Below are 288,358 nucleotides of genomic sequence, written 5' to 3'. Positions count from 1 at the left end.
AGGAAGATTTAGAAGATGTTAGATGATATGCAAAACAGAGGAATCACTGACCTCTTACTAGTTTCTATCCATTTTAGATTATAATAGTTTCTTAAAAGCTCTGTTTTTCTGTAGATTTGTGTGCGCTATTACAATACAGCTAACTATATACAACCATTGCAAATGTTTTTCAGAAAGCATAGTGTTATGCCCATTAAACTCACCACTTCTCTTTCAGGTCTTACTTCATTATCTGTACTGTAATTCTCTGTACAAGTCTGAAAACCCCATGAGAGCATGCCCATAAAAAATTTAAATCCCCCTGATTAGTACCTTAAATTTTAAAATAATATCTCTCTCTCTCTCTTTCTCTCTCTCTCTCTGCCTAATGGAATAAACATGATATTTAGGAAGTAACTTTAATAGTTCTATTGCTTCATAAAATGATCATAATACCACAAAAGAGCAAATAAATTTGAGCAAAATATAAACATTAACATTTTATTTACTACATTTCATACAGTAATAAGAATTTTAAAGTGAATGGCCATATATGGATAAAAACTGAATTGATAATTAATTTTAGATATTCTGTTTATACTATTTTGATGCTTTAATTCCACAAGAAATCTAGGAACCAATTTCTTTACATACATTATTCATTATGTTCAAAGTATGGAATCCTGCCAATAAAACTAATAATTATCTCAGGATAAATGTGTTTTAATGATATTTCAAACATAGCTACTTCAACTGCACATAAATTATAGCAGTGTTGGGGAGGGATGAATAAAATCGTTCAGATGCTATGACTTTAAATTAATTTATGTTGAACACAGTGGGTACCAGATTCAGTTCTGGTTGCCATGGCAACAGACACTGAAAATTTAAACATCCAGTGGCAGGCTGAATTCACCACAAAGAGAGCTCTTTCACATTAAAATTATATACTGGTGAAACATTACGCATATCTACATGCAAACTACTTTTTCAAAAAGAATAGACAGTTCAATCATTTCTTCTAAAGAGTGAGCATTCAGACAATGTGCTCATTTAAGCATTAGTTTCTATGAAATTTGAGGAGCGAGGAAAAAACTACCTTATGAAAAGATCAAGCAGATAATTATCAAAAGACAATGGAAGAGAGAATCAAAATACATTAAAAAGACTGTGCATTTCTAATCATAGTTTGATGATCACCAGTCCATTTTGCTGGATGAGAAAGATGCTGAGCTGCGTATTATTCCCATGCAAAATGAAGCCAATACATTTACAGGATGTAGGTTAAAGGCACATTGCTAATCCTCTCTGAATTCTGAGGGTCGATGATGCATAATAATTTCTCTGATGGTTCTTTAACAAGCTATAAAATTACTAGATTTGTGACTGAGTGTGTTTTGGATCTATCCATGCAATTTTTATGTATCTCTCTGCCTCATCTGTTTCCTCAAACACACGTCTCCATTTACTCCCAGTCTTGGAAATTAGAAGTAATGGATATAAGCCAAATGGTGAAATAAGTGTGTTAGTAATTGCTACACAAACAGTATCAAAGGATTTTGGTATGCTGCCAGCACTGTTTTGAGTTCTGGGCATTTTCTTCCTTTGCTCAACACAAGGAAGGCTGTTTTGAATGTGGGAAAATTGAATGATTCCTTTAAGATTTGAACATGTTTGATTAAGCACTTCAGTACCGAGCATTCTCATTGCCCATGTATTTGACAAGACCACCTCTTGGATATTTAAAACACTGAAGAAGAGCTGATGGCACGGATTCACTTGCAGTTATTCCTGTTTTATTTCTGATCATTGTCATTCACATTAGCCTTCTTCATGCATATTCCTAAACGTGTGAGGACTTAATGTGTGCTGGCCCCGGCTCCAGAGTCCCCATGTGCACCATCCCCGCCTCTTATTCCCTAACCTCGCTGCGTTGAACTGCAAGGTCTGCAAGGAAGTTGAACTCTCAGCACTGTCAGGAATCCTTGCTATTGTAAAGCCTTGCTATTGTCCTTCTGCAAGCAGGCCAAGACTTTTGTATTCAGGCAGGACTTTGGTGTGTAAGCTGGTCTCTTGCTGAAGGGGTTTTTAATTGGTTGGGTTCTGCCTTTTTGTTTTACTGCTGTATTTTAATTGCACTTTTACGGATCTCTTTTTATGTTATATTTTCATTAAGGCTTGGTTTTTAACTTGTAATTTTATTATTGTTAGTCGCTTTCCACACCATTTTTGGGTGGAAAGGTGGGATATTAATTGATTGATTACTTAATTAAATTACTGTATTGCTAGATGACTCCTCCTGTGACTTCATCCACGCCTGTGTGTTACTTGCATCAGTAACTAGCAGTTGCTGGTTAAACAGTGCGAGGAGATCCTCTTCTGGTACCCTTCACCACCCTTATGCCAATTCAGATCAGAGGAGTGTGTGGCAGTGCAGTAGGACTGAATGATGAGTGAAGTTCCTTATTCTATATTTGGAGCTTCAACATGATGAACATGCGATTTAAACCAACAGACATTGAGATTTGCTGAAAGACTTGCTTTGGAAACCACAATGCTTAGTGGGGATAAAATATGATAGGTGGTATGTTGTTGCAGTTGTAAAGAAGTTATCAGTGGAAGGTTTTAGCACACTCTTCTAGCACATCACTTTTTCTTTTTCACTTCAAATTGCACCCTCCAAGCACCACTTTGCAATGGAAAAGATATGTAGGCTAAGCTTTGTAAACTCAATTGTCCGACTTGATATCTTGTGCAAGTCCCTGTGAGCCGCCTTTGAAGGGCAAGAGACTCTGCATTACTGAGATATAAAAAATTAAGCAAGCCATCCCTCTGCAAAATCAGTATGTTCCCCACCCATGGAAAGTATAAGTTGTAAGAAAGCACAATTTGTGACATTGCACAACATCCTTCCAATACTGATCGCGGGCCATGTTTGTTAAGGCATCGTCCTTGGCTTCCATTTTCCTGGCTTTATTGAGTGTGAGCCAAACACATGATAGCCTTAAATGGTCTTCAGCTGGGAGTTTTTCTTTTGCAGTTGAAGCAGGGAGGGGGATAAAGAGACCAGACATGTGTATGGTATTCAAATTTGGGCCACATGTATTGAAAATCTGCAAAGGGAAAATGCGTGGCCGGGCCCCTAACCTAAACCAGTAATTATCCAGGTGTTATATTGAGCAAAACCATTCCATACCTGCAAGGTAGCATCTGTATGATCGCCACCTCCCAGGACTACTCCATTTGAGGAAGGGAGGCCTTCTTGTGTCTTAATAATATCTTAATAATAATTAGTTATCTTAATAATAATTATAATAATAATAATAATAATAATAATAATAATAATAATAATAATAATATAATTTTATTTGTTACCCGCCTCTCCCTCTGGATTGAGGCAGGGTACAACACAAATGCAAACATCATATAACTGAATAAAACAGCTGGAAGAAATCAGTCTTTATGGCTTTCTTAAAGGAACACTTATCCCCCCCTCCCCATGGGGCCATGAAACCCCGAGCGGGAGGCATCAGGCATCACCTGTCACTGAAACAGTGCCTCAGAATGTTCACCATCCCTCATACCCTTAACTCTGCCCACCCCTATCAGACTACCTGGAAAACTGACTAATTAACCTAACAACTGAAACATGAACCATATATGCCTAAAGACACCCCTACCCCATTTACAGTGTGAAGTAGGCAAAAAGACTCATAGCCCAAGCCAATCAGACTATGAGCCAAAAATGGCCTCCCTGTGGCCAGGCAAGCCAGAAGCAGGGTGAGGCATAAATTTTAATCCAGATTTAGTCATGCTTAGAGCTACTGAAATCAATGAGATGTAATTTAGTCATGATTAACTTAATCCCATATATTTCAATAGGTCAACTCTAAGCATGACATGACATATTGAGTTCAATAGAGTTTATTCCTTGGCAAGTCTGGATGCAGCATTGTATCTTGAAGTTTCATCTACAACTAGATGGAGATGCTTACTGTCAAAGGCCCCAACCTGGGTTTTGAGGTGTGTCAGCTAGTTCTGGATGGAGTTACACTCCCCCTGAAGACTGCATTCGCAGTTTGGGGTGCTCCTGGGTCCATCACTCCAAATGACAGCTCAGGTAGATGCGACGGCCAGGAGTGCCTACTATCAGCTTCAGCTGATTCGCCAGCTGTGCCCTTTCCTAGAGTTGGAAGACCCAAAGACGGTAGTGCACGTGCTGGTAACTTCGAGGCTGCGATGCGCTGTACATAGGGCAACCTTTGTGCCTAGTCCAGAAACTTCAACTAGTTAAAAATATGGCAGCCAGGTTGGTCACCAGTACATCTAGGGGTGACCATATTATACCAATTTTAAAATCACTTCACTGGCTGCCAATTAGTTTCCAGGTAAAGTGTAAAATGTTGGTTATTACACCTTTAAAGCCCTACATGGTTTGGGTCCAGGTTAACTGCAGGATTGCCTTCTCCCGTACAATCCGCCCCACACACTCTGGTCCTCTGGGAAGAATTTACTTCAGCCAGCTAAAACTAGATTGACAACTGTTACCCAGAGGACCTTCTCTGCTGCCACTCCCAGACTGTGGAATGGCCTGCTGGGCGAGATCCGCCAACTCTATAGTCTTTCTGAATATAAAAAAGCAATAAAGACTGATCTCTTCCGGGAGGCCTACCCAGTTGAATTTTAAGATGTCTGTCTGTTATTTTAATAATGTATTATATATGTTTTAATCAGTTTTATGTATTTTATAATATTTTTGTATTTTATGCTGTTCCCCACCTCAATCCAGAGGGAGTGGCGGGGTAAGAAATATGTTGTTGTTGTTGTTGTTCAAATTAAAAACTAGAGTGATCAAGTACCCATATTATTCACTGGGCTTTTTAAATAAAGGATTTTATAAAGAATGTATAAAAACAATGCTATGCTACAGTGATGTCAACATGCAAGCACATTATTGTTCAAAGCATTTCTTTTTCTCTCTTTCCTTTCTTTTTCTTATTCACACTGTAAAACCATCTGAATTGGCCTGCATCATAATGTACTTTCAAAGTGCTGGAAATAACTTTTATAATGGCTGTCATTGAAAAACAACAATGCACATGAGTCATGCACTCATCATGAAAATATGACCATTTTGAGAACAGTAGCAGCCTCTGCACATTTTCCTGCTATGGAGAGGGGAAATGGTCTACACTCAAATATGAACAAAGAAAATATGTTTTCCCCAAGTGGATTTAATGAACCCTTCCACCCCCATGTATTGCTGTCCTCTCGCTTTTTCCTTTGTTGGCGATGTGTGCTTTGAATGGAGCCTTGCTTACGAAAGGTGAGGGTGGGACAGTTCTCCTCTTCCAGCATGCCATGTCGAACAAATGGACTTGTGCTTAGTCAGTTGAATAGACTTTTTACTGCTCCAACCCCACCCTCATTGTCCGTAGAAATGGATCCCAGCCAATGAAACGTTAAATCAGTAAATCGCTAGACAACAAAGCCAGAGCAAGGGGAGAAGAAACCCACATCCCTGAGGACCCCAGCAAATCTCTGTTTTTATGAACTGCAGATGCACAGCTGTGCATTATCAAAGTAAAGGAAAACAGATCTTTCACAAATGCAAACAGGTGGAATTTTGCATTGGTGGAGTATCAGAATGGTTTGAGGGGAAAACATTTTTTAAAATTCCTTAAAATTAAGGCATGAATGGATCTGATTTAAACTTAGCATGTCTAAAGCCTTCCTTAAGAGCTATCACTGTGCCAAGTTTCATCTCTTTATCTTTAAAAATTATGCAGGTGTAAGCATTTTGGTTAGCCACAGATGTCAATACCAAAGCTGCCCCTCACCCCACTCAGCCTCTTCCTAATATGGAGAGAGACTTACTTCTGAGTAAACACATAAAGAACTTACTTTAAATTGTGTGGTCACTCAGAAGTTTTGTTTTAAAGTCTAAAACAGCAAATTGGAAAGTAGTGTTCTGCAACTCTATACTTACTTCTGAGGTCTTGCATTTCTTTACTCAGAAGTAAGTCTCTCTCTGTTCAACAGGGTTTACTCAAAGGTAAGCATGCATCAGATTTTAGTATGACTTGGATGTAAATACAGTTGAAATCAATGAGATTTACTCTTGAGTAAGGGAATCAAGCTGACAATAAATGAGCTCCATTGAACACACACACACCTCTGATTCTGCCTTAATCCACTCCTGTGCAGGATCGGAGGTGTGTGTTTTAATGGGAATTAAACTTGAGGGAGGAATTAAAAATACCTTATAAAAAATCAAGGGATGAACCAATCTGATTCAAACTTGGCATGCCTAAAGCTCTATGTAAGAGCTCTTACAGTCTTAACTGTCATCTCTTTGGGCGTTACTAGACGAGGCTCTAGCGCGCGTTACCTTCCGCAGCCACGTCGAGGCTTCCAGATGACGTTCACGAGGATCCGCCGTTATCCCGCGGTGAAGCCTCTTTCTCCCGACTTTAAAAAAGTGAGTTGTAGTGCGCCTTTTCCTGCTGTCCCGCGGTAATTCGGAGTACGTGTGGGAGGATGTGAGGTCACTGCGGTCGGCACTGGTCAGGAAAAGGCGTGCTAAGGGGGAGTGGTCAGCGGCTTCGGTCAAGCCGCCTCCGCCATTTGCGCGCAGTCCGCCAGCTGGGGCAGCGCGGCGGAGCGGCTTTTTTTTTTTATTTCCCCAGTGACAGTTTGCGCAGGAACGGAGGACCGCAAAAGTGGCTGGTGACTCCTTGCGGTGGGCAGCTACCGTGGCCGCATAATGGCGGTGCTGTACGCTGCCTGCTAGTGTGGGTACCAGGCTGGCAGAGGGCAGAGCTGCTTGTGGGCTGCTGCCATGGCTACGGCCAGATGTGGGTTGGCTCCTTGGGATGGGGCAGAGGGCACAGAGGCGGTCATCGCCGCCGACACCTCAGAGGCATGATGGGAGATGTAGGCACAGAGTGGCCATGCAGACGATTGACCTCGGGTCATATGACACCCGCCACGACCCCCATCAGGAAGTGAGCGCATCAATGTTGACCCTCAACAGCACCAGCAGCACTTCAGCTGGCACTGGCACTGCCGCCGCTGCCGCCGCCAGGGCCGGCGGCGGCATCGCTGACGGCTGCGCAAGTTTGCGGTCTTTCGGACGTGCGCAAACCGTGCAGCGAGCGAAAAAAAAAGCCGCGGCAATCAGGCCGGTGTGGCTGCGCAACCGTTCTCGCGGCGGCAGCAGCACAACCGGCGCAAACTTCCGCCACAAATCGAAGGCAGGTGTGGATGATGAGGCGTCACGGCTGAACGGGAAAAGCCGCTTTCACCGCTCCTCAACGACGGAACACCCGGTAGGTCTAGCAACGCCCTTTATCTTTGAAAATGAGGGAGCTGTAAGCATTTTGATTAATTCCCATAGGAGCTCCAATGACTGAGGGGGGAGTCTGCCACTTGATCACAATGTTCATCAACGACAAGAACTAATGAACTGGGGGGAGGGGAAGGAGAAGGGGTGGGGTTGGTGCAACAGCAGCAGGAGAGCAAACAAGTGAAAAGAGAGTTCACCAGTATAGCAACGATTGTGAAAGGCAGGAGTGTTTGCTGTGCTTATGAAACGGAGGTAAAAAATGCAGAGGCAAACTGGAGGGTGAGGGAATAGGTGTGACGGAGCTCCATGGAACTGCCTTCTGAATTTTGAAATCAATTTCCCATTAACTATACTCCCCTGTTCACTTATCTAGTACCGGCATACTATGTCCACACTGCAGCAAGTATATCCCCACTATTCTACTCTAGGTGAAGGATGGTAAGAACTGGGGTCCCTGCCATTCCTGGTGCTTCTTCAATTCTCACTCAGTGATATTGGGCAGAGAGGATTCATTGATCTGCAGGTCTCTACCATGTCCTTATAGCTAATCTTCTCATCCTTGTCCTCGACCTCTCGGTAACTTCCAACATTTATTAAGACAGCAATCCTAATTCCTGGGAGGAAGCCCCACTGAACTGAATGGGGGCTTACTTCATAAGATTGTGCTATAACTGGTATAGAACAGGATAGTTTTCTTTTTATGTTTTAAAATTGGTTTGATTTTCATAATTTGCATACACGTGTTTGAAACTTGTGCAAGAAAGCACAAAAGATTCATAAACTGGAATTTCCAGGCATTATTTCTCATATGATATCAGCATTGCCCCCTCTGTCAGCAAATTATTTGATTTCTTCCTTCAATGAAATACTCTCCTTTAATTAATTTTGTCATGATAGCCCTAATGTTTTCTTCCTATTCTTTCTTCGATGAACATTTTGTGGATTTCCAATATCTACTGAACATGATCTCTGCTTATACAATGAGATTCATTGTCAATACATGAAGCTGTTTGGAACCTGTTCCAAAGTATAATTAAGCAAATAATTGCATGTAAATACATTCTAGTCCAAAACCTGCTAATTCACATTTTGAATTAGAGTTTATTTGACAATAGTTTCTGGCACAGTACTATCTAGGACCTCTTCCTTTTAGTGATTTTAGTAATATGCTAATTAATGCATATGTTATTTGTTGACCTGTTTCAAAACCAAATGATCAATCCATTTAAAAATAAATAAATCCTATTCTAAGCACCTGGATCCAAAATTTATTTTTCTACACATGTCACACAGCTGTGAGGCTCAGTTAATCTAACCTGAAAATACTTACTTAAATAACAATACCTATTCAACAAAAATAGAAATACGTTAAGCCACCACAAACCTGAAACTACTTTTACCATATAAGCAGTACATGATACCAGCACAACTGTACTGGAATTTGTGCATTAACTGTTGTAATCAAGAATAGTCCATTCATTTTAAGTACAATTTTTTTGTAACATCTGTTCCTCAAAAATTAAATAGTACATATGAAAGATATTTCTGATACCTTTATAGGCATAGTTGCTGATTTTAGGTTGTAAGAATGTTGTAAATATCTGAGGTAAAAAGAACATAATGCTATAAATGTGAAAACACAGAAAAGCAAAAAGATTCACCAGTAACATGTAGTTGCATGGTGTATGGGGATAGAGTATTACTGGGGGCAGAAACAATCTTAAATTGATTGCACACAGTCAGGATGATGCATTTCTGGAATCTGAAAAACATTTAGTGTTGTGGGTCTTCTCCACATGGGGCTTTTATTGTGTGTTCATGTTTGGTCTCTCACAGTAGTTTGCGGGTCCTTTACATGACATCGTCAAATTCCAGGATCTCTCCTGTACTTTCTGACCATTATTGTGCAGTTTTTTCCCTTAAGGGAGAAATGCAATATTTAATTTTAATAGCACTTTCAAACATTCCAACTGCTGGTGAATTTCCACAACTCCACTATACCACATATATATCTTGCAGAGAAAGGAACCCACCCACCCCCCGGCAAAAAAGCACATGTAAAGTAGCCGGTCTTAATCCCGCAAAATATCTGGAAGCAGAAGCCCTGAATAAAGGTGTGGGATAAAAGTCTGGTATAGAGAAGCCCATGTTATATTAATATAAGCATACATCTTTTCTTTCCAGTTGTACAAAAATATTTAATTATATCCTACTTGTTCAAGAACTTCCTCTTCTGGGATTTTCTCTGACTGAATGGTTATATTTGGAGAATTTCCCCATTTCTTTTTATACTTCCACAATCTCATGAATTTTGTTCCCCCAGCTGATTTTTCTCCCTCTCTGTGTTCAGCTCTGTACATACATGGAATGCTATAGACATTCTAAAAGATCACTTTCCTTCCTCTTAGCATTTACCAGCAATCCTAAAAAGCTAATGAACTAGCTAATAAGCCTCTAAGAATCTGGTGTGAACCCATTCATCGTACCCATATTTTGCACGTCAAAATAAAGTCTTTGCTGGCTTTTTCAGTGGATTGTTATGTATTGAACCAGATTTGTCCAGATCACAAATCAGCTCATCATGGCTTAGCATAAGATTTCTCAAGAGCTATTGATTCATAGGACAAACAAAAGCTGTTGAACCATTCATGAGATCAGCCCATACATCCACTGAGAAACATCTTAAACATTTTCATAAGAACCTGAACAAATTATTCCTTGTTGAAAACATCCCTAATCCTATGAATTGGGATGTCTGAATCAGATAAGGTACTGATTTCCTATTTTCAACAGAACCACTAGTAGAAGAGGAAAGTATAGGCTATCCATAGAGCCTAGAATTCTCTTTGTCCTGGGAATCAGACGATATCAGAGATCCTTTCCCCTGCCACTCTACAGGTCCTGGATTTGCTGAACTCCCTGATGGCTGAGAGGGGACATCAGGCAATCCCCTGTCCCTGGCTGCTCCAGACAATTGGCATACTTGAACCTGAGTGCTGACCCCTAAAATGTGGCATCCTGTAAAATCCCAGCTTGCCTAGCAATTCCACTTTAAAACAACAACAGCTTTTCTGTCACAATGGGCCTGTTCAGACAACACAATAAGCTATGTTTAGGGTGCTAACCGTTTTGCAGCAAATGATTAGTGAGTGTGTTTAAACCATGGTTATGTAGCCACCATGGTTAGGAATGGTTCACATGACATGATAAGCTCAAAATGCTTAACCACTGTGGCTTAGTGTGTTGTCTGAACAGGAGCAATGTTTATTTGATTCTATGCCCCACCTGAAAACGTGAGCAAATTAAATGTGTAGGCAGGAATTGTGATAAAGGGCATTTACTGCTACAGAAAGGGCCCAATACATGTAAGTTAATCACCTCTCTCTCTCTCTCTCTTTCTCTCCCTCCCTCTATTTGCTCTCCCTGCTTTAATAACAGCATGATAATCTGACTTCCTCTGCCACACATCTAGAATATTTTGCATAACTCCCAGGAAGTACAATATATTAAATGTATTTTGAATGCCCAATGCAGCAGTTGTTGAAGAGAAATGTACCTTACTCACAGCTCTAGAAGCAAGACTGTGAGCAGAAGGCTTCTAGAATAATTGCCGAGTCTTTTTGACGGTGTCAGATACAAATTTTATCATTTGGCCTTTTTTAATTTCACTTGTCAGAATGAAAGAGAACAGAACCTGAAGTGATCCCCAGTATGTCAGGAGTAATGGGAAGTTTGGGACCACATGTTAGCGGCTCAAAAGGAAAAAGAGAAGAAAGCAGAAAGAAGTGTCGTGGCTAGAATGCAAATCTGCCTTCATTTATTCTCTTTCTGCAGTGCAGGAGATGGGAACAGCACTTCCAGTTATTTTCACTGAGGAAAATAAAACATGTTTTACATGAGGGAAAGCACGGAGGTTAAGCAGCTTTAAGAAAAACTGCTACCACTGTGTCAGCCTCTATCAAAAATCACTTGTGTTAACAATAGCTTGTGACTATGTCGGAAGGAATTTTAACCGAGACACAGGAGAGGGAGAAATTTTGCCGGTAAAGCAAAATGCTTTTCCAGGTTGGTGACTTTATCACTCTGGTGATACCATTCAAACAGTTCAAAGCCCAAAAGGTGATGCTATGTTGGCATAAGAATAATCCCAAGCCAAAGATATATGGAAGCAAGACTTCTTGTGTATTCAGCCTAGGGGTGTACAGATTTTGTAAAATTCATCCCATCTGCATTTTTCTGATTGTCAGGTGCCTTTTATTCCACTGACTGCTCAATGATGGAATTGGGTTTTTTCCATTTTCCAATTTAATACATTTGCAAATCCCCCCCAAATGCTCAAACTCCCCCCCCCCAAATGTGCAGATCCCACCCCAAAATGTGGATTTTAGTCTATGGGAGCAGTGTGCATTTTCAGCTGGTATTTTTTAATTTTACATATTTTTCTTTGGACCCATGTTGACGTGATGCGGCCATGGCACTAGGTCTCAGGCTCCTGCATTGGTGCCCCTTCCTGGCATCTGCATGGGAAAGAGTGCCAATGCAGAGTTTTCACCACTGGTGGGCCAAACACCAGGGGGGGGAGGAACAGGGCAGCCAGCTCTCCTCCCTCTGATCGCCCCGTTCCTCTCCCCGCCCCCATTTTTTGCATCTACAGATTTAAAAAATGGGGGGTGGAGAGAAACGGGACAGCCAGAGAGAGGTCAGAGAGAGGAGGGCTGGTTCAGGCACTAAACATCCCCCTCTTCCTCCCTCTCCAGCTGCCTCGTTCATTTTTAATCTGTAGATGCAAAGGATCACATCTACAGATTGAAAAAATGGGGGAGCGATGGGGCAGCTGGAAGGGGAGGAAGACAGAGATGCACAGCGCCCAAAACGGCCCTCCTCCGGCCAATGGCAACCAATCAGTGGGTGCCATTGTCTGTGGCACGCCTCCACTTAAAAAAAAAGTTGGGATAAGTGCCTGACTTCTTTTAAGCAGAGTTTAGGAGGGTTGCCCCTTGTATCCCAAATTCCTTTGGGGCACTACAGTACTGGCATGTAAAAAGCTGGTGAAAAAACCATGAACAACCCACAACTTACGGTTTGTATGTAAAGGCAACCCTTGGCTTAACAACCCACAGTTGAAACCCAATAACAAACCATGAGTTCTTTTCATAGGTTATTTGTGATTAACACTCCATAGTTAAGGGTGCTCACATAACAACAACTCATGGTTCAATAAACTATAGTTAATTAAACCATGCTTAGTCATTACTTGCAAACCAGGTCATAGACTGACAGCAGTTCTCCAGGGATTCAGGATGGATTATTTCCTAGCCCTACCTGGAGATGCTGGGGATCTTCCACTGAGCTATGGTCCCTCCCCTAATATTCAAACATTTCAATTACAGACATAGGATGAGACGTTTCATTTGTGCCTCCAGTGAAGTGATCTCACAAGATAAACTGGCTGTGCTAAGACCTGGTGGCAGGCAGCCCAAACCACTTCAGTATACGGGTCAAAAACTTCTGATGAAATCTTGAACTGTACTCACCCTGTCCCCAGTACAGAATGAAACATTGTGTGGGCATTTCAGAACATCCTAAAACGAGGCTGTGAGAGCATAGATGGCAACAGGAAGCCACAAAAACATGTAAGTGATGATGAATAATATCAATAACCAGCTTGGTGATATGGTCCAGTATTTCTGTCAGGAACTGCTCTGGCAGTCCCTCAGAATGTATCGTAACTGCAGACACCAGATTATTAGGTAAAGGGGGAATCAAGCTTGCATACTCTCATGGCCAAGGGAAGTATGTGGGTCCAAAGTACAGCATGTTTTATGGAGAAGGGCTGGCAAACTATGAACTAGCAAGGGAGCAAACAGAGAATGTGGAATGGAGATAATAGGTTGTAGACAGCGTTTTGTGACCTGGAACACATCATATGTGAGCCAGGAGGTTACGTAGAGGATTACAGTCATAAATGATCTGCGTGGAACCATTTGAAAAGCAGGCAGAGATCCTGTTTACACATCCTCACAGCAGTGGGAGATCAACTTTGCTCTGTTGATCCTAAGCTGTTGCAAAATGTGTGTGAATACTGGAACAACATGTGAGGCCAACCACAGGGTGGGGGGAGGGAGGAATATAAATTGCCAAAAAAGGAGAAATGCATCACCAAAAGAGAGGCAAAAGAGGGCTGTGATTTGCGTAGAATTTGCATATACTAAACTATATGTCTAGAATCATTTCGAAACAATTGCTATAATTTAAATACAGCTTGCCACATTGTGGCGGAAGACGAGGGCCAGGAGACCCATGTGCCTTTGCTCAGTCTGCTGAGGAGCAACTTCAAGGCCCCTGGGCTCTCCCTTCTGCTGCTTTTATGTAATTATTACATTTATATACTGCCCAAAAGCCAAAGCTCTCTGGGCAGTTCACAACAATTTAAACCATAAAATACAGTAATAGTAATAGTAGTAGTAGTATCCTGCCTTTTGCCCAATGCTGGGCCTCAAGGCGGCATTACAAAATTAAAACATATAAAGTTAAAACCTAGAAAAAGAAATATACAAAAGTTAACAATATATTAAGTATGTTCCAATATTAAAACATTTTAAATACACGACCATTTTAAAAGTCCTAGGTATAGACGGAGGTTTAGATTATTCACCAAAGGTCTGCTGGAACAAGAAAGTTTTTGCCTGATAAGATATATAAGATACAATATAAAAATGTAAAGGTTTAAAACTACAATATAAAATAAAAACCAAAATAGCAATGCAAAGGTTTAAAATACAATAACAGATTTAAAGCAACAGAAACTGAAAGACTAAAATGCCTCAGGAAATAAGGTCTCCACCTGGAGCCAAAAAGAACACAACGTAAGCTCCAGGCAAGCCTCTTTGGGAACTGGGATGCCACAACAGAAAAGGCCCTCTTCTTGGTATATTTATCTTTGGACTGAACAAGGACAATCAAGGATAATTCTCTAAAAAGAGGACATATAGCTCCCCTTTCACGTTGGTGTTTTCCTCCCAGCATATGATCATCAAGTTGGAAATGCATACATGAATGTTCCTGAATAGGGAAGGCTTCTACATGGTTGTGGTGTTTGAGTCTGGGGCCAGAAACTACTTTTCATTTTTAATACTGACCAGCCAGTTCAACAACAGCTCTGATTGCAGACATGCTACACAAAATATTCCTGATGCCACCCGTGTCCCAGTGATGTGTTGACCCACAAACAAAATATTTTCTTTTTTCAGTACTTTTTTGTCACTAGATTGTATAAGGCATATAAATAGCACATAATTAAATAGCAATTTTATTCAAGACATCCAAGTATAAGTACAGCTGGGTTTATTTATAGAATGCTTAACAAATAACTGAAATACTTCCTTCAACTCTTATGTCTACATTCTGGCTGCCAAGTTTGCCAAAGCTGATGTCACTCCCAAAACACTGTGATTTATCCCCAGTGCTGTATATAGCTTATGATAGCGATTTACATTTTCCCCTCTGGCAATGCAGTCATAAATCTGGACTTGATTAGATGAGGAACAATAATGCTGAATGATTCAAGACCTGAAAGTGCAGTGGCATTAATGTGCCAATGACTCCTCCCAGCTCCATCTGCTTTTGATCCAACCCAGGTGTTAGCACTGGATGTAAGCAAGTTGACTAACAGAACAATCACTGGTATTACTTGTGGGAGATAAGGAAACTCATGGTGTCTTCCCTGGAATGATAGAATATTGACTTTCAGCCTTGGCATGTGCCTGGATCTCCTACTGAACCTGATCAGGAATTGCAGTATAAATGCAATGGCTATAGGATGTTTAGCCTTGACAACTGGCCACTGTAATGTACTTTTTGCAGGCTTGGCATCAGTATACACAGCATCCTTGGACAGCGCCTCCAGCCCCATCAGGCCACAGAGAAAGTGGCTCCAGAACTTATTACTGAGCTCATCACTCTTGGGTCCCACCCTGCAGGTTGGCAGTGACATTTCCCAGACTCTGGCAGGGTAAAGTCCCTGCTGGGTTTAATACGGGGAGGTGTATAACAAAAGAAACTGAGCAGTATTTGCTTTACTTATCCCAGGGATCCAGGTATACAAAAAAGGGGGGTGTAATAGGGAGCGTATTGTCAGAGTTGCTCTTCAGGGCCCATGGAGCTTTCAGATAGCAGTTCCCGCCACAGGAGTTGTGGGTATCTGCCCCCTCACATATTGCCTGACAGATGAGATGCAGCATTCTCAAGGAATTACTGCTGCCCAAGGTTAGTCAGGGGGAAATTCTCCCCATCCATTCTCTGAAACCAGTGGTGTCCTGGGCTCCTTCCATCCAGGCTCTGTCAGCTGCCACCTCTGGAAGAGGAAAGACACTTTATCCTTGGAGGGTCAGATGTATCCCCTCCTTTACCACCCTTCCTGACTAGCCTTCTTTCCAGCAGCTGCTATCGACTCTGCATTCCACTTCCATTGTGAAGTCGTGCAGGTAGCTGCTGTCAGGGAAGCTGGTCTCTGATGGTACCAGCAGCTGCCAAATAGAGGTAACTGAGGGACATGCCATCACCTGGGGCTGGTGAGGTGCAGCCAGCTGACAGAGGGCTAAAGAGGGCCTTCTCTGTGGTGGCCACTTATGGATCAAGAAAAAAGAGGAAATGTGTCACCAAAAGATGATGCAATTTGATGATGATGATGATGGTGATGATGATGATGATGATGATGATGATTGACATACAGTGCATCTCACCACAGAGTGAAATACTGTGAGCCCGTGGCTTGTGTGTGTGCCTGCCTGTCTAATCTCCTGTCCACATGCTAACTGTTTATAGTTCTTTATCATTAAACTGAAATTGGACAGGACAACCCTTCAAGTAGAGGACTGCTTCAAATAGAGGACAATCCTTTGGCAGCCCTTCAAATAGAGGGTTGTCCTCCATGAAGGAGGACACAGTCATCCTAGAGCTTTGTCAAGGAGTCAGTGTAACATTATTTTCCCTTACCCCATCAGATGTCTTCAACAGTAATGTTTTCAGGTGGTCCATAAACATCATTTTTCTGTATCCCTGTCATATTTCAATACTGGGACCACCTTTTCTGATATCTAGGGCATCAAATTACCATGTTGTGTTCTCAGAATTCATTAGGTTGGGCACACCTAAACAATTCTGAGGGGGTAATGGTTCCTGCTGACCCAGCCATCAAATACCTGTATTGATCAGAATTCATTACTTCCCTTCTCGCATGTAGTACGAGGCTGAATAGGCCTAAACAGTTATGATGGGTGAATATTCCCTGAGGCATACTTATTATTTTATTTACTTACTACATTTCCCCCCCAGCCTTTCTATAAAATATGCCCTGCTGCAGCATATACTATGTTCCAAACCAAATGATAGTTAAGCCCCCTCCACACCCTCCACTGCAGGCATAGCCTCAGCTGCAGCCCACTCTAGAACTAGGGAGGTAGAAAATCTCCTTCCCTTCTCCTCAAGTGAGTTCTAAAACAGTTCAATCACAGGCATGACATCACCTGATACCCTTTTCTGGTAGCAGGATGGGCAGGGTAAGGGCACTGGCTACAAAGAGAGAGACTGAGCATGCTCTTTTCTTGCCAGCTCTGCAGGTCTTTCACACCTCCCTAACACAGTTGAAGAGCATCGACAGACAAGGGGGAAATCGTGTTTCCCTACCACCGCTTTTGTGTCCCACAATAGGGCTGAGCAGTTTCCTCTTTCCTCACACAGGGAAGAGAAGAAGCAAACAATGACCTCGTGGCCCATTCAGTGGGCTTCTTCATCCCACTGCTTCTCCTGCACATAACAAGAAATGGCGGCACCTTTCGCTACAGCCCAGAAAGTTGGATTTTCCAGGTCTTTTTTTCGTGACAGGAAAACAAGCAGAAGGAGCATGAGATGTGCGGGAGGCAGACGGCATCTTGAAATGCACCCACGAAAACTAGAAATCTCATTGACTGAGGATGGAACTGTTTGTGCTCAGGCTGCAGAGCTCTTTTCAGGTCCAAAAGGGAATAGATATACAGAACATCCATTTCTGCAACTGGCAGACAATAAGAAGGCTTTTGATTGGTCAGGCTTAGTGCAAATGCAAGGAAGCTAGCCTTCTACATTTACTTGGTGAACAGAATAGTGCTGTCTGCCTGCTCCACTTTAGACTCCATCTTACTCAGAGTTCCAACCTTGGTTTCAACTCCAACCACTGACCTTATGGACTCTGTGGCCTTAGCTAGACCTAAGGATTATCCCAGGCAAATGGAGGGGCCATCCCTGCCTGCTCCCAGGATCCCCTGTGTGTCATTTGGATACACAGGGATGATCCTGGGACAATCCCGGGATATAGGCCTGGTCTAGCCATGGCCTGAGATGGAAAACAAATCCTACAGCTGCCCACATCTGGCCCTGACAGTAAATTATATCCAATGGCAGTTTGACTTAACAGAAAACCCTTCCTCCCACAGAAGTTTGGACACCAGATTTTCACCAGTCCCTCTTACCTATATGCCATTTCATTCCATTCCGTAGGGTCCCATAACCCTCAGGAGCTGCTTTCCAGGGCATGTGGACATTTAAATGCGTTGGGGAGAGCTTCACAAAATGTGGATGACCTGATGTGTGAATTGCCTTTCTGCTAAGGCAAAGTCACCATTAGATACAACCCAATGTTCCTGGAACTCTCTCCTGTGGAACCCCAAAACCTTTTTTAAACAATGGAAGACCTTCTTGTTTAGGCTGCAGTACAGTCTTGGTTTAATATTATTATTATTATTATTATTATTATTATTATTATTATTATTATTATTATTATTTCTTACCTTCCTCTCCATTTGGATCGAGGTGGGGAACAATAGTAGGTATAAAATACTGATTAAAAACATAGTATGCATTCTTAAAACATCTTAAAAACATACTAAAAGCATACTAAAGCAATTGAATTATCACCAAATTCAATTGCTGTTACATATCCTGAATTTTTGCAAAAAGCAACAGCTATGGATCTAAACAGAAACATTAGGATTAGCAAGCTTGGTGTCAATATTTCTGCCACTATCTAGGGTTGTGTGTTTTTTGCCGAAAGCCCATATTTAATTTAGGAAGAGGTATGTAGAGAGCTAAACTGCTAAAAAAAAAAACAAAACAAAAAAAAAAAAAACAACCACAAAGGGAAAAAAGAGCAACTGTAAGAAAATACCAATTTCCTCTCAAAATGCTAAAAATAAATGAAGCTATCTTAGAATGGCATAATTGGAATAGAATTCTTTTTAAGGAAAAAAATCATTGGCTTTCACATAAAAAGGAAGTTTAAAACAAGAATGGGGGCATGAGAGCAAAAGAAATGACATTCCAGGAACTGTGCTGATTAAGAAGTGGGCAATTTAATTTCTTCAGGAGTATAAAACTCCAGCATGAATTAATTTACTTCACGCAGAGACCTGCTGTTCTCTCTCCTTTCCTCAATCACTGTTTACTTCCGAAAATCACCACTCACCTATCTTTTCTGATTATTTAATTTCAGCTGGATTTTCCTATCTCAAAGTTGTTAGTACAGTTAAGCCTCACTCTGCACTTAATATAGAAACACATTACGTGGAGCTGCTGCAGGAGCACTGGGGATATTTTATGTTTAAAGCACTGTTGTTTCAATAGTCTGCCTTCTTCCTGAGCAAGGGATTGCACTGACTTCAAATAAACTGCTCTGACATCCTGTGGACCTGATTGTTCTCTCTATCTTTTTGCAATGCCTTCCCTCGGGTGCTTGGGACTCTATACCTCTAGCAAAGTTCTTGCTCACAGCTGCATGCTCTGGAACTGCAATCTGATTCCCTTAGCTTTATTCCCCTGAATTGCTGGACCATGTAAGAACTCTGTGTTTGTCTTTAATTCCTGGTATGCACAGTTGAATCTGCAACTCCTGGGCTGTTCATGGACGCTGAGCACAAAACTGAATTTGCTCTCTTCTTTATCAGGGTGACTGGGTGCCACCCTGCGATAGTGAACCTGCTAGAGACTTCAAGACTGGGGATTTCTAGCCCCATCATCACCCTGCCTCCTTCACTGAATTTTACCCATGGGGGTGGGTGCACTGTCGTCTTCCACTTGCAACCCTCCTGTGTTTTCCCACCACTTCTTCCATCTTTCTTCTTACAGCAGAAAATCCATTAAGAAAGAAAAGATGGAACAGCTGCACACCTTCTCATTGGTAGCCCTGGGAGCAAGTCATCTGGAAGCACCCTAGGTCTCCGTTGGTCTTCCTTAGCCCCGTTTTTGACTTCTAAATAAACAGTGGAAGTTGTTAGTAGCAGTAGGTGCCATCCAGCAAACTTGAACACAGCAACTGTGGTGTCATGTAAATAAACACACAAAAGCCCATTTCTCAGGCCACTGGCTACAAAGAGCATGTGTTAGATTGCGCTGTGCTGCCTTGTTAGCTTAGCTTGATCATTCAGAAAAGAACAGAAAACCATAATAGGTCATTGTTAAACTGACCATCAGACATACAAGAAACCACCTGGAGGGGAATTGATGATTCACCATTGTGTTGTGAACTGAGCATGACAGCTTTTATTGACAACATCTAGAGCAGAGATGACATGTGATAAGGATTAGGATAGGCTTTCAACAGGTGATTATGGCATGGCTGCTTCCCAATGAGGGATTAAAAGTAACATCATGCCAACGGATATCTGCTAACACAACAGGACTTTCTCCTTCTCTCCATCTCCCACCCCACCCTGCAGCCTTCAGCACACCCAGAAATCAGCTCATGGGAGCTTCTCTACATGAGCAATTTATTACACGCTCATGGTTGGCCACTGATGGAAGTTTGCAGGTCCTTCACATGATGCCATCAACCTCAAGGACATCTCCCATGCTTTCCCCTGGAAATCTGTCTTTAAAAAAATAAATAAGATAATGCAGTATTTAAATCATTGTAGGATTTCTCCAGTGTGTAAAGGCATCATAGTGCTATAATCCTGCCACTAGATGGCACTGTTTCATTTAACAGAATAGCATTGCTGAGAGGGGGAGTTATCAATTCAAAATCACATGGTTGTCATCTAAAGGAGCCTGTCAGAAACAGGGAAAGAGTCCAGTAGAAGAAACCCCAGTAAGGTTATGGTGTGTTTTCTCTTAATGTAGGGACACCCTAGGTTTCCCAGCCTTCCAGAGCAGATTTTGAGGGGGCAGTTGTGGGATGGAGGGAGAATCCCATCCTCCTGACATGGCACCCACATGGACAGGTACCGTAGCTCAGTGGTTGAGCACATGGATTGCCTGTAGAAGGTCCAAAATTCAATTCAAGTGGGGCAAAGAAAGAATCCTGCCTGAAAGCCTGGAGAACCACTACCAGCCAGTGTCAACAATACTGGGCTAGATGGATCAATGGTCTGACTCAATGTAACACATTTTCCAATATTTCTACATGCACAACAATGTAAAGATAATTCAGAAACTCGTAATAACAAAGAATGTCTGTTCCAGCTGATGACTTTGGATCCGTAACTCAGCAAGGAAATGACTAATTATGATGGGGTGGTTTTGACCCATCATTCGTTGTAAGCCACCTTGAGACTAAAGGCTTCCCTCGAATTATCCCCTACAGCATTTAGCTATTGTTGTTGTTGTTGCTAGATAAATCACACCCCAGGCGGCAGCACTCCTAAGATCCTTTGCATACCAGGAAATGGTATAAGGGGGGAAATGTAAAAAATCATTAAAAAATCAACAGATGACCCAATCTGATTCAAATTTGGTGTGCTTAAAGCTCTCTTTAACATCTATTACTGTGCCAATTTTGATGATTTTATCTTTAAAAATTACGCAGATGTAAGCATTTGTTTAATTTGTAATTTAAACATATGAAATCCTGCTCCTGCACCCCAAGTGGCCACTCGGAAAACAACAAATGATTCGCTCCAAAATAGTAGGAAAATAGGCCGGGCCTTTTGGCTTTATAACTCAATTAAAGCAGGATGCATGGGAGTACTTCACAGTCAAAACAAATTATAAACTGGAAAACTTCAGAGTCCTTTGCATGCGATTCGAAGTGATTGCACTGTATAACCCTGGTGTGATGAAGCTATAATTCTATTGAAAGGCGTGGTATCATTCCCATCATCATCATTAAACACTAATAAGGCACCTAATTTTTTCTAAGTACTGTATAGGGGTTAAAAGAAAAAGACAGTCCCTGAAAAAATGGACATGATACAAAAGGAAAAAGAGAAGGAAAAACTGTGCAGTCGAGCTGCTCCTGCTTTGCTGACCAAGGGAATATGTATTCAAAGCATATTAAATGCACAAGTAAATAGATAAATAAGCCTAGAGCTATCACTGTATGTGTAGATTGCATTTCTCAGTGCTCAATCCTATTCATGTTTACTGAGAAGTAAATCCCGCTGAATGCAGTGTGATTTAATCCCAAATCTGTTTAGGGCACATGCTTATGCATGTTTAGACGGGGCAGGGTGGGGGAGCCCTACAACTTCCAGAATTTCCCAGGAAGTATGGCTGGTTGGGGAATGCTGGGAGCTGTAGGACTTTTTCTGTCTATATATGCAGAGACGTGTGTTCAGAGGAGGGCAATGAGGATGATCAGGGGTCTGGAAACAAAGCCCTATGAGGAGAGACTGAAAGAACTGGGCATGTTTATCCTTGAGAAGACTGAGGGGAGACATGATAGCACTCTTCAAATACTTGAAAGGTTGTCACACAGAGGAGGGCTAGGAACTCTTCTCGATCATCCCAGAGTGCAGGACACAGAATAATGGACTCAAGTTACAGGAAGCCAGATTCTGGCTGGACATCAGGAAAAACTTCCTGGCTGTTAGAACAGTACAACAATGGAACCAATTACCTAGGAAGGTTGTGGGTTCTCCCACACTAGAGGCCTTCAAGAGGCAGCTGGACAGCCATCTGTCAGGGATGCTTTAAGGTGGATCCCTGCATCAAGAAGGGGGTTGGACTCGATGGCCTTATAGGCCCCTTCCAACATTACTATTCTATGATTCTATGATTGCATCCTTAGGATGATAATGACTGAGGCTGCATATCATGATTTATATTCAGTCCTCCCCCATTGCTGTCTAATTGTTATTGGGAGCAGGGAGGGGTTGGAGAGAGAGCTATCTTGCTTGAGAATAATAGCTGTAACTCCCCTGACATAAAAGAGATGTATAAATCAAATAGAAATACAAATATTTAAAATAGTGCTGACACGTAACTGTATTTTTTTCTAGAAACACTCATTACTAATGAAATTTTAGTGTGCAGGTACAAGAAATTATATATCTCTTACTGAGAATTTATGGGGGGGGGGGGGGAATTTGTGTGTTGGGGAGAAATCATGGCTGATAAATTATCTTCCATGTTTATTGGTAATTCCCTGAGAGAACATTTGTTCTTGAACTTTAGAGACGCTTTCCCAGCAAACAACCAGAGCAATTATGATGGATGCAGCTGCTTCTCTCAGAAGATGAGCCATATGAATCAAACGCCCACTCAGAAGTCATGATATCTACACAGCAGCGTTGTTATTTGCTGGTCACTTTCCTCGGCTCATTTGCAAAGTAGAAAAAAGGAAAGAAACCATTTGCTCAGGTATTCAAGCACCTTCAACCCCTCTTCTGCAGTAACAAATAATCTTTGTGTTGAAATGAAAATCCATGCAAAAACAGTATAATATGTAAAAAATCTGGTTCTAAAGACTAAGTGGACATCTTTTTCTTGCCAGCTTCTATGGCTCGGGAAACTTTTTGTTTTTCAGGTTTATTGCAAGTTGGTAGTGTCCCTTGTTTCTTAATGCATGTTGCAAGATTGGTGGTGAGCTAAAACAATTTATTCAAGGGGAAGTGGAGATGGGAACGTTATATCCAATATTGCAATTGTTTACCTAGTGGGGAGGATATTAGAATTGGTGGACCCATTTCTTAGCCTGTTGGGTTCTTTCTGTTTCTTCAGGAAAGGATGCTTGATTTCAAGACTATCTTTCAAGCCTACCTTTAGCCTGAGACATATTTTCTACTTCCTTATGTAATTCTTACAATGTTTTTCTCTTAAATACCATACAAACTAATATGTGTGCAATGCCAAACAAGCAAAACTGGTGTCCCAATCTGGTTCCCCAGATGGCCCCACATTTTTCACCTATGGGGACAAGCAGGTCCATCTCCATCTCCCACTAGCCTTGAGGTTGTGGGTGAGATACCCATAGACTAGTGTTCATTCTATGGCACTGTCTAGGGGTAATGAACCACACAACATCCACATCTTCTGACCAGGATTCAAATCTTCTCTTTCTCTGCTCAGAGTCAATAGATCTTTTAAACCTAGTTGGGGGAACATAGCTAGTGACAACCACTTCCTGTAAGCAGATTTGGGCTGCAAAGTTATCAGGACACTGATGGACACTGACATAGCTCTCTGCCCCTTTCATTGACTTCAGGTGAGATGGTAGAAGTTCAGAACATGTGCCTTGGATCTGCCATGGGATGGATGAGGGCCAATAAAGATATGCTCAATCCAGGGGCATGGCTAGACGGGGCAATATCCCTCAGATCACCCTGGGATCGTACCTGTGCATCCACATGACACACAGGGCATCCTGGGAGCAGGGAGGGATGATTCCTCCCTTTCCCTGGGATATCACTCTACCCTTCCATCCTGCTTTTTCTCATGGTCTCGGGATGATCCCAAGACCACGGGAAGTATAGCCCGCTGTCGCATTCCCCCCCCCCCGGCTCCTTGCAAGTAACCACGAGGAGTCGAGAACTGGGCATGGAGCTCCTCAGGAGCTCTGTGTCCATCGGGGTGGGGTGGGGGAAGCACGAGGGTTTGTTTTTTAAAAAAACCTCATAGTTCCGTTTGAGCACTCATGCACTCCTTTTCCTTTAAAAAAACAATCCCAAAAGGTGGCCGCAACGTTGCATGCTGCGTGTAGATGAGGGAGACGATCTCACGATCATAAAATTGCGAGATCATCCCCCTACACCCCCCCCTCATCTAGCCATGCACCAGGATTACTCTTTGGTGGTAATATAGTTGATCAGGGAGTTAAGTTTCAACCTGTTCTTACCTCTTAAAATTCCCTCTTAAAAGGAAGAGGGTGGTGGCAGTGAAATAGAGGTTGTTGATAGCGTCACAGAAGGTGGTGACACCACAGAATACATTCCATGACATCTAGATTGGATTACTGCAGCACTCTCTGGGCTTCTCTAAACAAGCTATTTATAGCGCACTTGTTTCTGACTACTCACAGAAGCTTCTGGGTCAATTAAATGACACTGTAAACAAACAGGATGTCTCCCACGGCTTCCACCCCCTCCTATTCTGTTGTAAAATAGATCAGAGAAAAGCTGGAATAAACCCCTAATGGTGCAAAATCGGCAGCATGTAAAGCTAGCATTGCGCTATGAAGTTGCCGAGGAAGGGAGGAAGGACTTTAAATGGAGGGAGAAGAGGATAAAACAAAGGGAGGCAGATCTGATCCCCATGTGTCTACTCAGAAGTATGTCCCATTGTGTTCAATGGGGATTACTCCAAGAAAGTACAATCTTACTCAGAACTAAGTCTTGGCTTTCCTGGGGGCTGCAAGGAAACATGAAAACAAGACTCCCCCCTCCATTGCACACATCCCAGGTAGGAAGGGAGGTGCTTCCTCAACTTGACCAACTGTGTCTATCATTTAAAGGAGCCGTGGGAAACAGCAGGATCTTCCGCCTTGTCACCCCTCTCCTCCCATGTAATCCAACTCATATCAATCACGCCAAAGAACAAGGAAGCACAACAGCACTGGGTAAACAAAGGGGTTTCTCTTAATGTAAAGATGCCCTCTGTGTCAGTTTGTCTTGGAAGATGCTTTAGGAACTATCGTTGGTACAAAATGGAGCAGCTAATCTGCTAACATATCTTGCCAATATAGAAAACTACACTTGCAATGGGAAGAAAATGGGCATTAAAAGAAAAACCAGAAGGAAGCACAGTGAACATCACACCTCGCTTCCTCCCACTCTGCCAGCAGGATCCCAGCAGGGCTTGGGAAATATCAGAGTGCTCCTACCAAACAATAGGATTGCCTTAATAATTACATTTGATGGGTTGATTAATCACTTACAGCAAGATCATTCATCAACGGAAAAATTCCTCTTCGCGTGGATGCGTTGGTGTGCGTTCGTTTTGTCTCAAACATCATCATGTGCTTCCTTACCATTTGCAAACTAAAATAAACCTGAATCTCAAACTATTCTTGGACTCCCTGTGGCTTTGGTGAGAAGCCAAAGAAACATATTTTTGGTTCCCGTTCAATTAGTCCTTGCCAATTGACTGAATGTCTTTATTTTGCTTATGGTTTTAGTAAAGAAGTTTATAGAAATGCATATGCTGTTTATTTATTCTGGTAAAACAGATTGCCAACGGACATTTCTCCTCCTTACAGAACAGGGATACATCAAGCATGTTGTCCAAATTCAATTCGATTGCAGTTGGGATGGATGAGATTCTGCATGTGGCATTTTATTGAGGCGTGAATACGCTGGCCTCAGTCCAGCATTATATACATAGTGTTGGGTCTAGATTCAGGCTAGATCAACAGTGCTGGTGGCAGTGGACTTCCCTGCCTCCTCCATCCCTCACCAAACCATCCAGTCCCCTGAAAGTGCTACACAGCCAGCCAGGAGACCCTGCTGAATGGGGAGAGCTGTGGTGTGGCAGGAGGAGAATCCCAAAAACCTGGCAGAGGGACCTGCCACAAGCAGAGCTGCTCTGCTCACAGAAGGCAGATCTTAGATTCAACCCACTTGCAGCACACTTCCCCAGGCTGAACGTTCTCACTTAGTTGTGCAGCTTCGCATACGTAGCCCTAGCCTTCCCCAACATAGAACTTGTGACTCCCAGCATTCCTGACCACTGGCCATGCTGGCTGGGGCTGATGGAAATGGAAGACTAAAACATCTGGAGGGTGCCAGGTTGGAGAAAGCTGCTTTAGACAATTCACAAAAGCACCAAGCAAGTTTGGGAAGAATAAGGGCTGGATTCAGTCCCTCCTGTCTACTCTGCTTTCCCAACCACAGAAATTCTTGCCAAGAGGGTTCCTCATGAAGTTAGGGATGCAGGCATATCTACAGAGATCACAGGAATTGAAGAGGTGAGCATAGAGGAACCCAGGAGAGGCCATATCTATATGGAAAACAGTAGTGCATCTAGCTAATTTTAGATCCTGGGAGGCTGTCTTGATAGCATTGCTTTGCCTCTCATTCCTTCAAAACCCCACAGCATCGCAGCTGCAAGGTGGGAACGGCAAATCTTCATGGCAGGAGGGAGTGTGGGCTTTCTGGGCAGTGCTAGGGACCATTCAGCTCATCGAGCCTGCCCCGGAATGCCTCGATCCAGCCCCGGAATGCCCCCCTCTCAATGTGAAGCAAGGTCACCACCACTAGGCAGAGCAAAGAAGGTGGTGACCTCAGAATAAAGTGGCTTTTTAAGTGTGCAGTTTCAGGAGAAAAGTCTGTGGTGGGTGTAAGTTGGCAGCTGCATCATATGAACAACACAGCGCCACTGCACAGCCACTATGGGGTATACAGGACATATAAACACACACAACCCAGACTTAATTATCTTACAGGGACCCCCTTTAGATGGCCATGACCGTTACTTTCAATTCATTACTTCAGTTCTGAAGCACACAGCTAAAAAAATTCTTTGCCCCAACTGCCTTTCCATGCTTTAAAATTACTCCTACAATCCTGATATCGTATAACAACAAAACTGTTTGCCAACACTGACATTTTTATCATGCTGCTTTTCCTTCACATAGCAGGAAATGGCAATACGTTTTGCTTTCCCAAAAAATAATTTGGATTTACCAATAGAATGTAAGCCTATGCGGCAGGGTCTTACTATTTACTGTTACTCTGTACAGCACCATGTACATAGATGGTGCTATATAAATAAATAATAATAATAATAACCAGGTTCTTATTTTTTGATGGAAAGAAGACTAGAAGGAGCAGGAGATGCATGGGAGGCTGATGACCTCATCAAAAGGACCCACGAGAAACCGTGAGTGGCCAGTAACAAGTGTGTGATAAAACACTCTTCTAATGACGCTCTATATCTAAAAAGGCATCTCGGATCAGTTTATGGCATAAAGATTTAAAATACAAAACATAAAATATTACAGTGAAAACATTTTAAACCATACAAAATTCTGTCCCCAATTTATTTATTTATTTATTTATTCATTTATAATATTTATATCCTGCCCTATATCACTAAGATCTCAGGGCGGCATACAGATAAAAACATACAGTATAAAACAATAAATATACACAGTTAAAAACAAATTAAACCGTAATCCAAGTTAAAACAATATATAATTTAAAAGCAATAGATGCAGTTAAAACAGTTAAAACAATGTGCCAGTGAGTTTAACCATCAAATGCCTTGTTAAAAAGCCATGTTTTTACTTGGTGTTGAAATGCAATCAATGTTGACGCCAATCGGGCCTCCAAGGGGAGGGCATTCCACAGTCAGGGTGCCACAACAGAGAAAGCCCTCTCCCTTATCCCATCATAATGTATATGTTGCATTGGTGGGATGCGGAGAAGGGCTCCTCCAACAGATCTAAGGTCTCGGGCAGGCCTATATAAGGAGAGGCGCTCTCTCAAGTATGGAGGTCCCAAGCCGTTTTAGGGCTTTAAACGTCATTACCAGCACCTTGAATTGAAATACTGTGCTCACATAGAGAAATGCAACATTTTTCAACTTCCAACCCACCAAAGTAGAGTTGAAGGGCACTTAGTGAATGGGTGGAGGGGGAAGAGGATGTGGAAATCCCATTCTGCCAATGATATCCATTCCATGGGCACAACATCAAAGTTGGATGCAACCCAATATATTTTTGCATATTTGCAAATATCCATTTCAGCAGTAGTGAGAGAGTGCAGAGACTGGACTCTTTTTGTTACAATTGCTACTACTTGCCCTGATCACCTTGACATACGTCAGGCTATAAATGTAATGCCAGAAGTATCCCAACCTTCCTCCAAGAAGATCAGAATAAACTCTGCAGACTTACAGCCTTTCTACACCAGGCATTTATTTCATGTTCATGATTCCTCACTTACAGATGTTACAGGTTCTGAGCTTTATCACACCAGCGTTATACTGTACAATCACTGCAAATTGCATGCAAAGGAGTCAGAAGTTTTCCACCTTATAATCTGCTTTGATTGTGAAGTACTCCCATGCATCCTGCCTTAATTGTGCAATAAAGCAAAAAGATTCACCATATTTAGCCCCTACTTTTTGAGCGTTTCTTCTGAGCCGCTGCTGGGGCACAGGAGCAGGATTTTAAAGAAATGCTTACATCTGCATAAGCTTTCAAGATAAAGACACCAAAATTGGCACAGTAATAGATATTAGGAAGAGCTTGAAGCATACCAAATTTGAGTTGAATTGGGTCATCCATTGATTTTTTATGATTTTTTATATTTCCCCCCTTAAACTCACTTCCTGGTATGCAAAGGATCGCTGTCGCCTGGTAGCAAAAACAACAACCGCGAAAGCTTAGCGCTATGGGGATAACCCAAGGGAAGCAGGTATGTGGAATGAAGCTTATAACGTCACCACATCTCTCCCCCCTCCTCTATTTCTTCCTCCCTCCAAAACTCCTAAACTACTGTTTCCTTCCCCCCCCCCGCACCTGCTCCCTCCTGTTAGCTAAGATGTCACTTTCTCCAAGCTCCAATGGCTCTCCCATTCAAAACACTCAAAGAAGTCTCTGGAGTGATAGTAAGAGACTATTTCCTAACAGTTACCTCCTCTAAAGAGACATCAGCTGGCCATTAAGAACTATTAACAAGCAACCCCCATTGGGAAGGGAAGGCCAGCCAGCCACCATAACATATAAGAAATGGTCCAGTTTGGAAAGGAGTGCTTTGTTTGTCCTTCATTGGCATCTCACAGTGTGATCATATAAAGTCTGAGAAATCCCCAAAGATTTAGTGTCTAGCACAGTGGTTCCCAAAGTGGGCGGTATTGCCCCCTTGGGGGCGGTGGGATTGCATAAGGGGGCGTTAAGAGGCAAAGGGACGGCAGGGGGCGCTGGCAGGGGGCGCTAACAGGCAAAGGGGTGGCAGGGGGGCGCTCGAGGTGGTCTCTCCAGAAGGTCCTAAAACCCAGGGACCGAGCAGGAAAGAGCGGCAAATTCAGCTGCTCTCCCCACACCGCTCCTGCTCAGGAAGGACTTTCTCACTCACGCAGCCGCTCCCTCCTCCTATCTCAAGCCCACAGCGGCCCCACCAGAAGTAGGGAGTGGGGGAAGCGCCCACAGGAGGCAGCAGCGAATTCAGCTGCTCTGCCCACTCTTCTGCTGCCTAGGAGGGCCCAGGGCTTCTTTCCTGCTAGAGCCACCGCCGCCTGCTCGCTCGCTCTCGGTCAGAGCTGCTCCCTCCTACAAGCTGCCCCGGCAGACCTCTCACGATAATTGCTGCACAAGGCGGGAGCAGCAGCCATGTGGCAGAGAGGAAGGAGCATGTGGAGGACGGTGGGCGGCAGAGCAGCTGCCAAGAACAGCAGTCAACCGGCAGGCTGGGTGGGGAGCAGGACTGCTTGTGCTGCTGTGAGGTATCACCAGGCTCCCTTCCCCCATCAGGAGTTGCAGATTGGGGCCATCTCCCCTCTAAGCTGCTGCCCTCCTGTCCTAATCAGCCCGGCAGCTATTGTGAGGCTTGGGGGGAGGGGGGTTGGTGAGAGAGAGAGAGGGGGGCTTGGAGGGAGGGAGTTGGAGAATGAGAGAGAGAGATGCTGTGTGTCTGTGTGTGTGCTCCCACCCCCCAAAAAATCTGGACTACAATAGGATTGGGAGAGAAAAGAAAAGGGGGAGGGAGAGAGAATTGCAATTCCCCAGGCCCTTCCTGCTAAAGAAGATTCAGCAGCACCTTTTTCCAGGATGCTTGCTGAAACAATTCCTATCTGCCCTTGCTTATTTCAGGGTGTCCAACCCCCTTTTTTCAAGCGTTCTTTTGGTAAACATGGTATGTGTGTATCTTGTGTCACCATAAAAACAGAGCTGCAGCACAATCCTAAGTGTGTCTACTCAGAAGTAAGCCCCACTGAGATCAATAGAACTTACTCTGAGATAAATGTGCATAGGATTCAGCCTGAAAACGAAGAGAGGGTGAAGAAAAAACAGGAGAAAATGAATTGTAGAAATAGAATAGCAAGGTAACTGTGGGATATTTAACCATATTTAAAGACAATAAGTACAGTAAAATTAGTGCCCCTCTACTTCAGTCCCAGCCAGGTTTTCCATAGGAAAACTCTGTACCAGGTGGCAGATAATTATTTTAAAATTTTAATTAAAATACATTATCCTTTCCTATAACAAAATGGTGCTTACTCCTAAGTAAGTGTGTTCCACTAAAGAAGGAAATCCTATTTGATTCCTGCTAGTGTGACATAAGTTAAAGGCACAATTTTATGCATGTTTAGACAGAAAAAAGTCCTTCAACTCCTAGAATCCCCTCTAAATGGGAAGCACCTGCCCCAGGCTTGCTAAGGGAGGGAGGGAAAAGAGAGTGAATGCCTCTGTTTGCAGCCAGCATGGCAGGGAATACCAATTGGCTTCTGAATAAAGTATTCAATTAATTGTTACTGTTTTGAATTTTATTGTTATTATCTTCCTTGGTGGGTCGTTGAAAACCACTATTCCAAATAATGATTTTTATAGTGTAGGGTAGGGGGGCGCTGGGCATGAGTTTGTGGAACCAAGGGGGCGGTGACCTGAAAAAGTTTGGGACCCACTGGTCTAGCAGATGCTTTCATTAGAACTGTAAAGCCATTTAATGCACACTTAAGAACATCCTACTTCCTTATTTTCTTCTCTCTCATCCGAAATGATCAGCAGCTTATTCCTTGGGTTGTGGAAGAATGTGCTTGGAGATCGTCGTTACCGTTTTCAAGTAGTGGCCCACCATCTTCCAGAAGACTTTCATGCTCTTAAAAGCCAATGAAGTGGCATTCATCATTTATTAAGGCCAAGGGGAAGGGAGTCAACAATAAACAATTTATAAATGAGGTTTGCTGTAATCAGCAAAATTAGGTCTCTTTAAAAGACAACTTAGTGCCTGCTTCACAATGAAAGTCAGGGTGATTTCAGCTTATATCTTAAATTATTGATTTCCAACTGATTTGAGACTGTAGCCTTTTGATTCTGCATGCAACAAATTTAAATACATGAAAGCTTCAGGGTTGCCCAGTTCTAGATCTCCTTCCATTCAGGCGGCTTTCAGAGCAACTACCGGTTATGATACTGTGTATGATTTGTGGATAAAAGGGTAAGAAAAAAAAATAATTCAATGGATAAGCCGACAGTCAATACTGTTAGAGGAATTACAGTCGGGTGCCAAGGCTTCCATTGCCTTCATCTTGTTACATAACCTACTCCCTACATGGCTGTCCTCTGAGACGACTTCCCTTATGCAACCTGACAGCACTGATCAGCTAGTAGTCGTAAATACATGCTGCCGATGCTTAAGGAAATTTTACTCTTATTATCGTCATGTTTATTAAACTAAACGTGATGCCAGATACGTTCTCTTTCCCGGGCTGATGGGCATTAGAACAGCAGCACAAATGTTATTCCTTCTGCCTCAAGGGACTATCCAGTAGCACACATTTGGCATCTCAGAAATTTGCTTCACATGGTTGAATGAATCCAGACGCATTCTATAATGTGAAGCAGCAACTTGGATAACCGTTTCATTATCGCGAGTCACATACAGAAGCGGGGCTGTCCTGTTATTCCTCACATATGGAGCAAGGAGATAAAGCAGCATTCGCCTCCATCTCCCTGTATCTGGTCAAGAAAATGGACTATTGCAATTGCTGTGCCTAGCCATGGGGATTTTGATATCATACATCCTATGCAAACTGCAGTGCAGAAAAGTCTTTTAAAAATACTTCTTCGCACAGTGATAGTTAAACTATGGAATTCACTTCCACAAGATATAGTGATGGCCACCCATTTGGATGGCTTTAAAAGGGGACTGGACAAATTCATGGAGGAGAAAGCTATCAATGGCTACTAGTCCTGATGGCTATATGCTACCTCCAGTTCCAGAGGCAGTATGGCTAGGTACACCAGTTGCTGGGGAACATGGGTGGGAGGATGCTGTTGTATTCACATTCTGCTTGTGGGTTGGTCACTGTGTGAACATAATGCTGGAACAGATGGACCCTTGGTCTGATCTGGCATGGCTCATCTTATATAAAAGCAGTAACACATGGTCTAGAGGAAGAGTATGATCACTGTTAAGAACTGAAGGTTTCTGGTTCAGGTATGACCTCATTGAAAACCTGTATTCAAGTTGCTGCTCTCTGCCACACTCTAAAGTTCTGTGAGAAGACACTCATAGGCTCATATTGGGAAGACTTGTTACAAGCGTCTATTCTGTTTACAAAGTATTGGTTGAAAGTTTTTCCTCCCAGCTTTTGTTCTGTTCCTAAAGAAGAGCACCAGCTGTGAATGTTTAGGACATTGAATTCCCCAATAAATAATTGACAGTACCTTTGTTCCATTTGTAGAGGATTTCCCCCCCTCCCTGGAAGTACATTAACCATTTGGAGGGGGGTATTTCTACTAGCAAGAGACTTACAGGTGTATCCTTTTCAAACTTTCCCAGCACTCATAAAGCCTATTCGTGCTTTCCTTTGAATTCATGATGGTTAAAACTGGAAATGCCCATGTTGCTCCTGCCCCCAAGGTCCCCATGTACACCACCACCACCACCATCCCAATTGCTGATCATGCCATATGGAGGTCCAACACAGGCATTATTTTAAATGTGTATCTAGCAACTATGTCCTTTTTAAACTTATTTTTACCCTAGGGTAGGTGCAGGGCCCCCATCCTGATTGGGACACACTAGTGTAGGGAGTATGGCAGCTTTTCAAGATCCATTAATTAAAATTCTGGGGCATCATCTTGACAAGCACAGGAGGAAAGCACATTGCTCTGGGTTGTTTCCCCCTCAACTGCCCAGAGTTCCAGGTTCACATGGGGGCATTCCTGGGTTGTCTTATAAGCTGGATGCAAAGCAGAAGTGGTGAGCATGCAGGAGACAGTATGTTTGCTCAACAATCCATGGGTTGTCATTATGTGCAAACTGGGTTGTTGTGTGTACCAAATCTCAAGGCTGTAACTCATAGGAAAGTATCCCAACCATTTTGATACCACTCTGAGTGAGTGAGTGAGTCAGTCAGTCAACAAGCCTCATGTGTTGTTATCTACAATGAAGCTTTTCCCTTCAGCCTTCTTACTTACAGAGTAAACATGTGTATGGATTGTTCTATAAATCTCAACAATTTAACCAAAGAATGCCCAGTCTCTAATCTAGTCAATTTCATAACCGACCTAATCTGACAGCCTAATCTAGCTAGTTTCATGTTCCAGTCTAGTCTACTTCACAAGGGATTTAATCCAGGGGTGTCAAAATTAAATTGGTCCAAGAGGTGTCAAACTTGGTTCCACCTCCCCAGACCAATCTGCCAGGCTGGATGACATTACGTGGTAAATCCCTTGAAGCCCCTCCCCTCCCTGAATGATCTGGTCCCATCTCCACTCATTTGTCTTTTCTCCATGCAGAGAGAGAGACAGGCCTCTTCAGATGCACCTGGAGGAGCGGGTGGGTAGAGGAACTATGGAGAGAGGAGGGGTAACTGAACAACAACAAGAGACCCCTTAACACAATCAGGAAGCACATCATGTCCCATGGCTCGGCTACCCACACCCCTTCGTGTGGTATAACAATGCATCCTTCCATCTTCTATGCCTAGAACGGGCATCCAGCAGCAGCTCCATTAAAAACTTTAAAAATGAAGTAAGTGCAGAAAGACCACAAGGGCATGAGCACCACTGGAAGTGGCGGTCGTTCTTGCCAGCAGACTCTGTGGTAACCAACATTTTTTTAAAGAAATTTTGCCAAAATGAGGCCAAAACCCCACAGAGTTCCCACCAGACACACTGGAACCACTGTGGATGTCTGCTAACCCTCCTGCAGCAGGTGAGTAGCAGACGTAGGTAGTTCACCCATCATTGGGGTGGGGGGTGGGGAGACACCCACCGTACAACACACTAACACGCCATGGATCATGATTTTGAGTATTCCATGGTGGGTTAGGTTGTCATCTGAAAGGCCCACAGAGTTCTCTGCCTCTCTTTGCATCAAGGGAAGGACTTGGCTGAAACTTAAATAATTGAAGCCACCGACACAAGTGCTTTGAGTCTGTGGCTTCATGCACCCTTCATCCCAATTGGGATAAGTGGCACATGAAGCTGAAACCTCACAGTTATCTCCAATTACTGATCAGAGAGAACAGTAGCAGTTCCCCTCCCACAGGGGGTGTGGCTTGGAAGAGGGAAGCCTCTGAGGGCTGGGGAACAATAATTGCCGGACAGATTAGGTTCCCCATCCTTGGTCTAATTATGTATCTTGTTCAGTTGTGGGCCCAGTGCTCTTCAACATTTTTATTAATGATTTGGATGAGGAGGTGCAGGAGATGCTTATCAGATTTGCAGATGACACAAAATTGGGTAGGAGAGCTAATACCCTGGAAGACAGAAACAAACTTCAAAGTGATCTTGATAGGCTGGAGTACTGGGCTGAAAACAGCAGAATGAAATTTAATAGGGATTAATGCCAAGTTCCACACCTAGGAAAAAGAAACCAAATGTACAGTTACAAGATGGGGGATACTTGGCTCAGCAATACTACAAGCAAGAAGGATCTTGGAATTGTTGTAGATCACAAGCGGAATATGAGCCAGCAGTGTGATGTGGCTGCAAAAAAGCAAATGCTATTTTGGGCTGCATTAATAGAATTATAGCTTCCAAATTGCTATTCTCCTCTATTTGGCTCTGGTTAGGCCTCATCTTGAGTATTGTATCCAGTTCTGGGCACCACACTCCAAGAATAATGCAGACAAGCTGGAAGGGGTTCAGAGGAGGGCAACCAGGATGATCAGGGGTCTGGAAACAAAGCCCTATGAGGAGAGACTGAAATAACTAGGCATGTTTAGACCTGAGAAGAGAAGACTGAGGGGAGACATCATAGTACTCTTCAAATACTTGAAAGGTTGTCACACAAAGGAGGGGCAGGATCTCTTCTTAATCATCCCAGAGTGCAGGACACGGAATAATGGGCTCAAGTTAGAAGAAGCCAGATTCTGGCAATGGAACCAGTTACCTAGGGAGGTTGTGGGCTCTCCCACACTAGAAGCCTTCAAGAGGCAGCTGGACAACCATCTGTCAGGGATGCTTTAAGGTGGATTCCTGTATTCAGCAGGGGGTTGGACTCAATGGCCTTATAGGCCCCTTCCAACTCTACTCTTCTATGATTCTAGTCAGTTTCACAACCCAATAGTCAGTTTCACAAATGAGCTAGAAAAGGAGCCTGCTTATTAATCATGCTATTCTACCATCATACAATTGCATTTTTTAAAAAAAGTTTTAAAAATAGTGCCTTTAGCAAGGATTGGAAGATCACAGCCTTAGAGGATTACAGCTTGTCCCCTGTGCCTGTTTGGTGCATTCCCTTCCCTTTCTTATTGTTTTATTATGATTTTATTAGAATGTCAGCCTCTGTAGGAGGGTGTTGCTGTTTTATTGTTTTACTATGTACAGCACCATGTACACTGATGGTGCTATATAAATAAATATAACCTATAAAAGTGTATTCAGAAGTAAGCAGCAGAGGGCTAGAGGACAGCAACAACATTACAGGATTACAGACCCAACCTACACATCTGTATTTGGAAGTCAATGCTGCTGTTTTCAGTGTAATCTAATTAAATAGCTAATTGAAGTGTGTGGGTTGAGGAAACCTCATTCCAGGAAGCAATTAATTAAGGCTGAGAGTGGGTAGATCAGGGGAAAGGACTTACAGTACAGGACATGAAATGGCTCTGAAATTGGAAAAGTGTGGCAAGCAATAAAGAAAGGAGGGGCTCTCTCACCATGTCAACTCCTCTCACTGTGCCCCAGTCATGCATTTCCTTATCCACACCTGCAGAGATTGCAGCACTATCTGCACTTTCCCTCCTTAATAGTACTGTACTTTTTGTTTTGGTTTTGTGTTTTTTGTTGTTGTTTTGTAGTATGAAAGTAGATGAAAGAAGTGGTGGAAAAAACATGGAAGCAAAGCAATTGGTTTACGATATTGTCCAGACCTTCCATAAAACCATGTGAAGGAGTCATGAACATTAAAAACCTCACGGGGATCCGCAAAACTCGAAAAACCCAAGACTTGTTTTGTGGCTTTCCCACTCTATCCAATTGTCATAGTTAAGTAATCAGACTTTTGTCAGCTGCACAGCTGCTACCCTGCAGAGGCAGCAATAGCCTTAGACTTGTTTTTCTTACTCATGAAGGAGCCTGATTGGCTGTTCCTGAACATAAAAGGGCTCTCCTAGCATCTGGAGACAGACTTCTTCTTGATAAATGTACACGGAGTTGGTTGGTGAGGCTGGCAGCTGGGACTTGACACAGATTATGGGCAGGGAGGTGGGAGGATTTTATATCTGGCATTCAATGAATAAGGGATGAGATGAGGATATTTAAAGATCAAGGGGGAAAACAAAAAGTAATGAATTGAAGTCAAATTCCACTATGAACAAGAAAGGTGTTGCAAAAACACACAGGCTTCTATATTACAGTTGTCTTCCTTCCTGGAGATCAAAAGCTAGAAAATACTGTTTACACATCCTATTGTTTTTGATGGATTTTCACCTAATTTATTTAGGATTATGGCCTAGGAATGTAAAAATAAAACTATTGTTATGAACCATGCTGTGCTTTTATTCAAGGCCTCCCGTTAGTTTCGGCATGGCTTGGCTACTAACATTGAATGCTAATTAATGGGTAATCAGTGCAATAGATTCTCTTGGCCATTTGGAAGATCAACTCACACCCAGATGCAGATAGAAAGAATATAACAAAAGCCACGCTATGGTACTGTTTCCTCCTGAATGAAAATATCCCTGTAAAGCCACCCAGGAGCCTCAGTGCTTAGATTAGTTGAGACTATGAAGCAATATAATTATAAGTGATAATCAGTCTTAGCTACTTTAACAGTAGGTCTACCATTTCCAATAAATAGATGCCTAAAGATCTGCTATCACCGCTCTGAGGCTGTCAGCAAGTAGTCTGGCTGGCTTACTAGGAAGTCCTGTTGAAATCAATGCATGTACTTTGGAGTAAACATGCTTAAATTCAGATCATAATGCTTACTTAAATATGATTGCTTGCTTCCCCCTGCCTTTAAGAGCTGCGTAACAGCCATATATTCAACAAATACAGTAATGGAAACAGCTGCATCTGTTGAAGTTCTGCCTGTCATGTCATGGGGGGTGGGAAGATAGCCATCCTATTTAATATGATCCAATTGATAAATGGATATTCTAATTCTTCCATACAGGCATATCATCTTATTAACAGCATCAGATGCTTGTAAATCATCATTCTGTGAATTACTTCCACACTAGCTGTACAGTATGAAATTGCCATCCTTTGTTCCATCACTTTTTACAGATAATTCCAAATAACATTGTTGTCCTATTGCATGGCAGTGTGTTTTCTGTTGCCCTTCCCTGTTCTGCTAAGACCTAATTTATGGAGGGGTGGCAAATGAAATGCTATCACTGGTGATCTGTCATGTGTAGATTCACAAAGTGTTTTGTTGAGACTCCTCAGGGCTATTGTGTCTTTAATTGGAAGCTTCCTCCTTTGGAAGAAATAGCTTCCTTTGCCTATAATTGTTGATGAATAACTGTTAAATTGCCTCTTAATCCTGTAATTAATCAGTTTCTGCTGCACTAAAGGATAGCAGGAATAGAAGCTGCAGAACAAGAGGTACTAATTCAAGTTGCAGAGGCCATTGGCTGAGTGGGACATTAGAGAAGGATCATGGAGATCGAATGGGCATTGCATGATAATATAGTACCATAATGGGACCCTTATCTGACCATTTTAGATCAGAAAAAACAATATAGTAGACTTGCGCTAGTGTTTTTTATGTAACTATGCTCTTCATTATCTACATGTTGGAGGTAGTGTGTTGGTTGGTTGGTTGGTTGGTTTTAAGAATTATTGATAATTCTAGAAAAAGATACTCTGGAATATAGTTGATTATAATAGTGCCAATTTGATCTAATTCCCACAGTTTCAACAACATTTGTTAAAGGCTTTGTTCAGCAGCTGTTGTCAACTCTTTTGTGACTGTGTCCTGTGTGCTTTCTACAACTGCTTCACAAGCAAAAACTATAGGAAGTGAAATTGTTCCAGTTTTTTCAGATCCATTCCAGAAAAACCCACTACCTGCTCAATTTCTGCCTCTCAAGGCCAAGTGTTATGAATAATGTCATAATAATTTACATGTAATACCACTGCTTCTAATGTCTTGCTCAAACCAGCTTGCTGTAGGACCTCAGACATAGAGAACTTGCAGTCCTCCAGATATTTTGGCCTACAACTCATATCAACCTTAGCCAGCATAACCAATGGTGAGGGATCATGGGAGTTGTAGGCCAAAACATCTGGAGGGCGACAAGTTGCCCATGCCTGTTGATAGCATGTGGGACCGAGACCAGGGAGACGCAAGTTCAAATCCCTGCTGAGCTATGAAACTCCCTGGGTGACCATTTTACAGTATAACCTAACTACAGGATTGTTCTAAGGATAAACAAGGGGGTTGGGAGCTTTTATGCTATCCTGAGCTTCTTGGAGGATGGGTGGGGTAGCAATAAATAATAACTTGCATATCCATTAAAGTTTAAATAAATAGAAAGGAACTAGGGAATAGCTGCCATCAAAGTATATAACAGTCCTTTGTCCTCTATTCCTGTTCTTACAAATGTGTCTAGTTACTGCTGTAGCAAAATGTTAGAAAACCAGACACAGCAATAGAAATGAAACATGAAATGTAATGTGTTTCTACTGAGATGAGAGAGAGAGAGAGAGAGAGAGAGAGAGAGAGAGAGAGAGAGAGAGGATATAATTCAGGCAACAACAAAAAACAACCCATCCAACCTCTGCTTTCATATGCCCCTTTCACCTCAGTCATCCCCAAAGACCCATTCAAATAGATAAGCTCTGCACCATGTACTGAAGCTCAACTGATTCAGGCTATTTGAGACCAAGGGAGGAAATTAATTCCAGCATTGAGGGCCCTTGCACATTATCCTGCTTTAATTTAACTGTATTCCATGGAAACTAATTATGGATCCCCAAAACTCTCTACCAATGCAAAAGCCTTAAGTCTGGGCTCATGCTTAGCCTGACCATAAAGCAATCTAGAAGCGAACGCTAGCTCATCTAACCTGCTTTTGTTCCTTCTGTCATTTGGCAGTCATTTACAGCCTGACCCTCTGAACTATCTGGCCCTGGAACATCTCTGTGTCTGTCATTTTTGGAGCGTGGAAGAGCACAAAATGTTGCGGCCAATCCAAATAGTTATGTATGTTTTTCTACAAGAATTTATACCCAGACTTTCCCTTTCAAAAAAGCAGTCACTCAAAGCAGCTTAAAAATGTTGAAAACAGGAAATAGACACCTAAGAGATTATGATGATGATGATGATGATGATGATGATGATGATGATGATGATGATGAGGTTGATGGTGGGTACAATCCAATGTCTGGCTAGACAATGCTGGGAGAAGAAGGACTTTTATCTGTGTAAACGTGCATAGGATTGCGCCCTAAAATACCCTTTTTATACTAACAATCATGCTAAAAGCAGCAGCAAAGCCAAAACGTCTCCAACCTATACCCTGTTCAGACAACACGCTAAACCACGGTGGTGAAGCATTTTGAGCTAAACATTATGGCTTAGTGGGTCATGTGAACCATGACTTAGCATGTTATGTGAACTATTCCTAACCATGGTGGTTACATAACCACGGTTTAAAAATGTTTATTAACCATTTGCTGGAAAAGGGTTACCGGCCTAACCATAGCTTAGCATGTTGTCTGAACAGGCCCAGAGAATCAATACCAACAGTCATTACATTAAAGTATTTTCATTTAGTAACATAAACTTAAAAGGTCTGTTGTAAGGATTTGCAGAGTCAGTCCAAAATTTTGGAAAGCTCTTGTAGAAATATTGGAAGCTGCCGTATTCTGCCTTATACTGACAGTGGCTCTTCAGGGTTTCAGGCAGACGTTCTTCCAAGCGTCTTCCTGGCACCTTCTGCACGAAAAGCAGCTGCTCTGCTACAGCCACTACATAAGAAGTCAAAGGATGTATCTGCACTCTTACATTGGTATTATTATACTAAAGTTCCAATCGTGACTTCTCCCAAAGAATCCTGGGAATGATAGTTTGATGAGGTGCTGACTATTCTCTTAGAGTTCTCAGGCCCCAGCCCCTCACTAAATTTCAGCTCTCAGGGTTTCTAAAAGGGTAGGAATTATCTGTCAATCAGTTCAAGTCTGTGCTGTAGATGCTCCCAGAGAAGTCACACAAGTTAATACAAGGCTGTCTTCTCTCCAGTTCGTCCACAGGTTTAAATATGCCCCATCAAAGGAGCCAAGGTAGATACAGGGAAAGGGAAATAGATGGAAAATCCTACCTCTGTGCTCTTTGTTCATTTCGGGGTAGTAGATCTCACAGTATTGTTGCAAAATCATCCACTCCTGAACACCCTCCATATATCAGGATGAAGATGATTATCCTGTTATTATTTGTCAAATGCTTTCCCACTAAATGGCACTGTACAGAAGGTAAATTGAGAGCAGTACAGATGATTTCTTGCTCTTACGAATGACATTATTATTCATGCACGCACATCTGTGACTGACTCAGATCTCCTCCTTGGAGGCTAAGGCAATAATAGACAATGACCCACACCTTTTGTTCACGCACAGCCCATTGTTGATAAATCCATCGCTTGTCGTGACTTTTAAGTTCACTCAGACCCATCTGAATGAATCAGCCGGCAGTGCAGTCTATTGATTTTCATTTGTTTGAAGGCTCCTTGACTTATTATAATCCTAAAGGGGGGTGGCATGGGGGTGTGAAAGGAAGTCAAGGTGGATGAACTGCTGACATCTGATCTTGTCTAAAATAAGGAAGGTAATTTAACTGGCATGTCCAGTATGTTTATTTCCCTAGAACCTTCTGGGCAGCATTTATTATGATTCCCTGTTTTTTAGGTTAACAGTGAGTCTGGGCATGCGGTTTAGAGCAACTCCAGTAATCATTCAGATACAACTTTCTGTGTCTCTGTGTGACCTTTATGGCCTCAGTAGCTATCACAAAACTGCCTTAGGCATATTATTTCCAATGCCCATAATAGAATTCCCACAGATTTTCTCCTGCATCAGAAAATTAATGTATCTTATTGCTGATTTGCAGATATTTGCAAGGGCAGATCTTTAGATTTGCTACTTTCTTCTTCTTTTTTACCAGCCCTCATTCCTATGCCTTAAACAGCATCTTGATCTATACTGTCATTAGCAGTTGATAATGCTTATATTACATGGACACCATGATAGCTTCACTTATAAATTTATTTCTGCCTGCAGTTACAGATACAGGAGTGAGCCGGGCATTTTCTTTTCCTAGCCACAGTTAGTTTTCCCCTCAGTCTACTACAGTGTCCCCGATTGCTCTATTGGAATATACAAACTATTCTTTTGCAGCTCCCACTCATTTCAGTTTCACTGAAAGTGCTACCTAGAGATTATACCACAAAATATGCCACCCTCTTCTGCTTTTGCTTCTACTTTCCAGGGGTAGTGATGCTAAAATGTGCAACGGAAAGATAATAGGAATGGGCACTAAGAAGGCGTCATAGGAATTCCAGCTCCATTGTTACGCAGCCTGTGATTTTTCTCCTTACCTATGCCTCAATTTTCCTCCTACTGAATACTTAATCCAACTTAATTTAACCCAGGGATTACTAAAGCTTTGTGTCAGAACCTATTTTCATTGTCAAAACACTGGAGTAAACCTGAGTGCCGCTGGGCATGTGCAGGGTGTTTCTTTTTGTGTAAGGACACTTTCCTTATATGAAACTAAAAGCTCCAATTCATTTTATCTACTGGTCAAGAAATAAACCATTTATTGCTGGAATAATGCTCGATCAACTCTGAAAGAAACTTGGAGGAAAAGTCTTAAGGATGAAGTCTTGCAACAATCTAGCTTTCCCTAACCTGGTGCCCTGCAGATGTTTTGAACTCCAACTCCCATCAGCAAGTCAGCATATGGCCAATGGTCAGGAATGCTGGGAACTGTAATCCAAAACATCAGGAGGGCACCAGTTTGCTGGTCCCATTTCCGTTCCTGATATTACAGAAGATCTGAGCAGGTGTCAGCGGTAGTGGCTGTGCAGCGAATTTGAATATGTGCCCTGAATCCAAAGGGATCATCCTTTGCTAACTCTTCCTGCTCCTCTTCTAGTATGTCAGCTCTAAACAAATATCAGTAGATCTATATGGACATGGCTTGCCTGTTGGAACCTGTTTTTATCTTCAGCTGAACTTGAATTAAGTCCATACTGGCAAGCCATCACATTGTATATCATGAATGCTATATTTTCTTTATAATTGCTGTGTAATTTTGCAGTGAAGCTTTTCTACCAACTAAATCCCAAATTGCCTTTACAAAACTAAAATAAATAAATAAATAAATAAAAAGTCTATGCTGCTGTCACAAATTCGGAAACATTGCGAAGGTCAAGATCCTACTTCTTATTGGATTAGCTTCTTGGTGGAAGTATAAAAGCAAGCTAATTGGATCACTATCTAAGCATCTCAAACTAACATCCTTTATGTGGCTTTCGCTTTGATATGCAAATTAGCTAACTCTGTAGCACAGTCGAACCCTCCTCCCCCTCTCAAGGTTTTAAATATTAGCCTGCAGAATAATAATAATCAGGCTTTTGAAATTTTCACCATGTTTATCTAATAATATCTCAATACATGCTATGTGTTATTGAGAGCATCTTATTAAAAACATGACTTGCATCCCTATGGTATGGCTGCCCAAACGAGACTACGTTGTGGTGTAATGCAAGGGATTGATGGATTGATTTGTGTTATTTATGAGCTGCCACATTAAAAATAACTTTAAAAAGAAGAATGTTTTCTGAGCAGGATTACAACATAAAATAACAAATAAAAATATATAAAATAATACAATAAAATGCAATAACAAAATAACCTCAAGTAAGAGTGGGAACAAACTCAAGAAAACAGAGAGCAGAGAATAAAGATAAGCAAAGCCACAACATGATTTAAAAGGCCTGGGAGAGTTGGCATCCTGTGGACTCAATTAAAAGTCTTGGCTGTCGGTACTCATGTAAGTTAACACTCTTTTTTGTTTGTGTGGTTGCAAGGAGGAAAGTCCTGTTGTTTCATAGGGTTGTGCATCATGCTGTCACTATCCTGCCTGCACCATACTCTCTCTCTTCATTGGGTCTTCATATGGAGATGGTGCCTATATTTTCCTAGTTCCTGAGATAAGCTGAAGCTAGTGAACCTTGTACCCTATATCTCCTCCAGCCTATGTCCTCCCCTACAGGCGCCACTGTAGCCAGCAGAATTCTGTGGGCATATCTGTCTATGGCAGGTTCTACACTACTGCTTTAATACAGTTTATAGCAGTAGTGTCAACCGTTGGGGCCCAGGACACACTACATGTACAGTTTCCAACCCGTTTTCAAAGTGTCATATCCTGCTTGGGGAAGGGGGGCAGGCTGTGTGGCACTCATAATTCTGTCCTCCATGAGAGGGAATACCTAGGGAGCTCAGGAGTAACAGCTGGAGGACTTCTACTGCTGCCCCCAAGTATCTGATGCCTGAGGTAGGATGACCATATGGAAAGGACAGGGCTCCTGTATCTTTAACAGTTGTATAGAAAATAAGCTGAAGCTGAGGCAGTAAGCCAGTGTGCACCAGTTGCTGGGGAACATGGGTGGGAGGGTGCTGTTGCACCATGTCCTGCTAGTTCATCCCTGGCTGATGGCTGGTTGGCCATTGTGTGAACAGAGTGCTGGACTAGATGGACCCTTGCTCTGATCCAGCATGGGACTTCTTATGTTCTTAAAACGGGATTTCAGCAGGTGTCATTTGTATGCATGCAGCACCTGATGAAATCCCCTCTTTATCACAACAGTTAAAACTGTAGGAGCTGTACTAGAGTGACCAGATTCAGAAGAGAGCAGGGCTCCTGCAGCTTCAACTGTTGTGATGAAGAGAGAATTTCACCAAGTGTTGCATGCATATAAAACTACTATGACGGTGTCTAATTTGGCCATTGGTGCCACATTTAAAGTTATAGGCACCACCTGGGAGTGAGGAAAATGAAATGCTTTTCTGCACCTACTTTTGACTCCTGACACACTTGCAGTTGAACCAGATTTTCATTTTAAACAGAAGTCCCTAAGGCATATGTTACGTCTCTGGGGAATGCATTTTAGGAGGTCTATTAGAAACTGAATTGTTTGATCTGGCCTTACATGATGGCTCTCTGCCCCATTCATGCACTTTTGTCCCATCTCTGCTGCAGATAGGAGATGAAGATACCTTGGCTTTTTGGCTGCCTCAAAATGGAGTCAGTACTGCTCACACACAAGAGAGCTACTTTGTAACACATGCAAAATTATGTAGAATTTCATAAGTTCCCCTTCAAACATTATTGCATAAAGTGATAGCCAAACAAAACATGGCACCATTAGCCATTGTGTGAATATTTTTTGAAGTAAACAGCTGGCACAGGGGGTCCGGGTGGAGGCTGATATGGGGCAAGACTCTGAATGAGGGTAAAGAGCATTAACGCTTTGTCTGCAGTCCTAAACTAGATCAGGGGGACATACGTATTTGCATTGGAAGAAATGCACCCATTCATGCCAATGAAAACTTTCTTTCCAGTACAAATGTCAGTCATAGGGCCCCCCAATCCAGATCAGGACTGCAGTCAGGGCAAAAGGTTAAAGCCCTTCTATACCCCAAATTAACCCCCCCAATCTGATATATATATATATATATATATATATATATATATATTTTTAAAAAATACCCACTATTAACACAATTGCTTATTGCGTGAATGATACCCTATCTATAGATGTTGATTGGTTAAGTGAGCCTCCATAATGTTTCCCAACATTAGGGTTCCAGGATCAAACTAGACAAGATATTGAAGAGGCATGATCAAATCTCATATCTGATATTTTATTTTATTTTTTTATTTTTTTATTTATTTTGTACATTGCCTCGTGAGTTTCAGAAAGGTGGGACAGATAGAAAGAAATCTTTTAAAATAATTTTTGTACATGCATTTTTGTACATGTTCTGAAAGATTAGGATCCTAGTGCTGTGAGAGTGGAGTTAACCTTTTCCCAATGGACTTTACCTGACATAAAGGCCCTCTGTTTGCTGTTTAAATCCATGAAAGCTTATAGGACTTTTAAAAAGGATGTTTGTCTCCTGTCTTCAACTTTGAGTCTTCTAGATGCCTAGACCAAATAACCTTCTCCGTCTTCCTTGTTTGTGTCTTGTAATCCATGGATTCTTTCCACTTGGGCTGGATGCTGCTTTGGCGGTGCGGAGTTGATATAAGCTCTTAAGAACCAGTACTTTAATCTCTATGTGGTTTTAGTTTCATCTCTGTCATCATTACCAGTAAACGGATCCCTGATCCATGCCAGTGTTTACCATATTGCACTGTAACAAGGGACAAAGGCAACTGTTGAACAGCTCGGCTCCCATAATGTCACTGAAGTGTAAAACATCCCCCTTTGCTTCAAATGGTCTAGTGAATTCTTTAATCTTTGATATAAATCCTTGAGGGATGAGATTTCAAAGGAGGAAATGCACCTGCTTGCATTCATGACAAACACACCAAAGGGAAGCCAGTTCTATTCATTGATGAATCAATGTGTAACACATTTCTTGATTTACTTGCTTCCTTTTGCTTTTGCACAGAGATTCTAAAGGTCTGACGTTTGTTAAAAAAAATGTTTTAAGAAATTAACCACTGGAACTTGGGCTGCCTCCAGATGGACAGCTTGTAGCACTCCCAATCAAAAAGCATTGTGAACCTATTCTGACTTTTCCTTCTGAGATGATATATTTTTGTGAAAAGAAAAGAAGCAGTGGGAAAACATGGGAAGGTGGAAAGTGGAAGATGACAACATCTGGACCCTACGTAAAATTTTGTAAATGAGTTGGGACAATTGCAGGATAAAAGCCTCGACCAGAAGTGCCCTTGATGTATTTAGGGCATAATCCTATGGGTTGCACCCTGTGTTCTCATAAGCCCCAAATTCAGAGGCTTATGAATATCCTATGCAGAGAGGGAGGTGCAGAGAGGGAGGTGAATTTTAGCTAGATGGGCAATTTTGCCCATCTAATGGAGACTTTAGTGAGGGGGAGGGAAGGAGGCAGCAGCAGAGATAGGACAGATCATAGGAATGATCCGCCGCTGGGGGAGGTTATCTGGAGATGTGGACTGAGGTGTCATCAATATGCGGATGATACCCAGTTCTACCTTTCCTTTTCATCAAACCCAGGTCAGGCAGTGGCTGTTCTGAACCAGTGCCTGGGCACGGTAATGGACTGGATGAGGGCTAATAAACTGAAACTCAATCCAGACAAGACACAGGTACTGTTAGCGGGTGGTTCATCTGTCCGGCAAGGTGATGTTTGCCCTGTCCTGGATGGGGTTGCACTCCCCTAAAGGATCGGGTCCGTAGTTTGGGGGTGCTCTTGGATCCAGAACTGTCACTTGAGGCACAGGTGAACTCAATGGCAAAGAGCACCTTTTATCAGCTTAGGCTGATATACCAGCTGCGCCCTTATCAGGACAGAGATAGCCTAGCTACAGTTATCCATGCTCTGATAACCTCTCGTTTGGATTACTGCAATGTGTTATACGTGGGGCTGTCTTTGAAAACGGTCTGGAAACTTCAACTGGTACAAAACAGGGCAGCACGGTCACTAACAGGGACTGGCCGACGAGACCACATCACGCCAGTCCTTTTCCAGCTTCATTGGCTGCCAGTCCAGGTCCGGGCCAGATTCAAAGTGCTGGTATTAACATTTAAAGCCCTAAACGGCTTGGGGCCAGGTTATCGGAAGGAACGCCTCCTCCCATATGTACCTGCCCGAACCCTAAGGTCATCCTCAGGGGTCCTTCTCCATGAGCCCCTGCCAAAGGAAGTGAGGCAGGTGGCTACCAGGAGGAGGGCCTTCTCTGCTGTGGCACCCCGGCTGTGGAATGAGCTCCCTAAGGAGGTTCGCTTGGCACCTACATTATATGCTTTTAGACGCCAAGTGAAGACCTTTTTATTCTCCCAGCATTTTAACAGTCTATAAATAAATTTTAACTTGGTGTTTTAAATTCGTAATTTTGCATTGCTGCTGTTTTTATCTGGTTGAGTTTTTATATTGTATTTTATATTATGGTTTTATACTGTTGTTTTATACTTTGAATGTTTTTAATTTTTGTGAACCGCCCAGAGAGCTCCGGCTATTGGGCAGTATAGAAATGAAATAATTAATTAAATAAATAAATAAATAAATAAATGCTGCCCCAGTCTCCTCCCTCCCCATCTCCAAGGAATGCCCCCTTCTCCCAGTCTCTGCAATCCATTTTATGAGTGCAGAGAAGCATCCAGCATGGGTCTCTGCACTGGTTATGGGGGCAAGGGCAGGGAATGTGGCTTCTTGGCTCTGAGCTGTCTCTGAGCTTGGAGCCAGGAAACCAACAAATCCTATGTGTCCCGTCCCCCCCGATACTGTCAAGGTGACATAGGATTGCTTTCTTAGGTGCTACATGGATCAGCAATCGAAGGAGGAGCCAACAGGACTTTGGTTCTGGTGTAGAAGAGCAATATCATAAATACAATTCAAAATAAAACAAAACAAATTGAACTACTTTAGAAGAATGCCAGGAATTCCAACTTAGGGATGATAGAGGACATCAAGGAGAACGCTGACTGTTTTCAGAAGGTATTCTATATCTAGCTAGGTCAGGAGAGGGCAACTTTTGGCCACTCAGATGCTTTGACCTACATCCCTAGACAGCATAGCCAATTGTGTGAGATGAACATCAGGAGGACCACACATTGTCCACCGCTGGGCTAAGGGAAGTTAAATACCTGAGTCCTACATTCTGTTTGCATAGTGGCCAACCAGCTGCCCACTCGAAACCCACAAGGAGGACATACCCTCCCATCCATGTTCCCCAGCAACTGCTGTACATAAGCATACTACATATAAGCATACTGGATGTAGTGTATAGCCATCAGGATTATTAGCCATTGATAACCTTCTCCTCCATGAATTTGTCCATCCCTTTTTAAAGTCATCCAAATTGGTGGCCATCACTACATCTTGTAAAAGCAAATTCCATAGTTTAAATCCTATTCCATAGATAGGATCTTTGTGAATGTATACACAGAACCTAGAAGGGATTGAGACAATAGGACAATGTAGCAATCCGAAGGGGCCCCTTCTACCCTAGGACCTTTAAGCACCGCTGAGGCACTGCTCTTCTGCAATTACTGTAGCTAGAAGCAGGTCTTTCACTGTGGTTTCACATGGCACTTACACTTTATATTTTTGCCCATTTCAATCCCACAATGCCCATCTCCACAGCAAAGGCAAGTGTGCCAGCTGCAGTAATCTCAAGTGAAGTAACCTGAATACTTACTCATAGATTTCTAAAGTTTTATCTGATAGTAGTGTTTTAGCATAAAAAGAAAATATATTTTTTAATTAATGTACTTGCTCTGTAGTACAAAACTACATAAGTTTTTTTTTTAATTAAGACCAAGGCTAACCATAGCTGTGGAAACATAATGGAGGTGTAGTAATCACGTTGCAGTGCATATGAGGGAATGTAAGCAGTCAATGCAGATTTAAAGATCATGGTTCAACTCCTTCGAGCGATGAGGGAGTTGGGTGAAGCTGAATCTAATCCCCTATTGTGCACAGCTGAACTATGGAATTATAACAATTTGGAAAGGGTTCCATGGGTTGCAGACAATGATGCAGTGGTAACATTTTGAAGTGCAGGTGCTCATCATAAGAGTCCCGATAGCTGCTCCACCAAGGAGAGTCCAAAAATATAGACAAGCTGTATTGATCCATAGCAACAAATCAGTTCTAGCAGATTTGATCTGCACCAAGAGCAGATCTTTTGCAACGGTAATGGGACTTAATTGCCCATTCAAGACCAAGCCACCCCAAAATACTTTGCATCACAAAAAGGATATCTTACAAAAATATATTGCTACTAGGAAAATCCATCTCTCCACCCCATCAATTACTGTGAAGATTGCAGCTAAGCTGTGAGGGAACAGGGAAGCCTGAAAGGTGTGGCAGATGATGTCATCATCCCTGCTCATCAAAATGTCCTGGTGCTTGAACTCTGGCTCTACTACACCACTGTAGACAGGTAATGGTGACAGTGCATGGCAAGCGATGCAGAAATGTCAGCCTTCTTCAGCCACAATGGCCAAGTGCCTCACAGACCACAGTCCACATGTAAAAGCTAGCACTGTCATTGTACCGGAAGTTGGACAAATGGCCACAAACTAGGTTTTGAAAGGGATAACAGAGAAAATGTGGTCATTTAGCACCAGAACATTGTCTATACTCTCTGTACTACTTGAGCGAATGAATGTTAATTCCAGAGAAAATGGCTAGTGCAGAAGCACAGCAGATGGCATCATTGTCCCTGCTAATCAAAATGTTCTGGTGTTTTGACCCTGTGGACCCTGGCTCTAATACACCACTGGTTTGCAAGACAAGTCATGGTAGCAGTGCTGCCTGAGGCAAAGGTCAAAACTATGCACCTCTCCACAACCTTCCACATACAGAAGCTGACTGGACTAGCAGCCTTCCTTCAACACAAGGGAACAGGCAACATCCTCACCACAGCTGAGGGAAGCAGGCTAGCTCAGCAGGTGCAAGGAAGGGCATCCAAGTCAGCAACAAGCAAGCACTGCCACCATGGAGTGCATGTTTCAGGGGATAGGAGATTCAAAGAGAAGGCCCAGGGCACTGCCACCACTCCCCAACATCTGCTGTCTGAAACAGTCACCTCATTCTACATAATGGCAGGACTGGTCCTGGAATAAGCATGCTGAAAGAGCAGAGCATTTGCCTGAAAAGCAAAATATGTCAGTGGTTACCCACTATAAGAGAAATCCTATAGTTGTCTGGGGGTGGGAAGGAGGATGGTTTGGAGGCCCCTGAGCTACAGCAACCTTGTGCTGGCATGACAAATCCCCCACCCCCATTGCTTTCAACCATTAGTCAAAGAAGGCTTGTTTAAATAAAAATGCCTTCAGCAGGCATTGAAAATGAAATAACGTTGGGTGCATGGCTGACATCAACAGGCAGGGAGTTCCATAGAGATGGGGCCAATATACTGAAGGCTCTATTCTGAGTGGACCCTAAATGGCCCACAGTCCATGAGGAACCACCAGGAGTGCCTCATCTGATGACCTCAGTGATCGAGCAGGCTGGTAGGGGAGAAGGTGCTCTTTCAGATATCCTGGTCGCAAGTTGTTTAGGATTTTACACACCCTTTATTCACTGTACTTTCTATTGCCAACATAGATGTACCTGGAGGAAGAGCTAAAACCTCCAGTCAGACTCTTCTTTTCCTATTTCCTTCCCATCTCTTTTCCATTCAATATTATTTCTATTAGGTTATATTTTAAACTGTCAACAGCCTTGGTACACTGGCACAAATGCAGTACACAAATGTAGCAAATAAATAATGACCCACTTTCTTGTATGGGGCCTAACAGGATGCCCCAATGACATGTTTTTAAATTAGATATTCAAATCACATATTTTCCCCAGTCCATAAAGCATGGTTTTTTCTCCCTCCAGATTTTGCCATTCTTCTCTCTCTCTCCATCTGTGTGTGTGTGTATGTATGTATGTGTGTGTGTGTGTGTGTGTGTGTGTGTATATATATATATATATATATATATATATATATATATATCATCATCATCATCATCATCATCATCATCATCATCATCACACAGTGACTCACCCCTGTGTATTAGAATATTCAACATTCAAACTTCAGTATGTAATTGCTATGTTCCAGGGAGTGGTGAAGGAACCAAACAGGTAGAGAGGGAAGCTGCATTATTACAAATGCAATCAATGGCAGTGAGGTGGTCAGTAGTACGCATAGTGTTCAGCAAGTACTATACCTGTTCAATAGGTACAAGCCCAAAGGTATGCAATGGCTATTAAAAAAAGAAGAAGCTTAGCATTCCATTGCAGAGATCCACATAGGTTGCACAACAGCCAAATGAAAGTTACAAAGGTCATGTCATTCCATTTATTTACAAGGCCGAAAAAGCAGTACAAAAAAAGCATTTCCAAATGTGAAAATTCTCTGCAATTGTTCAATGCCTTTTTTTAAAGGTATATTGGCAAAGAATACAAACACAAGAAAAATACAAACACATACACACAACATATAAAATGCATAAAATACTGGCAAAACACACTTTATTGTATTCAATGTAATATTAAATCAGAATTAGTCAGAATATAAAAGAGTCAGCAGCATCTCTTATTGAATCACAAAAAGAGCAACGTATCATAAATAATAGGCCACTATGTGGCAGAAATATTGTATGCCTCCTAAGAGCATTTTCACACAAGGCTTTGTGTTCAAATTCATCTGTAATACATACGTAAAACCTGCATTGGCTAGAATGTGCATCATTTTTGCCCTCCGTCTTTACACATGAGTTCATTTTACTTATTCAGCACACCTATATTCTTCCATTCCTCCAATGATCTCAGGGAAGTGCCCAGTTGTATTCTTACAGTACACTAAAAGATAGGTCAGGCTGAGCATGATGCTCAAGACCACCATGTGAACTTCATGGCTGAGCTGAGATTTAAACTACCCTCTTAAGGCAATAAAGACCATCATATCCCATGGGGTTTACCACCCCCACACCACTGTTGTTGTTCAAAATCCCCCCATATGGTAAAGAAAAAGGAAAGAAGTCTCCATTGACACCAGCAAAGACTTTTCTTCTTCTTTTTACCCCACCCCATCCCATACACACATGGAGAGGGGATTTCAGGGGAAGATAGGGAGGGGAAGGTTTAATCTTCCCCTCCTGGGGCACAGTGGTCCCAATTCAAACCAGGGCCACATGCATTTACACTAGAGTAAAGAAAAAGCTACATACTATGCAATTAGCCTAATATGTAGTCTGAATCAGAGCTAAATAGCTCAATGGCCTGACTCTGTATTGGGCAGCATCCTATATCCTTTTCTACAAAGGTACCTGAAAATACTATTTTCTAATTTAGCAATCTTCAATGGAGGCAGTATTGTGCCAGAAAGCTGGATTCAATCCCTCTGATCAGTTAAACAAACAAACAAAAAACCCAGCTAGTTTTTTAATGGCTGAGGTGAAAGCTATTCTTCTCCGAAGTGAGTGGATGTTTTATGTGTATGTATATATCCATCTGCTTTACTCTCTCACTCATGAAAAGGTCTCTATCTGACACATTGAAGTAAAGCGGCTTCCCTTGATCCAAACTTTGTGAAGACTTTTTTTTAATCTTTAAAGAGAGAGAGAGAGAGAGAGAGAGAGAGAGAGAGAGAGAGGCCAAGCTGCATGCATTTAAAGAAAAGCTCTAGAATAAATTGGGAGTCTAATGCTTGCTAAAAGTGCAGAGCAGGTAGCAAAGGAATGATGGCAATTAGGAGCACAGGGGGAAAAACAAGAAAAAGAAAGAAGTCAGGGAGCGTAGTCTGCTTCTTCCATGGAATTCTGATACTTCCCCTGTAAATTGGGAGCCAGAACCTGAAAGAACATAAATGAAGAGAGAACTCTCTGGAAATATAATGGATAGAAAGCTTACAAAGGGAATTTCTGTGGCTCAGGCCATGCTGGAACTTAGGCTAGATCTACACTACTGCTTCATGGTGGTATTGAAGTGCACTGATAACTGTTGGTGTCCAGGACACATTCCATAAACCACTTTCATTTTATCACACGCTCACTACTGCCCACTTACAGATGTTCATGTGTCCTTTAGTCGACGTCTGCCTCCCACGTGCCTCCTGCTCCTTCTTGCCTGTTTTCCATCACAAAATGGATCACTTTTAATCCAACTTTTTTATTGGAAACGGAATGAGCCACCATTTCCTGCTGTGTGCAGGAAAAGCGGTGCAATAAAAACAGCCCCTGAATGGACATGTGGTCTTTGTTTACTTCCTTTTTCTTCTCCCAATAGAAAGAAAAAGTATCATTGGATGGGACAGGAGCAGGGGTGGAGAAGGGATGGTAGGGAACCACGCTCATAGTGATTTCCTATTTTTTATTCCACATTCGTAATGATTTGTCACAAGGTGTAGATCTGACCATAGTGTGTGGTAGTTTGGCAGTGGTTACTGAGGGACATTTCATCCCTTAACATTTTCTTCCAAGGCTGTCTGATCTATGTAATTATGGCAGGAAGAACAATACACACTTTGTGGTAGATATAGCATTTCTTACACGGAGATTATGGTTGAGCAGGAAAAGTATACAATCACTCGCGGACATTTTTCCTATCATTTGAAAATGCAACTGATAGTAGTTCTCCACTTACTTCATTTATTTATTTACAATATTTATGTACTGCTCCTCCAAAGATTTCTTAGCGATGAACAATAAATAGAAAAGAATAAAAATAGAATAAAAACACCATATTAAAAATTACATTTCTAAAAGAACAAAGTTCTGATAAAACCACAGCTTCCTAAAACAACAATACAATGGAAGCAACACAACATTAGTGCTGTCCTGACTTCCAAAGGCAGGGAGTTCCAAAAAGAAGAGGCCACCATACTGAAGGCTCTTCTCTTGGTGGACTCCAATTGGACCATAGGTCTATGTGGAACCACCAAGAACATGCCCTCAGATGACCTCAGTGGCCAGGTAGGTTGGTGAGGGAGAACATGCTTTCTCAGGTATCCTGGTCCCAGTTTTAGTACACTAGTACTAGAACCTTAAACCAGGCCCAGTAGCAAACAGGCAACCAGTGCAGTTCCCTCAGCAAAAGAGTTGCATACTGAAAAGTAGAAGATCCTGACAACAGACAAGCTGCTGCATTCTGCACTAACTCCAGCTTCCGGAGCAGCTTTAAGGGCAGCCACACATAGAGCACATTGTAGTAATCCAGTCTTGAAGTTACTAATGCTTGTACTACCGTGGCCAAGCTATCCCTGTCCAGGAGAGACCATAGCTGGCAAACCAGGCAAAGCTTGTAAAAGGCACTCCAAGCAGCAGCCACTTGGGCCTCCATCAACTGTGATGGATCTAAGAGTACCACCAAACTACAAACCTGATAATTCAGAGGGAGTTCATCCCCATCCAGAACAGGTAATGAACCTGTCTCCTGGACTCAGGAAGCACTCACCCACAGGACTTCTGGCTTGCTAGGATTCAGTTTCAGTTTATTGGCTCTCATCCAGCCCATTCTAGGAACTGATCCAGGACTTGCACAACCTCACCTGATTCAGATGTCACAGGGAAATAGTGCTGCATGTCATCAGCATACTGATGGCATTTGGCTCCAAATCCCCTAATGACTGCTCCCAGTGGCCTCATATATATGTTAAACAACATTGGGACCAAAATGGCATCCTGCAGAACCCCATCGCTCAATTGCCAAGGGACCAAGGAATAGTCAACCAATGTTAGTCTCTGAAACAGGCCCTATAGATAGGACCAGAACCACTGTAGCACAGTACCTCTGATGTCCATCCCACAGAGTCGACCCAGGAGGGCACCATAGTTAATGGTATCAAAAGTCAATGAAAGATTGAGCAGAATTAACAGGGTTGCGCTCCCCCTGCTGCAGGTGTCTTCTGAACACAGCCTGGCTTTCTGGCTTAACCACCATGGTCAAAGCCATGGTTTAAGGTGTCTTCTGAACGGGCCCAATAACTTTCTTGGGGGAGTGGGCAGAGGGAATGACACTGCACATCATGCGCTGCTGTGCCTCACATTCCTTATAAATCCAATTGCCATATGAAGTGTTCTTGTTTCTCATTCCAGAGCTTCTCTCTGAGTGGATTTTAAAGCCTTTCATGTCCTGGTGAAGGAAAGTCTCTCTGGTCAGAATCTCTCGCCACAAGTAGCAAGCCTTGATCATCCTTGTAAATATCACGGGGGGTTTCTCGGTTGCCTTGAAAGATTTGTATTAAATCCTGACCCGATGCCAGTCACATCTTCCAAGACGCTATAGGCGGAATTCAAGAGGATAAGTGAGGTGAGCATTTTCTCTTCCTTCTCTTTTGTTGAAGGGAAAGACGTGAGGCCCGTTCCTCCATCAGCAGCAGCAAGACTCGATATTACATTAATTAAACACAGAGCGATTTTCTGCAAGATTATAAATGAAATGCTTCAGACGGGGAAATGGAAATTCACCAAGCTCCAGAAAGCTGAGCTCCGAGCGGCTTCTCTGTTTTGAAGTCCGAACGATTCCATAAAATTATACAAGCGAAGAACGGAGCCCCTGACACGGTACAATGCTACTTTTTATTCTGAAGTCACTCCAGCTGTGAATAAAGAAGGAAGCCCCGGAGAGGTTTTTCTTTCACATTTTTAACCTTGGCCTCCTGATGGGCCGCCTTGAACTTTCCAAAAAGAGTTCCATGTTTGGTTGGATTTATTTTGTGAGAGGAAATTATTCTGGCTATGCTAAAGAGGCTTTTTGCGTCTCCCCTGGCTATAGGGCAGTCCCGGCCTCCTCTGTTTTGCTTACATAATGCCTTTCAGGAGAGCTCCCATCAGTGTATACCTGGTTTTCGGGTTTGTTTGTTTTTAAAGCAATGGAATGAATTAACTGTACAGTTAATTCTAAGGCAATTCTGTGAGCTGGCATGGTTCCCCTAGCTTCCTGTTAGTTCCTGCTTACAAAATTGCCCAGGGAAACATTACATAGCTGGCATTTTACGCTGTATCTTTTCCATATGCATATGCTACTAGATCAATACAAAAAGCAATTGCCTGAATGGGAAATGTTGCCTCATAATCAACAGTGTATTTCCTTATTCCCCTGCTTGCCCTTTCTGTTCGACACACACTAGCTTGCCCTAGATTTGGAGCATCATCAAACATGGGGAAATCACATTTACTTACTGTCACTTTCCTCCCTGCTTCTGTCCAGAGATACTGCCTCTTTCTTCACACTGGGGAAGAAAGAGGAAGTAAACAATGACCACATGGCCCATTCAGTGGGCATTTTTATCACCCGGCTTTTCCTGCACACAGCAGGAAATGGCGGAACATTTCATTCCCCTCCCTTCCCCTAAAGTTGGATTCTATTTTGGGACTGAACAAAGGCCAGAAGGAGCAGGAGATGTGAGGGAAGCAGACCACAGCATCTAAAGGATGTGCAAAAAAAGTGAGTGGGCAGTAACAAGTGTGCGATAAAATGCTCGTCTGATGATGCTCTTGATGTCTTCCTGCACTCCTGCCACCATTCTTCTGCCATGCTGTTTCCTTTTGCCTGTAATGAACTGTCCCTTTCTATTGCTTACCACTTTTCATTTCAATGGCCGGTTACTAATATACATGTTTGCACAACTTCTCTTGGCTTCTACTTTGTCTGGCTGCTACCAGCCCCACAATTCATAGGAATGTGCTCTGGCTCAATAGTGTCTACATTGACTGGCAGCTGAGTTTTAGACAGGGGCCTTCCCCAGCCTACCTGAAGATGTCAGGAACTGAACTTGGGACATTTGACATGCGTGGCACGTGCTCTCCCACTAAGCTGTAGTCCTTCTCTCCAAGCCAGAAGAGGTCCCGAAGCCCTCTTCCAATGCCAATCAGATCAGCAGATGAGGAAAAATGGTTTTGCCCTGTTTCTGAGTGTATACTGTGGTCCCAGATGCCTGAATTGCAACTCCGACCATACATAACAACTGGGATGACTCATAAGAGCCTAAAATGAGCCCTGCTAGATCAGCCCAAAGGCATATCTAATCCAAAGGACTAGTCCTGTTTCCCACAGTAGCCAATTAGATACCTACAGGAAGCCCACAAGCAGGACATAAGGGCATAGTCCTCTTCCCTGACATTGTTCTGGTATTCAGAAACAGGCTACATCAGATACTGGAGGTGATACGTAGCCACCATGACTAGAAGCCATTGATTGCCTTATCCTCCATGAATTTGTTAATCCCTTTTGAAAGTAAATTAGGTGACCATGTCCATCTTAATGGCCATTACCATGCCTTGAGGAAGCAAATTCCACAGTTTAACTAAGCACTGCATGAATTAATGTTTCATTTTGTCTGTCCTGAATCTCCCACCATGCAGCTTCATTGGGCTCTAGTATTATGAGAGAGTATTAGCCATTTTCTTCATCGCATCCATGTTTTTATGTTCCTCTATCATATCCTCCTTAATTCCCCCCTTTACCCTAAACTAAATAGTTCCAAATGTCTAGTTGTTCCCCCATAGAGTTGTTTTAGCCCCTTGATCATTTCAATCTACCTTTTCTGCACCATCCTCCAGTTCTGCAATGCCCTTTTTGAGGTGCAGAGATCAGAAGTGTACATAGTATTCAACGTGTTGCAGGGGCTGCCCCCAGCACCAGCCTCTTCTGTGTGGTGAAAGAGACCTGTACATAGAAACCTATTTCAATATGTGATCTAATTTGTAATTATAATTCATTCACTGGATTGGGAACTCTGTACTGACCTTGCATTTTACACATTCAGTTCTTGTATTCTTGGTACACTGTTGACATGGAATTATTTAATTACTGCATACTTCTGTCATGTTCTTCCTCTGAAGAGCTTAGACACTTCCTGCTCCAAGGCCAAATCTCCTTTGCTTCAGCAGTAGAACTACATCATGTATTTCTTGTCAATTCTCTTTGCAGGCTTTCCCAACTTTACAATGCCCATCTTTCTCAACCATCATGGCCAATGGGAATGGATGATGGGACTTGTATTCCAATAATATCTGGAGACCCAACTTTGAGAAAGCTATCTTGCAGCAAAATCCTATACATTTTTACCAAGAAGTATCATGGTTTACCAAGAAGTAAAAATCCCACTGTGTTCAGTGGTGCTTACTGCCAGATAACAATCCTACAGCTGTAATCTCCTATGCTCATTTACCTGGGAGTAAATCTCTCTAAACTCCCTAAACTCTCAGTAGACATGTACAAGATTGCACAGTGAATGTGGTTGCAGTTATGGATTTAGCAAGGCATTACTAATTCAATCGTGACAAGGTGAATGTGGTCACAGTTATGGATTTAGCAAAGCACTACTAATTCAATCATGACACTACGTTAAGATATTTACAGATTGACTCATGCCTTTCCTGGCAATAGTTGCTGAGCAAAGAGGACCACCCTCTTGCTTTCAGAATCTTTGCTGTTGAACAGGGCTGCTGAACCTCTTTCAGACCAAGGGCCGAATTCCATTTCAGAGAAGCTTTCCGGGGCACATTCCAGTGGTGGGTGGAGCCAAAGGAAAAAGGGGCAGGCAAAAGGGACTGATCCAAGTTAATAAAGATACTAGCATATTTTGGATTAAAACTCTTGCCGCCAGTAACTAAGCCTTAGGACAGGCATTTCAATTTTTTAAGAATGGGGGGGGGGGACTAGGGCTGTGCAAGCCTCAGGCCTTGGATTCAGAAATCTGAATCACGGAGGCCATTTTATGGTGGATCCGCCATTTTATGATGGATCCGCCATTCCCTTGCACAGTCTTAGGCGCCCATATAGCCCACCAGGATACAGTGCCTGGGAGGGCTGTACTTACCAGGGCCCAGGAATAGAGGCCTCCTCCTCAAAGTTCAACCTGCTCCTCCAGCACCATCACATCACCCCGCTCCTCCACCCAGATTGGATCAACCAGCCTCTGCTTACAAGATTGGCCGGCCGGCCTCCGCTCGTAATATTAGCTGGCCTCCCCGGCCAATCTTGCGAGCGGAAGCCGGCCAGTCTCCCAAGCGGAGGCCATCCATCCAGATGTGGGGCCATCTTGGGATCCCAGGAGGGGCATATTTGGCCCCTGAACCTGAGGTCCCACACCCCTGCTGTAGAATATACTAAGGGTAATACAAGGAAATTACTGAATTGGACAGAAAAGGCATTTTGTCAAAATTAAACAGTTTAATATTACTGAATTAAAGAGCAGTATAGATGCACCCCTAATGAAAATATACTTGCATTAAAGTATATGCACATAACACAGCTTTACTAATTTAGTAGGTTGGTTCAATTAAGAGGTTAGGCAGCAATTCAGTAATTATTTTGCAAGATTTTCCAAACAAGCATTTTAATTATACATATATGTAATTAAAAACAATGGCATTTCTATCATATTTGTTTAACACACTTTTCTAGGAGATGCCTAATTTAAATTAGATGGAAAAATGATTGCTCAAAATATCATAATTTCTTATCAACTAATTATGCTCACAATCTCAAGGACAGTCTTACAGCACCACAACACATTTAGATCTAGATCTGTTATGCATTCCCCTAAAATCATTAAAACATATGCAATAAATAAAGCAATATGAAATATCAATAAACACACATAATATAACGAGGTCCTGGACTTAAGGCAAGTGCACCTACAGTTTGTCAAATGTTTCTGCCTATGTATGTATGTATGTACACATTCTCTTTCTCTCTCATTCACTCACTCACTCACTATACTGTAAACTATAGCCCTATGAAGCTGCTCACCTGCATCACAGATAGGTCGGAAGTGGTGATGGGACATGTGTGAACACATATGCCCTGCCAATCATCCTGCATGTCCAGCTAGCTCAGAGACTGGAGTCTGCAAAGGGGCTTGTAAACATGGTCATTGTGTTTACAGAGCTCCTGCAATTGGGAACCCTGTCTTATTGGGGTTCTCTTAGCTAACCAGGCACATGGGATGCTTGAGGACAGTAGGAGTGTGCGTTCCGCACCAAAAATCCTGGGGTTCAACGGACATTTGATGGATCTCTGAAATCACGGTGTGGTTAGGGGCAGTTTTAAAACCATTGGAAACCCGCAGTGCAGTTAGACGATCAATAGGAGCCCTGAATGGATCCAAAGGTATCCAGAGGTTTTATCCATGTTGATGGATAACTAACTGAACTCACTTCCATAGGAAGACACGAAGGGGTGAAGGGGGGGAAGTTTGGAGATTGATACCTGTGGCTAACCAATAGCCACAGTCACTTCCCTGCCCCCCTCCAATCACAGTGCTTAGGGGGAGGAAATTGCAAATGACAAAACCCATTTCCCCCACCTTGGAACTCATTCGTTTGCCAGCTCGTGGGCGTAAAGTCAGGGGAAGAAGGGGTGGCGAGAGAAAAGTTTGCTTGTACTAATATATTTCCTGTTTTGAAGACAGGACTCAAGTTTATATGCTTTGGGGGGGAAAGAAAAGAAATAAAGGTATTATATTTATGTTTGCTCTTGTTTGATCTCTCATAGGTCACATCCCATTTCACCCCATTAGAAGAAGTGGTCAGAGAACAGATCTCTATTTTTAGAATTAATAGAATTAATTTTTATTTATTAATAGAATTTTTATAAACTGAAGATGCACAACTGTGCATCAGCAAAGTAAAGGATAAAAGGTCCTGTGCAATTTCATGTGTGTGGGGTTGGGGTTTTAGGGGGATTTTTCTTTTTAAAAAATCTAAAAATCACAGGATGAACAGATCTGCTTCAAACATGGCATGGCTATATCCCTACTTAAGAGCTACCAGGGTGTCAAGTTTCATCTCTTTATCTTTAAAAATGACGGAGATGTATGCATTTTCGTTAATTCCCATTGTTGATAATAGTGTGGTTCTACGAAAACAGAGCAGTTTTCTGATGAGTAATATGGTGGTGTGGGGAGACAGAGCCACCCTTAAAATCAGGGTGGGGAATTGCCTCATTGGAGCTCTGCCCCAAATTTCAGGGAGGAGCAGACCCGCTCTGCTCACCTCTAGAGGACAGGGCAGCCATGCATTCATGTCCCTAGTTGAGCCCTATGCATGACGCAGGCAAATATCTGCATAAGACTTAAGGGCTGTCTAAATGCTTGGAAAGCCCCAGGGTGGGTGTGCGGTGGCACAGTGTTGATTATGCATTGTCTCTGCAATTGCACATCCATCCTGGGGCTTTCTGCCAAAGCTGGGGGAGGGGGGGAGTTGCAGACTTAACCTGACTTTTTTTTCCAGAGCAAGGCAAGGATGCACATGACAACATCAAGACAGCCCCCCGCCTCACTCCAGAGTCATAGTGGAGACCCCTGACCTTTTTGTATCTGGTCAAGAGGGCAGAGCGTCTGCAGGTTTAACTGTTGTGATTAGGAGGGAATTTCACCTGGTGCTGCATGCATACAAATAACACCTACTGAAATTCCCTTTTCAATACAACTGTTAAAGATACAGGAGCCCTGTCCTCCTTTCCATATGGTCACCCTAAGCCCAACTCACCACCTCCAAGACTATAGCTTTGCCTTCAGTCTCTAGGGGGGTGGGGGATCCTCACCATTCTATGGGCCATTTAAGGGGCATAGGGTTGTTCTCTTGGGCTGCAATTCTATAGCCGCTTACCTAGGAGAACTCAATTGCTCTTGTATATAGGATTGACTTGTATATAGGATTGACTTGTTAGTGGCATTTATATGCTACTTAGTCATTTAATACCTTTAAGCCTCAAAATATAACCAGTATTGAAGTGCTGTAAATGATCAGGTAGTTGAAAAAAGAAGCAGACTGAAAGAAAATGGGGCTTACAGTGTAATCCAACACATGGAGTAAGCCTCATTGAGTTTGATGGGACATACTCCCAAGTATTTGAGCATAGCATGTGAGTAACTTCTGATCCTCCATATATTCTGGCGTACAATTACTATCCAGCATAGCTGATGGTGAGGGATGTTGGGATTCTTAGGCATTTGGAGGGCCACCATCTGCCCATCTCAGGTGCATAGGATTTAGGATTTCAGACTTAATCTCTAATGTTGTGTAACTTCTTACACTCGTTCCACATAAGGTATTTAGCGTGGAATTACCATGCCTTGTTCACTCAGATTTTACAGGAGGTCCCCATGACATTGGGCATCATTAGACACGTGCTTTATTGTACATTCGTTACTGGGTACTCACGGATTTTCGTGGGTCCCTCTCATGATATCGTCTGCCTCCCGTCCCTTCTAGCCTTCTTAATGCAACAAAAAAGATGGAAGTCGCCACTATCTCCTGCTGTGTGCAGGAGAAGTGGTGCAATAAAGAATGGGCCAAGTGCACTTTTTACTTCCTCTTTCCTCGTCCTGAAGAAAGTGGGGGCAGAGAAGCAATGGTAGGCAAGTGTGATTTCCCCCGTCTGATGGCGCTCATTGTCACCTATTAGTAATCCTTCCATGTTTTCCTTCCATCTCTTTTCTAACTGCAGAAGGTCCAGCTTTTCTTAGGAGGGCAAAAGAGTAGGACAATCTCTACAGGTGTAGATGCCCTTAGAGCAAATCTTCCACCTTTTTTAAGAGGCACAGTTTTGACGTGGGCAATAACAAATCAGGTAGGTGAATCTATAACAGCTCACTATGTGTTCACTATAATCTTGTGGTGGGTATAATTTTATAGCATTTTTTTTTAAAAAAAAATCTTATTTGTTATATAAGTCCCAAATAAACCTGTTCATTTTTAAATGTTCTTTAAATTAGCACTGGAAAGTTTTTCTGACTAGTTTTTTTTAAAAGTTAAAATATTAGCAAAATAATGTTGAAAGGAAAGTGTTATATTGCTATAATAGTATAATGATTCCTTTAAATACACATCCCTTTCTGGTCATCACAATTTTAGCAATGGGTTTTTCTCTCCAGTTAAACTCTTCTAATCTACATTTCCAATCCCAAAAAAATGCTAAATGCTTGGATTTGGGTTTTTTTTTATTTATTAGTAGTAGTATTAGTATTTCGTTTTTTGTTTTATTTTTTGACATTTCATGGGTAGTGATAATCAATTCCCTTCCATGAATAAGCATTCGATACATGATTTTGGGGGTGGGGGAGTTTGATTAGATCCCCCCCCCAAAATGGTCACTCAGGTGACTTGGACTTTCCCCACCCCCAACAGCTCTGTCAGGCCGACTTATATGAATCGAACATAGAGAAAAAGTGTAATATCCCTGATAGTGTGGAAAGTCAGTTGCAATCCCACTTGTGGTGTACAGGCAGGGGAAAGCAATTATTAATTAGGACCAGGAGCTTCCCAACTGGAATCAGCCCCAGGGTATGGTAAATTTTGAAGACAAGCAGCAGACAAAATACTGGCAGACAGAACAAAAATCCAACTTCTTGGCATTAAGCTTGCACCATATTTATGAACAGATAACATTTCACCCCCAAACCAAATTAAGTCATTACATTAACAATAACATGTTCACCTGCAGGCATTCGAAGTCCATTAAGCCAGACTGAATGGAAAATAGGGCTGCCCTTTAGAGCATTTCAAACACTGTTGATACTCCACTTTCTCTGTGTGCAGTATTGATTGCTTTCTCCAGAAAATTCATAGCAAACCATGCTGGTATTTTGCTTCTAGGGATAATTCTAAACCATATGCTCCAAAAGAACAAAGCAGATATGTACGTTGCTTAGGCAAAAGATTAAAAATTAAATTAACTTTTAAGAAGAAAAGAAAGGGAAATAGATCACAAACTGTGTGCTAAAGAGGTGCAGTGATGCTTTCAAAACGAAGTTCGTAAAAGAACTTGAGATCTTGCTTAGCGGAAAGGAAAGGGCAGACGGGTAAAGAGCCCAGACTCAAAAATCAGTTATTACACTGAAGCATGTTTTCCTTTTTGGCATATATTATTCTTGGGCTGTGTCTGCACTTTGGGACCGTGTGTAGAGTTGCCAAATGACCCCCTCAGAAAAAATGTCCTGGCATGCTCCTGTGCCTTTTTTGCAGCCTGGTCTAAATAAACCTGCAGATGAAGCTTTTCCCAGCACAGTCATAAACATTATCACCTGATAAAGTAGGGGTGGCACCTTTGGGAGGTCCTCCTGACACACACACAGCACATGAGACGCAGTCTGTCAGGTGACCCCTGAATTTATGCTTTTTAAAATATTTTTAATGAAAAAAATGGCATTCAAAAAACTACAGAGCACCAAAAAGGGCAAATTTGGCTTGTTTGCAAGAAGCATTTGGCAATTTTACAGCTTCACAGCAGCTATGGAACCTTAAAAGCAAAACAAGCTCAATTTGACCTTTTTGGCACTCCATAGTTCTCTGGATGCCATTTTTTGGTGATTTTTTTTTTAATTTCAGTGGCAGCAGGTGGCACATGAGGTCTGCAGGTGGCACGTTGCCTACCCCTGTGCTAAAGGCACAGCTACACTACCTAGCTGAAAAGTTAGCAACTTTTGTGAACCGCCCATAGAGCTTCAGCTATTGGTTGGTAAAGTAGGGTGACCATATGAAAAGGACAGGGCTCCTGTATCTTTAACAGTTGCATAGAAAAGGGAATTTCAGCAGGTGTCATTTGTATATATGAGGAACCTGGTGAAATTCCCTCTTCATCACCACAGTTAAAGCTGCAGGAGCTATACTAGAGTGACCAGATTTAAAAGAAGGCAGGGCATCTGCAGCTTTAACTGTTGTGATGAAGAGGAAATTTCACAAGGTTCCCCATATATACAAATGACACCTGCTGAAATTTCCTTTTCAATACAACTGTTAAAGATGCAGGAGCCCTGTCCTCCTTTTCATATGGTCACCCTAAGTAAAGAAATGAAATAAATAAATAGCTATGTGATAATTCAACTTGCATTCATCACCACATTAGATGGGGTCAGTGGTGGCAAAGTTAAAGAGCAATGGGAGGGATATATTACTGTGATATCCTATTCACACATAATTGTATTTGTGTGTGGGGGGGGAAGTAGCTTTGCTGCAATCAATAGGGGATGAGCACTCTTACCTTGAATAGCGCCGTGTGAAAGAGTTCAAGCCCTACAGAATTGACAATTATTATATATCTAAAAATAAAAGTTACAATAATGCCCCAATGGTGTTCATATGAAGCATGGGAGGTTGTGTTGTTTGTCACTAGGGTCATCACTGACACCATCCAATAGATGCCAGTGATGTACATAAAACCCACATTCCATGCAGCATTCACAATAGCAATGGGGGTGCTACCAGTGGCGGGAATAGGTGGACATTTCATTTTTCTCAGCAACTCAAAAAAAAATTGACTTGAGTGCTAGGACCATATGATATTTTCACAACAGAATGTTTAGAATCCCGCTCAACAACTGAGTAACAACTACATAATTACAGTGCCAATTGCTGATCCATTTGAGTTGTCACCTTTGTGCTATACTGGAGTTATCAATGGACTATCCGAATGTGAGCAGCTCCTGTCATTAATGGCTATACAGTCAGACATCCCAGATTGTTGTCTTTTATCTTGTCGGGCAGTTGCTGAACAATGGGGACCAAACTGGGAGTTGAGAGGCCTATCATGTTTCTGTCTGTCACTAAAATGGAAGACATACAGGCAAACTCTATATGCTAGCTAAACTGACCCTAAGAGGGAATTCACACTACAATTCTTTTCACATCAAGACCACTGCAACAAGATAGCTTGATCTTTTCAAATATCCATCGTGGGTTCATCCTTCACCTCATCAAAGGCAAATGGGACCATATCAAGAGATAACTCCCATGTGAAGGAAGTGTGCAAAGCAACCCTAAGGCTGCAAACTTTGAATAAGCCCTGTTGAACTCAACACGACTTACTTCTATTTATTTATTTATTTATTTATTTATTACATTTCTATACTGCCCAATAGCCGGAGCTCTCTACTTCTGAGTAGACATGTATAGGATTGCAGTGTTAATCAACAAGAGGTGGCTGGGGCCATACAGAAATAACAAGCTGTCCATTTCACTAAGGGGTGAGAAGTTCCAGGGACCACACTAGTAGCAATCCTTTTTTGGAGGAGATATCACTGGAGACTAATGAGACTTACGTTTTTTGCATAAGCACAGAAAGCAGCATGCACCACACATATCGACACACACCGTGAGATGAGTGCCCCTCCTGGATAAAGTAAAATAGGTGTAGGGTGACCATATGGAAAGGAGGATAGGGCTCCTGTATCTTTAACCGTTGTATAGAAAAGTGTCATTTGTATGCATGTATGCATTTGTATGCAGCAAGTGTCATTTGTATGCATGCAGCACCTGGGCCAGATCTATACTACTGCTTTAAAGTGCTTTATAACAGTTTTGACAACTGTATATGGAGTGTGTCCTGGGACCCAACAGCTGTCAAAACTGTTATAAAGTGCTTTAAAGCAGTAGTGTAGATCCTGCCCGGGTGAAATTCCCTCTTCATCACAACAGCAAGCCCTGCCCTCTTTTGTATCTGGTCACTCTAGCTATACTCTTGCAGCTTTAACTGTTGTGATGAAGAGGAAATTTCTCCAGGTGCGGCATGCATACAAATGACACTTGCTGAAAATCCCTTTTCTAGGTAACTGTTAAAAATACAGGAGCCCTGTCCTCCTTTCCGAATGGTCACCCTAAATAGGTGTCTATGATTGAAAGGGCTTTTTTAGTGGTGTCACCCGAGTTGTGGAATGCCCTCCAGTAGGAGGCTGAGTCGATGGCTGCTTTATGGCACAATATATATAGACCTGCAACTCCCAGCATGCCTCAGTCAGCATGGCTGGCTGGGTCACGGTGAGAGTTGTAGGCCTTTTTTCTGTCAAAACATGCATAGCATTGCAACTTTAATGTCACTTTAAACCTTGTAATGGCTTTATTTTGTTTGTGTGAAGAAGCCCTGTATCTCATAGTCATAAACTACTACTTCTCTCACACACTATCATTCACAGCCACATATACCCTCACACTATATCAGCCCCATCCCTTTAACTGTGGGAAAGGATGGTACGTCACCTTCCCCAAGCTCTGATCGCTTTCCCATTCCAAACAATCCAGACTGATTTCTGAATCAAGAAATCAAGTTGCTATAAGGAGAACCCCCTTGCCCACCCTGAACCATTAAGAAATACTAGCGTTCTTCTGACAAGACCGTTAGTGTTTCTTCATGCTCTCAAGACTTTGATCAGATTTTGCTTTCGGGCAGTGCCTGCAATAATCGGACAGCAATCTCACCGTAACAATTTTGTGATACATGAAAACACGTGGAGACCTTGACAGAATCTACTTAAGCTAATATAGGAAATTTTGGGTAGAAGCTAATAAGAGTATAAGACCCCAAGGTCCCAGTTTGACGTTGCAGAACAAATTGAGACTTCTTTGGAGTTGCTGCACCTGCCAGTTTTCTCCTTTGTTTCACAGTTTCACATTGCACAGCAGGCATTCCCACTTCCCTCCTTTTCAAGGCTCGCATTCAGTTAGCATCTTTTCTTAAGTGATTCTCCCATCACTGGTAATTATAGCTCTGGGTGAATCTGATGACATTAACCTTATAATTATCCTCACCTTTTTATTAACAATAATAGTAAAAGAAAACCCTGCTACTTTGCAAAATTGAAGTCAATGGAGAATTTCACAGCCCAGGAATAAATTGAAGAAGCAGATAGACTAATTGTGAAGAAAGTCAAAGAGAAGTCAAGAGGGTTTTTATTCCAGCACAGATGTAAAGAAATGAATGGCTGATAAGAACTTCCAGTAAGGCAACATCTGATCATTTCACTATCGTATGCTCGCCTTTAATGTCATTTGAAATTTGATCTGTTACCCAGGCTTCAGACTATTCTCTTTCCACTCAGCTTTGGGTTCTATGCTTTACTATATGCATTGATTAATAGAGCTTGGAAGGGTGAATCATATCATAGGGATTTTTGCAGGTGGGGTGGCGGTTGTTTTTGCAGTTGTTTTGCAAGACTAATTTCTTCCCCTATTAACTTAACAGTGCAATTCTATCCGAGTCTACTCAGGAGAAAGCCCCACTAAGTTCAATGGGGTTTATTCCCAGCTTTCAGTATATTATCATTATTCCAATTTATGCGTCACTCCCCACAAAAAGCAGTCTTGAAGCAATTTATACAGACAATAAAGAAATCCATGATTAATATAACAGTGGGGTGAGATGTGGGGGTGGGTGGGTGGGGAATCAATATAAACTATAATCAGTGCAAAAATACAAATACAAATAAATATTATAACAACCAAACAATAGTCTATGAAAAGTGCTCATCCATTCACTCACAGCCTAGAATGAGCATCACAAAAGTAGCTCAGAACAATTGTGCCATAACTAATATCCAAATGTCTGCAAAAATAAGTATGTCTTTACCTGGCACTGAAAAGAAGACAGTATTGGCACCAGATGAACTTCCTTAGGGAAAGTGTTCCATAAACTCGGGGCTATCACAGACAGAGCCCTGTTCCTAAAATGACACCCCCAAGCTTCTCTCGGAAGGGGCACACAGAGAAGGGTCTCTGAAGTTGACCACAAGAACTGAGTACGGGGATAGGTGGTCTTTGAGGTAATGGTATACCAAGACATGTAGGGCTTTATAAGTTAAAACCAGCACTCTGAATTTGGCCCAGAAAACAATTGGCAACTGGGCCCATCCACACAGGCGCTTTGCCCCTGGATTGCTTCAGAGTGGTGGCAGGTGATTTACATGATGCAGCCGCCACTCTGAATCAATCCAGGGGCAAAGCCCAGAAACTCTGCACTAAAGAAGTCGAGTACTTACCCCGACTTTTTTAGATTGGAGCAAGGCTCCGTGCCTCTGTGAAGCCCTGTTTAGGAAAAAAAATTAAAGGGGGGATGGATATCTCACCAAGGAAGGAGCACCCCGTTCCTCCCCCTCCCTCCCCCCCAGTTAGCTGTAAATGTGATCCTTCACATTTACAGCTATACAAAACAAAACATGTCAGCCCCATTTTCCCCTTAAAAACCCCACTAACCATAGAAGAGGGGCAAAGATGCTCCCAGGCACCCCTAGAATGGCCTCGTGAGTCTCGGGTGGGCAGGCGTGGTGCCGCCTCCTGGAAAGCCCTCAACTGCGCTCCTTCCCATGTAGACATTCGGAAGGAGCATCAATGCAGTTGTGCCGCTGCTCGCGCTGCTGGGCCCATCATTATCAACGTCATATAGATGAGGGCCAGGTGAGCCAAAACTGGGCTTCTGTGTTCACATCACCTAATTCCAGTCAACAACCTGGCTGCTGTATTCTGGCTGCTGTGTTGCTGCTGTTTCTGAACTGTGTTCAAAGGCAGCCCCAACATACACACTGGATTAATCTAGCCTAGAGGTTAGCAGAGCATAGGCCACTGATATTAGGCGATTCCCTATTCAGGTAAGGTCACAACTGGGTTATCAGCCAAAGCTGGTAGAAGACACTTCGCCCCGCGGATGCCAGCTGAGCTTCCAATGACAATAATATATTCCGGAGTACCCTCAAGCTGTGAACCTCTCCTTCAGTGGGGAGTGTGGTCTCATCCAGAGCCAACTGCACGTCACCCATCCAAACAGAGGAATTATCCACCAGCAGAGTCAGTCTTGCCTGGCTTGCATCTCAATTTATTGACTCTTATCCACTGAGACCAGACACAAGTTCAGCATATCCACCATCATGCCTGCCTGAGATGAAAAGGAAAAGTAGAGTTCTGTATCATCAGCATACTGAAGACAATACACCCCAGAATTCTGTATGACCACACACATTAAACAACATGGGAGACAGAACTGACCCATGTGGGGTCCTGCGGCTTTCCTTGGTCCTTCCTTTCATAGGAACATAGGATGCTGTTTGATACAGTGTTGGTCCATCTAACTTAGTATTGTCTATGACTGGTCATGACTTTCTGGGGTTTAGGACAAGGATCTTTCCCAGTCTTATCTGGAAATGCAGGAGATTGAACCTGGGATGTTCTGCTTGTAGAGTATGTCCTTTAATAAAATTCTTCCCTTTCATCTTCTTGTTCAAGTCAGGGTCAATAATAAACACTGGTTGGTGAAGTTGGGTCTGCACCTTTTGTTGTCACCCCACAAAAGGAAACAGACAGGGGGTAAAGGGTTTTGAAGTACTCTTTGACTTAAAAAGCAGGGACAGGGTGGCATAAGAAAAGCCAGTGCCAGTGCTGATTCCCATTGTAGAGTACTTGTAGAAACAAAACAAGCGATTACGCTAGTCGTTGCACTGGTTTGCAATTTGGGTTCAGAAGCCTACTTAAGTAGCTGGTGTGTAACCAACCCACTCATCATAAAACATAAATGTACTGCATGGCGTTGTTCACACTGTCATTTAATGGACAAAGGCTGCAATCCTATGTGCATTTGTCTAAAAGGAAGCCCCATTGAGCATCACGACACCTGCATTTATCTTAAATAACGTCTTTTGGTATAGGGAGCACTCATCTGAAGACTCTGACATGTGCCAAGATTATGACTCAGCACTTGCTAACCCAATCTAATTTTCCAAGTTAGGCTGCAATCTGATATCAAGGTCTGTATCAATTCTTTACACAACAGTTTTTCAAAATCCCACATTCCTTTAACACGAGAACATAGAATGGAATGGCCTTTAGGTTCTTTCCGAAGTGCAATTTATCTGTTTGTTTCTTTACTTTATATTTCGTCTCACCATTCCTCCAAGGACTTCATGACAGTGTACATGATTCCACCACCACTGGTTTTATCCTCAGAACACCTGTGAGGTAGGCTGAGTTTTGAGACAGTGACTAGCCTAAGGTCACCCAGGGCCTTGCTAGATGACAGAATAGCCTGGTGTGAGCCCTGGGCCAGCCCCTGTGCGTCCAGATGACGCATAGGGGATCCCGGGCTCAGGCATGGGTAACCCTCCCTTGGCCTGGGATAACCAGCACCGGTTGTGGCCCGGTATTTCCCGTGGTCTAGGGCTGAGCCTGAGACCGCGGGCGTGTAGCCCATTCCACCGCTTTCCCCAGCTACCGCATTTACTCGCGAGTAGCTGGGAAAAGTGGCGGGTGGCACACAGCGCTCCACGGGAGTGCTGCGACCATCAGGGCAGGGTGGGGAGATGGGGGGGAAACCAGAGCCAGGGGGATGGGGGGGAATCGGAGATCGCAGGGGATGGGGGGAACCGAAGATCGCAGGTGGAGGGGATCATGGCCGGGGGGAAATCGGGGGCAGGGAGGAGTGGGGAACCCTTTATTTTTTTAGAAAAAACACCTACCTTTATCGTTGGTGTGCTCCTGCACACATGGCCCCTTTAAGAAACAAAATGGCCGACGCGACGGGGCTTCCCTTTACCCCGTCACGTCAACGTGTGGATAGGAGCGACAGCCCGCGCTACTTCTAGATTTTAAGGTAGGTCTAGCAAGGCCCCCAGTAAGCTTTCAACGTAGATCTCCTGGTCTGTCCAGCACTAAACCACCACAGTACTGTATTGTCTAAAACTATTAGATTTTGGAGAATATGGGGCCTTGGTACTCAATATGAAAAAAATATTCTTAGCATTAGGGGTGTGCACTCTGAACCAAAAATCTGGGGGTTTGACAGAACTCTGAAATCATAGTGCAGTTAGTGTGTGGTTTTAAAACCATCGGAAACCTGCAATGTGGTTAAAAGAGTGTTCAGAGCCCCGAATGGATCTGTAGGTCTGAAGGTTTTTAAGGCAACGTGAGGACATGTTTCATGCTGATGGACGGCTAACTGAATACACTTCCATATTAGAAAGATGTCGAGGGGTGAAGGGGGGTAGTTTTGAGTTTGACATCAGTGGCTAACCAATAGCCACAGTCTCCTCCCAATCACAGTGCTTACGGGGAGGGATTGCAAATGATATACTTAGTGATGTGCAGAACAAAATTTGGAGCAGTGCTCCGATGAGGCAATTTCCCACCCCAATTTTCAGAGGAGGTCTGTCTCTCCACACCGCCAGATTACTCGTCGGAAAACTGCTGCACTGTCTCCCTGCTTTTCTTTGTTTCCCAATTGTCTTTGTTCTGGAACTTATTCCTTTCTCCTGGAGTGTTAGGACTTAGGAGGATAGAAGGAGAGAATCAGAGAGAGAGAGAGAGAGACCTAGAGAGAGAGAGCTTCTGATTGCTGGATTTGATTTGCCGTCTCTCTCTGTCTGCTTTTATTTGATGCTAGTTCTTCAATTCCAATCCCCAATTTCCAAGCAATTTATACTAGTACCACCCCATGCTCCCCCTTTGTGTGTGTGTGTGTGTGTGTGTGTGTGAGTGTTTCTTCTTGTTCAATCCTATTACCCCCATTTAGAAATTTAAAAAGAAATTTTTAAAAACCCTTATCTTTCAATCTGAGTCTGTCTGTCTTTATTCTTGTTGTCTGCAATCTAAAATCCAAGTTCCTTGACCCACACTCCCTTTTATTGGTGTGTGTGTGTGTGTGTTTAAAGTCTACTCCTCACCAAATATTTATATATCAAAACAAAAAAACACTTTTTGAGTGCTGGGTTGTGTATTATTCAGTTTTCTGTATTAATAAAGCTTTCCCCCTTCTAATTCCATCATGAAGCATGGGATGGGTGCTCTTGCTGGATCTGGCCATGTTGGGAGAGGGAGAGGAGTTTCTATTTCCCCCCCCCCAAAAAAAAAAAAAATAGGCACAATCTTTTTTCTGCTGTCCCTGCTGCTGCTGCTGCTGCTGCTGGTGGTGGTGGTCCTTCCGAGGGGCAGGAGAAGGAAAAGGCTGATGATCTCTATTTTTATAAACTGAAGATGCAGAGCTGTGCATCAGCAAAGTAAAGGAGAAAAGCTCCCTCCATAAATGCATGGGGGTGAATTAACACAGAATCAGAGGTGTGTGTGTGTGTGTGTGTGTTTATGGGCGGAGGATTTTTTTTAAAAAAGCCTAAAAATCAGGGGATGAAGGGATCTGTTTCAATCTTGGCATGCCTAAAGCCCTACTTAAGAGCTATCATCATGCCAAGTTTCATCCCTTTATCTTTAAAAATGACAGAGATGTATACATTTTTTTGTTAATTCCCATTGAGATACGGACCCCCTCCAAAAATTGGGGCGGGGAATTGCCTCATCAGAGTGCTGCTCAGAATTTCAGGGCAGGGAAGACCCGCTCTGCACACCCCTACTTAGTATCGCTTGTGAAATCATTCTCTATGCTTGATATGCGTAATATCATTGAATTCACCTACAGCAGCCTTTCCTAACTTGATGCTCTCCAGATGGTTTGGACTGCAACTCCCATCATGCCTAGTCATTGGCTATGTTGCTGGGCTAATGGAAGTTGAAGTCCAAACCCTCTGAAGGGCACTAGGTTGGGTAAAGCTGACCTACAGGACAACTATCTTTTCTACTTAGGACTGTAGATGAGGAAATATTAACTGAAGTCAAGAAATGTCCATAACTGATAATGTAATTCCAGCTTCATGGCTCATTGGCACCATGAATGGGAGTGTTCTTTCCTATTCATTTCCATGGGCCTTGTGACAGGAGTGTAAGGCTGTGTCTCTTGTCTCTGATAGGGATGATCATTATTGCCTAGAGGCCCTGGTGAAAGATGCATCTTTTATGTAATGCTGTGAAGCTAGACACCACCTTTGCCCCAGGTTAATTACTTAAACAAATTCAACAGACCTGCTGACCAAGACATTCAAAGAATATAGTATGCAATTTCCAATTGCTCTACCCAAAGACAAGTGTAATAATATATTTCTCTCTGATCATCACTTTTTTCTCCTCTGTAAATTGAGGGAGGAAGACAAAGGTTATTTTCAGTATTGTACACTGCACTGAAGGCTGCAGTGCAGCTGATCCCAATCCAAGTCTGACAGTGATTTAATAAACTACTTTAGCACAGAGAACATTATGCCATTAAGTCAGAAATGTCACCAATTAACCTGAATATATGGAATGAAACTTTTTTACAGTATGATGAGAAGGGATCAGATTCTCTGCCACTCTGGTGTCTGGGTGGACAGGAGGTGGGATCTCGATCTACTAGTAGAGTTCTGGGTGAACTGCAATAGATCGGCATGGATTTCTGACTCCCAATTTTTTTAACAATAAGTAGCCGGTCTATCCCCCACCAAAATTGTACTGCTGAAATGAAAAAAAAGCCGGGTTGGGGATTAAACCAGAACTGTGGAAGGATTATAAGCCCCATTCAGTTCTGGCATCAAAAAGAATTCTGGGCTAAGAATTATTTAATTCCAATTAATTAATTAATTAATTTTTAAAATTTGGCTGTCTTTCAGAATAGAACCTTCTCAAGATGGTGTACAATACAAAAATGGTATGAAACAGTGCAAAACAAATACAATGAAATTCAATAAATAAAAATTAAATAAACATCTATAAAAATAGATAACACCAATAAAACTTGCACCCCAGGGACTATGGAAAGGCCAGCAAAAATGGGTTGGTCTTCAGAGCCTTTCTGAAAACCTGCAAAGTAGGGACATGATGAACCCCTGATGGAAGCTGTTTCCAGAGGTGTGAGACCACCACTGAAAAGGACCTCTCCCTTGTATATACCACTCTAACCACCCTTAGCAGCCAGGTGAGAAGGGCTTTTACTGATGGCTTCAGGGAGTGGGTAACCTTGTATGGAAGACAATGGTCCTTCAAGTATCTATGGTCCTAAAAACCTTTTAAGGCTTTAAACAGCACTTTAAACAGCAGGAAGTATTATTTCAATGTTATTGGGCTGATTCACCTGGTATGCCCAATACAAATGCTGTGCTGCACTTCTTTGAATACTGCCATGTAGAAGGCATTTTACAGTATCCTCGGCATAGGATAAATGGTTTAATTGGATTGAATCCAAAGATCCCATGAGCAGATGTGTCTGCTAGCAGAAGGGCAGGAGGCATTTCTCTCCAATTACCCTAGCTCCTACAGCAACCTGCAATCCCCCCTCAAATTGGGGGATTGTGGGATCCCCTGGAACAGTTCAGATGAAATCTGGCCTGCAAGGGGAGGGGAATCAGCAAATGTTTCCTTCTTCCTTTCATTAGCCAATGAAATTAGCCAGTCCTTTTACAACTTCATTAGCTACCAGTCCAGGTCCGGGCATGATTCAAAGTGCTGGTATTGACATTTAAAGCCCTAAACAGTTTGGGGCCAGGTTATTTGAAAGAACGCCTCCTCCCATATGTACCTGCCCGGACCTTAAGATCATCTACAGAGGCCCTTCTCCATGAGACCCTGCCAAAGGAAGTGAGGCAGGTGGCTACTAGGAGGAGGGCTTTCTCCGCTATGGTACCCCGGTTATGGAATGAGCTCCCCAGAGAGGTCTGCCTGGCGCCTACACTGTACTCTTTTCGTCGCCAACGGAAGACCTTTTTATTCTCTCAGTATTTTAACACTTAATTTTAACTTAAATTTAAATTTTACTGTTCTAACTCTGTATTTTAATCTTATATCAATTTTGCTGCGTGGTTTTATCCTGGTTGTGCTTTTTATACTGTATTTTGTATTTGTGCTTTTAACCTGTTGGTTGTTTTATTATGGTTTTAATTTTTGTGAACCGCCCAGAGAGCTTCAGCTATTGGGCGATATAAAAATGTAATAAATAAATAAATAAGTGACAGTCTCCACTGAATCAAAGGTCTTTCTGTCCATGGAATGACTCCTTCTGTCAAAGGCACTTTTGGATCCAGTCCAATGGGCCTGAGGAAAAGATTTAAAATGACTAAAATATATAGGGGTATGGACTCATTCTTTGACCCAGTTCTCATAATGAACAATCCACAGTTTGTTAGCCAATGGTTGCTCAGAAGCACATAGGAGAAAGCGAGTGTGATGGCTCCCAAACACTTCCCCACTTCTGGTGCACTAAACAAACCAGTGACATTCCATCCCATTCTATATGACATGTGGACCCGGAACTCTTGAGTTATTGAGGGAGAAACAACCTGGAGTTGAGACCCATGGTTTGCTCTTGGGTAATGACTCTATGTTGTTTCTCCTTCAACAACCCAGAGTTCTGGGTTTGCATGTCATGGGCCATTTCTACACCTGCCTTTTTCCCAGGGATCATCCTGGGATCATCCCTGTGCATGCAAATGACACACCAGGGATCTGGGAGCAGGCAGGGACGATCCCTCCATTCTCCTGGGATAATCCTTATGTGTAGAAAGGGCCATGGAGAACAACCCAGGGATGCCCCATTTAGTGCACAGAAAGCAGATGAGCAGTCAGGAGCCAGCACCTTCACTTGCTCCCATACACTCCCAAACAACCCATGGTTAACAAACCATGGGTTGTTTCATTGTGTGAACTGGGACACTGTGAATATTACATGACTGCAGTCAGGAATTCACTATAGATTCCAGACCATAGCAGGTAGTATAGCAATATGCACTATAGGAAGCAAACACCAAAGAGATTTGTGTTATCCCCACATGATTTCACTGAATATGATTCTTCTGGGGAATAACCAATGCAATGTACTTTTTCTTCCTTAAAATATATGTGAACAGTATAAAACTAAGACATGCCCTAATAAATAATCTGCACAAATCTATGGAGTGTTGTTTGCTTGTGTTTGCTTGTGAAGGCATGTGTACACTGAGTAATATTGCTGTTGTAAAGTAGGAAACCTTTCTTAAATGAAGTTTGTCCATGTCTTTAGAGAAAAGGATCTTAAGATGTATATCTAAACAGACTCTGCTTTCAGCAAGCGTGTCTATGCAGTTCCTCATTTATAAAGAAAGCACATAATCGAATGGAAAGAGTTCCTACACGGCCATGCATTCATTAAACTTTTGCAAAAAGAAACCATGTATATTGGTTAGTGAAGATGTTTGAACAGGGCAAAGCTGGCAAAATTGGAAAACCAGAAATGTTCCCCTGTCACATTACTAAATGGATTGTGTGAAACTATTTCTGCATTCCTTGCAGGTCCAGTGTTTTTGTCTTGTAAACAAACCGAGCAGCTAAATCAATGCACATTCCTGTTTATATGTTCTGTGGTGGTCTTCACTGCTCTGGATGTTGTTTAGCTCCAGGCTCTTCATGTTTCCTTCCTTATGGATTTATTTTTCAGTTTACTACTTGTATGTGGAGGAGTTCTCTGTAAATATCTCCAAAGCTATCCCATTGCTCACCCAAACACAGACTTTCATATCTTCCTTTTCTTTTAGTTCTTATAAAAACAGATCAAGCATAGGTGACTAACAATTTTGGGGAAAGCATGGGTATGAAAGGCAGGAAGCACAGATGCTGAGGGATCTGGTAAATTTGGTAAATGGATCACTGAGATTAGGCTGGGGCACCATTACGGCTGGATCACTGGGCTTATGTCTGTGACTCTGCAGCCCAGAGGGCCTTCAAATGCAGTCGCCACACACATCTTTTTAAAAAACAACTTTCCCTCCATTTTCTCTTCCACACGTGGTGCGTTCTCTCCCGTTCTACCTGTCTTCCCTTGCCAGTAGCCATTCTCTTTCTCAATTTTTCTCTTTCTTTAACTTTTGGAAGAGGTTGGGTGCGTGGTGGAGGAAGCTGCAGTCACATTTGGCATCTTAATTTCTCCAGAGAACCTCAAAATGGCCCCACATGGGTTAAAGCTGCAGGATCCCTGCCCCCATATGTATCTGGTCACTGTAGGTATAGTACTGCAGCTTTAACTGTTGTGATGAAGAGGGAACTTCACCAGGTGCTGCATGCATACAAATGACACCTGCTGAAATTCCTTTTTCTATACAACTGTTAAAGATACAGGAGCCCTATCCTCCTTTTCATATGGTCACCCTACTGTATTTCATGTCTCTGTGTTTCTTACTTCCAAACTTCTGCAACGTTGGTGAAACCTTGCTCCCTGCATCACTGGGAAGGGGTTGTAACTCAATAGCAGAGCACATGATTTGCATGCCGAAAGTCCCAAATTCAACCCCAGGCATCTCTAAGGAGGGCTGGAAAAACTCCTGCCTGAAACCTTGGAGAACGGCTGCCAGTCAGTGTTGACAATGCTGGGCTAGATGGACCAATTGTCTGATTCAGTATAAGGCTGCTCCCTGTTTCTTTGTTGTGCTTGGGAATGTCCTGACAATTTGTTTCTACTTTCTGTCCATCTCTCCATTTGTATTACCATGGCATGCCTTGTTTCTGACAGCCATTTCCTTTCTGCCTAACAGATCCATCATCATCAATTTATTTATTTATTTCTTACCCGCCTCTCACCTCTGGATCGAGGCGAGGAACAACATTATATACAAAAACACCATAAAATGCATAAAACTGATTTAAAACATATAAAACTGATACAATATTAAAATAACAATTGGACATCTTAAAATTCATCTGGATAGGCCTGCTGAAAAAGCCCAGTCTTGAATGGATATATAAATGAGTGTTGTTCAGATGAAGGGAGAACCTCTCAGACACATTTCAGTGGTGGGTGGGGCTAAATGCAAAAGACATGAGTCCTAATGGAAAGAGATAGAGCCAGAAATACCAGGCTATTTCCACTTAAGGCTCTTACTACCAGTATTAAGCCTCAGAAGAGGCATTTCAACCTTTTAGGACTGAGGAGAAAATGAGACAAAAACCAAGAAACTGGTGATTGGGGGAAAGGGGGAATGGGCATCTGGAGGACCCCGAAGGGCTGGATTGGGAGCCTAATTTGGCCCTCACACCTGAGGTCCTGCACCCTTGATGAAGATAAAAGCGTAACATGAAGGTATATTTGCTTAGAGCAAAACAAGGCTTCTCTCCTTCTCTCCCCACCCCCTCCAACAGTTTGTTTTTCATAAGTTTACTGGACTAATTGATTACAATGAATAATACCGTCTATTACAATATCTCCCACTGCCCCTCCCCTGCTGTTAAAATTGAAGCTTTAATGAAAGTTTGCTTTAATTATATTACCCTACCCCTGCTGTGAACAGACTGTATAATATCTAACTACAACCCTCAAAATGCTCTGCCTGTGCAACTCCCAGGGAATGTTCCAGGGCAGCCATCTGAAATCCACTCCCCTGTATTTAGGAAGCGTACAACATTTAGGATTGCCAGGGAGTGTTTATCCTAATCCAGCTTGGCCTTACGGAAATGAATAGGAGTCAATGTGCAACTCTAGGATACTCTGTAAGTCACCAGTGTATCCCCACACCCAAGATAAATATATGTTGGGAAATGAGTGTATGTAACAGGCACATTGCCTATCTGATCTTCATGGCAAACTAAAAGCTTCATCACATCTACCCATTTCCATCGAATTATCTCATAGAATTTGAAAGCTGCTGCTGCTGTTGTTTTTAGTTCATCACACCCTTGGTGGCGGCGGCCCCTCCGCTTTTCTGTGCGTGTTTCTACTCAAGAGTAAGCACACACACACACACACACAAGTAAGTGGAACTTCAAAAGAGCTAACTATTTCTGTGATTCCCAGGGATAAGATTGAGCTGTTAGCATCTTTACTCGAAAGTAAGCGCCTTCCTGAGTGCCAGAACGCGTACTTTTCAGTATGGCGGGATCTCCTGCGCTCGCTTGGGGGCTGCCGAGAGAGGCAACTGGGTGACTCTGCTCTCGTCATCCTTCTGCGCCCCCAGTGGCCGCTCGGAGAACAACAAAAGATTTGCACAAAAGATGTTCCAAAATACCTCGCTTTTTGGGTGGATAAAGCTCAATCAAAGCAGGACACATCGGACTACTTCATTGTAACAACAGATTAAAACATAGAAAACATGGGAGTCCTTGGCATGCAATTCGCAGTGATTGCACAATATAACACTGGTGTGATAGGGCTCTAAATTCTTGCATTATACTCCACACATGCAAAGGTACTTGCCTTTTGCTTTTTCCTACCTGAAGGCCAGAAACAAACAAGGGGGATGGAACCTAAAAGTCAAGCGAGTATCTGAGCCTTATCTTCACTCAGCAACTGTCAGTCGTCACTGAAATTCCTTTTTAAAGGGCCGGAGTTTGGGTTTTTGTTCCATTTCCTAAATAAACTGATTACAGTCACATTGATCACAAACCATCTGTGGTCAACCATGATCAGAACATGATCATAAGATATTATCCCATTATTTATATACTTGTTTTCATATTAGTCCATATTATGTTCCTCCCAGCTGGAAAAGTCTCATAGATATTTATCTAGATTCAGTTCTTTGACATTAAAAGCCAAACCCATTGGGGATGTAGATGGCGAGATATAGATATATCCCAAAGATCTAACAATGAATGGAGAGGAGAGTCTGGCTGGGGGATGCTGGGAGTTGTAGGGGTTTTTTTCTGCCTAAACATGCACAGGATTCCACTCTTAGAGAAGCTCATGATTCTTTCTCTGTGCATGCTACTGAGTTCCACACCAGCGCTTGTTCTCTGCCTTTTCAAGAGGTGGCAGCACAAGAGATTTATAAGAGGCTTAGAGCCGGTCATAGCATATCTTTATCCCTGAGAAGTTAGGCAGAGACATAGTGACTTGTCCAAGAGCTACACAAAGGGCTTTATTGTGGGGATCTGAATAGGGATTTGAACGAATATCTCCTACATCCAAACCCAATGCCTTCTCAATAGCATAATACGCCTCTTAGCCAAACTTTTTTTTAAAGTATTCTGTAGAGTGCACATTTTTCATTGCCAACTGTCCAGACCAAACACAAAACCTGTACCTCTAAACCCCTCAAACAGCCTTCCCCAACCTGATTCCCTCCAGATGTGTAGAACTACAGTTCCCAGAATGCCCCTGCCAGCAGAACATCTGGAAAGTGTCAGGTTGGAAGGCTGCCCTAAAACATGGTACTCATTCAAGTGAGACCCTCCACTTAGTATTTCACTACTTTGGCTTTGTTTACATCCAATTGTCAGCAATAGTTCATTCATGCATCCTATACCTCCAGAGAAAGCACTGGAAAAATACATTACTTCATAAAATTGGCAAACAGAAGTAGGATATTTATTTACCTACCTCATCAGGCTGTTGTGCTGATTAATTAGTGAATATTTGCTCAGTAGTTAATACTGTATGCATCATCTAATACAAGTGCTAAGTTTTTCCCCACCTTGCCATTACTTTGCTGCTAATGTTGTCCCTTGTTTATTTTTAATTGCTTTTAAATGTGTGTGCATAGAGTATTTAATTGTCAGAATCTCATTACATCTGAGCTCTGTTTATTAAAAACAAAATCATGCTTTTAACAATAGATATAGCATTTTCCTCCAAACACCAAACAAAATGAGTTTGCACAAATGCAAGAAGCAGGTGATGTAACCCACAGCACCACATGAAAGACAAAGACGGTTACTGAGGCCTACAGGGTGCTTGGCAAGGGAGCGATAATTTCTACTGCCCTCCTGGCTAAAATGCATGGCAGCAAGAACAATCAAGTTCTTCCCAAATTTGGTACATGGCCCCACTCTAGGAATCTAACTAGCACACTAAATCATGGCTGCAAACCAGGCTCCCAACAAATCTTTCCATCCAATCTTACTTTGATTCAGTTCAGAATGAGCAGTATTTTGGAATCAAATTACAACTGGACTCTAAGGAATACATTTACTTGGAAGCAAGTGAATCTTTGCCTGATAAGAATGGTATGGATTGATCTTCCGGTTTGAATACTCGTCTCAGTTGAAGCCGCCACCGGACCGCGACGGAGCCAGATAAACCGCCCTCCCCCCTGCCCCTTACCTGGCTCTGCCGCTGTCGCCACACAGACTATGGTGGTGGCGGCAGGGCCAGGTAAGGCCCCCCTCCCCCACACCACTTATTTGCAACCGTCGCATTCTGGCAGCAGCTTCACCTGAGGCCGAGGCTCAAAGCGGAAGGGCAGGCTCCGCTTGCGACCTGCTCTTCCAGTTTGAGCCTCAGGCTCAAGTGAAGCAGCTGCCGGAACGTGACGGATGCAGGTAAGACCCCCTGCCCCCTGCCCCCTTACTTGGCTCTGAAGCCATCGCGGCATGAACTGCGGCGGCGCCAGGTAAGCTCTCCTCCCTCCACACTTACCTTTTTTCAGAGCTCCAGATCAAGGCGAAGGATTCGCTTGGTCTTGATCTGCTTCATCTCGATCCGCAGATCCCCTGACCCAATACATCTCCGCCTTCGGCAGAGGCGAATCAGGCCGCTCCGCTATTGCTTCTACGAAGCGAAGCGGAGCACAGCCCTACTATTAATGGCTACTAGCCCTGATGGTTGTGTGTTATCTCCAGTATTCGAGGCAGTAAGCTTGTGTGCACCAGTTGCTGGGGAACATGGATGGCAGGGTGCTGTTACACCATGTCCTGCTTGTTGGTCCCTGGCTGATGGCTGGTTGGCCACTGTGTGAACAGAGTGCTGGACTAGATGGACCCTTGTTCTGATCCAGCATGTCACTTCTTATGTTCTTATAAAGAGTTGTTGCTCTGAGTTAAAAGGAGCAAAATGAAGAACATGGAGACGCTGGGACTTTCCACTCCATGAGACAAGAGGCTTGAAATGAAGACTTGCGGGAAGCAATAACTTCCATATCAACGTGGTCTTTGTACCAGCACACGCGAGTAACAAAACTGACATTTGGTTTTAAGTTTACACAGTAGTTCAATGTTTGATGTTTGACTTAAGTTCATTCAGGCCAAATATGGGTTGCCAGGTTGCAACCTGGACATTTCCTGTGCACCTTTATAAACAAGCTGCTCTATCAGGAGGTGAGGCAGCCATGGCTCCTCTCTCTTGTTTCCCCCAATGCCCCCCCTCCCACCTAATAACCCACCATCTCCTGCTTTGCAGCATACCTGGGCTTCATCTTGACGAGCATGGGAGAAAAGCACAGGAGGAATGGGATGAAATGGGTGGGGGTGCTCTCCCTATGAGAGCACCCCACCCCAATTTCATCCCTTTTGCTCAAACTGTCAGGGAACGCAGCAGATCTCTATTTTTATAATCTGTGCATCAGCAAGGTAAAGGATAAAAGTCCCTCCACAAATGTGCAGTTTTGGATATACTGTAAATTGGGATGAATAAATGAAGCATCAGAGAATTAACACAACCCTGTCCTCTGCCTGGCAACCAATCAGTGGTCGCCATCCACTCCTGGCCGTAGTGACCTCACTTTGAAGAAAAAAGTCAGGATATGGTAACTTTTTTACCATGCAGCTTTGACAAAAAGCTCTGCGGTGGCTGCTAGTCTGCGGCTGCGTGGTATAATTGACCCAGCACCACTGTGCAGTCACTTCAGGGCTTAGAAGACATATAGACAATCCTCTGAAACCCTGCTCTTTACAGCAGTCACGAGAAGAGAGTGATGGACCGGAGCAGAGAGAGTGAACTGTGCAGGAGGTTCTGATTCAGTACTAGGTTACAGTTACAGTGCACTTCTCCAGATTCCAACTTGTGGTGTCTTCATGGGGGATTTCCTGAGGATTGGGGGCATTTTGAAGTCATTTGGGGCATATGATATTGTGGCTGGAATGCTCCCATCCAGCCTCAGCCATGTCAGAAACCCGCAGTTTCACAGAGTCGTTTTCCCTCATTCTTTTTACCTAAAGCTGTTCCTGGGCACTTCCTCTGTGATGTGCCCCATTCCTTCCACATTAACTCCTGGACTGTGATGTGGTCAAGGGGTGGGGTGCCCCTTCTCCCTCCTCATTCACTCCTTTTCCTAGCCTGTCCCTGTTAGCCTCTCTAATGATTGCTGTAATTCTCTGATGTTAGCAACAAAGAGGACCCTAACCTGGAAAAAAGATTTAGAAATGTGCCAGTGTTTATTTTTGGGGTGCCGACATGGCAAAATTCCCTCTCTCACATTTCTTATTCATAAATCAGTGGGTGGGTGGGTAGGAAGCTGTTTCTCTCACACGTCTGCAGCCCTAGGGACATATACTTGGAAGCCTTATTGAACAAGTGGTGCTTACTTCTGTGTGAAGGTGTGTAGAATCATTCATAAATTAGGCGGAGGAGAAGTCTATAATCTGCATGTAGGGGTTCCGTGAATTTTCCTAGCTGCATAGCCTGCACTCACTCCTGCCATGTAACACTAATGTTGCTGCTTCACAGCAGTGATGCTGTGAGGGGTTTCGGGTGTGTGTGTGGAATCAGTAGCAAAAGCAGTGCTGTATGTGTGTGTGTGTATATATACACACACACACACACACAAACACAGAGAGAGAGAGAGAGAGAGAGAGAGAGAGAGAGAGAGAGAGACTCCCTAAATAAGGGTTGGATACTATTTGCAATGACAGTACAATACAAAGTGTATTGTCTTTGGTTTACTTTCAGTTCTGTTAAGTGGCCAGAGGCAAAGGAAGAAATGGCCTTTCATAGCAGTGCAGAAAATCTGCCCCTGCAAATTCACTCTTCCACACAACCGTTAAAACTACAGGAACCTTCTTCCCTTTTGCGTTTGGTCATGTTAAATTATGTGGTTCCGTAAATTGCCGACACAGAATATTTGAGAGAGCAAATTTGCATATCTACAGACTGTAGCTCATTGGTTGTCTTCAATATTTTGTATCCTAACAGCTAAGTGGAAAGAACAAAGTCTTGGAAATAGCAGTGAATGCAGCCTGAAGGAACGCAGGAGCACATTTCCGTACTCAAAGACTTTCATTCTTTATGCTGCCAGCAAGCACACTTTTCCCTTTTACAAAATGAAACCTCCCCAATGTTGCCTTATGCAGATAAGATAGCTCTATCCAAACCAAAGGAAAAGGTGAGGCTGGCCATCTACTTCATCTTAAGAAAAGGCAATAACTGTCAGAAGTACTACAGCATAATAGGTCCCTCGTTTCAAATCTGCAAGGAGCCAGGCTCTGCTAGGTACCATTAGCAGTCGTGCCGTTCTGCTGAGCAAAGTGGAGAAATGGCTCCCATCCTATGGTGCGGCCTTGCGGTTGATGGAGATAACGGGCTTAATGGGCAGCTGGCTATTTCAAGCATCTGAAAGATTTTCAAACCAGCAGAAACTGAACTAGTCCACACCTTCAGAGGGTATGTCTACACCAGGTGATACCACTCCGTCTCTCTCCTCTTCCACCACCACATTTCTCTTTCTCTGTCTCCTTCTGCCACCACCTTTCTTCTCTCTCTCTGTCTCTCTCTCTCTCTCTCCCTCTTCCTCCCTTTCCAGTGAGCTGCTGGAGAAGTGACTGATTTCTCTTGCTAGTGGTCTGACTGGAATGCTTGCAGAGGGCTTTTGAATTTAGGCCAGGGGCTGCAGATTGCCCATCCCTAAGCAGACAGCTGAACTGAATTGTTGCGGGGGCAGCCACAGGTCTAAGAATGCCATAAGAATGTGTTTAAGAGGAGTTCTGCTGCCATGTATTTTCTTCTGCACCCCTGTAACAGGTGATCAATCAGTAAATGTTGCCTTGTATGTTTCTATGCTGTCTTGTACAAGAAAACTGCTCTGCACCTTCCCTGTTCAGGGAAAGGAAAGTATGAAACAGTATGTATTCCTCGTTAAGATGCCAAATTTGTGAAAAGGGCACCATAACCAATGTCCTACTCTAAAGGCATGATCTCCTATATAATAAGCACTGTTTTCAACTCAGCCCTGAATGCTCTGTGATTCCAACAGTGAGGGCTCCTGCACAGTCAGGGTTCCATATTTACATGCCACCATCCCTTATACATGCAGAGCTGCTCAGTTAGGATAAATAAGGAAGCCTTTAGAGCAGCCTTCCTCAACCTGGAGCGCTCCAGATGTGTTGGACTGCATCTCCCAGAATGCCCCAGCTAGCTGGCTGGGGCATTCTGGGAATTGTAGTCCAACACATCTGGAGCGCCCCAGGTTGAGGAAGGCTGCTTTAGAGGGACAGGTCTGATATGCTCATTGGATCCCCAAGAATTTCAAGGAATTGTTTTATTGGAGCCTACAACTGCATTATAGGGTATTAACCCATACCTTCCAAACGCATGGATAAGGGCCAAGAAAAGCTCATAAATATGTGCATGATTTAAGGAATCAGCCAACAATTCAGACGGCTCAAATGTATGGCTTGGCTACAAGAAGGGGTTTCTTCTCTGTTTCTCCTTCCCTTCTGCCACTGCATTCTCACTCTTGCTTTCTCTCTGTCCCTACCAAACAACAACATATGTATAACAAATAATCAGAAGCAAGCTAACATGAAACCAAGGAAAGTTACCGATTCTGAAGCAAAACCTGGAAAACTTGTTTTGGCCCTTGGCCACAAGCGTTGCCTGGGGTTGCCGAATGACAGATAGAAGGGGAAGAATCCATCATGACAGGCTGTATATGTGGTTGCTCCAATCTCTCTGATCCCAGCTTCTCTGTCAAGACTTCTCAATCACATACACTGCAATGGAGATGCAACGCCTCTACACTGGATGTGTAGAACCTCAGGCCCGTGGGCCACATCCAGTCTGCCTAGGGTCACAATCAAGCCCTTCAGTATTTCCCAGAGAGTTCCGCCCTCTTTCCACCAGCCCCAGCCTTTTCTCCCCAACCACCAATTCCCTCAAAGGTTGAAATGCCTCTCCTAAGGCTTAGTTACTGGCAGTAAGAGCTTTGAGCTAAAATCTGTTGGTATCTTTTGCCCCACCCCTTTGTCTTGGCTCCACCCTTTTTTGGCTCCTGCCTCACCCATCATTGGAATGCGCCCTCAGAGAGCTTCTCCAAAATTGAATTCTTCACTTGGGCTGAAAGAGGTTCAACACCTCTACTTTTCATGAATGCAGACCGGCCAGATGCTCCCTAGCTGCTCTGCACCCTTTTGACCCAGATCTGTAGGTGCTCCAAGCCAGTCTGAATCAGTCCATAGTATTTCTAAAAGCTTTACTCTGATATGAAAGAGCGGTGTTACAGCAAGTAGAACAGAAGTAGAACTCAGAAGCTAACACTGGGATCCGCACATCATTTAAGGTTGTCAACCTAAACACTCTTACTTGGGAGTAGGTTCCACTGAACTCTGTGGAACTTGCTTCTGAGTAAATATGAATAGGATGGTGCCGCTCATCTAATTACACTTGGATTGAAGCCTTACAGAAGTTGAAATGGCAAATACTCTGGCTTATATGGTTGATAGATCTGAAGAGGATTAACTGATTTCCTTTTTAAGATCCTGGCTGAGCAAGTGTACCACACCAAGCTGCAAGTTAAGAACTTTTGCATCATGGAGCTTGGCAGAGAGCAGTTCATATATTCACTTCTAAAGATTTGCATTTAAAGTATAAGGTCATCTTTCATGGTCAACCTTTATATTAAAAAGATTTTCAGTTACGAAGCTGTTGGTAAACAAATGTCTTGGTCAACCATTATATTAAAAAAAGAAGGGTCATAATGATAATGCTATGTAGTGCTAAATCCATTTCAAAACCTCAGTTGAACATTCCCAGTGCAGGATATCTGGCAGATCTAGATAACTGAATCCATGTTACAGAAGTACTTTTCAGTGTGTTATGCCATTAAGTTAGCAAATCTGTTTTTCCTTGGCTTGACTACACAAGGAAAGTGACCTTTGAAATAAAAGCTGCTACATTAAAAAATAAGAGGTAGGGATCCACCAAGTACACATGCAGTCCAATCCTATGTATATTTATTCAAAGTAAATCCTACCGAGTTCAATGGGGTTTATTCTCAAGTGAGTGTGCCTTATTTTCCAACTCAAATGGTATCCCTTTTCAGTTATCATCAAGAAAACATCTGAAAGAAGTCAAATTCATGTGAAGCCCTACAACTCAAAACATTTAAAACAAAAACTAAAGTAAAAAGTAGCTATTAGCTACCCATGACAAAATAACCCTATGCCTGTCTTTTTAAAAAAATTAAAGGTTTTTCCCCCCATTCGTTTTCATTTATTAAAATTGAATGCATTTAAATTTATGAAAAATGACTTTAATTCATGGCTTCTGTAGCACTCAACATTTAAAAGCATTTTTCTTCTTTTAGTGACATTAAGAGGCTGGTTTAAAAATGTAATTTTAAACTAACACCGGGAAATTGACCAATTTTCACTCACATAAATCTCTGGATTTATAATCACTTGTATCTTTGGATTTAAAGATAACTGCGTGCTTTGCTTTTACATGCACATGCGAAAGTCTCCATCACATCCACCCCTTCAAAAGTGCAGGTCATAGCAAGCAAGGAATCAGCAATGGAGGGCTATAGCTATGCTTTGTTTGCTGCACACCTCCTTGGGAACACGTTCCCCTCATGTTCCACTTTGAAACAGAAAAGATTCTGGCAGTAGAAGCCTAGCCTTGTGGGTCCTCCCCAGTGGCAATATGAAGTAGCATCTGGGAAGCAACAGAGAGCCAGAAACCTCCGGCTCTAATAGAGTCCTAGCTAGAAAGCATCCAGTGGAGTCTGGTGGCTCTGATGTCAGTGGGGAGGTGGATCCGCTCTGGGTATCCGTCAGAACCAGCCAGAACTCTAAAGGAGCTGACCAAGGTGCTTCAGAACCTTGGACAGCTTCTTTAGAGTTCTGACTGGTTCTGACTGAAACCCAGAATAGATTCACCACCCCACTGATATCAGAGCCACCAACCTCCACTAAGAGTATATACTTGTTGAAATTCACAACCCCAACTCCATCCACTTACAGCAGTGAAGAACAGATGCATGGCAGATGCATTTGTGAACTGCCCAGAGAGCTCCGGCTATTGGGCGGTATAGAAATGTAATAAATAAATAAATAAATGCTGCTGTGCAGCTGTGTTGCTCTAGGAGCTCCCACAATCTCTCTCATGGCTATTGTTACACTGGGCTCGGGGTCCAAGCGTAAGGCCATCAGATGTACCCATTGAAATTCGTGGCAACTGGAGCCCTAAAATGTGATTCCGTGAGCTGCCGCTACATGGTACCTTTACTTTCTATTTCCTTTTAAAACAAAGAATACTCTTATTTTCCACTATGTCCATAACAAAAATATCAACAGACAATACAGTGACTGGGATGAAAAGGGAGTAGAGAGGGTTTTCTTTTAAAAAAAACATTTTTAATGTGAATATTAACAAAACAGAACAAAACAAAATACATCGTGAAAAGCAAGAAACATTACATATATAGGAATATCATTTCCCCTCAGATATGCCACTCATTTTTTAAAAAAGGGAGTAGAAATAGCAGCAGGGCCCTATATTTAAAACAGACTACATCTAATGCTGCCATCTAAATAAACTTACATGAAAGTACCTTTCAGAGAAATGAAAGGGATTTATTTCTAAGTTAATAATGCTCTGGCATGCAAGAGAATAGCAACCACTTTTAAATGAAACCAGGTAAAGAGTTCACCCAGCCGTGGAACTTTCTTTACCATTTAGATACAACATCTGCCACACCCAATAGCAAGTATAATATGGTTCTAGTTTAATGTATAAGAAAACACTGTTCCCAGCGGTGGGAAAGTAGGCAGATGTGGCCCAAAATACAGAGTTCAGTATCCAGTAACATTTCTTCTAAATTAACAAACAAATATGGAAACACTGATACAGAGATTGATCTGCCATTCATACAGTTGGCCTATATTCATGTTTACCCAATAATCTGTTGCTAACTTGTATTATTAGAATTTGATATCCAATTACAATCTCTTGCTTTTGATGTAGACATTGGTAATAGGGTTTTATGCTGCAAAACAAGCAGACATTACCTTTATGTTTACATCTGAAGTATTACATCTAGAATCATACCAGATGTTTCATGGCAGATGTGTGAAACAGTAAAGCAGCTGTGGGAAGCTGTGATCAGGACCAGAGGAACCACAGAAGCTGCTTAGCTGCTTAGCTCTTTCCTCTCTAGCCATTTGCCAACTCAAAATTGCCTCCAAAGCTACTTTTCCACTTGGGGATGGTGGGATGTCATCTATCACCGTCTTCCCCAACCCTGCATGCTACAGATGTGGTGGACTATAACTCCCATTGCCCCAGCCAGCTGAATATGGTGTCTGGGGATGATGGAAGTTGTATTCCAAGGCATCTGGATAGTGCTAGGTTGGGGAAGGGGGTTCTATCAGGTGACACACACCACCACCACCACCACCAAATTAAAGTACTAAAAATAAAGACACGAGCTTATTAGTTAGAACAAGGCCTTAAACTACTTGATATGTATTTGACCAGATAATCTGTTCTTTTCTAGTGAGGTTACCTTCTCACCACCGTTATCACCAGTTACTATTGCTCTTCCTTTCTCCTCATTGCTACTGCAGGATTGCTTGCTTGACAGGTAGAGAGGCAGTGAGAAAGTGGGCAGTGGCGTCTGCTCCTCCTCCTTTCCACCATCCATGATGTCTGGGCCAGAGCAAGAGGCAGGGGAACAAGCAAGTGATAGACAATAGTGAAAAGAAAAGAACTCCAGGGAACCCTTGTTAGTGAACCACTACTGGGGTGTGGGCCCTTGGCAGGTCTCCAACCAAGCCTACTCTTAACGCTGGCCCTGCTCCCATTCCTTTCAAGTAAAACTATTGAAGGCTGTTTTGTTTTAACTGAAACATCTATTGTCCTTGACCACAGTTTTCCCCAAAGGAATATTTCTCACAATCATCTCAGATTTTCCCCAGGGAAATAGTTCTTCTCATCAGCACATACAAAATAATTTCAGACTAAGCATTGCATTGTTATGCAGTGGACCAGCGTTCAATCACATTTGGAGAATATATAAAAATGGTTTCAGAAGCTCACTCACTATGTAAGCCGTTTACACTAATGAAAGGATGAATTGCCTCAGCAACTTACTGAGAGCTGCTGGGTGTTCAGCATTTTTTGAGAATCAATCCACTTATTTAGAAGCTTAAATATGGATTTACGAGTTTAGATAGTCATTCATTTTCATGTTTTTTAAAAATTGGTGTTACAGGAGCCTAAACTCTGCAGCTCTGCTGAGATTAAAATCCTCTGTTTACTATGATGTATGAGTAGAGCTATGTCATTTCCACGTGTCTGTTGTGCAAGGCAAGAATCCAGTGTCTGGTTCAGTATAAAACAAATAATATAATTATATTTTGTATTAAAATACAAAATACTCTACAGTCAAAACTAAAGCTTAAACTCTGGTGCTGGCAGAAAACAGTTTAATGAAAATATGTATAATTTACTTCTAATAAAATAAAACCTACTTCTGAGCACCCCTTACCTAAAGAATATTCTTCCACTAGATTGATTCCATATTCTATTTCACACATCTTTGCTGCAGGTACACTGGTGTTTCCTGCAACAAACGTTAAAAGTATGGATAACATACCTTTATCTTCAAGCACCTGTCTACACACAATAAGCCCATTTGGACTGGCCTCCCCAACAGCTCTTTAAAGATGTTGACCATTTTTTTATTAAATAAGAGTTTATGTATTTGCAGGTCACACAACGTAACACTGGTAAACCATTACATTTGTTTTCCTGCTGTTTAAGTGTGGAGTCACCTTTAGATACTGCTATGTATGAACATATGTGTGGGTGTTAGCTGTTAAGGTGATACGTCGGAAGTTAATTTGCATAATCCACACCAATTGGAAGCTTGGGATGAAAACTCATCATTTCTGACTATTTTGAGCAAGCTGACTCGTAAAAGTATGCAACAGTGCCATAGGACTGGTTAACCTGAAAATTATGTAAAGCTGCTTTCATCTACAAGCATGGGAAATGGGGGAAGTCATTCATAGCTTCTAGTTGCAAGAGAGACTGATGATCTCATTCTCTTGCATGAAGAAGGCTAAACTAGTTTTATTCTCGTCATTTAGTTAGTTCCTTATTATTCACAAGTGTTATTTAGTTATTCCCTTAGTTAGTAGATTAATATCCTGTTTCTCAGCTGGAGTCCCCAAGGCAGCTCACACACATACTGAAAAGGTTATAGATCCATTTAATAACCGTAGGCTTAAACAAGCAAGAGGTAGAAACAGTCCATTTCAAGCAGGAACAGGCATCTGATGTTACCTTCGCTTGCTTCTTTCGCTCTTCTTCTTTTTCACAGGGCCTGTACTGGCAAAAAGTGTGTGGTGCAATTTGTCTTAACAGTGGGTACAGTAGGCCTATTGAAATGAATAGGGCCTTTGCTAGTCATAACTAATCTAAGTAGGACTAACAATGGGTATTACCCAGTGCAGTGTCAATATATATACCTACTGCTCCCAAAGCAGTTTAGGACCAAATCACACATGACTTTAATCATGTATTTCTACCCTGATCCGGATCAAACACCCTGCCCTCCTTCCATAAGTGTAACTTTATGAATAAAGCTTAAAATGAACAATACCTTTGAGTAACAGAAGACTTTACCACTGTCCACTATGAACATCTCTAGCATGTTCCAAGGAAATCACTGAGCATAAAAATACTAAAAGTACAAATGAAAAAATTGAATGTAAAAGGCATGGCTTCAGGAGATGCTTCCAGATGAGGCTTTTATCATGCTATTACCCTGGCTTATTCACCCTTATTCATGGAATTTTACAAGGGGTCCAGACATCATCATCTTCCAGTTGGAACCTTTTCATTGTAATGGTGTTTTTCCATTGTGGGCTCATCTATACCAAGCAGGATATTCCACTATGAAAGTGGTATATAAAAGGCAGGAGCCACACTACTGCTCTATAGTGATATTGAAGTGAACTGCAGGATCTACACTACTGCTTTATAGTGGTAATGAAGTACACTGACAACTGTTTGGGCCCATTGACACATACCATATTCCACTTTCACACCACTTTCATAGTGATATAACCTGCTTGGTGTAGATGTGTCATGGGCCCCAACAGTTGTCAGTGCACTTCAATACCACTATAAAGCAGTAGTGAGGCTCCTGCCTTTTATATACCACTTTCATACTGCTTTCATAGTGTTATATCCTGCTTGGTGTATATGTGTCATGGGCCTCAACAGTTGTCAGTGCACTTCAGTACCACTATAAAGCAGTAGTGTAAATCCTGCAGTGCACTTCAATACCACTATAAAGCAATAGTGTGGCTCCTGCTTTTTATATACCGCTTTCATACCACGTTCATAGTGGAATATCCTGCTTGGTGTTGATGAGCCCTGTATCTTCTGGGGTTTTCCTTACTGCCAAAAATTTAAAGGAGCAGCTAGGTAATTTTTTATTAATTAATTAAAATACTTTGATAACCCTTAATATATTTAAATCCCTAAGCGGTTCGCTTTAAAAAATAACATAACAATACAATAGCCCAGATAAAGTAGTAAATAACTTAAGCATTAAAAACATTTTAAAACATTACAAAACTCTAATAAGAGGGTAGTGTAACAGAGTTCATCACACGTCAGTGAAAGTCAGTGAGAATAGGTGTGTTTCAAGAGGTGTTTAAAATTTGCCACCATTTCTGCATCTCCAACTACATGTGGGAGATTGTTCCTAAGAGTAGGTGCTACCACTGAGAAGGCTACTTAATTTTGGACACTGGACTTAACCATCTTTAAAGGCAGCACCACATATAGCGCATTACATGATGCTCTCTGGGGGGATTCCCCTCTCCCCCACCTAGGCTGCAGAGCTCTAGGCTTTGGCCCCAGGTCCACCCAAGCTACACACTGAATCCTTTGAAGAAAAGATGGAATAGCTGCACAGTGCCTTCAGAGTGGTAGCAAGAGGAGCCCTCCATCTAGAAGCAGCCTGGAACTGTGGGTCTCAGAAACTGGGAAGATGGAGGACCTCCCACTTCAACAGCAGGCAGTGGATATTCTTTTAGGAGCTGTGTGTAGGGAAATTATATATGAAACTGCTTTGCACAGAGTCGGGCCAATGGACTGTTTTGGTTAGCATTGTCTCTTCTGATTGGCAGTAGCTCACTAGGGTCTTGGCTACATCTCTAACAAGAGATTACAGTAATTAAACTTGCAGTTGAGCATATAAAGTATGTTATCTGCCACTGAGCTGTGACCTTGGGGCCAAACTTCACATCAGAAGATCTGTCAATTATTTTGTCTCCAAGCAAATGCCAGCCAAGGGGTTTGGGGCAGAGGAACCTGGATTGGGACCAGTGCAAGGTTGCTGGGGAGGCTAGATCTTTCCATGCTTGACATTTTATGGTGAAAATCACTCCCATGTGCGCATGTCCATTTTTTCTAACAGAGCAAATGCAGCTTCAGGGGAGTGATTTTCATCAGGAAAGGGGTACAAAAGGAAAGAGTCATTCCCTTGCAATATGGTTCTGATCCAGTTTCGGCTCCTCCATGACTGCAATTTGGAAAAAGTTGAAAGGACAGAAATGTATTCACTCATCTCCTTCATCTGTCTAACTTGGCCGCATTCCATAGGTGGAGCCTCTCCTTTTTGAGCCTTTTAGCAATCTAGTTGTTGTCTGCTTTCTCCCTCAAACTGCAAAGCAGAGTCCTGTTTAGCAGAACTGTAGCAGCATCTGCTCAGAAGGAAGTCCTATTGAGTTTAATGGAGCTTATTCACAGGAAAGTGGTTATGGAACTGCAGCAATAATATTTGTAAAAATTCCCTAAAATAAAAGTCCTGCCCTCTCTCTCTCTCATCTATCTATCTATCTATCTATCTATCTATCTATCTATCTATTATGAATAAGTCAGCAGAAGGAAATTTTTAAACTTGTTGGGAAAGGATAAAAGGAATGTAGAAAGGAATTAGAGTAAACTGAAATCTATAAAACAGGTGAGCTGAAAAAAGAGTGGGGGAAGAAAAGATAAAAAAAAGAACATCAAGAAGGAAATACAAGACAAAAAAAGATGGTTTTTAATAATTCCTTAAAAGAAGGCAAAGAGAGGTCCAGCAAATATCCAGCAAAAGAGAGTACCACACATAAAGAGCTGTGTGAAAAGAATGCAGGAAGATGAGAAATGGCACAAAATGAGTGGAATTTTTGTAAGAGCAGTAGAATCAACACGGAGAATAAGGAAAAAGAAACAAATATAGATACCAAGAGGAAAGAGTATTAGGGGAGAATTTTCATCTCTGCATTAATAGGGTAAATGAAGCTGCAATATGGTCTTCTGGATTTTTATCTGTAAAAATTATTAATCTATTTTTACAAAGCTACCTCACCAGTTTCAGTGAAACCAAGATTTCACCTGCAAGAACCTCATAGTTAGCACTGGAAAGTCCTAATAGATATATAGCGCAGTCTTATAAATTTCTACTCAAAAGTAAGCCCTAAGTAAGTTCTGAATCAGGAGGATGTCAGAACAGGCTTATAATATTTGGCCAAAAGAGCAAAATGTTAGAATATTGTATGATAACAAATGAGTGAGTATGTACAACCCAACAGAAATCCATGGAAATAGTACTGGTAATGTGCAAAGTCATTTCATGTGAGTGTGGAGTTCTTGTACAGGACAGGCCGCACAATCTTGCTTCCAAAAATGATTGCTTAAAATATGTTGCAATGTGGTTAAAAACCAGTGAAGGCAGTTTGTCAGTATTTCCTAAGTGTTTTAGCTTTTTCAACCGACTTCATTCCTCAATTTTTCTCAAAACCACAAGAAAGGCTCCAGGCGGCGTAGGGCAGTCCACCTCTTTGGACTGGCACTTTTGTAGATCCCTGGAAGTGAAGAACCAGCACTAGACCAGCATTTTTGAACCACTAACGAAAGTGCTTTCCACAGCAGAATACATTTGAGGACATTGCCATCATAATGGAAAATGTATACAGAATGAGTGACCCTGAATTGTCTTATTTTTAAACCACAGTCTTATAACAAAGAATTAATTAGTATGGATCATTTACTGCAGTATTGGTTAATGGTTTAATAGCTCAAGCATACAGCTTATAGGAATCTCTGCCTCTGTGCAATTCAGTTCTTTTGTATTATATTCTGTAGTGATCCGTGTCCTTACAACAGGGTTAGGGAACCTGTTGCCCTATCGATGAGGTTGGACTGCAGCTCCCATCATTCCCAGTCAGCATGACCAATGTTCAGGGATGATTGGAGTTGTAGTCCCACATCTGAAAGTCTACAGATTTATCATCCCTACTTTACAGGCTGTGTAGAACCAGACAGATTGTAGCATAAGTCATGTTCCAAACCAGGCTATGTGTGTAACTCAGCCTAGCTATGATGGTCCTTGAGAGCGAAGACATATTTATTATAAATATATCTTCCAAACCAGCATAGGTTCATACCATCTACCTGATCAACTCTCTGTCTGATTAATTATAGTCAAAGTCTATAATTCATGGCAATTTGTTTTCCTTGTCATCACACATTCAAGCACTTGTTAGTGTTCCTGCTGAGGCCTTCATCTTCCAGTCAGGGCATGGGATTGTCTTTATTAGTGAGGCAGAAATATGAATTATAAAAATAACATTCTACATGTTATCCAAACAGGAATATCTTCAAAACACAGTAACTTAGATTTAATAATGCCTTAGTGATGTTAGCATCTTTACTCTGCACGCTACTGATAAAGTTACTGTAGCTAAAGACCAATCTGTTTATCTTTTCCAGTCAATGAAATTTCATTATTATTCTTACATTATTATTTTCATGTCTATACTGCCACATAGCTGAAGCTCTTTTGGAGGTTTGCAACAATTTATAAAAATACAAAATACCCTGTAGAAATACTCTGTAGAAAAAATGGCAGATATTTTCATGGCAAAATAGAAGCAACCTTTAATAGAGGTATGAAAAAGAAATACTGGGGTGGGGGTGGTGAATCAACATATACTAACTTAAGCATTGGGTTAGTCCATAAGTTTTTGCAGGATCACACCAGACTTCATATAATTCCAATTAGGGGTAGTTCTTAATTAGTACTCACTATACTCTGAACAACAAGGTGTTGGGATGCATGTAAAATCATTATCTTATAAATGAATCCTATAATCCTGGAAATTAATCCTTAGCCATAGATGAATGCTGTGTAAATAATTGTTTTTCCGTTTCAACACACAACCACAAAGAAATGGTGCCTGATACTTAATCCTACAATGAGGCACATCATGGTAACATAGGGCCTTGCTACACCATGCCAGATAAGCCAGCATGGAGGCGGGGCGAGGGCGTGCTAACTTTAGTGCGCCCCACCCCGCCTCCTAGACGGCCGACGCGCAGGGACTACGGAAGCCCTGCAGCGTCTGCCACTTTTTGTTGTTGTTAAAGGGGCCATGTGCAGCCCGAAGACTCCGGACAAGGTAAGGGTGGTTTTTTTTTACTTAAGCCCCCCACCCTTTTTTAATTAAGCCCCCTGCCCACTTTTTCCCTGCCCTCCCTCCCCGTCCCTGTCTCCGTCTCCCTTGTCGCCCTCCGCCATCCCCCTCCGTCTCCCTTATCGCCCTCCGCCATCCCCCTCCGTCTCCCTTGTCGCCCTCTGCCATCCCCCTCCGTCTCCCTTGTCGCCCTCCGCCATCCCCCTCTCCTGCCGATCCGGCCTTCCCCCCCTATGTCCCTCCCAGGATCCTCCCCTGGCCCGATGGGCACAGCGCTTGTATGAGCGCTGTGCCCAGTCCGTGGCCTTTCCCGGCTACTCGTGAGTAAGCGAGTAGCCGCAAAGAGCCACGGACCTCACTAGACATTCCGCAGCCCCAGCCTCAGGCGACTTTGCTTATGGCGCGCTAAGGGAGGCTTCAGTGCGCCTTGACCCCGGATTCCCCTGTGCGTCATCTGGACGCACAGCAGGGAAACCGGGCCTCAAAGCGCGCTAAGGCCTCGTCTAGCACGGCCCATAGTATTGAAGTCCTGTTTAAATATTCATAATAAAGACCAGGTATAACTAAGGTTGCAGCTAATCTTTTAGATATATGGACAGTAGTGCAGTGGTAAGTTTTGAAGTGCCAGAGCTCATCATGACAGTCCTAGTAGCCATTTCATCAGGACAGTCCATATATGCAAGCAGTGATCCATATCAACAAATCAGTTCTAGCATTTCTCCTTTCCACCAGGAACAGGCCCTCGTCTTGACGAAGTTGGATCTGCAGCGTGGGGTGGCTCGAGGCGCTGCCGCATTGGCGCTCCTTCTAACCATCTACAGCAGAAGAAGGGCAGCCATGGGCTTTCCAGTAGGCACCACTGCCGCTGTGCTGGCCCATCCAAATATGCATGCGGCAGGTCTGGGGCGCCTGGGAGCATCCGCGCCCCCTCTTCCAAGGTTATGGTTTTGGTTTTTTAAAATTGGCCTGTTTAGTTTTTTTTCTTTTTAAAACTGTAAATGCGAAGGATCACAGTTACAGCTAAATGGGGGGGGGGACAAGGGGGGAGGAATGGAGTGCTCCCTCCCTCGCAGAATATCCAACTTCCCCCTTTATTTTTTATTTTTTTTAACAAGGGTCCGCAGAGGCGCTGAGTCTTGCTCCAAGCTAAAAAAAAGACAGGTTAAGTGCCCGACTTCTTTAGAGCAGAGCTTTGGGACTTTGGCCCTGGATCGCTTTGGAGTGGTGGCTGCGTCATGTAGATCACCTGCCGCCACTCTGAAGCTACCATGGGGGTGGGGGGGGAAGCACCCATCTAGACAAGCCACAGGTATTCTGTAAAGCTAATAGGTCTTAAATTGCCCATTCAAGTCCAAGCCATTCCAAACTATTTAGCATTACAACGGGGATAGCTCACAACAATATATTGTTACTGGAAAAATTGAACAACTGCCCATGCTCCATTATTGTTGTGAGTATTGCAGCTAAGCTCAGAGGGAACAAGAAACCTCTGGTGTAGGAATGGGGAGCAGGAGACATTATAAAACTTGTTATGTTGCCAAGTCACTTTCTGAGGCCATAGCTAGACCTTTCCCTGTCAAACCTGTTCATCTAGGTGACACACAGGGGATCCAGTGCTCAGGCAGGGGCGAACCCTGGATGATCCCAGGATAAACCTTAGGTCTAGCTGTGGCCACAGATGTAAAAGAAGTATGTTTCAATATCGGATATAGTAATCTATATCAGAAGTTCCTGCTGGACCCTTGAGCCTGTCATAAATGAGCTTGAATGCTTCTTCTCATCACTTGATGGAAGTGCCAAGTCAAGTGTCCCCCCTTTTCACAAGGGAGAAACCCTAGCTGTCACCTGGAGCTAGCACACAGGCCTAAAACAAACAATGTGGTTTTCAGAACGGTGTGAATCCCAGCACCTCTTTCTGATACAAAACAAAACAACCACTGACTATTCTAACCCTGTCTTTGTATTCACTAGTACGCTATGAGGCTGGGAAAATGTCAGAAGACCCAGCAGTGACCAATCCCTGCTTCTAAAGCTTCATGGGCAGAGCAATCCTACTGTGTGTGTGTTGAGGTGTGGGGATCCAAAGCCAGAGAAATGGCCTTATCCAAAGCCCTGCTGTGCTTGTGCAATTTTTCCTTACTTTTACGATTTCTTTCATGGGTTACAACTGGAAGGAAATTATATATACCAGCTCCACGGCTAGCATATATTCCCCCCAATTGTGTGTTTGTGTCAGGGGCATGAGAACACTATAAAGCCCTTGGATACAAGTCTTTCCCCAATCTGCCCAAATATGCAGACAGAATGCCCCCTTTGCTTCTATTAACACCAGAGAGGCAAGTTTCAAAGGTGGCAGGTTGGATCTCCCACTCCGAGGTCAGACCTCTCTCTTTCACTCTCTGTTCATTGATGGGTTAAATCTGAAACATCCCGTGGCCCTTGGGACTTCCTCCCAGGAACCATATAGGATTGCAGCCTAAATTGATTCTAATGTTAGTGAGTGCTTCATCATATGATGCTTTTCAACGAGTGTTTAACAACTTGAAAGATAACAATCTAAAATGTTATTAATTTTAAATCCATTTTAAAATCATATAATTAAGCGAGATTTTGAATTGTTTTTCTGCAGCCGTTCAAACTGCACTCACGTAGCATGACACAGCTGTGATCATCTCTTCACCGAGGAGCAGGATATTCTCCCTTACCAGTAGCTTGTCAATAAAAACAAAATTGTTTTTTTCCTTGTTAAAAATTTAAAACAAGGCCTTAAAAACACACCGTTAATTTTATTCCAAGGGCACAATAACAGAGCTAACATCTAGAGCATCCTGAGCTTCCCTTCCCTTCATGTTGTCACAACAAATCTTCTGCCAGTGATTGATGTTGTTGCCTGCCAAGGAGCTTTTCCACTGAGAGCAATGTTCTTGCATTGCCTCTGGTGGAGTTCATCCCCCTTCCTAGAGGCTCTGTGCAGTTGTATGGTTCAACAAGAATTATCTTGCCTGGAGACGAATGCACCAAACTGGGATGTGTTTATTTCAAGGCTTTCCCAATGGAGAATGCCCCCAGTCCCCTAAAATGTTTAGTCTTCAACTTCCAAGTATCCTGCCCAAAATAACTCAGCCTGCACCTTAGTATCCCAAAGGGTATTACATTCATAAAATGAAATAAGAGAAAAGATTAGCCTGAAGTACTTTTCAATGTATTGCCAACAGCACACAAATATGACACTTGAAATTTTATTTGAAAGACAGAACTGCACCCTCATTTCAGCCCTCAGGATTCCATTACATGGATACTGTAAGAGCTCATGGCTAAGACAAAAACAAAAGAAAAACAAATGCCCATTTGCCTCTCACAGCCTAGTCTTTTGTTCTACTTTTGTCATTTTCCTTGCCACAGTTAGCTCTACTAGCATTATTTGTGGTTTTTCTGAGTTGAATACTTCCAACCAATTATAATTCATTTCTGTGCAGAAAAATAGATGAAGCATGGTTCAAGAGTATTTGTCCAAACTCCATGTTTGTCCTTTTGCAGTTGCAGATGCTCCAGGCCTGGGATTAAATATTAATTCCTGAGTAATCACCATAGAAGTAATTCTTACAGCTTGCCTTTGTTTCTGTGAACAATGTTAAAAGACAGTGACTGGGTTTGGACAACACTATAACCAATGGTGGTTTAAATAATCAACAGTTGGGTTATTGTGTTGTGTGAAGGCAGATTTTTAACCAATGGTTATGAACTGCCCAGAACTTCGGCTATTGGGCAGTATAAAAATGTAATAAATAAATAAATAAATAAATGGCCGAAATAACCAACACAAATAACCAACACAAAGTTGTGCAGAGTTGGCTATTTGAACCACCGTTGGTTATTGTGTCATGTGGAGGGCACCACTGGTTAGTTCCTCGGCCACTTTTGTCAGCCACAGAGTTGCAAGGCAGGAGCGTTCAAAGCGGTGGCTGCCGCTCTAGTCCTGCCAGAGGATAGATTTTCAGCAGCAATGGCTGATGAGATACTAGTGGGAGGACTGGGAGGGAGAGCGGGTGATGAGTGAGTAAACTCAGCGTGGACTAATAGCCAACTCAACACTAATCCTAATCCACACCAGTTGATTATTATGTCGTGTGGGGAGTAGCCCCTAAACTGTTGAGTTACTTATTACCCCACTGTTGACTATCATGTTGTCTGAGTGCAGCCATAGACACCATCAGTTTTGTAGTGTAAACCTACGGGCCATAAACACTGGTAGTTGTCACTAGACACTGCTTAGAACGAAGTTTGCTTGAAGATAAACAATGCATTTACTTCTTGGGATGCTTCCAGACAATATTTTTTTATTGCACCATCGGTAATCACAGAATTTTAATGGGGTCTAGATGTTGTCTTCTACTTATAAGCCTCCTGTGTTTTCCACTACTTCTGTCCTTTTTCTTACAGCAGAACATTCAATAAGGAAGAAGAGTTGGAATAGCTGCACAATGTCTTCTGATTGGTAGTGCTAAGAGATTTCCATCTGAAAGCACCCCCAGGGTTATAACCAAAAGTCCGACTTGTAGTACTGCTTTCAGATGTCCTATTAAAAACTACAGGAACCACTTTGCCATTCCATAGAAAAGATGCTGTAGACAGTAATTTGTAAGGTGGATCAACTGCTATAGGCAGGTAAGTTTTCATGAAATGAAGGGATTGGGGAGACTCATCAACTTGCTTTTCTATAACTGATAATATTGGGGCACCGAATCTGTGTGTGATGTTAAATTTGTCTTTCCATCTAACATACCTGCAAGTGGTTTTTTTTAACCAATGGGAGATTCCCCCCCCCCCAAAGCAAAATATTAGCTTCAGAAGAGGGATTTTCCACAGGAGCCCAGCAGAAAAGGATTAAATTTCTTCTCTACACCTCGATCCAATTATCTCTCCCCCACCCCAAAGCAATTTGTATTTTTCAAAACCTGCGGATTTGATGCCAAGAAGCATTTTAAAGTACTTTGCCCCTCACTTTACAGCTATTACACTAAGGGCCACCTGAAAAAGAAAATCCCTACACGGAAAACACTTAGGCCTTAGCTAGACCTAAGGTTTATCCCGGGGTCTTCCCCGCCTGCTCCTGGGATATCCTGTGTGTCATTTACATGAACAGGGATGATCCCGGAATAAATCTTAGGTCTAGCTAAGGCCTTAGTTGGGAATGCTGGGAGTTGTGGGCCTTTTTTATGTCTACATGTACATAGGGTTGCCCACTTACTGTAGGAAATAGCATACCACTGCTCGTGTACACAAAGCAGAAAGCCACGATCAGCTGTGGATTCCCAACATCTGTCATGCATCTGTGCAATTGCCACACCACCAATTTACCGGCAGCTAACATGCCACACTATCGCTGTCTATGTGGGACTTTCAGCACGTTTAAACGCGCGGCCCTGGGCATGCAGACTAGCTGCTTGTTAATAAGAAGGAGTTTTCGTCCCTCCTCCCACTCGGCTTGGGAACGGGAACACTCCGCTTGTACCCAATGCAGGCCAAGATGAGGGGATTAGCTGGTTGCCTTAAGCCGCAAAAGAAAGGGCCTTTTCCAGACCTCTTGCTGGCCTTTCGGCCGGGAGCCGAGCCTTCCGTTAGGCTTCCAAACCTCGCGCAGCGGAACAAAACGAAAGCTTCCTCAGCAGGCGGGCCGGGCAAGGCAAGGCAACCGCCTCAACTCGAGGGCCGCCCGTATTTGGGGTTTGGAGAGGCGGAGCGGAGAGCAGGCGGTGGGAGGGCTCGGAGGCAGGCGGTGGGAGGGCTCGGAGGCGGGACGAAGTTCTCTCCCTCGCACGGCGTCAGGAAGGCAGTCGCGGCCGCTTGCTCGAGTCCGGGGAAAAGCCCCGGGGTGGCCGTCGAACGCTGGAAGCAGCCGGCCGAGAGGCGGCTTTTAGGAGGTGAGTAGCTTGCCGAGGGGGCAGAGAAAGAGAAGGGGCTTTCTTCGCCGCCGCCACTGAGGGGAGGGCAAGTTGTTCCTCGTGCGCGGGCACCGTAGCATGGTCAAGCGGGCGACTGCTCCATCCCTTCAGCTCTGGGGGCCAGCCCGCCGACGCTTTCCGGACTCCCGCTGGAGCGGACTCCTTTACATTCTTCTTCTTGCTCTTCTCCCCACGCCAACGACGGGCGGCCGCTGCCCCTGTGCCCGCCTGCCAGCCACCCCGCTTACTTTCCTCTCCTTACATGCACCCCATTGTATGCCCCTCCCTTGCCTTTGGACCAGGCGAAGTCTGGGGATCTCTCTGGGCACCTGCCCCTTCCTTCCTTCCTTCCTTCTGCCTCCCCGGTGGCTCCTGCGTGTGTCTTTCCTCGCCTTCTTATCCGGCCGAAAGAGGCTTCGCCGCTCTTGCAGCCTCCCTTATTTTGCTGTTGAGCAACTTTTATTATTATTATTTTTCCGCCCTGCCCTGCGCCTTTGACAGTGCCCGGCCGGAGGTGGATTGAGGGAGAGAGCAAGAGCAAACTTGGGCGCTGCCTTGCTTGGGCGATGGGCACGTAAGGATCGCCTCTTATCCGGGTTTGGGGGAACGAATGGAGGGCCGCTCCGACTAGGGAGCTGCTAGATGTTTGATCAAGGCAATTTTTGTTTTGCTTTGCTTTGCTCCGCTCCCCCGCCCCTCTTTCTTGTCTGGTTTCCGGGCTGGAGATTATGATTGTTTTTGGGGGGCTGCTTCTTCCGAGATTGTGTCTGGACTAAGGGGCGTGTGTCACCAGCGGCGGGCAAAGAAGAGCGTTTCCCTTGGGAAATAATAATCCTTTTTGGCTGCGGCTGGCGAGAGAGTTAAGGATCTCTCCAGCAGATAGCCCCCCCCCCTCCTTCGCAGGGCTTTATCGCTTGCACACACGCGGCTCACCCTTCTTTCTTGCCCTGTCTTCTGTGGGGTTTATAAACTCCATGTTTTGTGGCTTAATCCGTTATTTCCGATCCGCTGAGGAGAAGGAGAACTAGTGTTATTTCTCACACCTTTAAAAAATATATGAGTAAGGCAACCCAGGAAGGGTTGTGCTTTTCACCTCAAAGTTTTCCATGTCAGCTTCCATTGATCCTAAAACTCTGCTGCGGTTGTGCTAAAGGCAGAAACACTGCTGGACACTTCAGAGTGTGTGTCATCATTATCATCATCATCCTTATTATTGTGTGCGCAAGAAATGCTGTGATGAGGTCTGGGTGACTTTGGGCCAGTCACAGACTCTCAGCCCAGCCTACTTCACAGGGTTGTTGTTGTGAGGCTAAAATGAGGAAGAGGATTATGTAAGCCGCCTTGGGTTCCTTGGAGGAAAAATGGCGGGGTATAAAGGCAATAAATGAATGAATAAATAAATCTTATTATCTAAATATTGACTGTGTGTGCAGAAGTAATGCATGCAGCTTTCATCATCTATGGCAGAAGTCTAAATTATGTTGATGCTATTTGTTGTGCCCTCAGTGTTCATGGCACATTATATAGAAGACAGGCCCCTGCCCCAATGAGCTTTCAGAAGAAAACTCCACATAGGGGAAACGAAAATAATAAGTGGGGGGAAAGGGATAAAAAGGGGGAGAATGTTCAATTATTTTAGCTACATGTACTTAGGCTTAATTACAGTAGATCATGGGAACTTGAGGTTAAATCTCTCTAGATCCAGGACCCACCTTTACCACACCTGCAACATGGCACCACTTTACATTTTGTGCATGCTGTGCCTCTCTCTCTCTCTCTCTCTCTCTCTCTCTCCCCGATTTTCTCTTCTCCTTCACCTACTTCTTGCTTGCTCTGTTTCTGTCTCCCCACTTTTCTTACCCATCTTTCCTCTTAAATGCAAGCAAATGAAACAAAATAAATAATGGTGCTGCTGCTGACCCAACTTTATTAGGGGTACAGCTGAGCTTGAGTGCTGACCCCAATAAGTTGCAGGCCCAACGAGCTATGGTAAAATATTTCTTGATATCACAATTTCCATTTCTTAGAACTGCAGTGTTTCCAGTTCTAGGCCATGCCGGGGTTGACTTGTATAATAATGTTCATTGAAACTTTGACAAGTATCAGCTGCTGAGAAAAAGAAAACTTTTATTGGTGCAAAGGTTAGTCCCAAGGCAAATGTAGAAAGTACCCTTTCTGTTTCTTGTGTTCAAGTACTTACAGAGAGTCATGGTCTTGATTCTGTGAACTTTTTCCATATTGGATCAGTATGTTAGTAACCACATGGGGACGACAGAATAACAGATAAAGAACCACTGAAACAATACTTGCATTGGACAGCTAGTTCCTTAAAATGCAGAATGATTGCTTTGAACTACATTATCAAATCACAGGCTAAGCCTGATTAGCTTGCTTCCAATATTCTGGACTAAAAAAAAAAATACCTACCTTTATACTAATTGACCTTCAAAATGTTTTAGAATAGGAAAATGATAAACATGCATAGGACTGATAAACATGCATAGGATTGTCTAAGCATACATAGCATTGTACCCGAAAATACTTTCATCTCCAAAATGAGCTGTTTTCTCGACACAGTGCTCCCCCCCCCATGTGTTTAACAGGTAGTGAAAGAATGAACAAGGCACAAGTAGAGCAAGATTTTATTTCTTTTTATCAATTATATGTGATGTTTTAGAATATTGTTTCACAAACTTCATTGCACCATTGAGATTGAAACTTCTCAACAGAAGTTATGGGTTCATGAAGAACACTGAATATGTACCTGCTATTTGATCTCTAGATAAGTCCTACTCATAAATATTAAACCATGGATTTTAGTGTTTAGTGTCCATGTTGACCTCTTCCAGCACTTAACGTTAGGGTGATTGAACACAATAGGTAGTTTTATGTGACCCACAAATTCGTTCATTTTTTTTTTTTAAAAAAATCTCTGATTAAAAACCTCTCGGCAAGATTAAAAAGCTGCTGTAAAATAAATCTGGCTAGTCACTACAAAACTGCAGAAGATGAGATAGTACTGAACTAAACATATATTCTTTCTCTGCTTCCTCCTCTTTACTTGTGAGTTTCTCCTGTGTTGAATTATAGATTGTAAGCCCCTTGAGACAGGGACCTGTCCTCTTATACTTTTGAAAGCACTTTGCACAGTAATGGTACTATATAAGTAATAACAGGCAGATGAAAGGTCCGAAGTAGTGATGTGTATACTTATTCCAAAGTGTTGTAGTGCCCCCTTTCCCCATCCAAACTACATGGGTACTGTAGTTTGGAATATATTTTGTATAAACATATTCCAAACATACATGGGAATATGTTTTGTATAAAGCAACCCTCCCAAAACTTGTGCCGCTTTTAATTATGCTAGTGTACCCTATCCCTCAGCAAAATGAATTGTGTAGTGAATTGCATAGCCACTGGTGAGATGCTGTAGCAGCCTTCCCCAACCTGTGCCCTCCCCCGATTTTAGGACTACAACTCCCAGAATTCCTGACCACTGGCTATGATGGTTGAGGCTGATGGGTGTTGAAGACCAAAATGTCTGAAGGGCACCAGATTGGGAAAACTGTGCTATAATGTCCAGTTTGTAGCATTGGCTTAGGGGTCTGGAGGCATCAGCCTATCCTGAAGCCTTGGTGAGAGGAAGGGAAGGAGGACCTCAAGAAAGCTGATGCAATTTCAAAAGCTGGGTGAGCCAGATGTGCACCTCCCTATCAGTTGCAACAATGGTCGGACAGGGAGTAAGGCACCTGGGAATTATAACTCCTGATTGGGGGCTTTTGAAAAGGTCAACTGGTTGCATTGAAAGCAGGCCTGTGTGGGCTTTGGACCTCAATCATGTGTGGGTGAATTTGCAAAATGTTTGATATGCTACTCACTACAGTTTTGTTAAGGACTGAGTACTTTCTATCATCCCTGATACACTTTAAAAACCAAGCTGTCATAGTAACTTTTTATTGTTCATTCTTGTCCATGCTGGGGCTTTATCCTGCACAGTTCACATAATACAAAAAAAGAAAAAAGAAAAAGAAAAGAAAATGCTCAACAGTGCCAATGTAAAAGGATATAATAATCTAGGTATGCAGATTTATGTCTGTGTACACTTTTTGAGTAAATAAACTCTTCTTTAGGGAGAGTATAAGAACAAAACTGTCTTCCCCCTCCACAGTGTCTACAATCTAAAGCTTTTTTTTTTTAACTTAAAAGCATCTGCCATATAGCATTACAGTGCTCTGAGCTTTTGTAGATCATGGCACATCTTTCTGATAGTAGGACTGCACTTGGGGGGCTATTTACCTACATAATATTTTATGTATCTGCCTGCCTTCTCCTCTGAGCTCTTTCACTGGTGTGAGCTGGATAAGTACTGCCGGAAAGCTGCAAGGCAGGGGAAATAGTGTTTAGAAGACTGCAGTCTCTTGCAAAGGAGACCGTTTACCTGTCTGGTTGCTGTTCTGGAAGATCATCTTATATTCAGAGTGTTTCCCTGACCTTTGGTGGGTGCTATCCACCAGGAATTAACAATTTGGTATAATCCAACTTCTGTTCCTTCCAAAGGGAAGGTTGTTTAACAGAAATATTTCTAAAAGGTTTCTGTATTTTGGGCATCAAGACATATCTTTGAAAGTGTTTTAATTATTTGTAAAACATTTTAGTTTGCTCTTCCTTTTCTGCTGTAAAGCATTGTGTTCTCAACCAGAGTACCAATCAGCCTGGATATATGAATATCCCCAAACAAGAATTGTGAAAGATAAGATGCATAATGGCTTTGTTATTTTCACTCACCACACTTGCCATAGCAAGTTTGCCTTCATTGTCAGGTGAGTGTGAGGAGCGGCCAGCCTTCTACCCAACTTTCTTAGGCTGAGACTGCCGTGTTTTTTGTATTTTATGTATGTATTTTATTGTATGTTGGGTTTTTTTAATATTATTGTGATGATGTTTTCTGCTGTGCTGGTCTATGACCAAAACAAACAAACAAACAAACTACCCAACTTTGAAGCAACAGAGGTGGCTGGGGATCATCCCAACTCCAAGGTTGGAAGGAAAGCTGAAAAAGTTTAGTTGCCTTGTTCCAGCATGCCTTACCTTGGAGCCTCATGTCACAGACCTTTCGTGCAGGGCAAGCTGGCTAGCAGGAGACTTCTGTAGCTACTTGGAGGTGAGCTGCCCAGTCTACCTTGCCTTGGAGCAACCAAACCAGCAAGGAACTACAAGCCCCTTTCTGCTCCATTGCAGGAAAGGTTGGTGAGGGGTTTTCTTGGCTGCTTCCACCCAGCAACAGCCACATTTGTGGCACATTTCCTACCTGCCTCTGTCGCAGAAAAGGCTATCAGGGAGCTTCCTTGGCTGGAATCTGATAACTACAATTTCTGGCTTGACTAACAAGCGAAGCCAAAAATTGTAGGGACCAGGATATAAATTTACTGTCTTTGTATACTCTACCGTTATACCCCAAAACTCAATTTAGTACTTATTTCTGTGACACAAATGTTATGCCCATTGGAAGTGGTTGGCATAAAGTTTGGTCTTTTGGCCTTGCAATCAGATTCTATTAGTTTTTGAACTTGTGGTATGTGTTGTTCTTTTAAAAAAAATCAAGCTTGTTATGGAGAAAAGTGCAGTTTTTCTGTCTCATTCTTATTTACCAAATCCATGCCTGTTGTCTCTTACAGTTCTTTTTTTAATGCTTGTTTTTTCTTTTCTTTTTGTCACTTAGGATTTTCTTTAGAATGCCAAGCCTGTCTTCTTACCCACACCTTTCTTTAGGCCAGTCTCTCGTATAATATAATCTCTGGCCTCTATACATTTATCATTGACTTTGGCCAACATTATTAGCATGGCTGTTAATCAAGTCAAGATTAATTTGACCTGCTGGATAAGTAGGCCACCTTGTATTTGAGCAGATGTTATTTGGCTATGCTAGTAGTTTTGTAAATGTGCCCTTGCTATATGCTAATAGGACTGTAAAACTTACTTAGTACTATAATCTAGAAATGAACTTCACCAGGTTATACTTTTAACAATACATACCTTAAGGCAGAACATATTAAGGGTTTTATATTTTGCTATTTATGATAATGTGACACCAATATGGCTGCTACTATTACCATAGACAAAATAATGTGGATTCGTTTCGTCGGTTTTACTGAATATTTCCTCTCTGTTTCTAAAACAAAAGGTAAACTATTAATTGGAGAATGGATTGATCAGTGTAGATACCCTGCTGTGTACATCTGCTGTTGGCCTGGCCTTGTTGCTACTCTTCACTTGCCCTGGAGGAGTGTTCTTGCTTCTTATGTGTAAGGGTGTACAACTTCAGTCAGCTGTCAGACTTGCAGTATCTGATTATTTCTGTCAATCTGATGTCAGTTTGAGGACAGGGAAAGTACTTACAAGAAGAGATGCTGTGACTTAAATATTACATGCTTTAGACAGGTGGAGAAGCAGTTATCTTCCAACCCCTGGAGCTCTTGTCAAGTTCCATTTTATATGGCTAACAAAGTTGCTCATCATGTATCCTGTGGCTTAAAATATGCATGGGCAGTTTGCGTGTGAAGTTGTACAAAGGAACTCCCCTAGATCTCACATGTAGTTCGACATACTAGTGGTATGATACTAACCAAATTAGACTGGTTTCATATGGGAAAAAAGTGTCTACATTATCTGAAACCTTTCTGCTGTATGTGAACAGCATGGATTTTTCTAAATCTCCAAAGTTGAAAGTATTGGTGATTAACGAAGAATGTGTCCTGTATGTATTTGCTTATCAAGTATTGACTCTGAAATTATGATATCAGGACCAGGGAAAGAAGCAATGAATATATGAGTACTAGGCTTTCCAAAAATGTTATTAGCTGTTTCTTCAAAATATTTTAGAATTTGGAAAATCAAATTTAGTTCCACAATCTGCCCAGCCCTTGTTGCACATGTACCAGCCGACTATTATGTGGAACCAAATCCCAGCATAACTAGTCTTTCTTGGGCCTAACTAAGTCTTTTTTTTTCACTGACCCCCATTATAGCACACAATTTTATCTCTTTCTTATTGATGCTATCAGGTCAGGCTGATCACAATTTTAAATGGAATCACAGAAGATCCTTTTCGTTAGAGTCACCTGCAGATGTAGTTTTAGATAGGATGGAAGTAAGGGTTGGGGGTTAATTTTTAACTATTCCTCAAAGTTGGTTACTAGTGGGTTTGAGAACAGAAAGGAACATAATCTCTTATATCCATTAACTTCCTGATCAAAACTTAAGTAGAATGGAAGAGAACATGAATGTGGATGGAGGAATCCAGGTCATGGATCCAGTTTCTTCATAAATTGCAATTTTTAAAGTGCTGTACCCATTACCTATTCTTTGACATGCCTAGCGCTATATAAATAAATAAATAATAATAATAATAGGCCTCTGCCTTGGTAATAGGGTTGTATCTGTAGTAAAGAGAACATTCATGACATAATTTCTTTCTTTGTTGTTCTCCTTCCAAGCTAGGGTGAAAAACCTGAAAAAGCCTCTCCCTTCTTATCTAGATTCTGTTGACCAGCCATACAGTCCATAATTCTGTAACTGCAATTCTGTTTATCTAGATACCTTGTTACAGAAATGTTTTTGATGTGCTTCAGGCCATTCTGAGAAATGAGAATGTGGCTGACTGCAATAAGTCTGTATGTGTTGCAATACCTAAGTGGTCCTAACATATCATTTGTTAGATTTTTTCGGATTTTCTTTTCTTTTCTTCATTTTAGCAGTAAGTTCCCCAGTTTGGATTTAAGTATTTGTTTCCCCCCTCCTCTTACTTACCAACACTACAATATTAGTTAAATTACATTTGTTGCTGGGAGATGTTTCTGCACACGATTTGCTTTCCAGTGCATGCTTAAAGCTTTGCAGAGCTAATAAGAACAGCAGCTATTGTGTTCTCTTGCCGGTTCCATCACCTTTATTTGTCTTGCTTTAACTAGTATGCAGTCTTTAAAAAGAAAATCTATTCTCAGTTGAGTCCCTGGACATCCATGGCACAGCTGGACAGTATGGGATTGTAACTTGAGCTTTCTTCCTGCCAAGTTATCAGCCTATCAACTAAATACCCTCTGGTATAATGAAAAATTGGGAGGGAAGGGGAAGTTCCTGTCTCTCTTGTCCCTGCCTTGATTTCTTTCTGGGTGCTTTAATGTTAGCTCTATCTGCCTTATGCCTAGGTAGAACTGATACTCCTTTTGTTTTAACAAGTACAGCATTCACAGTTATGAATTACATTGCCAAAGTTAGGCAGGCCCTGTTGTTTGTATTGGTGATGATTCTATTTTTTCCCCCTAGTCAGTTTCAATAATGGAAGACTGGCTGTTCTTGACAAGAAAAAATTACTTGTGCTTTCCTGAGATCAATGTTTACAAGCAATAAAATTCATGTGGGTATTGTGCTATATTCAGGTGCAGACACTAATCTTCAGAATTTTGCTTTAACTGCAGTATTTGCCTATTGAGCGTTTATTTCTCTTTTGCTAATATTATTGGGATGTCATTTTAATGACTAAGCACATATTGTTTGCATTGCAGGATAAATATTTTGCAATGTTTATTAACTGTTCTGAGCTTTGACTATCCTCATAAACTTCCTTTGCTTTCTGTGTCCCTTCAGACAAGAGCCACCAATAACTTTCCATAAACAGAGATCTGTACGCCTACTACTACATGCCAGGATTTGTGGTTTGTGGTTGTAATCCCTCACAGGCATTAGGAAAGGAATAGAGCAGGATATCTCTGAGCCACCCCCGCCCAAATAACACCCCATATGGGGAAACATAAGAGCAGCTCTTTTTGAACTGCTTTCTTGGGATGTCGGAGGGTTTTTCCCTTTCTTTTCCAAATCCAGTATGGATCAGCATGGATCTATTGCAAGTGTGCACTCCGTTGTTCCAGATCTTGTAAACCACCCAGAGAGCTTCGGCTGTGGGGCGGTATATAAATGTAATTAAATAAATAAATAATAAATTAAATCTTGGCTGGTGGGGAAGATGGCACCATCTGCTTTAGGATTCTGACCTCTTGAATGTCCTGAAGTCCACCCCCTCAAGTTCCCCACATCTCTCAAGCAGAATATAAGTAGAGCCATGCTAGATCAGACCAAGGGTATATCTAGTCCGGCATTCTGTTCATACAGTGGCCAGGCTGATGCCAATGGAAAGCCCACAAGCAGAAATGAGTGCAATAGCACATTCCCAGTAATTTGTTGTAATGTATTGTGATTTTAAAAAAAAAATCTTGTGATTTTTTAAAAAATATCTTACTATAGTGATACTTTCACTTCATTTTTGCTTTAGAACATTATATTTTGTGAAACTCCAATCTGGCAGCATAAAATTAATCAATGTATTACGGGGTAGGTATTGCATATGGTCGGCTTAAGCAGGATATTGCACTATGAAAGCGGTATATAAAAGGCAGGCGCCACACTACTGCTTTACAGAGGTATTGAAGTGCACTGACAACTGTTGGGGCCCATGGACACATACCATATACTGCTTTCATACCGCTTTCATAGTGCAATCTCCTGCTTGGTGTGGCTCCTACCTTTTATATATAGTTTTCATACCGCTTTCATAGTGAAATATTCTGCTTAGTGTAGATTAGCCCACTGTCTACATCTATGTACGTTTTTTGGGCTTTACACATGCAAAAATGGGACCACCCAGAAAAGGATGCAGTGCACCTCAACCCCTAAGATGACTCCTCCTGCTTTCTTTGAAACAGGAACTTTCTAGTTCTGTTTCAGTCTGGTGGGGCAGGTGTTCGGAAAGGTGGAAAAGGGAAAATGACACACACACACACACACACGGTCCACTTTCCCATACCCAGAGTCCTTTGCCTCCTTAGGAAGGGAAAACTTGAGGGCTCAGGTTTGGTCTGGCAGGCAGCTCTGAACCTGTGCTTTTTGTAGCTATATAGCCAGTGGAGTGGTTCTGACAAGTGAGAACGAAGAAAAGGTTGCCTTTACCTTTCTTTCCTCCTGAAATATTCCTATATTTTGCCTGAAGCAGTTTTTTTAAAAAATAAACTCACGGCTTGTTTCTAATGTTACTTCCCATCCCCCTTCCAGGATAGCTATTAGGGGCTTGAGCAGGCCAATCCCCCCACAACTAACTCAACATTCCATATATTCTAGAAGCCCACCTGTCCCTGTCAAAATATTTAGAGCTTTAAAAAAAGATCTTACTTTTAATTTACCAACTTCAGCTTACTTAGGGAGTCCACCAAGTATGGAGAGACCACTCCCATATTTTTGGGTGACCTTATTTTTCTTCCAAACAAATAAGCACTCAACCACTGGAGTTTGCTATTAGAGAGAATGATAGTCTGGACATCAAAATGGTTAAGATATTTTTCCAACACAGAGACCTGAAATTTAGTGTCTGCCCTTCCAGGTTGGGGCATGATGTTGATCTTAAAACAGTGGCCAACGCTTTAAATCAGCTCAAGCCAAGGCAAAGAAGGGGTAGAATACTTTATTATGAGTGTTCCAAACATGTTTTTACTTGGGAAAGCAGGAAAATTGTTCTTGCAATTTATAACTTACCTGTGTATGCTGAATAATCCTGCTTTATAATGACTAGCATTGCAGAGGAGAATAAGCAGGTAGAATGTCTGTAACTTCCGCCTTCACAAATCTTTTAAAATCCGGAGATTTGGAGGCATACAATTGGCAGGCAGGAATGTATGCATGCTTCTACACTGCTTTGAAGGATAGAAGTAAAATATATATGCAAATACAGTGTGGGTGGATATGAGGAGAAAGGCAGGAAATGTGGAACAGTGCATGTGTGTTAAACTGACAAGAAATGGATAGGTATTGAAGGCAGTAGGGAGGTTGGGCCTTGATAGTCACCCTGATGTGACAAGGTAGTTAAAAGTTGTATCAGAGTAAACGTGTAGGACTAGTGGGCTTCGTAAGTAACACAGCTGTATTCTACCTCATGGATGTACTTAAAAGCAATGCTTTTTTATGACAAATGTTTCAAGGGCCTTTTAATAAATTGAGTGATTGATTCTGACTTGGAGATTAAGAAGGATTTTTTTCCTGTTAAAGCAATAGTTAATTTAAATTATCTAAATCCCGCACAAAATTAGGCATCCTTGAGCCTGTTGAAATCAGTGGGTTTAAGCATGCATTATTCTACATTGGATTGAGGCCATCAAGTAAAAACTTTTGCCTTTTTTTCTACTCCTAATAGCGATGGGCACCTAATATGCTTGCTTCTGAAATCAGGGATGCCATAGGGATCCCCTGTATTTTTGGTTGGTGGGGAGATTTGGAATTTTGAGAGACTGTTGTGGACACTATCCCAAAATGGCTGCCATGGTGGGCATGGCCGATCACAAAACACTCATTTCCAAGAAGGCAAGATGGTGAGACTAAAAGAAAAGTTACTTGCCAAAGAACCCATACACAAGGCAGAGGTGGGCTCTGAGTTCCAAAACACAAAAACACTCTGTTGAAACCAAATAAAGGTGGTGCTAGAGGGCTGCCCTTGGCTTTGCAGCATCACCACCTCCCAGTTAAACAAAAACACCTTATGGTGCAATCCTATGCATGATTAGACAGGACTTTTTTCTGTCTAAACATGTATAGGATTGTTCCCCTTAATAAATAAAATTAGAAATAGAAGGGGCAAAGAGCCTGGTGGGTACCAAGGGAGGTGTGTATGAGCTGATGGGTACCTACGGGGACTTCTTTGGAGACCCCGATGATAGAGCAATCTCAAAACAAAGTCTTTGAAGCTGCTGGGGGTAGAAGGGTGACAAAGCACATATATTACACTCACTACTGAAAATGTGGAGAATTGGCATTTTGACTTTGACTGCCTTTTAACTATGTGCAACAGGGCGTAGAATGCCTGCCAGTGCTAGCATATGCAGATTATACTGACTTTGTGGGTATTAATAGAGAAAAGGTGAGATGAGGTTTTGCCCCAAATCATCTTTCTGCTGTTCGTGAAATTCACTCCAAGAAACCAAATATTAGAAATACTACAAGGTTGATACCAATGTTAGGTAGTAATTACTGCTTTTATTAAAAGCAACGTTACTATGTAGCATTGATTGCTTTGAAAATATCTGAAGTTGGTTAATGCTGTTGGCTCTTCAGTGTTTTACTGATTTTAGTCAAGTTGAAGTGGGGATATTGTGGTTTGTGCATGAGAGAGAGAGAGAGAGAGATTTGTGTGTGAGTGTTACATACTTGATTTCTCACAAGTAATTTAATAACCATAATGTTCAATTGGTAGTTTCCCTTTAAAAGAAAGTGAATAATGCAACAAAGTTGAGAATGTCACCAGATGCCACTAGAGGCTCCAGTAAGATGCATCTACCAGCTGTTTTTCCTGGAATATGTCCCAGGATGTTCTGGGGACATTTGGTGCTGTCTGCATCTCCTTAGGGGTGATTATCCTAATTACTGTTCAACTTCTGGCTATGTTGTGGGCAAGAGCTGTGACTTCCTTACAGTATTCTTTCTGATATCTGGACAGATGCTTGAACAACACTATTCCTTACATTTTTCCTGATTGAAATGGCAGTTTGGGATGCTTATTCATGAGTAGAATGTACCTTAAAAGGCTGTTGAGACCTCTAAAGTGCAAGTGCATTTCCTTGGCTTTGTTGACATTGGTAGTGAAGATGTCTAGGAAACCATGTAGTAATTTGGGCTGGGATTGTTTAGGGATGGGGCTGTCTACATGCTATTTTGAATTTTTGATCTGCTTATATCACAATCCAACTTAAGACTGAAATAAATCAGTGTCTTACATAAACTGTAATTTTGTTCACCTTTAAAAACTGGGATGGAAATGATACTGTAATGTTGAGAGACCAGTATAATGTCTACATAGATCAATATTTTAAGTATTGCGGCTTAACCATGGCTTAGTATATTGTCTGAACAGGCCCAGTACCATCAGCTAGTGCTTTTTTGAGTATTTTACTTTGGTTAGCTTTTTTGGTCTATTGTTCTTAATCCATGTTGTGCTTAGGGATACTTTTGGCTGCATAGACGAACCTGTAGACGGCATGTGGTCCTTAGTCCAGCCTTCTACAACCTGGTGCCCTCCATATCTGTTGGACTACAACTTCCAGAATTCCTCAGCCAGCATTGTTGGCTGGGAGATCCTGTAAGTTGCAATCCAATACATATGGATGGCACAAGGTTGGGGAAAGCTGCCAGAGTATAACTGCCTTTGATAGTAGAGAAAATCATCCTGGCTCCCCACACATTGTATATAGAAAATTGAAAAACTTGGATATTTTGTGCAGCATGCTGATTTATTATTTGAAACTCTTTTAATAGTGAATCATGAAAACATTTATATCTCCATACCAAAACTAATTTATTAGCTCTAGGAGTAGTTTGCTTTGCATGTTCATATTTTCAGTTGGCTACCAAAACAAATACACGATTTCCCCATTTTAATTAAACTTGATTGTACTATACTGGACTCATTAATTGTCACCTGTAATAATAAGTAGTGTTGAATATATTGAAGACTCATAAACAAGTTTGACAATAATTAAATTGGAAGCATGTATATATGTGGGATAGCAAATGTATTATTATTACTAATGCAATAACACTGTTTTCATTGTTGTAAATCTGTTTGCTAATAGCATATACTTACCATTTAGTTTTCCACGTATTCTAGATTGGCTCATCTGGAATGCTGAAAACCAGGGTGGATTTGATTTAAACCATGATTTAAATCAGAAAGACTTGATTTAATCATGTGACTCCCCCCCCAAAAGCACTCTAGTCATTGAATTTTTTTAAACTTAGCACTTAAGAGGTATGGGGTTGATTCTGTGTACATAGATTTGCAATGGGATTGTGATCTCTGCAGACACAAATTCACTGTTTTGAGAACTGTAAAACCAAGCATCTGTGATAATATCTTCTACATAGAAAAATTGCCCAATAATCTTACAGAAACCTCTGGAAGAGCATGACATTGTGAATGGATTAATTAAATTCATTTACCAAAAATTTTAATCATTGCATTAATATATAGCCTAATGCTACATAATTAAAAACTAATCCTTATTTCATGATGAATAACCTTTGGACTATAATGTATCTTAAATAGAAAACTATCTTTAGATAGATTTTTCCTCAAAAAGCATTTTATTAAAAAAATCCATTTTAAATTTTAAAAAATCCAATTTAAATAAAAAAATTAGATTTAAATAAAGTCTGATTTTTTATATGTTTTTTTAAATCATTGATTTTTATTCACCCTGCTGAAAACCATTTTCTTTGTTCCTGCCCAGAAGTATTATCTGCCTATTTACTTAGGAGGAACTGTTCTCAACCTACTCTTTGTCTTGTTTTGCAAAGTTAGAATGTTTGATATTATCTAATGAACCAGTCTGTAATGTTTCAGGTCAGTTTTACTTTTTTGTGCCTTTTTATCTCTGTTTGCAAATTCTCTTTTCATGTGGTCTCATATTAATTGAAGCTTCCCAGCCACGAGTAGCTTAGTTACAGCTGCAGTGTCAAGGTATGACCAAGTGACAATTGTATCTGTGTTTCCTGACTGGGCTAATAAAGGGAGTGTCACATATTTGAATATTTTTGACTACTTGTATCATTTAAAAGTTCAGTATTCTCTTCCATTGTTTGCTTTTATGTTTTTATAATTTGGATTTGGGAGGAATTGAGGTTGCTTAAAGGGAGCTGGGAAAACAGGACACTAAAAGAAGGGAAGGCAAGTGTTAAATAAAGGATCTATAAAGGATCTTTAGTTTTTCAGTACTAAAGGACCAAGTTAAAACTAACATTATACATCAGAAATATGTTTGTTAAACTTAATGAAATATAGGGAGTGGGACTGAGGTGTAGTCATGCTTAAAATAGACATTGAAATCAGTTGGGATTTAAGTTAATCTAAGTATGACTACAGCTGGATTCAACCCAATGTACACAGAACTTTTAATTCTGTAAACTCTAATTTAATTAATGGTGCCTTACTCTTTGGAATGTTTAGTTTCCAATAAGTAAACCTTGCTTGCCAAAGTAGTCAAGAAACTTATTATTGGCTATTCCCCCCACCCAAAAAAAGAGACAACTGCTTAAATGTGCAAGACTATCATTAACAATAATGAATACAATGGTGTGTTGACTCCTGGTTTTACACTTTTCTCTGCAGCTACAAGGAATATTTAAGATTAAGTTATGATTTCAGCAGAAACAAAGGGCTATTGCATTTTTCCCCTTATTAGATTTGTGTAAATTTTCTGTTAAACATTTGTTTAGGAGAATGGGAAGACAGCTAATTATCATCTCTCTCGTTCTCTCTAACTACAGGATGCTCTAGTAGTAACTACAGGAGTAAAACAATTTTTTTAAAAAAAATCTCTGATGAAATAGAATATAAAAAATACTATGGATATCTGTCCCAATGTGATTCCATAGTCTAGAAACTTTTCTTATGATATAAAATGTATGCTTTGCTGGACACAAAAGACAATGTGTTGTTTGGATATCAGTGTTGTTGTTTTGTTTTCAATTCATACTTTTTTTATTTTCCACAAAAAACAGACACATAAGGAAGGTACAACAAACTATACAAACTGCTACACCACACATACATCTAGTAAAATAAACACAATACATAAGGCTATATTTCATTTAAAGCGATCTTCATGTCAGATGGCAAACATCCATTCTTTCTATATTACCAGGTACGAATTTCATAACAACAAGCTAATGTATATATATCAAAGGCAAAGGTACAGATTATATATAAAACCCACAAACAAATAAATCATCCTTTTGCTGTTCCTGTATATACTCAATAAAAGGTTTCCAGTCCAATACATATGAGGCTATTGTTCTTTCATGTACTAATGCTGTTAATTTCGCCATCTCCGCCAATTCCATCACCTTGAGGAGCCATTCTTCCATTGTTGGTGCTTGTGTTTTTTTCCAATATTGCGCATATAGTAGTCTTGCCGCTGTCACCATAAGTTGAAATACCAATCTTTGATATTAGTGTGTTGATAACATAGGGTTTTTCATCTGTAACTTCTTCTGGTTAATATATATAATATATTTTAAGTGCCAAAAGCTGTGATTAATCCATTCTCTATGTAAAATGACCAGAGTACTTGTGTTGGTAGTCTTGCTCATGAAATAGTTGAGAACATCATATCTTTTCCATTTTGCTTGAGCAAATAGAAAATTCAATGCCTGCAGACTAATTTTGGTGTTTCTAACTAACTTCCCAACTCTTTATCTTAGCTTAACTTTATCGCATTGGAGTTGATGAATAAAGTCCTTGCAGAAGTCGTTATTTATTTATTAGACATGCGTCATTATTTGTGGACTAATGTCTTGGGAACTAGTCTTAAGGGAAATAAATGGCACTATGAAATCACTATTTTTAATCTGTTATTAGATGAAAAGCCTTGATTGCAAATCATTCATCAATGAGAGGGAGCCACTTTCCTATTCTTCAAACTCTGGAGAGAATAGGGTCTGGAAAGAGTTGGTCAAGTCCCTTCCACTACTCAATTGTTTGACTAAGATCAACCACCTTCTTCTTGAAAACAAAATGATGTGTGTGTATAGGAGTGGAGGCAAGAGAAACAACAAACAGTAGTAGTCACCACGTCTTTGAACAGCTCGGCAAACTTTTTTTCCAACTTGTTACGCATTTACCCCACTGTGCCCACCCATGCATGCACTCATCATTCTCTCAGCCCTACCAAAAGAAGCTCCTTCCCAGGCTAGCCACCCCCTAGTCTCCATAAACGTGCCCTATATATCTTGCAAAAAGTGCCACATAATTAGCTGCAATCCACCACCCAGCCTCCAAACTCATCCCTGTTCACATATTCAACCAGCTCTTACTTAGATCCCATTTGCGGATTTATGCATATTCCTTTTCCAGCCCATCTCAAACAGCTGCCAGATGGCTAGCATCCTTAAGCGCCATATTTGAGCCGTTAGTAAGAGGTTAAACCTTGCTACATGATGTGTGAGTGTTTCTAGGGAGACTGGGTGGTAAACTTTTAGTCACTGTTTGTATGCATTTATACATGAGCAGTCATAACACAGAGCAGTTTCAGCACCAGAGGAATGGTACTGAAAATAGATTGAATGTTTGCTTTACACTCTGAATATGGCTCCTGCAAGTTAAAATACAGCTGCAGAATAGACCTTTTTTCAAAGGAACTGAGCATGCCTATATAGCTTTTCACTAAGAGAAATGCTAATATCTCCATAGGTAATTCTCAAAATACTGTATGGGTTAACAGACGACTTAAAAAAGGAATTCAGATACAAGATAAATTCTTTGTTGTCGTACATGACTGACAGGAGATCTTGTAGAAATGTGTGCTCCATAAATCGTACTATACAGGTTTCTCTTGATCATGTTGCTCTGTTGCACATTTCTCCCTCATTACCTTGAGTTGTGTTCGTTTTAAGACACTGAAGGTAACAGATGTGTGGAAAGATAATATAGCAAATACAGAATTTTTACAGTCTTCTTTACTATGTGTGACCTCTATTGAGTTATTCTAAATTAATTTCAAGGATAAGTCAATGTCCAATTTTATAAAGATACCCTTCACATAGAGGCCAAAAACAAGCAAAAAAGCCATTTTCTCTCATGCAACGGTACAGATAGGCCTAACAGTGAAAGCAGTTTAGGAATTCTTAATTTCTGCCTGACAATACTGCTACTTGGTCTGTAAGTTATGCAGAACTTGCAGATGTCAGGAGGATATCACTAATGGATTTGGGCGATGACACTTGTTGTTTAAAAGTCACATCTGAATTAATAGATTCAGGATTCATTGAGCTCTCTCGAATTGGTGTCGCACTCACTGCATTTCTGACAACCTTCATTTCCTACTTAGCAAATCGAAACCCAGTAGCCAGAGCCCCTGGAAGTTGTTAAAGCAATTAAAGGCTTCTGTCCCTCAGCACATTGCTTGGTTACCATGGTATCCCCTGCCTCCAAGCCTTTACTGATGATGTCAGTATGCATAACAGGGGTTATTCACAGCATCTACGTGAAGATGATTCACCCTTCCTGAAAAATCATAAGCCCTCTCACAAATGTTCTTCTACTTAATATTGTGTGAGACATATAGGTGTGCAAGGTAAGTTCTTTACTGCCTGTCGAATAAGAGTAACGATGTACTGTATAAATGAAATTGCTCTTTCAAAAGCCTTATACAAGTAAATCTCTTTCCGTTTTTCTAAAAACAAGTAGCAGTGTAAGCATAAAACAACTTTAGTCAGGCTTTGGGTGGCATGCCATAAAGCAGCTCTTGTAGTCCAATGTGACTCATTATTTTGGTGAAAGTACAAGATCCTTCATATGAATGGTTTTCATATTAAGACAGAAGGTGTCGTCTTCAGTAATACAATCACTAATCAAGGGTGTAAGTTTATATGAAAATAGAGGGAGTACCCTGTTCAGCACTCTTGTTTAAAATAAAAGCATATTATTCTAATTTAGCAGTGTTGAACTAAGCTATTTAAAGATGTGCAGTGCTCATCATAGGCAAGAGCATGTAAAGTATTGTGGCTAAGGCTATGAGTTATGAGAGACCCAGTCACTGGTTCTGTTCTCAGCAGAATTGTAGGGAAAGTTCTGTCTTAATCCTCTTTCATTGGCCTACTTTAAATGACTGTCATAAGAGATACTGAAAATTCTTTTAATTTGCATTCAGACAGTACCCAGATCATGTGCTTAACATCTCCTTCCCTCCTTCTTTCTGTGTATGTAGCTCAGTGCATTACTTTCTGAGTCAAACCATGGTTTTCCACTGGACCAGTTTTCACAATCTCTGCAGCCCACCATGGCTTATTTAAGTCATGATGGGTTGCTGTCCATGCCAGCCACCACTTTGAATATACAAGCTGCAGCATGTGCGTGCTGTGGCTTGTCATGTCATGTGAACCTAGGCAGTGTGGGTTATGCAAGGGTTAAGCAATCCTCAGGTAACCATAGGACAATTCAGTAATCTGGGTGTTATTTAACCCGTGCACAACCTACACCTCCCAGATTTGCATGTCATCCCATGGCATGCGACAGCTTGTATATTCAGAATGGTAGCTGCCTGTGGTGGTCACGCAATCCCAGCCATTGTGTCCAGGTACAGAAAACTATGATTTGATCAAACCAGGAAGTAATGCAGGAGAGAACACACAATGGACACTTTGGATGATCGTTTGTATTCACTAACACATTACCTATAACATTTTTGTGAACAATTTCTAATTTTATTGTATATGACAAACAGAGTTTTATATAATAATCGCTCCTCCTCCTGTTCCTTCATTTCTATTCACTTTGCAAATAATGATGGGTAAAACAACTTGAAAAGGGGGTGAAGGGAAGAAGACTTCGTGTGAGAGAAGCAATGCTAAGTGGTCGAGTATTAGATAAACATAAGAGGCTGGTTGATGTGGCAAGGGCAAGGAAGCACAAAGATGAATCTTCAAAGAATTGTAGGACATTTTGCAAAATGTTATGACATTTTTTCAAGGTTATCTCCCTTGTTGAAAGAAAGCTGTTTGTGCACAGCCAGGTTTAACAAGTCTCTTATCTACTGATGAATATTTGGAGCATAAATTGATTTTCATTTTGTGACCAGTATGTCTCGCAGGAATCATGTCTGATGTTTTGCAGAAATGGCACAAAGTCATGGGATGCAGCCCAATATTTCACATGCACTCTTAAAGTAGTATAAAAATGTGTCTAGGATCATGGTAATTTTTGTTGCAACTTCTAGTGTTCAGTTATAGTTCCCTTCTGCAACAATTTGTGAGAGATTGGCCTGCACCATTATTGCATCTCCAGCGTATGCTTTCAAGAAAGTATGTGTGTGTGTATTGGAACCTGGAATGCTTAGTGTATCAGGAGTGATTTCTGTTATTGTGCCATGCTTATTTTGCACATACTACAATGCCTGCTGTCTGGCAAGTTAAATTCATGTTGATTTTGTGAAGATTTGAAGGTATCCTAATTGCAATGACCTCTCATCTTAAATCTGGAACCACCTGGTTATACCATTCTAGTTGTTAAATGTCCAACCAATCATTATGTTTTATGTTGTTTAAAATACTTTTTCAGTACTTTTCACAAAATAGCCTTAAAACAGCTGTAACTTTTTATATGTATTTATTTTATTTATATCCCTCTTTTTTTTCCTCCAAGGAACCCAAGGTGGCGTACATAATCCTCCTCTCCATTTTATCCTCACAACAACAACCCTGTGAAGTAGGTTGGGTTGAGAGTCTGTGACTGGCCCAAAGCCACCCAGTGGGTTTCCATGGCCAAGTGGGGACTAGAACCCAGATCTCCTGACTCCCAGATCTTGCCCAGTCCAACACTTTAGCCACTACACCACACTGATTCTACTTGAAATTCTATACTTGAAACAGTTAATTTAATTCACTTTTCCATTTTGTGTACTCTTTCACTGGTCTGTGTGTGTGTGTGTGTGTGTGTGTGTGTGTGTGTGTGTGTGTAAAATTCTCTTGTAAATTCATACAAAGTAATTATGGGCAGATAAAATTGCTTTGGAGTGCCACCAGATGGCCATGCCTGCACTAAAAGATCTCTTACAGTCCTTTCAAGGTCTGTTAATTCTCCCTTCCCACACCCCAGTAATCTTTGCTGAAACTATCATAATTTGGGTTATGCCCTTTTCTTTGTTAAACTCAGTACACCTAATTTTGCAGTGAAGGCTTCTGATGAAGGACAAAGCCTGATGGGAATTCTAGATTTATTTATTTATTTTGTAGTAAGTACCAGGCTCCAGGATTGCACTATGAAATTTTGTGAGAGGGAGGAAGACAAAATATGCTGTATAATTCATAATTTGAGGTGACTAGCGAGCCATAGTGAAGCTCAAAAAGATGAAAATAGTACAAAGGTAGTTCTGTCGGTTGCATTTAGAAAATCACAAACTGGGTTTGTGTTCCAACTAGAATGTCTTTTCCTTCAAGGTGAAATTTCATAACGAGAAATTATCAAGCAAATTCGATTCTGTTCAGTTTAAATTTAATAAGAACTCTGGCTTTCTTTTCCACTACTGCCCTATTTAGTTCTTCTACATCACATCTTATGCGATGACCATTGTGTGAGGGCGAGAGGAGGGATGAACCTGTTGGGCCCATCCCTTCCCACATTGTCTCTATTTCCATTCTGATCGCCTCTTGTGTTGGGGCTGAATGTCTGCAGTCTGGAGCCTTTTCTACTGGTGTAAGCTCTCTGTGTGATTTAGAACCCCGGAAGATTAGGCATTGTAGGAAATGAAGGGGTTAATTGAACTTTAAACTGCCCTTTCTGCTTTCTGTAGACCCTGCAAGAGGATGTAGCTGACTCACACATCCCAGAGTGGTGTGGAATGGCAGGAAAGGGGGATGGGATTAGATAAGGGTATCCTGCATGGAAACGTTCCCCTGTCACGTACACAGGTTGTGTAAGTGTATCCCACCACCCCCTTTATCCCACCCCCTTTTTCTCTTTGTTGTCAGCTGACCCTATGTGAATAAAAGTTGTGTGCAAGCTCTGATCGGGGTCCGACCCTGTTCGAGTCGCACCTCAGTATACTGATACTCGGTGTCCTCTGCAGTTCTTTCAACGCTCGTCTCAAATATCAAAAGGTCAGGGACAAGAACCTGCCATATTTCTAACAGGCATAAAAGTCTCAAACATAAAAGTCTCTCTGCTGCAGATGTTTAGCCCCAACACATGGGAGGCTGCAGAAATGGAGATGTGTGGGAGGGGCCAGTGGTTTCTTCCAACTCTCCCCTTGTTCCTGGATAGGGCTTACAAGTATTTCTAGAGAATTATCACAGTGACTGTTGGAAAAGCATCACTCTTACCTTGTATATATGTTTGAGCTCTGCATTTTACGGTTTGGTTTTTTTTACTGTGTTTTCTGATTTTACCTTTATGTTCTCATGTATATATTTCATGCATCTGGAAAGTGAGTTCTAGTTCATGAAATTTTATGTCACAATAAATCTGTTAAACTTTGAAGTGTCATAAGGTTGCTTTAAAATAGGGATGTTCAACATGTGGCTGTTCATCTGTTGTTGGATCACAACTCCCATCAGCCTTAGCCAGCATAACCAGTGGTGAGGGGTATTGGGAGTTGTGGTCCAACACCATCTGCAGGGCCACACCCCATCCGTGCTTTAGAAGAAATGAATTTAATCCTAAAGCTAGACAACATGCATAATATGCCTAAAATATTAGATATTTCAGTAAACAGATATTTTTAAAAACTGCATACTGAGAACTGAGGTTGTACCTATAAAGTCATAAAGTCGGAAAAGAAGTCTTTGCAGCTTCACGGTTCAAATACTTTGGCTTTAGCATTGGCTTCATTGTTATTCATCCTTCAAAACAAAATACACAAATGGATTAGGGCTGATTTTCATTCTAGAGCTTGTTAGAGCGGACATAGATTAAATCTTCAACTGGCTCATTAAAAAAAAAATCTCTTCACAGCATCTGTCTTATTTCTAATAGATTTATTACTAAGACAGAGATGTTTAGTCTTTAAAATCAATTGAGGTTCCTCACTCACCCGCCTACTGATTCTTTAATTCTGTGGAAAAAGATATTTTTCAGATTATCTTTGAAAGACTTAAAGAACTATTTTTTATCCTGCAAAAGCATTAAATGTCACACAAGTACCAGTAAGTTTGCATATACTTAAAAGAGGAGGGTGCATACAACAATATTAAACTAAGCCAGAATTTTTATTTATTTATTAAGGTGTACTACCCTTCATTACAAATATACCCCAAGGCAGTTCACAATATGAATCATGTTTATTTTCTTGAAAACTACTTCCCTGCTTGAAATGTTAAGTTTCACCAATTCTGGGGCTTATACTACTATGTGTTATGTTGTAAGTGCTCAAAATAATGCATGGCAAGGCTGGGAAATTATTTCAGATGTCCAGGCATCTGTACATTACATGCCAGCCCTTTATATTGAACTGGCAGAAGAAACTTAAATATTTGTCCATGGTATATAAATTGCAAAGTTCCAACTATACGGTTGTGTTTTGCTTAGTATACAAATAGTAACTTTGTCGGGCACAGGTTTGCTGATGATGATTAGGGAAATGCTGGTTATCGTCGTGCAGCAGAGAGAGGTAGGTTTGGCTCCACTGTAACTGTACCCCCAAATGCAATACTTTTGGGTCATCTATCATACAAATGATGCACAAGGGTCACTTGAGCTAAGTATAAGAACTAAATACAAGTCCTCAAGAACATCATCGGAAAAAGAGCTAAACCTGCCCTGGTGGTCTTTGGTAGTTAAAGCAGGTTTTGTCCACCCCACCCCACCCAAAGCCTTGCTAATTGTTGACCATTTCCTCTGTCCCATATAATTTAGGACACCTTTACTGGCATGTGTGCTATGTGTGTGATTTCTCCAATGTTACTCTGAGTATGTGTAAAGACATTGTGTAGTTTATAAACATGTCAGTAAATCACATAGGTAGAGACATTTTTATATAAAAGTCAATGTCTTTACCCATTGGAACAAAGACATATACTTATATGATTTGCGTTCCTGATATGTTTACATACCACACAAGTGCTGCCTAGCCCTTTGGGAGGCTAATTACTTGTATGGTATGTAAACATGCCCAGAAGGCAAACAGCATGGATAGGCATTTTCCCATGTACTCAAATCTGCATGGGAGCAATTGTGGATGCATTGTTACAAGTACATGTAAAGAAAATGTTTTTTGGGAAGATGTTTTCACCAACATAGCTCTAGCAGGTACTGCTATGGTCAACTAAAGTTCTGCTTGGGCATCCAGATCGTAAAATCTGTGAACTGTCTGTCTGTCCCACTCTCCTTCCCTTTATATGTGTTTATTGAATACCTAAGTGAAGAGTACCTTCACTGTATGTACACTGGCATGAATGGAGGGTTCTGTCCATGTGATTGGGAATTGTGGGTTCCCAATCACATAGACCAGGAATAGGCAACTTGTGGCTCTCCAGATGTTGGACTGCAGCTCCCATCAGCTCTAGAAAACATAACCAGTGGTTGAGGGATGATGGGATTTGCAGTCCATCAACATCTGGAGGCCTCACCCCTGACCTAGACAAAGTTCTCCATGTGCACCGCTTTAAGTGCAAGGAGTCTCCAGACATTTGGTGAATGTTCGTAAAGGGAGGAGCAGAGCATGCTGCCCTCTCCCCATTGGTGTTCATTGACTGCACAGTCAGGATCCCTGAATAGGGCTTTGACTGTGATGAAATCCAGAAAATTGGCTTTCATTTATATGTAGTTTCCTTTGCTTGCTTTAACTACTATAACTTCAGTTGAGGAAACAAGATTTAGTTTAGAAATGGTGCTTGCTCTAGAGGAGGTGGCTGCACAATGTTTCATATTTGTGAGATGAAAATTAAGGAATACTCTTGTCACTTTCATATTTCTAAAATTTGATCACTGTTTTGATGAGAATGGAAAGCAGGGTTGCAATACTCTTGCTAAATGATGAATATGTGATAACATATTTTGTGGTTGCAGCTCTAATACTGTGCTCTGCGTTAATGTATTTTGAAATAGAAAATAATGGTAGAATTAATGGAGTTTTCCAGGTTGTAGATGATCAGTGTCTATCAGAATGATGTAATGTAGTGTCATATTCCATCCATCTTCGAGCAAAGGTACACATAGCATTCTTAGAGCAGTGGGCTCTTCTAAAAGCATTGTCTTCATTCAAACATACATACACCCTCCTATGGTCAAAGAGAACATCGGGGTAGGGATGGCCAGTTCTGCATGTTTCAGGCAAAAGCCAGCTGTGCATAATGCTTATTCGTCCTTCCCTTGCATTATCTTTCCCTGCATCCCAGAGATGATTAGCACTATTCTTTTTAATAAGGGATGAAAGAATGGATAATTGCACGAATGTTCATGTGGCGCTTTTTAAAAACAGTATTTTTTAAAAAGGCAGACAACCCACCTGAAGCATTGGGGGGAAGGCATGACTGACAGCTGAGCCAGCACTTGATTCGCTCTTCTGTATATCTATCATTTTAGCTGCAGAGCCAGACTCACTGCTGCTGAAGAATTTGCCATGATCTCTACATCTATGTTAACCCTTGATTTGAGGTTTTCAGCAAACTAGTTTTTCATATTAACTTTCCATATAAATAGCTTTTCTCAATAAATATTGTGCCAATTCTGCCAAATATGCATAATAATTAACTTGTTGGATCTCACATTTGAGAAAAGTAATGCATTTCTTGTATAAAGTCCTATACACATTTTCCTGTTTGTTTTATAATGGTCATCTAGGTTTTTTAAAAATATATTCTAAAGTTGTACATCTGTTTCTCTTCACATTGGATATTGATAATATGTATCCAGTTGAGTCATGGCCAGCTTCTCAAGTGTAACTGGACTCTAATTCAAATAAATTTTTTAATGAAAGTTGAAGTCAGATGCCAGACAGCTTGCATAGTATGAAAGCCTCTTAAATTATTCTCACCCTTAACTGATGCCTTCATTGCTTTTATTTAAAGAGTGTTTGGAGGTATCTGTGTATTTGTCCTGAAATGAATGGTTTTTCGTTCTCACAAATGCTACATGTATCAGTTCAACAGCACATATCTTATAAGTGATGGGAACCTCTCCAGCACTTTATGTGAATGTGGAGCACTGGCAGTTAAAGTGAATAGATTTGTTAGAGTAATTAAAACACAGATGGAGCTCATCCCTCCACCAAATATATGATTGGCAGATACATCGTGGTCAGTGTTACTCTAGCTGAATACATAGGCACCATCTGCCTTCACTCTGCTTGCAGGGGGTGATCTTGGAAGAATCGTTGTGATTATCACATGAGTTAATTTTAACCTCCCGTCTGAGCTTGCCCACCTCCAGCCAAGCGTTCTTGACAAAGACAAAAATAGAGATGTCAAATTTTCCACATTAATGGAAGGTCTGTTGTTTGAAGAGATGCCATCGACATGAATTCCAGAGGGCTAGTCATGTCAGTTTGTAGAAACAAAGGGTCCCATGGCAGCTTTTAAAGAGAAACAAATATATTGTAGTGTAAACATTTATGATCCAGAGCCCACTTTATCAGATACACATGTGGTTGCCTAAGCTGGTGGGTATCTATACTTTGAGTATTGAGAGCCAAGAGAAAAAAATATGTAAATGTGAGGCCAAAATACCAGGCAGTGCAAGTGATAGCAGTAGGTGTGTTGCGTTACTTGGCAGAACACAAATGAATACAAGACTCAATGAAGTGAATACAAGAGTCTGTAGTAAATTGATTGGATTTTTTTGGGGGGGGGGTTGTGTGTGATCTGCATATGTGACGCACTCACCTAGTGTATCAAGATGTAGAGTCTAGCTCACAATCTGGTCCCCATTTCTGGAAAGAGAAGTAAACTTGCCACACATTACTTAAATAGCCACTTGGCTAAAATTCAAAGTCATAATCACCTTTGTAAACCGCCCAGAGAGCTTCGACTACGGGGCGGTATATAAACGTAATAAATAAATAAATAAATAAATAAATGTAGACTTTTTGAGTCTGTAAAATTGTCCACGAATTGGTCATTTCCAAAGATGCTCCCGGAAGGTAGAGGAGTATGCTATTGGCTAGAAGAGGCAGTGGGGATGCTGTTCAGGGAGCAGAGCCACTTTTATGGAATTGGCTTTTCCTAACTGATAGGTGGAGGTTGGTGCATGGTGGTTGTCCCCTTACAAGTATTTTCTGTGGCATCCAAAGCTTATCTTGAAAAATCAGTTGTAGAACATATACATATTTACAAATGGATTCCTTGCTTCACTAGCTCTTTGCTGTGGGAACAATGCAGCATGTTTCCTCAATTTGACATTTATTTTGGAAACAATTTTGGAAACTGGCCAGTCATAATTTAGAATTTTTAGTATGACTCTTGACCACCTTCAGCTAAATTGTGAATAAAATCATATCTGTGGATATCTACAGCTAAAATTATATCTTAACTAGTATAATAAGTTTGATTTGGAGGAGTGGAAATGAGCCTTATGCTCACACAGTCCTTCTTCCCTTTACACCCTCACATTGCATGAGCAGATCATAGTCTGTTGTGATTGGTGAAATGGGAAAACTCTTGTTACACAAACTATAATTGATTTCCAAACCAGAACTGGAATTTACAGTTTTTACTGTGCTCCCAATTTTGGCTTAGAGTAAAAAAGACACGAACCAGGAAGTGTGGGATGGAATCAGAGCACACAGAGAGAGGAGGGAATGAATGGGAACAGCCTCTGATCCTCCAAACACCAATTTGAAGGATCATCTGAATCTGTTCTTGTGACAGACAGATTAAACTAGCATCAACTTTTTTTCCCTCTTCAAGAACAATAGGAGGTGCAGGGAACGCGTATCAAATTTGCAGATGACACAAAATTGGGTGGGATAGCTGGAAGACAGAAACAAACTTCAAAGTGATCTTGATAGGCTGGAGTGCTGGGCTGAAAACAACAGAATGAAATTTAATAGGGATAAATGCCAAGTTCTACATCTAGGAAATAGAAACCAAATGCACAGTTACAAGATGGGGGATACTTGGCTCAGCAATACTACAAACGAGAAGGATCTTTTCATTGTTGTAGATCACAAGCTGAATATGAGCCAATAGTGCGATATGGCTGCAAGAAAGGCAAATGCTGTTTTGGGCTGCATTAATAGAAGTATAGCTTCCAAATCACGTGAGGTACTGGTTCCTCTCTATTCGGCCCTGGTTAGGCCTCATTAGAGTATTGCATTCAGTTCTGGGCTCCACAATTCAAGAAGGATGCAGACAAGCTGGAGCGTGTTCAGAGGAGGGCAACCAGGATGATCAGGGGTCTGGAAACAAAGCCCTATGAGGAGAGACTGAAAGAACTGGACATGTTTAGCCTGGAGAAGAGAAGATTGAGGGGAGACATGATAGCACTCTTCAAATACTTAAAAGGTTGTCACACAGAGGAGGGCCAGGATCTCTTCTTGATCATCCCAGAGTGCAGGACATGGAATAATGGACTCAAGTTAAAGGAAGCCAGATTCTGTCTGGACATCAGGAAAAACTTCCTGACTGTTAGAGCAGTGCGACAATGGAACCAGTTACCTAGGGAGGTTGTGGGCTCTCCCACACTAGAGGCCTTCAAGAGGCAGCTGGACAACCATCTGTCAGGGATGCTTTAGGGTAGATTCCTGCATTGAGCAGGGGATTGGACTCGATGGCCTTATAGGCCCCTTCCAACTCTGCTATTCTATGATTCTATGAACTTCAAGAAAGGATTATTTTCAATTTAAGACAACATGTTCAGATTTTTTGTTGTTGGCTTTGTATGACTGAATACAAGAGGAAAGTAGTAATCATCAGGGTTTCTATGGATTAAATTAGACCTCCTGAACAATGTTTGCCAGTAAATGCACCTCTAGGGTCCAGCCCACAAATTCAGTGTCATTCATACCATAGTTTGGCTTTATTTCCCATCATTCAATAAATGTAGAGGCAGCATACTTAGATAGATTTCCTCATACTATCATGAGAGTTTTGTGTCTTGACATGATGGAAGGGACTGTGTTATTCTTCCCAAGATCTGCATTCCAAAACAAACACTTGTGACTATGTACTTGACAAGACTCTAGCCAGCAAACTTGTAGTTCTGAGGCTCAAATATGGGGTATTGTAAGGCTTGCCTCAAATCTTGAATTCTTCAGCTTACATTGCAATCTGAAGCAGAGAATAATTCTTGCCCAAAGGAAGACATGATAGAGGTGTACAAAATTATGCATAATGTGGAGAATGTGGATAGGGATACTTTTTTCCCTTCCCCATAATACTAGAACCCGGGGTTATCCCATGAAGCTGATTGGTGGGAGATTCAGGACAGATAAAAGGAAGTACTTCACACAGTTAAACTATGGAATTCACTACCACAAGATGTGGTAGTAGCCACCAGTTTGGATGGCTTTAAAAGAGGGTTGGATAAATTCCTGAAGGAGAAGGCTATCAATGGAGCTAGTCCTAATGGCTAAGTGCAAACTCCAGTATCAGAGGTAGTAAGCCGGTATACACTAGTTGCTGGGGTCAGTGGGTGGGAGGTTGCTGTTGCACCGTATCCTGCTTGTGGTTCCCTGGTCGACAGCTTGTTGGCCACTGTGTGAACAGAGTGCTGGACAAGATGGGCCCTTGGTCTGATCCAGCATAGCTCTTCTTATTGTTCAGTTCAGTTTTATTAGCCTGAGCTAATGGTGACAAGAAGCTGCAGGAAGAAAGGAATGGAAGGCCTTGGTAACTCTTAGGAAATGTACTACTGAGTACTGCAATGTCAGTATCCCTTGATGAAAATTACATTTCCCAGGAAAACTACCTGGGTCTTGCAGATCTAAGCAATATTCCATATGCTAGAGATGGGAAGGAAGATGTTACCAACCAGATAAGTGGGTTTAAAAAGAAGGGAAAACAGAGATTGGGAGTTTACTTGGGAGAGGAGTAAACCAGCCGAAATTTATATTGGCTTGGGATTTGAGGAGAGAAAAAGGGTCTGATTCTGTTCAAGACAATTGATGTAAGCCACAGGTTGATTATTCACCAGTTGTAAGGAAAATGGGATAAGAATCCTTGGGAAAGTACCATTTAATAATGCAATTTGAATTGAGTTTAACTTTGTGATTTCAAAGTGAAAGTGGCTTTGTTTCTCATAATTGAACATGAAGTTCTTTTTTCTGTTGTTAAGGGTGAAACTCTCTTTATCTCATGCAGAAAAGAAAAGAGGTTCTTGTCGAATACTAAGTGGTTAAGTTGGGTCCACTGATATTGATAGCCAGGTGGCAATCTACTGATTGACTGAAGTCCATGAATTAGTAGTTGAAAATCATTATGTTACAGCATCAACTGTTTGTGTTTCATTTCCATCTTGAATGGTAAAATCCAGAGAACAGATACAGATTTGGATTGCTTGATGTGAGAGTGTGTATGATGCATTTAAAATGTATTGTGCCAGATGGTCTCAAAGAATGGTCAATAACTTCTGCTTTTTGAAGTGTAGCAGAGTGTCTCTTTGTACCATAGCATTTAAACCAACACATTTGAAATAATATTATTAAAAAGCACCTTTTCTTATGAAGCTGTAAATTAGTTGATTACATAGTATTAATAGTATCTTAAGTAGTGAATTTACCTGTTCCCATTGTTCAGTTCAATGCATTCTATAGATATTTCCATAGTTCACCACACTAGCTAAACATTTTATTATGTTTTTTCATCTGTGAAGAACGTAAGTGGTGAGCAGAATAGCTTCCTTCAAAATTCCCAATTATGAAGGGAATTAATAATTTTATATGAAATATTATCTTACAGCATGGAGCACTCCATTATGAATTGCTATCAAACCAATTGCATGATCCCAGCCCATGGTCTAAGGGAGCATGATGCAGCCGCCTTGCTGAAACTGAGTACGTTAGGGGCTGGTCAGGCCTGGATGAGAGATTGCTGGGAATCCCATGTATGCCAACTTGTGTTCCATGATCAAAGAACAGTTGGATATAAATGTATTAAATAAACATATTCATGAATGAGAGACAGCATCAGTCAGTCTTTCTATTTCTTTCTCATTTACTCAACTTTTTCCTCTTCCTTCCTGGCTTGGTGCTACAGCAGTTACTTGAGGTGCTGTTGTATATTATTCCTTAAGCATAGATGTCTTAGGAGTCATGAAATACTTATCATTTCTCAGGAGGCGGGTTTATTTTGGCAGGAGTATTGCTGTAGTAGAAAAGAATTTTGCCAGCAGACAGAGATTCATCCTTTGGACTTAATACATATATAATGGTTTTTCAGCTGTCAAACTGGCATGAGCTCATGCTGCGTAATTAAGATGGCATTACCCATGGCAGCACATGCCCAGTACCTCATTCTGAAATGGCAATCACTCAGGATCCTGTGGATGAGAATGCTTTTGAGCCCACATTATTTAGTTGTTTGATTTATATTTCACTTTATCCCATATGCTCAAAATGGCTTACAACATTTTTTACAAGTGGTTATAGTTCTGTCCTCAAGGGCCTCACAACCTAAGAAATGAAATGGTTTTGGGATAAGAGAGGCTGATTGAAATTAAATTGACATAAACAAAATTCATTAAAAAATAAAATAAAATCATCACAACACTAACCAATGTGTTGGGGGGGAAATCTGGAATTTTTTTTACTGTTAAATGACATTTTTTAAAGAGATGCTGCAGAACGGGCTGAGCTGGGTGATGAGAAGAGCTCAGTCCCCGGTCAGGTAGTGATGGCTCCCTGGGAGCTCTGCTCAGGGAAAGCAGATACATCTTTCCTGGAATGATCCTTCATTCCACCAGCAGCACACCAAATGTGAGGTGTTGTAGCTTTGGGTGAGCTGGTCATAGAGTTTATCCACAAACGAGGTTTTCCTGCATGCCAGTTTGATTCCAGTTGTTCAAGCCCTGTTCAGCTTTGAGGGCTTGGATCCTGTTAAAGAAGGGTCCTTGACCACAATGGAGAAGACTACTCACATTCAACTGCATGTGAGTAGGACTCCCGTTCAGACCTTGCTGCTCAACATGGCAAGGCCTGAATTGAGAGGTGCAGGATCAGCACACACTGGGATGTAGGGTCCCCCACACCCTACTTATGTGTTGAGCATACCCTGTTCAGTTTGAACCCCTGAAGAGGGCTTGAAAGAGAAGAGGTTCTAGAATTGTTCCCCACTGTATTTTGTAGCCCACATTTGGAAGTAAAGTAGCTACTACTTTGTTACTGTTAAAAAAAAATGGCAAGCCTTCCTTTTTTGCTGTTGATTGGGAAGGTGGGATTCTCAGCAACCTAAAGAAACAAAGGAATATTTGTATCTACACACAGTCAGAATCTCTCGCTTCATATTGAAATGCAGGCAATGTTTATACATTGCTTGCTGAGAGATGTGTTGTGACGGGAAGAACCCATGGGGAGTAAGATTTAAATGCAGCAGTTCTGTTTACTCTTTGAAATCTTCCTTATAAAATATTCTGTGTTCTGCATTTGGATTGGTGGAGGGGGAGGAAGACTATTTTATCTGAGAACAGAAGTTTGATCGCTGACCTCGTCCAACATCTGAGTGAAGCCTTCATCTGAACTGCTTCTCTAGGCGCCTTGCTATGCTTTTGAGATGTACAAGGGCAGCCCATCTTGCATACCAACATTTTTTAACCATGCTTCTATTCTGTGTAATGGTAAAGGAATGAACAGACTGCCAAGAACATTTGTGAGCAAATATATATTTTGTCTCTAGACCGCCCAGGTGTGAGACTTCATGTCCTTCCATGCACATACAGTGCATATACTCCAGACTGGATTATTGTCATGCATTGTGTTTGGGGCTGTCTTTGAATTGGTCCAAAATGCAATGGCATATAATTCTGTTATGTAAATTCCACAGGCTTCCTATTTGTCTCTGGGCTCAATTCAAAGTGCTGGTTTTAGCATTTAAAGCCCTCAGTAACTCAGTTCCAGTTGAATTAAGGACTATTTGGACCTGCATAGGTCTGCCTGTGAGATCCATGTCTGCACTCTCAGTGCCATTGCAGGATATTCTGCAAGTGAGCCGGAGAGATGGCCTTTTCTGCTGTAATGTTATGATTTTGGAATGCTCTTCCCGTTGAAATCGGTAATGTTCCCTCATTCTATCTCTTTCACCAGAAATTGACGACATGCCTATTTCAACAAGTGTTTAATATGTAACATCTAGCTTTGTATTTCCAGCCATAGTGTGCTGTATCTTTTAGTCTAGTCATTTCTGTGGACGCTATTCAGGAGAATATTCCTTAACCTCTCAGCTGTGTCATGTCATGCAAGTTGCTTTACATGCTCTCTCTCTCTCTCATAAAATCATAGAATAGCAGAGTTGGAAGGGGCCTACAAGGCCATCGAGTCCAACCCCCTGCTCAATGCAGGAATCCACCCTAAAGCATCCCTGACAGATGGTTGTCCAGCTGCCTCTTGAAGGCCTCTAGTGTGGGAGAGCCCACAACCTCCCTAGGAAACTGATTCCATTGTCATACTTCTCTAACAGTCAGGAAGTTTTTCCTGATGTCCAGCTGGAATCTGGCTTCCTTTAACTTGAGCCCGTTATTCTGTGTCCTGTACTCTGGGACGATTGAGAAGAAATCCTGGCCCTCCTCTGTGTGACAACCTTTTAAGTATTTGAAGAGTGCTATCATGTCTCCCTTCAATCTTCTCTTCTCCAGGCTAAACATGCCCAGTTCTTTCAGTCTCTCTTCATAGGGCTTTGTTTCCAGACCCCTGATCATCTCTCTCTCTCTCTCTCTCTCTCTCTCTCTTGGACACAGACACCTTGGGAAGAAGAGTGTTTCTTACATGATTATAAAAAGAATGTACATAGTCCATATTCCTGTTTCAGACTTACCTTAGCGAATACAGAGAACCATTTGTCAACTGTTAACTTACCAAAGTGTGTGGGTAATGACTTGGTAAGCAGGTCATCTATGCCATCTTGCCAAGTTTGAGAGGAATTTATTGCACTCTATTTCCCTAGATTTGTGATCAGGAACAGTGTGCTAAAATTCTTCTCACCACTTGATTATGCAAATAATTGGCTTTCCAAGTGACTTTTGATGCTATGATATGTAAATGATCTTCAGTTTTCACTATTTGAGTGAACAATAAAGGAAAGGGAGCACCTTAAGGGCTTGGTGCTTTTGTGCAAGTGACCCCAGCTGAGAGAGCTAATAAATTACTGTGCTTTAATTCCAGTAAAAGCATACTTTGCAAATACTTATTTGTGAATTGTTCCCAACAGCATTTTCAGCATTACATTGATGGTGCTATATAAATAATAATAATAATAATAATAATAATAATTTCAGAGACATGGTGAAGAATGGTTGGGAAGGAAACTTTTTTTTTTTTTTTTTTGGAATAGCTTAATCAGTATAGAATTAAAAGTGGGATTGTACTCATAAATTGCCATATGTTGTTAGCCGTGGTGCTTTTGTTTGGTTTCTTATATCATCTTTGTACATTTGGTTAAACAAATGAAAATGGTTATAAAATATAAGTTTGTGGAATTGATTCAGTTTGATACATCTTCAGATCTGTTTGAGAAATTGTATTCATGTCTGCATGAAGCTATATGCAAAAATCCTTGGTAACTTCTTCATTTACAAAACTGAGGAATGTTTTCATCTTGACTTCAAGTGTTAAATGGTCTGAATGTAAACTGCAAGGCAAATGACATTCCTACAGCTCCAGCTGTGGTATAAATAGCGTTTCTCTCTCACTCTCAGCTCTGATTTTTAGACTCTATGAACTTATGCAAACATTTACTGGAGGAATTCTTTTTGGTACATGGCAATTCAGTAAGGAATCAAATGTTTTCTATATTCATATGGACTCCTGCATGTAGTCCATTTTAGTTAATAGAGCTGATGTGTGTGTGTCCTCTGTCTTCCAAAGCATTTCTAGGAGCACCTTTAACAATGAAACGATATGAGAAAATGGGAGGAAACAGACAACATGTTTTTTCTATAAGGAGATGCCACTACTGGACAAAAGGTTACCTATTTTCTATAGGTTGCACTAGTAGCTAAGGTTATAGTGGTCCTTCTTTCCCCTATCTTTTCCCCATACTAAATACATTCTGCCCATGTAAGGAATATTTGATCACAACTGATCAGTATATGAGTTAAAGTTGTACAGTATAAGAGACAGCACAAGATGCAGTGGAAGCATTAGATGAGGAAAACTATCTTTGAAGAATCATTTTGCAGTCAAAATGTGTTGAGCTCACTTCAGTGAACTGTCTTATCACTTGTTGAGATGTCTTCAGTATCCTGCATTCCCACTATGACCTTGGTGTAAGACTTGTTCTAACACCATGTCACATTTGTGGAAAGCTAACTTAAAACTCCATACTATTAAAAAAAAATATCCAGTGTTAAGAACCTCATCCAGCATATGCAGAATATGGCCCTGACTCAGGGAACTTCAAGTGTAGGAGAATGCTGTGAAGAGATTGTAGTGTTTATAGCCCTCTTCTCTCCCCCCCCCCCCCACTATTTTCACGTTTCTCAGGGCTAACTGCAGCGATCAGCTATCAGTCAGGTGAGGGTTGCATCTTGAAGGCAGGGGTAGCAAGCAGTCCCAAACACTGCTTTAGTAAAAGCAGAGATAGAATTGCAGCAAACCTTGTAAAAAATCACACCTGGCATCTTTTTGCAATGGTACTGAGAAGACGTTGGTTTTGAGGGAGGATTTATTCAAAGAGAATGTAATTGCTTTGAATTACAAGAAGCATTTTAAAAAAACTTCATAGTAAGTTTCTTACTTAAAAACTCGAGTTTATGGGACGATCTGTATTTATTTATTTATTCATTTATTTATTTCATTTTTATACTGCCAAATAGCTGAGGCTCTCTGGGCAGTGCACAATTAAAACCATAAAAATACAATAAGTGTACAATGAATTTAAAATTTTAAAAGGTAAAAGTAAGATAAATTACAGTCCAGGGTAAGCCTGTGTGAAGAGGTACATTTTTAGGAGGTGTTTAAAAGTTATTACATTTCCCACCCCCAAACTGCATGAGGGAGGGTTTTCCAGAACTGGGTGCCACTACCAAGAAGGCCCGCTGCCGAGGTTCTTCATGGCGACATTCTCTTCATTTTGGAATGGCCAATATGACTTCCTCTGAAGATTGTAACTGTTGTCTGGGTGGTAAGGGAAGGTGGTCTGCTAGGTATGCTGGTTCCAAGTTGTTTAGGGCTTTATAGGATAGTAACATAATCTTGTATATGGCTTAGTACCTAACAGGCAGCCAGTGCAGTTCTTTTAACACAGGTTTTATATGAGCAGAGCTAGGTGTCACTGTGAGCTCCCCAGCTGTCGTGTTCTGCACTAGCTACAGCTTCTGAACCACACACATGGGTAGCCCTACATGGGTAGCATGTTACAGTAGTCTAGTCGTGAGATGACCAGTGCATGAATGACCGTGGCTAGGCTATCCCTATCCAGGAATGGGCATAGTTGGCATACCAATGATAATTGGTGCTCCAGGCCACCAAGACAAAGATGGATCCAGGAGCACCCCCAAACTACGGACCTGCTCCTTCAGAGGGAGTGCAACCCCATCCAGAAAAGACAAACACCCCAATTCCCAGACATGGGAACCACCAACCCACAAAGTCTCTGTCTTATCGGGATTCAATTTCAGTTTATTGGCCCTCATCCAAGCCATAACTGCATCTAGGCATCAGTTCAGAACATACATGGCCTGTCCCAATTCAGATACATGGCCTGTCCCAATCCAGGCACCCCGGCTGTAGAACGAGCTTCCCAGAGAGGTTCGGCTGGCGCCTACACTGTACTCCTTCCATCACCAACTGAAGACCTTTTTATTTTCTCAGTATTTTAACACCTATTAACTTAAATTTAAACTTTTCTGTTTAATGCCATATTTTAACCTATATCAATTTTTGTTGTGTGGTTTTATCTTGGTTGTGCTTTTTATATTGTATTTTGTATTTGTGTTTTTAGATTGTTGGTTGTTTTTATGCTCTTCATGATTCTAATTTTTGTGAACCGCCCAGCTTCGGCTACTGGGCAGTATAAAAATGTAATAAATAAATGAATAAATATCATAGAGAAATAGACCTGGGTGTTATCAGCTTACCGGTGACACCTTGCCCCAAATCTCCTGATAACCGCTCCCAATGGCTTCATATTGGTATTAAATAACATTGGGGACAGGATGGTGCCCTGTGGTACTCCACAGTTCAGCTGCCATGAAGCTGAAGTGCAGTGACCCAATGCTATTCTCTGGAACCTACCCGCAGGTAGGAGTCAAACCACTGTAAAACAGTGCCTCCAACTCCAAACTCACAAAGGCAGTCCAGGAGGATACTGTGGACAACAGTTTCGAAAGCCGCTGAGAGATCAAGAAGAAGTAACAGGGTCACACTCTCCTGTCTCTCTCCCGAAGAAGGTCATCCATCAGGGTGACCAAGGCCGATTCCATCCCAAAACCGAGCCTAAATCCAGACTGGAATTTAGGCAAGAGCACCTGCAGTTGAGACGCCACCACTCTCTCAAGCACTTTACTCAAAAGCGGGGTGTTTGCAACTGGACAATAGTTAACATAGTTCTCTGGATCAAGGGAGGGGTTTTTCAAGAGTGGTTGCACTACTGCCTCTTTCAAGGTAGTAGGAACAACGCCATCACACAATGATGGATTCACCACTCCCCTGATCCAGTTGGTCAGCCCCCCATGACTAGCTCGGATAAGCCATGCCAGGCAAGGGTCGAGAGAGCATGTGGTGGTTCAAGCAGATGCAAGCAATTGACATTGATCTATATCTTACTAGAAAAGCGTTTCATAAACGTTGGCATTTTTGCTTGGGAAGGAACTGGTGTTCTAATGTGAATACAGGAACCACTTGCGGCTGTATGAAGGATGGTATTCATTTCATAGCTCAGTTCTGCTATATAAACCTGCCTGGAGCAGCTAGCCACAGCAAAAAGTACTTTGGGCGAAGGGAGACATTTAGCAGTCCTGAAGCTGAATAGGAATACTTTTTCCTCCTGGCTCTGATGCAGAACAATAGGATATCTGAAGGATCTTTGCATTGTGCTGGAATATAATACTATCAAACACAGGAAACAAAGCCAGCATCATGTCTGCTTGTTTGCATTATTTTCAAGGACACTTTGTAATCTTGCTTTTATTGCATTTGTAGATTTATGTTATGGAAGAACAGAGGTATTGTCCTTATAGTGTAATAAAACTACGTAGTTAATTTAATCAAGGTACTGAAAAGTTATAGTTCCAGGTTTATATTTTGATATGTTTTGTTTTTACTGTGTAATTTTTGTCAGAAGCCTACATTAGGTATCTGTAACACCTCTGTGTGACTTAGAACTTAATGGGTAATTTTCAAGCTTGTAGTCAATGAACTTATGACACTAGTATAGCAGTAAACAAATAAAATGGCCCTTAAATGAGAATAATAAGTATTAAATGGTGGTAGGAGGAAAGAAAACAGCATTATCTTAGTCTCAGTAATGACACTTGTAACATGGGTATGCTGAACCAACCAACTTCTGTAGTAAACATGTAGTGTGCATAATCTACCAAGTAATAAATGTAGAAAGTGCAGGTCATCTTTGCCTGTCATATAGTGAGATCCTATGCATGTTTATTTCAAATTAAGCCCTATTGAGTTTAATGGAGCTACTGCAACCACAAAGACCAAATGTTGTGATTAGGAAATGAAACAAGTTTGAAGATTTGATCTCTTAAATGTCACAAAGGCTCATAATGTAAAACAGATGTTCTAGTGGCTGAAATTGTTGAAAACGGAATATAACTAAAGTAGTGCTACTTCTCTTGTCTTACTTCTCATCCTGCTTTGCTTTCCTGTGTCATCACCCTTGTGTTCTCTTGCAGCTATTACTTAATAAACACAATGCATACAGGACTGATGGTATAAATCTATTGGATGGTGCTTAGAGAAGACAGGTGTTTTGATGAGGCAAAGCATCACATAAATTGCAACTGTCCAGCATAACCAACTGTTTTCATTTCAACCCTGATACCATGGTGTGAATAATTATCTGTAAATTGTATTTTTAGATTGCAAACCAACAAGGGAATTTGGGGTGGGTGGAGAGGGCGGGCAATAGGCAGGAAACTTTGATGGGCAGTTTTTACTATGACAGACAGGATGGAAATATGACAGTTTACACATATACATGGGAATATAGCTTTTGGGTAACTGAATTATCAAGAATTATATAAGTTAATGTTACATAGATTTATTTGGAATTTCAAAAGCCCAAATAATGCTTCTTTAAAAATTATTAGCAATATGGTGACTACAGTGAAAGGAGACAAAATATTATACCAAATAATCAGAATTATTTTGGCATTTTCTTTGGCATATAGAGTCTTCTTGCCAAAGTTATTTTTGTTGCTTTTGGAAGAGATTTCAGTTTTAAGTAATAACTGTTTTCAGATTTGGCAATAGTTATGGGAAATTTGACAGTTTTTTGGATACTTTCAGTATTGCTGTCACACTGGAATTCTTTGCTTGCACTGTGAGACTGCAATTCTAAACACGATGAGCCTAAATATAGTCAATGTGCATCCTACGTCTCTCATTAAAAATGGGTATAATTATGCATTGGGACTTGTATACCTATTTGTAACAGCACCTAATACAACTATAGACTCATCTAAATAGTTCAGTTATAGTAGTTATTAGAAAGCAGCTGTAGTTTTTGTAATCAAATTGAACACTGTTTGCTTTAAGGTCAGAAGTTAATTTAATTCATGAAGATTTAAAGAATGAACAGAGTGGACTTTGGGCATAATAAACCAGTCTACTTGTTCAGTCTACTTTTGCTTTGAAGAGGCTTCCATGCATGCATTCCTTAACATTTAATGAAACATTGTGACATATACATAGCTTTCGAAGTCCATTTTGGTCACAAAGCGAACTTGTCCATTATGGTTTGGATCCTAGAATAAGTTAACTTAAGGAAGTTCATGGCAGAAGAGTTACCTGTCCCTTTCTCCCACCTGCGAACTCCAAAGGTCTGTTTAGAGAGTTGGAGGCATGGTGCATGCGGGGTGGGGTGGGGGGGGGAGAACTGGAAATGTTCCTTCTGAGAACTTCCTTAAGTCATTTTTTTTAATCATATCTTTAAATCTGATTTGGGTTATTCCCTTCCCCTTTCCCTAGTACCCCCCACACCACATTGTTCAGGAAGGTCCTCCAGACAGGCCTTTCAGGGGGGGGGTGCAAATTGTTTCAGGAGATTAGAGAGGTAATGAACAGTAACCTTCCTTTAAGTTAACTTATCTTGGAGTTAATCTACTGCTATTTACAGTTTCTAGAGTTTGGTGGCAGAATGTGTCTGCATCCAACATCTGTATTATGTAATGTACTCTAAACCTACTTACCCAAAGTCTGAATAAGGGATAAAGTCAAACTCAGAACTGTGAGAACAGCTTTTAAGGTAATAATGGTGTTTACATAAATTTCCTGTGTCGCTGATCTGGAAGTGGCATGTAATTTTAATAATCAACATTAGTTTAATAAAACTTCTTATAATACAGCAGTCTTTAAGTCAGGAACTGGGCATTGATAAACCTACAGACCACATGTAGAATAGTTTCTGCTTAATTTCATATAAAAAACAAAAAACAAATTAAGAGTAAAATCCCTTGTCCTCTTGGTCCAAATGAAAAGGGAAACCTAAACATTTGATCTCATTATAATGAGTGTGTTTTATGTAAATCATAAAATTCTGTAAAGCACACACAGTCAACACTAGATGGAACTTCCCCAGACTTAAGTACTTGAAGCTGTAGGAGCATTTGGGGCTTCAGTAAACTTGCTGTTCCGGAAGTTCCTGTAATTCCTGTGGCAGCATTTTCCTACAGAAATCGTTTGAGTTAAATATAAGCATTGTTAGCAAACTCCACTTAAATCTCAGTATCCATATACACAGAATACGCTAGTGCAGTCCAGCTAAAGCTTCTCTCACTTCCTAGGTATTGTACTTCAGAGTTTTCTTGTTCCTAAGACATACTCAATGACATACTCTAGACTTCTTTGTTGAATACAGTGATTACCAGACTTCTGATAGGCGAAGCATGATTATTTTCTAAATTAAAATTGCAGTGTTTCCCTTTAAGTTGTGTGTGCCTAAAATTGCCTGCCCTCAATGGAGACCACCCTCTGTGTTTCAGTATGAACTGCAGATCTTGGTGTGGTTCCTGCTTAGAAGAAAGCAAGCCAAGAATAGTGACTTGCAAAAGGGCAGGTCACTGGAGAATTGTCTCGTCCCCTATGATCCTGCCAGCCACTGAGGTCAGCAGGAGAGGCTGTTTTGTTTGTACCACTGCTGTCTGAAGTGCAGTTGAGCGGAATGCAGGAGAAGGGCTTTTCTGTTGCAGCACCCAGGTTGTGGAATTCGTTTCCCTGGAAGTCAGTCTAGCTCTCTCCTTATTCATAATTCACTGTTGACTGAAGAACTTTTTGGCTTCACACTTGTCTTTTGACTTATTTGTTTTGCTCTATCTAGAGGATGATTTTTATTTTTAAAAAATGTGTTTCCCTCCCCCAGACCATTATCTTGTTAAAATAGTTTTTATTTTATTTATTTATTTATTTATTTATTTATTTATTACATTTTTATACCGCCCAATAGCCGAAGCTCTCTGGGCGGTTCACCCAGAGAATTCAATAATTTTAGGATTATTGGTTGTTCAGTGTGTGGAAAATAGAGGTGTTTTTTTTTTAAGCATTAGGAATAATTGGGGTTTTTCTGTTACAGCAGATGTAAAGACAAGCAGTATTGATCTGTTTGCAGTATAGGGTGATTAAAAAGAGAAAGCCAGAGCAGTAAATCTACAGAGATGCAACAGGCAGCTTCCTCTATGGATGTTTCTTTCGGGCTTACCAGACCCTTTAATGTGTTTCCTCGCAGTATACTAATGTTCTCCAGAATACAGTTCAGGAAATTATGTTTTAATCAGTATTAATGGTGTCCAGTCCAGGTAAAAGAGCAGGAGTACTGTCAACTGATGTCTAGAAAAAAATGAGGAAACTCTCTTCTGAACTGTTTTAATGTATTATGTACTAAGGGAACTTATGGCAGCATTAGTGAAAAAGCCTCTGGCAGCCGTTGTCTGAGCTGAATTCCTACCCTGGCAAGTGGCAACGTTGCAAAAAAACCAAAAAAACACCTACCATAGCTGAAGTTGGTGGACAAGTCAGAGGGCAACTTAAACTTCACTTCTCCATCCCTGCTGTAGTCCACATATGGGATACAGAGATGGCCATGGTCCTCCAGCATAATACATTTGAGAAGTATATTCTGTACTTCGCTATTACATAGGAGTGCATTTGGCTCACAATATCGCATTTTATCCATTTTAGTGCAGATATATGAAGATATCTATTCTGGCAAGTGTGTTTATATTGGAGATTGTGACAATAATCATAGCTGCTAATTTACTGCATTATTCATGAAAAGGATTAGAGCATCTGTGTTGGTTGGGGTTTTATGTGTGTCTTGATTTCTGACCTAAAAAAAGTGGGGATTGGTGAAGAGGCATGATTATAATGGAAAAATTTGGCACTCCTTTCAATAAAGAAAACACCTGTATATACCCTTTCCTTTAAAGGATGTTCCAGTTCTTTCATTTAATCAACAGTGGCTGCTTGCTGTGTGGTTGGCATTTCATTTTTCTGGTTTGCAGCAAGAACAGCCAGATATATGCAGGAGATCAGGCTTTGTGATGGCCTTATTGTTCTGTCCACCCTTTTGCTTCCACTAATGACAGGGTGCTTCCCCCTTTCTGTCTGGGTTACAATACCTATTTTTTCAACTGCTTGTTGTGACCTCTGCTATTGTTTAATCCTGTTTTCCAGACACTCTCATAGCCTAGTCTAATCAACTTGTAATCAGCTTTTCAGAAGCAAACATCTGGCTGTGACTCAAGAGTGGGACGATGTGCCCTGTTAAGGACAAACTGTTTCCCCTTGTTCTGATCTCATTTTTATATCACATCTTGGCATCAGAAACATGAAAAGTTAATGTACCTTATTGAAGAGAGGGCAAGATGTAACCTATTACACTATAAACATTTCGGAACAAACTTATAAGTAAAAATAAAGGCCTTCTCCTGTTCTCATAGTTTCCTTAAGTTCCAGGGCTGCAAATGGTATCACTTCTGTCCCAAGAGTGCTGCTCCTGGCTTCAGTTTACCAGCCAGGCTTGTTTCCTGTAGTTTATAGTCACTTCCATGGCTAGGTAGATTGCTTCCTTCCCCCCTAAAAGGCAGATGCTCTGATGGTCATTTAGAACTCTTCTGAATAATAAATAGGGATTAGGAAAAGAAAGGAATGGAGGGGTGGTGGAAGGGGGAGGTGCTGAGCCAGTCTTCAAACGTGTATCACACAACAGAATAAAATTGGTCAAGACTGGGAAGGCAACACTTCCAGTTGGATTCATGATTGGGAGAACATTGAGCTCCATCACACAAGCATTTTATTGTACGCTTGTTACTGGGCACTCACAGATTTTTGTGGGTCCCTCTCAAGACGTCCTCTGCCTCTTGCACACCTCCCACCCTTTCTAGCCTTCTTTGCATGACAAAATAATACCCAGTACGTCCGACTTATTTTTAAAGATGGAAGTTGCCCCCGTCTCCTGCTGTGTGCAGGAGAAGCAGTGCAATCAAAATGGCCAACTGAATGGGCCACGTGTACATTGTTTACTTACTCTTTCAAAAGAGGAAGTAATGAGGGACAAACGCGCAGGCAGAGAAGGGATGGTAAGCAGTCACGATTTCCCCCTGTGTGATGGCGCTCTGTATGCGTAGCCCTGTTCACTATCCACAACCTCCCATCTTTATAATGTGATGCAGTTGTACCATGTGGAAAGGAATTATTCATAAGTCTCTTCCCTTTATTGACCTGGCTTGTTTACCCCTCCTTTTTTAAAAAATATTGATGTTAATTACACATGTCAGTTTTGAAGACATTTGTCATTCACATTGCCAATATTCAATAAGGGAAGATCAATTTTAAATACAATTGAGCATGTTTATGTGACAGCATTTATATAGTTTGTTGTTTTTACCACAATGGCATCAATTTATCATATTTTTCTTTTCCAAGATAGATGGCACTTTCAAATCTATTGAATATTTAGCAGATTCTTGCTGCTCATATCATGTAATAAAAACTCAGTCACTATTAATTTAATACAATTAATGGCTCTTGAAGCACTAACACCTTTACAGTGCTTATTCTTTCAATGTTTTTTGTTATTTTTTTCCAATACTACTTTGATATTTACTTAGACCATCACATACAAAATTATTCCAGAATATCAAATCATGACTTGGTGAGATGTTTAACACAATGTTTGGTGTTATATATGCAGTTTAGACAGAGATATAATACTCTTGTCTCTTAAAATTGTGAGAACACACAATGAGAAGTTGTTTCCCGTTATGTGCTCCTTTATGTATAGAACAATGGGAACGTCAATCCTTTAAATTGCATCATTTGGAATGTAAAAATGCTTTTTTAAAAAAGAAACATATCTAAGTGTGCTCATATATTAGAAGGCTAGAAGGCTAGCTCTCTGTTTCTAATGCCTAGTTTGCACAAACAGCAGATGACGTAGTCTCATGGACCGGCAATATCTTGTTCTGTGAGTAGAAGGGAAAAGAGGCAAAACTCCTTTTTGTCATTCCTTTTCTACTGGCTTTTCTGCTGTCATCAGGTAGAAATCTAATTTTCTCTGGCTGCTTGCATCAAACCATCCCCAAATTCTCCAGGTGAGTTCATAACAACACAACAACCCACAGTGCGTAGTTGTGTGTGTGAGACAGACAATTGGGCTTGCCATGGCTTCCCCCTCCTTGCCCCTCCCTCCCGTTTGGTCCTCCAACCAGTATCCCAGGGTCCTGCGCAAAGTAACCTATCTTGTCTGCTCGTCCCCTCCCCACTCCAATAGCATTTTCATTCCCTGTCTTTTAAAAATTATTATTATTGTCAGCCTTCCACAATTGCAGAAGAGTTTACTTTTGCTTGCCTAATATTTATGCCCTTGCCAAGTTAACGTCCTTCTAAGTGCATCAGAAGGGGGCGGGGCAATATCTCCCACTTGGCAAGGTGATCCCACAATTTTTAAGTGTTGAACTGACCCTTAGGGGTCCATTGTACACTTCCCCAGTCTTCAGCAAGTCACTAAAAGACTTTTCTAGTGAGCCCTTGCTTTTTGTGGCTTCCTTTCAGAGTAGTTACTGTCATAACTGCAGCAATAACTGCTCCCTTCACTAGTTTTTTTTTTAAAAAATCTTCTTGTCACTCTTGTGTAATTCATAGAATCATAGAATAGCAGAGTTGGAAGGGGCCTGCAAGGCCATCGAGTCCAACCTGCTGCTCAATGCAGGAATCCACCCTAAAGCATCCCTGACAGATGGTTGTCCAGCTGCCTCTTGAAGGCCTCTAGTGTGGGAGAGCCCACAACCTCCCTAGGTAACTGATTCCATTGTCGTACTGCTCTAACAGTCAGGAAGTTGTTCCTGATGTCCAACTGGAATCTGGCTTCCTTTAACTTGAGCCCGTTATTCCGTGTCCTGCACTCTGGGAGGATTGAGAAGAGATCCTGGCCCTCCTCTGTGTGACAACCTTTTAAGTATTTGAAGAGTGCTATCATGTCTCCCCTCAATCTTATCTTCTCAAGGCTAAACATGCCCCGTTCTTTCAGTCTCTCTTCATAGGGCTTTGTTTCCAGACCCCTGACCATCCTGGTTGCCCTCCTCTGAACACACTCCAGCTTGTCTGCGTCCTTCTTGAATTGTGGAGCCCAGAACTGGACGCAATACTCTAGATGAGGCCTAACCAGGGCCGAATAGAGAGGAACCAGTACCTCACGTGATTTGGAAGCTATACTTCTATTAATGCAGCCCAAAATAGCATTTGCCTTTCTTGCAGCCATATCACACTGTTGGCTCATATTCAGCTTGTGATCTACAACAATTCCAAGATCCTTCTCGTTTGTAGTATTGCTGAGCCAAGTATCCCCCATCTTGTAACTGTGCATTTGGTTTCTATTTCCTAAATGTAGAACTCACTTACAGGTCCAGGTTATGGAGCGGCGGCATCGCTCCATGGGTTGAAGGATGTTCTCCATTGACATTGTCTGTGTGGAACCCTTACTGTCCATTGGATCCCCACAGACCTTGTGGAACGTGGGCTCTGCAGCCCCTCTAATGAGAGATGCAGCATGGTTCACCTGACAGGCTATTGACATTTTCCTTTCTTGCATTTCAACCAGGTACACAATTCCTTCCCTTACCAGAGCTAGGCTCAGGACTGGGCTCCTCAGCAGGAGTTGCATCCTCCTCCTCATCTGGGTCAGACTTCCCATGTTGGCTTGTTGTTCAACCTCCGGTGGTGGAATCATCTCCTCCTCCTCCTCTTCAGGAATTGTCCTTGATCTGGATGTTTGATATTCAGAAGAAAGCTATGTTGAAAATAGATGATGGTCACAGCAGTGACATCCGTTCAATGTAGTCCAGATTAGGGATGTGCTCCACTCCGATTAGAAGCGGAGAATCAGAAGCGAATTGGTCTGTTCCGCCTTGCCCAGAGGCAGAGTAGAAGCGGACCAGGGACCCGTAGAAGCACGGCGAAGAGAAGCGGCCATACACGGAGCGCTTCTCTTTTCGCGGACCGATCCGATCGCCATTTTGAAAAAATTCGCCCATAGGATTGCATTGCGGAAAAGAATAGGGGATAACTGTGTTGTTTTTTAAGCTATCTTTCTGAAACTTCCTGTGCTTAGAGAGTCATGGCTGGGGGTCATTTTGAGCTTACTCTCAGCTCTCTGCGTGCTGCAGTTCGCTTGCTAGAATTTTTGGAAAAATCGGGTAAAACAGCGGGGAAAAATGTACCTTTTTCAAAGGGCTGAGGGGCAGAGTCAACTCCCAGTCTTGATCACATGATCCCAAAGTTGGAGGAGGGGATAGGCAAAACGGTTAACTTGGGATTCTGGGAACTTCTCTTTCTTAGTCTGAACAGACTTTTCCCAGTGTGTTTTAAAACAGTAGCCCCACTAAATGCACAAACACAACCTGAAATCATATACTAAGCCAATAATAAGAGATAGAAAAAGCACAGCACTGCTACCCACCCTAACTTTGGGGAACAACTGAATAGATGTGGTGCAAGGGGATGAGCTCCCCTAGGGCAAGGACGTGCCCTGTGCACTCTCCTGTCCTTGGAGGGCCATCAGAGCCCTCCAAAGGTAAATCACTGGAGAGAATGCCTATCATGAGTTGAAGTGATCGTTTGCTTCTTATTAAAGACTGGTACCTAGACAGGACCAGTCAAATTGGCAGATGATTCCCCCTCCCCTTGGGCACGTCCACTCCCCACTTACTGGTAAAACACAGATATAGCCTTTTTTAAAAAATTCTTCTTGTTTATTCAGCAACACTGCTGCTTTTAATTCCACCCCTCCTTTGTTTATTTATTTATTTATTTATTCCATTTTATATGCATTACTGGCTTTGAAACTATCCTTGGCTCACTTCCTTGTGCCCCCAGAAATGTCTGCTGCCTGCCTGCCTTCCCTCCCTCCTCCCCTGCCCACCTCGCAGTGATGGTTTTTGTGTGTCTTGCTTTGACTCAGGGGAGAAGTCCTTCCTATGCTCAAGTTCCAAATCAATTTTTCAAGTGTGGAAGAAGATTCATATTTAGGTTTATCTCTACTCCCCAATTCATGGCATGTTGGGATTTCCTTTGAAATGGGCCCATTGAGCTGTCTGCAGATACTGGGGTGTCCGACTTTCATAAATTCCCCAAAAATCTGGGGATGATGGGATTGGCTTGAAACTTGGCATCCATGTGGACACATGGGTAAGCTGTCATGGGACCAAAGGTGAGGTTTCTGACATGCAAATTGACGTAGTTGTAAAATGGGACTTGATTTGGGGTGAGTTAAAAGGTTAGCGCCCCGCCAAAAATCAGGGGATGATGGGATTGCCTTGAGTCTTGGCGTGCATGTGTATCCCTGGATAAGCTATCATGGTGCCGAGTTTGAGGTTTCTAACATGCAAATTGACGGAGTTATCGAAAGGGGTGTGAATGGGGTGCCTGATTTTCAAAAATTCCCCAAAAATCAGGGGATGATGGAATTGGCTTGAAACTTGGCGTCCATGTGGACACATGGATTAGCTGTCATGGTACCGAAGGTGAGGTTTCTGACGTGCAAATTGACGTAGTTGTAAAATGGGACTTGATTTGGGGTGAGTTAAAAGGTTTAAGCCCCGCCAAAAATCAGGGGATGATGGGATTGCCTTGAGTCTTGGCATGCATGTGTATCCTTGGATAAGCTATCATGGTGCCGAGTTTGAGGTTTCTAACGTGCAAATTGATGGAGCTAACGAAAGGGGTGTGAATGGGGTGTCCGATTTTCAAAAATTCCCCAAAAATCAGGGGATCATGGGATTGGCTTGAAACTTGGCGTGCATGTGTATACATCCATGAGGTCTCATAGTGCCAAACTTGAGGTTTCTAACTTTAACAGAAAAAAAAGTTGTATACTTTTATAGCTTTCAATGCAAGCCTATGGGAGGGGGAAACGGAGCTCCGATCCGGATCCGGAGCTCTGCAGCGGAGCGGAGCAGGGGCGGAGCAGAGCGGCCTGATCCGCAAATCGCGGATCTGAAAGAGAAGCGGAGCGGGGGGTCCATGCACACCCCTAGTCCAGATGTCACATTTGTCAAATGTGGGGAATGTCAAAATAGTTAGGGAGATACTGTGCTGTGTTTTCTCGAGAATGTATAAGGTATAAAGGTGTACACTGTGCTGCCCCTTCCTTGTTGGGATAAGAAAACCTTGATAGTTTGAGTACAACTGGAAAATCTGTATCAGCTTCTTTTTAAAGGAAATTTACTACTAGTAGTGGCTGACAGTAACCAAATATGTAACTAGAAAGTGCTTATGGCATTAGCATTCATAATTGTGTCCTCATGCTCTTCCTTGGCAGAACATTAAGCAGGTGGCATTAAATGTGTATGTAATATTAGATCTTATACAAAGCAAACAATTCTCTGCTCCAGTGTTATGCTAAGAAAGGAATAAAATGTTAGGTCTCATTACTGCCTGCAGTATTTGTGAAGTTCTCATAACTATACATTAGTAGGCTAAAGAATAAGCCTACTCAATGGGTGGCTTAAAGAAATTTAACGTTTTCTGGTCAAAGAAGATGCTAGAATTCTGTTCTGTTCCTGTTGAGGAAAAAGAGGCATTTGAACTTTTCCTTCCTTCAGAAACTTGTATTGTTCTCTGTACAGATTGTTGTTGTTGCTTCTCCTCCTCCTCCTCCTCCTCCTCCTCTTCTTTTCTTTTTCATATTTCTGATATCACTGAGCTGCTTAACATTTCTTGTATATTGAATGTGAACAAATAAATATTGGGAGAAAATAGTGAAATATTGGAAGGAAATGTTATTACTTATACAACCTGGGGAAGTGGACACGTAAATGTAGACTTTCAATTTCTTAGTTATGAAAAATGTGAATATGGATTTTCTACATACAGTTTACAGATACAGTGCAACTCTATGCACTCATAAGTAAACACAGTTAAGTTCAATGGTTCTTACTCTCAGCTAAGTGTGTGTAGGATCGCTTCTGTAAACGAATCTTTATTTATTGCATTTATATACCACCCCATAGCTGAAGCTCTCTGGGCAGTTTACAAAAGTTAATTAATGTAGTTACTCTTGGAATTTTATAATAAAAAGGAATATGCTGTTTTGCCGTCAAGTACAATAAGAAAACCTCTTTAAAGATAAGTTCCTAATAAGATAGGAAAGCAGAATCATGTGTGTGAGACAATGAGCATCATCAGACAAGTATTTCATGGCATGGTTTTAACTGCCCACTCACAGTTTTTCATGGGTCCTTTTGATCTGCCTCCCATGCATCTCCCGCTCATTCTGGCCTTCTTCCTATCTCAAAATAAGACCCCGGTAAGTCCAATTTATTTTTGGAAGTGAAACTTGCCATGATCTCCTGCTGTGTGCAAGAAAAGATAAAAATGCCCACTGAATGGGCCACATGGACATTGTTTACTTTTCCCTTTTTCTCCATGAAGAAAAAGGAAGTACTGTGTGACAGAAACGGGTCGAGGAGAGAAGTGATGGTAGGGAACTGTGATTTTCCTCCCATCTGATGATCTTCAATATATGATTATTTTTTACACAAAATTAGTTCATTTCCATGTTACTTCAACCGTAAGAGAGGAAATGTAAATAGTGTGTTCTATAGCAAAATTGTTTGATATTAAAGTGGTTAATGAATTGTGACTATTTTGTCAGTATTTGTTATGTTAGGTGCATGTGCTTTGGCCTACAAAGTACAAAATGCTAGCAATCTCTGCAGTCATTTGTGTTGATGTAAAAAGTGCTATTTGAGCATATTAACAGAAATCAAGTGTACATTTCTATTTCATTTATAAAAGCTGACCCTCTGGAAGGACTTTGCCAGTTACTTTGGCAAACATATTGAAATATGAAGAAAAGTAAAACATTTTCCTAGAGTTTTTCCCTTGCGTGGATAATTTTAGTAATTTCATTGATGGTCTTTTCTTTTTTATGGACATCTGGAAATGTAGCATCTCTTGGGAATCTTGATACCTTGTTAATCATTATTGCTCTCTTTGTTAAATGGAGCATTTCCTGAATATTTCCTGCTGGGAAAATGGAGTAGTTTTAGCATAAGACATAGCAACATACTTTGACTCTGTGAGCAGTCTCCTGTATTATCTATAACCATTTAAATGATTCTTGCGCACTTTGGAATTCTCTGGAGGAATAAAGGCTACAGATTTACAATGTACCAATAGGTCAGTGGCATGCTTTCAGAAGCTAATGTTTGTTTCCTCTCCATGAGTAAAACATGAATTGAATCTCATTCTATGTCTTTTGAAATGGTTAAGTAGGCATGGGAAATATATGGATAACAAGGAGTGTGTAAGACTATGTACTATAGTGTTCTTGAAAAGAGCATTCAGTGAGAACTGAGAGGACTTAAGAAATAAGAACATAAGAGCCATGCCAGATCAGGACAAAGGCCCATCTAGTCCAGCATTCTGTTCAAACAATTACCAACCAGATGCCTCAATAAGGAGCTCACAACCAGGATATGACTACAATAGCACCCTCGTGTTCATGTTCCCTAGCAACTGGTATTCAGAGGCACATCACCACTGATACTGGATATAACATACAACTATCATGACTAGTAATCACTGATGGCCTTATTCTCCATGAATTTGTCTAATCCCCTTTTAAAGCCATCCAAGTTGGTGGCTATTGATACATCTTGGTGACAAATTCCATAGTTTATAGCCACACTCCCTTCTATTTAAAGGGCAACTGAAAGGAAGTTCTGTTACACAGATATGAAAAATTAATTTCAACATGTTGATATAAGTTGAAAGGTGATGAGGAGACATTTGGTGTACTTGATTTCTTTTGGGGATTAATTAGCTTATCACACTTAGCACCAAAGCTAAGCATTTTGGAATAGACAAAGAATGTTTGCTTTTGACTAGATTGGACACAAAGTTCCATTTTTCAGTGGGGGAGAGAAGCAGATTTCAACAGGAGGGATTAAAAACCAATGAGACTTTGCTGTTAACCTTAGCTGGATCATGGCCATAGTTTGTCAATAAAGTCAAATGGAAGAGTCAGGATTTCAGTTAATGCTTGTGAAATTGTTTTAGTCAGTACCAGGGTTCTTATCAGTGCATAAACTGAGGCATGTTTCAAGTACTAAGAACAGAATCTAAATCTAAATTGAGACTTTGAAAGTTTATTAAATCATCTGTAGACTTGGGGCTCATCTACACCAAGCAGGATATTCCACTATGAAAGCGGTATATAAAAGGCAGGAGCCACACTACTGCTTTATAGTGGTATTGAAGTGCACAGACAACTGTTGGGGCCCATGACACATACCATATACCACTTTCAGACCACTTTCATGGTGATATATCCTGCTTGGTGTAGATGTGTCATGGGCCCCAACAGTTGCCAGTGCACTTTAGTCCCACTGTAAAGCAGTAGTGTAGATTCCGGCAGTGCACTTAAATACTGCTATAAAGCAGTGGTGTGGCTCCTCGCTTTTATATACTACTTTCATACCACTTTCATAGTGGAATATCCTGCTTGGTGTAGATGAGCCCTTGGTACAGAAACACAGAACAAAATAAGCTGTAGATTTTTGATACTTGTGTTCTATAATGTTGTGAGTATTGTTGGAATTGGTGTTAGAATCCACTTGCACAAGGTTTGATTTAACCCATATAATTGTACAACCCCCTCATGAACATCTAGAGCCAACCTGAGTTCATCTAATCACATCTGTAGGTTTCCATCTCATATTTCCCCTTCACTCAGCTGAGACAACTTGGTTGAGAAGCCTTAATCATAAAATTGCAAGCTGACTTGAAAAACATAGTCATACATCTGTGAAATAGGTGTAAATGCAAAATCCTAGAAATTGGTACTGGCCAACACCACCAATGGAAAACCAATACTCAGCCTCAAAAAATGTGCTGCTGACTTCTAATAAGTCAAAACATTTTTCCTGCTCTCCTGCTTGACCTTATTTCTATCTCTTCTTTTCTTTGTTGTCTCCCTCTGGAGCATCTATTCTAACCAAAAGCAAAGCTGCTGTATCAAGGTACACACATAATGAACCTAAGCAACCGTGTAATCTTCTTGTTGTATCCCTTATCCTCACTTGTTCAATTTTATTCTGTATTTCCTTAGTTTTTATGTCTAGACTGAAAACTCTGATCAGTACTTGCCTCTTACTTGTAGTACCCAACATACTTCAGGCAATTCATGAATAATGAACAAATCTTTCTTAATGAAATGTGACCATGCTGCGATCTGAGTTTTTTACTTCCCAAAAGCACTTTTGCATATTGTGTGTGTGTGTGTGTGTTGTCTTAATGACACACACTTTCTATGTTTACATTGCCATTCTCTCAATACCTTACTCACTCACATAAGATGCAATCCTATGGACTGTCCCCGCCCCCCCCCCCCCGGTGCTCAGAAGCCCTCAAACACGGAGGCTTCTGAGATTTCTGTGCATTGCCAAGCTGAAGCCAGTGGAGGTGATCTCTGATCTTCTATATTTTTTGAAGATGTGCTTTTTAGCCATTCTCTGGTAATGGTGAGTAAGGTATTGAGAGCAAGGGCACTTTGCAGAGGGAGGGAAGGAATCTGGAGGAGACACAGTCTTCTCCCCTCCCCACCCGCTGGGATGCCCCTTTCCCCTCTCTTCAAGGTTGATTTTCTGACCTCTGAGAGTCATCCCACTCAGCTCTTTCCATACTGGCTGCAAGGGGTCAGGCATCTCTGACTCCCCCTTCCACGGTCGAAGCGCTCACCCAGGGACCATAGGATGGCTATCTTACTCATACATGCGTGCACACACACTGACTAACAAGAAAAAAAAAATGTGTTTCTGATCCACAGACATATGGTGGTCAAATGTTTAATATAAAATTGTGATGCTGTTCATAATACACTCAGGTATGATGAAAATTTATATATTTCTAGGACCATTACAAATTCTAGTAGACTAAGTAATTCCTTTAGCAAAAATAGTATTAACAAATAATAGCATTAATAAACTGAATCATAAATTGAAATGAAATGGGTATTAAATGGATAATGGCAGGGAATGAAGAAAATAATGGGATGTTTAGAGCCTAGAAAGGGAATACTACTGCAGTTCTGTATTGGGAATTGCTTAAAGCATTGGAACAATACAGACCAAATTTGCTCATTTATTTGAAGTCTGTCACACAGTCTAACTGTATGCTATTCTTCCTTAGCTGGTAGGTCAGAAAGTTAGGTCAACCATGTATTTTTACCTTAACTTTAAATGTTCTGCCTCTTTGACCTCAAATGTAGAATGCTAAGGATGTTTGCATTTGCTCTAAATTGTACAAAAATAATGGACTTTCCTTTATTCTTTGTAAAAGTATAATATTGCATGTGAAATCCAACACTGAATTCAGTCTTCTCTGAAGCAGGGAAGAAAACAGCTAGGTAATAACTGAATGCACATCAGTTTTGTAAATCCTGTGATTTGATGCTATTGGGGTGTTTGATAAACTGCTTTTGATAGGAATGGCTCTAGCATTCACAGTAAATTTTACAAAGAATATGTACCACTCTTGCCAGAATTACTGTCTAGTGTTATGAGGATGGAGGAAGTGGTGGGTCAACACAGTTTTCTTCTGACTTGAGATAAAGCTTGTGAAACTCCTAATGTGTGAAAAAGCTTTAGCAAATGTTTGCTAAGAACGAAAACGTGTTAAGTCATCCATTATCTGTTTCTATTTTTACAGGTTCTGAATGATGAATGAAATGGGTTTCTATGATGCCACTTGGAGCCTCATTCACTGTGGAATGGATTGATAAAGTTGTCTGGAGATTTGACAGTAGACAGGAGAACAACACCAGAGCTGTGATTTCTGCTTCTGTTATTTTCACTGGACACAAACAGTGCAGCCTGTCTGCAAAGGAAAGAGACTTTTTCACACCTTCCTACTTTTTGCTGTTTCTAATGAAGACAGCCCAGCATCGTCCCACCTTTCTGATTTAGGGCATATCTCTTCCAAGACGGATGGTCTGTCAAAAGCTGTAGGATGCCTGCAGAGAACATCATAATGAAGTAGCGAATTGATAGTGCTGCTGCTGCCGCCTAATTGTCAGGATCACAGCCGATAAAGCTGCACTGGCCTTTCCCTGCTTCCTTACTCGGGTCAGGAACAGCAGGGTGGACATGGCTGGCCTCATTAACAACCTGCTAATATTGTTCCTTATTTTTCAAAACAGCTGTTTGGCATTCAGAAGCCCTCTTTCTGTCTTTAAGAGGTGGGTTGTGTAAGCAAGATCTACATTGTTCCTCAGTTCATGCTGATTAGCGTTTCAGTCTATTTTCACAATTGTGTTACAGGTTTAAAAGTGAACCTGCTAGCATAGCAAACAAACCCCTTTTCATCTAGTTGACTTCTTTTGAAATTCTAGTAACTGTTATTGGTTAATGCTAACAGTGCTTACTGAAATGCTTATTGCTTACAAGTATTGGTGCATAACTTTCTTTGCAATGTTGCTTTTTAACTTCGTTTGTGAAATCCATGAGAGCTTCACAAGCTCCATAGTATGTGATGTTTATATATAAAATGCCCTTCCCATAAGCTTCTTCGTGGTCTGAAATCTCATTTTAAAGAGCATCAGGACACTTATCAGTTGTTTGATTAGTTTTTTGGAAGATGTCCACTTGCATTTCTGGATGCCTTCTTAAGGGGAAGTCAACTGTATTTGCTCACAAGACAATATGGTTGTATGTACAGCATACTCACCATAATAATCACATCAAATATTTATCCAAAGAGATTTTTAGTATTTGCATCACATCAAAGGCCTCTTGTATCTTTCTGCTTTGAAGCTAATAGATATCTTGTCATTTTACATGTGGTGGTCTATGAATTCACCTGCTACAGAAAACCTAAATAACAAAATGACTGTGACTGCTTTGGTATCCAAACAAAAGCTACAAGTATGCGTGACTAAATAGTACTTTACAATCACACTTCAGGAATGGAAATTATGTTGCCTGTTTACATAGTAAAGGGTTTTCCCCATATGTCAGTGCATTCCACAGAACATATGTTGCAGCTGACTGATACAGCCATGATGTGCAAACTTGCAAGTCTCAGTTCTGAGTCTTTCTTCAAAAAAGTGTAAATCAACATATCTGTAATGTTGTTTGGCTGAAACTTGTCAAAGATCTTCTCTCACAATATAGCTTTTCTCTCAAGTGCTCGATATATCATTTTCCTTTAGTACATATAAACTTATGACATGTTAGTTACTATATGACCTTGTGTTTGAAATCACTGATGTTTTCCTAGCACTTAAAAATTTCATCCTGTTTTATAATCCACAGAAACATTTGCTGGTAAAAATCCTGTAAATGGATTTCTCAGTAAATGGAATGTCCAGATGATTCTGAGATTCAATAAACTTAATGGAAAATGGAACATCTACATGGTGCCCATAAAATGCATTTAAAATCTTTACTATTCATGATCTCTTTAATTTTAGGTATAAGGACACTGCCAGATCTCATTCTAATGAATGTCTTGGCAGCAACAAGCAGCTGGTTCCTTTAGGCTTATCAGATTTTGCATTGGACATTCGCATGCCTGGTGTGACGCCTAAGCAGGTGAGAACATATGGACAAGACAAACTTTATACCTTTGCTTTACAAATAAAAACAATCTTGTAAGCCTGTTAAAGGTAGAGTTACACAATTAGTTTATCTATCTTGTGACTTCTCAGTGGCCTCAAGTTGGGGCTCCATGGGAAGCTAAGTTGTCATGCTTGCTGTTTTTGCTGTGCAGAATGCTGGATGCTTGCTTGAAACATTATAGAATCTGAGAAGGTCATCTGTTAGAACCCCGTGGAAAACGTGCTTCCCTGTGAATCCCAGAAAACCATGCTCCTCTCTCCCCCTTATAGCTTGTACAGCGAGAACTGCACTGCCTACCTCTCTCCACTTGATAAATGGAGTGCAGAGATGGAGGAAAGGGGCATTCTTGAAGGAGAGGAGAGGAGGCGATGGGGACAGCAGCCTTATGCTAAATCCTATGGCTGCTCCGACCTCCTTCCCTCCCCCTCTGAAGTGCCACTGCTAGATGGGCAAAATTGCCTGTCTAATAGAATGCAGGGCGGCCGGAACACAGAGGTGAAGATTGGCTCCACGCTTCGGCCACTGTGTATTGGATATTAGTCTGCTTCCAAATTTGGAGCTTTCCAACTATCAACATAGGATTGTGCCCTTAATGACTGCTAATGTGTTTAGAAATAGTGCTTCATGACTGGAGTGGTCAGGAGACAGTAAGAGTAGCTTTCTTGCCCGTTCTAATCTTAAACCTTGCTTAACCAGCCTTCCAGGACAAAATGGAAATTCTAGAGTCAACATGTATGAAACGTAGTTCAAAAATAACAGTGTCACATTTCTAACACAATCTTGTCAGAAGTCATTTATCCCCTCGAGGTTAGCTATGAAGCAATTTCAGTTTCATAAGCTAAATGGTATGATTTTTCCCTTGCCTTTGTTGAACAAAGCATAAAAATAAGAACTTACACTAATGGACATGCATATTCTTCAGAAACAGAGAGCTTCGGCTGCAGGGCAATATAGAAATACAATAAAATGGAATGAAATGAAAGTAATCCCAGTTGCTTCTAGCAATACAGGAAAAGCTTCCCCCTCTCCTTTGGACATAAGTCCTACAGGTTTCTTTTATTTATTATTTTATGTATTACATTTCTATACTGCCCAATAGCCAGAACTCTCTGGGCGGTTCAAAAAACAAAACTTAAAACTGTAAAATCCAATTATATAGTAAAACACATTGAAACCTTAAGTTTAAAGCAGATGGTTGGAGCCATGACAAGAATGGAGGACATATATTCAGTCCCCTCTCCAAAGCAGGGATCACAGGTGTGAAAATGGACAATTGTTATGCAAGCGGTCTGATCAAGCAACTAGAATATTACATTCCGTGCTGGGCTTCGCACTTCATCTATGAGAACTGTATATGCAGCATCTTTTTTTCCTTCTTCTTCTTCTTCTTTTTTTTTTTGTGCATGTTCTGTTCCTGATCTAGAAGTAACTCTACTGTAGCAGGCCATGTAAATGGCTTCTCCTTTTCAGTGACTCAGTTGCAGGTGAATCTCTATCCTAAACATTTACATGAATGTAACCTGTCTCAAATCCTACAGTATTGGCAAAAGTACACTAGTACAGCAGCCATTCATATACCATACTAAATATTTAGTTGCTGACACAGCAAGACCTACGTAAGGACTATTAACCAGGGCTGAGGGTTGTGTTTTAAAAATAAAATAAATTGTGTGTGGAGATAATTCAAATTCGCTCAGAAAAAGGTGAATTCTGTTTAAATCATGTCAGTTAAAGGTACATGATTTCTCTTACTTTGCTTCCCCCCAATCATCATGGATATGGGCAATGAGCTCTACAGGGCACTGAAACCCCTCATAAAAGGATTTAAGATGCAGTCCTATGCACACTCCCTTGCCTGGGAGAAAACTCAATTGAGCATTTACTCAATTGTAAATGGCTTTACTTCCAAATAAACATGCATAGGATTGTGTTGCACATGATTTGCTGCTGCTGCTGATGTATGTCATTATATATCAGTTTTTTTCCCTTTCCTTTATTCTTTTTCCTTCAGAGTATGACAAAAATAGGATGCTCTGTAGCAAATGGTATGACTCATTGTTGCAGATAGCACTTCAAAAATGGAAGAAAAACAAGTGTTGTTTTTTTTTATTGGGGAGCATTTCCTGGAACTTATGATTAGAGGCAGCTGTTTCAATTTAGTGCTGTAAAAGAGACGGAAAAATGAAGTAGGACTCAAAAATATTCTGTATAGAAGCTCTTCTCTCTTTTTAAATTAAAACATAAGTACTTAGAATATGTACGTGTATGTAATGCGTGTGCTACCTAACTGAAAACTCTGTTAAAAAATAACTTGACATCACAGTAAAGTCTAGTTTTCAATCTTTGAATGTTTTTAGGCTAAAGTGCTCTACACCCTATACTGTTAAGCAGAATATACTTTACTCTTTTCTTCAGTAGTAGTAGTAGTTGTAGTACACTTTGTAAAATCTTCTCCTTCCTCCAAGAAACTTTGGGCATAACATATGGTCAATTTCCCCAGATGCTTCCTTTTCTTATTCTTGCAAAACTCCCTTTGATGTAGGTTAGTGTGAGAAGGTGGGGCTCTTTGCATGTAACATTAAGCCACTCTGGGTTAATTTCTCAGCAGAGTTTCGTGGAGGGTGCTTGCCATTTTAAATATGCAAAGAGTTGTAGTGTGCAAGTACCTTGCTGTGTCATGTGAACCCGGGGTTGTGGGTTGTTTGAAGGGTACACAACCCTCAAATAAGCCATAAGTTTGAGGGTTGTGCAGGCCACATGCAAGGTGCAATTTCCATAAATACTACTCAGACATGGCTTGTGTCATCTGAACCTGGGCAGCATAGCTTGGAGAGGGAAACAACCCTCCAATAATGCTACAAAGCCCACAGTCCAATATGACTGGCACAAGATGATCTAGTAAGGTATATGGCTAAGTGTGGTTTTGAGCCCTGGTACCCTGGGACTGAGTCTGGTAACAAAGAAAGTGGGGAGCCCTTTTGGAAAATTGAACTTGCCTGAATATGGCAGGTGGGATGCTAGCCACTATACTATGAAGCCTGACCAGTCTTCTTGTGCCATGGAGCAATATCTTGGAGATGGTGTGATTTAATTCTAGGTCATATGTATGTCTCTATGTTGATGCTGACATTGGTTTATTCCTATGTCTAATGTGGCTACTATAATCTTAGGCCCAAATCCAAAGAGAGTTAAACATGTGCAAAGATTGTGTGTGCAACTCATTGTGCTGAGTGAAAAGTGAAAGGTCATGCCTGATTTTTTTTATTTTATGCAGTATCAGCCATAACAGTTAAAATTGTTATAGGTACTAAAAGAAGGAAAATAATATGGTTTCCTTTTCATAAATGTGTATAGCTTTTGCTCGAATTTTATTTATTTAAAATTAAATAATCCTCTCAAGACAGTGTACATGATAAATAACCATACAAATGTATACAAATAGGCAATAAATATACAATAAAATATATTTTAGTTTGGAGGAATCTGATGTCTGAATTGAGCCAGTACTTATGCCCTAGCTAAATGTAATTAAGGCTACCTCTACGAAGTTATACCTAGCGGTGAAGGGAGAAAACAAAGAATGAAATGAAATTGTAACCCAAGGCAGGTACTTTCTTTTGTTCTTGAGAGCAAGCACAGAGCCCCCAATCTTTAGACTGAGACCCTAGCATGGAAGGTAGCCTTTAACCCACCCACCCCCACTACAGTCCTGATCCAGATTGGAGGCCCACACCTGCTGCTTATATCACCAGATCATGATCCATTGTTTGGTGATATATATTACAAGCGTGTGGACCCAGTGTAGGTCAGGATTGCAGTGAGCGGGAGGGGTTAAAGCTGTCTTCCCCATTTTAGGGTCCTGATCCAGATTGGGCCCACCACATTTATTCTAGAGTGATTTTTTTTAAAAAAAAATCCAATTTCATTTAGCAAGCCAGGAATATATTGGGCTACTGGAATTGTGATCCACCCTCAACCTTTCAGGTCTGGTGGACATATTTGGAATTTTGAGAGAGTGTTATGGGCACTTTCACAAAATGGCTGCCATGGTGGGTGCAGTCTGTCAAAAAAGACTCCGAAGGCAAACTGGTGAGACAAAAAGTAAAGTAACTTGCTGAAGAACCTATGTGCAAGGCAGAGGTGGGGCATGAGTGCTAAAGCACAAAACTCTTCTTTTGAACCCACTGATTCCAGTGCCCATTTTCCAGCAGTTAAACTGATGAAGCAAGTAACTTAGCCAAGAAACAGAGTACAAGGCAGAGGTGGGGGTCTGAGTCCAACTGCCAAATCACATATTTGCTCTCACAAAACACAACAAAATGTCAAGTTCAGAGAAGGCAAAATCATGATGCTCACAGAAACACTCAAAAACAAACAGACCAGGTGATACACATATAACACACAGGCATGACACCCCTCTTGCTCCTCACCACCCTCCCCAAGATGTTTCCTGTCACCCCCAGCTTACTTTTTTATTATTTTTCTGATGAGGAAGTGCTGGGCTGCAGCCAGCTGCCATTTTTATTTTCTTAGAATGCCTTTGGAGCTCCCCCCTTTTTTTTTTCATCATGGTGCCATGCTTGATACTGTAGGGCAGCATTAGCGACGAAACCTTTAAAAAATCCTTTTAGCGCAGCCTTCCCCGACCTGTGTCTTCCAGACGTGTTGGCTACAGCTTCCATCATTCCAAGTTGGCATGGCAGTGCTGGGTTGGGATGGGTGATGAGATTTGTAATCCTACACTTCTGGAGGGCACCAGGTTGCGGAAGGCCGTTTTAGGGTGTGTTCTCCACCCTACCGCCCATCATGTTCTGGCAGTTTGGTTGTGGCATTTCCTTTAGTTTCTTGGTTTGGTAAGTTAACCAAACACTTGCATCACTTAAAGAGTTCTCTTTTATTTATTTATTTATTTATTTATTTATTTATTACATTTTTATACCGCCCAATAGCCGAAGCTCTCTGGGCGGTTCACAAAAATTAAAATCATCATAAAACAACCAACAAGTTAAAAATACAAATACAAAATACAATATAAAAAGCACAACCAGGATAAAACCACGCAGCAAAATTGATATAAGGTTAAAATACAGAGTTAAAACAGTATAATTTAAATTTAAGTTAAAATTAAGTGTTAAAATACTGAGTGAATAAAAAGGTCTTCAGCTGGCGACGAAAGGAGTACAGTGTAGGCGCCAGGCGGACCTCTCTGGGGAGCTCATTCCACAACCGGGGTGCCACAGCGGAGAAAGCCCTCCTCCTAGAATGTGTTTAAAGCAGTTTCAACATTCATGAGAAGGTATGGGTGGGGGAAAATGCTTGCACTACAGTCTGAAAGAATGCAGTATTGGTCTCAAATAATTCTAAGTACTGTCGGCAGGGTTCTGACATTATGAATGTAGATGGCATAAGTGAATGTAGAATGCTTCATCTGAGTTGATTAATTAGAACAATTGGCCTTTTATATCAAGGCTCGTATTTTAAGGAACAAGGACGGTTTTAAGTAATGCTTACTAGTAATGATGGAAACATATTCTCTTGCATCAACCTCCGATGGTTAATTGTGCTGCAGATCTTTGCTTATTGTTCAAAGTAGGGCATTTGCTTCTTACATTTGAGTCTTGCTCAAAAGTATAATGTGAAGGCTATCTTTTACCTGGCTAAAGCTTTCCAAAGTGATATTGAAGAAATAGAATGGCAAATAACAGTAGAACATGCATTCCTGGAAAACGTATCCTTTCAAAACTGTTTAATTTATGTGGATGCAGTATGTGAAAATGGCTTGGTGTCATTTAAATTGTGCATAAGCGTGACTTGCTATTCAGAACTTCGAGAAAAGCGGGGTTGGCTATACAGGATATGTGCTGCCTATTTATGTTAAGGGCAAGTTATTTCTTATATAATAAAAATCATGCCCAACTTAAACCTCTTTTCACCCATAGCATCTCATAGGGGAAAAAATGAATATCACGATCCTTTCATATGGGCACATTTGCATCCAGAACTTCAAACTGCATTAATAATTTATTATTACTAATTTATTATTAATCATCAATTGTTATTAGGATTTCTAGAATAGTAAGCCAGTCTGGATTACCTGGCTCTTTCTGTAGCAGCCACATCAAAACAAATGCAAAAGCAACAATAACATTACCACCTTTGATCTTGCTAGGGTTTAATTTCTTGACGTTTAAAAATAATTTTGAGTATGCAAAAAAATCAAATTAGAGCACTAAATGCATGGGAAAGGAAATAGGGGCAAGGCAATTTAAGAACTCATGATTCACTTTTTAGTGTTTGGAAACTGTTTAGGAACTTTTCAGGTCTGTGAGTTTAACAATATGGTGGTTCAGTTTTGTGCATTATTTGCTCCCAGATCATGAACGTTGTAAATGTTATATAATGTTTGCTTGCGGACTAATATACGAAATAATGACAGAAGATTGCAGAGCAATTGACATTTTCAGTGCTCGTTTATTTTTGTTTATTAATAGGAGTGTATCCATTAGCGTAGATGACTATCAGCTGCTGACAGCTTGAAAGATAAAGAGCAATGAGTCTTTGTACAATCATTAGAGTTCTCTCTCATTGTGTGAATTATTTACTTTGAATTGATGAACTGGGCTGAATTTTTAAATGTTCAGTTGTAATATTGCTCATTGGAGAGAAACTGTATATATGCATATAAATACCTACCTTCTTATTTGAAATATATTAATGTATAAAATCACTCTAAATTGGAGCAAATAAAGATCTGTAATTAGACTGGTTAGAATACCTTGGGCATTCTATATATTTTGGTATCGTGAGGTATATAAGGAAAGAAAAATATATTACATACTTTGTCATGTTACTAAAATTTTGTTTGATAGTTTTGTGGTTTAATGTAAGCTGCAATGGGAGGGCTTTTTGCCCTGAAAGGTGGCCTATAGCCCAGTATTTTGTATTTGTTATTTCCTTCAATATCATCTGCAAAATCTAGAGTGTGAGATTTTAAAAAAACCTTCTTGTGATGACGCAATTAAACTATAGGATGACAGTTTTCATTTTGAAAGTGGAAAATACCATTTCTTGAAAAGATTTCTTACTACTTAATTGTGGATTTTTATGAACAAAACATCCTCTCCAACATTTGGCTCTCTTTCCAAATTTCTATAGAAATTGTAGGCCTGATCTTCCTTTGTTTGCCTGCTTCCCACCTTTCCACTTGCCCTTGAAAGTCTTTGGGAAGTAGTGGCAATGCCAGGAAAGACCAGACCTATGGGACCCTCTAATGTTTACCGATAATATTACTGGGCTAGATGGACCCTCTTTCGCATTTTCGTTATTTTATTCCTGTATTAGTCTTACCTGATGTCCATGACTTCTCAGTGTGACCTCTACCTACCATTCTGAAAAGTTATTCATCTACCTATGCAACTTTCATATAAGAAATGTTTCTTTTAAAAACAAGATGCAGAATAATATTTTTATCCTAATAGTCCACATTTGGCAAAGTGCAGGTTCGTTGGTTAAGAATGGAAAACAAAAATGAATAAATAAAACGATTCTCATGGTTTTAAGGCCAAATGTTCATTCTTTGAAAACATTACCCTGCAGTAACTGAGATCCAGCAGCTAGTTTTAATTGGAATTCATTGCATTTGCCTCTTCTCATTCTCATGGGAGAAAGTGTCTTTTTTAATTCTTCTAGCTGATAACGTACAATGAGTAGGAGACCAAACATTCAGATAATCTATACTTTCTTCCGGGTGGCTTTTTCAACAGTTTAACTAGTTGGCATTTGGCACATATTTAGGTAAACTGAAAAATTAATGCCATTCAACCTGTCCAATTTTAATATTAATCATTTATCAAATTCACAAACCTGATGTACCGTAAGTGAGCTTTCATTTAGTCAATGGTCTGGATTGGATTTAATGATAAACAATTATTTGTCCCTTGCCCTTGCCATCTCTGGTGTGAGGAGGATGTTAGAAACTTTTACATCTGATTTCAATTAACCACAGTTTACAGTAAAGTTATGGTGTATAGAGAGAAGCTTGCTGGCCATTGAACTTAGAACTGGAACCTAGAGATCAAATGAAAATTTCCTCCTGGAGGAAGTTTTTGATTTCTGACATAGTCTTCTTTGGACATGCAGATTCAATTATAAATATGCACTGTGTAGGATTTAGGTGTATAGCCTCTTAGTCTATATTGAATATTTCTGCCAGATTTTGGACGAGCAAAAGCACATACCTGGAATTGAATTGGTACAATTATTTTGTGTCTCTTTAAACAGAGACTAGAAGTAATAAATACTTACATTTTAAATTTTCGGATTATGGGCTTGACCTCTATTGGCTGTTAGAAAAGCTTTGATTTTTTTTTTAAAAAAACTAGCAACTTATAGTCTTTCAATTAGCATGAAGGCTTCTTAAAATAAGAGAGGGGTAGCTAGCTCATGCATATCTTGTATTTCACTATAGCTTGTATCTTCTGGGACTACTGAAGTAACTGATGTCAGTACAGGGTTGTCATGTTTCAATTTACTCTGAAGACTATTACAAATCGTGTCTGGTCTTGCTTTTCTCACTTTCCCTTGCTTACTTATAAAGGAAACATTATCTTGATTAACTTTCATTAATGTTAATTGGGCATAGGATCATACTGACACCTTTATAGATTTCAAATCTTTATATTCCCTATGTCCAGAATAGACAGGTTTTGTTTAATGTTGTATAAGAACAAGGGCATGTATAGAAGAGGGTGTGATTTGAGCAGATGTGGTCTGCCTTGAGTTACTATTGATTTGGGGATTCTTTCCCCCCAGGTGTCTTTCAAGCACATATATGCCGAGAGATTTTGAAAGGAAGCACATTTAAGGCACAATCTAGCATGCTCTTGGCTTGTTCTCATTGCTGATTGTAGCTTAATGTATTGTTCAACCACCCAATGTCCCTGGCACCCCATGCCTAGCAACTGACTCATCACTGTTTTGCATCACTGAGAGCACAACATGAGGAAAGAGCATTGTGCCATAACATACCCATATTAATCACTCAAATCAGATCAGAACTGATTTATTTTTATATAGTTAAACATATTTATTTGTATATAGTTATACATATATAGTTACACATATATATGTAATTCTGGCTATATTCAAGGACATCTCTTGTGAAAATTGATATGTATATGAATTTCGACTCATGGAGAAAAAGAAAAAGCGTAATCATTTTCTGTTTTGTTTTTATCCCACCCTCTTTTTCTTCCATTCCTGTTAGTCTGATACCTACCTTTGCATGTCTCTTCGTTTGCCAGTGGAGGAGGAAGCCTATGTAGGTGAGTACTACCCAAATGTAAGGAAATCATGGTCAGACCTAGTATGACTCAGTCAAGGCTTCTGTTGCTTCCTAGTAGCTTAATCTTTTCCATCAGAGTTCCTGTAATGCATTCATCATGCCTAATGCAGAGGCAAAACTAGAGCGAACCACTTAAGGTGGGGATAACAAACTGTATCAGGAGAGACTCATGAGTAATAGTACTTAAGGAGCTCTGTGTAGATGCCTTTGGCAGCTGGGCCCAAGCGTTCCCATTTGTAAAGTATTGGCTTTCTGTCTGTGGCTGGATACTTAATTCCACTCCATTGCACAAGCTGTTTATTTACCTGCTGATACAGGCTGTAAATCTCTTTGCACTTACAATAAGCATTGGGAACAGTAAGATCTTACCTGTCTGCAAAATATACTTGCTTTATGTTGAGGCATGGATGAGATGACAGATAAATGACAGGACCTACCACAGCACTCTATCAATGTTTAATTTAAGTAAGTAGGCCAGTGAACTAAGCGCCATCTGTTTAGCGTATTCACTCAGTAATCTTAATTTTTATTCCACTCTGCTTGCAAACATTTACCTACACTGTGGGTGTCAATAGCAAAATGGAAATTTATGTTGATAGCAGCACCTCGAAAAATTGTCACTTGTGTTTCAAAAGAGATTAGCTATTGCTTAATACATTTTAACTTTATACCTGCAAGGTAGTTGATGAGTGATAAAAGCTTGACTCCCAGCCTCTCTGCCCCCAATTCTTTGAAAGTGGGTTTAAGACTGAAATGAAGCCACTATTTTTGCATCATATTCTCATGGCGAAGACAGTGGAAGTTTCAAAGTAAGTTCCTTTAGAAGACATGATTTGGCAGCATCTTTGTTTTTAAATTTCTGATACGGTATTTCAGTAATTATACTACGAAGTGCTGGTTTGAAGACTCTCAAGAGCCTAATTTGGGCTACAGGTTGGCTTATATTTTACATTCCATAAACCAGGGGTGGGCAATGAATAACCTTCACTGCCCCCAGTAGTGGCCCCACTGGAAAAAAAGAAGTTGGTTTTCTCCTTTTTGGCCTTCTATAGTGCTCTGGATCCTATCCCCCCCCCCCAAGTGGGCTTGTTTTGGCCTACAGCTCGCTTCAGTCCTAGCCAGCATAGCCAATGGTGATGAATGATGGGAGCTGTAGGCCAAACATTGGAGGGCCACAAACTGCCTACCCCTGTTCTACAGGGTGCTATCCTTGGGAGTTGTGCTATTTCCAGGGCTACATTTTACTCTGTTATCCAAAACTGTTTCCTCTTAGAGCAGGTAAGGGAAAGAACTCTGATACTTTTCTGAGTGATGCTAAAGCTGGCTCACGTAGACAGTAGGCACAGTAGGCAGTTCCCTGTTTGCATATGTAATTCTGCTGTATTTCTTACGTTGTATTTCATTATCCGCTCATGCCTGATACAGAAATGGGGCAGAATTATCTGCCCCCAGTAGGCTGATTGGAAGGAGAGAAGGTCAGAGCAGGCCATCCTGTAATCACACAGTGGGAAGCAGCCTTTTCTATGGGTGGCTGTTCTAGGCTCACAGGAGCATTTAATGATCCAATTTTAAATTATTTTTTCATGGCACACTGGAAGTCCTCTTATGGTGCATAGCTTGGAAAGAACTGCTATGCTATGTGTTCAGAGGAGTTTTCTGCTTGGATCTTGTAAAATAAAGTGTTTAGAACTGCTGTTAATTAAAATGCTGCAATAATATCCGATGTTATTTAATTTATGGTTTGTCTACCATTCTTTGAACTAGTATTTATAAGAATTTAATTGGTATTAAATATCTTCAACAGTAGTTGTTCTTTAGTGTTATTTATATGCTGGAAACACTCCTATTAAGATCTAGTTAGAACTAAGAAAATGGGTCCTTGAAGGCAACTACTGTGCTTTGTACCTTTTAAAAACAACAGCAACAGCAACAATATTTGAACATTACTGAAGAATTTAATTACTGAGAGAAGAAAAATATCCAAAGTTCATATCACAGTAAATAGCAAATAGCAAATATTTAGAGGATGCCAGAAGTAAGAAATTTCAGTTTATCTATTAGGGTTGGATCCTTCTTATTTTGGAACCACTTCATCTGGTCAAAACAGAAGCCATTAAAATGCATAATACATAATTGCTCCCACGCTACCATGTGAGTTTTATATGTAAACTGGTGTGCGCCTAAAAAATGGACCAGGGCTACAATCTCATGCCTGCTTACTAGGGAGTAAGCCCATTAAAGTTTCCAGGAGTTATTTCTCACTAAACATTCTCAGGATCAGTAGGGCAAAATTCTTTTCATGATTGTCAAATCATAAAAAAAAAAAAAAAAGATTGCTTCTGTCCAAAGACATATTTCAAAAGAAAACTGAGCTTGACTGTAAAGTCATTTAAACCATAGGCCATTTATTTTACCAAGGTATGATGTATGCTTTCTCCACTTAATACGGCCTTTAGCTTTGAGTATGTGAATGTTTTCACTGATGTCAGTTGAGATCACTGATTCCTCAAAGCAGGTTGAATGTTGGTCAATACTGTGATATATTCCAAATCACAGGCATCATAAATTTCAACATTGCATTCCACATTGGTGATCTTTTCTTTCTTTCTTTTTTAAATTACTTTTCCTTTTCTACACCTGCAGTTCTTGCTCTTTGAGATTTCAGTTCTTTCATTTTCAGTAGTTTGGTAGACATAGAATTTCTGGATTGTTTGGAGGGAAAAGCTCTGCTACAATGTGTCATGGCTCACTTCCTGATGGGTGGATTGGAAGGAGCACATAATAGTTCTACTTCAAGGCATGGATAAGCTTACTAGGGTTTTCTATGCACATTTCATGGTTTGGGGACATCTTCCTTTCCATTTCCCAATTGCATAGCAGTGTGACTAAAGTGTTGGATTCCAATATGGAAAGCCCAGGTCCAAATCCCTACTTAGCCATGAAAGTCACTAGGTGGCTTTAGGTTAGGTTGAGAGACAGAAAGTTGTCTGCTTCAAAGGGCTGTTAGAATATAATGAGATAAGACCTCAGCAACTTGGAGGAAAGGCTAAAAAAACCCCCATAGACCTTCCGTCCATGGTTTAAGCTTGCATGTGAACCAGGAACTCTGGGTTATCTCTCTCCTGAAAACCGAAGCCATAACCCACAGTTTGTTGTTCGGTTTGTTGGGATAGACAAGCCAGAGTTTCTGGTTCTCACACAATGCTAAATAAACGATGAAAGGTTCAGCTGCCCCACTTGTAATGGGAGCAGCTACATTTTTTTAAAGTGGGCTATCATGACGTATAGAACGTGTCTCAAGATTGAAAGTAATTATATTTTCCAGCATCTTGAGAGAGAGATCTCTATAGATCTGCAGTGGATAAATTTCCAGTTTGTCCACTCATTGTTTATTGTGAAGTGCAAACCAGGGCCAATGATTAATTTCCATGATTTAAGCACCCTGCAGTTATGCCCAGACTGGGGTTTTCTACTTCCAAAATTTATCTATAATCCAATAAAGTTCTGTTGCAATTTTAGTTTAAAATTACAGATATACATTTTGCCAGTAATTATACTGACTTATAATCAGAATCCAGTTACAGCTGAATAGCAGAAGTATATAAAATATCCATCCCCTTCACATTAGGTGATGTTACTATTACTTTATTAGCTGATGATTAACTTTCCATGTTTATCTAAACAGGAAGTTATGCTTCTACAAAGCAGAAACTGAAATAGAAAAACACAAAGGCCCTGAATAGAAAAATACGACACAGTAAGGCATGGTTAGGCCACTGACCCTTTTGCAGCAAATGGTTAGTGAGTGTGTTCAGACCGTGGTTATGTAGCCACCATGGTTAGGAATAGTTCACATGACATGCTAAGTCATGGTTCACACAATATGCTAAGCCGTAATGTTTAGCTCAAAATGCTTAACCACTGTGGCTTAGTGTGTCATCTGAACAGGGTCAAAATGTACAGTAGTACTTAAATGTGTGCCATCAAAGTTGGATATGTCCAGCGTGTTTATACAAATCTCTAAGAAGGGAAATTTTGGTGATTTTCCCCATGGTAGGCTGTAACTCATATATTTGCTAATTCTTTCAGGATCTGCTAAAGAAATACAGTAGTGTCTAATTATCATCACAAATGTCTAAATTATAATTGTCAAATGTAAAACCTTTTACTTAAAATTTATTTAGAGCCTATTTTATTAGACTTGTAATGTAGTCCATTCTTAATTAGCACTATGAGCTCAGAACATAGCCATAAATTTGAATACAATAATTATGATGTCCTTTAAAAGTTTTAAAATAGATTCTGTGCCTTCTCCCCCATGTTAAAGTTCTGCACATGTACAATAGGACTAATTATATGGGAAGTACATAGCATCAGGGGTGGGAAAGTGACATTTTTCTTTTGTGCTTCTGAAAAATTAATATTTTCTGATTTAGCTTTCTAAATGTTTGATAACTTTATAAGGGAAAATAGCAAAGGTAGAAATTATTTTCTGTATTGTGCGGCTGATACAATCTGGTCTTTACTATTGAACTCTGGTGATAGCTAAAGGGTGTTCTACTGACACTTAGAAGAATTGTGTCTGACAGCAAGCCACTCAGCCAGGAAATTTATCTGTCATTCTCCTTCCCTTATTTTCACGCATATGGCCAACCAGTAAATAAATGTGTTTTTTCTCCTTACCGACTGACAGTAAGACCCTATTTGTCAAACAGTTTCATACAAACAAGATGGGGGCCTATTACAATCTGAAATATAGATGGAAATAATTTGATGATGCATTGCTTTTTTATTTCTTTAGTTGACTCCGGGATTCCAGGATTGTTACTATAGAAATCTTTATTACTTGGTGATACTGCCTTTTCTTGAACAAAACCCATCTGTGTTAGTGAGCATTTATTTATGCATTTAGTAGGTAATGGTTTATGGTTAGCTTTATAATATGTGAAAATGATTCACATAATCTGACCTACAGTGCTTGCTTTACAGAAAAATAGGGCTCAAGCAAATAATATAGATCAGAGAAGGAAACAGGTTACCTTACTGATGACAGTCAAATCAGAAGTAAGAGAGCTCTTTGCATACTTAAATTATGGGCGTAAAGAGGTTCCACTTCAATATGTTATTGAGCTCCTAACAAGAATCTTTCAGGAATCCAATTCTGTATCCTATATACAGTATTAAGGTATTAATGTACTGTTATCCTTGGCTGAAAAGCTTAATGAGTGAGCACATACTATTTTGTTGTTTTAAAAAGACAGACTTTGGATATAAAACCATTTCCCTCCATCTTAATAGTGCTTCCTTCCCAAATACTTGAAATGTTGCTCTAAAAACCCTAGTGGAAATATCTCTCTTGATATATGAAATATATTAAAATGTTTCACATCTCCTTACTTCTTTTTGAAGTATTTTGGTTTCACAGTGCCATAAGTAAATATAACAGTTGGTGAGAACAATTGAAAAATGATTTTGTAGCATCAATTGTAAAATTCCAGCTGCCATCATAGACTAGGGTGAATTCTGTTAAGATAATACCTCCCCAACATAGAATATTTCTTTGTACTGCTAAACATAAAAAATAAAAATAAAATTAAACCAGGAACACAATAACTCTTCACCTATACTTTCCACAATACACTAGAACTTCTCCTGTGGTCCTAATCCCACTATATCGGTAGAATTAAAATTATACTCTCAATCTCTTTGTCTGCTTCCTAGGTAGAGATACTTAGAATAATCTCTGTCACTAATGCAACAAATTAAAGCTACTATTTATCTACCACCTTCAGATTCATCCCAGAAAAGGAGAGAGGGTAGGAAGAGGGGATCTTGTTACAAATTGAGTTTCATCTAGAGTAGAAATCGAAAACATTTTCCATGTCATGTCTGCCTTTGGCTATGTAGTTTGTGGTAGTTGTTGAGAGTGCTGTGTATATTTCTTGCTTTCTTTCATTTTATTCTTAGTTACATACTTTTAAAGCAGTGCATAACTCCATTAGAAAAATATTAAAATAATTTATTTTTAAAAAACAGCATATACGGAAGGAAAACTGAGAGTAGAAACACAAGATATTCACACTTCATCCTTTCCACGATGTTTGATTTATATTCCCTCTGTGTTATCATAATCAGCACAGAAGCCCACAGTGTATCTCCATTCACTATTGTATGAATAAAAGATAGAGGAGAAGTATCCTCATGCAGATTAATGGCTTCCTGTAGAAGGAAAACAGGCCCATATTTATGTATCGCTTTTGTCTTTCAGTTGACTTCAAACCTCATGCTAGTATGGACACTGTCCACCATATGCTACTCTTTGGATGTAACAATCCGGCTTCAGATGAAGATTACTGGTAAGGTGAAGATTACTGTATGCCTTGTGAAGATTACTTGTGTTCATGGAATTGGTTTAATTTGTTATCAGTGTTAGTTGTCCATGGTGGGGACAGGGTGGAGAATGAAAAAAGCAGTGACAACGAGGCAAGTTTAGGTTAAACCATGTAACAGTCAGGACTGATGTCCGGGATTGCCAGGAGTATATGCTCCACTCTTTTCTTTACTACCAGCGCATAGTTAAATGGTGGAATTCACAAGATGTGGTGATGGCCACCAATTCGTATGGCTTTAAAAGGAGGTTGGATAAATTTCTAGTTGAAAAAGCTATCAATGGCTACTAGTCCTGATGGCTATGTGCTACCTCCAGTATCAGAGGAAGTTAGCCTGTATACTCCAGTTGTTGGGAACCATGGGAGGAAGGGTGCCTTGTTGCACCCATGATCTGCTTGTGGTTCCCTGGCTGACAGCTAGTTGGTCACTGTGTGAACAGAGGGCATGTCTACACCATACCTATATCCCTGGGTAGTCCTTGGATCATCCCTGTGTGTCCACATGACACACAGGGGATTCTGGGGGAAAACCAGGACTAGCAAGGACTTACCCTGGGATATCGGGAACTGTGGAAAACCTGACTTTTCCACGGTTCCAGAACCATCCTCAGGAGTGTGGGCCGTATGGCTGTTGCTCCCGGGTTGTCTTGTCCTGCCCGCGAGTAGCAGGGACTGTAAAATGGGCACGTAGCTGCATGGCGGCAGTCTGTGCCCATCGAGGTTGGGGAGCAGGGTCGGGGGTTTTCCCCCTTTACTTTTTGCACTGGAGCGTTAGTGCACTCCTCTCGTTGTTGTTGTTTTTTAAAAAATGGCAGCCGTGACATCCTTCCAGGATGTTACATGGCAGTCTAGACACCCAGTGGGGATCACGGAAGCTGGTAAGTCCATGATCCTCCCCCTACACCCTTGTGGTGTAGACATGCCCAGAGTGCTGGATTAGATGGACCCTTGGTTTGATCCAGCATGGCTCTTCTTATGTTCTTAAGTTCTTACCAGGCTCTCTTTGTTATGAAGGGAGAAATAAAGGAAAGCTGCACAGTAAGGATATGTGGTGGATATAAGGACATTTCGGGCAGGGTGAAGAATAAGAGTCAATGAACATTTCTCTCAAGAGGTCGGTGGGAATTGATTGGTACAAATTAGTACAATTATAACTCTTTTACATTCAAAAGCAGCCATGGGTAGAGCATATTTTGAGCTTTCTAGTTGAATCTTTTATATGTCCAGTAACAATGCACTTAGATATGTGTGAAGCTGGCAAAAACACGTATCTACAGAATCATGATATAACTACTTACTTGTGGAAATGTTCAAATTTCTAGCCTCATTTGATTCATCTGTCATGGATGCCTGTTTCTAAGAGCACACACTCAGGCACACATCTATAGGTTCAAAGAGTAGTTTATTATAGGAGTAAATTACTTATCTACTGTTTTGAACTGGCTGCCAATTCAGTTGACTTACTGTATAACATAGAGGTGGATTGATATTTGGCCTTTTGACTATGTGAAAATATGCTTTGTGATAAGGTGAACGTCAGGGCTTCCCTATGATTGTTTGTACCACCTCAGAGAGCCTCAGAACCATTGATCTACAAACTTGAAAATAGGGTAGAAGTGCTTGGTGTAGAAATAGTCCAGGTTCCATTTGTAAGGTAGTCGAATATGAAACAAATTTTCCATTACTACTTGAGATGAGATGTTTGTATTTCAGAAGAATGGGACAGCCTTAAATTTCCATTTTACTGGTTTTACTTTATTGGGGACTGACTAGCTAAAATGTAAAGTGTTTTGTCAAGGTTTAATTAAGAAAGACACATCTTTCTTAACAAGAAGACATCAACCAGTTTTCAAATTAATTTGTGCCAATAAACCTTCCATTCCTTTATATCTCCTATAACAAGGAGATACACTGGTATTGTATCTAGTAAGATATGTATTGAAATCGCACATATTTGCATGACCTTGTCCGTGCCTGAAGCTCTTAATGCACTGTGATTCACTCACTTCATAGATTGATTTCAAAATAGAAGGACTGTGAAGAATTGATTTCTGGAGGGACTTCAACTAGGAATCTTCTGGATATAGCGGGGAGGGGGTAAATCTTCTTTAGCTTCTGTTTATCTAATAAAAAGTGTACATCATTTCCTTAGAGGGAGGAAATATGATTGTACCACTAGGAACTTTTCTCAACTCCATTGGTGACTTCACTCTATTGTTGACATAGTTGTGCTTCAATATACATATTCAGTATTTAAGATAGGCTTGATGAAGGAATGGTAGATGCAGTACTTTAAAAGTATTCATTCTGTAATATTTCAGATAGTGGTTGAATACGAGTTTTAATCAACAGAAAAATCAACTTAAGCTTACATGATTGATCTGTAATCTTTTTTTGGATATATTGAAGGAAGCATGTACATTATCAATTTTATAAACCAAAGCTGCCACGCCTTGCTAAGAGGGGGAAGGCCATTGTAATTCCCCTCCCCTCCCCAATTTCATATCACTATAATACACTAAAAACAAATCAGCCTAAACAAACCCAGAGCTTATTATAATTTTTCCTCACCCATTTAAAACTCATCCATTTAAAACTTTGGTTGATTGGTTTACTGGTTGAAGTGATGAAAGGTTGCAATTCCAATAAAAATCATAAATTCAGAATAGCAAGTAAATGGCAAATTTCTTCATTTTTATTCTCATCAATAAGATATTGCTATTAATAAATCAGAGGCAGCTTTGAAATACCTTTTAAATTTTGATTGGGCCTTTAATATTTGAAAAGGGCAGTCTATAAAACAGGTAACCAGAAATGGTAACTTGGCCCCAAAGGGTTATGAAATTAGAAAGGTGTTCTATTTATATGTTACTGAAAAATACTTCCTATTTAATTGAATTTGATATTGAAATCCATATGTTCATATAATACTTTTTATATAATCCTACTATTTCCCAATTGGTAAAGCCATCTTGGAGTATATGTATTCTTGCTTTTTGCATTCAGTTCATTTTGTAAATTTATATTTCATTAGATGAAGTAATCACCCATAACTTTGCAACATGCATCAAATAGTGCTAGTGTATCCTTTTATCATGGGTCCATAAACTTTTGGCTGGTGTTAGTAGCAAACCATTATTTGAAGTTGCAATCACCCCTTCCCTACTCAGCATCCCATCGTCATAAGCCACATGTGTTTTGCTTCATTCTGGCCATGCTGCTCACACCCTTCTCACTTATGGTATATCCTTGGGGTCATCTACACAAAGCAGAATATTCCACTATGAAAGTGGTATGAAAGCGATATATAAAAGGCAGGAGCCACACTACTGCTTTATTGTAGTGCACTGCAGGATCTACACTACTGCTTTATAGCAGTATTGAAGTGTACTGACAACTGTTGTCAGTGCACTTCAATACCACTATAAAGCTCCTGCCTTTTATATACCACTTTCATACCACTTTCAAAGTACTATATCCTGCTTGGTGTAGATGAGCCCCTTGTGACCCAGCAGACTCAGGGAACTTATAGCCATTCAAGCAGGTTCTGGTGATTCACCAGAAACTATTGTGATGTCAGACAGTCAAATACATTCTGTTCTATCCCAGGAGCTGAGCAAGAGCTTGATGAAGACCGAGTGAGGTCTGCTCTACAGTTTGAAATTACCTGCTCTAAATTAAATGAAAGACTCTCTGATTTTAAGGGCTAGGGCCTGTTTCATATATTTCTGGAGTGCTGAGATTGATACTTCCATCAGCATGAATGCTAGAACTTTCTGAAAACATTTGGATGAATGACTCACAGTTAACAGAACTGTGTCAGGGCTTATGTGCCAGTGGGCCAGAAGCTCTGAGATGAATACTTCCCATATGATCCACTTATCTAGTATGATTCCTTCACCCCAACATAACTGGAGCAATGTGGGGACCTGCAGCTACTTTATCCCATTAACATAATTTACTATTCCTAATTGAAATGTCTACAGGAAAGTTGTATCTTGAGAACATTATATTGAAATTGTAGCTGGAGTTCCTCCCCTCATTTTGTTTATTGAAGTCTGTTTTATATTAAATAGAGATCCAAAATATGCAAAAAAAATGGGTTTTAGATGTTCCTAAGGAAAGCCATGAAAAGGCTCCTATAGCAGTTCTTCAAAACAGTATACCTATGTGAACAAAATGGCCGCCATCATTTAGACAGGCTGAAGTTGATGATTTTCTTGCAGTTTTGACAGAATACTGTACACAATACCGATTTGTCACAAGTTTGTGTTTCAGCTTCACATTTGTTCAGATGTGCCATTTATCGTGGACTGAGTCTCTTGAACCTGTAATATTTTTTAATAGGAAAAGGTCTAAGGGTAAAGCTGACCTTTTATTCAAGGAACACTAATTTGTCAAGTACATTGATCAGAACTGCTGATATTTTTCATTGGGTGTAAGGTGCTGTGTCGTTAGGGCAATACAGAAACAGTGAATACATGCCAGATTTTAGATAAACTTTTTAACTTGAGCACCCAAGTATGTTGTGATAGCAAATCAATGTCTAATCTAGTCTTCAAGTTGCCTGCTCGAAGCCTCTACAGTCTTTAATATTCTTCTCCAAACTTTGTTTTGTTAGTAATTTTGTTAATAGTGGTTTATTAATTAAAATTATATCCAGTCTTAAGCAGATGCCCATGTCATAACAACATCATTTAAAAAAACCCAAAGCACATCAGAATAAAAAACCCCAATATTCATACAAAAACAACTGTAGCAGATAAATACGCTGCAGGAATTCAATCAAGTCATCAGGCCTGATAAAATAAAAACATCTTAACTTTATGATGAAATAAGGGAGAGATAGAAGGATGTCCTGAGACAGAACATCCCACAGACTGGATGCTATTAGAAATAAGACCATCTCTTGTAGGGTAGCCACTTATGCATCACCAAAAAAAAAAGAAGTGTTAGTAAAAAGAGAACAAAATCTGATGTGGATTTTCCTAAAACTTACATATGCTGTTTTATATGTATAGATGCAAATTTATAAATATTATAATTTTAAACAGAGATACTGGTTGTGACCTGTGCACTGGCAGTCAGTCTGCTATCCAGGTGCCACAGTTGATGGAATACATCAAGGGCCCTGCACTCCTTTTAATATAAAATATACTTGGACTAGACAGCATCCCTTCCATTAGTCCCGACTCTTTCTACAAAGTAGAATGTAGGCCAGATGAGCGGCCTACTCTCTTGCATATCCACCAGTGGTAGTTTTGAGAGAGAGAGGACACAAAGCAGAGCCTCCTTTGCTGATCTCAGTGGATGGGCAGGACTGTATGGGAGGACAGTCCTTTGGGTAGCAAGCTCTAACTGCATTGGAGTCAGCAAATACTCAAGCTGGTTAGTCAATGGGATTCAAGCTACAACAAATGTGGTCTAAATCCAGGCAGAAGTCAGAACACAGACAGTCAGACTAGAGGATCAGGCAACAGAAGGAATGGTCATAACAGGCAAGAGGTCAAACAGTATATCAGTCAGGTACTTTACGCAGTCCAGAAACAGTGTCATTAAGCAATCCCAAAAAGCAGGAAACTGAAAATTTGTCACAGGGTATGGTTCAGGAGGCAAGGTACACAGCAGAGGCAGGTTAAACCAAGTTGTGCCAGCGCTGGCTGGGTTTCTGGTGAAGGCTTTTAAGCCCAAAGCCTGCTGAATCTCACCCAGAGCTCAGCTGCAGTCATCAGTGCTCCATTTCCAGAGCCTTACTCCTGAGGAGTCACTGTTTCCTGAGGAGCTCCTTTTTGGAGGCAAGCACTCCTTAGCACAGAAGCCCTGTTGGCCTGTTGCTTGATGAGACTATGCTCCTGGGGATCTGGCGGTTGCTCAGCCTCTGCATCAGTGGCAGAGTCCCTTTCCCCTGACAGGAATGGCCCCACAACCACCTCCTACAAAGGCTCAGGCTCCTGTGGGCCTGTTGGCAGTCCCTAGTCCGAGGTGCCCTGGCCTTCTGGGATCGCTAACTCTTCCCCTGGAGAGGATGTCTCCAGTAAGGTATGACAGGTCCCAAGTCAATTAGTCTTGAAATGTGGCAATCAGCACTTTGAATTGTGCCCAGAAATGCACCATAACTAATGAATCTGAAATAGCAATGGGGTAAAATGTTTAAAAAAGCTGTCTCTGCTCAATCCTGTTACTGCTGTATTTTACACTAATTGAACTTTTTGGATACTTTTCAAAGACTGCCCCATGTAGAGTCCATTGCAGTAGTATTGAAAGTATGGACAGTGTTGTATTAGAACCTTTTCTGTATGGATCGTTTTATTTTTCTTCTCGTTTTCTTCTCCACAGTCAATTTGAGTTTGGGAGGGAGGCTTTTAAAAAAAATGTCAAACAAAGAAAACCCTAACGTTATCTCTCTATTGGCAGACTATGCGTGGTATAAATAAGCACATAAAGCGAGTGGAGGCTGGTTGCTCCAATTTCAGTGGGGTTGAAAATTCATTCTGGGTTTCAGTCCAGCCAGAATTCTAAAGAAGCTATCCAAGCTGCTGAACCCAATTCTGAAACCGAGTTCAGCACTTTGGATAGCTCCTTTAGAGTTCTGGCTGGTCCTGATTAAAACCCAGAATGGATTTACAACCCCACCAATATCGGAGCTGCAGTCTCCACTGCATAGATAATTCTCCATGGGTTGAAATACATTAAATGAGAACCTGATTCTTGTGGTGGCATTAACATTATCCAGATTGCCTGGATGGTCACCTAGTAAAGGGTTTAGAACATTATAACACTTTGGTTGCTGGAACAGAAGTTATATATGACTTTATTGTTCAATGGCATTAGAATTCAGTTTACAAATATTTCCCCAACGATTAGAAACAGTGATTGATAGAACTTAAAAAGTTAGTCTCTTTCCTCCTTAAGTAAGCATTTAATTTCAGCAAAGCTATTTTCTGTATCGTCAGCCCTCAGGGGAAAATAAGCCTTTTCTAGTGAAAAGAAGCAATGTTCACTCTAATTAACCTTCTGATACTACAGGCTAATTTCTTCAGGTGTCAAAATAGATCGAAAGCCAGACATATAATGTCACATTGTTTATAAAGGAGAAAATAAATTGCCATATTAAATTGTAGATATTTTCAGATGATGGTGTTTCACTTAAATTTTAAGAATTATATTTGAACTGGAGAATAGAAGCTACATTAATAAAAGTTGCACAATCTAATCAAAGTACTGAGACAGTATATAGTTTTTCTTCTATGGGTGGCTTTGACTATTCAAATTGAGGAACAAACTTCCAGAAGCATTTTTTATGGAAACATCATTGCAGATTGATCATCATTGCACCTTCAGACTGTAAGGTGGGTCACTCTGCAAAAGGAGCACAAAATTTCACAAGGGAAAAGTTCTTGGCAGCATGGTTTACCATTGAACCACCCACGCTGCTAGAGTACACATCACAGCTACAAAGAGTTGCTACTTCTCCTTCATTGGTCAGTTTTACGAAGAAGTTTCAGGGCCAAAGCACATATTACTCTAAAGGCATAGCTCGCAGTTTTAAAAACCACATCTCTAGAGTAAGTGCAGGGGTCCCAATTTGAATCAGGATCCTAACATGGTTAGTAGGGCACCTTTTAACCCTCCTCCTGGTAGCAGTTCCAGTATAGATCATATATATGCCAAATAGTAATTGATTTGCTTTAGTGATGTCTTTGGATCTTCAATGCTCTTTTCTAGTTTCTTTCTGATACCACCGTTGGGCTATAGTGTCTTGGTCCTTAAACACAGATTAGTAATTGTACACATGCTGTGTGAGTGTTCTGTGCTTGCCTCTGAGTCTGAGCCAGTGTGTAGTGTAGTTAGAGTGTCAGACTGGAGAGACCCAGATTCAAATCCATGCAATGTCATGAAGCTTCCTAGGTGACCTTCGGCCACATCTTATTTCGTAATTGGACCTACCTCAGATGGTGGTTGTGAAGATAAAATGGAACTGAGTACACTGTCTTGAGCTTTCTGAAAGTAAAATGGGATATAAATGTAATAAATAAAATATTGCCAGCTGAAGAGTTGGCTACTTGTGAAGTGGGAGGCTCAAAAGATAGAGCAAATTTTAGAAATAGTATGAGAAATACTGTCCTAATTGTAAAACTATTCTACTTTGTAGAGTACAACATGGTTCCAAAAGATGCTCTCTTTGAAAAGAATGTAGAAGTAGTTTCTGGTGGCAAATGAAATTAAATACTTTAGAGATTACAGACTATAATCTTACAGATTACAGTAATACTATGTGTATTACTTTCAGGGACTGCGATGGAGGAACATGCATGGACACATCCAATATTCTGTATGCTTGGGCAAGAAATGCACCACCAACAAGACTTCCGAACGGTAAGGGCTTGATCTTGATCTGACATCCAAATATGTGTGTGGTAGGAGTGGACATAGCATGATTTGTGTGTGTGTACATATCTATATAATCAAATCTTTAGAGTCTCCCCCCCTCTCTCATAATGGTTATTAATGCTCCTCCTTGAGAAAACTGGAGCCTTAAACTACAAATTGCTCATTTGGGTAAATTGCTACCAAAAGCTGGGAAGTTGGGAAGGTTTTACCTTGCTTTTTCGTTTTAATATAGGCCTGAACAAATTTTATCACAGACTGCATTTCTCTGCTGTCTTCTTTGCTGCAATTGGAGATAACTTTTTATGGCTTATAAATGATGGATTGGTGGTGAATTCTATTTGGTTTGTAGCAGGTCACTGTCAAGATTATTATTTTATCTTACATTACACCAAGTAAACCTCAGTGTTCCATATTCCCACCAACAGTGAGCTAAGCCACTGATGTGAAAAGAAAAGAAAAAACCCAGACATTTCCCCCTAATAAAATTAAATAAAAATACATACATAAACTTGGGATATCTTGTTGTCTGTTTCTATTTGATCCTCCCACTTTCCAAAGCCAGGACATATGCAGAACTTTCAGTTCCAATGTTATATTTTCCTTGAAGAGGTACTTCAGAAATGAGCCTTGTGTGTATTTTAAAAGTATTAGAATAAGAACTTACCCCACAATCCTTAATATAGATGTTTTAGGATTTTAATTGTGTTTCTTGCTTTAGGTTGTCAACCTATTGTTTGCATATAATATGTTTGCATATAATTTCTTGAACTTCAGTTCATCTTTTTTTCATGCTAAGGTGTTGGATTCAAAGTTGGAGGAGAAAAGGGTAGCAAATACTTTGTACTCCAAGTACATTATGGCGATGTTAGTGCATTCAAAGGTATGTGCGATCTTCAAATGTTATTTTAATATGACAGTATAGATAAATATAGAATTAAAAAAATGAAATGAGTAATTAGCTAGTTACTGAAATAAGTTACAATAGCAATGGCAGTTTAAGGTGCTCTGGTAGACATTCCTGCATTTGGTCTGTGTATAGTAAATAGATTTGAAAGTCATTTGCTGGACTGCGAGAATTAATCTGATTTTAAATTGGATCTATTTCATATTGGTAATGCCTTTAGGCTCTGCCTTTCTGATTATGTAATCAGGAATGCCTTGTAGCCATCTTTGTCACCACCATGTCTTCCCTAATTTACTGATGCGGAAAGTAGTGTGGACCATGGCCATTGACAGGGGCCCATTGAGGACTTGGAAGCTTCTAATGATATCCAAAGCAGCATGCAGGGACACTGAAAAGCATAGGCCATAGAGTTACAATAATTTCTGGTGTCCCTGGCTGTTATAGTCAGCTTGAGTGATAGCAGCCTTCCCCAAACACGAGCTCTCCAGATGTTTGGGACTACAACTGTCGGCAATCCTCTCCATTGACCATGCTAGCTGATGCTAATCAAAACTATTCTCTTCTCCCAGGCATTTAACAGCATTTTTTGAGTTTTAATCAACCCCAGATCTATATGTAGGTCTGGCTGAAAGCTCAAAGTTGTTTTTAAATGGATGTTGTCTTTGTATGATGTCGATTCTTATGTTTTTAAATTTTTATGTTTTTATGTTTTTAAATATCAATTTTTAATGTTTAATGTTTTAATCTTTTGTAAACCACCCAGAGAGCTTTGCCTATGGGGTGGTATAGAAATGTAAATAATGATAAGAACAATAATAGGAGTTGAAGTTCAAAACATCTGGATGATACCAAGTTGGGGAAGGTTGCATCATAGCTTCCAGGGCCTGACAGCCTGTAGTTGCACTTCTCAAGACCCCTTCTGCTTTCCCCCACCTCGTTAAATTTGGGAATGGAGAGGGAATTGCAGGAAGATCTCCTGGAAACCGTAGAGGGACTGAAGGTCATTCATTTCTTATCAGGGCCAAACTTGTGCATGGTTCATTGCAATATTGTATCAAAAGCTGAAATCTTCCATAAAAGGGATCCATTTTAAATAACCATTATAGTATAAATTAGTTGTTATTTTTAAAAGGAGAAGAAGTTAACTTATACCTGCATGTTCATGATATTGGCCTGGTTTGCACCTCATGCCAACCTACTTTTTATTTATTTATTATTTATTTTAAATGTAGGTTATTATGAACAAGACCAATCAAGACTGTGGGATCAGTGAGAATAGTTAAACAACCCATTGATCTTTTGCCCATGGTTTGTTAGTGTTAAGTGTGAACCAGAAACTCTGGCTTATCTTTCCTCTGAGAAGCTAGAGAAAAAACCTATGGTTTATTGCTAGGTTGTTTCTCTGGCTTATCAGGGGAAAGACAAGCTGGAGTTCCTGGTTCATACTTAATGCTAGCCAAATTACCAATGGTAGGTCCATTGGTTGTTTGCTGTTTCCACGTTCAGATGGAGCAGAGTGGTCAGCCATGTTTCAGATTCATTCACGATAACAGCATGTGCGAACCAAGCTACCGATTGCTTAAATTTTATTAAATCATATTAAATTTTATTAAATCTTGCTATTAACTTTAGCAAGGGAATTAATATTCAGTGATACTGAATATGTAATAAATAAATAAATAAAATACTCCTGACAGCCCTCTTGAATATCTTTCATTTGTTGCTGATCCTGGCAGTTTGTTAAAGCAAAGCTCACAGGTGTGACACCATGCCAGTGAGACTCTTTTCAATAATGAGTGAATCTTGTGTTCTGACCTTTTAATTTTTAGCAAGTGAAGATGGTTTCTGATTTAGAAACTCCAAGGGCTCAAGCTTGATAATGGCAGCAACCCATGAAGCACTGTGTTGTCCAGCGCTAGCTGCATCGAGATGAATTTAAATTGCACAGCAACCGTGCTTGGTATATTGTTTCCCCCTAGTTCCTATGTAATGGTTGTGTTTGCACTGGCAAGTTTCCAGTGTAATCTTTAACATTTTGTTTCATAGCATATTGTTCTTTGCAGAATGCGCTGTGAGCATTGCACATTGCAAGCCTTATACACTACATACGAATTTCTTTCTGGCCGTCCCCCCCCACCACAAACACACACACTTTTGGTGTTTATACATTGCGTTGTTCTTGAATTGCCACAGATTCACACATGTTAAAAGGAATCCTAGCGAGGTGCTGGGGATAACAGGGCCCCTTCATGGAACAGCTATATAGCTCTTCCTAAGAACAACCTTTTACACAGTTCTGATTCAGTGACATTTAACATTAGAATGAGTGGCTAATTCTTCCTTTTTTAAAATGGCAATTGCAAAGATAATTTTCAAAGCCATAGCTGCGTTAGTCTGTTGTGCTAAAGACTAACACTTTAATTACAGCATAAGGTTTTGTGGACTGGAGTTAATTTCATCAGGTGCATCCTAAGTTTGCAAGTTCTACACATCTAGCTGTACAGGAAAGAAAAATGTAAAAACAAATTATTATGTAATTGAATTGTCACCTGCTATTGTATGAATGCATTAAACATCACTTTTAAATTTTGCCTCCCCTCTCTATACTTCTATCTATGTATAACAGCAAACTGAGGATAGCAACATGCATCTGTGTCCATGAAAGCTTATGCAATAATAAATTTGTTATCCTTCAGTGTGCTACAAGACTCTGATTTGTTTTAAATGTATTTATGTTTTAAAGAAGTTATTATATTAGCCCAGCATCTATAATAACTGTTGGTTAAGCATGTAAATTACTTGCAATCAAATATGCTGATTAGCAGGGAAATCCTATGCATGTCAACTCAGAACTAAGCCCCACTGAGACTTACTCCCCGGTAATGCATATAGGCTTATAGTTGGAGAGAGCCGTCCTATGGCCCCTATGTGATGTCGTAAGGAACATAGGATGGCTTGTAAAAACCCTTCCGAGGTCAGAGACAGTGCTTGACCTTCGAAGGGGGTATTGGATCTCCACACCTCCTCACAACTGGAGAGAACTGCATGGAGTGGCTCTCTGAGGTCGGAAACGCAACCTCAGAGAGAGGGAGACCAGAGAGGCCAGGACACAAGTTACCCTGAGCTTCTTCCAGTCTCCTTTTGCCCCACTCCGAAGCACCCTAGTTAGATGGGCTGAAAAGCCCATCTAGCAAAACGTGGAAAATGGGAAGAAGAACATTGCCTCTGCTGTTCCTCTCCCCCTGCATTGATTGATTGGACACCTCCAAGTTCAGGGGTTTCTGATCAACAGGATAGTGCCCCAGGGGTCTTTGTAGGCAGTTCTGCAGACAATGACAGTTCTCTGTCACTAGATGGCTACAATTTTATAGCATACTCTTTCTTGATTACATTTGTTCAGGCAATTCTTTCTTGGGCTAATTTATTTTGTAGTGCAATAGGTACCCATTTTGTGAGAGGAATGTTTAAAAAAATGACAAGACTATCTCACCTGTCCCAGGATTGGTACTGACTGTCACAAATATCCCTTTCAATGCAGAGTCTCATAAGCAGCCAACAACAATGTAAGAGATAGTATTGTCCCAATTGAGGATGAGGTACAAATTCTACTTCCTTTTCATTTATAGCAAGAAAATGTAATACTCACACATCAGGATCTCAGTGGCTTAGTCTGAGTTGGGAGATTTTAGAAGACATGTGGGTGCAAAATATTGCTTCTGAAAAGGGATTGTGTTTTTTAGACTGTATCCATTTCTACTTTTCACTATGTGTCCATGCTTCCATTTTTTCATATATCTCATTCCAAGTATTTATAAAATAGATATTTTATCAGTTTTATCAACTCAGGGACTAATGACTATCCAATGCAGAGTGGCTGCAGAACGGAAGTGATCCTCATCTCTGTGCTCTGTCCGCCCTATTTTTTTGGCTGTCTAGCTGGGGACTTTGGAGACCACATAGGCTCTTAGAAAGCTGCCTAAATCAGCTTCCATTGTCTTCTCTCCTCCCAGCCACCAGGACTTCCCCCCTTTCATTCTCTCCATACTCAGTTTACCAAGCACAGAAAGTCAACCATCGTTGTTCACTCTGTGCTGGCTGCAAAGGGAGGGGGCAGGGAGCACAGTTTCCTGGATCCCAGATCTAAGCACTGTCTGTGAGCTCGGACCAAAAAAACAAAGGGGACATGGGATTGCTTCCTCTGTGACTTTAGGTTAAATCTATCATCCTACTAGCAGAGATCTGCTGGCATGGTGGGAGCTTCTCCCTCTCTTCTTCCTTCTGCAGCACTCTGCACCAACCAGAAATTTGCTCCAGAGGTTTTTCCCAGCCCCGAGGAACAGATTTTGAGGGTGTGTTGGAGGCTGCAGGGGCAATTGACCCTTTTTGGTTCCTCTGATGGAACTGCTTCAGTCAATGGAATGACATTGTTGGATCCAACCCATTAATGACACTATTGTCACAGAAATTAGACAAAATTAAAATTCATACTGCATAACACATTTTTGTGTGTTCAGAGATCAGTCTCAATAAGATAACTCACAATGTTTCCAAATCTTACTTTGCTTACAATTTAAAAAATTAAAACTGAAAAGAATAAATTCCATTGCATAAACAGAAGTTTTGACTGTTTTAAACAAGTAGTTTTGTTTTAAATTTGTATTTGCCAGTTACATTCGCAGATAAATCCTTTGCTGCTTTTCCAAAAAACTTTAAGATGTTCATCTGCATGGTGTTCTTACACATGAATTTAATTACAATGTCGTAGAATATGTTTATGCAGCTGTTTCTTTCATAGATGCAGAATATACTTGTACAATATTCCATTCTTGTCTAGTTCATAATAATTTCGTAGCAGTCAGACCTCCTTGTCTCAATATTATTTCGCATGCTACTTAACTGGACAAATTTATAATAACTCCCCTTTGTAAGTATTTCACAAATGAGTCAGGACTTGGAAATTTTGTTTTGGTTGCTTCTGCTTTTTAGCTGTAATCCTTGTACAATTAATCCTGAGTTTAGGGTATTTCAACTTCATAAACCTTTAACGTATCTTCTGAGTGGCAGTTACCATTTATTTTTTCCAGTGATCAAAGAATTAGGAGCTGATATGCATATCACAATGGATTTTGTTACATACACTCTGCAATCCAGAAGTGCTATTAAACCACACTAGTAAGCACAGCTTCTTGTTTGATCTCGGTTGGAAGCTCTGCATAGAGAATCAGCTTTGAAAGAAACCTGCTTCTGAGGGGGGGATGAATGCATTTTTCTCTCTTTGCCACAGGGCAAATGGAAGCTAATAATTTATTTGTCCTGTAGCAGTATGTACTTGCTCTCTAGCTGAAATGCAAAATCAAAGGAATTATCCTAGACTGAGTGGCAAATAGGGAAGATGATTTTAAGGTGGTGTGTAAGGATTGTATTGTGTTCTAGCAATCTGCTTAGCTGATGCAGCACTTGCCAAAAAAGCAAATGTTATGATCCCATTTCTTTCGGCTTATCAAATCTGCTGAGTGGAGTGCTCTTAGACATGACCATTTTGAGAAGTGGATGGTATAAAAGAAAGTAGGCCCATATGTGTGGATATTCTGCTACTGTGAATGGGAGCTCTTGTTTATACATCATGAATATTTAACATGGGGCTAGTGTGTTACTTGCAAAAATAAAAGGACTTAGTAGTTGATTTGATCTCTTATGCAAGACTGAATCCTACCCCAGATTTTACTTGCTTTAGCACAGCAAGCAAATTTCCTGAAGTATGCAGTGATGTGGATTTGGAGGTAGCACAGTAATTTTCTTAGGGTTTGTATTTGTAATGTCTGGCTTATTCACAAAGCGCTTTTTATTCACTCCAGATGCGAAGACAGCTGGACCCGTTTGCTTGACCTAACTATATGAGTGCTACAGCCTAGCAATCTAACAAGTGTGGATAAAGTAGAAATTACTTGAAACTATTTTGTGTGAAATGAGTCTGCCCTAACGGATGCTTAACTAAAATGGGTTGAACAGAATTTATTAAAGCAAATATTTTCTTTAAGTTGAAATTGCCTTAACATTTATCTGTTCCCTGTAATTTGGCTATTTATAATAATACATACTGTGTGTGTGTGTGTGTGTGTGTGTGTGTGTGTGTGATATATAGTGTGTGTGTATATATATATATATATAAACCGATTCCTGCAAACTAGCTCTTTTTATTTCAAATATATTTCAAATAACTCAAAAGTAATGTACAGATTTTATGTTGTTTAGATGTTTTTCATTCTCTCCCCCCGCCCCACTTTATACTTATGCTCTTTTCTTAAATTCTCCTGTCCAGGGTTTGTTGATCCGGATTTCCTAATGGCTCATGGCACAATCAAATGTCTTCAATACAGGAACATGAGTTATAAAACGGTTGTATTTGGGGAGATAGTAGGCAAAAATCTTCTCCATCCTAAAGCATCTTCTTGTCCCAGTGACATTTGCTACTTTTGGGTGACCACCAGCCTTAGCTGATCATAACCGGATCCAAATCCATGCTCAGTTAGAGAATATTGCCTTGGGCAAATTACAATCAGTCAGTGTGACATCTCTGACTGTCTGTAAAATGAAAGCAATCTACTTCACAAGATTGTTTGAGGTTGAATAAGAGAGATTACAAAGCAGTCAAAATTTTCTAAAAAGAGTGTTGCTTTTCCCCATATCTCTGTAGTGAACAAATCCCCTTTGCCTTCATCTATCTTCCTTATTTGCATCCCTGGACTTTTTACAGCTCCATATGTTGTATAAAACAGCTCCCAGTATTCATAATATAATAATAAAGTAGTACTGTAAGAACTGCCAATGGTATTCAGACAAATCATGTCTCTGGAAACTCATAAGGAGGGCTTTAGTATGTTGGCAATCCTCTTTGTCTCAGCATCAGGTGTAAAGAAACATATTGCCTCTGACCATGGAGGTTTCCTTTGAGTATCAAAGCTAACAACCATTGAGAGACATTTCATGGAGGACACATGTAATTTGATAGGTAGGTCTATGATGAAAACAAGATCATTTTTCATTGCCACTTAAAATCAGGTTGTTTCAGCCTCTAGTTACTAGGAAGAAACAATTGTTATGGAAATAAGATTGGTGTTAGCAGTGATTCAGTGTTGCTAGAAAGCTAAGAAGTTATTAGAAAGATTTAAAACACTATGAAACAATTAGACGTGTACTGTAAAGCAGTAACTCAATATTTATATATTTTTAAAATTCAGTTACTTTTCCAAAAGTGACAATGATTTTGATAAAGCATGTATGCTGTCTGCACATTCACCAGTTCTTATTGCTTTAGGAATCTAGTATGATCTGCATGCAATATACTACTAAAATCAGTAGAACTGCTGCTTTGTGAAAGACGATTTCACAGAGGATTAACCACCACCTATCCTTCTATTTCATCCCTCTACTCCAGGGGTGGGCAGTTTCAGGGAGTCTGGGGGGCTTCTTTCCATCCCGTTTGACCCCACCCCACCATGAGCTGCACTCCTGCTGCAGTGGTGCCAATATCTGGTGGTGCAGTGGTGGCAAAAAATATTTCTCCCTTTTAAGCCTCTCTTGTGGTTTGCTGTTGAACTATTTTTTTTCTTTGCTGCTACCATGCCACCAAGTTTGGGGGTACTAAAAGCTGAGGGGAGCACATGCAGTCTTTGTCTTGCCCACCCCTGTTCTACTCACTGTGGGGACAAACACACTCTTGCACCTATGCCACAAACATGCTCATTGGTTCCATAACACAGCTGGTGGAAGGAATGGTTCTGAAGCTCTCCATCCATATTATATACAGTTGCACATACATGGTTGGTGGAGAGAATGGGGCAGAAGAAGAAAAACCTTGGGCTTTTCCATGTGCCCACCTATATACACAAACATAGAATCAAAGAATCATAAAATGGTAGAGTTGGAAGGAGCCTATAAGGCTATCATGTTCAACCCCTTCTCAATGCAGTAATCCACCATAAAGCATACCTGACAGATGGTTGTCCAGCTGCCTCTTGAATGCCTCTAGTGTGGGAGAGCCCACGGCCTCCCTAGGTAACTGGTTCCATTGTCATACTGCTCTGTCAGGAAATGTCTTTTACTGATGTCCAGCTGGAATCTGGCTTTTTGTAAATAAATAGGTACACTGATATACATGTGCATAAATTCACGTAGAGACACAGACAGTTGGTGATGGAGAACAGGGAGGGGGACAAATACAATCGTCTTACTTTTGTGTGCACACATGTGCATCTGTTATGCCTTGACCTTACACACAATCTTTGGAGGAAAGGAAGGGGCAGATGGAGGGGAAATCCCTGTCCCCCAGCAAATATGCAGGGGTTCCCCCCTGTAACTTTCCCTCCTCCCTTCCCTTCCCCCTGTTTTCATGTTATGCTGTGCAGAGCTTCCCTTCAGTTGCTTTTTCTTAGCAGCTGGAATGGCTAAATATTCAGCTGAAATTAGTCTGAGAAGCAATCAGCAGGGGTTTGGCATAGATTGACAGGATGGAACAGGCAGGCCGTGCCCTCTTCCATCATTTTAACCCTACCAGTAAACCTGCTGATCATCTCATCAGGGAGGTTGGTTGAGCATACTGTTGCCCTCTGCCCAGAAGCAGTGAATGGAGGGATGAGTAATCCTATGGGAAATGCATGGTAACTGTTGCTGTGATCGTATAGTGGTAACAGTTGCTGAATGCGCGTATGTGTGCATGTTTTGATATTTACCCAACAAACCTAGAAATGTTGGGAATTTTGTTTTTACAGAGGTCTACACAGTAGACTATGCATTACTCTAGAGTCTAGACTAAAGGGAAGAAATCAGCTCCCTGACAAAGATTAAGAATGAATACAAGTTGTATTAATCACAACATTTTATAGGAGAGAATGATTGATTAGTATACCAACCTGTAATAATAATAATAATAATATATTTGTTACCCGCCTCTCCCTCTGGATCGAGGTGGGGTACAACACAAATAAAAACACCATAAAATACATACAACTAATTCAAACATTTTAAACCAGTGCATCATTAAAAGCAGCACACCATTAAAAAAGGCATCTTAAAATTCAACTGGGTAGGCCTGCCAGAAGAGATCAGTCTTTATGGCTTTCTTAAATTCTGGAAGACTGTTAAGTTGACAGATCTCTCCCGGGAAGCCATTCCACAAACTGGGAGTGGCAGAAGAAAAGGCCCTCTGGGTAATAGTTGTCAGCCTTGTTTTTGTTGGCTGGAGTAAAGTCTTCCCAGAGGACCTGAGTGTGCGAGGCGAATTGTACGGGAGAAGGCGATCCCGCAGGTAGCCTGGACACATACCATGTAGGGTTTTAAAGGTGATAACCAACACTTTATAGTTCGGCCAGAAACTAATTGGCAGCCAGTGAAGAGATTTTAAGACTGGTGTAATGTGGTCACCCCTAGGTGTACTGGTGACCAACCTGGCTACCATATTTTTATCTAGTTGAAGTTTCCCGACTAGGCACAAAGGTAGCCCTATGTAGAGCGCATTATAGAAGCCAAACCTCGAAGTTACCAGCGCGTGCACTACTTCCTAGGTCTTTCGACTTTAGGAAAGGGTACAGCTGGTGTATCAGCCGAAGCTGGCTGTGTTGTTCGTAATAAACACAGGAGCAAGAGAAGACAGAGATGGGGAGTAAAGGGCCCTTCTGTGGCCTGTAATGGGGGCACACTAGGGGCAGAATGGATAAATTTAGAGGTATATCAGGAGACAAAGAGAAGTCAGAGCAAGTATATTTACCTTTATTATTATTATTATTATTATTATTATTATTATTATTATTATTTATTTATTTATTTATTTATATAGCACCATCAATGTACATGGTGCTGTACAGAGTAAAACAGTAAATAGCAAGACCCTGCCGCATAGGCTTACATTCTAATAAAGTCATAGTAAAGCAATAAGGAGGGGAAGGGAATGCAAACAGGCACTGGGTAGGGTAAACAGGCACAGGGTAGGGAAAAACTAACAGTATAACTAACAGTCTAACCTTGTTTCATGGGAAGGGGAACACAAGTGACTTCATGCCAATGGCAGGGGGGAAGGAGTGATTCCAATCAGGGTCTCTGGGGAATGAGAGATATTTATTTTTATTTATTTATTTATTACATTTTTATACCGCCCAATAGCCGAAGCTCTCTGGGCGGTTCACAAAAATTAAAACCATAATAAAACAACCAACAGGTTAAAAGCACAAATACAAAATACAGTATAAAAAGCACAACCAGGATAAATAAAGTATAAAAAGCACAACCGGGATGCTTTAGCATCCCTCCCCTTTCATAACCCCAAAGAAGCCAGGATTGCTGGAAGGGGGAGGAAGAAGCTTTAGCATCTCCCCAGTGAACTTAACCCCCCAGAGGTTACCCAGACCTGTGTTCAGTAGTGGTAACATCCAAACACAAGAAGCTTTCGACACCAAATTCAACAGCTTGTTTTAGGTACCTTGAATGTCTAAAGCTGTACTCGTGTTTAGCAGCAAAAATATTTTGCACTGGGGAAAAATGCAATGACCAACTTCCAAGTTTCTGTTGGCAGTACATTAAACAAATTGTTCATATTGTTACTACATTGAAAGAGATTTTGATGCAAATAAAGTGTCTTCATCTCTGACACAGTAGAATGACTTTATACATGCCCAGAAAAACTCATTTATGCTTGACATACAGATTGTCTAATAAGAAATTTATGAAGAAACTACTTAATTATTGCTTTCAAGTGCTAACAGGAAAAATGCCAATGATTATACTTAAACTCAATTTTAATACTTTGTGCAGATAATCACAAAGACTGTTCTGGTGTAACTTTACATCTGACTAATCAAAAGTAAGTATATTTCCACCACCTTTCTTGTAACAATTTATCTTCTTTAGAAGAGATTAATGTGAGCTTTGTCTCACAGACTTTATGACAGGGGAACAAAATCCTTTTGCAGGTGTAGTCTTAAACAGAATCTCAGAATATGTAGGGGTTTGGGGTTTGTTTAATTTTTAACAGACTGCTGGTGAATACCTTCAGATTGGCTTCTGAATATATATTTTTAATTGGGAAAAGGCAAGTTGGACTAAAGGAAAGAAATAACTAGTTGGCTTTTCTGCCTTGAAAAATGAATGTTCAACATTTATTATATAGCTGAAGTCAATATTCCCAGCAGATTTTGCTTACCACTCCTTTTTCTTTGTTTGTTTTTCATTTTTAAAAAGTTTGTTCTGTACTTCTCTACTTTTCCCACCAAGCCAAACTTGCTGCTGCGTTGCTCCCGTTATTTATATTATTAAAGTATATTTACCTTGTTTCATGGGAAGGGGAACGCAAGTGACTTCATGTCCTTGTCCTCCCCCAGTGCCCCAAAGCAGCCAGGATTATTGCTTCCATGCCACTAATGACAGTGCAGAAGGAGCGCTTCCAATCAGGGTTTCTGGCTTTAGCCTCCCTCTCCCTCAATAATCCCAAAGAAGCCCAGATTGCTACAGGGGAGGATTGCTGTTGGGTCTTCGCTTGCTTCATCTTCCCCTTCCCCTGCTTTGGCAACATGTCCCCCAAACCGTAAATTCAGCTTCAGATTAAAGTTTTGTGTGTTTATCATATCTCCGTTGCTCTTTCTTTTGATAGCAGGTTATTACTTGATGGCTTTGCATGGCAGTGTATTAGCACTACAATAGCGTTGGTTGGAGGATCAGCACAAACCTCTTAGCCAGTATGAATGGAGTCCTTTGTTTTAGGGTTCATTCTTTCCCCAAGAATTTTATAAACTAGCCCTCTGCACGAACAGGCACCCATGTAGTGTACACATGGTGCATTAAATGCATGTTTGCAGTTACCTTACTTTTTCATTTCAAAACAGCAAAAACTGGGCTGGGCAGTAAGCATGATAGGAATTGTGGGGAGGTGGGGATCAACCTTTTCTACTGTGCTGTGATCCTCTTGAAAATAAACACACCACCCTATCCAGCTGCTTTTCACTGTGGGAGAAATAATTTAGATTGCTAAATTATCAACATTGAAATTGAAATGGGTTAGTGGTTTAATTTGTTGTCCCAGAAACAAATTAACCAATAGACAATGTGTTTCTGCCTGATAGGGTTGATAAAAGCCAATGAATGTTCAGAGCTTCTTGTCTTTTCCCTCTTTCCTGTGTCAAATGTCAGATTATACATTGACTCAAATATGAACATCTGTTAGAGCCAGTGGGAAAGCAGAAATGCAAGTGGGTTGTAATACTGTTTCCCCCATTTCGGGTGTAAGGTGCAAAGCAGGAATTGTACATGGATCTCATGCACAATCCCTATTTTTGCACATTAAAGGAAAAGCATTAGTAACTTATGCCACTTTTTCTGACTTTTAGTATCAGTAAACTACTCTTACTTTACAATGTGATATAAATGAAGATCTCTGCATAATGGGCACTTTTATAGCATTTACTAATCGGCATGATACAAATTTTCAGTCCAGAAGCGATTGTGTGTCTCCCCCTGCTCTCCCACCCTGCAGACTAATCCAGTCGCTGGATAACATCAAGGGGGCAGGAACCAGTTCTCTATAGTTCCTCCCTCCTTCCCCTGACAACATCTGCCCCCGTTCCACCTACTTTTCATTTCTCCAAGTGGAGAGAGGCACTGAGCCCTGTGCTGCTTTCTGCATAGAGAAATGGGCTCAGCTGGAGCTTGGAGGAGTGTTTGCTCCAAGTGGTAGCTGAGTCGGGTGCCTCCTTTGAGTGCCACCCTAATTTGGGCAGGCAAGCCACACCCAAAGCGAGGGGACTCCGCGAGTTTCACTTCTCCTTATCATTTCCGTTGTGGGGTCAAGAAGAAAGGAGCAACAGCCGAGAGTGTTCAGCCAATGTGCCATTTAAGATGAATCCTCTTGTTATCACCGATCTGTGATTGGAAATAATAATAAAAGGCTTCCCATCGCCACTTCCTTCTCAAGTCCTGGTAGCCTCCAGGCCAGGCAGTGAGGCTTGGAGAGTGGGGAGTGACCTGCAGAAGGAGCCCAACCCTCCACAGCCTGCATAGGGAACCTTTTGTCAAATGGATTGGGCTCATCAGTCTGATGTTCCCAGTCCTTGTATCAGTTCAAAACTATGTTATTAGAAGGTGCGATATAACTAGTGATTTGGTGTATTTTTATGCAATGTCTTGATTTGTGTTTCGTCTTTTTTTCTTCCTCTTTAAAGACAGCCTATGATTGCTGGCATGTATCTCATGATGTCCGTGGATACTGTTATACCACCAGGAGAGAAAGGTGAATAACTCCCCTCCCCAAATCTTTATAGATGTTTCACTGTAGGATATAATTTCATATGATATATATATAATAAAACTGTCAATACCATGGTTTTACATTGGAAGCAATATAACTTGAATACAAATTTCAATACAGATTATAGGGAACTAAGCTAGAAGGATCTTTATTACACAGACAAATTGACAGTGTAATCTGAGAAAAGGTCTATCAGCTCTGTTAGACTAAGGAATTCTAAATGCATGACTTTTCATTATTCTTATTAAAGAAAGGATGGATTCCTTTAACCATTAGTGAGTCTACTTTTTCAGATGGTTTTAAAATGGAATCTGTATAAGTGCAGAAGAACTGCATGTTTTAATATTGAGATACATATTTTTATGGGTGTTTCTCGAATGAATGTTAACATGTCCTGAAATACCTATTGGTGATAGCAGTTTTGTCTTAGTGTGTTGGAGATTTGTGTGTGTGCATGTGTTAAAGCTTTAGTTTCAGGACAGAGTAACGTGTAACTTACTATTATTGAAAAGTGAGCAACATATTATTATAATAAAGGATAGACAGCTTGTAACATCTTTTGTTTAACTACTCTTAATTAAGAGTATCCAAGTTCGACTTAAGTATTTACTGCATTTGGATTTAACAATAAACTATTTCTTAACCATAGTGGTTATTTGTGTTGTACCCCGCCTCAATCCAGAGGGAGAGGATGGTAACAAATAAATAAATATATCATTATTATCATTATTATTGAAACTAACCAGCCCCATAAAGTAATGTTTGAAGCTGTTTCAGTAAACCATAGTTAGTTAAGACTAACCACAGTTTGTCTGGCTTCAGATGTGACCCTAAACTACAGTTAGTTAAAAATGGAAGTGTTGTACAAGGAGAGCAGGGATGTCTATAAGCTTGAGGCTCATCCAAACTCGTTCATGTAATGCTGCCATTATGTTCTTTTATGATACTGATGTTGTAATGATGGTGTTATTATCACGTGTGTGTGTGTGCTGTTTCCTCTGAAATATTTGTTGGAAATCATGTGTTGGGCAGCATCCAGATTTCTCTTTATAATCCAGTGCACATGTGGAGCTTCTGTATGCTTAGACTGGTCTCTTTTGTATTCATGACAGGAATAACACCATACATGTGAATGGATGTATCCATGTTGTCCCTTCACTGTAAATCAGGGGTGGGTAATTTGTGGCCTTTCAGCTATTTTGTCCTACAACTCCTATCATCCCTCACTATTGCCTGTGCTGTCTAGTTGTACCCCAAAACATCTGGAGGACCACAAATTGCTCATCTCAGACTTAAATGCATAGAGCAGCCCTTAAGAGCAACATGTGAATAAAAGACTATACAAAAATACTATTTTGTAGTAATAAAAATCAGGTTTTACCCAGTCTATTCACATGGATGGATTTCCAAATAGTTATTTAACTTCATTTTGCAACAGTATTTCTAATTAATTGTTTCAACTCATGTTGATGTCATTTCCCCTGATTTTCTTCTGTGTTTTATAACAGCGGTGAATGCCGATATTGCTTGCCATTATAAAATGTACCCAATGCACTTGTTTGCTTATAGAGTGCACACCCATCACTTAGGTAAGCCCTTTTATTCATTGGTTATTGGTTATTGTCTTTCCTAACTGGTTTAGGCTACAATATTATATGTGAGGAAAAGCCAAAGGCAAGGGGTGGACTTACTTCTGGGACTTACTTCTGGGTAGAGACTGCACTGTTAGCTGTAATATAAGTTAAGCCCTATGTGTGAATTAAATATAGAAGGTGAGCTTCTCAGGAAATTCCTTGTGCTAGCAAGCCCTCTTAACATTGTTAAGCATTTGGTTTCTGCTACTGCAACATAAATATTGCTAGCTGCTAGACACAGTTGGATCCTTTCCTGTGTTTCTTTATGTGGAAAGCTAAATTATTTACTGTCAGAACAGGGGCAGGGTCAACTTCCCTGGCCTCCATACTCTGTTGCTAAACTTGCCTGTGTGCTTAACGTCTTATTATTCTACCACTTTGTTACTAGGGTTGAGATGCTTTATTAGCTGGACTCACTCACAAGCCTCTTAGAGTCTCCCTCAAACTCCATGTTTGCTCCCTTGTTTGTTTGCTCTGGATAAGGAGCTCCCTGGAATTGGTGGGCTACCTATAGCGACATTTAAATATGCTGAGTTGCATATGGGTAAAAACAGCAATTCTAAAGCAAAGAATATTGTTACACTGTTTTTAGATGATAGATGCATATCGCCCCACCAGTGTGGTGTATTATTATTATTATTATTATTATTTTATTATTATTATTTATTTATATAGCACCATCAATGTACATGGTGCTGTACAGAGTAAAACAATAAAATAGCAAAACCCTGTTGGACTGGGAGTCGGGAGATCCGGGTTCTAGTCCCCACTCAGCCATGGAAGCCCACTGGGGGACTTTGGGCCAGTCAGAGACTGTCAACCCAGCCTATCTCACAGGGTTGTTGTTATGAGGATAAAATGGAGATTAGGAGGATTATGTACACCACCTTGGGTTCCTTGGAGGAAAAAAGATGGGATATAAATGCAGTAATAATAATAATTAATAATAGATAACATGGAAGAAAATAAAACATACAAATACTTAGGATTCCAACAAAACACAAAAATCAATTACTCCACAGTAAAAATTCAACTAAGAATGCAATATAAAACTTACCTATCACAAATCCTAAAATCCAAACTCAACTCTAAAAACTTTTCAAAGCCATCAAAACCTATGCAATACCCATCCTCACATACTTATTCAGAATCATACACTGGCCACACACTGAACTCGAAGAAATAAACAGACTCAATCTCACAAAACTCACAAAACACCGCATGCTCCATCCCAACTCATATATTGAAGGAATAACAACCAGCAGGAAAGAAGGAGGAAGAGATCTGCTGGACATTAACACAATCCATGCTAAACAGATAAAATCACTCAGAAAATTCTTCCACACTAAAAACACCCCCATCCAAAAAGCCATAGTCAAAGCAGATAAAAACTACACCACACTCAACCTAGCACTACAAAATGAAGACCAAACACGACCACTCTCACTAGCAGAGAAAAAAGAAAAGCGGGCACAGAAAGGACTCCATGGGGAGCACTACAACATAATACAGAACCCACAAATAAACAAAGAACAATTGTACGAATGGCTCAGGAAGGGTGAGCTATTTCCAGAAACAGAAGGATTCCTAATAGCTATACAGGATCAAATTATAGCAACCAAGAACTACCAAAAATACATCATAAAAGATAACAATATAACAACAGACCTATGCGGGAAATGCCATCAATTCCAAGAAACAATAAACCCCATGTAACAGGAAGATGTAAAATTCTGGCAGGAATGGACTATACGGACAGACACAATACAGCTGCAAAAATAATTCACCAACAACTGGCCATCAAATTCAATCTTATCAAACAACCTACACCATACTATACATAATCACCCAAAACAATCTTGGAAAATGCAGATCATAAAATATATTGGAACAAAACAATACCTTGCAACTGACCAAACATAAGAGTCATAGACAAAAAAGAAAAACACACATAACTCATCAACATAGCAATACTGAATGACAAAAATGTTGTTGAAAAGGAAGATGAAAAGAGAGAAGAATATACACCACTGGCCATGGAAGTCAAAGAACTATGGTAACAGGAAAAGGTCACAATTATTCCATTAGCCACATCAGTCACCAGCATCACATAAAAAAACTATACAGAAAACCTTCAGAAACTGGGCCTATCAACATACATCCACAACAACATCCAGAAAGCAGTCATACTTAAAACATGCTCAGTTGTCAGGAAATTCCTGAATCTGTAAAAGATAGCATGACTTAGCAATGTCCGTCTAGAAAAATCGCCATGAGTTTGTAAGAGATTTATTATTATTATTATTATTATTATTATTATTATTATTATTATTACCGTATTTCTTCGATTCTAAGACGCCATCGATTGTAAGACGCACACTAATTTCAGTACCAACAGAAAAAAGCTTTGATTCTAATAAATAATAAATACATTCACGATTCTAAGATGCACCCCGTTTATAGAGATGTTTATATGGGGGGAAAAGTGTGTCTTAGAATTGAAGAAATATGGTATTATTATTTTAGAAGCAACATTAACTCCAGTGTAAGACAGAAAGAGGGTTGCCTTTTAAGATGGTGTCTACTGTCTGCAGTTTCAGAAGCATTGGTATTTAAACAAAACTACATATCTTTTTAAAATCTGTTACCCAATTAATTGGAGCAGTTTTATAGTGGATTGATTAATCCACTAAGATTCCAACATTTAAATGATTGATTAAATGTTGGTCCTGGTGCAAAGTTGCTATAATTGGGAGGAGATATACACGACGTATGTAAAAGTTAGCAAAGTGGAGATAATATGCTGGACCCAAGGCTTTTAGCATTTTAATTGGTTAAAAACAGAACCAGTAAGCCAATTTTATGTAATTTCTTTGAATTATTTCTCTTCCTAAATATGAAAATGTAAGTAGCATAATAGTTACAAACTATGGGGGAAAGTATTAACTCCCTAAATGTGTTATTTTAAAACTAATAATTTTATTTTGCAGGAAAAGTAGTAAGCGGGTACAGAATTAGAGACGGTCAATGGACGCTTATTGGCAGGCAGAGTCCTCAGTTGCCACAGGTATGTTTTGTTGGCATTTTTCATGGGTGGGTGGAGGGTTAATGTGTTTCATAGTCTAGGAATAAGTGGAAGATCTAAATTCATTCCTTTATGTTTCCAATGGTTCTTGAAATTAACTTGACAGCTGTGTAGTTGCAGGTTAAGCCTGGAAAGAGTGAAGATTCCCATGGCAAATCAGCTGTTTGAAATTAGTGCAGCATTCGGTTCCACGTTTCTAATACATTGTCAGGGGCTGGGTCAACCATCAATAGCCCAACTATACATTGGTCAGGGGCTGGCAGCTGGGCTGAGTTGGCAGAGCTTATCTTGCACCAGTCTACAAGGTAAAGTGGATGGGGGCAGTGGATATGTTTGAATAAGCTGGGGGTAGCTATTTAATGAAACAGCTCATGGATCAAAGGGCAAGCAGCAGGCAAAGAGCTACATGAGGCAGGAGAAGGGCTTATATGCTAGTCTTCTCCAACCTGATGGCCTTCAGATGTTTTGGACTTCAACTCCCATCAGTCCCAGCCAGCATGGCCAATGGTAAAGAATGCTGAGACTTGTATTCCAAAACATCTGATGGGCAGCAGGTTGGGAAAAGACTGGCTTATGCCAAGCACTAATACCCCCCCCCCCGGCTTTGAACAGCGAATTTTCATACCGTTATTACACATTGCTTTTGCAACTCCCATTGGTTTCAAAGGTGTGTGTGTTGGAGATGCTGATTTAAAAAAAAAAACTGTCCACAGAGTATATTAGGATCCTAGCTAGTATTTTGTTTCCACTTTCCTTTCCTTTCCTCCCTCTTTCTTTTTTTGCAACTCTTGTTATATAGGGAGCCCATGCCTTCATGTTTTTACACAGAACCCAGTATCTGATGCTGTCTGACCACCAGAAATGAGCAAAAACACTGGTTTCCAGGTAGGGCAGGTTAGCAGAGCATGCAGAAGGAAGCTCTACTAATCTGTTCCATTCCAGAAATGAGCAGAAACACAGCTTCCTAGTGCACTAGCAGTTGGTCCAGTGGGTGCAACAAAATGAGTGGAGGCTCAGTGGCGGTATTGGATAATGCCCAATGTAAATAGGACTTATTTCAATGTTACTTATTCCCAAGTTTTCATAGGGAATTAAAACATGCAGAGTAAAGTTGGGTACCTATTGAAGGCAAGTGTTTTCATCCAAAAAAAAGAGTGGAGTTTCATAATAGTAATTTGACTTGCAGTGAGATATTTCCAGTATTATATGCATTGTGGTGTTGCAATAATAATGCATCATTAGTGAACAAGATCATGCTTTGCTGCTTCATTTTCATACAAATCATAGGTCAAGTTAAGCTATTACAACTTTTTCAATGGACACTTTTGTGGTGGAACTGCTCGGTTTGACTCAGCGATTCCCCGGCCGGAGAAGGGGGGTCTGACTCAGCCAGCCCAGACACACACACCCTCACTGACACTTCTTAACCCTTTGAAGTCTAGGTTCTCAAGGAAACGACGCCACACTCCGGAGATAGGGACCAAACACTTTTATTCTTCACACTACACACTTCCGTAAGGGTCCACACATTAAGGTAAACACATAAGAAGTTTGGGGGAAAAACACGGACAAAGGAATAACACACTCAGGACAGCAGGGACTAATACCTCAACCTCACCCTTTAAACGCTCAAGCCAATTGAATCCACACTCACTCCCCACTTACCCACCCACCAGCTGTAACTCTGGCAAGGTCCTTTGACCACTTGTACCCAAACCTAATCTAAAAGGTAACAAACACTTAACTCTGAGACTCAACCTCTTTGTTGCTCACTTCGACTCGGCTTCACGCCACTTGAACTAGACTCCTTCCCTCAGTGGCCATGTGGAGCTTCCGCCATCCAGCTGGCCCGGCCTGGATGATTTGGCTCACCATGCACACACTGGACTCCTGACACCCACAGGAAAGAGACCGGACCTTTGGGTGCCCAAGCTTTTTATCTTTTTCATACCTGAAGGGAGGGGGGAATGCTCCCAGACATTGCACAGCTGCAACTTGTTACTCTCCCCCCGGTACCAGCCCAGGGAAGCGTTATCAGATGCCAGGCGCTTCTCGCACAGTGCAGCCTTGGCATTTTACTTGCTACTCCCTTTTCAGACACAAAGAAACCCCTCTCCCTCTCCCTAGGATGAAGCAAAAAATGTTCTCTTAAAGGAACCATGGGCCCAGCCCATGACAACTTTTACTACTTGTAGTACCCCTTTTTTGGTAAATGGAAAGGAATGTGATTGGAGACTCAAAATTATTGTTGAAATCATAGGCCATGACAGAGTAAAAAGGAACTTTAATCCACTGTCACAGAATTCCATTAAACCATCAGTAGCATTACCATCATTGCTATTCACTATCATTTATAATAGTCAGTCATATTGTGATCAAATATGAATAGAGTAGATAATACGTTAATCTAACTTTAACCTTGTAAAATGTCTGGCATCCTGGACGTATGTTTCTTTTCAACCATGCTAAGAACAGTCTCGCCTCTCTTGAACTGAATTGTGTCTCTTAAGGAAGATTTGTGTGTTCAATGTGTTTGCATGCTAGGCATTGCAGAGCTCTCCTACATAGTAAAACAGAACATAACCAGTGGCTATTTATCTTGCCAGTAAGCTAGGCTTACAAAGTTCAGCAGATTCCATAGCAACCACGATGACCAGCATGATTCGTCTTGTGGGATGGCATTAAAAGAAAATTGGTGGAAAATACATTGCATCTCTAGACAACCTCAAAATAGTAAATGACATATTTCATTGGTGGGGAGAGAGTTAAGATAGTTTACTTGATTCTTTGTGCAGATTTAATATATTCAGCTCAATTTCATGGCAGCAATCAAGGGTGGGGTGTGCATACAGTTCAGAATGTGCACTTTAAAAAAAAGCCCTGTTAGAAGATGTTATCCCCAGAATCTCCAGATTCCTCTAAATTCAAAAAGCAGTTTGATTTGCTGTTAACTTTTTCAAGGAATGCTAAAATTATGTTATGCATGCAGAGCTATTTCCTCTTTAAAAGTTTCTCGAGCCAAATCGCCTAAACTGCTATTTGAAGTAGGACTATTGGGGATTTCTGTAAGGATATGTTCTGAAACAGAAATTCCAAACTAATTAAATTTTAAAAAAGTATGCATCTGATGTATCGTATAAGCCCAAGTTTTGGATAAATTGGAGGAAACCTACTGAGTGGTTGTCTGAAATGCTTGTCCGTTTTGTTTTTCTTCTCAGGCGTTTTACCCTGTAGAAAATCCTGTAGAAATCAAGTATGGAGACACTCTAGCAGCAAGATGCGTCTTTACCGGTGAAGGTAGATCTTCAGAAACATACATAGGGTATGTGTGTCTGCATTTTTAAGGATCTTAATGATTGTGACCAATACTTGTCTTTTTAAGAGTCAAAACAATGATTAGCTGCACACCAGAGCAGACTACTAAGGATATGTTGCTAATGTATTCTCATGGATATAGTTTCCAAACTTCTTATATCTGTTGATTTTAACTCTGCTTTGATTGGTTATGCTGTTTTTGCTGTGTTTTAATCATTAGTTGTTGCGTTTGCTTATTGATTTTTTAAAATTCCTATTGTGAGCCACTCTGAGAATCTCTAGAGGGACAAGTGGAGTTTCAGATGTTCAAATAATTATATATGCACCAAGAGTTCTTAATGCTGTGGTCTGTAGCACAGGTCAAGACGTTCAAATGAAAACTTGTCATTATATGTGTTAATCAGACTATCGTAGTGATTTGAGGTGACAGGATCTTTCAACTTGATATGTTCTCTCTCTTTCTCTCTCTGTGCCATTTGATATATTTTAAGTGGTATCTTGATGGGTAAAAACTTCCAGCCAGCAGAGTAAACAACATGTTATTCATTGTTATAGTTATTCTAGCAGAAGTTAGGTATTTTTTTTTAATATAGTTTCCATATGATTCTTAACTACAGCAGTAAAAGCAGATATGGACATGCAAGGCCGTATGGGTTGAATGTCTCCTTTTCTGGTATATTGTATGAAAGGAACAAAGACAGATTTTCTCAGTTTCTATCACATTTAATGTGGTGGTGGTGGTAGTCATTGTTTTTTTAAGTGTTAAAATGCTAGTGCTGATAGGGGCTATGCGGAGATGTACATCTGCCAAGAATACATTTCTTCTAGCAATATATATTTGGCATTGATGAAAAAGCTGCACTTACCTGAGCCTAGTATGATGACAGAATGACTCCATATCTCCTGCACCCTTGCTTGAATAAGCTTCTCCTTTTAACTATATAAGAGCTATACTTTTCTCACAAAGCATATAGGACCTGTTCAGAAGACACCTTAAACCATGGCTTTAACCACAGCAAATAAGGCTTTTTGTTTTATTCACCATGGTTACAGCTGTTGAATGTGGTTTGAGGTGTGGTCTGAACACAGCCTGGTTTTCTGGCTTAACCACTGTGCTTAAAGCCATGGTTTAAGGTCTCTTCTGAACAGGGTCATATACACCTCCCCCAAAGCGGCAGTGCTGTGTTGTGATATCTACAAATAGTAAAGGCAAAAGGGCCCCTGCAACAAAACAGTGTTCTGAGAAGTGTACTTTTGTTCAGAATTCTAGCCACTCCAGTTTTTCTCTCCGTTTTTAGAGTTTTCCTGTAGGGTGGGGTGTGCAAACTTTCCCCAAAGCCAGCTACATTTAAATCTTTGATTTCTTTATTGATATTGGGACATTTAAAAATAAGTGTTCACTATGTGAACCAGAAAGTGACCTATCCATTCAATGGTTCTTTCTACCCTTTTATATAAACCTATGTGTTTATGTAAACCTCCTCTTACAGCCGCTCCATTCTATTTCCCACTCCCACTCAGTTGTCAATTTCCCCCTCTCATTCACTCAGAATCCATGATTTAGAGTTATTATGGATACCCTTAAGTTTTTTTCTGGAGAATCTTTGATACTCTGCAAATGAAGAGATTACCCTGATTCTGCTTATACTCCCTTGATGCATGAGTTGGTGCAGTTTTGCTAGATTAGTGCAAGCACAGGAAGACTCGAATAGATGATGATGATGATGATGATGATGATATTGATATTGTTATAATTTTGTATTGTGTGTTCTTGTCTACATGATAGAAAAGGACATAGACATGGGGGTTATTCTTCTGCCATGAGTGCATATCCGATGGATCTCCTTTTTCATTATCATCATTAGTAATAGTTCTTGTTGTTGTTTATTTATTAGCGTTTATTCTTATTACGTTCAAGAGCTTTTGGTTCAGCATGGTTTACTGTGTCTGGCACATGTACTGTGTTTAATATTCTCTCCTAGTGCTAAAAGTGTCTTTGATTATTTTAACTGCTTCCGTGCAATGGGCTGATAGTTATAATGATTTTTTCTGAAAGGTTGTGATTTTTTTCCTACTCATTGTGTAGAATAATTGTTTCACTTAGCTCATATCCTTCAGCTTACTGAGCTGCAATGCCTGTCTTCTGAACATTTATTTTAAGAACACCCACTCTTTTTTTCCTACCTATACTTGTTCTTCATTTCCTTTGCAAAGTTGTTCTAAGAAAATTATTTTAAGGATGGTAGCATATGGATGCAGAGATTAATTACAATGAAACAGTTAATTTCCTACCCTGTGTTTTTTGTTGGATTTAGACTAGCAATCAGCAACCCACCTAAGTTCTAGGTTGGGTTGGAAGAACTTATCTGGCATCAGTCTCTAAGGTGAGGTGGGAAGCATGGTAGAACAAACAGCTGTGATTAATATTTAGAGAAGCAACTAATATTGTGGGGAGCAGGGAGGAGCAGGCTAAGTAGAAAGGAAGTTAAAAGAAACAAGCTAAAGGGAACAGGCGCAAGTAATTCTGACGCTGGATTGATCAGTCAGTAGTAGGATGTCTCAGAATCCATAATAACTATGTTCTGATTTGATGATCACTGATACCTGACACAGAGGGAGCATAATTCGGTGGTAGAGTACCTGCTTTGTACTCAGAAAATTCAAGGTTCAGTTCCTGACATTTCCCGTTACAAGACTCCTAACAGGTGATAGGAAGGATTTCTGACAGAGAGCCACTATATTGGGCTAGATAGGCAAAATAGTCTGACTTGGTATAACGCAGCTTCCTATATTATTAAAATCGGTTAGACGACCTTAAGGCAAAAGAGCTCTTGGGAAAGGACCCTAGCTCAGTGCTAGATTATATGTTTCGTGGGCAGAAGTTCCCATTTTCAATCCTAGCATATCCTGTCTCAACCCTGGAGACCTACTGCCAGTCAGTGCAACACAACACTGAACTAATCCATTGGCCTGCCCTTGGTACAAGGCAGCTTTGTGTGTTTCCATGTAGGTTCCCTTTTTTCCTTTGGATTGTTCTCATCCCTGATTAATTCATAGTGTAACATACACATACTTATTGTATGATACTGCCATACTAGTTTGTTAGCCTGTTAATTGAAAATCTTGGTCAAACTTGGTTAGGAAGCTTCTTCCTGATCTGTTCCTGGACCACTAAGCAGGTAAGGAATGGCCACTTACAGTTTTGTTCTGTCCTGTAAGAAGACTATTTGTTTAGACAGGACTATTTATTTAGAGCAGGTCATTTCTTTGTGTGATGCTGTAATTCTGGACTGCCTGAAGCCCAGCCTAAAAATAACAGTATAAGTGTGTGTGTGTGTGTGTTTTGCATAAAAAATAATAATGGTCTTCAAACATTCTCCCTCCCCCTCCCCGCTATTTGTGGCTCTCTGTCTTGCTAATATCAAAGCAATAAATGCTATATCTCTTTGAGATTCCAAATCCAGAAACTAGCTGGGAGTTAAAATAAGGAAAAGTTCCATAAACTTTAAGATCAGGCAATGCTAATATTTTCTATATTGCCTGAAGATGCTGAAATTACTTTTAAATTCTAAAGTGTAAAGTTTGCATCTAGGATAAAGTATTGTACAGCCAGCTTTTGTCATTCAGGTTAGTTATATATAAATCATCTCCTATATTTTCTGGGTATCCCACAGAACAGGGGAGGGTAACCTCTCATCCACAGACCCAATGCGACCTACAAGGCTCCCTATGTGGCCCATCAACCTCATCCCTAGCCCATTTTCACTGCCTTTCTGTGGATCAGCTGAGCAGAGGGGATAGAATCCAAAAGAAAGTGGACAGGTAGATGAGAACGAAGGGGGGAGCAGAGCAAGCAGTCGAAATGGAATGGACATGGAGAAGGGAGTGTTTGAAAAAAGCAGAGAAAGCAACCAAAGAGACAAAAGAGAGACATAACTCACTTTAATGAGAGAGAGAGAGAGAGAGAGAGAGAGAGAGGTGTCAAGGTTCTGGAATAAAACAGAACCGAGTGATGGTCGGGGAAATGCCGAAAGAGGAGTAGTTGCCTAACTAAAAGAATGCGAGGAGTCTCTGCACTTCCTCTCAGTTCTGCCCATGGCATCAGGCAGGTTCTAATGATCATCCATCAGTAAACCCATGGAAACCACAAGAATAATTTATGAATGGGGGAGGGATTGTGTGGGTGTCCAGATTTGTGTAAGGGGGATGTAGTGTGTAGATGGGTGTGTGTAGTGGGGAGGTAATTGGTTGTATTGGCATGCAGCTCCCAGAACATTAACCATGAGGAAATACGGCCCTTGAATTAAAAAGCTTCTCCACTCCTACTGCAGACTAAACAAGACCCCAATTACCCATTTCTTTCCCATCCTTTAGAAAGGGAAATATATGTTTCTCAGAGTGGAAGAAAGAAGCTGTTCAACTTTCGCGGATATCTAGTGTCTTATTAACAACCACACTGGTAGTTATTAAATGTATTGCTATTTTTATCTTGCAAAGTTACCAAACTGTGCTATGTTAGAAACACTGACAGTGTTGTGATACTGTTGATATGTGTAGGTGGGTTCGCTCACTCCTCAATTGCACTTTAAAGCTTTGTTTCTGTTTTAAAGAGGTGGCAGATCTCTGTGCTATCTAAATCAGACAGTGAGGGAGAGAATGAATTAAAAGAAGAGGAAACTAAAACAGATATTGTCAAGGCCATGAAGCTTTCTGTGGTGGTCAAGAGATTCCAGATTTTCAAAAGGCTGAAATATCAGTTCCATTTTTGGAAGGTCTCATCTCTTCTTTTCTTCCCTGACTGGTGTCGTTATTGTTGCTATGGTGAATAAATGAATGCTGTATGATGCCACGGGGAAAAAGTCAGCATTGACGTCTTTGGAAGCTGCAAATAGTCCACCCCCAAACCTTTGTATTAGTGTAGGCTGACTGACTTGATTGTGAAAGCTAATTAAAAAGCAAAAAAGAAAGCTTATAGCAGGCCACTGGGTTTGGGGTTTTGTTTTGTTTTTAGCTTCTTAAAGGACTGGCATTGCTTAGTGAAATGATAAGAATTAATAAATGATAATGCTGTAATATCTCTTAAAAATGAAGCTTACGTCAACACAAACCACTTGCAATAAACGTTCGATATATACAATAATATATGTCATTTATTTAAATAGCAATACTTTTTTTGTCTTTCTAATGAAAGTAAAAACTTCATTGTTGGTGTTGCCTGGATTCTAAATAGGTTACTGCTGCTTCAAGTCTGTGAATCATTGTTGCTTGCTAGTGTTTGTCTTGCATTGCCCTAAAGTATAATAACCTGCTTTTTCTTGAATAAGCTTCGTATTTAAGTTGTTGGTGGGGTATTTTGTACTCCAGAGACTGCAGTATCACTTTATCTAAATGGAAGATGCTACACTTAGTGTCACATAACATAATGAAACTAAATTTTTTACTTGGATCTATACTTTGTGGCCTAGCAGAGGGGGGAAAAGTATGCAGAATCTGGCAAACATTAAATAGAAGAGTCCTAAATTAAAACTGTAAATTATTAATGACTTGTAAATGGAATACATCATCTAGGCTGAAGGGGGGGAAAATCTTCAGGAAGAAATAAATAGTTTATACTGCTGTGTTCCCTGTTAGTGATCTTGAGTGCAATCCACTAAGCACTGGTGCTTGGCTATATCTCTAGTCATGTCAGTGGGAACTTGTGAAATGCACCCAACAAAAAACGTTGGCATTCGTATAGGCAATGCAGCAGTCAGACTATTTGTGGAGTGCAAACACTTGAGCATCTGGGGGGCGCAGGTGTGGTAAACTAGAGAACTTGCAACGGAGGTATAATTTGTGTATTAGTCCAGGTTCAAAATGCTAAGCCTTCTAAAGAATGACTAATGCAGTTTATGAAAACTATGCAGACTGGTGTTCCATGATGTAAATGCTAAGCAAATAGCTTAAGATAATGGCCTTTTCATATTAAGGATCTTATGCATTTTTAATGTGGAATGTTTAAAACACACTGCTATCTGACCTTTATCATTTGGGGGAGGATTGTGACCCCTCCCCCACCCCTGCCCTTGTGCTTTATACCAACTTCTGCACTTGTGTTTAGGTAATAACTAAAACTGATTTAAGCCTACTTGTAGATCTTTGTCTCCTCTCTGTTGTATTTTGCTGTAGGGGCACAGCCAGTGATGAAATGTGCAATTTCTACATTATGTATTACATGGAAGCCAAACATGCAGTCTCATACATGACCTGTACACAGAACATAAACCCAGAGATGTTCAGAAGCATACCACAAGAGGCAAATATTCCGATTCCAGTCAAGCCTGATATGACTATGATGGTCCATGGACATCATGAAGGTAAGAACATGTATCTGTTTGCTAGTAGAAATGGAGAAAGGACTGTATAGTTGAGCAAAATGGAAGCTATCCAAGTAGATGGAGACACTGATTTAAATATGGCAGTTCAAGAATCCCTGTTGGCCTGAGTGCACAGACACATTAAGCTGTGAATCATCAAGGACTAAATGATCAAGTGACCTATAGTTACGTGTGAACGGAGCCATAGGTTATAGTGAATGAAATAGTACATTTATCTTCTTATCCCAGAAAATAAATAGTTGTATTGCACTGTCACATTGCGTTGCATCCAGATTTAGGTGTGTGCAGCAGGGCTGGCAGAAGTAGAGTTCTTTACCCCTTCCTCCCCATGGTACATCCTCTAGTTCCCTGAAAATACTCCACAGAGGACCAGTGGATTAAGTTGAGTAGGGTATAGGAAAAATGCATGAAAATTGGCTGGGAACACTTTTCATGAGCATTTATTTCTGGGTTGCATTTTTGGGGGACTGGAGGGCCTACTTTGAACAAGGAAGGAATGAGGAAGTGATTGCATGTGTCTAAATCTGGATCCAACCAATTGTGATTAATTTTTGTTGCAAGGTCAGTACGGTTATATGAATTTCTATCAATTTTTCTCTTATCCTGTCAGTTTCTTTCTTAACATGGTTTTCCTCCATTCTGTTTTGCAGAAGCCAAAAGTGGAGATAAAGGTTCTATAATGCAACAACCAAAAAGAGAAGAGGAGGAGGTTTTAGACCAGGGTATGTATAGTGTTTGTCTGATTAAAGATGACCTATTCAAGGATTGATTTTAATAGTAGTGTTCAGAGTATACCAAGATATATTGTGATACCATGAAGACATTCCTTTTTTACTAACTAACATGTAAAGCCACTTTTGCCACTGTGTCGTTGTGCCTTACATAATAAATAATTTAAGAGGAAATAGTCAATTTCACCTTGCAGGTAAATTCATTAGTAGAATTTGATCTCATTTGTTTTTCCTGTTCTCAAGTTAATTTACTTAATGCAATTGTAATTTTATTTGTCTGTATACAGTGCAATGAATAGTATCGGGGTGATAGTGCTCTGTATGGAAGAAAAAAGGAATTGTTTTTATTTTTGTTTACAAATGAAATGTATACTAAAAATATGAACTACATAATTTGTATAGAGCACTTTGGAATGAGCATCTGCACTGCCCAAAGAAGTAATCCTGTGCTTTAATATTAAGGTGCTACATAATGAAAGACGCATGGTACAGCTTTATGGATGCTAGTCCTTCTTCGTTACATTTTAATAACTTAAATATGCAAAATGTGTATAACTGTATGTATTCAGGCCTGCAAAAACTTCATTGTGCCCGGGGGATTTATTGGGATTTTAAGGCAAAAATCTTTCAGGATAGGATTCCCAATACGTTCCCTGTCATTTAGTGAATGGATGATACTTAATTTGTACACTGCTTTTCTCATAAAAATACATGGGTGTAATGGAGCATGAGATGCTGTATTACTGAAGCTAATCAGTGTGGATCAGTGTGTGAATGCTTCCCCATTCAATTGGGAACCTTATGAAACTCGTACTAAGCTTTGAAAGGAAGAGTTAAGAACATAAGAAGTGACATGCTGGATCAGACCAAAGGTCCATCTAGTCCGGCACTCTGTTCACACAGTGGCCAACCAGCCATCGGTCAGGGACCAACAAGGCAGGACATGGTGCAACAGCACCCTCTCACCCATGTTCCCCAGCAGCTGGTGCACACAGGCTTACTGCCTCGAATCCTGGAGATAGCACACAACCATCAGGGGTTGGGGTAGAAGTAAATAAATATTAACAGCCAAGGTGGTATAAAGTGCAAGGTGTACCTTAAAATCTGGTCATGTTTGGACAAGATAAAATAGTTAATAGAATATGTCATCTAATCTGGAGTTTACTGTAGATCAGTAAACTCCAGATTAGATGTTGGACTATAATTTCCAGGATCCCCCAGCCAGCTTCTATGCTGATAGATGTGACTGATTCTGGTGGAATGTTTTTCTTCTCCAGAGTGCTATGGAATGATTCTGATTGACAAATACATGGAAAATGTTAAATCAGAATGGAAATGTATACAGATTTTCTGTTATGATGTTATGTTTGCTACCTGTTTCCTTTACATTTATGATGCAGTGATCTGTTATGTAGCGATTGTAGCATTCACTTCTTTTAAGAAACACGAAACTGTCACTGGTCATCCCTCTCAACATATCTCCAGGAATTAACTTACTAATAGGAGACCAGTTGAAATTTGATAAGCTTTTGAGGTGTTTCGTTGTCTTTAAATGGATGGACTCACCTTTACTCATTGTCCTAATGTGCTCGTATGCCCTTTTGTCACACTTTTATGTAATTAATTTTGTCAAGGCAAGAAATTAAGAAATCTCTTCTGTAGATAGAAATTTCAGCAAGTTGAAATAGTTAACCTAACTTTTTGTTTAAGTTTTCAGATGAGTCTTGAAATATCCATTTGTTCCATCTGTAGCTTTAGAATGAATGTTTTAAAAACTCAGTCTCAAGCCTTCTATTTTACTGTCTTCACATATGAGCCACTTTGCAAGTTAAATAATTATGTTAAATAATTGAAAGATACAGTTGTATCCGAAGTAGTATTTGCACCAAGAATTGTGTTAGACCAGATATTACAGTTAGATAGGGAATCGAGATGGAGAGACCGGCTTGCCCAGAGTCTGAGTGTATGCTTGATCTCCTCAAGTCCAGAACTAGGATTTTGTAACTACTGCAGCATGCAAAATTGCTATGTTTAATCTTAACTTAAAATAATTAAGATTGATTTAGATTTTTTCACATCTATTACTGTGACGTAAGTTCTGTAGATCTTGAAGCTCTCTTAAAAGTTGTCTTGCATAGAAATCCCTCCTTAATCTGATTGATACATTACTATAAATGTGACATCTGATGATAATTGTATGATTTAATATAGATGCCTGACATTAATTTTTAAATATACAATCATTTTATTTTGTTACTTTGTCTTATAAAAACATCTTAAAGGAAAGGTGCATACTGTTACGTTTAATAACAAATCTTTCCATTGTTATATGTATATATCTCACTAACTTGTTTCTATGGAAACAGGTCCTTTAGCTGTTGCTGGTCAAGTAAGAAATCAAAATCCTTTAATTCTGAGTGGGAGTTTCTGTAAATAATTTTTAACAGGTTGATTTGAATTATCTCCTTTTCCCTTACGACTTTTAGTTTTATTTATTTATTTATTTATTTATTTAAAACATTTATATCCCGCCCTATATCAATAAGATCTCAGGGCGGCATACAGATAAAAGCATACAGTATAAAACAGTAAATATACACAGCTAAAAAAAATTAAACCATAAACCAAGATAAAACAATATATAATTTAAAAGCAGTAAAACTATTAAAACAGTTAAAACAATGTGCCAACTTAGTGAATTCAACCATTAAAAGCTTTGTTAAAAACCCATGTTTTCATCTGTCGCCAGAATAAAATCAGCATTGGCACCAGTTGCAATAGATCCAGTTACGTGTAAGTGCTGAAAGAATTGAAACCAATTTGGGGACTGGCTTTGGATTGTTAATCATTAAAGTATTCTTTGAAAATTTATCCATGACTCTACACGTACAAATATATTTTCCCGAGTGAAGATCGCTGCTAGAGAATGGATTGATTTTAAATTTTGTATTGACAATGAATCTTCTGAGTCAGGAATAGGGAATATTTTCCAGGACAAGGGCTGAGTTAGTTCCGGGAAAGCATACCAGCAGTGGGCGGGGCCGTATGCCAAAGTGGGTGGGGCAACCTCACTGCTGGCAAATGACCCTGCAGCGTGGTTGCGTACTCTCACACATTCACACACATACATTGCAGTGGGGGAGGAGCAATAAGACTCTTTAAAGGCCTCTATTGGTACCAATGGAGGCTTTTAGAAAGTTTGATTGCAGCAGGGAAGGTATGATCATTTTGAAGGGTTAGGGAGAGTAGGATTAGCCATTCCCTGCCCAGCAGCCACCCCACTCCCCACAAAAATCTTCCCCTCTGCCAGTGTTGCAATTAGGCTTAATAAAAGCCTCCATTAGCCCAAATGGAGGCTTTGAAAAAGTATTAATGCAGTGGGGGTGGGGGGTGGGAACCTCCCACTGGCTGTTATGCCTGCAGGCTAAAGGTTCCCATTTTCCCTCTATATTGTACAGTACTTTTGCAGTCTTGTATTCATTCTTATTAAACAATTGTATGAGGTAGACAGAGAGAAAAAGATTGAATAGTGGTTGCTCATAGTCATAAAAGCCATGCTGTGACTAAGCAAGGTATTGGATTGAGGTTTATGAGCTGTTTTATGCTATGTGGTACACAAAAATTGTACTTGTGAAGCTGTTTATGTAAAAATGTAATCTTTCTCTGGATTCTGGAAGATAAAATGCCTTGGGTACAGTGATGATGTAAAGTCATGCTCTTTTCAAAATCTGAGAAAATATATACAAACTTTATTGGATTTATTATGAACTCTTGCAGAGTTTAGGGACTGTGAATTTCTGAAAGGATGTGAAGCCAACCTCATCCTAAGCAAATATATTTTAAAAAAAACATAAACCATATACACTGACCTGGTTCACATGACACCTCATGGCTCATTGTACGTTATTTAACCCATGACGAGCTATGCCACCCGTGGGAGCCATTTTGCTTATCCAACTCCCATTCGGGCATTGCCATGTTATGCGAACCTGGCCAACATGGGTTATGTGAGGATTAAATAACCCTTGTGTAATCCACGGTCTGTTTTTTACCCTTCACATGACCAGTGCTCGCCAGGTTTGCACAACATGACAATCCCTGACCGATTGTTAGATATACAAAATGGTGGCTGCACACATACCACAGCCTTATCGTGTGTTATGCGAACCAGCCCATTGTGTATATAGGTAATGCTATATTTTAAGGACCACATTTTCCTCTCTTCAATATAGAGATTTGGTCTGATTTTTGCATTCCTAAAGAAAAAATGCCAGCATTTTCCGCACAAGCTTTTGTGCTGCTTTTTTTTAATCATCCAGAAAGCTACTTAATTATTCCTAGATGAGATTTCATATTCTATCCTTTCAGTGGAGGAGGACAGGTTTGTAAATACAGCTTTCAATAAGAAGCAGAGATTGCCATGGAGCCAGCATGCTTAAGGCTTGAAGCAATGCAGAATCAGCTATTTTAAACTGCCTATAAAGGACTAGTATGATCTCTAAACAAAAGAAATACTTGCCTCTTGAGCTGAGGCAAAGCAAAAAATAATGGTTTTGTTCTACCATTTAGACAAGCTCAGTGATGCAGTTGAGAAAATACAGCACTAATGGCAAAAAGGTGTTGAAGGATAGAAGTAATTCCAATTAGTAGTAGCATTATATCTAAAATTACAAATATTCCACCTCTCAATAAGAGGACTGCTTTGGACATCTAACAATAACATAAAAAACCCTCGGTACAAAAATCCACTTCAGCAACACATATCAAGTTCCATTAAAAAAATCAATATATATGAGACGGGTACATCCTGAATGGGCAATGGGAGTTCCAGAGATGAGGCACTACATCTAATTACAGCCTATCTTTTGTCATCAACTATATCAGTTGGGCTTTAGCCAGTGTGGTGTAGTGGCTAAAGTGTTAGACTGGGAGTCGGGAGATCCAGGTTCTAGTCCGCACTCGGCCATGGAAACTCTCTGGGTGACTTTGGGTCAGTCACAGTCTCTCAGCCCAACCTACCTCACAGGGTTGTTGTTGTGAGGATAAAATGGAGAGGAGGAGGAGGATTATGTATGCCACCTTGGGTTCCTTGGAGGAAAAAGGCGAGATATAAATGCTAATAGTAATAATAATAATAACAACAACAACTGTCCTCTTTGAGAGAAGCTGCATAATGCTGTTGCTCGCCAAATGCAGCAGGAGACAGTAAGCATCTGAGCTGAAAAAGGTTGAAAGTAGTGATGCACTCCATTCATGGCAGCCTATATGGAAGCATCACTCTATTTTTACAATGTTAGGTTTCTGCCCTGACTATGTAGAGGCAGGCAGTTTATCAACATGCTTTCACTGTAGGAAACTTTCCTTTTGTTATAGAAAGGAGACGATTTTCTTTCCTGTTGAGAGCTGCTTCCTACTTGGACCTGCTCTCTAGCTGCCCAGTGTGGGGAGAAGTATGTGCTATATTGATTTACCATTGTGCAGACCTTATGCCATCACCCCATTTCTCCCAAAATATGTACAAAGCCAAGCCAAAGAAAAACAGTGTGTCCGTGCGTGCGCACACAGACAAATCTTCCTTCAAAAGTTTCCAACATCTTCTCTCTTTTTAAAGCTTCTCTGTGTATTTTTAATACTGGCAGCCAAAGTGTTATTATTCCATGGTTGCTTACTGCAACAGATGTCTATTGTTGCTTGATTTCCCTTTCCTCTTACCTGAGTTTATTCTAAAGGCCACTTCTCATAGGTGTTTGTTTAAATGTTGAAGAACAAGATACATGAACCAGTTACCTAGGGAGGTTGTGGGCTCTCCCACACTAGAGGCATTCAAGAGGCAGCTGGACAACCATCTGTCAAGTATGCTTTAGGGTGGATTCCTGCATTGAGCAGGGGGTTGGACTCGATGGCCTTTTAGGCACCTTCCAACTCTACTATTCTATGATTCTATGTACATTATACCAGTGATGAAGGCTGCACATGTATACAAACTGCAGAATTTGGAGCTCCGTCAGACGAGCATTTCTTTGCACACTTGTTACTGGCACTCATGGATTTTCACGGGTCCCTCTCATGATGTCATCTGTCTCTAACACGCCTCCCACCCCTTCTAGCCTTCTTTGTATGACAAAAAAATACCCCAGTAAGTCCGACTTATTTTTAAAGACGCAAGTTGCTGCTGTCTCCTGCTATGTGCAGGAGAAGCACAGGTTCAAAATGGCCCACTGAATGGGCCATGTGCAAGTGGTTTACTTCCTCTTTCAAAAGAGGAAGTAATGAGGGACAAACGTGCAGGCGGAGAAGCGATGGTAAGCAAACACGATTTTCCCCTATGTGATGACGCTTTTAGACTGGGTTCAACTTGCTTGCAGGAAAGGAAAGAGTTGTAATTTACATGTATGCACCATTCATAATTAATTCTCTCTCTCTCTCTGTGTATCATTCTGTAGTTTTGTACCCAAATGAAAAACATCTTGTAAGGTGTGGCGATAAATGCACTGGTTTGAGAAGGCTAACTGAAGGGAAGCAGGCTGTCTAACATTAAGAATACTTTATCAAGTGTGTTAGCAAGGACGGCTTAACACATTTTGTTCAGCTCCAATTTGCTTTGTTCATTTCACCAAAATTGGCCCTATTAACTGTGGTAATTATTTTCTGACAGGGGATTTCACTTGGGATATTCCTCTTCCAAAGGCTGAAATTGGAAATTTAGTTGAAATCATTCAGCCAGGACTGTTTATAAACATGACAGACTCTCTTAGGGTCATTTTGAAAACACTTAATTTTCCTCTTTGCTGAGTTCTTAATCATGAATTTTCCTTGAAAGACCTAGAGCATAGCTAGTTACCATTTTCATTAATTATTTCTTTAACATGAAACTTTTTTAAAAAAATTATGACATGGTTCCATGCGTGTATCTTTTTTTAGCAGTGTAAATATTTGAAACTCCTCTCCATTCATGATCCTCTAAATCTAATGCAAGTGCTCATGAACCAGCACATTTGCTGAAGTAATTAATGATTGGGCCAGGAAAGAAGGGTACTGAATGTACACAGCCACTAATCCAAAACAGAAACAAAAGAATAAAGTGATAAAAGATTAGCCTTTCCTTTGAGTTCAGAGTTTGCACAATTAAAATTGGATTTAACACAACTAAACACATCTGTGGGTATGTCCATAATAGCGGGCTTTAACAAATAAATACCTGGAAGATGCTTAGAACTTTTCTGTTCAGGAGGACAAAATGTTCTGGATGCTTTGTGCTGGTATTGCAGATAAAACCTGAAAGCTCAGAGCACTTTTGTAAATAGTTTGTTAGCATCAAAAACAAATTGGCTTGAACCTGACCAAACCAGTTTCAAGTGTTGTTGTTAATAATAATAATAATAATAATAATAATAATAATAATAATAGGAAAATCTTGGTTGGATCTGAACTTTTCTTTCTTTTCTTCCTTTCTTTCTGACTCCTACAAGATCTAGCTTTTTAAAATAATAATAATAATAATAATAATAATAATAATAATAATATAATAATAATAATAATAATAATAATAATAATACATATTTCAGAGATTGTAAATTGCTCTTTGATGCTTTGATATCAATAGTCCTTGGATTGCAAGTAGTTAGGGTTGGAGGAGTGCCTACTGTAACTAGAGCACTCAAGTGAAGTATGTCATTGTATCTCATTCAGTTTTGATTCTATTCAAATGTGGCATAAAGGGCCTGGATGTTCAGAGCATGATGCTTGTATCCCATGAAATGGATATTAGCCATTCTCTCGGGTATTCTGGGTATTGTAAGCACTGATGTATTCTGAAAATATATATGCTAAGCTATGTTATGCTTATCATTTTCTGAAATGGTTGAATTGACAAGTCTGTAGATCTTTAGATCTTTTGGCACTCTCTCTCTTTTAAACAAAGCTACTTCAGATATTTTTATTCGACTCACAGGAAACAGACACAAGTGAAACCAGGCAACACAGGAAAAGGGCTCTTCCTGCCAATCGTCATATAAGTATGACATAATTGTCCAGTACAGCTATCGGGACTGGCTAGGAAAAGGAGATTGGCTCAATATGGAACTCAGAATAAAAACAACAGTGTACAGCTAAATGCCTCAGAAGATTAGGAACCTGATGTAACTTAACTGAAGATATCTGAATTTCCTTGAAAAATAGTCTATCAGGCATGTCCATTGGAAGGAATAATCACAGAATACCAAATAGATTTTTCATTCTCTAGTAAATGCAGTGCCACAAAATTTAGAGGAGGGAGAAGCAATGAGGACCTGTTCATATTACAAAGCAGCATTTACAGAGGCCTGTATATGACTTCCATAGCATTGGGGGGGGGGGGGATACATTATCTTCAGAACTGGTTTTGTTTCTGAATTTCTGCTTCCTGTGAATGGAGGGGGCACCCTTTACATTTGGGAATTTTAATTTAGTTTGGCTATTAGAAGCAAAAGTCAGATGTAAGTTCCAGCTCTAAATAATCCTTACTAAAGTCTCTTCTTGCAATTATGCTTTTGATTCTATGGCGAGATATCCAGAATGGGATGGCCTCACTTGCCTGAGTTCTGAAATGGCTTTGTTGTGTACATTTAAAGACTACGCAATCTATGATTTATGTCAAGAGTTCATGAGCAGCTAAATTTTTTTAATCATGCCAGCTTTGAGGAGTAGCTTACTATTTCTATTCTTTGTCAAGTCATCTACAAAATCTTGCCATCTGTCTGATTTCTCTGCCCTTTTATCTGTTTTCTTTCTTTCTTTTTCTCTACACAGGTGATTTCTATTCACTCATTTCCAAGCTGCTAGGAGAAAGGGAAGATGTTGTTCATGTGCACAAATATAATCCTACAGAAAAGGCAGAATCAGATCTTGTAGCTGAGATTGCTAATGTAGTCCAGAAGAAGGACCTTGGTTGGCGTGATGCCAGAGAGTTTTCCAATAATGACGAAAGGGCCAATACCATTCTTGTCAGAGACAGAATCCACAAATTTCACAGATTAGAATCCACTCTGAGGCCACCAGAGAACAGGCACCTTGCTTTGCTGCAGTCTAAACACGGTGAAGGGGACTGGGGAAAAGGACGTACAGGAGGTGGGTTAAGGTTATTTTTATGTTACAGTATCCAGTAGTATGAACTGTGCTGCACATCAGCAAAATCAGAAGGGGATATCAACTGGTGTGGTTTAACTGGTGCGATTTTAAAAATAAATAAATCAAAGTACTACATTACCTTCCTTTCAAACCAGCTGTACTGATGAAAAATTCATTTTGTTCAGTGTAAGAGCCAGCAATGACTGAAGCAATGCTCATATTATCCTTCCCATCCATGGCAAGGGTTAGTAAATCTCCCCCAACCCCACCCGATATGGAAGCTGTTCCTCTCTAGTGTGTAGGAGAGTGCTCTGTGCCTTTGTGAAAAATTTATCTGATCACATCAATCAATGTCTTTTCATCATTTCTTTATAAAAGTGGGGAATAGGCCAATTTAAAAGCAGTAGTTTACTTTTTGGTATATGAATGGAAAACTTAGCTGGAACAATTTTTTACCACATTTTGCTAAATTGTATAATCAAGAACATGGTGTCATCAATTATTTTTTCCTTATGCAGTTGGCTTTATTCCACACTTTCCTCTGAGGGTAGTTATACCCTCTGTATTTTTTCAGCTGAATGCCTTGTTGAGTAGTAACAATGTTTATGTGCATTATATGTTGTATTTTCAATGCCTGTTTATCTCTTTCTAAATATGTACACATTATTACTTCTACATATATATTTTTAGAAATGCAGTGCTGGTGCAGATGTTGGCTTACCTACACAAATAATTATATAAGCTGTAATTGTATGAACTGTACAATATCAATATACACCAGAGGAAGCTGGCATGACTAAGACACTTCTCTGAAGAGAATATATATATATATACACACACACACACACACACACACACACTTTTTTCCACCCAACTCCCAAACTGGGGATGAAGAGCTGGATTTGGATGCAGGAGCCTTTATCCAAGTGTATGCTGCTCATATTAGCAGACTACTCTGCTGAGCAAATTATTTGCATAGGTTAGCCGTCTCCAATAATGACTCAGACATCACAGCAAATAATGGTTTCTACTAATATAGTTTAGAACCCAAACCATGGTTTAGAGCTGCTTCTCCTTTTTCACTTTCCATCTCAACGTTAAGCTTCATAAATTCACTCCCATCTGCATAGTGTAGCCATTTCTGAAAGCAGAGTGAGAGGTGTAACTATAATTTATCAATTCAGACATTATTCCAAACCATATTGAGCATACACCTTTGCTTGCACACCCTCTTAAACTATGGTTTCTGAGTCTTGTTTGATGGCTGATCACAAACTATGGTATCTGGTAGAGTGATCATATGAAAAGGAGGACAGGGCTCTTGTATCTTTAACAGTTGCATAGAAAAGGGAATTTCAGCAGGTGTAATTTGTATATATGGAGAACCTGGTGAAATTCCCTCTTCATCACAACAGTTAAAGTTGTAGGAGCTATACTAGAGTGACTAGATTTAAAAGAGGGCAGGGCTCCTGCAGCTTTAACTGGTGTGATGAAGAGGAAATTTCACCAGGTACTCCATATATACAAATGACACCTGCTGTAATTCCCTTTTCAATACAACCGTTAAAGATACAGGAGCCCTGTCCTCCTTTTCATATGGTCACCCTAGTATCTGGTCACTCTAGCTGTACTCCTGCAGCTTGAACTGTTGTGATGAAGAGGGAATTTCACCAGGTGCTGTATGTATACAAATGACACCTGCTGAAATTCCCTTTTTGATACAAGTGTTAAAGACACAGGAGCCCTGTCCTCCTTTTCATATGGTCACCCTAAATAAAAAAAAACCTTCAAAGCCATTTCTTGCTTTGTTTGCATTGTGAATATTTTGAAGTTGGGTTTGATCTTCATTGCTAATATGAAAACTTAGATTATCCCCACATGTGGAAACTATTTCCCATTAGAATTGGATGGAATGCCACTGTACTATATGTAAGCTTCAAAATATCAACAGCAGCTGCTTTTTTATGTGGCAAGTTTGTCATCAAAGGTATTATTTGTTTGGAGCTTTAAATGGTTCATCCTCCTCCGAGTAACAATTTTCTATTTAAAACAGGAAGCAATCCATACGAATGTTTAACCTGGTGTTTTTATGCTTTTTATTATTTATTTATTTATTACATTTATATACTGCCCCATAGCCAAAGATCTCTGGGCGGTTTACAAAAATTTAAACACTAAACATTAAAAACCGATGTACAAAATTTTAAACCATAAAAGCATAAAAACAGATTGCATACAATATCTATTTAAAACAACTTATTCTGGGGTCAGATAAAAACTCAACATATGCTGTTAAATGCCTGGGAGAAGAGAAAAGATAACAATGTTGGCGCCAGGCGAACCTCGTCGGGGGGAGATCGTTCCATAATTTGGGGGGGGGCACTAGTGAAACTACCAGTCATTTGGTTAAAATGGAACTTAATAACAAATCTGTGGAATTGTTAGCCATTTTTCTTTAAATGAAATGCTGGTGGTGATAGAAGAGCAGAGAGGGCTAAGGTTTTGGGTCGCAATCCTGTACATGCTTACCTGGGAGTAAACTCTGTTGAACTCAGATGGGGCTTACTTTTAAGTAGACATGCCAAGGATTGTGCTTTTAGATCTCTTTTACTATGAGTTGTTCTTCCCTGTGTTCTACTGATAAGCAAGCAAGAAAAATACTGGATAAATATTCTAAAAAACTGGATTTAATAAGTAGGAGGAGTACTGGTAAAGTGAACAAAATACTGTTTTAAATGTAGCATTATCGAAGAATCCCAATTACAGAAACATTCTTTGGTGGAATATTTAATTGGAAGCTGTTAAAGCAACATTTGTGTTACACTATGGCAGTAATTCCGTAATAGTTTGTTTCTGTTTTAGTGTTTACTTGCTTATAATTATTGTCTATCTACCTATTGATTATGGTTTTTACTATAACTATATCAAACAGCTGTATCAAATAGTACAGTGTAGAAGGTTGTGCAAACCCTTAAAAAGTTATGTTAAGAAGCGTAATGCATGTTGTTTTAAAATGAACATAATTCAGCTTAATTCTTTTGATGGACTAGATCTTTTAATTAGCCGTTGCTCCCTCCCCCCTGCCAACACACACAAAGGAGTGTGAAAGGTTTTGTGAATACTGTTTATGACAAACGGCTGTTACATACTGCAGGTATGCTGAGAGCTGTCATATTTTTTCTTACCCTGCTGAGTGAAAGAGCAAGAGAGAGAGAAGGAGAGAGGGAGGAGGGGTGGAGGTTAGAGATTAAATATGCAGCAATGAAAAACGTCATGTATGATTATATGCTTGATTTGACTGCAGTCCTATGCATATGTACTTGGATATGTCCTATCCAGATCATTGGGGATACTTCCAAGTAAACATGCAAAGATTATCTGCCTGGAGTTTGATGCTTCTGATAACTTTTCATTTTTTTATACCATGTAACTAGAATAAATTGAGCTTTCCTGCTTTTGTACTAAGGTTCCTCCCAACAGTAAAATCTATCTTTTAGTCCCTGTCCCCACCCCACCCCCACCCCGGTTCATGTACAGTATTCTGAAATAACTTAATCTCAGACAAACAAGGGCTGTAATTGTAAACATGCGTAGCTGGGAAGTATGAACTCATGTCTGAGTGCACATGTTTGGAATTGGGCTGTAGGTAACATATAATTTACAAAGTTATATAGTTTTTATCATCAGGGGCAGTTTGAGACGTTTTGCTGCCTGAGGATCTTTCTTCTATATACATGTAACAATATAGCTTTCTCCATCTTACCTGAGGGCAGCAGGCCAACTTAAGGGGTGCAGAACAGGCTGCAGGGCCCACGCAGATTTTCTTCTGTCATGTTGCCACTGCTTTGCCCACCCCACCCCCCCAAATAACAGCCGCCTGAGGCAGCTGTCGTACTCTTAACTATTTTTTGGGCAGCTTGAATGGAAACAGTTTAGGGATGGGAAGAGCCAAATGACAGCTGATCTTTAAGCCAAGCTGATGGAATGGGCTCTACTGCTCCATCTCTCCCTCATCTCTCTGCCAGGTGAATCATTCACACATCTGAAAAAAATGAAATAGTGGTAATCATAGCATAGATCACACAACAGAGGTATTTGGATTGGGGACTCCATACTATTAGGGTGACCATATGAAAAAGAGGACAGGGCTCTTGTATTTTTAACAGCTGCATAGAAAAGGGAATTTCAGAGGGTGTCATTTATATGCATGCAGCACCTGGTGAAATTACCTCTTCATCACAACAGTTAAAGCTGCAGGAGCCCTGCCCTCATGAGCAGATACAAAAGAGAGCAGTGTTCTTGCAGCTTTAACTGTTGTGATGAAGAGGGAGTTTCACCAGGTGCTGCATGTATACAAATTACACCTGCTGAAATTCCCTTTTCTATGCAACTGTTAAAGATACAGGAGCCCTGTCCTCCTTTCCATATAATCACACTACCTATGCATATTTAAACTTCTTAAAGGAGAGACCATTCTCTTGCCTTTTGGTGCTGCTGCTGAGATACCTGTTTGAGGAGGTGATACTTTTTTAAAGTTTGCTTTAAAACTTGCATGCAAACGTATATCGAAGGTTGTTGTCCAGCTTCCTCATTAGCATGATATTTTTGTATATAAATGTAACCTTTCTTCTACCTTTTAGATTTACTCATAGAAGAAGTAGTTGATTGGCCTGGAATAGATCTCAAACTGGGCCAGGTTTCTGGACTGGCCCTGGATCCTAACAGTAACTTGGTCGTCTTCCACAGGGGTGATCACATATGGGACGCAAAGTAAGCACACTTTCTAAGTCATTTTGTGTTCTTGAGCGCTTTCACATGTGCCTCTTATTCCCTCCCTGTGTTGGACCCTACTGTGATCTGAACTAGATACTTTTCATATTAGGAGGAGCTGGAAGGTAGATGTTTTGCAGCTCCTGTGTGATTTTTAGGATCAGAATCATTTTTACTTATTGGGGCCACCAAACCGCACCTCGTAGCTCATGGTTCTAGTCCCACACTTGTATTGAGTTATCCAGTAATCTGTTTCCCAAACTTGCAAGCATTTTTTGACTTTTAACAGTATTGCACCTTAGCATGCTTGCACCATCCTCTGCCATCCAGTTGTAGGACCACAACTGTCAAAGTGGGCAAAGCTCTGGTAAAGGGACCATACATACTTGGTCTGGACAGATCCAGCTAATCAATTTGGGATAGTTTGCAAAGTTGCTGATATAACATAGCATTAAAAAATGCTAGTAAGCAAAAATGTAAGAATGTTGTGCATCCCATTTCTGAAGTGAACATCACTCTGAGATTTGTGAAGAAATTTTTGAAGAAGGCACCTGCCTGCAAATATATTATATATATATATATATATATATCACTAATAAGATGAAGATAATAGAACGGGGGGAACATTAATTATCAGAAGGGTAGTGTTCTCTTACTGTTTTCCCTTTTTTTCTTTTTTGAGAATAGGCCTTCATTATCAGCCTTGCCTAAATATATGCACATAATCATAAAATTAGTGCAAAGTTATTAATTGGGTGTAATGTTCTTTACCAGTCATAAATGTGCTCAATTATTGGCCTTAGGAAGTCTCTTCATTCTTTCTGGTTGATTGCTTCCCCATCATACAACAAGGAAGAGGCAAACAAATTATCAGTGCTTCAGGCACTGCACAAAATGGTAGCAGTGTATTAATAATGCATGAACATAAAATCTGCGTCTCCCTAAAAGTAAATGCAGCAGGCTGCTTGAGAACACTTGGCAGTTTAATATAGTACTATAGATCTGGAGCTGTGGGTATCCATCATATGTACTTCTCCAGATCTGCAAAGCAGTGGGAGTATGGCATAAGGGCTGCATGAACTCCTCTACCTGTGGGTGTGCATGCTGCTTTGCAGGGTCTTTTCCCTCTGTGTTGAGGAGCAAGCAGCTCCAAGGGACTCTTGCCAGCTAACTCAGGCAGGTGTGCAGATGCCTCTGGAACATGACTCAACACCTGCAGTCTGCTGGACATTATATTTACATTCTTGCCATCTATCTTGGAAATAATCTATGTATATGGCGTTCCCCCTCCACTATTAGCTTTTCTCACAAAAAATATAAACACTTTTTAATTAGATCTCCCCTTACTTGGTTGCATTCAATGTTTGTCTTACTTAAGAGTAGAACCATTTAAATCAGTGGGACTTAAGTTAGACTAACATTGGATACAAACTACTGAATACAAAAGGGTGGATCCAGGCTTAGTCATATTTAGAGTAGACCCATTGAAATCAATGGGACTTAAGCTAGCTCAGGCTATTTCTCGATCAAACCCAATATGAACAGAAGTAGCTCTTGTTTTCACTCTCAGGCCTCATTTCATTATAAAGCAATGGTAAAATGGGAATGGTTATTGGGATGAAAAAACATAATAAGGAATAGGGTGAAATAGCTGTCATGGGTTAATACTTATGGATTGTATTTATTTGAATACAATGCCCAGCAAAGAAAATAAGCTAATTATCATTTGCTAATTACCACACGAATTACCACAGTTTCTGTCTGCTTCTGCCTACTCGTTTCTCTATCCTGGTAGATGCAGCTGCATTTCTAGGAAGCTGCCATACTGCAGATTGTTGCTTTGTTTGAATAGAGCATTCATTTGAGAAATTAATATTGCAGCACTTTACTCCCTTTATGCTTTAAATTTGCAGCAGTTAAGTATCCTGTGTTGTGTTCTAGTACTCAGGTTCCAGATATTTGAGGGAGAATAATCCTAGAGACTGCTACTAGTGCATGATGGATATTTCTAATTACAACGTACTACAGTTTTCATTTGCAAATAATTTTAATAAAGAAATCAATGCTCTAATCAATGAAGTACAACCAGTTGAGTGGTCTACCACTTTTCTTAATTGAAAGCTATAGTATAAATATTTCATGCATGGCCTATTCTTTTATTGTGGTAATGTACAGGGTTAATAATTTTGTTCCTAGACTCATCTAATGTTATAAAGAAGGCCTTCTATTTAAAACAAAAATCAATGTTTATATGCACTTAGAAGCCAGTTAAATAAATAAACATGCAGAAGAATTGTATGGCTTCCACATTTTGGATGAGAATTGAATTACAATTTTACATGTAATTATATTAAATGCTATTTACTTTCATGCACATAATCAGTTAACACGGTGTTTCAATCAATGCTAAGCACTTACGTCGGGATGCTTATAAAGGCTTCGTGCACTAAGGGGGAACCACAGCTAATAATTTCTCATTGGAATAACAGTATGAATGTCTTATGTAAACGGCTCACAATGAGCCTGCTGCGAATTTCAGAAATATTGATACTTCAGTTCTCAGCTCAAAATAGAATAGAGAAATTCAAAGCTCATTTTCTTGTCTCATCTGCATGTTTAAAAATAATCAAGTACAGCTTTGATGAAGAAATCATAGATATGTAACATGCAATCAATGTATTTATTGGTCTAATGAATTGATATCCCAAATTCAGGGTTTCTATAAACATCAGAAAACCTCATGAAAACAATCCCATAAAACTTTACAACCAAGACATCCACTGACATCATCCTAAACATTTTCAGAATTGGTTCCCACCAGGCAACATGTTGCATAATCTCGGGGCTTCTGCTGAATAGGCCCTAATCCAAGGCCCCATAGTTCTATCTTCTTAAAAGGTGGACTATAAATCCATTCAATGAGAAGGGGACACTGTAGAGAAAGCATATGTTAGAAGCTATATATTATAGGTAGAAAGATGAGAGTGCAGGATGGTGCATGGAGACTTCCTGCTTTTCTTCTCAGCGTCTGCTTTGTCCTGTTTCCTTCGGGAATTTGAAAGGCACCTGTTTGGACAAGACATAAAGTTGAATAAAGGAGAAAACTGAGCTAGGGCAAAAGATCACATAGGATGGAGGGACTGTAGACTTTTTTCAGAATGGGAGAGGATGTTTAGAGGTGAAAGGATTGTGGTACAGGAAGCCTTCAGGGCATAGGTTGCCAGGCCTAGTTTCTGAGGGGGTTCTGTACCCCTAAGGATTTATAGAGGATCAGTGTGATAGGATTCTTTTTCAGTCACCGCAGCAATGTGGGATGGGAACCAAGGGTAGCAGTAAGAGGTGAGCATGGCGGGGCTTCCTTTGACATATTGGTTGAAATAACCAGCCAGTCCTTTAGCAGATTGTGTGTTCGGAATTATCTAAAGACGCTTGAGGTGGAACTGGAGGGAGAGGCACACACCAATCTCCTAATGATTTCTATGGCCTGTCTTTGGCCTGTGCTGTTCCTCATCAACTTGGGCCCTTTCTACACCTAAAGATGATCCCAGGCAAATGGAGGGATCATTCCTGCCTGCTCCCGGGATCCTCTGTGTGTCATTTGGATGGACAGGGATGATCTCAGGATGATCCCCGGGGGGGGGGGGGGGGAAGGCAGGTGTAGAAACGGCCTTAGACAACATACAATTAGTAATTCCTTGGCCAGCATTGTGGGTACTATTTTCATGTCTAGAAGAGTGTTATTAACCTTTGGTCTTTGTGCTTCTGCACAAGACCACTGAAGGTGGAGAACAGAGTGTTCTATAAGATTTTATGTCTAGTTATGCTAGTGCTTGATTTGCAAAGCACACTAGACAGTAAATTCAATTTCATTTTCAGCAATAACAATGTGCCCCTCTGGGCACTCAAATAACATTGGTTTTTAGGACTTTAACAGTAAGCAAGGATATGCTGATTAGGCTGCTATTTGTTTGAAACCACAGTGGATAGTCAAATAAATTAAACAAGATAACTACATTTTAAAATTTTTTTGGCAAGGAGCTGTTCCTTTAAAAGTGGTATTATTCATTTCAGACTTTTCATAATAACACTTCATATTGCAAGCGATTTTTGAAGCAGTGAACATTATTGGTTCTAATGGAAGAAGTGCTAAACTGTCTCATTTTTTGTTATGGGTATTGATTTACTAAGGCCTAAATAATGTTGCAAGTCTGAAGGCCACTTCATGTATGTCATTAAGTGGAGTGGTGGCCACTGAAAAAGCCTGTTCCCTCTGCCAGCACAGCTAGGGCGGGGGCAGGAAGTTGCGGGTGGGGAGAGGAGGAAATGATGACGTACATGCCTGGCACGTAAGGCCAGGCGTGGGTGGGTGGGGCTTGCCTATAAAGGCAAGCCCCACGCACTCCTCGGCTTCTTTCATTTGCTGGCCCCGCCCTCCCACCCTTTATCTAGTATGAGATTAGCTGGTCGCTCCCTTTGGAGGGAGGGCTGAGTAGGAATTTTACCTGCCACATATTGGGTGTGGTGTACAGGTTTTTCACCTACTCCATTCTGTTTTACTTAGTTGAGGATGGGTAAATAGGTTAATTTGTTGGCAGGTCTGTACAAGAATCTTGGATTTCAGGTGAGCTTGGTGAGCACGCGTCGGGCACCTTTCATGGTGATTGGCAGGTTCGGAGGCCTGGTCATCAGGAGCTGCGGGGCTCTTGACCCAGGATATGGCCTGCCTTTGGGAACCTCACCGTCTCACTTACTTGGGGTTAAGTGGTTCCAGGCGGGAGCAACACATGGAGGTCTCCCCCGAGCACACACGTGTAGCTTAAGAAAGGAGCCACGATTTATCTCAACTCCTGGCTTGGCCAAGTAGCTCGCCCTTTGATGCAGCCTAGTTGCCTGGAGATAGGTTGTTGGATTCCCATACATTCACATGCAGATCATGGGAAGGGTGAGTTACCCAAGTTTTACCCCGTGCTCTGGTGTCTGTGTCGTTATTTCCTTGCTTCTCCCTCTATCCGCAACTCTGGTGATGTTAGCAACTGCTAAAATGGTTAGCAGTTGTTATCAACATAAAACATGGATTAGCTTTGTGGTGAAGGTATCTCTGCTAGTGATACTTGGTAACTACTGGTGCTAGTATTGATCTCTATGGAAAACAGAGGTTCACACCCCATCATGCAGTAGTGGTTTGAAGCAACATTGAAACCATTTGTACCATGCATAAAGTGACCATTACTTTAATTTTGAATTAGACACCTAATTGGATGGTTCTCAAAACTGTGGGTGGGACGACCATTGCAGGGCCTAGAAACTCTTGAGTCTGAACCACATGGAGACTTCCTTCTTGCACTATCTGAGGCCTGTACAAGTTGGATGCCCTCTGAAAAGAGATCCTTCTTTAATCAACATTGGATTTTTGGGATAATTGCTACTGTATCCTTTCATTTCAACCTGATTTGGGAAGACAAATTGTTGCTTTGTTCCAATGGTGTTTCTTTGTGCATGACTTTAGAAAGAAGTCTGACATGCCTGTTCTTCTAGTGTACTAGTGGTGGCCCTATTCACAGATCTGTGACCCCAACTGTGTGCAAGAATGCCCACACATATTCTGTACAACAGGTGGTGCTGACCTAATCTAAATGTTGGCTGTGCTAGCACTTAAAAAGTAAGTTTTAAGTGCTTAAGGTGAGGAAAATCTACAGCTATGCCAGCACAGCTCCAGCATGACCTTAATCTAGTACTTTGAGCTGAAATACCAGTTGAATTGTTTAGCATATTCTTGAAAAGCTCAGGCTTCTTCTACGGCTAGTTTGTGTATTTACTGGGCACTGAAAGTTCTAACCTTGATTACCTTCTATACTGATAAATTTATTTATTTTCTTCAGCTCATTTGACAGTAATTATGTTTATCAACAAAAAGGGCTTGGACCTATTAAAGAAAACACTATTCTTGTACTTGATCCTAGTAATTCAGCCATTCTTCAGTCCACAGGAAGAAATCTGTAAGTGTTTTTCATTTTTAAGTCCTTCTATATACCTGTGTTGAGATGGATAAGTTTTGCATTTCATGTTACATTATAAATACCTACTTTTGTCAAGCTTTATTAAATTTTGCCAGTGTCTGGAAACAATTGATGCTTGTTCCTGTCTCTGTTTGCTGTTTACCAAAACAAATGAACAAAACTCAAGTTGGAAAAAGAATGTTCTCCCCCTCTCAAGAGACATAAGGACCCAAATATGGAATGTGATTTCCTCTTAGAGAAGTAGGATAGGCAGGATTGAATATCCTGGGAGACAGCTACCACCCAAAGGGGGAAAGTAGAGATTGAGGGCCAATCAAGACACACATGTGTTTGCTAAATATGCATTTAGTTTGGCTATAAATTGGGAATTGGGGGTGGTACTTCTATCACTCAATGGAGCATGGGGTGGATGGGACTGAAACCTGCCCTTTACCCTACCTCCCCATGCTCTACAGCTTGAAGACATTTTCCCCCAGTTGACTCACTTCTGGTATTGGGATAAGTTTGGTGGAAGGAGGCAGGATGAAGCCATGGACCACAGGAGGTAAGGCAGTGGAAGTAGCATGGGGAGGGTGATAGGGGTTTTCTCCATCTCCCACAGACACCATTTAGTGATAAAACTGGAACCCAGCCAACCCTTGCTTTATAGCCAGACCAGTGAGCGCACGTTTAGCAAACATATGCGTAATTGGTTTGACCCTGAGTTTGTATACTTTCTTGGGCAAATATAGAAACAATTAACTAAAGTTCTTTCCATGATACACTGAAAACAATGCATTCAATTGTATTTTAGCCGTTGTGATGTCTTAGCCTAAATTGTGTCGTATCTTCTGTGTAATACACGTAGCAGCACCAAATGCAACCTGTTATTCAGAAGAATAAACTGAGAAAAGAAGCAAGGATATGAGTTTCTAGTAAATTTAGATAAGCAAAACATTTCTCTTGAAATAATAAAAACAACTATCTAGGTGTCAGTACGGTGACTAAACAGAACACATTATGCTGCATTGTTTTCCTCCTCCTAAATGTAGCTTTCCTTTATTTTGTTCTCAGGTTTTATTTACCGCATGGCTTGAGTATAGATAATCATGGTAACTACTGGGTGACTGATGTAGCTCTTCATCAGGTATGTATGACTGTCTTCGAGAAGTACTGTACTAACTGTGCAACTCTGAATTGAACTAGCTTCTGCCTCTTCTTGTTAATAACTTGACAGAATCATTTTTTTGTGAGAAGGGGGTAGTGGGATATTTGTCAAGTGTTCAACTGCTCCATTTAGCATAACATAAATTAACATTTCATTCAGAAGCGGTACTGAATTGCTGTTACATGCTTGATGATGAATTCCTTTATTGGGCTCCTGTGTTGATCTGTGAAGAAATATTTTTAGAGGCAGGCATGTGCTGTTTTCTGTAAGCTATAGCTTTATGTATTAGTCTAGCTATAAAATACAATTAAATAACTTGAAACATTTCCTACTTTTACACTGATAGGTATTCAAACTGGCACCGCATAGAATGGAATCTCCATTACTGACTTTAGGGAGGGCTTTGGAACCTGGAAGCGACAAAAACCACTTCTGCCAACCAACAGATGCAGCGGTTGATCCAGTTACTGGCAATATTTATGTGTCCGATGGTTACTGCAATAGTCGTATTGTTCAGTTCTCTCCAAATGGAATGTTCATCATGCAGTGGGGAGAAGGTACTAATTAGAAAGCTGCTGATTCAGTTGGTATAACCCTCTTTTTCTTTGAATGGCTTATGGTGCACATCCAAGATGCAGTCTTGAAGTTTAGTGCCCCTAAGTCCCACTGAAATCAATTAGACCTAAATCCCTGTGGGTTTAAGGCCCAGTTTTCACTCAGGTGGAAAGGCTGCGCTTTACCACTTTAGACTGCAAGTGATGACTCATATAATTGAATGTTTCCCATTAAAAAAAAGTCCTTCCATATAGCACATTCCCATGTCATGGGGACTTTATGGAGGTAGTGTGCTTATTTTGGTATGGATACACTAAAATTATACAGCCCAGAAAAAGGCTTCTGAACTCACTTAGAAGTATACAGATAGTGGAAATATGTACGGACTGTGTATGTGCTGGTTTTGTTGAGTAGACACGCTGGAATTTTTAGTAAGAATGCCGAGGTCCTCCTCCTACAAGGTTTTGTTGAATTGAAATTCATTTGTTGAATCTTGAAAATGTGAATAGGGCAGTTAGTGTTGTCAATGCATAGTTGAAATCTGCTGTGGTTGAACAGAAGACAATGGGCCATTTAATGTTCACACATACCGGGGGGGCGGGGGGGGGGCGGGGAGGGGTTGCCAGAGTTGGCTATGTTGTTTGAATCCAGGCTGCAGGGCTTTTTGGAGGGGGAAACAACGTTCAAATAGAATTTAGGATATCAGTACTTTAGACCAATAAATACTTCGCTCATGTGTTACATACCTGTGGCTTCTTTTTTCAAAGTTGTACCTGATTTTTTTTAAAAAAAAACAAAACCCATGCATATGACACAAGAAAATGAGCCTTGAATTTTTCAAGTCTATTTTAAAGTTTCAGTCATTTTGAAATTCACAGCAGGCTCATTATGAGCCATTTACGTAAGACTCTTATGCCAGTGAGAAATGATTAGCTATGGTTCCCCCTTAGAGGAGGAAGGCTCTATCAGCATCCTGACATAAGTGTTTAGCATTTTTAGAGGTGTTTCCCCATCCAACAAGCTGTGCTGCTTGGGTTCAGACAACACAAGAAGCCCTGCCCCAGCAGGTGATTAGACATATAGTACTTTGCATGCGCAGCGACTTAAACATGCCACTCTGGCTCATTTAACCTATGGCGATTGTGCAAACCAGTTAACTTTCTATGTACATTTTTTTGTGGTTTTAGTTTGAAGTATCAGTATTTCTGCCTACAGATTGTGAGCTTAGATTTGTAGCTTTAATTGGATATTTTCTGTTTCAGAGACTTCTGTTGGTCAAGCTAAACCTGGCCAGTTCAGCATCCCTCACAGCTTAACGCTCGTAACTGATTTTGGTCAACTGTGTGTAGCGGACAGAGAGAATGGTCGGATTCAGTGTTTTAAACCTGAAACTGGAGAATTTGTGAGAGAAATCCAACATCCATCATTTGGGAAAGAAGTATTTGCGGTTTCTTATGCTCCAGGTAGACTTAAAAAAATAAATATTTGTTAGATTTGAGACCTCTACTTTCTTCCTAAGTGGTAACAAAAGATGCAGTCCTTTAAACCTTTTTAACATAGGATGTGGGATAATTAACATAGGATAATTAACACATTCACTAGAAAGATGAGGATTTTCATCTGCTTTTCTAGCCTCTGTGGCTGTCCCTCAATGTCCCCTTCAAGTTTATTTCCACAATTTAAAAGGGTTAAAATGTTTTTATTCTTTTTAATGAAAGCCCAGATCCTCTGAAATCAAACAAGGCTGGTTTTTTTGAAGATTGGGGTGGGGAAGTGGGGAGTTCTTGGAAGATTCTTCAGTTTAACTACTGTAAAAAGAGATGTCTTGGCTAACGGTGGCCTCATGGCCTGAAGCAAGGGGCTCGCTGGTCAATGTAACAGGGAGAAAGCTGACCACATGAGGCTGTGCTGCGATTTAATGCAAGTCAGTGCAAAATGCTTTACAGTATGTGGACTACATATTAAAGGGGAGAGGGAAGCAACACCTCAGTGCCTGTCCTAATTAAGGCATACAATAAAGTTGGAGAAAATAAGGAGATGGACGTAGGTTAAGCCCTCCACTAGTAATTGACCACACTTCATGCATTTTGATAAAATGATAAATTTTAGAAATCCCCCTCACAACATTTGTGAGATGTTGTCATTAGGCAACACCTACAGAGCCAAGCTAGAAATCACTATTTGGAGCTGCAAGAGCCTATTATAGATGTGGGTTCTTGGTCTGCAAGGAGAGGGCTATGGTTCTCCAACAAAACCAAACTAGCTCCTTCCCAAGCTGCTTTTTCACCCTGGGGAGAAACATAAAGAAGCCTTCTTGCTATCATGGCCAACAGATCTGCTCCACACAGGTTCCTCCATTTACACCTTTATCTTGGGACCTCGGTACTTGAGGGAGCGCCTTTCCCTACATATGCCTGTCTGAGACTTGAGATCTGTTGGGGGAGCCCTGCTCCACATCCCACCAGTGCAACACATATGCTGTGATGGGACATGGGAGAGGGCTTTCTCTGTTGTGGCACCCCGACTGTGGAATGCCCTCCCCTGGGAGGCCCGACTGGCGCCAACACTGACTCTATTTAACAAAGCCTTTAATGGTTAAATTCACCAGGCTTGCACATTGTTTTAACTGTTTTAATTGTTTTTACTGCTTTTAAATTATATATTGGTTTTAACTTGATTGATTTGTTTTTAGATGAGTATATTTATTGTTTTATATTGTATGATTTTATCTGTATGTCGCCCTGAGATCCTAGTGATATAGGGTGGGATACAAATGTTTTAAATAAATAAATAATAAATTAAGGCCTTTGGAAATAGAGCAGGTAAAGCAGAAGCAATTCACATAGCTCTTTACAGGGCAAGGAGACTGTGGTTCTCAGACCTGATTGATCTCAAGAACCATGACGCCCACTGCTCTATTAGGACCGGATCCCATTTTCCAGGTGGAGGGTGCTTGGTTAAAGCTAACCACTAGTCCCCCTTAACACCTCTCACCATATAATTTAAGATCATGTAGAAGGCATCCAAATGGTGGTACAAGGGAAAGAAATCTGATCCTCCTTGAGTTTGTACCCTGACTTCCATGAAAGACAGGTGGCTGCCTTAGACAAGATCCTGGGAGGTCTAGGCATCTCCTGTGAAGCACCTTTTTTCAGAAAATAAACCTTTCTCATTCCCCCGCCCCCTGTCACAACAACAACAACAACAACAACAACAATAATAATAATAATAATAATAATTCTATTCTTAGTTGTCAAGCCTGTTAAGTGGACCTACCTTTAAGATCGCTGGGAGATGCTCTAACGAGGGGTCCCCAATCTTTTGGGACTGTGAGCACATTTGGGAATTTGAGGAACAGCTTTAGACACCACCACAAAATACTTAATCTTTGGATTGCTGCTTTGGTGTCTACCTGTCATGTCTATGGGTCTTAGGCTGTATCTTATTCAGCAAAAAAATATGTTTTGTGTTTATTGGACACTGCAATGCCTCTTGAATAAGTAAGTAATTTGGCTAACTGCCGGCGATGCAATACAGCTAATGCATCTTTTAAACATGTTGTTTTGGGAATGTCCAGTTGCTTCATTTTGGGAGGAAGTTATTACACAGATACATTTTGTACTGGGACAGTCTTTAATATTCACGGATGTATATGTTCTTTTAAATTATTTACCAGCTTCATGGAAATTAACAAAAGGTCAGCATAAATGGATTCTCTGTACCCCTTTGACAACTAAAAGACTGATATTTCATCCCTCATCTCCTATAATACAATGGATTGAGGATCTTACAATACTTTCAATATTTGAATGGGTGATTCAGCTGATGGCAAAGTGAGTAGGGCAACCCAGGAGTTCCATGGACCACATAGAGCAGCCACTGGTTATCCACATGTGCTTTAAGTGCATATGGTCAAAAAACTATTACCTCAGCCAGAACAGCAGTATTATTTGTTAGGAAAGGACTGAGAGACTTCCACTTAGATGAGGACTTATTCCAAGCCAGCACTACTACTACTACTACTATTCCCTCTCAGAGCAAGCAGCAGGTCACCACACTTCACAAGCAGTTGTGTGCACCCCCCCCCCCAAATGAAGCCTGTGCGCATGTCTGGATACAGCAGCCCGTCACTCCTCCAGGCTGTGTGAAAGTGGGATGTTGGTGTAGTTTGCCACAAAAAGGAAAGTAATGTTGGGAAGCGAGTGGACAGAAAGGAGTAGAAAAAACTTGAGCAGCAGTAGGGAATGTAGGGGGAGGCAAGGGGTCTGGCGGGCACATTAGGGAACTTGGTGGGTGCAGGTGTGCTACCAGTTACTGTGTTGCCGACCCCTGGATTAGTTGATCCTATGCACTTATCTCATGATTTCACTGGAGCTAGAAATTATTCCTGATTAATTTCTGTCATCTTAAAAAGTGCCATTGGTCCATGTTGGATGTCAGCAGGATTTTAAGGGTATACTGGAAAAGATTGAAGACATTAAACATGCTGATTGCCTGCCTCTCCGACAAGCCACAGTGGCCATTTTTAATTGCATCAGGGAATGCTATGTCTGGTCTGTAGGTCCAAGGCTTTTCAAATGCTTGCAAGAGTCAATGCTGTTTTCCTATGAGCTGACTACCTCTGCCATTCTTCAAACCGACACGTCCCAGTAAATGTGGACCTCTCTGTCAACATTTGTCCATCACTACAAAATTGATGCTTCGGTCTTAACCAAATCCTCCTTGAGTGGTGGTTCCTCTGGTGGAAAATCTAAGGATCTTTCCAAGGTGACAGGGTCTACTCTGTGACATTCCTCAGGATGGGGAATTGTGCCTTCTCTGGTGCCACTGAATGAGAGAGGTGGGGTGGACTTACTGTGAAGATCTCTTGGTAGAAGAACAGACAGACTCACCCAGGAATAGATTCAGACATAAAGATCTCTCTCTCTCCTTGCTGCTTTGGTTCTGTGCCTTCAACAGAACTGTGTTCCCAAAGCAGCTTACATGCTACAACAGTAATTTAAAAACCATAGTTCAAAATGAAACACCTAGTACAGTGCAATAAAAAATGGAAGGATAAAATGCAACTACCCCAACTGCTTAAAACGTTTTCCAAAAAGGCCCTTTATTATTTTGTGCAGTGTCTGTGAAGATTGCATTGTTTCCTTTCTGTTCTTCATTGTGACTTGCTCCAATTCTGATGTCCACATTAGTAATTTTGCTGTATGTATTTAATCTATTAATCCTTTCTAACTGAAGTTATCTCCAAAGTAGGGGAGGGAACTGCTCTCCTCACCATTATATAAAATCATCATCCTTTTTCTTTTTCTTATATATAAGAGAATCCGATTCTTTTTATCTTCTTCCTCCTTCCTTCCCATCTCCCTCATGCCTATAAATATATAAAATATTAAAGGCAATAATAAATATGCCTCCTTTGAGGCTGGCGTTTATAAATACACACTTCACACTTTTATGGCTTCTTCGTTGGTGGTTCAAATTCAAAAAGCTGGTACATTATTTCAAGTGCCATTAGAGAAGACAGCAAAAATATTTCTACTTCAGTAGAGGAAGAAATTATATATTTCAACATTAGAATAAGAATGCTGGGGATTAAACTTCTCAATTAAAAACTAAAGCATAAAAGACGGGAGAATCTTAAAGTGCAACTATCTCAAAAATACAGCATTGTCGTTTAGATAATATTCAATACTGAAAAGTTTGCAATAGGCAGATCAGAAATGTAAACATAATTGTAATGTCAAGGAAAGAAAACAAAAATACATTCTAAAACTACTTTCCTAAATCATATTGCAGAAATGTGCTGGGATGGGACCTCTTCTTCACCTTGTTCAGCTGTATTGTACTGCTGCATTTCCCCAAGGGGAGAAACCTACTAGGGAAATGTAACATGTGCCATATGATGAGTTTCGTGATTGGAAAACCAAAGATCTTTTTTTTCCTAGTACAAAATGCAGCCAGAGGACTAATGGCTATGAGGAGCATTTTGATGAGGCTGCAATGTGAGAACATAGGGTCAGATCGCCCTCCAGTGCCGCACCCCTAATCTAAACCAACCACTCTGCCCACAGTTGTTTTTGTACTAGAAAGCTATGTTGGGAATTCCATTTATGGGAGTTCCATGCCGGGGGTAGTTTGCAAGAAAGACTGATGCACCTTGCCTAGATCCAATTCTTAGACCAGGCAACAATATAATTACAAGCTTGTCATTACATCGAATGAAATAAAGCATGTATATGTGTATGTATGTATAAGCAAAATCCAGTAATTACAAAACGGGTAGGCAACATGCAGCCCTGCCATTGCAATTCATGGCAATGGCAAAAAATGCTAATTTGCCACCACTTTCCAATGACAAACCTGGTGCACTGGCAAATTTATTTTGGAAACAAGCTAAATTTCACCAGTCCAGTGTTACACCACAAATTGGTTATGTCTTCTCCCACTGCACTGCAGAAATCTGCAGCATGGCACAGTTGCAAGGAGTATGACCCATAGGCTAGAGAGATCTGGAGTGGTGAAAATGGCCCCTGGACGTCCTGAAATTGCCTACCCCTGTATTATGAGAGCACTGTAAAGAAATCTTTAAAGGTGCAAAAAGGCCAGGAATGAAAGTAACAGCTCCATGTTTTCAAACAAGAAACACTGACCTGATTCACATCATCATAGTGTTAACCACTCTACACATGCCAGATTTTTTAAAAAAAAATTATTGTGAATATCAACAAACAAGACAGAAAATACATTGTGAAAACGGGGGGGGGGGGGGAAGAACCCATACATTGTTTATATAAAATTACCATCATTTCAATCCTATGTACCGTTCCAAAAAAAGGAGGTTCAAGAAAAGCAGACCAGATATCCATATATTTACCCACTTGCAAGTTGCATCTATATAACACTTGTTCAAAAGTTGATAATGTTATTAGGTCCTCGATCCATTGCATTATGGGAGGTGTGAATTTGTCCTTCCAATGTGATACTATAAATCTTTTGGATCTTCATAAGGGCTCTGAAGATCCATCTGTGCTGACCATGTGTTAACTTCCAAGAAGCCGGTAGGTAGTTTAGGAGGAGATGCACATTATTCCATATTATAGATCGTTTCAGTACAAAGTTCATCCTTATTATAACCTCCTCCCAAAAGGGGGCAAGTACTGAGCTTTGCCAAAACATATGAGTTAAAGAAGCATTAGATGTATTACATCTCCAACAATTATGCAAGTTAGACAACCCCTTATTGAAAAGCCATTGTGGAGTCCAATAGACCCGAAACATAATTACCCTTGCCAGTGTTACTTGTTGTGACATCTGAACCTGGTGTGGATGGATGGTCGGGGTAGTTAACAAACCGTCCAGGAAACATGGCCTGTTTTAAGGTTGCTGTGTGGTTACTGCACTAAAATGGATTTACACAAATTTCCCTGAAAGTTTAACTAATAATAATAATAAAATTAAATTTGCATGGACCACCACGAAGGTGGAAAAAAACACATTACATATGCTCAGATCTCCCCCAAAGTGAAAAAGAATATCTACAAAAATAGCTCTAGTCTGCAATAGAGTGCAAATGCACTGATTATCGGAGTAGACTGCTGAAATTGTCCTGCAAAGGCCCATGGGATACTTGCTGGGAGCGGGTGGGATAGTCGGTGGGAACACCGACTATCAGGTGTTCTGAAGCATATCAAGCTTCAGAACACCTGATAGTCGGTTGGGAGTAACACAGAATCATAGAATAGTAGAGTTGGAAGGGGCCTATAAGGCCATCAACTCCAACCCCCTGCTCAATGCAGGAATCCACCCTAAAGCATCCCTGACAGATGGTTGTCCAGCTGCCCCCCGAATGCCTCTAGTGTGGGAGAGCCCACAACCTAGCCACCCCAGGTAACTGACTCTATTGTCATACTGCTCTAACAGGGAGGAAGTCCCTCTTGATGTCCAGCTGGGTTATGGGTTATCAAGCGAACAACCAACCCACCTTTGCTTATTTTCAGTTGGCTTATCCTGACATGCAAAGCAGCTCAATACGAATGAAGTGTGGGTTATACATTTTAATAATAAAAATACTGCACCCATCAACTTAAGAGAAGAGGGTATGGAGTGCTAACATGTCTTGCCTTTCCTTTTCATTGCATTTCCCCTTATTTTTATTTATTTATTTATTTATTACATTTTTATACCGCCCAATAGCCGAAGCTCTCTGGGCGGTTCACAAAATTATTTAAATTGATTCCAACCCTTATTTAAATTGATTCCAACCCTCGAGCACTGTCAATTGCTTCCTAGCAATTAAATAAATAAATAAATAAATAATAGCAGTCATGGCTGAAATAGTTATGTCTGTGTGTTGTACTGAGTGAAATCTATCCTCACTATTAAATCACTATTTTAGAAGGCCATGAGCTGCTGCACATCTATAGTAACTGCTGACTAGCCAGCCTTTTCCTATCCTACATTGTTCTGTTTAGACTGGGTTGTGAGAAGGAAAAATACTCTCGCCACACACAGATCACTGAAGAATGAATGTATCTTTGTAGGTGGTCTACTGTTTGCAGTAAATGGGAAACCTTACCCTGGAGACAAGGAGCTGGTGCAAGCATTTGTGATGAACTTTTCAACTGGAGAAATCATTGACACTTTCATTCCGCTTAGAAAGGTAACATGTTGTGAAGCATCACTTGGTTTTATTAAAAATGCATGAGCACTCGTTTATTTTTCTTCCTTTCCATGCCTTGTGCACATTTCAAACTTTAGCATGAACATTTTCAAATTACCTAGAAGGCGAAACCAAGTTATTCTCCTTCGTTAAATCATAGAAGTTCTATTGTAGGGCTGTTTTCCAAATAGCAATAATGAGACGCAATGGCACCTCCAAAAATGATATTTTAGGATCTTAATGCATTGAGCGAGGTGTATAGGTGCATCTTCTCCTACACATGGCGGTGATACAAGGACAGGATGATCTGTTTGGATGTGATATTCAGCCATAGTTATAGCTCTATGGGATCGAGCCTTGGGCTCATGCTCTCTCCCTGCCTCTCATTGCCTTTGGCACAGCTCCCTCCTGGTTTTGTGCTGAAAGGAGAGGCGCAGACCTGCAAATCAAATGCTGCCTTGCTTAGCACTCCTGCCTGGGGCTGTCCCTCCCCTCAATCTTTAGGCAGGCTCTATCTTTTTTCTTTTTAAAAACAACAACAAACCTTTGAATGAATATTCATGGAGGATGGATGTTTTTTGTAAAAGGGGTAAAACTGTTTCAGGGATGGGTGTTATTTATTTTATTTTATTTTATTGGTAAAAATAGGTAGGGTGCAGCCAATCACTACCCTGTCCAAATGGCTTCCATTTCAGATGTGCAAGAGAGTGTTGTGTTTCAGCTGAATGCAGCAGGGCTGCTTAAAGACCGGTCTTGATTATGTCTCTCTTTACAAAGTTTTATTGGATTTTCACTGTGTGTACATGTGGCTCTCCTACTGGATATAATGTGTATGACGAGAAATAAGTTGAATCTAATATTATGTGGAACTTGCTTCTTTAGAATATTTTATTTTATTTGACAAATAAAACATTTCTATACTGCCTCTTAGCCCTAACAAGGGCACCTAGATTACAAAACAAAATACTACAAAAATAGTTTAAACTATTTAAACTATATTATTATGACAGTATTAAAGCAACATATATATTAGCATTCTAGCAGTTTCTTCTTTCCTGCAAAACATTAAGCTATAAATGATTAGTTGAACTGGGCTGGATGTAAAATTACTCTGACAGGGTTGAGCTGTTTCTGGAATTTAAGTGAACATTAAGATAAACAGGTCCTAAATTTCAAAATTTTGAAAGCATTTTGGTTGCTGAGCAGGGAAGCTGGTCCTTTTGAGGTTTTCTGACTAATCTCAGTTGTTTTGGAAAATTGAATTTCCATGAAATAAATCTGCAAGAGGGTGAATTTTAAGCTCCATACTGACAAAGTGCCCACATTAATAGGAACCTGTGTCAGTTGAGGGATCAATAAAAAAAATCTGTCTGTAGTTGGAGAGATGTGAAGGGTTTCTAGAGGGCGGGGGGGGACGTTAAAGCAGGAGAACGAGAGAAAAGCCCCTCTAGAAAGGAAGAGAAGACATCTGTGCTGGATTCTCACTTATGGGTCATATCTCTGTTTTGCAAGGCTCGTAAATCATGCAGAAAAGCATTTGGAAACTTGAGTTTTACATCGTACCACTGGATCTTGATTTGTGTTAGACTTGATCACTGTTTCATTATTGGTTTTAGTATTTTAGCTTGAGGGCTTGGCCTACATTGAAAGGTAGAATAAAAATGGATTAATAATAATATGCTTCATGGTAGTATAAGTGGAATTTCCACTAGCCCTCTGCTATTATTATTTTTTTTAAAAAAATCTCCAAAATAATTTGGCAAAAAAAGATGAAATTATTCTCCCCACCCTCCCAATTTTCCACTAAGTAAGATGGTTTTAAATTCTGCCACACACGGTTTCTGGCTCAGGGTTTTCTCAGCACACAGTGGATTATTACTTCATATGAAAAGTCATTTTATTTAATTAGGCTACAGCCACAAATAGGCAGAGTTCAAGCCAGGAAATAAATTTGATTTGTTAAGCCAAATAGAGAAGAGAAATTTACTATTCTGGGGCCAAGTCAGTACACTACTATTTGTTTTCTCTTTCCTGTGCCTTTCTTCTTCTAACTTGTCTGAAACTGCCACCATGCATATAGTGTCAGCAATTCCTCTGGATTAGAAATTAATTAGTTTCCGAGCAAAGTATAATGTGTTGGTTATCACCTTTAAAGCCCTACAGTACATAGTTTGGGTCCAGGCTACCTGTGGGATCGCCTTCGCCCTGCACACTCAGGTCCTCTGGGAAAAATTTACTTCAGCTAGCAAAAACTAGATTAACAACTGTTACACAGAGGACCTTCTCTTCTGCTGCTCCTAGACTGTGGAATGGCCTGCTGGAGGAGATTCTGCAACATAACAATCTACTAGCATTCAAGAAAGCTATAAAGACTGATCTCTTCCGGCAGGCCTATCCAGTGGAATTTTAAGATGTTTGAAATGTTTTTAGGATTTTTTAAGAATGTTTTTAACAATGTATATTATGTTTTAATTGAGTATTATGTATTTTATCATTTATTGTTGTTTCCCGCCTCGATCAAAATGGAGAGGCGGGCAAGAATAATTATTATTATTATTATTATTATTATTATTATTATTATTATTATTATGTATTTTTGTCTGCTAATGTCAGCTGCACCTTGAATAAATTCCTTACCTACCTAAGAATTTTAACGTTTGTTTATTAAGAGTAGGAAACAAACAGCATTGCTTATTAAACCCTAAACATCATCAGCTTTAAAATAAGTCTCCAAAGTAATATAGAACATTTTCCAGGGTAGACTATCCTGGGATTTTGTATATGTGTTCTGTTTTGACTTGTAGCTATAAAGTTTGTTTTGAAGTTTTCCTCAGTAGAAAGATCTTGCTGGGCATGAGGAGGGATGATTTGTTCTTGAATTAACTCTGGGTTGTTTAACTGCTAAACAACCCAGAGTTCCACGCTTACAACCATCAACTGGGTGATTGTAGGTTGTTTACAGAAAGCATGCTCACTCACTTGCTCCCACTCGTGTCCAGCAAATCATAGGTTAATAAGATTCAGCATTACGTACAAAACAGATCACACAGAGAGAGAGAAAGAAGGATCTTTCACTGTTTAGACTGATAATGGTTAGTTATTGAGATAGCACTTCTGATATGCAGTCACCTTTTAAGCATTCAGACAGCTACCCTTTAATAAAAGAGCATTATTGGGTTTTTTATTTATTTATTTTTGCAGGGATTGACAAGGCATTATACAAGAGCAGCAGCAAGGCCACTTTATTTGAACTCAGTGGGTTATCTACTGCCATGGGGGCTATGGGGAAAGACTTGGCAATTCACATTAATATAGGGGAAGATTATTCTATGGACACCATAAAACATTCTTCACACTTTTGCACATGCTAATTAAACACAAACCTCATCCTGTTATAGCAGACAAGAGTTGTATTCCACATCTCAGACTATCAACTAAATGTTCAGATTGTATTCTGCTGTGCCAATTTTCCAGTATTAATATGCTGGTTCTTTATCTTGACAGAGTTTTGAGATGCCGCATGACATTGTTGCTTCCGAAGACAGAACGGTGTATATCGGTGATGCTCACACCAACACAGTATGGAAGTTTGCATCCACAGAAAGTAAGTTATCTTTGCCTTAGACCATTAAAAGCATCAGGCATTCTTTTCAGGCTCATACTGAACTGGAGATTCTGAACAGGGTAATTGAATCTCATATTAATTGGACCTCCTCCAGTCAATTCAGACAAGATGGGGACACTGTTTGGGTGGTTCATCTCTCTGGGGGAGTAGTATTTACCCTGTTCTTGAGGAGTTGCACACACACACACCCCACACACAAAGGAATCAGGTGTGTAGTTTGGAAAAGCTCTTGAATGTGCCATTGTTGCTTGGGGCACTAGTGGGCTCTCTGGCTTAGAGTACCATTTATCAACTTAGGCTGATATACTAACTGCAGCCCTCCATGGACAGCCTTGTGACAGTCATTCATGCTTTGATAACCTTTTATTTGGATAAGTATATGTGGGGTTGTCTTTCAAAATGGTCCAGAAACATCCGTTAGTCCAAAGCAGGATGGCTAGACTATTAACTAGCACTGCCTGGTGTGATTATATCATGCCAGTTCTTTGCATGGGCCCAAATCAAAGTGCTAGCTTTAACCTTAAAGCCCTAAATGGATTGGGCCCAGGTTACCTTCAGGACGATTTCCTCCCATATTTATCTACTTGGACTTGAAGGTCATCATTTGAGGACCTCCTCCAGGAGTCCTTGCTAAATGAAGCAAGGTGGCTGGCTCCAAGAGAAAGGACCTTTTCAGTGGTGGCACCCCATCTGTGAAATGCTCTGCCTGGTCTTTTTGCTGCCAGGTGAAGACCTTTTTATTTTCACAGGCACTTAGGAATGGCTCTAGTGCTTTTATCCCTGTTGCTGGCTTTACTTTTGGTTTTATTGTATGTTGCACTGTTTTGTCTCTGTTTTATTGGGTGGTGGTTTATTGTCATTATTTTCACCTTGTGTTTTATGTTTTCAATTTATTTGTATGCTGCCTGGAGAACTTAAGTTATTGGGCAGTTTAAAAATGAAATAAATAGAAAAGGGCCACCAAAATGGTCAGGGGTCTAGAGCAGAGCTTTCCAAACTTTTCATGTTGTTGACACACTTTTTAGCAATGCATCACAGTAATTCAGTTTTACTAGCAAACCAGGGGTTAAACTAACCCCTTATAAGAGATACAGACACATACATAAATTGTAATAACGAAATGTATGGGGACACAACATATCTCATGAAAACCTTTCATTTATATTTTTTAAAATATATGATTTGCAAGATAATAATATACATTTCCAAGACTTTTCACATTGAACCAATTTTGTCAAGCTGTGATCGAGTGGCAGTTGAGATTGCGTTCTATCAAAAAACTGGACCCATGGAATTTCTCGAATGCGTCACTTCAGGTGCAGCCACGTCACCTGAAGACGTGGAATCAACTCTTTCAACCCGATTACGCATACTGCGCATGCGCAGTACCTGTATGATCCCTCGACCATGGTGTGCATACACGGATACGACGGAAGGGGAATATACTAGTGCACCATACTAATTGGCACCTTTGCTGCATAAAAATGCATGCAAGTTGGTATTGCTTATTTCACATAGACTCAGAGGTTTCTTGTAACGTTCACGTGACACACGTACACACTGCAGCTGACACACTAACGTGTCACAACACACAGTTTGGAAAGCTCTGGTCTAGAGGAACTCCACTACAAGGAAAGTTTACAAAATATGGGACTACTTAGTTTAGAAAAAGGCAAGTAAAGAGAGTCATGATAGAGGTGTATGCATTGATGCACAGAGTGGAGAAATGTTTCTCCCTTTCTCACATTACTAGAACCTGGGGCATCAAGGATGAATCCTGGGAGATTCTGGACAAACAAAAGGAAACATTTGTTCACATCTACTAGATACTAGCTGATATACCTGGAGTTGCTTGGGTCCATGAATATTATTTATAACATTTATTTGATAAATAATAAATTTGGCATGTTTTTTTAGTTTGGTTGAGTTAGTAAATTGTTTTTTTAGAATAAATGGAAAATTATGTTAATAAAAACTGCATTTTAAATCAGAGTTTCATGATAAACCACATTTTTGTTTCACCTTAAATGCCTACACCTCTCATCATGCCTTGGACGGAGCAGCTGCATGAACTTCAAAAATATTCAGGGCACAGAACTCCCTTTCTACCAGCTAAAAAAGATGCAAACCTAAGGATATGTTTTCAAAATATACCCAGCATTGCCCAGATATCTGATTAACATATAGTAGGGAAGCAGATCTCAGTGGACGCGGGGAACTGTTGTATGCATGTGCTCTGAAGCTATTATTATGAAAAAAGGAAAGCAACCAGAACACAGAATACTTTATTGGTATAATTTACTATATAATATCTACATTTAACAGGTTTTAGCAGAGAGCCAGGATGGCCAAGGTCACTGGTGACTTGGGCGTTTTATCTGACATACTTGTCTGTGCACTGAAGACACACCATGGCACTTTTTAATTTTAATTTTTTTAGTTAAATGGTCAACCCACCACCTTATGTTTAGTTAAATGGTCAACCCACCACCTTATGTTGCTTGCTGGTGGCATTATGCCACTGCTATGGAGCCACATAGAGGATAAAGCAATTTTCAATATCTCCTTCTGAAGAAATTTTATTTATGGAATGTCCTGAAGGAATAATAGCGATTTGTACTGGTCATGACCATGAGTTGTAGTTTGATGGCAAGAGAAGGCTCTTGGGAGTTCCACCCAAGGCACACTGGGTGTTGTAGGCATAAGCCTCATATTTTTTATTAAATTATTTTAAAAATATTAAAATCCAAAATTGCACACACAGAGTTTCTGCTTTATAGGTAGAGATTATGATGGCCACCAAACAATATTTTAAATAGCAATAGGAACAAAAATCCAATTAGGAATGTTTCAAAATTTCCTGAATGACAGCAGCTTTCAGTTACCTCCAACTGTTTCAACAGCAAAGCCTGTCAAAGCTGCAGCTTCTGAATTTTATTTTTAATATGCAAGGTAGAGGAGGAAGTTGGGAATTGCTTGTCACTTCTGCTCTTTCAGAGATTCACCAAGATAGTTTGCATTATTAAATGTTGTGTTGCCATGCCTGGCATATTACCCTGTTAGAGAGATCTCTTCATTCCCAGCTTGTCCCTCAGCATCTGGCATTCAATGTCCATTGACAAGTCAGCTGAGAATTGCCGTGACTCCACTGGCCGAACAGCTTAATTTTCACTTTCCTATGCCATTTTCACATCTTGTTAACCTAAATAAGTTGCTCCCACTGGAACATTTGCTGCTACTTAGACATTAAAAATGGCACTCACTCTTGGCTGAAGGTGTCTCTTTCAGTGCATAAGCTAACAATTCTGGAGTACATTCTCTGAACCAAAAGATAGCATCCAAAGCAGCATTCAACCGCAATAAAAACAGTTTGGAACCATAAATAACCAGGGTAAAAAAAAAAACCAAGTACAATTTGTATATTAAAATATAACTTGCAGAGCAAAGCTTTCCATTTGCAAAAGCTAGAGCTACAAATGAAACTGCTTGCTCTTACATGGATGTTTTATATTATATTTGTTTCCTTGTTTATTTGTGGTTTCTATCCCGCCTTTTGATTCAGAAGAATCTCTAAAGTTTCTTACATAAAATAAAACAAAAGTACTTTGGGGCTGCTTTCATCTCAAAACATAGCATTGTGGCCGTTCCTGTCCCACCCACCCACTCCTTACTGCTGGCAGTTGGCCAGCTGCTTGTCTGTGCACTCCTTATACCTCTCTCCCTTTTCCCGTTCCCCTTTTTCTTTTTACTGCCCAGGGGCAAACCCAGAGCATCCAGGTGCAGAAGCTGTGCCTAAGGTGACCTGCTGAGCAATTGCCTTACATTAGGCCAGATCTACACCAAGCAGGATATTGCACTATGAAAGCAGTATATAAAAGGCAGGAGCCATACTACTGCTTTATAACAGTATTGAAGTGCACTGTCAACTGTTGGGGCCCAATGACACATTCCATATACCGCTTTCATAGTGTTATATCCTGCTTGGTGTAGATGTGACATGAGTCCCAACAGTTGTCAGTGCACTTCAATAAAGCAGTAGAGTAGATCTTGCCTCAGTCATGCAGATGCTCATGCCTGAAAACTCCATAACTGGACTAGTACCACGGAAAACAGAATATTTGCTCTGCAATGGAATACTGTGAATTTCGCTTTTTTATTGGCACCAAAATTTTGGAAAACATGGTGTGGGAAGGCATAGACCTTAAGGCAATTTTACTGAAGAACTGAATGAATGAAATCTTTAGTGCTAAAAGTGATAAGCCATCACAATTCGACATAATAAAAACAAGTAAAGAGATAAGCTAAAATAAATAAGTTAAGTAAGTTAAAAATGGATAATATAAAGTAAAATGAAAATAATGAACACAAATGGAATATAAAGATAAAAATCACATTAACATACATTAAGAACTCGTGTGTGGGGAACTAGATCAGTACATATACCAGAATGAAATCTCCAGCGCTCCATTATGAAACTTGTTGGGAGTCTTGGTGCCTAGCTCTCAACTTACTTGCAGCTAAGAAATTTTGCAACCTTATGGCAGTTTTACTGAAGAATTAAAAATGAGTGATGGTACTGGTTTTCACAAGTACTGGTTCCATTCACACCTTATGCCTCACAGTTGTCAAGTTTTCAAATTCTATAGTTCTTCTGCCACAAACTTAACAGATTGGATGTGGACACATCTGGGTGTGGGTATTTGTTGTGTGTGTATACACACAAAAAACATGCTACTGAAATACATATTAAATAAATAGGTGCTGAATTACCTTACTCTTATCGCAGAATTCCACCCCTGCTCCTTTTGATAACTTCTTGACGGATTCTTCCCCTAGCAGAATGTCTTCATCAGGAGTTGTTTCTGATCTGTCAGTTCCATAAGCTTAGTGGGAATAATAATAATAATAATAATAATAATAATAATAATAATAATAATAATAATAATGCATTAGGCTTCTTGTATGATTAACTGTATAATCTACAGTTACAGTAGGAAGGATACAAATGTATGAAAGTAATAAATCATCATGTATATGTTATCTTAAGTTTTTTAAAAAGATGGATGGCTCCATAATTTCTGGGCTTTCTCACACATTCTTTCAAGTATCTAATACTAACCAGGTATCAAATGAAGAGCACTTGAGAATGTCTAGGCAGTATCTGCTGAAGCCTTTGAAACCAAAAGGTGTGCCTGTGTCCTGCAATCCTGAGTCAGTTTCTCATTGCTCCTATTTGACTCCATTTCATCTGCCAACCCACATAATGTGGAACTGATGGTTATTTAACTGGGAATGTATTGTGCTCATAAGGGATATGTGCTGATTGTCATGCTGTGGATAATCTGTCTTGACCACAGAATATGGGCTTCCCTGATGCAGAATTTCAGGATGTCATGAAGTGTGTTTGTGTGTGCGTTTTTGTACTGGCTTTTTTCTTTTCTTTGAGAAGGATGTGTTTGCATTCTTTTAACTGATCTCTTTTGGCACATGTCATTCTTAATCCTGAGTAAACTATTCTGCTTTTCTGGGCAGGAAACCTTTTAGCAAACCTTTGGAGAAAAAAACTTTGAAAGAGATGTACTACCTTATTGAACCTCGTAGATTTTGCATATATTACCAATTAGGACCAGCCCTGCTAATCTTCTGAGTTGTGCATGCTTGTAAAGCCAATTATGTGTCACAAATGGTGGCCATTACTGCCTCTATGAATCACACACATCACAATGACTTAAACGCAATTCTTGTGTTGCAGAAATGGAGCATCGGTCTGTTAAAAAGGCTGGGATTGAGGTACAGGAAATAAAAGGTTAGTCTCTTTTTAGCAACTTGTAGCTTACTTTGGGGGAAAGGTGATGACCCTAGATTACTGTAAACAAGGGGAAAGATGTTTAGGTGATCCTCCTCAGTGACATAGTAGTGACTGTGGATTCTGTATGCATATAAGTGTCCGGAAAGACACTTGTATGAGAAAATTGAAAGGACACAACACAGCTGGAAAATCTTGATATCCCTAAATACTAAAGCACTAAGAGAACATAACATAAGACGAGCTGTGCTGGATCAGACCAAAGGCCTATCTCGTCCAGCACTCTTTTCCACAGTGGCCAACCAGATGCCTGTGGGAAGCCCACAGCGGGACATGAATGGAATAGCACCCTCTTGCTTGTGTTCCTTAACAAATGGTATTGGGACAGGAGACATTCTGGTGCTCATACACAGCCATTTTGAATGGTAGTCTAAGAGATATGGTCAGTTTCTTGTGGGCAAGGCCGGTGGAGCCCAGGCCACTGATAGCAGTTGGGGCTGTTTGTACAATACAACAGCCCACCATGAATTATTTAACCCATAGTCTGTTTTAGAATTATGTGAGGGTTGTGCATATTAACCTGGCACCCGTAGGTGTCACAGCTTGTCAAGGATTAAATCATTCACAACAAGCCGCACTATGTGGTCTGAACCCTGCCACTGTCTTAGGATTCCCGTTCACGGGCTTTGAAAAAGATGGGGAAAGGAAGTCTGGATCTATTTTGTCTGAACATTTCTTAGTCTTCTATTAAAAATGGACAGTGTTTTCAGACATCAGCGTATGCCAGAGGTAAATAACAGAGGCAAAATAATATAATGGCAAACCACACGTCACATGCTAATCTAGAGCAGAGAACTCCAAATGCCTCTCCCCCAGTAGTTCAAATGTGTATTGGCACTTGCAAGCTTGAGTGCTGCTGGAGGTGGTGATGTAGAACAAGGAAACAGCAAGCAGGGAAAAAGTTAATAGTTCACTCCCTCACCTACCTTTCTCTGAATTTACCTCAAATTGGTTTGTTTGTTTTTTATTTCATATAATATTCTCATTTAAAATGTTGAAAAGGCAGTTGTGTAAATGATCTAGTCATATTGAAATAATCCAGTGTAGATTAATAATAGTGAATTGGACAGAAAAACCAAGGTCAGTATCCAGCGTTGCCTGTGCGCCGAAAGGACCCACTGCCGGCACAACGGGAAGTTGGTGCTTCCAAGAGTAACCCTGGAAATAAGTCAAACACTCGTTTCCAGAACGGAAGGTCAACAGAGTTCGTAGAAGGGAGCCAGCAGAGGGACCCACTGGAGCAATATAGTCAGTACAGTTGTATGAGCAGAGTTGGATACTGCCCCATGTGTGGAGATAGGACCTTGTGGGTGAACATTCATCCTCTTTCCTCTCTACCCAATATTGGCCCTTCTTGACTGGCTGCCGTTGAGAGCTATCAAGGAACATCCTCCTCAGCAGCTTTCTCTTGGTTGATCTTGCACTCTCTTGGCTCCTTATTAAAGAACAGCATGGCAAGGCTAGAGTCTCATGAGAACAGGCTGCTTTTGAGATGTGGCAGTTTCTGTGCTACCCAACTGTGACAGCAGATGGCCACTTACAGTGCACAGTGGAATTACTGGAGCAGGATGAAAGATTTTTTTCACCTGGGTAGTTTAGAGCTGTTTTATTTTTTTAAAAAAATGGGATTGTTGTAGGACCTTCTTCACAAATTGGTTGTGAAGATAAATGAGCATTGTGATTCATTTACCTCACAAAGAATAGATTTAGCTTCCCTCCCCCCACCCCCACCCCCAGTGTTGGAATCTGGCCTGTTCAGTATGTCTCGGCTATGGAGTCTTTCCTATATCAAACACCTCCAGACAAATCCATTCCATGTATTTTTCCATGCATAGCAACTGCAAAAGTAAATGGACAATTTTCACAACACAGTAACATTCACTCAGTGGTTGAGTGTGGGTTGTTTTGAACCCTGGATTGGTTGTTGAACCATAGGTTAGTGTGTTGTCTGAAGTCAGCCACATGGCTTGTTAACTATGTAGTGTGGCTTGTTTTGGCTGGGTTCACTCAACACATTATGTTCTGGTGGAACCCATGATGGGTTTGTGTGTCATCTGTGCGATGTTTCCACCACCTCAATGGGTTTATCTGCCCACCCACTCCACTCTGAGAACCCACACTCTGGAGAGTGGGCATAGTGGGCTGTTTGCATAACCTACGATGCATAGTGGATAGCAAGCCATCATGGCTTAGAGTTACGTGTGAACACCGCCTTTCTCGAATAAGCCACCTTGATAATCCATAGTTTGTTGTTGGGTTGTTCAGGGTGGTTAACAAGCCACCCTGGCTGCATTCAGGCAACACAATAACCCACCTAGCAAAAAATATGCTGAGTTCAGACAACATGCTAACCCATGGTTCAGATCAACCCACACTCAACCACCCAGTGTGGGTTAGTGTGCTGTGTCAACAGCCCCATCATGTATCAGGGAAGGAGGTTGCTCTGTGGCTGAATCTACCCAAAAAACGATAATAGAAATTGCCAGCAATGCATTACATGGTGCATATGAAAGAGGAAATGCAGTTCATTGTAATGTGTTCTGTTTTTTATTCTCTTTTATTAGAAAGTTATCATTCTTGTCCTTTGCAAGGCCTTTTGGTGGCAGTTAATTACTGCTTTTAATACATGTTCCGAAGTAAACTTGAAAGTTCCAATGGATTTCATCTGCATGGCTTGAAAGAGATAATCAGTGTTAAATCTCTTCTTTCCTTAAAGAAACAGAGGCTGTTATAGAAGCCAAACTGACAAACAAACCCACGTCAAAGGAATTGTTAAAGAAAGAGGAAAAGCAGCATGTGATCCAGCAGGCTAATACCGGAGTTTCTTTTGTTCTTATTACAACACTTCTAATTATTCCAATTGTTGTCCTCTTGGCAATTGCCATATTTATCTGGTGGAGAAAGACAAGAATCTATGGAGGTAATTAACTCTTAACTTAGTAACAAGAAACATACTATCCAAAGCCTTCATGCAAATATCTTTGTAAAACTATGTGAAATTATTGTTTTCCACTGTTGTACAGTAGTCAGATTTGAGCAGACACAAGTAATTTCAAAAATGCACACCTTTGGCTTTTTATGTTCTCTTCACTTTGCAGATAAGATTAATATTTCTTTTAATACTTTAGCAGTTGGAAGGTTTTTACTTTGAGTTCATAAAAAAAACACCAGATTGTTCAAAACAAGTAATTGAAGAAAACACAACCAATTATGTAGTGGTCTTGCTGTCCTCTTTAGGTTCTAAATAAGGTATTTTCTTTGGTCGTCTCCATCTTATTCTTTAGAATCTATTTGTGCCTCCCTTAATGTGGAATCCATTTGTGACTCACTTAATGTCAAATTCATTCTGCATGTACTCACACAAATAACTCTTTTTTTTTTCCTGTAATGCAATAGTTACAAGTGCTCCAGCGTTTTGGCACCAGTTAATGCTCCATAAATGTGTACACAACAGCATTATTTCGTTTATGCAGAGTAGAATAAAGACAAAACGTTCAAGCCTCTCTTCCTATAAAGATAGTCATGCAGTGATCCCAGCATTTCCTCTCAGTAAAGAACAATACATTGCTCACAAATGCCTGTCATAAATACCTAATGCCAGCTCCTCCTCAAGAAAATAGGTAGGGTTTTGAGTGGAGAAGGGTTTCAGGAAGATAACATACTTACCCTTTCTCCTACTTCTATTTCTTCACTCCGAATCCCCTTCCCATGGCTTCCCCCACTGCAGGGGCTGATTTAGAGCAGAATAGAGGAAGGAAGTCTCAGCCCAAAATTCCACTAAACTTGCTTTAAAAATAGTTGGCTAAGGGGATCAGTTACATGGTTTTTCTCATAATGGGCCTGTTCACATGATCACAAAGGGAGGAATAAGCTATGGTGGCTTATTTCCCCTGCTGCACATATTGGAAGAATTTGCATACTTGCTGTCGTGGTTTGCTGTGTCATGTATACCCAGGAAGGGTGGATTGTTGCCATGGTTAACAAGCTGCATGTGACTGGCACGCATGGCAGAAGAAAGAAGCCACCATGGCTTATTTGGCCCTCTGTGATTGTGAGAATCCAGTCAATGGGCACATTTGCACCACACACTAACCCACAGTGGGTAACAAACTGCACACTTGGGTAGTTTTGTGAATAGTCTGCAATGTGTGGTGTGTGTACCCAACAAACCTTTGGGCATACCACCCACCATGTGTAGCTTGTCCCCCTCACTCCTCCAGCCAGCTCTGTCTGGCATCCCAGGGGACTTGGCGGCAGAACCCATCTTGTCTGCTGCTAAGATCTCCTGTTCCCACTCCGATCGCTTTTGTTTCCAGTGCCTCCTTTCCCGTGCCCAGCAGCCGCTGCCCCTCCCAAGTGCCCGACTTGCAACCCCTCCCCATTTTGGCGATATTGTTCTCACATACAAGCTGAGGGCAGACCACATTTTCCTCCTTCTCATTTGGCTTTGTCATACTGTTCCATAGCCCAGTCTGATCAGCTGGGTGGTGCTGTGATGTTTTCTTGGGGTTGGTCTTTGAAGACCGTTTTAGTGAACCGCCCTACAAAAAAGCTCTTTTTTTGTACTCATGAGTTCACACTTGATCATTTAGTTTAGCTATAGTATTTAGCCCTTAGGTGAACTTAGAAAGTCTTTTCGGTAATAGTTCAAGTGCAGTTTTCATGTGAGAAAAAAAGTTCTTATAAATGTCAGGAGCAATTCTGCAAGCAGGATATAGTTTAGACCTTTAAATATGTAAATCAGCCTTCCCCAACCTGGTGCCCTCCAGATGTTTTGGACTTCAGCTCCCATCAGTCCCAGCCAGCATAGCTAATGGTAAAAAATGCTGGGGGTTGTAGACCAAAATACCTGGGGCAGTATCCAGCTGTGTCATTTTGCTAGTGCAAAGCATGTTGCCCTAGCAGAAAATAGCTCCCAAACAATGTGCATGGGGACAATGCAACTAAAGTTGTTTGCATAAGTGCGATTGCACTAGCATTATTTAGGACTAGTAGATAATGTTATTAGAACTTGTTGATTACAAAGATAAACACAAGGAAAGTAACTTATGTACCTTGTTTCCTTTATTCAGCTTGTCTCAGACATTTTCAGGGGTATCAAGAAATTAGAAAAAAAGAAATCCATCTCAAATTCAATTTCTATTATAGTTTAGTGTGATAAGTAAAATGATCAGTGGCAGAACAGAGTCATTCACACATAGGATGCTTCTTACTTTTTAGCTAGGAACACCAAAACCAGCTTGTTTCAATTCTGCTTTTCTTCCACATAGCTTGATTTGCTCAAAGCCTGCTTATTTTCCAGTTTGTTTCATTAATATAATTCCACTTTAGGGTTCTTGCTCCTGATTTAGAAATATGTCTCATTCTTATAGCTGATGCTGAGCATAAACTTGATTCAAGTTCAGGGAGAATCCTGGGCAAATTTAGAGGTGAGTAAAGGGAAAGGTCTGGTGTTGCACTTCTAAAAAGTCGAAGATTGTTTCTGGACAGATAAACACCAGCCTATGAAATGTCTGGAAGCCTATGCTGTCTGTATGGACCTGTGTAGGGATTATTCCCAGCTCATGAACTGTGTAGCAAGTGCACTTTGCTTTGACTTTGTCTTCATTAGATGTTAAATGCCTGCCTACTCCTAGTACATATTGTATCTCCCCTGCTAATGAATCCGACAGTTATTTCTGATGAGAAGGCTTTAGTGATGGTGGTGAGTCATCCCGCTATCTACCAAACAAAGCCTTTGGGAACTGATGGTTTGGTAGAGTTTGATGAAGAACGCAGGAGAATTCCTAGAGACAGAGAACAATACTAAGAAATTGATCTCTCATCCTCAGACCTTTTCTTTATATCAAGAAGAAAAAGAATGGCTGCAATTATTTCACACAGCCTAAGTTCAAAATAATCCCCACGCTAACTTTAAGAAAAGGTTTGGCCGGAGAGGATAGAGCCTATTATAACGAAGCATGCAAACCCTGCATTGCGACTATGTCACTCCTCACTTGCCAGAAAAGAACAGAAAAGGAAAAAGTAGAGGCTGCATTTGCCTGGGAGATGAGAACTATTTCACATTTCCTTTATGAAGATGCTTTATACTGACCTTGCAGGCTCTCCCAAGAGGGAGCTGTTAAACTAACAGAGCTGAAACCCATTAAATCAAAAATTAAGGTGTTCATATGTAATAATAACTAATATGTGGGAACGAAGAGCACATGAACACTTTCTTAAAGTCTTATCTCCGTTTGCAGGAAAAGGTAGCGGAGGCCTTAACCTTGGGAACTTCTTCGCAAGGCGTGCAGGCTACAGTCAGAAAGGGTTTGACCGACTTAGTACCGAAGGAAGCGATCAAGAGAAAGATGAGGACGATGCCACAGACTCAGAAGAGGAAGACGCCGTTCCCCGGCCTCCAGTGATACCCCCATCTTCTTCCTGAAACTGGCCTTGGATTTCTACATTGTATGATTCTACAAAGATTGCCAGATTTAGCACGTTTTAAAATTTTGTGTATTTAATTGTAAACTGTACTAGTCCTTTGTGAGGCTGTACACATTTTTTTCCCTTTTTATTTCTTTTGCTTCAGTTTGATTTTGAGGTGTGAACATTTCATATCAGTGCCATTGTCTTACGTGAACCTTTCACTAAAGCAGGACAATATCATTTTATTTGCAGTAATGATTTTAAACTAGTAGTATTTGCTCATTTCATTTAGGGACCTTCTCTATATTTGTAAATAAGTCCCAGCCTCTGCTTTAAAGTTTTTTGTTTGTCTGTTTTTCAGTTTTCAGATTTTTTTGTGCCTTTTCACTTTCAATGCCCTTACCTGATCACAGAACAGAGAGAATTCAGTGCCACAATAAAACAAAGCTGCTAAAACTCCTATTTTTTAAGAAAAATCACTAGCATTCTGTTGCTTTGAGGGAAAGATTTTAAAAGTCTCTATTTAAAACCTGTTTTTTTCTTCCTCCAGACTTTGTGTGTTTCCAGGATGTCTTATTTTTAGATGGTTATACTGTTAGAACACTATTTTCAGAAGCTGAATGTAATTTGTGTAATAAAGTGTTCGCAGAGCATTCACTGTCAGAGTGTACTTTGGAATTTTTGCATTTGGGGGAGAGGGAAACAGGTCTTTGTATGCAACTTTTGTAAGTAATACCTCAAACCACTGAATACAGTGCAAAGTTTTATCACCGCTATCTACCAGCAGGGGGAGGGGAAAGACAACCAAAGTGCTATTTTGTATGAAAGTTGGAAGATGTTTTGTTACACAGCTTTTGTTTGTTTGTTATTTTAAAAAGCAAACCTAAAACCTAAAACTAAATTCGCATTACATTGTATAAATTTTCTGTCGGTTTTTTAACAAGAAAAATCTGGCCTGTATATCCCGACTCCAGGGTATGTACTCAAATAAAACATTGTCAGAGCTAAGAGGAAAACTGTGTCTCAACTTGCATAGAACTAATTTTATTTCTCCGTCTTTCCTTCCCCAGTCATACAGTATAGTCCTTACTATCATAGTATGAACATACAGTTTTAAAATGTAGCATTTATAAAGTGCTTTAGAGTGTTCAAAGTACTTTATATATAACATTTCAATGTAACAATCCTATAAAGTTTGGTCAGTATTCTTCCCCATATTGCAAGTAGACTGAGGCTGAGAGCCCTTACTAGTTTATTGCAAGATACTAATACTAAAATATTAATAACAGTATACATTGAGAAACATAATATGGAAACCACTGAGAAATGTAACAGCAATTTTTTACATTAATTCATGGGCAGCCATGTTGCTGTTACTTTCTGAAGCCCTTAACAGTTCCTGGCTGAAGGGCTAAATGGCCAAAATGAAGTCAACATTTGATCAACAACAGTGAGAATTTGGTAGCAGTAGATGCTGTTAAGGAAAGAAATTGGTTCCTGGTTCCATGCATATGAATCTAAGAACATATTGGCTGAGTTCAGACAACACACTAATCAACGGTTCATTTTCATTTTGCTCCTATCTCTCCCCCCCTCCCACCATTGATTAGCATGTCGTCTGAACTCAGCCATTGACTGGGTTCAGATCATCAGCAGAGGAAAAGAAGCCACTATGGCTTGTTTTCCCCGCCATGCACACGTGGCCACCATTTCCCTAATTACCCTGACTGTGATGCAGCTTGTCATGTTGTCTGAACCTCGTGAGGTGCACATCAGGGATGGCTTCCAAACCATCCCATAACCCCTAAACAAGCCATGGTTTGTGAGGTGGTTTGGAAGCTGATTGTCCAAACCCGGCCTCTGTTATACACTGATGCATCTAGAACCTATGGGATTGAGTCAGAACAGATTATATTGGTAGCCCAATATATGCAACAGAAGTGTATGGAATGAAGCAGGAGCTCACCCACACTTGGAAGAGTAGATAAGACCCAGTGTGAGGCTGAGACATCCATGCAGACCTAAGTACCATGAAGTTATCTGAAGGTGTTCCAATTATGTGGAATTACCATCCCAATAAAGCAGCTGTCCTTGCCATCAAGTATCATTAGGTGAAAATTGGTTCCCTGGGAGGCATCTTGATTAAGTAGTGTTTTCCAATTAAGCAGTGTACTGTAGTAGTTAATCAGAATTTATAGATCAATGCAGTATATTGGAGAAATGCACTATAGTGGCTACCCAGTCACCCATTTTCCACAGTTTGATTTATGAGTGTTCCTTCAGGCTGCTACGTCTAGTTCACTTTTCTGATTCCTGTCCCTGCAGCCCAGAGTCATGGTGGCAACGGAGCTAGGCATGAAAAGACACAGGATGAGATTCCAAGGCTTCTGCTTTGAATATTCAACTTTAGATCTGAAACTAGTGTCACTTGAAGCTTATGTGATATTAACAGGAGAATGTCAAAACTTTCCATGTATCCTCCTTGCTGTTGTTGAAATGTGTGTCTGGAGAATCTATTTATTTGATTTAGATTTTTGCATGTATTTATTTTACAAATTTATTTTAGCATTCACATTAGAACATAAATTATTCTGTATCTTGATGCCACATTGTACAGAAGGACTAGTATTCTCAGACAGCAGGGAAGTATGTTCTTTTACTTTTATTTTGAATAATTGCAAAGTAAAATATTTCCTCTTTCACCATCTTGATTTAGAAGGCCTCTCTTTGAGACCTCACTTAGTCTGTAAGTCTAGGCGTAGATATCTGAAATCAGTGGCACTTGTGCATAAACACGTTTAGAATAAAATTGCCACATTAATTGTTTCTTGTGAAGTACACAGCTTTCTTTGAACGGCCAAGAACTGTTATCTGTAATAAGTTCATGAATAGCAAAATGTTCCATCTGATGTCATTTCTCTTAGTTGGTTAGTCTTGGCCACTATCATAGATTGTTATCAAGAAACCAAGAAGGACAACTAGTTCAGTGATTTTCAGTCCCTGATCTGTGGACTAATATCCACACAGCCTATTATGTGAGTACTGCATTTCACGTTAAGAGATTCATTGCACAGCAGCTTCTCTGTGGTGTGTTAACATGGGCACAAAGAATATTTGAAACATATATTTTCTATAACAAAGAATCTATTGCATGTTTGTTATATTCCTAATCACTTCACATCTTGTTTTCAAACATAAACTAGCTAACTGGGTTACTCTGTCTACTTACTTGTTTTCACTAGTGTCTCATCCACCACCAACAGCAGGACAGATCCTCTTTGTCAGCAACCTGCACTCTCATTTGTGTACCTCCCAATCAGCAATGGGGAACATAAGTATGGAAAAAGGCTGCTGTCTCTTCCAGCCAAGATAAATAAAATGTATACTTCCCATTACAGCCTGATGATGTTTTCACATCTGTTGAAGCACCCTTCCTATGCCCATTCTTTTTTCCAGAAGAGTGCTATGCAGCAACAAAGGAGAGGGCTTTTTCAGAGGAACGCGCTCCCTAAAAGTTTTTGCCTGGCATCTACATTTCATTTGTTTGGGTACCAGATTCAGATTCACCCCCACCCCCATTTTATTTCCGACAGGGAGTTAATTTGAAAAATGTAGCCTGCTGCATGCTTTCAGTTGCTGCCTCATTTTATCATGCATACAGTGGTGTTGCATATTTTAACATTTTATTCATTTGCTGTTCACTGGCCTGGACTTTATTGAATGAAGGATGGTTTGCAAATGTTTTAAGTACAATAAGGCAGAGAAGAAAAGGTACCTAAACATCCAAGATGATGCTTAAACCAGCAATCAAGAAAGTTACAGAAGATAAAAGGGCTTCCTTCATCATGGTCACTTGGACCAAATTAAAATGTATAAAAGAGCACAAATTCTGGTAAAAGAGATGTCAGTTAATAATAAAGCAAGTGAAAAATACTTTTGAGGAGCATATTGCTAGACCCTTAAGACACAATAAAAAAAAACACTGAATATCATGGGAGCTCAGGGTTTGCTATATAAGAACTATGGCCTTTGGTAATCTGACAGTCTTAATTGTCTCCGTCAGAGTCCTCCTTAAAGGAAGAAGGTAACCAAACATCAGTGGATATGGGAGTGTGTGTTAATGATAAAGCAGTTGAGGAAACCTATTTATCCAGTGACTGAGGTGGCCACTGTGGAGGTGCTTTGTACATGAGCTCCACAGAAAGATATGTTAGGTGGCCTCTTGGATAACAATATCTGCCTTTGTTAGGCTTGAAAAGAGACATGTCTGCACACAGCTTTGGGTGAAGAGGTTTTTCAACAAAGATTGTGATTACGTCTGTCACAATTATTGCAGTGGTTTTCGACATCCCAATCCAGAATAATTTTTTCTCTTTTATTGGGAGAAAAATATCGGAACCTAGCATGAGAGATTGTTTTTTCTCAGTGGGAGGAGGACATCGGTCTTCCCACACTTTATGGGAGATTGATATGATGGATTTACATCAAGGGATTCAGGATTGTTAAGTTCATGGGAACTTGTTGATGTTTGAGCCCTTTGCAAAATAACCCACTACCCTGTCTCCTTATTTTCTGCCTCTGTGATATATGTTGTATTAACTTAAGTTGTTGAATTTCTGTTATTTTGCTGGTTTACAACCCCAAAGTGAGAGGTGGTCAGACTTCTGGAGGTGAAAAATATCTGAATTAGCCCCATCTGTGGGAATAGGTAGGCACAGCAACACACTGAGAACTAACAAACCTTGTCTTCCACTGAGAAATAACAAACACTCCTACCTACATTCTTTCCCAAAATACATAAGCAGAGTTTCATACTCCACTTCCTCAATGAATCCTGTTGGGCAATTTATACACGTGTGAGTTCACATGTCACAATAAAGCAGTGAAAATAAGTCACGGTGGGTTGGTTGTTCATTCACTAACCCATGTTACTGAGAACTGATGATTGGGCTTTCTGCAGCTTGCCTTTGCTTGTTTCCCCCTTAAGTTCTGCCTGTTCCTGGCACAAATCCCATGGGCCTTTATAGCACAACCCCTCTTGTATCCTCACCTAGAGCTGTGAAGTCCTGAGAAAAAAACTGGAAAAATTCAGGGGGGAAATGTTTTCTTCCTGTTTTTTTCGAAGCATTTTTTGTTTGTTTTTCCGAAAAATTGGGGGGGGGAAGGGGGGAGAAGAAAAAATGAATTATGGAATGTTTTATTTTAGTATGATGAATAAAATGTTTAAGACAAGGTGTTCAGATATTTACTTTTCCAAATGATTTCTAAAAACTATGTACATTTTCAGATTATTACAATTTCTGTGCACCGAGGACAAGCAAGTTCCAGGTTGCGAATTGGGACTACAACTCTCAAATGCAAGAGCAAGATGCATTTCTGCCTCTAGGGGGCACTGCTATTGAAGCAGAGACTGAACTATAGTGATGGTTATAGTTCAGAAAATGAGTCTGATTAAATTTCATGCATATTCATTGAATCTTGCCCCCCCCCCCCCTTTTCTCAGTTTTTATAGCAATTGGTGCTTTATGTCTGCTTTACACTGTGTAGGACTTGCGGAGACCTAAATAATTTTCTTTCTTACTAATATTGATGGTTTCTTCTGGGGGTTTTTTAAAATTGTTTTTTGCCTGCTCCTCATAAACTGAAAAAAACAAAGAGGTTCCTTACCGGTCAGGTGTTCATTACAGTTTAGAAGCTTGTTGCTCCATTTGTTATCAAAAAAATTTTAAAAATTAAAAAAGTAAATTCAATTTGTAATAATTGTTTGAATACACTGTACTTTTAATATGACAAATGTAATAATTTTATGCCAAACTACCTTGGACATAATTACAGTTTATGTTCCTAAAGTAACAAAGTGACTTTCAATCTGTAAAAGTGCTGATATTTCATTTTTTCAATTTTTCCAAAAATTTCCGTTTCCCCCCAAAACTCCCTGGAAAAAAAATGGTTTTTTCCCATGGCTTCAAAATTTCTGGAAATTTTACATCTCTATCCTCACCCTTAGGGAAGGAAGCCTTTCTTGCTTCCTACTCCAAACATTACCGTTTTTCTGGGCAACTTCCCATTCACATCCATTTTTTTTTCTTTTTTTGGTGTTTCAGAAGTAAGGAAATGTCATTCACAAGTGCATGCATTCACCTGTCTGCTATTTAATTTCTTTTATCTTACCTGCAATACAGATCAATATCCTCTCTCTACATGTTGAAATCCCACTTGTCAATTTCATCATCTTACTGTATTACATCTTGAACTGACAGATGTTTGTTTCCTCCCCAACTTTGGTAATTCCCTTGACCCTGAACACTGAAAGCAAGGATTTAACAGCACAGAGCTACTGGGGTAGATGGGTATAATTTACTATTAGATTGTAAGCCTATGCGGCAGAGTCTTGCTATTTACTGTTTTACTCTGTACAGCACCATGTACATTGATGGTGCTATATAAATTAATAATAATAATAATAATAATAATAATAATAATAATAAGAAGAAGAAGTATGGGTGTACTTACTGCAAAAATGAGTTCAATTTTTTTTGCACACTTTTGAATGTCAGAAAAAGGAATTAAAGATGTAATGCTGTGAGAGGATGGAACGACAAGAGGGATTTCAACATGGACAGAGGGGATATTGACCTGTACAGCTGATAAGACGAAAGAAAATAGCAGACAGGTGAATGCAGTGGAGGCTGGTGACTCTTGATTTCAGTGAGGCTGTAAATCCACTCTGGGTTTCAGTCAGAACCAGCCAGGACTTTAAAGGAGCTATCTAAAGTGCTGAACCTATTTTGGGAGAGGGTTCAGCACCTTAGATAGCTCCTTTAGAGTTTTGGCTGGTTCTGACTGAAACCATAATGGATTCACAACCCCACTGAAATCGGAACCACCAGCCTTCATTGGGCAAATATGCACAGTTGTTCAAAGAAAAAGATTTTTTAAAAAATTTAAAAATCAATATTCGTACTTCCAAAGCAGTTTGCAAAGGAGTTACAGACATTCCCAAGAGTCATTTTTGTATCTGTGGAGGGGCAGATACTACTGAGGAGGGAGGCAGCAGTAGCAACATGGTGAGTAGCAGCCATGCTTTTCATCACTTGCCAGATGGCTCTGTATCCACTTGGGACAAGCCATCATGCTGGGTTCACACATCACAACAAGCCACCCTCAACAACAAACCCTGGGTTCTCAGGGTGGCTTGTGCATGGTTAACCAACTGCACTAAAGAAGCTACACTGGATTCAGACATCACGACAAGCTACTTTGAAACCAATAAAGGCAATAACCCACTGTGGCTTATTGTGTCGTACAAACCAGTTCAAGGGAATTATTAAATATATGTTTGCATTGACTCTAACTTTTATTGAACTTTGGGTCTCTGTCGTAAAAATTCATAAGATTGCAGTGAGTGACTGACACCTGGTGGTTAAAAGACTAAAGGAGGCTATTTATGGCAATTTTATATTGCAGAGTCACTATATATTATTTACTGGTGATCATTCACTAAAAATCAATCAGGAACATTTTTTAAAAAATGTTGTCTCATTGTCATGATGCTCCTGTATTTTGGCTTCCATTGGGAAGGAAATGTGGATTAGAAGGAATAAATGAGAATGGGGGGAGCGAGGAATGAAACATGCAGTAACAGGTGGCTGAACCAGATTTCAGGGTGCATCGCTCTTTTAGCCTGCTGCCATGACTAGGGAAATAAATGCAAAATAATCAACTAAATGCAAATTTATGATTTACAGTCCAAGAGCTTCCTAGTTATCTGTCATGAAAAAGGCAGTCATGATTGAAGCCAGAATTTTGAACATAGTTGTTATACCACAAAAACAAACTATACTTCTATAAACTGTGCTGAAAATGGCCATAGTATCATAACCATGGTGCAGCAGCCCAGGTTGGGTATTGCTTGTCATTTGTTTTAAAAAAAATCATGGTAGTTCAAGCTTAGCTTCAGGTGCTGAGAAACTGGCTCATGGCAGCCCTACAATGTTAATATTTGCAGGTCAGAGGTGGGACTGAGCTGGTTTGGATTCTCAAACAAACTCTCCAGTTATAGCAACTGCTAATCTGTTTAAATTGCCCCCTCAAACTTCCCTCCAGGCCAAATCCAACACTCATTTACATTTAGAAGCCTCGTATTCAATTGATTTGCATGCAGTAAAAGAATCCCCCCCCCATATAAAGTGAGACCCCAGTTTGATCAGGAAGTGCTGTCTTTGTTTTCGTTTTTTCAACTCTTCAACCACAGGCTCATTTTGTCCCGGGGCCTCACTATCTGCTGAAAAGTTTATTCTAGTTGTCCTTGCACAAGCTACTATTCTTTATGGAGCTGGTGAATAAATGATTGAGACACTAAGGCAATTGAATAGCTTCCCAGAAACTTATAAGTTCCTCCTGATGGGCTTAATTAGACCTGTTAGGAAAGATACTTCTGATAACTTTTGACCTGTTAACTCAACTTAAGGAGTGTTGCTCGTTTTTTGCTCAAGAGTAGGCTAACAAACCAAGAGTATTTGCTAACTGTTGTTCTCTAAGACTACTATTTTCTGCAACCTCTTGCACATAATTTAATAACCTAATCATGTACTTCACTCAAATATAAATATCATGTACTTCACACTCAAATATAAACTAGTCTAATAAACATGGAAAACTGCATCATCTGATCCACACTATAGCCCTCTTAATATCTGTATCTTCTGTTTGCATGTTTGCTCTCACATAAGGAAGAAACCCTAGCGTACAAATCAGACAAAGAATATGTCCCTCTGTCTGATGCAGAAAACAAGGCCTTTACATTTCTAAAGTGCTGTAGAAACAGGCTTCCTTTAAAAAGAAAGTCTCTTAAGTTTCCAACTCTGCACATGGATGATCAGAATTCACACTACCTTAGGTTTTGACAACTTAAGGGATGGTTAAGACAGTGGCTTCGGTATTTTCTGTACCCATGTCTAGAAACAATGTCAGAAGGAATCCTCAGTGGTAGAGGCCTAGTTCTCAGTGAAGTGGTAACCTGTAGAAGGGCTGCACTCCTTCCGACAGCAGGTAGGGAGGGGCTCACATAAAGGAATACTCATCCATACAAAAATTCCATAAGCACAGGAAAAAACTACCCTATTTCTTCGATTCTAAGATGCACTTTTTCCCCCATATAAACATCTCTAAAAATGGAGTGCGTCTTAGAATCGATGGCGTCTTACAATCGAAGAAATACGGTCGATCACAGAAAACAAATGATTAAGTTTCTTCTCCTTTTCACCTAGGATATACTTATATAAAAGGACAGTAGCCTGAAATGGTACAGCACAGATGTAGGTTTAGCAACCAGACCATTCTATGAATATGTCTTCCATTTTCTCCTCAAGTTATTTAAATACTCCACCAGATGGCACAAGTTACACACCAAACAACATATTCAGCTAGTAATACAAGGTCCTAAGGCAAATGAAACTGAATCTACACTGAAGATGGTGAGCCTTCACATATTCTCAATACTTCTTTTAACAGTGAACACATACAAATGTAACAGGGGCTTATGTTGCACTACCTTATAGTCAGTAAGAGAGGTATTTTGGTACTATTGTTTTGCTACAGAAAGCATTATTTTCCAATTATGACATGGATTTACACACAAGTTCTCTGCCCTGTAATGCCAACCTCTCGAGCTGTTTCATGAGTTGGATTTGGACATGGTATCAATTGGCAAATTATTGCTTATGGCATTGGCCTTTTTCAGCTTCAAAACACCCATGCGCTATGATTTGTCAGGCTTAGGAAAGGAGTGTGTCTGGAACCAAAATCAAGTATTGATTTTATGCTTTTATTGTTGCTTACCTAATAACTCATCATATTCTAGATAACCATTCTTAACTAGTTTGGAATGATTGTTTAGTTTGACTAGAATAATATACTGTGAAAAATGCCTCAGAAGGATTTCTCCATGTGGATCTAGGCTATCAACACGAGGTTTAGAAAAGAATGAATAAAGCTTCAAAATATAAGGCCTTAATGGCCTGTTTTGGAGATTCTCAAAATACCAAGCTCTTCAACAGCTCTAATGAATGTGCATGCTAGCACAGACAGCTTGCTAACAAAGTAAAACCACCTCAGGGATAGGCTGATTATATCTGCTATATAATGAAAAAGCACTAAAGCACAAAAGACAAAGCACTGAAGTTAACTTGCAGTTTATTGAGCAACACATGTCTTTTGCTTGCTCTGAGCATACACATCAGAGACCCATGAGGACTGCCCTAGACTGCCTTGCATTTAGCCCAGTACACTCAACTCTGGTAGCAGTTCTCCAAGACATCGGACAGAAAGCTTCTTTACTTTTGGATGTAGCTGCCAAAGATTGAATCTGGGAATCTCTACATGCGAAGCATACACTGTGGCAGTTTGCATGCCACAGCAGCCAATCGTAGTTAGTTAATTAACTCATGATTTGCAGGGATACAGAGTGTGCGAGCCTTTTCTGCTTTGAATAAACAACCTACAAATGAGTCTTTCATAAACTGTTATGACTTCCATACCCAGTCATTCTGGGTTATTTATGGGTTAAACAACCCAGAGTTAACTCAACAACAAATTAACCCATAATTTGCCGATGTGACGTGAAAACCGGGTCATTGTATTGCTAAGTAATCCACACTAGTGGATTTGCATGAAACGTGCACAAGATGTTGTGATTTTATTTGACGAAACTAAGGCCTTAGTTAGACCAAAGGTTTATCCCAGGATCATCCCTGTGCATCTAAATGACACACAGGGGATCCTGGGAACAGGCCGGGACGATCCCAGGATAAACCTTAAGTCTAGCTAAGGCCTAAAACTGCTGAGGGTTGAACAGAATACTTGCCACTAAGACATCACACCAATTCCATGGTAACCATTTTATTTCACAATAGTCTTTATAAGTGTGACAAAAAGACAACTACATGCATGTACAAATGTAAAATTCTGTTCATTTGTTAGCCCATCATAGTGGCCTGGTTTGCACACAATGCTAAATCATAGCTTAGCAAGATGTGGAACAGCGCTTCCCTCCCTCTTTTCTCCTCCAGCCACGAGGAGGAGACTGAAAGCTTTCACTTTCAGATAACTGCAGTTACTCTTTATGTCCGACCCAAGAACTATGGTTAGGGCAAGGATGGTCAATCTGTGGTCCAAAGAATTAATTCAGACCTCTTGCAGGAATGTACCCACTGGGCAGGGAGGAAGAAATGGAGTGGCCCTGCACGCAGTCTGCAGCAGATGACATCTGAGGGAATGCAGCTCTCAACAAAAATTGTTCCCCACCACTGGTTTACTGGTATAAATCAGGATCATTGTCCACTGTTGGAAGTTGGCTAAACAATCATTAACATTAAAATTACAACTTGTCCAAGTCTGTATACTGAAAGCTGATGGCTCCCCCTGCCCCTTGTGGCTGCACCAATGGAAGAGATGAGAGGAAGGAATGCACAAGCCTGAGACTTACTACTGCTCATGGATGTGCAAACACAACCTTTGTAAGAAACCAACTAGCTAAGCCTAAAACAGCCCAGTGATTAATTCTTGACGAAGGAAACAAAGAATAGTAGAGATCTTTACACAACGTAGACAAGCTCAGTACCATTTATTCCAATGATGCTTTACTATTCAAGAGTCAAGTAGCCTCAGTCTTATTTTGGAGAGTGTAGTAAGCTGCAAAGCACTGCTTTGTGTTTGTAGTAACTTGACTCAGTGGAGTCTGGGTTTGAAAATTTTGGCTATGCAATACTTTTACATTCTGAGAATTCAAGGTCCTTTCCCAGCAGGGTGTCATCAGGTACAGGGGTAGGAGGTCCTTTTGCAGAACATGTTTCCTCTGAGCTCTGCTCTGTGGACATTTCAAATGAACCAACATAGTCATGGTCAACCATGATGGCATTTTTCCAAACGTAGCTGCTATCTGCAATAGGCAAACACATTTTGGTTAGAGATTATTTTAGCTAACCTGAGCATTATCAGGAGGGGATTCCACTGGCCAGACATCAGTTATACAGGCAAGGATGTAAAACAGCTGGGGGGAAACTTGAGCCAACTGCACCATGCACCTTTGAACCCAGGAAGAGAGAGCGTAATTTAGAAGTAGCAACACAGGCACTCTTGTATCCCTATCCCACTTTTGTTTCCATAAAGGGAAAAGAAAGGCCTATAAAAAGATGAGGATGTGGAAATTCCCTCAGGGTACAACAAGAAGTCAAGGAAGGGAGAGCAATTGGCCTGCAGCTCATTCTGGAACAGGTCAAAGGGTTCCTAGACTTTTTCTGTTCTCTCCTTTCCTTTTTATTGTTCCTATAGATCCCAAATCTTTGCATATTCATTAGTTTTAGTTAGTAGAGGTATTTGATGGTAATGGGATTTGTACATTTATCTGGTTATAAAGGCATGGATTACATTTTCTAGTGAGGAGCTTCCTTGCAAACCTAGTCAAGATACTAAACCCCATCAGAATACAGACTTATTGTGTTGCAATTCAGATCTTTAAACTATGCTGCTGTCATCTCCTTTCTAAATATCATACCCAATGACTCAGGGAAAGTTTAGAGTAAATGAAACAGCACTAAAGAAAATGAAATTGCTAGTCCTATCATAAGTAGAGTGGAGATCAAAATTACATTTCAATTATCTTCCCCAAACTAAGCCAAAAAGCCAAAATTGTTTACTGATGTCATAAAAATATTCATCTTCTGAACAAATGAATGGAATATTTTAAGAGATGGACTTAGTGCAAGTGCTTTAAAAAACATCCAAGGCATTCAATTATTCATTAGTTTTGCTGCCTAGATTAAGCAGAATAATCTAATAAAGGTGAAAAAGAGAGGAAGTACTCTTCACAACTCATATTTCATTTGAGCGTGACTTTTGTGATTACATTCAAAAATATTCAAGTTAATTCTCTTCTCAGACAACATGCCTTTCTGGGCAACATGCACAAAACATTTCACACTGAACAGTGATATATTTTCAAGTCTCCCTTAAACCTCGACATGGGTCCCACAGTCAGTGTAGTGGGTGTACTGCCCCACTCCCAAAACATACAATTGTACATGCTCACTCTATGGGTCTGGGGGGCAGGGCAGGACCCCAATTTTACAGGGCAGGAAAATGTTGGTTTTTAAACTCCTCCCAAAATTTGCACACTTGAAAAGAAAAAAGAAAACTGAAGGCAGTACACCGACATAAGACTAGAGAACATCAAAGTGTACACCTTTTGTGGGTCTTCGTTAATTGTTCCATTAGTTAACAAAAGAAAAAAAGTCACTGGGAAATATTAGAAATAACTTTCACCTTGTTTATATGAACCTCTTATATATGGTTTAAGATGAGATATTTTGATGGGCCTCTTCAATCTTGAGCCTGCAGCATCTCTTAATATGGCACAGCCATTATCAGTGATGGAGTCTATAATACAGGGACCAACCCATTCAGACTTGAAACGGCCGTCTTTCCACAAGTTACTCCTTTGTCTAAGAACTTCATGTCCAACTTTGAGAAAAGAATCTAGTTGCTTTGGCTTCTTCCTAATATGGCCCTTGTTCCTACTCTGCTGTTCCACAGACATTTTCTTTAAATCCTATAAAGAAAAACAACTTATTAGTTAGAACTTTTGGTCTAAGTGTGTACAGTTCTTCAAAGACTGATGTGCTTTTTCAGTGCATTTGATACGTGCAATTGAGATGGAGCCTGGCCTTGGTTTATGTTACTCTTCGGTTTTACTGCACATGTGGAAACTCACAAAACCAGCATAGGTGGAAATAACACTTACATACTTGGCAGGAGTCATACTGACGTGGCTTCTTGTACTCTCCATTGTGCCATATATAGGTATATTTTAATATTATCCTGTCTTATTACAACAGAAAGAAAGATGACCTGTTTGTTAATATGCCATAGCCTATATGATGCCATATGATGCTATATGATGCCATAGCCTCAAAAAAAACAAGATTATGGCAACCAGCTTGATTGATAACTGGCAAATAGAGGGAGAAAACATGGAGGCAGTGACAGACTTTGTATTTCTGGGCGCAAAGATTACTGCAGACGCTGACTGCAGCCAGGAAATCAGAAGACGTTTACTTCTTGGGAAGAGAGCAATGACAAATCTTGATAAAATAGTTAAGAGCAGAGACACCACACTGACAACAAAGGTCCGCATAGTTAAAGCAATGGTAATTCCCCGTAGTAACCTATGGCTGCGAGAGCTGGACCATAAGGAAAGCTGAGCGAAGGAAGATAGATGCTTTTGAACTGTGGTGTTGGAGGAAAATTCTGAGAGTGCCTTGGACTGCAAGAAGATCAAACCAGTCCATACTCCAGGAAATAAAGCCAGACTGCTCACTTGAGGGAATGGTATTAAAGGCAAAACTGAAGTACTTTGGCCACATAATGAGAAGACAGGATACCCTGGAGAAGAGGCTGATGCTAGGGAAAGTGGAAGGCAAAAGGAAGAGGGGCCGACCAAGGGCAAGATGGATGGATGATATTCTGGAGGTGACAGACTTGACCTTGGGGAGCTAGGGGTGGCAACGGCCGACAGAAAGCTCTGGCGTGGGCTGGTCCATGAAGTCACAAAGAGTCGGAAACGACTGAACGAATAAACAACAACGTACTATAGGTCACTGAACCAGCAACTTGATAGGCATTCTGAATCTAGGAATCACTGGATCTACATATACCATTGCAAGATGTCCTTAGGATAACAGATGGTGTTATGTATTTTTTAATTGATGGATCAGAAGACAATTCTTGCATGGTTCAAAACCCATGAGGCAATCAGCTGTGTAATCTGAAACTGAATTGTGTTTTTTTGTGACATTCAGAGCTATATATGTCTAAATAATAAATGACCTTTACTCAATAATAAATCTTTGCTCATTTTCCTATTTTCCAAATGAAGTTCTCTGAATAAAGCTAACCTTACTTTACTTATTTCATCTAAAGTTGCTGTCTCTGTGCATTGCATACAAAGGGAACCTAGTGCTGTGTCAGAGAGTCCCACACTACAGGGATGAGCCTTTCTCCATAGGTTTTGGAGTCTTGGATGAGACTTATTCCGACACACTGTGCCTGCTTTGGCTGTAAAAGTTGAAATTAAGAATGCATGAAAGACACAAGCAGATGTACTCAATATTTATCATTCATGTATTTTATTTTTCTTTGAATTACAGAATTCACTGACTCTTGATTATTATTTTCTAACAAAGGAGGGAAGAGATTTACCTGGCAGCTTGAAATTGTCTTTTCCTGCACTGCTCTGTCAGCTTGTTTAACTGCACTTACGATTCTGGCGAATACACAGTCACTCTCTCCTTCTTGAACCATACTTAAAGTTGAAGGCATATAAGGATTTCGCTTAAACATTTGGAAATATGGTGTGTTCTGATTAGTTTCCTTTATAAAAGGAGAAGGAAGAAAAAGGGGAAATGTTATTTTTGACACTGTGATCACAAAGAGCATTCTGCCCCAGTTCACACAAGAGATACTATGTTGTTCATACGTACTGAATGAATCAAATTGAATGCATATGCAATCACTTGTAAATGCTCATCCCAGTCTTTGGCATGCTCTGTACAGTATTTAAGAAGGAAAGATCTGATGGTCTTGCCAATTTCATTCTCATGATCAAGTTGAGGATATGGCAATATTAATTCCTTTGTCCCAAAGAATTCAAATAGCTCATGGTTGACCTTTAAAAAAAAATCCATATTGCAGTTATTCTACCAGGCAACTTGAAATTGTCCTTTGAAATAGCAGTGAAGTTCCACACCATCTAATTTCAGAACTTCAATATGTTCTAGCTTTATTATTTACAAAAGTAAATGCCAAGAACATAAGGATCTACAGCAGGAGTATGCAACTTGTGGTCCTCCGGACGTTTTGGCCTACAACTACCATCAGTCCTTGTCAGCATAACCAATGATGACGGGTAAAGGGAGTTTTGGACAAAACATGTGGAGGACCACTAGTTGCCCACCCTTGATTTACAGGTATGGTTTCAGATTTGATTCCACATCTTCATATAAAGATGTAAGCTGAAACCAATGAAAGCTTATGCTGTAGTAATAATTTATTTTAAAAGGTACTAATGAACTATACTTTAAAACCTGTAACCCAAGAGAGATACTGCTATTCATACATATTATGATTACTAAGTAATTCCACCTCCCCTCAAAAATAATTTGAGAAGAAAATTGTTTAGCCAATTATATTCATCTTGATATAAGTGATTTTGAAGAATAGGGATTCTGTAAAGGTACTGAAATTTTTCAGTTCAATTTCTCTTTTGGGATACGGAGTCATGGGGAAGAGCAATCCTTAGACCCCCTAAACAGTGCTTGTGGGGGCGGGGGGATAGGATTGTTCAGATTCCAGTATCCATTGGAGAGTGCACTCTGACCTCAGACTCCAGAGTCTGAGCTCACCTCCCCCTCGTAGCTGGCATGGAGGGAATTGTGGCGGCTGCCTCTGAACTCACAAAAGCAACCCCGCAGAGGACTGAAAGGGGACGTTTCTGTGGGCAGGGAGGGGACCAGACTGAGGAAGCAGGGATATAGGCTATCTCCAGCCTCCTTCCCTCCCCCTCCACAGAGCCGCAGCTAGACGGACAAAAACACCTGTCTAGCAAAAATGCAGAGTGGGAGGAGCTCAGAGGCAAAGGTTGCCTCTGTGCTCCTCCTACTCTGCACAGGATGCCAATCAGCCTCCAAGTCTGGAGGCTGACGAGCATCTGGATAGCACTGCACTCTTACTGTGGTTGTTCAAATTTAGAAATTTAAAAACACATTGAATAATATACTCATCGTACCACGCTTGGCTTCACCCCTCCCCTCAATGAAACATTATGAAGCACACTTCCCCTCAGCAAAGCTCCCTCTCCTTACCTGATGAACAAACTCTTCTCCCTGATTTATAACTATTTTTTGAGGTGGTCCATAACAAAATAATGCATTGACAATTGCTTTAGCTACTTCAGATGCTGAGAGGTCACGCAGTGGCAAAACCACAGCCCACTTAGTAAGGACATCTGTCAGGAGGATGGCATACACATGGTTTGTCCTGGTGGCATTGAAAGGTCCCAATAGGTCTACAGTAACTACAGTCCATGGGTCCTCTGCCTTAATAGCGTCAAAATTGGACTCTACAATAGCAGTATTCTTTGTCACCTGGCAATGCTGGCAAGCATACACCTGGGAGAAAAGTAATGAAAGGGTTAATGTTAATCCTATTCATTTTTGGGGTAAAATGTTATTCAGATTTCTCTTATTCTGATAAAACAGAAGAAATATGTTCTACATTCTTGTGCTATTATAATTAGCAGCTATAAATGTCAAACAGACCCTCATCTACAGTTACAATAAACAATATCAGCTTGAGGTCTCTTCACATCGGCAAGAGAAGCTTTCATTTATCTCTTAGAAGGCTTAAAGAACCAGCACAGCTGCTCAAAGTCAGCAGAGCCACAGCTTTTCCAGCACATGTTGACATCTTGACATCGTATCGAGCCATTCTGGCTAACAAGGAGAGATTCTTGGTTGGCATCATGACAATTCAGCTGTGGCTGGACAACTTGTCCAGAACAGGTTGCTACATGCTATCAGCTTACTCCAAAGTGTAGGGTTGCAGCTAATATGTATTCCATTAATACACAATTAACAAAATCATCCTAGAATGCCACAGAAGCACATGTTGAGAAAGGTAAGATTCAAGAGTGGAAATTGTATGTGTGTTATCTTACTGCATAAACGATAGTAAATTAAATAATGCCAACCAATGAAGACTAGTAAGGATGAAATGGCTTCTTAATTATAGTAAGCTTAATGCTACAGGAAGCTCTAGGAAAAGAGCTCTATAAAAATGCAGCAGCTCCCACAAGTGGGTTTTTCCCCCCATAATTAGACTCTAACATGATATATAGATGCCTCTTTTCACAGGGCTCACTTGTTGATCTGAGGGGATGGACTCCATCTCTACAGAATACTGAATTGGTCACTGAACCAATGGTCTGTTAAGACATGCCTAATACTCCACTGTGAAAAAAATCTGTGTAAATATATTTGCCTATAGTATGGGAATCTATAACTTTTAAACGCTGATATGTCACAGATTTGGACAGCAGAAGACATTTTATCCATTTATGTGCAGCAAGTCTTAGTAGCAAGACTTGACTCCACATCTGGAACCTCTAATAAGTAAAACCAGCTGAGAAAAATCTGCTTAACTATGCAAGAGAAAATCTTGACAGGATTGTTCTGTGAATACCGTATCATGCAAAGACGATTGTAAAGACTCAGTTAGCTGATATTATCACTGAGATTTCATTAACACTGGCAAGATATGATGTTAGTATGACCCATACCCACTGTTTGACATCACTGGTTACTGATGTCCAGTAATATCGAGATTCCACCAGAGTTAGTGTCCTTGATATGCCATGATGTGGACCTGCATGATTTTCATGACACTTTTCTAACACTTTATTCTTCTCTTCATCTGAAAGAATTACCAGGCGCATTTGATTCTTGTCTTTTCCCACATAGTAGAGCTTATTACCTGAAAGAGAAAATTTATGTAAATAGTGTTATTATTTTATACTATTTTATGGTAGTTGTGCCTAGTTCAGGTTGTTCAAAATTATTCAAGAATATTTCACAGCTTGCCTGATCAAGACAGACAGATGAGTTTATTCTGAAACAGGGACATAAAGTTCAACTTGGTGGTCAGCACAGTCAGCGTTATTTACTAAGGGGTTTTGTATGCATAGAATTTGGACTGAAAAATCTCAGCGTTTATTCTTCTTGGGAATTGTATTTGAAAACATGCAGATATGAGTTTATTGTGTTTGCTAAATTTATGTCCTCCAACACTACTGTATTCCCAGGACGGCTTATAAGTAGGATAAATGCAGTTCAATACAATATAATAAAAAAACACAATTAAAACAAAAAAACAGCAAGCCCAGCAATACAAATTCAAAGCAGCATGACAGAGATTGGCTCTGTTCAGAAGACACCTTAAACCACGGCTTTAACCATGGGGAATAAGGCTTTATTCCCCATGGTTAAAGCTGTGGTTTAAGGTGTCTTCTGAACAGGCCATTGAAAAACTACCACAGTACACAAAGTTTAAATGTCTGGGACAATAAAAAGGTTGCCTGGTGTCAAAATGACAACAAAGCAAGCACCAGGAGAGCCTTCCTGGAGAGGGAATTTCAAAAGATGGGATGTCACCTCCAACATGCTTCTTCCTTAGTCATCGCCCACTGCTCCTAAGAAGGCGGAAGCATCTGTAGAAACATCTCCAATGACAACCCAGGTTGAAGCCAAGAACTCAACGGACACATGAATTAGAATGAAGCAGGCAAACATGTACTGCTCGTGATTTATATAATTTTGTGTACAACAGTTAGATTTCTTAATGCAAAATACGTTCGTCTTTAGAATAAAATCAAGATTGGTTTTATTCTGTATATCCGTGATGCAATTCCTGATAAGAAGCACCTATCAGGCCAAATGTCGTTTGGCCCTAGCCTTCTGGGATATAAATTGCTACTCAACACACATTGTAGCACCCTGAATTCCCAAGATCATTATATTATTTTTACCTTTGAAAACAAACTTTTTTGCTGCTCTTCTTATTCCACTTCTTTCTCTTGCTAATGTTGTGGGGTGATATTGACCTGTTTGTTTGTAATATGAGATCTGTTTCAGATGGAGCCCACCATTTTTGCCACTCCGGACCATTGCTGCTCAGAGTGAAATAAATACAAATTCCATAAACATATCCTTACAAGACATGCTAAACTGTGAATATCTGTAAAATATAAAGTATGTGGGGTGAAATGTACACTCAGACGTGCTGCCCAAGGTTATCATATAGCACAGTCTTCCACAACCTGTTGCCCTCTAAATGGGTTGGACTACAATTCCCACCATCCCTAGCCAGCATGGTCACTTAGACAACACCTCCCAAACTATCCCCAAACAGTTCTGGTTATCTTCAAAGGTTTCAAGTTCCAAATGTGCGTGAAATGGGAACTGTCTGTGGTGAGGAACAGGAATTTTAGATCACTTGCTCCAAGGTTGTGGAATGAACTCCCCACCCAACCCCCTGAAGTGCAGTTTCACGGCCAAACAGAGAAGGTCTAAAACATGTATCTTATGTTTGGCCTTTGGGGGAGGGGTACTTTGGGTTTTTCTTCTGTCTTTTTCACTGGTTTGCTGGAATTTGTTTTATTTATTAATTATTGTAAACCACTTCAGGTATTGGAAAAGTAGTTCATAAATCATTTTAATAAATAATTATCTGTCTATAATTTTATACATAATATATCCAGGTGCTTTATATGACCATGGAATAGCAATCATTACTAAATTTGGTATAAGCAACAGACAGGTAGAAAGACAAAAGTAATCAAATTGTTATGCCATTACTTAGCAAACCTAAGCAAAAGGCTGTTTTCGTGTAAACTTTATAGTGATTTTCCAAATGCAGTTCAACAGCTGATGACTCCAACATCACATGCCTACGAGCATGGAAGAAGTAGCCCATGGATCAAACATTTGGATGAGAAAGGTCCTCAAGCATATTTTTCAACGGTTTAAGTTTGGGCTGTGAACCAGCCCCTCGAGGCTCGATCCGGAACTTTCGGATCGGGCCCAAACCGGTTCACGCTGATCCAACCCTCCCCCGACCTGCTCCGGATTGGATCCCGGAGCGAGATCCAAAGGGTTGGATCATGATTCGCCCGCCATTTTGCCCCCCCTTCCCTACTTACTTGCCTCCACAGCGGATGGTAAGTAAGTGGGGAAGGGGGGGGACAAAATGGGGGGTGAATAAGTCCCCCTTCCCTGGCTCCACCATCCACCGCTGCACAGAACACGGCGGTGGCGGTCAGCGGAGCCAGGTAAGGCCCCCCCTCCCCCCACTACTTACCTGCCTCCGTCGGGGTCTGGCGGCAGCTTCAACTGAGGCCTGGGCCTCACTTGAAGCCGCCACTGGACTGCGACGGAGGCAGGTAAGCCCCCCTCCCTGGCTTTGCCGCCATCACTGCACAGACTGCAGTGGTGCCAGGTAAGTCCCCCTCCCCCCCACTTACTTTTTTCGGAGCTCCAGATTGAGGCGAAGCATCCGTTTTGTCTCGATCCGCAGCTCCCCTGACCCGATCCGTCTCCACCTTTGGCGGAGGCGAATCAGGCCGCTCCGCTATCGCTTCTATGAACCGAAGTGAAGCGGAGCACAGCCCTAGTTTAAGTGTTCAACTGCAAGACTTGCAGGATGATAAGCTATCAAGTTATGTAATAATGAATCATATTGCATGCCATTAGTGTCAAGCCAAATATCATTTGGCCCCAGCCTTCTGGGATATAAATTGTTACTCATCACACATTGTAGCACCCTGCATATCTTTTCTTTTTAAAAAAAGGTCAGAAGACCCTGCATACTGAATGGCATTAACACTGAGATGCCATGAGGGAAGATGTTTTAGCCAAAGATGTACCAAAAGAAAAAAGAAAAGAAAAACTACAACTTAGTCACAGTAAGACCATTTTGTGCAGGCCTGCAATTTGCCACTTGCTTTGATATCTTCTATAAGAATCTCTTGCAAGCAAGTATGAGAGGACATTTTTTTATGAACTGCAAGGGAGTTGGTTAATTTTCTCACTCCGGCCTGCCCACCCCCAACCCAATCAAAGTTTCAAAGCCTTCGTCATACTACTCTTTCTCCAATGATTGCAAAAGGCAATTGAGCATTAACAAATAGTGTTTGTAATTAAAATGAAGGATATATACACCAGTGTTCTTTATTGCAAGCCCTGCAGGCCAGTGGCAGCTCCCAATCACCCCAAGTGCAGTTTCTCTTCCCTTTTCCTCCCCATTTCCTCCCAGTAGGAGCTTTCCTATCTCTCTCACTGGCCCTGTTCAGAAGACATCTTGAACCATGGTGAATAAGGCAAAAAGCCTTATTCACTGTGGTTAAAGCCGTGGCTTAAGGTGTCTTCTGAACAGGGCCACTCACACATGCATGCACACACACAAGACCGGCAGTAAATGGAAGCAAGAGCTTTCCATCCCTTGAACTAGCAGCAAGAGCTTGTGCCTGATCACCTATGCAAGCGCCATGTGGGCACCCAAAAGAGACAAGGAAGAAACCAGCTACAAAGGAAGGAGGCAAGAAGGGAGCAAAAGACAAGACAGGAAACGAGAGAGGTAAGATGCAATGTGGCAGCCAGAGCCTAAAAATGGTGTGAAGCAAGGACCAGCAGTGTCCTCTGGTCCCTTGGGGGGGAGGGGTGCGTGGAGGAGCAAGTAAGCATGCGTCTCTCTCACACATCCAGCAAAGATGGCAGTGAAGGAGCATGGGGATATAGTGCTTCACTTCTTTCACAATAAACAGGAAGAAGAGGGGAGGTACAACAGAAGGCAACACCCTAGTTAATATTTTATTGTGTGTTCCAAAACGGAATGAATGCAATATTCTGTGTTAATTTACTTAGGATGTAATCCTATTGGATCTGCCCTTGATACTCGTAATATTCCGAACTCGGAGACTTATGAATATCTAAAGCAAAACGAGAAGTGTGCCATGGTTCCTGCTTTGCAATTTCACCTGTCTAGCTTAGGCATTGGAGAGCGGGGAGGAAGAAGGCTAGGAGGACTGGAGATAGGCATAAACTGTCCCCTCCTTGCCCACTGGAACACCCCCTTTCCCTCCTCTCTGGGAGGTGGAGGGGCAGGGAGCTTGGACCCGGAAGAGGTTGGAGTGCTGTCTCTGGCCTCGGATCCAGGAATCCAGAACATCCTATGGCCTCCCCAGATACTGTCTTGGGGCCACAGGATTGCTCCTTTTTTTCTTTTCTTTTTTCTTTTTTCTTTTTGCTGAAGTGACTCTCGCTTTAAAAATAGTGAAGATCAATGATGTAAGCTACAACTACATTGGCTAAGAACCCAAATGTGCAAAGCACATGAGTCAGTTTCAGCAGCTAAGAAGCAAATACTAATACACTCAATTTCCTGTACACGCTCATCTTGCAATGCCTCTATGGGTTACTTTGAAAGGTGACAATTATTTCATTTTAATTCTGCTTCTTACTTACTACACAATTAATTTTTGTTTCACACCTAATTATATAAATTCTCTTTTTGCAGTCAAAGCAATTGTGTATTAAATTTTTACAGTAAAATATTATGCATCAACTTGGCTTTTGGCTTTTAAATATGAGGCCAATGTACATACTCTTTAAAACCTCAGGGACAGGATAACTGCAGCACTATTTTAAGAATGCAAGTAATACGGGAGATAATTGGTATAAGCCAACTGAGTAGAAAAAGAATCCATAAAATTTAAGTGACAGCTGCTTTATGTGGAAAAACAACTTTATCAAAATGACCCATCAATAGAACTTTACATATTTGCAGTCTTCACTGTACCCTTTCAATTTATAACTCAATCCTGGGTGTATGTATTTAGAAGCCAGTCCACTGAGTGCAATGGGCTTATTCCCAGTTAAGTGTGAGAAGAATTACAGCCCAAGGCAATCCAATGCATTGGTTCTTAGAACTTAATCGCCAAAGTAGATTCTGAATACCTGTGATTGAAACTAACAATAGCTGCAGTAGAGGCAAGAATTAGATTGGAACAACACTGCTGGGGGAGGGGAGTATTACCATAGTTGCTCAGAACACATGTCACTTCATATCTGAAGCCTACTTTTCCATGGTAGGATATAAGCCCTTACTAGGGGAAATTATTATAGTGCTAGGAGAATCCTTTCTCTCTGGGGATTGCGTTCATGCTGCCAGGGGACAGGTTGCTATGAGTCCAATAGGACTCACCCAGAAACTAGCAGACTTAACCAAATACACAGGAGCACAAAATGGATAAGTTTACGAACTGTGATCTAGGTAGCACAGTTCAACAGGGGCCTTTTGGTGATTGCCCCCAGAACCATGCTATCACCAATGAACCTAGGACACCAGCTTAAGGCCCCCATTGGATATTACCCAAGCTACCAACAAGGGAGTAACAAAGAAGGCCAGAGCTACCCCCTCCAAAAGAAAGCAGTTTCATTTATAAATAAAGGGGAAATTGCAAGGAAACTTACTGAAGCGTTGTCCTCTGGGGAAAAGGAGGCAGAGAGATATGGAAAGCTAGAGAGAAAAGAAGAAATCAAAAGAATTAAGGAAGAGCAAACTATTGTACCTATCCTTACTTATCTTTCTGAGACATCAAAAGCAGGAAGCCATAGGAGGGTCTACAGCATCAAGGTAAATCCAAAGTGAACAGATGTTTCAGACTACAAACAATATTGGGCAAGGTTATGGATTGCAAATTGCAAAAACCAGACATCCAAACCAGGCCTTCCGTGAGCAGGTGTGAGGACAGGGAAACTGATGCTATCTTGTAACAGAAATCTTTCCCCTTGGGATGTTTTCCCAATCTCAATTGCTCCCCCAGGTGCAATTTGCCCCCTTAAGGAGAACGTGGCGGGTACCATGATCTCAATCTAATTTGTACCTCATCCTCATAGCTACTTTTAAAAGAAATTAGGAAGGAGACAGAAGATTAGATCACAAATTTCAAAAGCCTTGCCTAATTTGGCCCTAAGAACTCCATGTAACTACACAGGACTTATTTTTAACTGGAGGAGGGATCTGCAAACACCTTTGACTTATTCAGGGTCACTAGCATTTACCACCTGGAGCCAAGAGCTGAGAGAGATATCGCTGTCAACTACCCAAAACATGGAATCAAACATCCTGATTTGACTTCTTATTGTAATTTAAATTATTTTGTAAGCCATCTTGAAAACTTCAGTAAGTAGATAGAATATTAAAAAATATATAATCTATATAAGAATACGTTAGTGTAATGTTTGTAATGAGAGATCTACCAGACTGATTTTGCTCATTTTTAAAACTGAGGCTTGAGCAGCGTAGATGTGCAGAAAAAATTGAAACTTTCAAAACATTTAATAGCAAAACAGCATGTTTATTTGCTCTGCGCCAAACAGTTTATTAATCTTCTGTTTAGTGCTGGTTTATTTCTACTGTGCCGAAGAGCGCTGGATCTGACATCATATGTTTTCATCCTCAAACTTAACGAAATGGTAGATAATCTTTTTTAAAAGAATTTTTTTGTTTTGTTTTCACCTTTGCCGGTTTGTGTACCAGACAGATTTTGCTCATTTTTGTTTGATTTTCACCTTTAAAAACACAGATTCACTTCCAATTTTCTGTATCAATCTCATTAAGCTAATGTTTGTTTTGTTTTCTTGGACTACTAGCCCCGTGGTGACAAGGGGTTTGCAATAGTTTATAAATATTGAATTTGTTTCCATTCACCTATCATGCACAATTATATTAACTAGTTTTAATGCCTTCATTTTTTCTTTTGTATAAGGAAAGTGTATGCTCTTGGTTTGTCATAACTTTAAATATCAACAAGTATTCTAATAGAATAATTTCCATGGAAAACAACGAATGTTCTAAATATAGCATTTAAATTATATTGAGACTGCTTCATTGACTTTTCCCTCCTAATCAAATATTTCAAGTCTGCTGTTTTCAGCTATTGGGAAATATATATAGTACATCAAAATGATATGGTGTATTATTTTCAGTTTTGTTTTTCTTCATATAAGATAAACATGCTAAGGCTGCGATTCTAAATACACTTTGTGAATAAGTCCCATTGAACAGAATGCAAAGTATTCATTTATTTGTTACAATTTCACCTTTCCACATTGTGCTCAAAACAGCTTCCAAGTAAGCATGCATAGAATTGCTCTGAATAGTCTGAAAACACAAGATGGAGACTAAAACTAGTCCCATTTGGGTCTGATCAGTGCTTATCTGGGAAACCCACATACAACAGCCTGAACATTGTGGAAGAAAAGTTGGATGTATATTTAATTCTATCTATGCTTCACTTTTCAGCCAAGATCCTGTATGGTGTAATATTTACAGCTCAATCCTAAGTATTACACCAGTACTTTGGTATAAACTCAGAGGCTGTGAGTACCAAATGCAAGGCAGGAAGGCAGCGGAGGCAATCTTTGCAACCGTGCTCCAGCCGCCTTGCATTTCTTCTAGATGGGCGATTTCACCCATCTAGCATCAGCAGCGCCTTGGAGGGGGAGGGATGGAGACTGGGGTGGCCATAGGATACATGGCATTGCAGCCCACCTGGTCTCCTCACCTACCTGCCCCCGGAAACATCTCCCTTTCCCCATCCCCCTCTCTCAGCACCAGCTATGAGGGGTAGCGGTAGGCAGCGTGGTTTCCTGGCTCCCAAGTCTCAGCCCTGTCTCTAACCTTAGAGCCAAGAGACAATTCTGTGCCCCCACCCCCAGATGCTGTCTGGAGGACATAGGATTGCCTCCTCCGAGTGTCAGATGAAGACTAGGGTGACATACGCATTTAATACCAAAATAAACAAAACAAAATCCCAATTGATTTAGAGCATCAGAAAGTTTTCCAAGTTTTCTAAAAAAAAAAAAACTGCTTGCAATTCAAATTCTTATGATTAGAGATGTTAAGAACAAAAAGATAATAAAATTCACTAACAAAAATTCTGAGAACACTTGGATTGGCAGAGGAGTAAGAGACTCTGGATGTTTCCAGACAAGGCTTTTATAGGACAATTGCCTTGCTTCATTCTTAAGAGTTTAATGGGAAGTTCAGACAATACCATCTTCCGTTTATAACCCTCCAGTGTTTTTCCAACACTTCTTCCATCTTCTTTCTTACCACAGCCTACAATCCTATACAAAGTTTATTTATTACATTTACCTGGGAGTAAGCCTTATTAACCTCAATGGGGCTCACTTCTGAGTAGAGGTGTATAGAATTGCAACGTACAGAGGGAAAGTTGGAATAGCTGCAGAACGTATTTTGACTGGTAGCACTAAGAGCCTCCTGAGTGTGGACAGGTCGGAATATCTTCCTGGGGCAAGGGGAAGAGAAAGGGCAGAATTTCCCATTCTTTATTCTTCAGAAAACCACTCGTAATCTCCTCTGCCCTCAATTCCACACACAGGCCCTGTTCACATGATCATGGAGGAGAAATATGCCACCATGGCTTATTCCTTGCACCCTTGTGCATGCTGGTCACATGCCAGGGGGATGAGCATAATTACCCTTGCAAAGCAGCTTGTCATGCCAACCCAACTAGAGTAACCCAACATGGGTTATGATTCTATTAGAATGTAAGCCTATGCGGCAGGGTTTTGGTATTTTATTGTTTTACTCTGTACAGCACCATGTACACTGATGGTGCTATATAAATAAATAAATAATAATAATAATGGGTAACAAGGCAACCAGAACTCTACAACAGCCTATGGACTCTGGGTGGCTTGTCACCCACATTGACAAACCGCTCTGGTTGGATTCACAACATGACAAGCTGTGCTGTTGAGGGTAATTATCCTAATTCCCCCCACCCCATCTGGGGGATGGGAAGATAAGTCACCATGACTTATTCTCTCTCCATGGTCAGGTGAACCCAGTCTCTTCTCTGCCCATCTGCACTATGGAAAATGCTCGGCTGTTTATTTCTTCATTCCCTCCTACAAGAGAAAGCATCTGCACTGAAATGTTTTAAAAATTCAAAAGTAGCAGCAGCACATATTTTCCCCTCAGTGCAACAGAGCATGAACTTCTATTTAAGTTTCTAAAAGTGAAGTCCTACTCATGTTTAGACAGAATGAAGTCCTATAATTCTCAGCATGCCTCAGGCAGCCATCCAGGCTGGGGAATGCTGGGAGTTACCTCCCCCGCTCCGAAACATGCATAGGATTGCGCCCGAAGGGCCCCTGGTGGGGGTGGGAAACTGATCATTACAGGATGCTACCTAAAGGTGCAATACTATGCCTAACTAGAAAGAAAATTCCTACAACTTCCAGCATGCCCTAGCCAGAGTTGGAGGACTTTTCCTGCCAAATCAGGCATAGGATTGCGCCCTAAATCATTGCACCGATGAATTACTAGCTCTTATCGACTCCTCCGAGCAGCTCTTATATCGACCACTCTAACTACAGATCATCATGGCATCAAAAATAACCAGGAAATCCGGTCTGCATAAAAAAGCAATTGATGCTCTCGATGCGCTTCCTCCTACCACGTGTCTCATGGCAGCAGCGAGCACTTTCCTCTAGCTACCAAATTCTGCCCGCACCCCGTGCACGCATGCGCACAACTACTCCCGCCTCTTCGCCTAGAATAAACGAAGCTGGTGTCGGGAGAAAACCCAATACCTTCCGTCTCCGCCACGCAGTTTGCCTCCGTGAAATGTTTCCCGCCCAACGGCAAGGATAGAACTTCTCACTGTTCTCCCCTTTAGTACGGAAAGGACGGCAGCACCTCCGCTCGAGACATTTGTGGCGGTTACGGAAGTGACGACAGGGCAGGAAAAGGCAGGGGGAGAAAGCTTGGAGGTATCGTAGAGATAATAAAAAGAAGAGTAATACATTCCCTGCCCCCAATTTAGTGTTTGGTTAGGAGCATCTTATTATATTCAGAGAGTAGGAGATAAAAGCGCAGGGCGTCGGCTTGAAAGTATCAAGGTGTCTGCATTCGGAAGAGTACTATATAAAGTACCAAAAAGGCACACAACTACTCCAAACACCAATAAAAGGTGATAATTATCAAATAACCCATTTATTTACAATTTATAAGGATATATAAAACCAACTGATGTGTCTCAAAGTGGTTAACAATCACAAGTGGTTAACAATCACCCAACATTGTGATTGTTAACCACTTTGAGACATCAGTTGGTTTTATATATCCTTATAAATTGTAAATAAATGGGTTATTTGATAATTATCACCTTTTATTGGTGTTTGGAGTAGTTGTGTGCCTTTTTGGCACTTTATATAGTACTACTTAATAACTACTGCCTTCCATTACTTGTGTATGCATTCGGAAGAGTGCCAGCTCTGTGTTGGGGAGATGGCAACTTAGCTAGAATGAGTTTTTCTGCAATCGGAGGCGTATTTTGTGGAGTATTCTTTTTCTGGAAAGCTAAAACAGTCCCTGACAGAAAGCGATGGAGATTGAGGGGGCAGGTGTTATGCTAAATAGCAGTTCCATCCTATTAGGGGACTGACTGCAAAGGGACTGGAAGCTGAGCTCCAGTACAGAGGTCAAGAGGGAGGAGCCTGAGTAAGCGCAGCCGACCTTGTTTAATTATCAATACAGCCTTAATTATAGCAAGTAGGCCTCTGTCTTCTATGGGTTAGGAAAGCACTACTAAAAGATGGTTTCAGAAGTAAATGTATTATTCTCTGGACATGGCGGGCTGAAGTAGCAATGCTTACATTGGCAACAAGCACACTGCTGGCAAAATACAATAGTCTGACGATGGCAGCCAGCATGATTCCAGTTCCAGAGCCCATGGAAATGATAGGTGATATTTTTAATAACTGGATATTTCTCAAAGCACAGTGGCAGAATTATGGAATTGCA

At 40.6% G+C, this 288,358-nt stretch overlaps 2 protein-coding genes across 10 annotated transcripts; one reads left to right on the top strand and one right to left on the bottom strand.

The window, feature by feature from the left end:
• The first annotated feature begins 103,159 nt into the window (after positions 1-103,159).
• On the top strand, positions 103,160-259,510 carry PAM (peptidylglycine alpha-amidating monooxygenase). 5 transcript variants are annotated; one of them, XM_063129556.1, is made up of 26 exons: positions 103,160-103,263; positions 157,332-157,860; positions 159,094-159,214; positions 168,507-168,564; positions 174,853-174,940; positions 183,264-183,349; positions 184,161-184,244; positions 195,072-195,120; positions 197,471-197,538; positions 199,065-199,145; positions 202,181-202,257; positions 205,494-205,597; positions 211,759-211,946; positions 212,618-212,689; positions 221,486-221,803; positions 226,444-226,573; positions 232,453-232,569; positions 233,644-233,716; positions 234,084-234,294; positions 235,555-235,755; positions 242,833-242,951; positions 246,456-246,555; positions 252,329-252,382; positions 255,159-255,362; positions 257,815-257,871; positions 258,685-259,510. In XM_063129556.1, the coding sequence occupies exons 2-26, from the start codon at positions 157,769-157,771 to the stop codon at positions 258,867-258,869; spliced, it is 2,937 nt and encodes a 978-aa protein (XP_062985626.1). In that variant the 5' UTR covers positions 103,160-103,263; positions 157,332-157,768; the 3' UTR covers positions 258,870-259,510. The 5 variants fall into 5 exon arrangements, with proteins under 5 accessions (XP_062985626.1, XP_062985629.1, XP_062985627.1 ...); XM_063129559.1 differs by lacking the exon at positions 221,486-221,803; XM_063129557.1 differs by lacking the exon at positions 252,329-252,382.
• A 10,234-nt stretch (positions 259,511-269,744) lies between these two features.
• GIN1 (gypsy retrotransposon integrase 1) lies at positions 269,745-287,280 on the bottom strand. 5 transcript variants are annotated; one of them, XM_063129553.1, is made up of 10 exons: positions 287,146-287,280; positions 282,991-283,036; positions 278,490-278,630; positions 277,245-277,438; positions 275,770-276,075; positions 274,390-274,575; positions 274,109-274,279; positions 272,174-272,459; positions 270,629-270,791; positions 269,745-270,594 (listed from the first exon to the last, which is right to left on the bottom strand). In XM_063129553.1, exons 3-10 carry the CDS (start codon positions 278,626-278,628, stop codon positions 270,507-270,509), a joined length of 1,533 nt encoding a protein of 510 aa, XP_062985623.1. In that variant the 5' UTR covers positions 278,629-278,630; positions 282,991-283,036; positions 287,146-287,280; the 3' UTR covers positions 269,745-270,506. The 5 variants fall into 5 exon arrangements, with proteins under 5 accessions (XP_062985623.1, XP_062985619.1, XP_062985621.1 ...); XM_063129549.1 differs by having other exon boundaries at positions 269,745-270,791; XM_063129551.1 differs by having other exon boundaries at positions 269,745-270,791; positions 278,490-278,564.
• Positions 287,281-288,358: the final 1,078 nt, after the last annotated feature.

This window comes from Elgaria multicarinata, chromosome 6 (assembly GCF_023053635.1).
Source record: "Elgaria multicarinata webbii isolate HBS135686 ecotype San Diego chromosome 6, rElgMul1.1.pri, whole genome shotgun sequence".
Taxonomy (NCBI): domain Eukaryota; kingdom Metazoa; phylum Chordata; class Lepidosauria; order Squamata; family Anguidae; genus Elgaria; species Elgaria multicarinata.
The sequence above is the reverse complement of the archived record's forward strand: the minus strand, read 5'-3'. Positions and strand labels throughout refer to the sequence as shown.

Excerpts from the sequence above, each read along its gene's own strand:
- PAM (XM_063129556.1), top strand. The coding sequence starts at position 157,769 with ATGGCTGGCCTCATTAACAACCTGCTAATATTGTTCCTTATTTTTCAA. Across the intron at positions 197,539-199,064 it reads TATACCACCAGGAGAGAAAG|CGGTGAATGCCGATATTGCT; the intron begins GTGAATAACTCC and ends GTTTTATAACAG. Across the intron at positions 232,570-233,643 it reads CAGTCCACAGGAAGAAATCT|GTTTTATTTACCGCATGGCT; the intron begins GTAAGTGTTTTT and ends TTTTGTTCTCAG.
- GIN1 (XM_063129553.1), bottom strand. The coding sequence starts at position 278,628 with ATGGTCCGGAGTGGCAAAAATGGTGGGCTCCATCTGAAACAGATCTCA. Across the intron at positions 277,439-278,489 it reads AAAAAAGTTTGTTTTCAAAG|GTAATAAGCTCTACTATGTG; the intron begins GTAAAAATAATA and ends TTTCTCTTTCAG. Across the intron at positions 276,076-277,244 it reads CCAGTGATGTCAAACAGTGG|GTGTATGCTTGCCAGCATTG; the intron begins GTATGGGTCATA and ends CTTTTCTCCCAG.